The 288,358-nt window shown below is 37.0% G+C and overlaps 5 protein-coding genes across 11 annotated transcripts; 3 read left to right on the top strand and 2 right to left on the bottom strand.

Moving 5' to 3' along the window:
• Positions 1-26,573: 26,573 nt before the first annotated feature.
• Positions 26,574-71,561, bottom strand: LOC128206147 (alpha-2 adrenergic receptor-like). Of its 5 annotated transcripts, XM_052908443.1 has the most exons (3): positions 49,986-50,209; positions 39,865-41,744; positions 29,229-30,098 (listed from the first exon to the last, which is right to left on the bottom strand). In XM_052908443.1, the coding sequence occupies exons 2-3, from the start codon at positions 41,122-41,124 to the stop codon at positions 29,991-29,993; spliced, it is 1,368 nt and encodes a 455-aa protein (XP_052764403.1). In that variant the 5' UTR covers positions 41,125-41,744; positions 49,986-50,209; the 3' UTR covers positions 29,229-29,990. The 5 variants fall into 5 exon arrangements, with proteins under 5 accessions (XP_052764401.1, XP_052764402.1, XP_052764403.1 ...); XM_052908441.1 differs by lacking the exon at positions 39,865-41,744 and having other exon boundaries at positions 26,574-30,098; XM_052908442.1 differs by lacking the exon at positions 49,986-50,209 and having other exon boundaries at positions 26,574-30,098; positions 39,865-40,005.
• A 10,420-nt stretch (positions 71,562-81,981) lies between these two features.
• On the top strand, positions 81,982-85,668 carry LOC128204722 (pre-mRNA-splicing factor 38B-like). Its single transcript, XM_052906125.1, has 2 exons — positions 81,982-81,987; positions 85,129-85,668. The coding sequence occupies exons 1-2, from the start codon at positions 81,982-81,984 to the stop codon at positions 85,666-85,668; spliced, it is 546 nt and encodes a 181-aa protein (XP_052762085.1).
• Positions 85,669-107,893: 22,225 nt separating this feature from the next.
• On the top strand, positions 107,894-110,089 carry LOC128206981 (uncharacterized). The gene is made up of 2 exons (XM_052909746.1): positions 107,894-107,952; positions 108,184-110,089. Exons 1-2 carry the CDS (start codon positions 107,946-107,948, stop codon positions 108,813-108,815), a joined length of 639 nt encoding a protein of 212 aa, XP_052765706.1. The 5' UTR covers positions 107,894-107,945; the 3' UTR covers positions 108,816-110,089.
• A 22,655-nt stretch (positions 110,090-132,744) lies between these two features.
• Positions 132,745-135,227, top strand: LOC128206439 (uncharacterized). The gene is made up of 2 exons (XM_052908861.1): positions 132,745-132,938; positions 133,173-135,227. Exons 1-2 carry the CDS (start codon positions 132,932-132,934, stop codon positions 134,843-134,845), a joined length of 1,680 nt encoding a protein of 559 aa, XP_052764821.1. The 5' UTR covers positions 132,745-132,931; the 3' UTR covers positions 134,846-135,227.
• Positions 135,228-146,758: 11,531 nt separating this feature from the next.
• On the bottom strand, positions 146,759-255,642 carry LOC128205038 (potassium voltage-gated channel subfamily KQT member 4-like). Of its 3 annotated transcripts, none has more exons than XM_052906439.1 (14): positions 255,247-255,642; positions 180,286-180,376; positions 179,040-179,166; positions 176,545-176,642; positions 173,654-173,731; positions 171,955-172,083; positions 170,701-170,811; positions 166,265-166,449; positions 164,061-164,237; positions 161,536-161,553; positions 157,066-157,178; positions 155,321-155,522; positions 149,113-149,209; positions 146,759-148,785 (listed from the first exon to the last, which is right to left on the bottom strand). In XM_052906439.1, exons 1-14 carry the CDS (start codon positions 255,489-255,491, stop codon positions 147,910-147,912), a joined length of 2,547 nt encoding a protein of 848 aa, XP_052762399.1. In that variant the 5' UTR covers positions 255,492-255,642; the 3' UTR covers positions 146,759-147,909. The 3 variants fall into 3 exon arrangements, with proteins under 3 accessions (XP_052762399.1, XP_052762400.1, XP_052762401.1); XM_052906440.1 differs by having other exon boundaries at positions 157,066-157,175; XM_052906441.1 differs by lacking the exon at positions 161,536-161,553.
• Positions 255,643-288,358: the final 32,716 nt, after the last annotated feature.

Below are 288,358 nucleotides of genomic sequence, written 5' to 3'. Positions count from 1 at the left end.
AGGGTAATGACACCGACCTTGAGTCATCAAGAACGTCCACGTTAACCGCCGTCAATCAATCAATCCACCCGTTGGGTAAAATGATATAATGCTATTGATTTAATAATCAGGCCAAACCATAGTGATTCATTGTTAACTGTCCATTTCCAATACCAGGAAAAGTCACACAAATATCGAGAAAAAGCAGACCAAACAATATACTTTTAGAGAAAATAAATTGCTTAAAGTATGTTTTTATTGTTATAAGTATTGTTTTATGGTAATAGTTAATACATGTGTGTTCATTTTTCGCAAAAAATGATTAATGTATAACTTTATACAAGGCTTCTTATATGTACATATCAATATTTCTAAAACAAGATAGAATTATTTAATTACCAGCACACGGACATAATGTCAATATTAAATATTTGCTTAAAAAAACTATAAACAGTCACTGTAATAAATTGTCCGGTTAATGATTTAAACAAAACGAAATGGCGTCAGCAAATTAATCTGTAAACCATAATGCATTTTTATTCCTTGTAAAAAAGAAGCTTGGTGCACATACGCAACGCTATAAGCGAAATACTACACATAGGAAATATTATTTAAAAAAAAAACTATTGGTATTCTTATTTTATAACGGACATAACAGGCATGAAATAAAAGTAATATTGCGCCAACCATTTGATCCTGGGAGTGCATCACTTCTTCAAGCAAGCAACTCGAAGTGATAAAATCCTGCATATCAACATAACATTTCATATGCATCATAGTAAACTAACTCATTTTGACACAATTAAACGTCAGGGGAAGTTGAAAAAACAGTATCATTTTTATATTTTCAATTCCAATAATGTGCAGTGTGTTAGCTGTGATTTCTCTTAAATCATACCATGCTCCGCACCCAATACCAATCACTGGTAAAAAAATCCGTTCCAACGCAATTAAAAGCCGCTGTAATGGGTTATGGTTTGTGCTCGTCTTTTCAATATTTGCTTTAATTGGAGTTGAATGTTGGATTGTTGAGCTTATCTTATTATCTGGTGATATTCACCCCAATCCTGGCCCTGATTCAGTTTCACTATTATCAGAGTCGAGCTCAGAATTATCCAAACTTCTCTTGTCACAACACCATGTTTCATTTATCCATTACAATGTACAAAGCCTACAAAGCAAATTAGATATACTTTTCTCGGAACTGAGTGGGTTTGATATAATAGCTTTTACTGAAACATGGCTTAATGATTCAATTTCCTGCGAAGATATATCCTTTAATGGTTATTACACGGTTGAGAGATGCGAGAGACAAGGGGACAGTCATGGTGGTGTTTGTGTCTTCGTCAAAGATTCTATTCATTTCTCGCGTCGTCCTGATTTAGAGCTCCAATGTCTCGAATGCGTATGGGTCGAGATTACACTAAAGAACCGTAAAAGGTTATTATTTGGTACATTCTACAGACCCCCAAACTCCTCTGCCGCATTTTGCGATTCTATAGAGGATTCTGTGGGACTTGCCTTTGATAAAGAATAAGTGATATAAGCATCACTGGTGACTTTAACTACAACACCAGCAATATAAGTTACTCTAGACGTGTTCAAACTTTATGTTCACTATATGGTCTATCGCAGGTGATAACAGAGCGAACTCACTTTACTGAAAGTACCTCATCAACACTAGATCTGATTTTCATTGCTTACTCTAATAGTTTAATAACATCGGGTGTTGGAGATCCTTTTCTTCCATCAAACATTCGCTACCATTGCCCAATCTTTGGCATTCTTAAGTTTGCAAAATGTAAGTCTTCCTCTTTCTCGAGAGAAGTATGGTATTACGATAGGGGTAATTATGATGAGTTGCGTGATCTTCTCGAAGGAACCGATTGGGACTCTCTTTCTAATTTGAATATCAATATATACACTGACAATATTACCAATGCCATTTTGACTAACGCAAAAAGATGTATCCCGACTAAAACAGTCGTTATTCGACCAGATGACGTACCCTGGATGACTTTACATGTAAAAAATCTTATTCGCAAACGTAAACGTTACTATAGTAAGGCTAAAAATACAAACTCAACCCAAATATGGGGTAAATTTCGTACACTTCGGAACGAAACAACTTTGGTTATTCGTGACGCAAAAGAAACATATTATTTTAATCTCTCAGAAATTTTTTGCCAAGGGTCTTCTCAGTCTAAAGGGTGGTGGACAGTTCTGAAGTCGTTTGTTAATCCTCAACCAAGGCCAAACATTAATGCAATCCAAGATCCCTCTGATGGCGAACTCTGCCTAGATGACGCTAGTAAAGCTGAAATTCTCAATACCCACTTTAAAAATCAATCTTTATTAGATGATACCGGCCACATTGTTCCGCCAGCTAGTATTCATAACAGTAACCACAAAATTGACAATGTCACAGTGCTACCAAATGAGATAACTGACATTATATCATCATTGCCTGTTAATAAAGCTTCAGGACCAAATGGCTTAAGCAATCGAATCCTAAAAGAATGTTCTCACTCGTTAGCTCGCCCGTTGTGCTCCCTATGTCTCTCTCAATCGGTAGATTTCCAAAACCATGGAAAGATGCTAATGTGTGTGCAGTTTTCAAAAAGGGTGATTCCATTCTTCCTGTTAACCATCGTCCTATCTCTCTACTTAATACAATGGAAAAGGTGTTTGAAAGGGCAATATATAAACATTTCTTTAACCACCTTCGTGACATAAACTTTTTTACCCCATTCCAGTCAAGCTTTCGGCCAGGCGATTCTACTGTTAATTAGCTTGCATACCTTTACAACACATTTTGTAAGGCATTAGATGATGGCCTAGAGGTTAGAGCAGTATTCTTTGATATCAGTAAGGCATTTGATAAAGTTTGGCACAAGGGCTTGATTGTGAAGCTACAAGAAACTGGTGTCGACGGCAATTTACTTTCGTGGTTTAGTGACTATCTTAGCAAACGTAGGCAACGTGTAGTTCTCCCTGGCTCCATATCTAGTTGGGTCTTTCTTAAGGCTGGTGTACCCCAAGGTTCTATTCTAGGTCCCCTCTTATTTCTGATATTTATAAATGACATTGTTGTCAACATTGGATGTAATATAAGGCTATTTGCAGACGATACTAGTCTTTATATTCTCGTTGACGAGCCCTTAAGGGCCACTGAAATAATCCAGAGAGGTATTGATAGCATTAGTACATGGGCTGATAAATGGCTAGTCACCTTTTTATCCTGCAAAAACTAAGTCAATCCTGTTCTCCAGAAAACGCCTACCGCGTAATTATCCAGATTTGTCTATGTATGGTCAACAAATCTCAGAAATAAATTCGCATAAACATCTTGGTTTGGTTCTTTCCAGTGACTGTACATGGCATGAACACTTTGAGAAGTAAAGCCCTTAAAAGAATATGCATCATGCGAAGGCTTAAGTTCCGTCTGGACAGAAAATGTCTAGAAACTATTTATTTTTCGTACATCCGTCCGATTCTTGAATATGCGGATATTGTCTGGGATAATTGTACGGACTACGAAAAAAACGAACTGCAAAAGATATAAAATGAAGCCGGTAGAATAGTTTGTGGGTCTACTAAGTTAATTTCGATTGATGTTCTCCATACGGAGCTATGTTGGCCTACTCTATCAGAAAGACGCATTAATCACAAACTATGTCTCTTCTATAAAATGAAAAACGGCCTTGCCCCAGAATATCTATCATCCCTTGCACCTTTAAATGTCAGTACACAGAATTATCCACTACGGAATGCATCTAACACAATAACGGTTATGTCACGCACAGATTCTAACTTTTCCTCATTCTTACCTTCAACTATACGTGCATGGAATGAACTTCCACAGAATATGCGGGATTGTCGTTCAATTGCATCCTTTAAATATGCACTTCGTAGTCGATTGCCAGTCATGGTACACATTGTCTTTGAGACAAGTATAAATGTTTTCAAAGTGTTCCCATTGACTCCAATAAACATGAACTTTAAAATCATGATTAACATATCACTTTATACTACTAAATATATGTTTATAGTCCGGCAGCCAAATGGGATATTTTGGCTGAACCTTGCATCGGAGTGTATAAAAAATGTTTTTAGCTTTTTAAGTAGTTTAGACCCCCTAGTTAAGGAATCCGTTTGATGGCCTCACACCACCATTGGGGAAATCGAGATATTCAAGATGGCGTCCAAGATGGCCGCCAAATTTTAACAAAAATCAACAATTGACTAGTAATTGTGTATAAATGCATTAATTCCTGTTCAAAATTATACCATATGGATTTTTATTGCAAACCGATCCATTCTAACATATTTCATATCATAATTAAGCCATCATGGCATCCAAAATGGCCGCCAAAACAAAGAAAATTGACAATTGAGTTAGGTTTTGTTTCAAATACCATCAATTGTTATACACCTGTATCTCGTTTTTATATTACAATGAATTTATGCAATATAGGTATCACAAATGACATTATATTATTACATATTAACCAAGATGGCGTCCAATATGGCCGCCAAAATAAACATTAATAAACACAAACTAAACGAGCGCAACCGTTTACATATATGTATAAAAAACAATGGCATTTTTTTTTATTCCAATTTACTTCTGAAGAACTACTGACAGAAACATTTGTAAGTGGTATTATAGACAGCATGGGTGACCTCAATAAAATTCGTTCAGAAATGTAATCTAGAAGCAGAACATGAAAGCTATGGCTAACTGTGTTATAAAGTCATCGCTGATCATGATGCTTCACATCATAACTGAATAAGAAACTTTCATTTGGTAGCCATTAAATCTACGATCCCCTACTTCTTTGCAGCAAGACACGTTTATTACGTTTGGTATTGTCGCTCCTATTTACGATCTATGGAGTCAATGCCCGGTTCATGTAGGGAAATATTTCGGAAAGGGGAGCATGTGATGCGTCATATTCTTGACGTTCGAAACGGCATTTCAAGTGATATGTTCATTGAGACAACATTTATGAGATACTGGTATGGAAAACAAGGCATTATTGGTATTACATTAAAATCCGACACACCCAAGATATGGTCGCCTGGTCTACACATTTGTAGCAGGTTGGAGGCAGATATCTCAAGCCTTGCAAATAGTGAACAAGTTAAGCCATCTAATGATAAACCCAAGGAGGAAATGAAGGCAAGAATATGGAGTGACTGCAACGATCATAGAACACTGTAAGGAGCGATAAATGACTGTATAAATCCATTGGAGCCATCGAATTTCCCTGATAAAATCATCAACTAAGTTACAGGTCAGATAGCACCAGAAACTGTAAATGTTGATCAATATGTTGTAATAAGAATCAAACAAATGAAGGAATTTGAAAATGATTGGTCATGTAGTTCCAATGTCATGATAAGTCGCAAGATCAGGTGCCGTATTCACTAACGTCTTGAGTCTGTGTTTAAGACTCAGGCTCAAAAAAACTGAATTCTTATATGTTTGAAAATATCTCTAATATAACTATTGGCAATATATTCTTATGTTATAGCATTTTATAACAACACTAAATGTTCCCTTTTCTGAGCCTGAGTCTCTAACTCAGACTCAGGACGTAGGTGAATACGGGCCCAGAACACAAGCTGAAACACGAAAGGGTATACAAACTGATGATACGAAGGTCTTTAAGACATAATTAATTTTCACAAGAGTGATCGGCCTTCGAGCTCACGTGACTTTGATTTGAAAGGACCTATGAGTTGTCCCATGTTCCAACAGCGATGTATTGAATGTGACTTGCCAAATCCAAATATGTGCTGAAAAAGTATTTGCAAGTTCAGGTGTCAGCACGTTCTGCAACAAAGTAAGTAACATATACAGCACAGAAACTGAAACACGGGAAAACAGAGGATCACATACGTAGCGCGTACATCAGTTGTTAACTGCAATGCAAATTCCTCCTCAGAAAGAGATTATGTTAGTAGCAACATTCCATTCCCTGGACATGTGAGTGCTTGTTGTTATTAGAGATGAAGATTCACCAATTGAAGTTACACCAACTGTAATAATTACGCGTCATGACATGCGCAACACACATAAAGAAGCTGACAACATTGTTGCCCATCAAATTGTTAGTATAGTAAAGGAAAATGATGGAGGCATTTGAGTACTTTCAGAAGATACCGAAGCTTTGTACTTCTTCTTCACTATTACCCGGAATAATTACGGAATGACCTGTGAAAGACAGATTATTGACAGATATAACAGCCACAGTCAACAAATACAAACGTATAGTTCCAGATTAACTTGCAGCACACGCACTATCAGGATCGGATACTTCTATTTGCTGCTACGTCATAGCTAAGGGCATTGTATTGAAGGTACTGAAAGCGAGTATCACTCGTGTGTGTTTGAGATGAAACATCTGACTACTCGACAGTCAACCGAGGATCAACTCGTTTCATTTCGCAATGTAACAACATGGAAGTTGTTGACAACGACATGTCAGAGGTTCTACAGAAGATATTAATTTCTAAGGTTAGGAAAGCGACATCGTGTGCACCAAAGCTTGCTTCTCTACCCCCAACAACAGAGGCATTTAATGACAATATCAAGCGAGCACATTTTCAAACGTGTGTTTGGAAATGTGCAGTTAAATCAGACCAACCAAACCTGGACTCGTTTGAAACTGGTTGGGGAAAAAGGACATGCGATCTTTGGTCCCAATAATATTACCAAAACAAATTTCAGTGGCCTCATATGATGTGCTTTAAATGATAAAATGTTTATGTTAGTCAAATACCCAATGCAACACGCATGCTGTCGTTGCAACAATGCGCATATGTCATGTTCAATATTTAGTAAATGTCAAGCATAAGAAAATTGCTACAATAAGCAAACAAAACGAATATATAAATCTTTGAATTGTCAAACTGAGTTCTCTATTTAAGTTAGAACTGATGTAGTAATTGTTCTAAAGCTTTTAATACATACCATAAACTACAGTGTAATTTTAAATAAAGAAAAATGCTATTTTTTTATACATTTGTAAACGACTGTGCCCGTTATATTTAGTCTGTGTTAATTTATACGTTTTTGGCGGCCATATTGGATGCCATCTTGGTTAATATGTGTCTTTATAATGCTATTTGTGATACCTATATTGCATAAATACATTGTTATGTTAAAACGAGATGCATGTGCATAAAAATTGATGGTATTTGCAACAAAACCTCTCTCAATTGTCAATTATTTTAGTTTGGCGGCCATTTTAGACGCCATAATGGCCTAAACATGGTATGAAATATTTTAGAATTGATCGGTTTGCAATATAAATGCCTTATGATATAGTTTTGCACAGGAATTGAATCATTAAAACAAAATTACGAGTTAATTGGTGATTTGGGTTAAATTTGGCGGCCATCTTGGACGCCATCTTGAATATCTCGATTTCCCCAAGGATGGCGCGAGGCCATCAAACGGGAGGGTCAAAGCTTCTTAAAAACCCCAAAACATTTTCAATACACTCCGATGCAAGGTACTCGACTTCCGCTGCCGGACTATTACACCATATCTTAAAGCTGCACTCTCGCAGATTTACCGTTTTAACAACTTTTTTTTAGTTATTTCTTGTCTTGGAATGAGCATTCTCTTGGGTAAATATCTGCAAACCAGTGATAAAAGACTGTTGACAAAAGATCAGATCACAGATTTTCATATGAAATTTTCCGTTCGGTAATGACTTAAAGCGTTACTAACGGTTTAAGAAAAATGCATAAAACTTCACATTTTGAACTAAAATATTCAAATCTGCGATCTATTTTTTTCAGCAGTTTTTTGACTGGTTTCCATGCAGTTTCGCATAAATTGGCTAGTACCAAGACAAAAAAAAAGTTGTCAAAACGTTCAATTTGTGAGAGTGTAGCTTTATTTTTTCTTAAACGGCCAGCAAACGGACATACTGACAACAAAAATGACAGTAGAGTATCTGACTATATATCTTATGGTGAAATTGAAATCAAGGGACGCAACCTTTGTGATTGTTGTCTCCATCCAGTTCCGTACAGGTCTCCGAACTTGCGTCATCTGGTGTCAGAAAACGGAACTGTTAGCGTGCTGCTTTTTTGCATGATACAAATACCTTGCTTGCCTCGGAATTGTTAATCGATCAATGTATGCTTATTTTACGAAGCCACTGGCCTACATGTTGCGTCAACATCCCCATACCGCCCACTGTCGGAAAGTACAATCACCGATAACGGAACATGTAAAATTGCACTCATACGAAAGAATATTCAGGCTCTACGAGGGCATGCCGGTTTATAGAAATGTTTTTCTGAAGAACGCCGTCAAGAGATAATCAACTTCCAGAAATATAACGTAATGCTTTGGAAAGCACTTGAATTTCCCCACAGTTACACAATAATGGATGTTAAGGCTTTTCTTGTTATTCATGAAGTCCCTCATTGAAAGTAATGCTTGCTCTATTGGAAGTAATGCGTTCACTTTTGACCAATTATATTAAAATGGTAACCAGAAAATACACAGCCGACATTGTAGCCACTGACTTTTTTTAATGGAAAATAACAGTTTGCATATACATCTAAAAAAACTACAATCAGAAAATACAGCTGATGATTGTCATAAAAGTATTTTTGGAATACGGCATAAATCTGATGTATCCAGCTGAAACGATCTTGGTTGGATCGTCTGCTAAATTTACACTGCTACCTACGTATGGTCACGAAGATGCTTGGATTATCTCAGGTGAAAATTGGATTAATAAGCTTAGAACAGCTCAATTTCCTACTGCATATTTTGTCTGAGATATTTGCAATTTGGTCTTACTAGAAAACGTGTTATTTTACTTATGATTACACTAATAATGCCGATGGTTATCTTAAAGAAAACATGTTTTAATTGTCTAGATTTAAAAAAAATGAAGCTACTTGGATATATTTTACAGATGTATTGGTTTCGTATTTTCATTATTACAAAACAAAAGAAGTTGAGAAATGAAATGCTGGCACTATTTATCTAGAAACTCTTCCGGATATGTGTTTGCATTTCTGATCACATCTAGAATTTAACTATTGTAATTATGTTGTTTGGATATGTTCTAGTTCATCCTTGAAAATAATTTCTATGCCTGGGCACCATGATCGAAAAGATACATTCTACCGCCGAATCCAATCTTATTTTCTGGTTTTAGGAATGTCGAGTTTCTTCAAATTGCGTCCTAACGTTTATAAAGAACGTTTGTAGCGACGCTTATTAGTGGCCTCCCATGCTATTGTTGCTTTTTCATTGTGCTCATTGTAGGAGACGTTGAAATTCAGATGATTATAATGGACGACTGTTAATTGATTATAGAATTTAAACGGATGTTTTAAAAATATTGATAAATGTTATGGTCCACATATTTTAATGCTAAATATTGGATAAAGCTGAAACGATCTTGGCTGGATCGTCTGCCAAAATTACACTGCTACCTACGTATGGTCACAAAGTGCCTAAAAGGCGTCTGTAATAGTTGTTTTTCTCAATAAATTATAACACTCACACTATAACTGATAATTTAATACATAGCGCAACCGTTACACTTAAAAATATATAAATATAAATATAGATATACGAATAGTAGTGCAAATTAGATTGGCAAAAAAGGTATTGGAAATTCTGTGTAAATCAGTACTCTACGAAAGTAATGTTAAAATTAAGTACATCCTGTACAATGGACAGTTTTTTTCCGGCGACATTGATGCAATGCATCATCTTTCTCTTGTAACATTGTTGTTCAACATTTTGTCACACAATATAAACTTGAAAAGGGTCTCCACATTTTGATATAACAATTTCCTAGAAAAACAACTAAGAAACAGCAACCATCCGAGTGCAATGGACACAGTTAAATGGACATGGTGCATTGTAGAACATGTATACTGTTGATTGAGTTGACAAGCTGTATCAAATAATTAGATTAAAGCACTATTTGAATAGGAGGCCGTCGATTATGGTGGTGTTCCTTCTTAAATCATGAGCGGTAAATCCGTTCAACGAAACAATCAATTTGGCCTGACCACAGCCGTTATTCTAACTTGTAATTACCTCAACTGTTTCGCTACAAATAACAAATTGAATTAATTATTTTTGTATTCACACCAATGTTACAATTTCACAATGAGCATGCGCGAAGACAGATAAGCATCATTGTCATTCTTTTTTGTCGAAATAAAAATCATTAAGCTTTTAAAATGTTATTAGTGTACTTTTTCTTACAGTTTGATGTATTTGGGAATTGTTGAATGTTTGTTTGCATAAATTGTATCTTTCTTTGCAATAAATATTGCTTCAGCCACGTGTCGGCGTGAGGTTCCTTTTCGATACGCCAAAACCTTTATTCTACAGTGGCTAGTATTTTTCTAGACAGAGCTAGACCTTAAGGTAAAATCGTTCTTTTAATTTAAACTAATATACTGAAATAAGTTCGTTGACAAATTAAAGATGCTTATTCGTAAGATTTGATTTCAAAAATGAAACAAATTACGAAGCGTTACTAATGTTTGGTGCCATACACGTTTTCAACAAGATTATCATGATATCTTCTCGCAAAAATGCTTTCATTTCTGTGATAACACAAACTTTGGCACAGCGTATTCGTACAGCAACGGGTTCGATGAGTCTAGCAGAATTGCCATTAAACGAAATGAGATAAGGGAGACTAGCAGCAAAATCTTAAACCAGGAATCTCGGTGTTCGATAAATTCAGAAAATCGTCCGAGTATAAATGGTGCAAGGGGAATAACCAAGACACGGCGTCGATGGTAATTATTGTACAGTTGTCTGTGTCTGTATTCATGTGTGCAACTAAATTCAACAATATTAATATGAAAGAACTTCAAAAACAAGCTCAATAGTCGAAAAAAACAACAACCACAAATCAGAAACATGAAACAACAGCACAAAACTCCAAAAACAACACAGTACATATATACTTTGTGTTTGGTATTGAGTATCGTCGGTGTTTCGACAATATTTTCATCAGAAGATATGCAATACAGTTTATGTATCTAAACGTGCTTGATCTTGATATGGCAAACCTGACATTGAACAATAAATAATACGTATTTAACATATAGCACCTGACGTTACAAAATGAGCAATACGTATTTCACATATGGCAAACCTGACATTGAACAATACATAATACGTATTTTACATATGGCAAACCTGACGTTGCAAAATGAGTAATACATATTTCACATATGGCAAACTTGAAAGTGCAAAATGAGTAATACGTATTTCACTTATGGCAAACCTGACGTTGCAAAATGAGTAATACATATTTCACATAAGGCAAACTTGAAAGTGCAAAATGAGTAATACGTATTTCACATATGGCAAACTTGAAAGTGCAAAATGAGTAATACGTATTTCACTTATGGCAAACCTGACGTTGCAAAATGAGTAATACATATTTCACATATGGCAAACTTGAAAGTGCAAAATGAGTAATACGTATTTCACATATGGCAAACCTGAAAGTGCAAAATGAGTAATACATATTTCACATAAGGCAAACCTGACATTACGTATTTCACATATGGCAAACCTGACATTACGTACTCCACATATGGCAAACCTGAAAGTGCACATTGAGTAATACGTATTTCACATATGGCAAACCTGACATTGAACAATAAATAATACGTATTTCACATATGGCAAACCTGACATTACGTATTTCACATATGGCAAACCTGACATTGCAAAATGAGCAATACGTATTTCACATATGGCAAACCTGACATTGCACATTGAGTAATACGTATTTCACATATGGCAAACCTGACATTGCACATTGAGTAAAACGTATTTCACATATGGCAAACCTGACATTGCAACATGAGTAATACATATTTCACATATGGCAAACCTGACATTGCAACATGAGCAATACATATTTCACATATGGCAAACCTGACATTGCAACATGAGCAATACGTATTTCACAAATGGCAAACCTGACATTGCAACATGAGCAATACATATTTCACATATGGCAAACCTGACATTGCACATTGAGTAAAACGTATTTCACATATGGCAAACCTGACATTGCAACATGAGTAATACATATTTCACATATGGCAAACCTGACATTGCAACATGAGCAATACATATTTCACATATGGCAAACCTGACATTGCAACATGAGCAATACGTATTTCACAAATGGCAAACCTGACATTGCAACATGAGCAATACATATTTCACATATGGCAAACCTGACATTGCAACATGAGCAATACGTATTTCACATATGGCAAACCTGACATTGCATATTGAGTAATACGTATTTCACATATGGCAAACCTGACATTGCAACATGAGCAATACGTATTTCACATATGGCAAACCTGACATTGCACATTGAGTAATACGTATTTCACATATGGCAAACCTGACATTGCAAAATGAGCAATACGTATTTCACATATGGCAAACCTGACATTGCAACATGAGCAATACGTATTTCACATATGGCAAACCTGACATTGCACATTGAGTAATACGTATTTCACATATGGCAAACCTGACATTGCAACATGAGTAATACGTATTTCACAAATGGCAAACCTGACATTGCAAAATGAGCAATACGTATTTCACAAATGGCAAACCTGACATTGCAACATGAGCAATACGTATTTCACATATGGCAAACCTGACATTGCACATTGAGTAATACGTATTTCACATATGGCAAACCTGACATTGCAAAATGAGCAATACGTATTTCACAAATGGCAAACCTGACATTGCAACATGAGCAATACGTATTTCACATATGGCAAACCTGACATTGCACATTGAGTAATACGTATTTCACATATGGCAAACCTGACATTGCAAAATTAGTAATACGTATTTCATAAATGGCAATGCCCATATTAAAAAAAGAGAATTGTATGTATTTCAACGAAAACTCTTGTTTTTTTTTAATTCTAAGATGGTTGACAACTGAAGTCTATCATTTTCATGCGTTTTGCGATTTCTTTACATTTAAAAAGTATCACGGTTGCATCGAAAGCATCTGCATTTGTTAAAAATGGTAACAATGGCGAAACGATGAGGTTTTATCCGCTATGTCGATTGTAGGGCAGTTGTTGTGATAGTATTTCGTGTTTTAAATCGACATGATATTAACAACAAGTATACAAACACGATTTTACTCGCCTTGGTTACACCAGTAGAAGGAACAAATTCTTATACAAATAATATTTATATTTGACACATATTATTGATAAATTAGTCAAATAACAAATGGATAAAGTAGCCTTACCGTTTAATGTTTTTACTAATAACATTGCGTTAAATGGCGTAAAGAAAATTGTCTAATTAAAATATCTAAGGGAGGTTTAAAAGATGTTATTAATTAGTATGTATTAATTTCTACACGACTAGTAATCAAATTAAGTATAAAACACTTAAATTGATTAATATATTGTCTTTTCTCCCACCTCAGGTAAATAGATGCCCACGGGCGAAGATAAAATGCCCGTATGGAACTTCTTTTAATGGTCACCGCATTGTAATTACCTCCCTTTGTTGAAGACTGTCGTCTGTAGCGTCTATTTGAAACGCATCATGGAAACCTTGTCTTGTGGCAATATTTAGAACGCTAGTTTATTATTTCTCGCTTCAAATGTCACCAGAAAACAGTTTTCACGCACCTTTCAAGAAATAATGCTTCACTCTTCTTAGAACTATTAAAAGACCGATCAGACAATTTACATATTCTCAATCACTGCGCGAATATCCATGAAAACCACGAATTATCGCATATTCATACGCAATTTTTTCACTAAGCACAAAAGAGTTCCAGCAAAAAATACATTTTTACTTAATTTTGTTTAACTGAGGTGGGAGAAAAAGCATCTACCATAGCCGCTCGTGTAAGATAGGTTTATCCCGACCCTCGCGCAGGGTGTTTTGCGGAAACTCGGTAAACCTCGTTTCCGCAAAACACCCTACGCTCAGGTCGGAATTAACCTATCTTACACTCTCGGCCATGGAAGATACTTATAATCTGCTCTGTCTGTTCCAATTTCAACATTCAATCATATTAACCTGTGAACGGCGTATTGCACAAGATCTGGCCTTATTTTAAAGATAAATTTTCAGTCTCTCCAGATATGTAAAGTACCACTGGTATAAATATACCAAATTATTGCAAATAGACATCGAAATAATTAGAATTAATGTTTTAAATAGTAAAACATTTAAAACATTGATATATCGATAACAATCATTTATCAAGTGGTATTCCATGAGAGTGAAAGCAATCGTAGAAAAACTTACCAAACTTAATGTGTGTAATTATTTTTAACATTTGACTTCGCTGTATTAACAAAATATTGCAACAATATACATTGTGGTAATAATGACGTTATCACGCTTGTATAACGGGAATTACATGAGGGTGTAACCTCAATGATGCGATGGCGTTTTTAAGTGCTCCTCACCGGTAACATAGACCAAAGTTTGACTTGCCTGCGTGAAGTACTTGCAGGGTGACATATATGTGACCTCTGTCAACATAAAGAAATGCTCTGAAAGAACATGAGAAGAGATGGGGAAAGTCAGATGCAACTTTACAAAAACGCAGCAACCTTAACTAATGGGACTTGATGACAGGAACCAATAATTACGTTTAAAAGTCGAAAGTCTGAAGCTAATCTCTATTTTGGCAATCATTGATAGCTTAAGTCCAGTAATCATTATTTACAATAATCCTTAGCGGTTAATTTATACAACTTGGCATATTTCTTTTTAAAATAAAAGTATATTTTTCCATTGGTAATACTCGATTAATGCTGAAATGCGTAGTTGAATCTGACTCTGTAGTGGTTGTTATTCGTTCAGTAGTTAAATTTTCTTCTTATACGTTAACAAAGCACGAACAAGTCAAGCTATACACATTTTCTTGTAAAACTTGTTTGTTTTACGTACGCGTATAACTATGTCTTTTCTAACATTATCCTTGATTATTATTCCAAATCAAATTTGAAGGAAATACGCATTATGTAAAACAAACACTATAAGCAATTTTAATAATAACTTTTGAAACATGACACACACACACCTATCTATATTCCAACACAAACATACGTTTTACAATTGAATTGGTCAAATATCCTTTCACCAAAAGCCTTTAAATAATAAACTCGCGTAGCTTATCTGTTAGACTGTATTGTGATGGAGCATAACAGTAAGATGCTATATACTTTTGCTGGTTATGTTCATTGTACCTTTCTTTATCAAACTTGCTCAACTAATATACATATATTAAAAACATAGAAAAACAAAATTTGGACAATATTTAACGATACAAGTACCTCTCACAAAGCAAAACAATGTAGATAGAAACTACAATTTATTTAGTAAAACAGCTCAGTGGAAACAACATTTGTTTGTATTCACAGATAAATCTTTGCAAATCCCCCGTAAATCCTATAACAAAATGTGGCAATACAAAATATGATTGCGGTTAAGTTATTGAACACTGAATTGAAACAATTCTACTGAAACCGCTATGTTCAAGTATCAAATCAAACACTTTTGAATGGTAGCAACATCTATTATTCAGGTTTTATTGTTGTGCAGCATGCCTCCTCTCATACATCCTCTCAGCACACTCAACAATATGCCAATCTTAATTGCATTTATATCATTTTAATGCGCGTTAACTCACAGTATGTAACTATCTAAATCCTTTCTCTTAAAGATAATGAAAACGTTTTGAACAGGTCGACTTGTGTGATGACAGCCTGGAAGAAAATGTGTAGACTTTTCCATATTAAAGCGTTCTTTGGAATCTAGATCGTCGTATAGATACCATCCTTCCTGAAACCCCTGACCAAAATTGTCGCACATGACTTAATTACTTTTTTCAGCTCCCACTTACTCAAAGAGGTGTCACAATCCTCATAGGCCACCATAGTTTGTATCTTTATAAAGATACAAACTATGACAAGAGGTAGAATAGAAAAGGAAACATGTTACTGCGACAAATACTGTTAAATTGAACAATTCGTTTTAACAACTTTTAGATATCGACAGCAAAATAACCGTATAGTTACCATACGAGAATAAATTTATTTAATTTTGAATGAGAAGTAAGAACGAAATAACATTTTATATTAATACCTACTGGCCATGATATATAATGTTATATGGAAAGGGTATATCAATGTCCCAAACTCGTAAGCCAGCAACCGACAGTGTTGCACTTCTCATTGCCATCACCCATGATTGCGGAAAGTCTGTGCTGCTGATGGATATTTGTTTCCGAATATTTACATAACATATGTAAGTGGCATCGGCACGATGAAGACTTTTTTCACATCTTGCCGTGGGAACTTATTCTATACGCCGTACACAATTTCTGTTAAAATTCCATGCCGTAAATAAAGTGTACAACAATTTATACTTCTGTATGACTGACTGTAAGCGACCCCGTCTAAATTTGTCAAGTGTTTAAAATGAAACTTTTGATTTGAAAAACACACACCCATAAGGCTGTCTTTTTTATGAGGCATATCGAATGATCATGAAGGGTAAGCTTTCTTTATCTACTTATTTGTTCTTCGCGTACTTTACTTTTGTTGCTTAATAGGTGTGTGCAAACGTTTCTGTACATTTTTATCGTGTTGCTATGTATATTTAGTTTTTATCGACAGCCCTAGGATCGATATATTGAACAAAAAAAATGTCGCCAATTTCTCAAAATAAATCTTTTACATATGTTTTCGATTGAAACATTGCTGCAAAGAAAGAAGAAGAAGCAAACTACGGGGAATAGGGCGAAAACAATTACACCAATTATGCTAGGAAAATGGGCTCTAATCTGAGAATCCATTTACATCTTACCGTCAGTAGCATGGAATATTTGAAAGGAAATTTTAAATGCAATATAAATCCGTTGTATCTCTGACAAAACGGGACCAACAACACTCAAATCAAAGGTAACTCAAAGGCCCAGTTTTTCCATGATGTAACGTGTCTCAAAATAATTTTGAGTGAAATTTCAAAACTTTCAAAGTTTGATATGCCATTAAATTATATCATCAATTTCGATTTGATATTTCAGCGACATAAGGATTTTGAGACATATGCATTATATCAATCCTTTCCTACGTTTCTTTAGTCACAAAATTTCTAACAAAATATTTTCCAGTTAATTCCGTGGTGTAACAAAGTAAAAAATACAAACTGATCCCTTCAAATCATCAAATGACAAGTACCTCCATTTTGAAGAGTCATTCCCACGTAAGCGCTATGAAGGTGTCCCCGGTAGTTTTTATTTCAATTTGTTACAAAAGCTGGATTTAAATGAAGGTAAGTGACTGAGTATATTTTATGTGCGTCTGTAATGTAACGCTGTTAATTTTTAGTAAAATGCAAATTATCAAGACTTGTTGCAATAAGATAGATCGTAACCACGATTTTGTTTTTCAAAATACTCGCTTGACGCCATTTTGAAGGGACAAGTCCTTATACTTTTGTTTAAAAGACTAATATATTCTGTGCTGTAACTTGTCCATGGTGTTACGAGAATTTGTTACAGCACAAACGAAAAATATTACAGCAGAGACAATTTTACTAGATTGTATCATGAAAATCTCAACTTAAGTGACCAGTTGGGTTGATTTTGAAGTTTCTTCCCTGTCATAGTTTACAGTGAAACGGACAGGACTTATTCTTGTATTGCTAATATGTTAAAATGGACATACAGGACTTATTTTGTTACACGATGGACACCAGAGATGCAGCATGTGTTACAGCAGAGACATCAGGTGAAATAAGCAGGTTGCGATATAAAACAATTTCATTGCAAGAAAATGCCAAAATATTAACAGTAATATTTGATGTAAACATTTTGTTTTTCTTAAGCAGATCCTTTAATTGTCATTCATATTGTTATTTCAGGTGATGTAGTATGAATATGAATGTTTGACGTTACAGCAGATACATTTTGACAAAATGGTAAGTTACTTTAAATTAAATAATAATATATCACATTATATATGTTATAAGATATACAATAAAATCTTGATTTTATTAACCCCAGTGGATAGAATGAGTGGTATAATATAAACTGTTTTAAAATTCTTAACCGTATTAATACGTTACATGGTGAAAAATCATTGTTACAGCACAGACACGAATTTTCACAAAAAGCAATGTATATATCTTATTTTCTTTTGTATATTTTATTGTTCTTATCTGTTTCGTGCAATGTCTCGAATACGATTAATATAACAAACAGATCCGGAAATAAAAGAAGACATTCTGAAGCACTAAAATAATCAAATGTGCACAAATGAATTTTTGTTACATGATGGACATCTATTATTACAGGAAAGACATATCTCTTTTTTTCAAAAGTGTATGCTGTTTATGTGAATAAGTTTATTGAATTCAAACTTCAGTCAAACTCATCGTTTTCACATTCTACTGAAGATAATAAGAGATCGTAGTACTAGTACCGGATAACATAGGTACCTGACGAATTTGTTACAACACGGACATCAATATAAGAAAAATGAAAAGTATTAAAAACCATTTGAAAAGCATTGTAGTGATTACGTACAAAATAAGGCAGACTATGTGATGAATTGATATTATGTCTTATGTAATTTCTTGAAAGATGCTTAGAGATAACTACATCATGTTCGAGCAATTTGAAAATCTTATATAAAAACAAGTGTGTTACCGTAGTGAGATACCGTCAATCTAGACCTTTACCGAGAAAACTTTGAATTTTTATGAAATCTTAATTTTAATTTCAAAATTATTTCAGAATATGGGGGAAGATGTCCAATGCGGAACGACAACGGAAGTTTCGTTTAAACAGAGATGCAAGCCCAAGGAAGAGACAATCATACCTTACAAAATAAAAAGAGAAATATAAAAAGGACAAGCTATGTGGTAAAAGAAAGTTGGTGAAAGATATGACAGACAGAGAACGCAGACATGCCAAAAAGCAATGGCGAAATGAAAAGAAGGCGTTGAGGAAAAGACAGGAAAAGGCAATAGAGTTCAAGAGAACTCTTGTCACACCTCCGTCTTCTCCAGAGCAAAATCAGAAGGGAATGTCAAGACAAAAACAACAAGCACTTAAACACCAGAATAAGGAAAAAGCAAAAGTCTATAGAGATAACAAATTAAAGGAAATAGAAATATCAAATTTGAAGAGGAAAGTTTATTCGTGCAGAAAAAGGTTGAACAGATTAAAGGAAAAGTAGACAGACATCGATTCTCCTAGAACAAAAACAAGGCGGTTGTTGAGGAACCTTTCAAACCTAAGTGGTAAAGAAGTGTGAAAAGGGCTCTATTTAACTTTCAAGTTTTGATACAGCAGTTAAAACAGAAGAATGAAAAAGAACAGAAGAGAGAAAAGAATAGATTGGCAAGAAATATCGCAGGACCAATAATTAAAAAGTATGGGTTGAAACAAGAAACATTCAGACTCATTGTTATTAATATAGATAAACACAGATCAAGAAGAAAACCATGTTTAACCAGGCGAGTTAAGGAAAAGGTGCACGCATTTTACCTGAGAGAGGATAACTCTAGAATTATCACAGGGATGAAGAGCACAGTTACAAAAAGAAAGCAAAAGAAACAAAAGCGTAAATTGTGGGACAGTCTTAAATGTCTTCATAGGAAATTTCTTTCAGAGGGTAACACAAAGCCGAGTTACACTGTGTTTGCCAGGCTGAGACCATTTTGGGTTTTATTTCCGTGTGAGGCAGACAGAAACACATGCTTATGTAAAATATGCGATAACATAAACTTAATGGTGAATGCGTTACATAAAGCTGACGTTTTATCTTCAAATAAGGTGGATGATGTTGTGAAAGAAACTGTATGTGATGAATGCACATATGAGTGTATGTACGGTCTGTGTGATACTTGTAAAGATAGAAAGGTGAACATTGATGATAAGACACTAGACAAAACTGTATCTTGGTCACAGTGGCCAATAAAGAAGGAGAAAAGACTATTGAAAGACGTGAAAGAAAGAGTAATATCTTTCACTGTGAAAGAGACTGAAAATGACAAAGCCAGTGATAAAAAGATAAAGGATTATCTAAAGATGCCAAAGAAGGAGAATCTACAGAACAAGGAACTGTGACTAACAGTGAATCGAATGAAATAAGTGACCAAAACAAAAAAATTACAAAAAGAGACAGAGGGAAAAGAGTCTACAGAAAACGAAACTTTGATGACTTCACATTATACGAATAATATAGTGGCAGAACCAGAAAAAGATCTATCTAAAGATTTAGTGGAAGAAAAATCTACAAAAAAAGAAAACATGAGGACTATTTGTGATACAGCTGAAATGAGTGTTGAAAACACAATGGACAGTGACATTTATTTAAAAACAAATTTGAATCAAGAGTCTAAAACAAAACAGATTCGCATAAATATGCGAATAAAACGGATTAAAGAAGTCAATGAAAGGTTAAACGAATTGCTTCTTTCTAGGGAATCAGTCTTTGAATGAATGAGATACCAATATCTGTTAGTACAATTCGTACATTTTATTTTTCCATTTAAAGTTCAGACTGCAAGAGAGGATAACAGTTTACTGTTAGTTTTGTGTTTTGTTCGTTAATACTCGAGAAAAGAATTCATTGAGAAAAAATATTCATTTTTCTTGTTACATTAAAACTTTGTATTGTTGAAACGATTTTTTGAACATCGTGTTTGAATAGCCGTCTTTTGAGTATATGATTTCTTAGTCTTCAACTAAACATCTCGCTTTGTTAGATTATTCGAATTAACATTTTTTTTATCTTTTGATTGTTTGATAACATTTTCTTATCTAAACGATATTGAGAAAGGTTCTTCTCGAATTTTCGTATTTAGAAGTGTTCCTATGCCATAAGATTTGATTTGAACAAAGTTGAGAACAGGATAATGTGTTTGATCGTTTTAAGAGTTATATAGTTCTACTTAATATCATTATGCAATTGCCGCTCTTATGAAAATGAAACGAGCTTTTGAAGTGTAAGTAATGTCCATGATGTAACATGATTCTAAATTGGAATTGGAAAAAAACCTAAGCGTAATTGTGTTTCCTCAAACATTGATATAAAACTCTGCAAACACATGTATGTTTATTATTTCATCATTTACATCGAAAAGTTAGGTTTGAAATCAATAAAATGAGGTTATTTTACAAAATGTCTATCATGTAACACGCAAAATGTCCATCCTATAACATATTTGATAATATGCAATGCCTCTCATAATGTGGGAGCCATGATAACTACATATCCTTAGAACAACTGGAAGTTGACATATGTTCTGTTATATTTGAATTCGAAATTTGTTACAAAATATTATATCAAATGTTTGATTTAAATAAATGTGTATGATTTGTCTTTGACGTAACAAAACAGGTCCATGCTGTTACGTAATTTCCGTCTCGTAACATGATGGTTGATCTTAATTGTATAAGCCAACCCTGTTTAATACATAGATTGGCTATGATTTTTCCTAAAACAGAAGATATATCTTGCACCGAAAGCAAAAAAACCCAAACAATTATTTACTATACTTTATGTATCTGAATAAAGAATACCTAGCACAAAATTTATCTAGTCTGTTAAGGACTCGTACATTTTCAAAATTTTGTTATTGTGCATTTGACTAGTAGTTATTTTTACTATTTATACACTATAACGATTTATAGGATAATGTTGGCACCTGGTAGAACGTAATGAATATTTGTTAAACAATTTTAAATTTTGATTTAAATACTGTTACAGCACGGACACACTGTAATACCCAATAGTGTTCTGATAATGGTTCTTCTTAAAGGAAGACACATTAAGCTTTCAAACAACTTGAATAAGATAGAAGAAGGTTTATGCTAAAACAAACACTCGAAGAAAAACGCAGAAGGACATATTCATTTTTTCAAATACTGCAAAACCGAAAAGTGGCGTATTTTGATATTGTCTCATATTTACTTCTTACACTGTACACTGATATTGCGATAAACCATCGCCATTGGTCCGACGGTCTTGACTGTTTAATTTAGATCCAATCTGATTAAAATCTTAAGGCGATCTGACTGACATTTCATGTTCACATGTAGTGAAATAGTGAAGATGTAATGCCTTTGAAATTATTTTCCTCTGAAGCTGCAAATCTCAGACCTTGAATTTTGGTGTATAATCCCATTAAGTCTCCCTTTACCAAGAGTGTTCAAATAATGAACATAGGATTGAATCTTGCCCCTACCCTGGGTCCAAGGATTTCTTTTTTCTCCAGAAAATGAAATGCTCGTTCCAAGACACTTACTATTTTTGAAATATTGCCTCCTGTAGTAGTGTGTAACTACCAAGTAACCATTTACTTTCTAAGCAACGTTTGACATCTTTAGCAACAACTTCTTTAGAAAACAAGCAACTTCCTTAACAACCGATGGCTTCCTTAGAAATAAAGAACTTCACTTTCAACCACTTAGTAACTATGCAACTAATGATTTCTTTAGCGACCAATGACTTCCTCCGTAACCATGCTTTTCATTGTCAAACAATGACCTTCTTAGCAACGAATATCTTTCGTAGTAACAACTTACCTCTGAGCAACTTATGACTTTCTTGGTAACCATGACTTACTAAGTCTCTTATAACTTCAACTAATTTCAATAGCAATTAATGACCACCTGGGAAAACCTGACTTTCCCAGCAATCTGTTTCGTCCTTAGTTACAAATGACTTTAGCAAACTACATTCATCCATACTTACCAATCACTTCATTAACAACAATTCTCGGTGCTATGATATATGAATGTGTAATGAGATCTGTAAAACTGTTGCACTAGCAATAACATACATAGTTTATAATGCTCATTGTTTGGACATACACTGTACATGTACGTTGGATATCAGACGTCAGACGACCATGCACCTCGCACGCATTTTCCGCGCTTCTACTATTTACGCTTCTCTTTCAAACTATCACATTCAGCAGTGCTCTCCTGTGATACAACTTTTTTTGAATGCCAATTTCACAGTTCTCAACTTGCCCCTATATGTAGTCCTAGTTCATCAGTGCTTTTAGCACTTTCCTTTTTATTCTGCAGGTGTAAGTGCAATTTCCATCTGTGTGTGGTTTTCTGTGGAGATCAAGAAATGGTCTCAGCAATGAAGAGCCAATTCCTGAGGAGCCAATTCCTGATCTAATATGCAATTGTGCACAAATGGGAAAACACATGGTGAATCACAGGAATGTGCTTAAAATAAAAAATGATATTTAATGAACTTGGAATTTGTAATAACATTTCTTTCATGTGACATTTATTCAATATGAAGTGCAGAAAGTCTTAAGTGTTTAGTTAGATGTAACTGTTTACAAGACGATGTGAGCATGTGAACATACCAGTATAATATGACATGTTGTTTTGTTATCGGCGGTATGTTTTGTACGTTTACATTTAACAATACATAATGAAACATTTTGTAAACAAGATTAAAATAAATAAATGAATAATACCGTTATGCTTAGATTTAAGCAGTACATTTATTTTTGCAGTCACAAAAATTGCTGATGAAAATCAAAGTGGTGTTTCAATGACCCGGACATTGATAAACACTCTTGCATATGTGTTTGTTATTGCACTTAATATTCAGATTATAGTTTTCAGAATATTTCTGTTGTCGGAAAATAGCTCATGTACCTTTTGTTTCTTTTTATTATATACCTGACTAAATGAGTCAATAACCTTGCATAGTGCATGAAAGGGTGCTTAGATTGTAATTTAAAATTCATTTTTGCATGCGAAAAATATATGTAGCTAACGATTCTCGTTATTATATACCTGACTGTAAGTAAATAATATGAGCTTATCCAAGAAGTTTTCTTATAATTCTTTATTACACCAACGCATATTTTTACACGTTTTCGAATTTGGTGTTAACGACGGTGGTTTGCCCACTTAAGCAATATTCACACAATATCAAAATGAAAGTTGCATGTTTGAAGTGAAGTACTTTGTTTTTGTCTTATGATGCCACAAATGCAGATTGAATTGTCAAAGTTTGTGTAACAAGAAAACAAATTTATTCTTAAAGGGGCTCATGGTTTGTAGAATGATGCCCTTTTAAAAAAATATTTTATTACAAAATAATGTGTTGCAAATCATAAGCAGTGTTAATACTTAGATGCTGACAATTGGAACCTTTCAACAAATGTTGATATATGCTCAAATATGGTCTTTGGAGTTCATGATTTTGAATAAAGTTATTAAATCGAAGCAAAAGGCTGCAGTGCCATTGCTTGATTGACATCAGGACGTGATGCTACCAAAATATTCAATAAAGGTTATAGTCTCCGTCAGCATTGTATATGAGTCATTGTGGACAAGTGGATTTGGTTCAGTTTTCTGTCAGTTCTCTCATTTTTCTTGATTGTACCAGCTTGGATTTGCTCCCCACTACAACCAGGTTTTTTATACTTTAATTGTGTGTTTTTTTGGAGTTTCGGTATCAAGGAATTAAATATGTCTATGAATTATTAGAAGTGTTGTTTCAAGATGCATTACCAGGAAAACTCATTTTTTGGTGCCAACACATGAGCAAGTCCCTTCAAAGCAAACATTTTTTGTACCGCACTTATTTATAACACGCTTCACGGGAATTGCCATTTTGAGCCCCCGCTTCACGGGAATTGCCATTTTGAGCCCCCGCTTCACGGGAATTGCCATTTTGAGCAAGGTATTCAAAATAAATGCCCCCGAAATGAATTTCAATCCTTAACTTTCTCTCTGATATCCATCGTATGAACACGCTGATCGATTATTGTTTTGAAATCATCTAAATGTAGTCGTTTTTAAAACTATGATAAACATGTTTTTTACAATAGGTTAAACACATTTGTTTACGAAATCGGCATGTTTGTATATAATATTTCATATATATTTCGGGTGAGGTAACGTGAACACTACACATGTGCATGGGCTACAATACCTGATTCCAATGAATCAAATTGATTCTTTTTCATACAAGCCAAATATGACGTCATAGACAAATCACCACATCACTCTCTAAGCGGTTTGGGAGCCTTAAATAAGAAAAACGATATCTGCAACCTTTTCGCACCTAACGTAACGTGACAGAATGCTTCTTAATAACCTCGTATTCGAGCGGATACCACATCTGACGTAATTGTGGCAGTCTAAGAGGAGGAAGGTGCGTCCACGGAAACCGTACGTGTGAGACGTGTAATGGTGACAGATGGAAGCAAAATGTTCTCAGTAAGTAACGTTAACAAAATATTTTCCGCTTAAAAGGTTACGCTATGTAGTTTAATAGTATGTTGATGCTTACTTCTATTCATCTAGACGGAGGTTCACTAGCTTTTATGCAGTTTTAAATATGTGTACATGAACACGTAGCTACACGTTCCTTTACCAATAAAAAGACATCTGCGTTTTACTTTAAACTTGCTCGCTGATACTCGCTTAAATCTTTCTTGTGTAATTATTGGACACTCCAATATAAACATGTATAATAGTGAGGAAGTGTGCAAAATGTAGCAAACATGTACACGTCAAAGCAGTGTTCCCAATTCTATATATTGTCAACATAACCACGTACACAATATGCCGTTTCTTTTTCACGTGCATGAGATTTGTCGATCCCTAAATGATGCATCGGTTTCGAGTTTATTTTAAACAATTTCAAGTTTGGCTACACATCTGGTTCATAAATCTGCCAATTCTCTCTTAACGTGTACAATATTGAGAAAGTGTGCAAAATGTAGCCAAAATGTACACGTACCCGTACAAGCAATGTTCCCAATTTTATACACGATGTTCCGCTTCTTAATCTCATGAATGAATATTGTCGATCCCGTAATGATGCATCGGTTTCGAATTTATTTTAAGCGATTATATTTTTTCTGTCATCCTTTTCACGTTTCCCCCAAAGGGATAACCCCTATACATGTTCCTAAATTGTCTGTTTGAAATGTGCTTCCGGATGTATTCACTTTACCTCGTGAATAATGAACACTCCTTAATTTGTTGTAAAAAATACTACTGAAACAGTTTGAGGTTCTGGTTACGGAATAATGCCAAGTTTTGAGTGTCTTCGTGCCTCGCAACATCGTCATGTGTCCCGAGTGATCCGTAAAGAGCCACTGCATTGCACGTACCAAAAAGGAGGGCTGCAGCCTTGTGTATCATTGCTTATACCATTATACGAAGTGTGTCGCGGTGTGTGCCGATTTATTAAGCCGTCATTTTTATTACTCTGTTGTACCATTTTTAGACAGGTCGGTAACTTGTAGGTCGCAATATTTTCGACTATTAAAGTCGATTGTTCGTCGCTGTTAATGTCTGGTCGTGTGTCTTGTTTTGATTGGTATTCTAGCAAATATGGTCTCTCCCTCTCGGTTAGGAATTACGAGAATAAATAAAAAACAACAACAATAAAACCTTTACACAATTTGATGACATTTTATTTATAAGAAATGTAACAATGGATTAAACGTAGTAAAAGCAATTCGATAAACTATTAGGTGATTCATATCGTATATTCAGAAATTATTAGTTATACATTGAATATTTTAGTGAAATAGGAACAAAATACTTGTTTCAATGATAAAATATTTCAAATAAGAGCTCTACTGTGAAAACAATATTAAAACTGTAAATGGAATTATCTATTCCGCAGAACAGTATTTAATTAGTATCGCTTTTGAAAATGGAATATTTTCATTACTTACTTATTTCATGTACAACTAATACGCAATACCTAAATTAATAAAACCATCTTTTTAGTTGAGTTATATCAGCAATTGTCGCAGTCATCGCAGATCATATGCAAACACCGCCTTCATTCAAACTGTAGGCTCAGGAGAGCAAAGTAAAGTACTTCCAATATACAATTTGTCATGATGACTGTATATGAGTATTAAATCAACAGACTGATGTAGAACTCCTATCGTATTCTGAACAATTTGTCATAAAGTCTTAAAGTTTGGCTTGAACCTTATACAAAACTTTAGACATGTATTAAATGTCTTTTAATCACATACATATTCTATGTGTAGGTCATAATTTCAATAATCCAAGGCGATTGTGGTGATTGCGATAATTTTGAATTGTACTCAACTCTTTGCCTATTCAGCACTTGCAGAATTTTAAAAGTTTTCAATAATCGTACTATTTAGTTTTCAAATAATATTAATCTTGCTTGTAATAAGATTCAGTTTGATGAAAAATGTTTTGGATTTAAATAATATTACTCTGGGTTATTAGTAATATTGTCACTCGATTAATTTCTGGTACTCGCTAAGTAATTAACTGAATGCCTTGGTTTGTTCTTTAAGTTGTACATTAAAACTTACCAACACTCAAATGTTAACGAGATAAATATTGGTTCTTCATTTTTATCTACTTTTAAGTTTGAAGAATTCTGTTATTTCAATATTCTACAATTTATTACTCATAATATTTCCTTTTCAAATGATAAAGCAGATATTACATACAAATCTTAAATCCGTCGTAAAGAGCCACACAGGTCTGACTAAAAATAAGACCAGTTTCCTAATGACATTTTAAATATCAAGGGGTAACTTCATCAAGCATTGATAAACTATTTACACAATCATACAATGTTAATGATATAGTTAATTTTGACGGGTACCATGAATGATTCTTTGAAAGGAATGAGACATTGATACTGTCTCTGTGTTACATCCGTATTTTCTATAAGTTTACTCTTTAGTGCATATGTAGTGACTTAGAGTCAGCAACATAAACAATTGTTAATACAAATGCGTATACACTCTTACATTCATTACATATAGCTTTGGTTTCGGTTTTTGATGCACGAGGAACAGAATATTTTGCGGAATAATTCCTTCACTTGCTTCCGAAATTCAGCATTCATAAAACCGTAAATATATGGATTGATCATACTATTAATGAAATAGGTATTGAGAAACACTTTATAAGCAACCTTATTTGGAGTATCAAGAGACATATAATAAGCCAAGGAATCCTGGTCATGAGTATACCTAATTATCAAGATAATCAGAAACGGCGTGTATGACAACATAAATGCAATGGTTACCACTCTCATCATAATTGTATTCGTCCTCGTGGCTCTCATTTTTATGGTCGACCTTTTTCGAGTTATTCTTCTTCCCATTGGTCGATTGGACTGTCTTAGATAATTATTTGAATCGTTACCACTTGTGTCGCAGTCTGTCATGCACGATTCCTCCTCATCAATTTTAAATTCCACCGCCTTGTGAGATCTCATAACTGGCTTTTGGCCTTGAAACGATAATCGTTTCAAGAACGAACCTCTGTTAAGAGAACTATTTATTCCTGAGTCGTAACTGCTGTCGGTTACGAATGCACGTTCGTTAATCTTTGTTGATTGTCTCTTTAGCTGGACAACGTCCTTCTCTTTTGTTACACCAGTTAGTGCCGAAATAATACTTTTGCCGAACCTCTTTGTTGCTGTCCCCTCTTCGTCATGGCCAAAATCAGTGCAAGTCGCCATATAAATCTTTCGGCCAATCGCAATATACAACGTCGACAAAACAACGAACGTAAAGATCAAAAGAGCAAATAATATTGTGGTGTATATCAAAATGATCCCTTTTCTAATTTCATGTTCATCGGCTATCAAACAAGTCTTTCCGATCACATTTGAGTGGAATTTCGGTATAGGAAAAGTAAGGGTATGAGTACCATAAAACACGTATGATGGCCATGACACAACCGATGCTATAAGAAACGCCACCAGACAAAGTCCTTTCGCAAATCGCGGCGTGAGCTGGCGACTTTTTATAGGATAGTGAACGACCAGGAATCGCTCAATTGCAATAGAAACAAACACAAGACTGCCGGTGTTGTTTATCACGTACGTACAGCCTCGAGTTATTTTGCAAACCCAGTGGTGGTCAAAAGATAATGGATTCAACAGAATTGCAATTTCAAGCGGCATAGAAAACGTACAGTTCAGCCAATCTAGAATTCCTAAACACAAAATAAACACTCGTGTTCTGTTCTTCTTCCACTTCCACAAGTACACATAAATAACTATGCTGTTACCAATGAACCCAAGAATAGCGTAACAAAATGCAAAAACCAGAGGATAAATGTTAATTTTCATCGCTTCGTTCTCAACAAATTCAAACAGAGCTCCACTTGTGGCGTTGACAAACGGTCTTTGCGATAATATTTTTTCTGTAACATTCAACGTTGATACATTTTCACTATGTTCTACAGAACTAGTGGTTGTCGAATTAAAGAAATATGTTGAAAAGTTCTGAGTGAACTCCATCGTGCCGTTTGAAGTTGTGTTCATCCTCACTTTCACTTCATCAAACCAAAACAAACTAACGAACACTTTTTGGTAGAATTGAAAAATAAAATAAATACTCGTTCACTTTTCGAGAGTTCGATGCATATGATAAAATAATTCCTTCATAAACCAAACCTCTACTGATCAGTATGGCAATATCCAAACAAATGAAACAATGCTATGCATTCGCTCGCGATATTTTCTCTTGGGTCCTCGCCGAATAGTTTCTAGCGTGGTCTGTGACGCTTGGAAGAGATAGCCGATAGTTGAACGCCATAGGATTACACTTGTTCTCCTTGGGTTACACGTTGATACTTAGCAGAAAATGTTTTATTTTCACAATATTCTACTCCTTTACCTCGTTATACCATTACTTATCACTGTGTGTATTATGATAACATGTTTGTCAAAAAAGTCCCTTAAATGTTTCACATAGTTAAGCTACTCCATAGCTTACTGCATTTCCTCGATGTTCAGGTTATATTTTTTCATTATCTTCAAACTCAAATGTTCAGATCGACTCCAATTTCAATGAAACACCTTTATTCACCATTCAATATTTGCAGGTTTAATACAGGCTGCATTAAGTGGGAAATAATTGCATACTACATAAGCACAAATATACGAATTCTTTGGGTAAAATCCAATTTACGACGAGTTTCATGAATGGTGTCTCCTTGTAACAATCGTGGCTTTTTACGGACCGCTTGTATCTGAAGTTTAGAAATAATTGCATCTTGATAATAATACATCGCAAACATATGAAACTTCTTCACATTTAAAATTTAATGTCAGAGAATGCATTCGGGTCATTTATGTTCATTAGTCAAGGCTATAATTCATGTTTAAGAACTACATTTTAGAATAAAAGTGCAATTTTAGTAAGTTAGAAGAAATAACAAAATCGTTATTTACCATATGAAGTTTTTTTAAAAAAAAACATGTATGTTCAATCAGTAATTTTGAATAAAAAACACATAAATTGAACAGATTCATTTGAAACTGTGCATAGAACACAAAAATAAAAGACAGCTTTAATGTTAAAATAACGTCGAACTCATACATCAAATCAAATTTATAAATTGATATTGGCAACAAAAATGAAATGTAAATTTTAAACTGAGAATAAGTTTTTTTTAAAGAAAATAAACATGAAATATACAACATGTAAATGTAATTAAACAGGTAACTTTCCGATGAATAAAATATGTATTAGTATCAATGTATTGACTTGTTTTGAGAGCCGAAGTATTGCCATATGTTAAGTGTCATTGTCAGATGCGGCGTGGCTGTGCAGTACCTTGGCCATAACTAACAAACGTGTCAATACAAACATACAAATGTCTTTTTGTTTGTTATTAACACTTTTCACTTCAAATGTCACTGGGGCATGTCGTTTTATTGCAAGAAATCTGCATGAAAATGATTTTAGAACATCAACCCACATGGATTTTTCAAATAACATTAACACATTTAAAACCAAAGCTAGGGTAAAGCAAATTCCTTTCATGTAAAACACAATACCAAACCACATTATGTCAATCAACCATTGTGTTTTAAATGAACATACTTCAATTAATGGCTGAATCATAATGTTTTGTTCGCAACAATGAATTAAACATGTTTGTCTATAGAAAAAGTTGTATGGTGAATCGGTAATATTTTAAAGACAAAGCAATAAAGCCAATACATTACATTAACAATTCTTTTGAATTGTACTTTTGTCGACTAAGTGAACCTTTCTTAATGATTACTTGTATGATTACTTGTAAATCGACTGTTCCGGCCAAACAAAAATAAAAAATCTGAAATTCAAACCACTTCACCATTAATTTCTATAATGCGTTCAGATACTGACGTAGCATATGCAAACAAAACAATGAACATGAACATTTTCACCAAAGCAATAATTCAAAATTCAAACATTTAAATTAAGAAAAACAGATGTAAATCCATGTCACATTATATTATTCGAGTAAAAAGCGTTACACTCATGACCTAATTTTAAAATGTATGTATTTTAAATAATTTGGAATTTCATTGAGTAGCATCTTTGTATACAAACTGTAACCTTGACCCACTGTCAATTTCTTCTATAAATAGTTTCACAATTTGACACTGCTATTGTACATGTGAATTAGTTGCAGCTAATTTTAATTTACGATTTATTGTATATTTTTTCATATCCTTGCTATTTCGAGAAAATGAGAATGGAAATTATATAATCAGAACAGGTACTTAAGTATATATAGGAGTGGTTATAGGATAATATTTGGAGTTTAATTGATTTTTGTTTAAACTTGGGCACGTGGCGATGGATTTTGTTTAAGAACATCCTTTGAGGTTAGGTTCTTAAATCATTTGCAAAGTATACGAATTTTGCTATTTTTTTTTTCTTGACGCAGTATTCATAAGGTTTTCAGTTTTTCGATTCTGCCAGTGACATTTATATGAGCTCAAGTATTTTCGTCTTAAGTTAGTATATTTAGGAAACACTAGAAGAAAATGATATTCACTTTCAGTATGTCTGAGATTGCAGTTTAAGCATGACCTTTAGTTCCTTGGTGTATCAATATATCTGCCCGTTTCAATATTTAGTAAATGTGAACTCATTCTGCATCGTGCTATTATTTTGTTTTGTTTTAATCTCATCCAAGTTTGAGATTATTTGAGCAGTATGATTCAAGTTTAGCTGAATTGTTTAGTTTGGCTTATACAACTATACCCCCAGCAGAACTATTGCTTACGTTTGTAAACGGACCGAGCATGATTATTTCGAGTATTCCAACTAGCAGATACATTGTATTTGGAAAGGCCATGATAATAATCTTATGTTTATCTTTCGGAAAATATTACTACTTATCTATTTATAAATCTGTATTTATTCATTAATTTATGCATTTATTTGTTCACTATTTTATGCAATACACTTATCGTCGTACAAGTCAGATACAATTACGCGTTTTTTTTATTTTGGACAAAATTGCTGTTCGTCCTAGCGAAACGGCTTCTTATGTTTGTAAGAGGACACTTTTAAAGAAGAACTCGTACTGCATCTATTACTTAACAAGTTTATTTATATGCATTGCTAATTCGTTGTAACATGAGCTGTATTGGAACGTCTTTAATACTCGGATTTTCCCAAACTAACATCAGCCCATGCAGGTTAAATGATCGTTTTTTTAATTGAGTAAATACAATCTAAGACGTTGTGTACAAGAACCCTTTTGTCGTAATGTTGTAACGGAGCTCGAGACAAAAACACGCTTCTATTTTTAATATCTTTGGTTTTTGTAATACTTGCAAATACATTATAACTTTGTTTTCATTTTAATTTTGTTCCCTAAAAAATGATTGTTATGTTGACCATGCGTGCGGGCATGTGTGTGCACGCGCGCGCGCGCAGTAAGATTTCATTTATACTAATTACGATCTTACGTTGCAAATATTTAGTGTGTAGCTAGCAATTATGACGTCCTCGAATAAAAGTTGAAGACAAACAGAAGAAGTATACGTTGCAATTATATCATAAAGGAACGTAGATACTATACTGTAATGATAATTCCATTGAGTGTTCACATTTCTCTATATGAACCTCAACTATCGTTAATGGGTCTAAACTAGTATCGTTTTACCACTGTTCGTGTTCACATCTCTCTATATCCACAAGTATCGTTAAAGGGTAAAATCTCATGAAAGCTGAAACAGCATTAAGTACAGTTGACCTTAAACATGGTCTACCCATGGGTGCTGACTTTCTATTTCAATTGCATGAAGGTATGGCGTATATACCGCTTACGTCACATTTACTTAAATGACCATTTCTGCCTGACGTGCTAATAAGTACATTGGGTACATTGGTGTAACTAACGCAGAGAAATTGACCTTCAAATGTATTTCCATCGGCAGGCAGACAATTGTTTTAGAGTAAATGTTTAAATTATCAGGTTGGGCATCGTTTCTATTAAATGTCTGTTACACAATATAGAAAGGCAAAACAAATTTAAACAGTGTTAAAACATACAGGCGCGTAGCAGACGCAATCCTGAGAAACTTAACATGTTTTGTCTTTATTATCGACACATCACTGCATTGTCTTGACTGACTTGAATGCACAAACTAGTGTAATTAACAATTCGGGTCAATGAACTTTTCGTAAAACATTACCAATGAAATTTGCGATAAACGTTGGATTTTTTCTAAAGCCGCATCAAATAATTGGGTCGTGTACATACTGTCATGGAAACTTCCTAATCATGTGTCTAATAACATCGGTTTAAGATACTGCAACCTATGCATCGATGATGGCATTTTTTTTGAAAGCATCAACCCAACGACTTTATGACCAATATGTACAGCGTTGGACTGATACCATTAATTCGCGTCATACGTTAGTTTATAACAAACAATTTAAGAGACACTTAACGTTTAAAAAGTATCTTAATGTAAATTCGAATGAACATACAAGTAATTATGATTATGTTCACACTCTTTTAAAGACGGAAGGTATTGTACAAATCTTCCTCGTTCAAGTTATAGAACATAACTGATCTCGTTATTTCCGTATACTGCGTCTGATTGTCCTCAAGTTTCCATTTGCATTCACTATTTGCAACGTAAATCCGTACTGAGTATTAATTAGTAATTCAGTATGGTCTATTATTTCGCTTAACTGATTGTTAACAGGTTTACATCGAAATAAGGATCTATTTTTATCTGTTGTACTTACATCTCTCTCCATCCCACTACGCTTTCTTACCATTAATCACCATCCGGACCTCTCTCTTCATCCCACTACTCCCTCTTATCATTAATCACATCACTGACATCTCTCTCCACCCCACTACTACCTCCTACCATTCATCCCTTCCCTGACATATCTTTCCATTCCACTACTCTCTCCTACCATTCATCACTTCACTAACATCTCTCTCCATCCCACTACTCTCTCTTACCATTCATTCCTTCCCTGACATCTCTCTCCATCCCATTATCTATCCTACCATTCATCCCTTCCCTGACATATCTTTTCATCCCACTACTCTCTCCTACCATTCATCCCTTTCTTGACATCTCTCTCCATCCCACTACTCTCTCCTACCATTCATCCTTTCACTTACATCTTTCTCCATCCCACTTCCCTCTCCTACCATTCATCCCTTCACTGACACCTCTCTCCATCCCACTACTCTCTCCTACCATTCATCCCTTCCCTGACATCTCTCTCCATCCTACTACTCTCTCCTACCATTCATTCTGTCACTGACACCTCTCTCAATCCCACTACTCTCTCCTACCATTCATTCTGTCACTGACATCTCTCTCCATCCCACTACTTTCTCCTACCATTCAACCCTTTACTGACATCTCTCTCCATCCCACTACTCTCTTTTACCATTCATCTCTTCACTGACATCCCTTTATCCAACTACTCTCTCCTATCATTTATCACTTCACTGACATCTCTCTCCATCCCACTACCTTCTCTTACCATTCATCCCGTTACTGACATCTCCCTCCATCCCACTACCCTCTCCTACCATTAATCCCTTCCCTGACATCACTCTCCATCCCACTACCCTCTCCTACCATTCATCCCTTCACTAACATCTCTCTCCATCACAATACCCGCTCTTACCATTCATCCTGTCACTTACATCTCTCTCCATCTCACTACTCTCTCCTACTATTCATCCCTTCCCTGACATCTCACTCCATACCACTACTCTCTCCTACCATTCATCCCTTCCCTGGCATCTCTCTCCATCCCACTACTCTCTCCTACCATTCATCCCTTCCCTTACATCTCTCTCCATCCTACTACTTTCTCCTACCATTCATTCCTTCACTGACATCTCTCTCCATCCCACTACCCTCTCTTACCATTCATCCCTTCACTGACATCTCTCTATATCTCACTACTCTCTCCTACCATTCATCCCTTCCCTGACATCTCTCTCCATCCCACTACCCTCTCCTACCATCCATCCCTTCACTGACATATCTCTCCATCCCACTGCCCTCTCCTACCATTTATCCCTTCAATGACATCTCACTTCATCCAACTACTCTCTCCTACCATTCATCCCTTCCCTGACATCTCTCTCCATCCCACTATTCCCTCCTACCATTCATCTCTTCACTTACATCTCTCTCCATCCCACTATTCTCTCCAACCATTCATCTCTTCACTGACATCTCTCTCTATCCCACTACTCTTTCCTACCATTCATCCCTTCACTTACATCTCTCTCCATCCCATTATTCTCTGCTACCATTTATCCCTTCACTTACACCTCTCGCCATCCCACTACTCTCTCCTACCATTCATCCCTTCACTGACATCTCTCTCCATCACAATACCCGCTCTTACCATTTATCCCTTCACTGACATCTCTCTCCATCCCTCTACTCTCTCTTAGTATTCATCTCTTCACTGACATCTATCTCCATCAAAATATTCGCTCTTACCATTCATCCCTTCACTGACATCTCTCATCAACACAATGCCCGCTCTTACCATTTATCTCTTCACTGACATCTCTCTCCATCCCACTACTATCTCTTACCATTTATCTCTTCACTGACATCTCTCTCCATCCCACTACCCTCATTTACCATTCATCTCTTCACTGACATCTCTCTCCATCCCACTTCCCTCTCTTACGATTCATCCTGTCACTGACATCTCTCCCCATCACAATACCCGCTCTTACCATTCATCCTGTCACTTACATCTCTCTCCGGCCCACTACCTTCCCTTACCATTCATTCCTTCACAGACATCTCTCTCCATCGCACTACCCTCTCTTACCATTCATCCTGTCACTGACATCTCTCTCCTTCACAATACTCGCTCTTACCATTCATCCTGTCACTTACATCTCTCTCTCCATACCACTACCTTCTCTTACCTTTCATTCATTCACTGACATCTCTCTCCATCACAATACCCTTTCTTACCATTCATCCCGTCACTGACATCTCTCTCCATCACAATACCCTTTCTTACAATTCATCCCGTCACTGTCATCACTCTCCATCACAATACCCTTTCTTATCATTTATCTCTTCACTGACATCTCTCTCCATCACACTACTCTCTCTTACCATTTATCTCTTCACTGACATCTCTCGCTATACTCTCGTTCCCACTTCTCTCCCTTATCATTGATCTGTTCAGTTACATATATCGCCATCCCCCGTTAACACTTATCTCTCTTTTAATCTATCTCTTAATCGATATCTCTCCACATCCTCTTTTCCAACTACACTCTTTTTTAATCATTTTCACTTACATCTCTCCCCGTCCCCATGTTCCCACTATTCTCTATTTTCATTTATCTTTTACTGATTTTTCTCCCCATCTAACCGTTCCCTATACACTCTCGATTCAGTCTTTTTGCACTGACATCTCTCCCCAAAAGCTCGTTCCCACTTATTTGTGTGTTATTAGTAGTCTCCTCAATGAAATCTCCCCCCCCCTCCCGTTCCCACAACTCTCTCTGTTTGTTAACCACTTCACTGTAATCTCCCACAATCTCCCGTTCCCGCTTCGCCAGCTTGTGTATAAGTCCTTGTGGGCTAGTGGATGTGGTATCAACTTCATCAGTTTTTTTTTCTTCTTCAATGTATCAGCTTAGGTTTGCTCCCCACTACAATCAGGTCTTTAATACTTAAAACAAATTCCTGGAATTTCGGTATCTAAGAGTAAATACAACTATAAATAAGTATAAGTGTTGTTATTTAAGATGCATTACCAGGAAATCTCCTCTTTGGTCAAAAATATCATATATTTCCTTTTTCAAATCTTTATTTTAACTGTTGGTTTCCTTGCTGCTGATATGTGAAATCTGATATTTAATTAAGTAGGGGTGATTTAGTTAACCCTATATCACCTATTTTAAGCGATTTCATCAATGAATGAAATCGATATATCGATTTTCACTCGAAAGGACGTAGTGTCTGTTTCGGTTATCTCACCGACAGTCTTTCAACGCTTTCAGCGCGTTGATTATCACAATGTTTAACCAAAATAAAAGCAACATATCTAAGGAATGGTCATAAAAATCTCTATGAAAGGCATGAAACCAACATCTTTACAACGCTGATCGCATATTGTAGTCGTTTCTCTGTCGGATACCAGCATTGTCGTGACTGGTGCAATTTAAGAAGAAAAAGGTTCGCCCACAATAATCTTACTTGTGAGACATGTTATAGGGATAGATGGCAGGTTAATGTTCTCAGTAAGTAACGCAAACAAAACGCGTACAAACGTAACGCTATGTAGTGTAATAGTATGTCGATGCTTATTTCTAACCATCTCGACGTAGCTTCACTGGCTTTAATAAAGTTGTAAATAGAGGTTGTGAAACACTATGTGTAGTTGTACATGTAGCTACACGTTCCTTTAACGATTTAAAAGACGTCTGCTTTACTTTAACCTGTTCGCTGATACTATCTTAAATACTTCTCCCATTATCGTACACATCACATTAAACGTGTACAATGATGACGAAGTTCGCAAACATGTACACGTACCCGTACAATAAGTGTTTACCATCCTCTCTATTAATGCGGATATTGCCAAGTTTTGAATCATAAGTCCTGAGTGTTCCGTAAAGAGCCACTTTATTCCGTGTACCAAAGAGGAGCTGCAGTCTTGTGTATCATTGCTTATATTATAATACGAAGTGTTTTGCGGTTTGGGCAAATTTATTCACTGTCATTTTGTTTACTCTGTTATCCCATTTTTAGACATATATGTACCTTGTAGAGTCACAATATTTTCAACTATTCGAGTCGATTGATCGTCGCTGTTGATGTCTGTTCGTGTTTTGTTTCGATTGGTGGTCTTACAAGATGTGGTATTTCTCGCGGTTGGGAATTACGCAAAATAAATACGTAAAAGAAATAAACTTTTACACAATTTTGTGACATTTTATACCATATATATTTTACGGATTAACTTTAGTAAAAGCAATTCGTTAAACTATTAGGTGATAAAAAGAATCATATCTTATATTCAGAAATGAAAAGTTCTACAATACTAATTTAATGTTAACATGCACGATTTCTGATGTCATATATTGATTCATATTCATTCCTCATATTCATTCCTTCTGAAATGTGAACACAATACTTGTTTCAATAATAAAAACATCAACACTTCATATTTAAGTTTTTATTATGAAAAAAACACAAACAAACTGTAACTGAAATTACAGAACAATATTGTTGGCAGAACAATATTTTATAAGTAACGCGATTGAAAATTGAATCTTTCCGTGATTTCTTCAAGTAATGTACAACTAATACGCACCACCTAAATTGATAAAGCCATCTTGTTTTAGTGGAGTAATATCAGCAAGTGTCGCGGGCATCGCAGATCATATGCAAACGCCGCCTCCATGCAAACTGTGGGCTTATGCACGCAAATTATAGTAGTTCCAATGTACATTTTGTCATGCGGAGTGTATATGTAATAAATCAACAGAGGTGAAACTCATATCATATTTCGATCAGCATTACCAACGTTTTAGCCATAATCAAACGAATAAAGCATATCCAAGGCGATTGCGTTCATTGCGATCATTTTGAATTGTATTCTACTCCTTGCCCATTAACTTGCAGCATTTTAATGGTTAAGTCTGCAATAATCGTACTATTGAGTCCCCAAATTTCTTTAATCTTGGTTGTAACGAGATATTCTTTGAGGTAAAAAGGTTTGGATTTAAATGATATTACACTCGGCTATTGGTAATATTGTCACGTTACGTTAGCTTACCAATACTCAAATGTTTACGAGATAACATTGTTTCTTATCTTTCATCTTCTTCTACGTTTGAAGAATGCTGTTTTTTTAGTTTTCTAAATTTATAACTCATATTATTTTCTTTTTAAATGATAAATCAGATATTACATACCAATCGTAAATCCACCGTAAAGAACCACACAGGTCTGTCTAAAATAGGACCAGTTAACTTTATCAATCATTGACAGACTATTTATGCAGTCATACAATGTTAAGAATATAGTTTATTTTGACGGATACTATGTATGATTCTTTTAAAGGAATGAGAAATTGTCTCTGTGTTACATCGGCATTTTCTATAAGTTTACTCTTTAGTGCATATGCCATGACTTAGAGTCAGCAACATAAACAATTGTAATAACAAAATGCGTGTAAACTCTTACATTCATTTACATATAGCTTTAGTTTCTGTTTGTGATGCACAATGAACAGAATATTTTGCGGAATAATTCGTTCACTTGCTTCCGAAATTTAGTGTTCATAAAACCGTAAATATATGGATTGATCATACTATTAATGAAATAGGTATTGAGAAACACTTTATAAGCAACCTTATTTGGAGTATCCAGAGACATATAATAAGCCAAGGAATCCTGGTCATGAGTATACCTAATTATCAAGATAATCAGAAACGGCGTGTATGACAACATAAATGCAATGGTTACCACTCTCATCATAATTGTATTCGTCCTCGTGGCTCTCATTTTTATGGTCGATCGTTTTCGAGTTAATCTTTTTTCTGGTGGCCGACTCGACTGTCGTAGTGAAGCTCCTAGATAATTATTTGAATCGTTACAACTTGTGTCGTAGGATGTCATGCACGATTCTTCCTCGTCAATTTTAAATTCCACCGCACTTTGAGATCTCAAAACTGGCTTTTTGCTTTTCAAAGATAGTCGTTTCCAGAACGAGCCTCTGTTAAGAGAACTTTTCATTCCGGAGTCGTTATTGCTGTCGGTTTCAAATGCACGTTCGCTGATTTGTGTTGATTGTCTCCTTAGCTGGACAACGTCCTTCTCTTTTGTGACACCAGTTAGTGCCGAAATAATACTTTTGCCGAACCTCTTTGTCGCTGTCCCCTCTTCGTCATGGCCAAAATCAGTGCAAGTCGCCATATAAATCTTTCGGCCAATCGCAATATACAACGTCGACAAAACAACGAACGTAAAGATCAAAAGAGTAAATAATATTGTGGTGTATATCAAAATGATTCCTTTTCTATTTTCATGTTCATCGGCTATCAAACAAGTCTTTCCGATGACATTTGCGTGAAATTTCGGTATAGGAAAAGTAAGGGTATGAGTACCATAAAACACGTATGATGGCCATGACACAACCGAGGCTATAAGAAACGCCACCAGACAAAGTCCTTTCGCAAATCGCGGCGTGAGCTGGCGACTTTTTATAGGATAGTGAACGACCAGGAATCGCTCAATTGCAATAGAAACAAACACAAGACTGCCGGTGTTGTTGATCACGTACGTACAACCTCGAGTTATTTTGCAAACCCAGTGGTGGTCAAACGATAATGGATTCAACAGAATCGCAATTTCAAGCGGCATAGAAAACGTACAGTTCAGCCAATCTAGAATTCCTAAACACAAAATAAACACTCGTGTTCTGTTCTTCTTCAACTTCCACAAGTACACATAAATTACTATAGTGTTACCAATGAACCCAAGAATAGCGTAACAGAATGCGAAAACCAGAGGATAAATGTTAATTTTCATCGCTTCGCTTTCAACAAATTCAAACAGAGCTCCACTTGTGGCGTTGACAAACGGTCTTTGCGATAATATTTTTTCTGTAACATTCAACGTTGATCCATTTTCACTATGTTCTACAGAATTAGTGGTTGTCGAATTAAAGAAATTTGTTGAAATGTTCTGAGTTAACTCCATCGTGCCGTTCGAAGTTCTGTTCATCTTCAATTTCACTTCATCAAACCAAAACAAACTAACACATAGTTTGTGCTATAATTAAAAAAACAACAACACATATTCGTTGACTATTCGAGAGTTCGGTGCCTAGGAAACAATTCCTCCATATTTCCAACATCAACTGATCAGTATGACAAGGTCTAAACAATTGAAACAATGCTATACATTCGCTCAGGAATGCTCTTGTTCTCCTTGAGTTGCCCGTTGATACGAAGTAGAATATGTTTTATTTTCAAATTATACTTCTTCTTGACTTTGTTATATTACTTATCACTGTGTGTATTTTAATAACATGTTTGTCAAAAAAGTCCCTTATCACATAAGGAAGTTACTGCATAGCTCACTGCATTCGCTCGATGTTCAGGTTATATCTTCCCATTATTTTCAAACTCAAATGTTCAGATCGACTCCAATTACAATGGAACACCTTTATTCACCATGCACTATTTGCAGGTTTATTACACTTGTCTGCATTTCAAGTGCTGAATAATTGCATACTACATAAGCGCAAATATACGATTTCTTTGGGTAAAACGCAATTTACGACGATTTTGATAAATGATGTCTCCTTGTAACAATTGTGGCTTGTCGCGGACGTCTTGTATCTGAAGTTTAGAAATAATTGCAACTTGAGATAATACATCGCAAATATATAAACCCTATTAACATTTAAATTCCTGTTTGAATAAAATTTAATGTCAGATTATGCATTGGGACCATTTATGTTTATTTCTGTTATGTAGGCGGCTTATTTATGTATTATGCACTTGCTTTGTATTTAGAATGATGTTTATTGTTACAAATTATATATGTATTTACATTTGGAACATTCTGGAACATTGTGGTTACTTTAAGAAAGTTATAGAATAGTATGGAAACTTCTGAAATGTTTGTTACTTATCAAGTATATTCTAGAAGAAGACTATTCTAGAAAGATCTTTGAATATATATATAATGCATAGCAGCGTTAGAGGGGTTATCTTTTGTGATATTCATAAATTTTAAAATACAGATTAACATTTGGATTATTCTTTGGGAAAGTTTACTGTGTGGACTATTTAAATTAGAAGTGCTCAAAAACATTCAGCTTTTTGGACTTTAAAATTGGAAAAAGGACATAAACCAGGATTGGAATTATTTAAGCTATTTGGAAGTGTAAAACAGTTATTTAAACTGTTGTATTTCAACATTGTAACTTTAACATAATAAATTTTGTAAAGTTTGTTGCTGGCTTTGTTTTTCTCGTAACATTTATCAAGGCTATAATTCATGTTTAAGAACAAGAATACAAGTACAATCTTAGAGAGTTAGTGAATATGAACATTGTTAATTATTTCACATGCAACTTTGTTTTGATTTTTTATCTACAACAATTATTTATGAATGATTACAACATACACTGAACAGTATTAATTTTCAACTGTGTATAAAATATAAGAAGAAAAGACATCTTTAATATTAAGATAACGTCGATCTCATAAATCAAATATTGACAACAAAAAATGAAATGCAGCATTTTGAGCTGGGAATGAGTTCTTTTTACAGAAAATAAACATAATACATACAACATATCTATGTAATGAAACACATATCTTTTCGAAGAATAAAATATGTTCAATGAATGGTATGACAATTTTAAAAATCTTAAGAGAACCAAAAACATAACATACATGTATATGTATACTTAGGTATTGGTAGGAATACGGATTTATCTCAGTATAGACCTTTCCTTCGGAGTATGTTTGCTTTTGTTTTAGAACATTTATTGATTTATTTTAAAGGCATAGTTTAAGGAATGTTTGGCATGATAATTCTTTGTATTTGTTTTTTTTGGCTCACAACCATTTAAGGTTGATACTTTTAGAGTAAATAATTTCATTGACTCACTAATATGTGACCAATTCTTGAATATACAATTTGCTTGGCTAATGTTTTTATTAATTTGACCAATGGGGAATAAATAATGAACAAATACGAGAAATTATTGTTTTAAAATCTATATAACTTTCAATCCACTTTAAATACATGATCACCATTGTTATATCCAAATTGTGAAGCATTATAGTTAAATTATATTAATATTAGCATATAACATTACTCGTATTCTTATTTTAAAGCATTGTCATTATTTTCTATTTTGATTTGAAAAAGTAAACAAAAATAGTTATGATTGGTTCATTGCTTTAATAAAGCTACAGAACTGCACAACAGGACACTCGGATATCAGATCTGATAGACAACAGACGGCAATAAAGATTAAGATCAATACACAGTATTTTACACGAATTGGGGGCGGTCAAACTAGGCCTTTGAAGCCGAAGTATTGTCTTATCCTTAGTGTCGTTGTCATAGGCGGCTTCGTTGCACAGAACATGGGCAAAAACTAAAATACAAACGTTTCCATAAAAACGTACACATGTCTTTTGGTTTTTATCGCTTCAAATGTCCTGGGCATGTCGTTTTATTGCAAGTCATCTGCATGAAAATGACTTTAGTACACTGAACCCGCATGAAATTTTTAATCAACATCAACACATGAACACCAAAGCTAGGGTAAAGCAAATCGCATTCATGTAAAACACAATACGAAACCGCATTATGTCAGCCTTTGTAAGATTATATGAACAGGCTGGAATACAAACAACAGGAATGGAGAGTTGATCAATTGTTATCCGAAACCCAGATATGCCATTTGGCTCAGCAATGCCACAACGACCACCTGATATGCTCTGATTGAAAAGCCCATCCCATTGATAGTGGATTATATTTATGGGTTCTATCAATGGTAAACAAAGGAACAATATCCGAACTGAAGTCTGACAAAATAGAAGTCAATTCAATTAATGCCTGAACCATAATGTTTTGTTTGCAACAATGAATAAAACATGTTCGTCAATAGAAAAGTTGTATGGTAAATCGGTATAATTTTTCAGACAAAACAAAACAGCCAATGCATTACATTAACAATTCTTTAGAACTGTACTTTTGTCGACTACGTTACCCTTGAATGGCTTACTTGTAAATCGACCATTCCAGCCAAACAGAAATAATTCATAATACTTAAACGTTCCGTTTGTTTTAATAATGAGTAAATACAATCTAAGACGTTGTGTACACCTGTTGAAATGTCGTAACCGAAGTCGAGACAAAAATACGCTTCAATTGTATAAAATGATTCGTTTCATTGGTTTGTATAATACTTGCAAATACATTATAACTTTATGTGTGTGTGTGTGTGCGCGTGTGTGTGCGTGTGCGCGTGCGCGTGCGCGTGCGTGTGCGTGTGCGTGTGTGTGTGTGTGTGTGAACGTGTGCGCGTGTATGTGTGTACGTGTGCGTGTGTACGTGTACGCGCGTGTGTGTGTGTGTATGCGTGCGCGCGTGTGTGTATGTGTGTGTGTGTGTGTGTGTGTGTGTGTACGTGTACGTGTACGTGTGCGTGTGAATGTGTGTACGTGTGCGTGTGTGTGTGGGTACGTGTACGTGTGTGTGTGTGTACGTGTGTGTGTGTGTGTGTGTGTGTGTGTGTGTGCGTGTGCGTGTGCGTGTGCGTGTGTGTACGTGTACGTGTGTGTGTGTGTGTATGTGTGTACGTGTGCGTGTGTGTGTGTGTACGTGTACGTGTGTGTGTGTGTGTATGTGTATACGTGTACGTGTGTGTGTGTGTGTACGTGTACGTGTGTGTGTGTGTGTGTGTGGGTATGTGTGTACGTGTACGTGTGTGTGTGTGTGTACGTGTGCGTGTGTGTGTGTGTGTGTGTGTGTATGTGTGTACGTGTGCGCGTGTGTGTGCGTGTGTACTTGTGCGTGTGCGATTCATGATTACCATGAAAGTTTGAGTATACACTGTATGTAATAAAACAACGTGACACAGAAGGTCATCCTGCATTCATACTCTGGATAAGTGTTCAATATGGAGATTACCATCGTCCAATGCGATCTATCTCCCAATTATGGTATCATTATGCAAATAACAACCAGTTAAGCATAATAATGGATTATAGTTAGATTTCATTTATACTAATTACGATCTTACGTTGCAATTATTTAATGTGTAACTAGCAATTCTGACGTCCACAAATGAAAGTTGAAGACAAACAGAAGAAGTATACGTTGCAATTATAGCATATAGGAACGTAGATACTATACTGTAATGATAATTCCATTGAGTGTTCACATTTCTCTATATGAACCTCAACTATCGTTAATCGGTCTAATCTTGTATCGTTTTACCATTGTTCGTGTTCACATCTCTCTATATCCACAAGTATCGTTAAAGGGTAAACTCTCATGAAAACTGAAACTGCATAAGTACAGTTGACCTTAAACATGGTCTACCCATGGGTGCTGACATTCTATTTCAATTGCATAAATGTATGGCGTATATATCGCTTACGTCACATTTACTAAAACAACCATTTCTGCCTGACGTGCTTATATGTTAGGAGCCTTGAGGAGTGTCATATCCTATAAACTTGTATGTAAGAACATGACTTATAATGAGTTTCATTATAACATGTTTAACCGTGGTAGTTAACGCAAGAAATTTACCTACAAATGTATTTCCATTGACAGGCAGACATTTGTTTTTTGAGAACATTTTTTAACTATCAGTTTTGGAATCGTTTCTATCTACGTCTGTTAGACAAAAACATGGCAAAATAAACTTAAACCCGTGATTAAATACAGAGGCGCGTAGCTAAATACGCAGCGCCTAAAAAACTTGTTTTGTCCGTATTGTCGACACATAAATGCACTTGACCGACTTGGATGCACAAACACGTGTAAATAACTATTGGGGGCAATGGACTTTTCGTAAAACATTATTAACCTTAAATGAGATAAACGTGGGATTTTTCGAAAACAGCTTCAAATAATGAACAATGTTTATGCGGAAGTGTTTGTGCATCAAAACACTTTAATGCAAGTATAGATTTGTGTTTATTTAGTGTGTTTCATTACCTGAACAGTTCATGTAAACTTTCCATTTAAGAGAAACTAAACGTTTGAAAATTATCTTAATGTGACAGGTGCCTTGTTATATCATAATAATTATAACATTCCACGTTTCATGTTATATCACGATCATTATAACATTACACGTGCCATGTTATATCAGGATCATTATAACATCACACGTGTCCTGTTATATCATGGTCCTTATAACATCCCATGTGTCATGTTATTTCACGATCATTATAACATGGCACGTGTCATGTCATAACACGATCATTGTAACATCCCTCGTGACATTTTCTCTCACGATCACTATAACATCCCACGTTTCATGTTATATCACGATCATTATAACATAGCACGTGTTATGTTATAACACGAAAATTGTAACATCCCTGTTGACAATTTATCTCACGATTATTATAACATCCCACGTTTCATGCTATCTCACGATTACTATAACATCCCACGTGCAATGATATCTCGCGATCATTATAAAATCCAACGTTTCATAGTACATCACGATCATTATACCATCCCGCGTTTTATATAATTTCCCGATCATTATGGCATCCCAAATTTTATATCACGATCAGTAAAACATCCCACGTGCTATATTATATTATGATCAGTATGACATCTCACGATTTATGTTAAATCACGATCATTAAAACATTTCAGGGGACATGCTATATCACGATCATAATAGCATCTCACGTTTCATGTTATATCACGATCATTATAACATCTAACGTTTCATGTTATATCACGATCATTATAATATCACACGTGTCCTGTTATATCACGATATAATTATAACATTCCACGTTTCATGTTATATCACGATCATTATAACATCCCACGTGTCGATTTATATCACGATATAATCATAACATTCCACGTTTCATGTTATATCACGATCATTATAACATCAAACGTACCGTGTTATATCACGATATAATTATAACATTCCACGTTTCAGCACGGGACAGGTTATATCACGATCTTATAACATCTCAATTGCCATGTTATATCACGATTATTATAACATCTCCCGGGACATGCTATATCACGATCATTATAGCATCTCACGTTTCATGTTATATCACGATCATTATAACATCTCACGTTCCATGCTATATCACGATCATTACAACATCTCACGTTTCATGTTATATCACGATTATTATAGCATCTCCCGGGACATGTTATATTGCGATCATTATAGCATCTCACGTTTCATATATTATCACGATCATTATAACATCTCACGTTCCATGCTATATCACGATCATTACAACATCTCATGTTTCATGTTATATCACGATCATTATAATATCTCATGTGCCATGCTATATCACGATCATTATAGCCTCTCATGTTTCATGTTATATCACGATCATTATAACATCTCACGTGCCATGCTATATCACGATCATTATAACATCTCACGTGACATGCTATATCACGATCATTATAACATCTCACGTGCCATGCTATATCACGATCATTATAACATCTCACGGGACATGCTATATCACGATCATTATAACATCTCATGTGCCATGCTATATCACGATCATTATAACATCTCACTTGCCATGTTATATCACGATCATTATAACAACTCATGTTTCGTGTTATATCACGATCATTATAGCATCTCACATGCCATGTCATATCACGATCATTATAACATTCCACGTTTTATGTTATATCACGATCATTATAACATCTCAATTGCCATGTAATATCACGATCATTATAACATCCCACGTGCTATGTTCTATCATGATCATAATAACATCTCACGTGCCATATGTTATCACAATCATTATAACATTCCACTTGCCATGTTATATCATGATCATAATAACATCTCACGTGCCATATGTTATCACGATCATTATAACATCTCACGTGCCATGCTATATGACGATCATTATAACATCTCACTGAACATGCTATATCACGATCATTATAACATCTCACGTGCCATGCTATATCACGGTCATTATAACGTCTCATGTGCCATGCTATATTACGATTACTATAACATCTCACGTTCCATGTTATATCACGATCATTACAACATCTCACGTTTCATGTTATATCACGATCATTATAGCATCTCACCTGCCATGTCATACCACGATCATTATAACATCTCAATTGCCATGAAATATCACGACCATTATAACATTCCACGTGCCATGTTATATCATGATCATAAAAGCATCACACGTGCCATATGTTATCACAATCATTATAACATTCCACGTGCCATGTTATATCATGATCATATTAACATCTCACGTGCCATATGTTATCACGATCATTATAACATCTCACGTGCCATGTTATATCACGATCATAATAACATCTCACGTGCCATATGTTATCACGATCATTATAACATCTCACGTGCCATGCTATATGACGATCATTACAACATCTCACTGGACATGCTATATCACGATCATTATAACATCTCACGTTCCATGCTATATCACGATCATTATAACATCTCACGTGCCATGCTATATGACGATCATTATAACATCTCACGGGACATGCTATATCACGATCATTATAACATCTCACGCTCCATGCTATATCACGGTCATTATAACATCTCACGTGCCATGCTATATGACGATCATTACAACATCTCACTGGACATGCTATATGACGATCATTATAACATCTCACGTTCCATATGTTATCACGATCATTATAACATCTCACGTGCCATGCTATATGACGATCATTACAACATCTCACTGGACATGCTATATCACGATCATTATAACATCTCACGTTCCATGCTATATCACGATCATTATAACATCTCACGTGCCATGCTATATGACGATCATTATAACATCTCACTGGACATGCTATATCACGATCATTATAACATCTCACGTTCCATGCTATATCACGATCATTATAACATCTCACGTGCCATGCTATATGACGATCATTACAACATCTCACGTGCCATGCTATATGACGATCATTACAACATCTCACTGGACATGCTATATGACGATCATTATAACATCTCACGTTCCATGCTATATGACGATCATTATAACATCTCACGTGCCATGCTATATCACGATCATTATAACATCTCACGTGCCATGCTATATGACGATCATTATAACATCTCACGTGCCATGCTATATCACGATCATTATAACATCTCACGTGCCATGCTATATGACGATCATTATAACATCTCACGTGCCATGCTATATCACGGTCATTATAACGTCTCATGTGCCATGCTATATCACGATCATTACAACATCTCACGTTTCATGTTATATCACGATCATTATAACATCTCACGTTTCATGTTATATCACGATCATTATAGCATCTCACGTTTCATGTTATATCACGATCATTATAGCATCTCACAGCCATGTCATATCACGATCATTATAACATCTCAACTGCCATGAAATATCACGATCATTATAACATCTTACGTGCCATGTTATATCACGATCATTATAACATCTCACGTGCCATGTTATATCACGATCATTACAACATCTCACGTGCCATGTGTTATCATAATCATTATATCATCTCACGTGCAATGTATTATCACGATTACTATAACATCTCACGTGCCATGTTATATCACGATCATTATGACATCTCACGTGCCATGTTATATCACGATCATTTTAGTTATTACTTTATTCTGGAGCTAATCTCTACACAAATTATTTACGTGCGATATAATGACATAGACACACAGACCCAACAGTCACATGAGGGTTTATAATACACACACACACACACACACACACACACATTAACTATGTATTCGTATAACAAGCTTAAGGTTTGCTTAAACGTAAACTTACCTCGAAGTAAATATATCCCTCTAGCATAATGTCCAACGAAAAGTACACACTATGTAGCTTATATCAAGCCCAAGAACGAAAGCTTTTCTTCTATTTTTAATTGCATAATAATTCAAAATTAGATCATTGTAAACCAGGATGTCTTAACAACTCCAGTCATCCACATTGTTAAAGAAACCTAACCTCGCGGGTTGCATTACTCCGTGATCTTCATTCTTTTCAAAGCGTCGACACACTATATCCTTTATATGATTTATGCGGTTTCTGTTCATTATGAAGACTACAAGTGTATCACTGATTTACAAGTGTCAAGTTACATGTTTACAATATTCACATTTATTTCCACGTATGGACGAGTTACGCAATTTGGTAATATTTCATTTTAATATTTTATAAATTATTTGTGTGTACGGTGTAATAGTGCCTTTTTTAAATAAAATTCTGCTTACGCCGTATTGACACTGTTTTGAATTTGCATACAGTAAGTGTATTTTGTGTGCTTAAGGAGAGTCTCTCTGCCATAATGTATTGTAAATGGTTTCGGCAAATATAATTCAATGCATGATCGTCTGATGAATTCAATTGACTATGAAATATTATTGGGTTTTATTGTAAGAGCACTTTTTCTCATATAATATTATTGAGCGCCACAATTGTCGTATGTTGTGATATATTATGCTGTAATGTTTAACAGATATGTTAGCATGTATACATGAAATGTGATTATGTCCTTCTAGCATGTTATCATGTCTAACCTACATGCGATTATGATTTACAGCTATGTTATTATGTCGAAGTGACACGATCCCTGGGGTAAGGGGCGGACACCTATACCAATAGACCAATGATCGAACCAACTACCTCTTGGAATAGAGATGGACACCTTCACCACAACAACACTGTCACCATGGTCAGGATTGAACCCACTACTTGTTTTTCGTTAAAGGAGGAAACCTATACCACCATTCAACTATCACCCTGGTGAGAGTAGAACCATGACCAATTTGGAAAAAGGCGGGCATTAATGCCCCAAGACAACTCTCATCCTGGTTGGGAACGCTTTCACGACATCTTGGTGAGAGGCGGACACACATACCACAATACCACTCTCATCCTGGCGAGGATCGAACCCCGACCTATTGGGTGAAGGAACGGCATCTATACAACATAAAACCATACTTATCCTAGTGGGGACCGACTCCACTACCTATTGTGTGGAGGGCGACCACCGTAAACTACAATATCATTCTCACCCTGGTAAAACCATAACCCATGACCTATTGTATGGATACGTAAACCACAAGACCATCCTCACCATGGGGAAGATCTAACCCCCGACCTCTTTGATTTGAGGCGGCCACGTGTACCCACAAGACCTCCCACACCATGGGGGGATATAACCTACGACCTCTTTGATTTGAGGCGGCCACGTGTACCCACAAAACCATCCACACTATGGGGAAGATCGAACCCACGGCGTCTTGAGTGAGAGTCGGCCATGTATACAATAAGACCACTCTCGACCTGGTGTGGATCAAACCCACGACGTATACAGTGCGAGGCGGACACCTTTACCACAAGAACACTATCAACCTGGTGTGGATCGAACCCACGACCTCTTAGGTGAGAGGCGGCCTCCTATACCACAAGACCACTCAACCAGGTGTGGATCAAACGCATGACGTCTTTGGTGAGTGGCGGACACTTACACCACTAGAACACTCCCAACCAGGTGTGGATCGAACCCACGACCTCTTGACTAAGAGGCAGACACATGTACCACACGACCACTCCCAACCTGGGGTGGATCGAACCCACGACCTCTTGGATGAGAGGCGGACACCTATACCACAATACTACTCTCATCCTGGTGTGGATGGAACCCATGACCTTCTGGGTGCGAGGCGGACACCTATACCACAATACCACTCTCATCCTGGTGTGGTTCGAACCCATGACCTTCTGGGTGTGAGGCGGCCACCTATACCACAATACCACTCTCATCCTGGTGTGGATGGAACCCATGACCATCTGGGTGTGAGGCGGACACCTATACTACAATACCACTCTAATCCTGGTGTGGATCGAAGCCATGACCTTCTGGGTGAGAGGCGAACACCTACACCAACTGTACCACAAGACCATTTACACCCTGTGGAAGATTGAACAGATGCCCACCTTGTTAAGAGGCAAACACCTTTACTACAAGACCATTCTCACCATCTTCTGGATCGACCCTAACCCTAGTGGGATCGACTCTAATACATATTGAGTGGAGGGCAATTATCTATACCACCATACCACTCTCAACCTGGTGGAGCCATAACACATGACCTCTTGGTCAAAGTAGACACCTATACCACAATACCACTCTCAACCTGGTGGAGCCATAACCCATGACCTCTTGGTCAAAAGTGGACACCTATACCACCAAACCACTCTCACCCTGGTGGAGCCATAACCCATGACCTCTTGGTCAAAAGTGGACACCTATACAACAATACCACTCTCAACCTGGTGGAGCCATAACCCATGACCTCTTGGTCAAAAGTGGACACCTATACAACAATACCACTCTCAACCTGGTGGAGCCATAACACATGACCTCTTGGTCAAAAGTGGACACCTATACAACAATACCACTCTCAACCTGGTGGAGCCATAACCCATGACCTCTTGGTCAAAAGTGGACACCTATACCACAATACCACTCTCACCCTGGTGAAGCCATAACACATGACCTCTTGGTCAAAAGTGGACACCTATACCACCATACCACTCTCACCCTGGTGGAGCCATAACCCATGACCTCTTGGTCAAAAGTGGACACCTATACAACAATACCACTCTCAACCTGGTGGAGCCATAACCCATGACCTCTTGGTCAAAAGTGGACACCTATACAACAATACCACTCTCAACCTGGTGGAGCCATAACCCATTACCTCTTGGTCAAAAGTGGACAACTATACAACAATACCACTCTCAACCTGGTGGAGCCATAACCCATGACCTCTTGGTCAAAAGTGGACACCTATACCACCATACCACTCTCACCCTGGTGGAGCCATAACCCATGACCTCTTGGTCAAAAGTGGACACCTATACAACAATACCACTCTCAACCTGGTGAAGCCATAACCCATGACCTCTTGCTCAAAAGTGGACACCTATACCACCATACCACTCTCACCCTGGTGGAGCCATAACCCATGACCTCTTGGTCAAAAGTGGACACCTATACAACAATACCACTCTCACCCTGGTGGAGCCATAACCCATGACCTCTTGGTCAAAAGTGGACACCTATACCACCATACCACTCTCACCCTGGTGGAGCCATAACACATGACCTCTTGGTCAAAAGTGGACACCTATACAACAATACCACTCTCAACCTGGTGGAGCCATAACCCATGACCTCTTGGTCAAAAGTGGACACCTATACCACAATACCACTCTCACCCTGGTGAAGCCATAACACATGACCTCTTGGTCAAAAGTGGACACCTATACCACCATACCACTCTCACCCTGGTGGAGCCATAACCCATGACCTCTTGGTCAAAAGTGGACACCTATACAACAATACCACTCTCAACCTGGTGGAGCCATAACCCATGACCTCTTGGTCAAAAGTGGACACCTATACAACAATACCACTCTCAACCTGGTGGAGCCATAACCCATTACCTCTTGGTCAAAAGTGGACACCTATACCACCATACCACTCTCACCCTGGTGGAGCCATAACCCATGACCTCTTGGTCAAAAGTGGACACCTATACCACCATACCACTCTCACCCTGGTGGAGCCATAACCCATGACCTCTTGGTCAAAAGTGGACAACTATACAACAATACCACTCTCAACCTGGTGGAGCCATAACCCATGACCTCTTGGTCAAAAGTGGACACCTATACCACCATACCACTCTCACCCTGGTGGAGCCATAACCCATGACCTCTTGGTCAAAAGTGGACACCTATACCACCATACCACTCTCACCCTGGTGGAGCCATAACCCATGACCTCTTGGTCAAAAGTGGACAACTATACAACAATACCACTCTCAACCTGGTGGAGCCATAACCCATGACCTCTTGGTCAAAAGTGGACACCTATACCACCATACCACTCTCACCCTGGTGGAGCCATAACCCATGACCTCTTGCTCAAAAGTGGACACCTATACAACAATACCACTCTCAACCTGGTGGAGCCATAACCCATGACCTCTTGCTCAAAAGTGGACACCTATACCACCATACCACTCTCACCCTGGTGGAGCCATAACCCATGACCTCTTGGTCAAAAGTGGACACCTATACCACCATACCACTCTCACCCTGGTGGAGCCATAACCCATGACCTCTTGGTCAAAAGTGGACACCTATACCACCATACCACTCTCACCCTGGTGGAGCCATAACCCATGACCTCTTGGTCAAAGTGGACACCTATACCACCATACCACTCTCACCCTGGTGGAGCCATAACCCATGACCTCTTGGTCAAAGTGGACACCTATACAACAATACCACTCTCAACCTGGTGGAGCCATAACCCATGACCTCTTGGTCAAAGTGGACACCTATACCACCATACCACTCTCACCCTGGTGGAGCCATAACCCATGACCTCTTGGTCAAAGTGGACACCTATACAACAATACCACTCTCACCCTGGTGGAGCCAAAACCAATGACCTCTTGGTCAAAAGTGGACACCTATACCACCATACCACTCTCACCCTGGTGGAGCCATAACACATGACCTCTTGGTCAAAGTGGACACCTATACCACCATACCACTCTCACCCTGGTGGAGCCATAACACATGACCTCTTGGTCAAAAGTGGACACCTATACAACAATACCACTCTCACCCTGGTGGAGCCATAACCCATGACCTCTTGGTCAAAAGTGGACACCTATACAACAATACCACTCTCACCCTGGTGGAGCCATAACCCATGACCTCTTGGTCAAAGTGGACACCTATACCACCATACCACTCTCACCCTGGTGGAGCCATAACACATGACCTCTTGGTCAAAAGTGGACACCTATACCACCATACCACTCTCACCCTGGTGGAGCCATAACACATGACCTCTTGGTCAAAAGTATACACCTATACCACCATACCACTCTCACCCTGGTGGAGCCATAAACCATGACCTCTTGGTCAAAAGTGGACACCTATACAACAATACCACGTTCACCCTGGTGGAGCCATAACACATGACCTCTTGGTCAAAAGTGGACACCTATACCACCATACCACTCTCACCCTGGTGGAGCCATAACACATGACCTCTTGGTCAAAAGTATACACCTATACCACCATACCACTCTCACCCTGGTGGAGCCATAAACCATGACCTCTTGGTCAAAAGTGGACACCTATACAACAATACCACTCTCAACCTGGTGGAGCCATAACACATGACCTCTTGGTCAAAGCTGACACCTATACCACCATACCACTCTCACCCTGGTGGAGCCATAACACATGACCTCTTGGTCAAAAGTGGACACCTATACAACAATACCACTCTCACCCTGGTGGAGCCATAACCCATGACCTCTTGGTCAAAAGTGGACACCTATACCACCATACCACTCTCACTCTGGTGGAGCCATAACACATGACCTCTTGGTCAAAAGTGGACACCTATACCACCATACCACTCTCACCCTGGTGGAGCCATAACACATGACCTCTTGGTCAAAAGTGGACACCTATACCACCATACCACTCTCACCCTGGTGGAGCCATTACACATGACCTCCTGGTCAAAAGTGGACACCTATACCACCATACCACTCTCACCCTGGTGGAGCCATTACACATGACCTCTTGGTCAAAAGTGGACACCTATACCGCCATACCACCCTCACCCTGGGAAAGATCGAACCCATGACCTCTTGGTGAGAGGTGAACACCTGTACCACAATACCACCCTCACCCTGGGAAAGATTCAAGATAAGACCCCCATACTACAAGACTACTATCACACTGGTGTGGATAGACCCAATGACCCCGTGGGTGAGAGGCGACAACTATACAAGAAGACCACTCTCACCCTGGGGAGGAGCGAACCAACAACCTCTTTGGTAAGAGACGGACACATTAAGTACAACACTCACAATCTTCTTTCTTCAATAATTTCGTTCAAAAAGTGTGACAACTTCCAATGCCTAAACATGTGAATCGTGTGTAGTATAAATCAAAAGCCAATGTTTTTACATGTATGTGCCAAATCATATTAGTTCCCAATACTTTTAACCACTATCCGCTGGGGCAGTAAACGCCAATATATTTATAGGATTTTGGAAATAAAACCCTTGGATAGATGGATTACAATAATCATTGAGAGTGACCTACACTTATTGTAATGTGGCAGTAGTTTCTCATTGCAACGCACTACTGGTTTGTTTGTCAGCCTGACAAGACTGAATCGTACAGCGTTCATAATTCAACTCAGATTCATTTCCATTAACATTTTGCCATCATTTTAGGCTTATACAGCAATACATCTCGCAATTCAAAGTGTTTAGCATATCATAAACTTATTAGTCGGCGCTCTTCTTTAGGGCGCCGACTATATTTGATATTACTTTAGAAATATTCCAACTTAGGGACTAGTTCATAAATTGCAGAACAATGCTTTCAATTGTTTCCACGTTTGCGTGATAAACTATGAAGTTTAGTTTGTTTTTATAAAACTGCACACTTTAATTGATAATGAAACCTTAAATGATAATAGCCCTGCTTATCATTTTGAATATTTTGATTTTAAATACAAACTCAATCATTACATCTCGGCCATCTCCGAGATAGATACAGGCCGAGGTGTTCCGATTGATATCAAATAGAAGAAGGTTACACGGTACCATTAAAATATCCTTTATATTTGTAAACCTCCTACACAGTAATCTCCCTTGGTGACTGCAAAAATGCCGAGTTTTGAAAAATTAACATTGAGCTTAATTGTTTGTTTTGAAAATGTCATTCGAAAGAATGAACTCCAGATAATTCCCCTTTGATGTATAGTATTTTCATCCCCGTTCTATATACTCATATGAGTGAAATGTGTTACAAAAACTTATACAAAATATAAAGCAAGGAATTCACATAACATACCGGTACATATAAAAGGTGAATTTCATGCTATTGAAATCTATGTATTAGACCATTGACTCTGTTTCATCCGAAGAAACGTATGTATATTTTTGTTATAATTTAGTTTTAACCGGAGGATTAGCTTGGGGGAAAACCAGAATATCTATAATTCTGGGCTTAAACTATTGTAACAATATTATCAACCATAATGTCCTTCGAGCATATGTACACCCAACATAAAACAAAATATTATCATTGAAATAATAACCATTTTTGGTCCGACTTGATGCTATGCATCAATTTTTTTCTTGTTTTATAATGTGTTCATCTGTAAGATCGAGATATGTCCATTGATATGAAGACGTTGTTACCAGAAATCTTCTCGTCTAGAATAAAACGGCATATGATAAACAATCACATACCATTCACAACGCCCGTAACGGCATATGAAAGCTACCAAATAATGACGTTCAATTTAAAGCAAAGGTAAAGTCTATTTTACCCTGCTATGGTGTCATTTTTGAGAATTGTAGTTGAAGTGAGATCTTCCAGATAAATAAGATTCAGTGTTTATCTCAATTATGCAGCAGTAGTCTTTGGCTATTGGCACTTTGACTGCAAGTGCAGCACTTATATATAGAAAATGCTGATACTTTGAAGGCAATGGTAAATGCAACACAAAATGATGTGAACTGTAGAGACTTCGAAGGCAATAATAAATGCGACCCGAAATGAGGTGCATTGTAGACACTTTGACGGAAATGATAAGCTCAATATGAAATGTGGTGAGTTCTAGACACATTGACGGCCATTGTAAATGCAACACGAAATGAGGTGAATTGTAGACACTTTGACGGCAATGGTAAATGCAGCTCGGAATGAGGTGAATTGTAGACACTTTGACGGAAATAGTAAATGCAGCAAGGAATGAGATAAATTGTAGCCACTTTGAAGGCAAAGATAAATGCATCACGAAAAGAGGTGAATTGTAGACACTTTGACGGAAATGGTAAATGCAGCACGAAATGAGGTTGATTGTAGACACTTTGACGGAAATGGTAAATGCAGCACGAAACGAGGTTAATTGTAGACACTTTGACGGAAATGGAAAATGCAGCACGAAATGAGGTGAATTGGAGCAACTTTGAAGGCAATGGTAAGCTAAACACGAAATAATATGAATTGTAGACACTTTAAAGGCAATGGAAAATGCAACAAAAGTGAGGTGAATTGTAGACACTTTGATGGCAATGGAAAATGCAACAAAAGTGAGGTGAATTGTAGACACTTTGATGGCAATGGAAAATGCAACAAAAGTGAGGTGAATTGTAGACACTTTGATGGCAATGGAAAATGCAACAAAAGTGAGGTGAATTGTAGACACTTTGAAGGCAATGGAAAATGCAACAAAAGTGAGGTGAATTGTAGACACTTTGAAGGCAATGGCAAATGCAACAAAAGTGAGGTGAATTGTAGACACTTTGATGGCAATGGCAAATGCAACAAAAGTGAGGTGAATTGTAGACACTTTGATGGCAATGGAAAATGCAACAAAAGTGAGGTGAATTTTAGACACTTTGAAATCAATGATAAGTGCAAAATGAGAAAAAAATAATAACTGTTGACATTTTGACGACAAGAGTGAAAGCAACACGATATGCGGTTAACTGTTCAAACTTTGACATGATGGTGATTGCAACTTCAGAGGAGGTGAAATGTTGACTCTTTGACGGCAATGGTAAATGAAAAACGAGACGAGGTTTATTGTTGACGTTTTGACAGCAATTCTAAATGCAAAACGAGATGAGACATATTGTTGACACTTTGACGGCAATGGTAAATGAAAATGAGATGAGGTATATTGTTGACACTTTGACGGCAATGGTAAATGTAAAACGAGATGAGGTATAATGTTGACACTTTGACGGCAATGGTAAATGAAAATGAGATGAGGTATATTGTTGACACTTTGACGGCAATGGTAAATGCAAAACGAGATGCGGCATATTGTTGACACTTTGACGGCAATGAGAACTGCAAAACGAGATGCGGTAAATTTCTGACACTTTGACGGAATGGTAAATGCAACACAGTCAGCTCCTCCTAGAACCAAGCATAGATATAGGGAATCGTACCGTTTTGCATAAAAAGTCAGAAATCCCAGGAAAGGAATAATACGATCTTATGCTTAAAGGGGCTGATATAAAATTGGCATCGATGTGTACAATGCATTTAAACTTACTAACTGAAGTACAACATAGTTTACAATTTATTTAAGTTTAGCAGTTATTTCGTATTTTTCCATTTAAAAAGATTACTGGGTATGTCTACCAGGTATAATTCATTCCTTACGCGTGATCTGTACACTGAAGCATAAACTAATTTCAATAGGTCTGTATTTAGTACTGTTTACACGGGGAAAATTGAAGATTTGAATTTGCTGTACTCTTTCCGACTAAAGAAAAACACGAGAATTGGACATTGAATTATGCTTGTTTGTCTAAAGACAATATAGTTATACCAACATATCGCACACCATTTTAAAGGTAATTGACTCTTCTTTCCATGTCACTTATTTAAAAATGGATTGTTTATATGTTGGTTGAGAAATTTGCATAAAACTGGACTCTATCGTGAAATCGGGTAAGTTTGAGTTACATACCTTGTTTCTTTTTTGTATATCAAAGACACTAAATATCTTCAGATGTGTTGATTATCTCATTGTATGTACCCAAAATGGTTTTAAACAACATTTTAGTGACAAACAATGATTCAGATGCCTGTGATTCGTACAGGTTTATTCCCCAGAAATAAACTCTGAGAAGTCGTTAAAAGACGGAAAAATATGGATCGTATTATGACGCAATTAAATGCTAATTAGGCGTAAGATATCAAACCATAATGTTTTAAATGAAATTATGATACTTCATTTTATCATACAATCAGGTTTTTCATAAGTATAATTTCTTTGTTTTAATTGCCTAAATCGGCTATTACTTGAGTTTTTTTTATTGAGATTGTTAGTTTGTATTGTGTTTGTAAAATGTGTGTCGCATAAAACCATTCTCTAGTGTAAGTACATACGAACAACCTTTTAACCATTTACTAAATGAATATTATACACTTTTACAATTCAAATCAAACCGCGTAAAGCGTTGACAGGCTATCGACTTGCTACATTTTTTGTCATAGTCATGTAATGCCGAATGAAACGGAAAGTATGTGAATAGTTCTTAGTTTGGCTCAGTAAGTCCAGTCCAAGATCTTGAGCATGTAGCATAATGCATATGCATATTTATAAACACAACTGATATAAACTCTTCATTTTGTCCACGAGTGACATATGTTGAGGGCATTATTAAGATACATGTACATAAAGCATACAGGGAAGAAATAGTATGTGGGTGATTCGACCCTGAGGTATTTGGCGTTGTAGAAAGAAGTCTTAAGCATAAACCTAATTAATATGTCAAATGCATTTTGTTGGGATGCATTTGGCTAAGCTGGCATACCCTGTTAGTAAATTACATACGACTCAAGTCAAGTTTGAAGTGTAGAGAAGGGCTACTAAAATTCCTTAATGCTTTATCCGTGGCAGTGCATTGTATATGAAACAAAAGCTCCAGATAAGGTTTTATATGATATTCAGTATTACTCCATACCTTATAGGTAACAATATGGCGTATTCCACATTTCAAGTGACTTATACTTCATGATCTCATTGAGAAGCAACACTAAACTATAAAAAAAAATTGCGAAGGAAATTATGAGCGAACATATACTATCTTTATGTTTATGTTAATAAATATGTTTAACAATTGCATGACTAACCTCACAAAACGTTGCAGGCCGAAAGCCATTCAACGCTTTAAGCGCTTTGATGGTTAACTACTGGCAAAGCTGTAGGAAAGACGTGGATTTCCAGGGAGACAACATTAATTATAAGAGGGTTGTATTGAAATACTTAGTGGTATCGAAGAGCTTTAGAACACTAGCCTTATTCACTTCTAAGCTTGATTTTGACAACACAATTTCAATGTGGTATTAACATATTTCCTTGTTATGCCATTTAGATTTCCGTTATATGTTCAGTTAAGTGTGTGTTCTACATTTTATACATATCAATATTTATATATTTAAGAAATATTACACATCACTTCGGGCCATATGACATTATGTATATGGACCGAGGCGTTAGCCGAGGACCATTCACCTTCGGGGGCTGACTTGCCTGTTCTTATAATGCCATATGGCCAGAAGTGGTGTGTTAATATTTCTTATATTATACCGAACATTTTATATTACCATTCAATACTTTTTAAAGCACTTAAGATGTGTTTTATTGAACGAAGTTAATACTGTTAACTTGCGACAAATTTACGTCGTTGTGAAAATAGCATGCCGCACTTACCAGTTTTATGACGTCAGCGGTCCATATAATATTTTTGGCGAAGTCCGGACCAGCCAAAAATATGACATGAACCGCTGACGTCATAAAACTGGATTTTCATCAAAATCAAGATTTTCGAACAGTGATATACGGACCGATCGAGTTTATATACACAAAAAGGGATACATTCTTGTGAGGTATAATATATATGTATATATATTATGTAATAACACATATTTTATTCTACTGTTGTCATCAATAGCTATGTGTGTGCGAAGTTATACCCGGACGTCTGGAAATTGTTAGGAGTGTTTCATTTTAACATGCACATTCACCCGGTCGTAATTACCTTGACATTATATATATAGAACTATGAACTGTAAAGAGAGTTTGGTAATGGATGTTTGAACGTGTGTACTTATGCCACAAATTGCTTTATTAGGGGTGGTAAAAAGATTTCAAGGAGCATTAGAGTTGACATTTCATCGACTTCCGTGCAAAGAATAGTTGTTACGTGCACGAAGTGCAAAAAGTGATGTTGAAACAATGTGTTTTTGAGAGAGAAGGCTCTTCTACTTCACGGCTTATTCCTACTCATAATATTCCAGATTTGCGTTTACGACGATTCAGACCGACAGCTACTAAATAAGCTTCATAAGTATGCGAAATTCAAGCGAGCCAGACGAAATAAACGTGTTTAGTTCGTCCTCACATAGGACGTACATATTATTACCACGCATTTGCGCTTTGCAAACTTATACATCTAAATTTTATACGGACATAATATTTACATAACATCTTGATTAAAATTAATGGGGATGTTATTTTCATAACAGATTTTTTAATGTACCAACAGGAATTACCTCTGCATTCGATCGGCGAACACAGTCATGTGATTTTACGCCACGTGACTTGAAATACCGAAATTCTTTACCAGTATCGCTGTCTATAACAGCCTCATCCAACCTTTGGCTGCACTTAACATGTTATGATTCCATCCCTATCTTGCAAATGTCAAATCATCATTTCCTAGTTAGTGTGTGTATTTCATACTTTTATAACTGCGAATGAAGAACAAAAATGTATCAACTGAAACCCTTATTTTAGCAGATATATTCAAAATCGCTGAAAACTGACATAAATCATCAGGATTGTATCACCCTTGTGAAACTCTGACGAATCCCGGGTCACGTTGTCTGCTACTTTAGTCCTTAGGGAATCTGTTTGACGTGCAATGCTGTATTTCAATCCTCTGATGTTCTTGATATCAACTCCATAATTGAGGATATGACACAAATTGACAACCCACTATGTCTATATTCTTGACGAATATTCTGACTATCACACTGAAAACAAGCCAGAATACTTTAGTTTATTGTATGCTTTCCGGTAATTAATAAAGAATTATCAGTAAAACAGTACTTGCGAGTTCAGTGTTTTAAACAGTGCATATATCAATCTGAAAATCAGCTCGTTTGCATCCCAAAATAATAAAACGGCGCGCACAATTCTAGCACACAATATTAATTTCGTATACAATTTGAACGCTTCCCAATAAAAAATATTTTAAGGCTTTCTATAACAAATGTCTGGTTCAATGTAAGATCGCGATAAATACAGAACGTGAACAAATGTCGCAATATTACACTGAAAAAAGCAATTACCATTCATACTGGTTGAAAACTGCTTACTTCAAAAGTGCTTAAATCTTCCTGGTGCTAGAAAATTGGAATATTGGATTTGAAGATATTGAGTTACCTTTGCCCAGTGTACCATGTTAGCATTTGCATATTGAATGCTTAATCGTCAACTCATGCATTGCTGGCATGAAAGCATTTAAAGGGATACAATTTTCAATGGACGAGTATTTATTTATACTGTAAAAAGTGAATACTTAATATCACACTTCTTTCAACTTTACCTAGTTCTATGTTGTACGTAAGGAACCGTTTGATAATATATATTATATATCTTTTATATATATATATATTATAATTAAATGCTTGCATGGAGATAATTAACAAAATTATTCGCTCCCTTTTCCTACAGACGCAGTGGTTATTTCCCTTTGTCAAGGGAAGGCATTGCGCTGGATCAATCCCTTAATATCCCTCACGAGCATACAATTAAAAGGATTAACATAACAGTGAATATCCGTGATTTTTTATTTCCTCCGTAAAGATTAACTAAAAACCGTACCGGTTAAAAGCAATGAAAAAGACGGCCAATTAGAGATTAGAAGTATCCATGGGTTGAAATGAAAGGTAACTGTTTCTCAACACGAATGAAGTATATATCTCTAGAATGTTACAGAAAAAGAATGATCTGACATCACTTGATATCGTCGACTTTGGATAAGTCAAATAACTTAAACCCAAGTTGCAACTTATAAGCGACGTTTTCAAGTTTTTCAATATATTAGTTAGAAACACTCTTTGTTATTGTCTTCTTAATCAGCTATTTCGCTGTCAATATACCCTATAAAGCACCATTAACGGCACTGTAATAAAACATTTGCAAAGTATATGACGGAACAGATGAAACAGTCACGTGGTATGGACAACTCCCTTACTTATGCATGCCAATTCACACGCGATCAGTGAATTACAATTTGCTTTTAAATTATTTTCCCAAAATATAAAATCATGTTCGCGTGGAAATCCAGTGCATTATCAAATGTTTGCAGATAAAACCACTGTTTGACGTTTGCGATATTTCAATAAGATTGTGAAAGGAATTGTGTCTTTTTTTTCTTCTCCAAAAATGAAACAGTTTCAATGACTTGGTCCTAACATTGCGTGATAAACCACAAGTCACTGCATATATGGTCTACGTCTGCGATACTTAATTTGTAGTCTGAAAGTCACCTAAGCAGACGACAGGACGTTATTCGAAAATATTTTCGTACTTTATATTATCTACAAATATTTTTATGACGTATGCAATCATCCCTTCAGACGTTTTAGTCTAGCTTCGAGCGTCTGCCCATCAGTCAAGTTACCATTTGTCTACTTGTATTTTTCCAACCCCGATAGAAACATGTTGCCGTTAAGAGCGGGTCTACAGGGATTGAAACATTCTCAGACGAAGCTTTAGGAATACAGGTTGCTAACAACCATACTTGAACCTATCAATTCAAAATTATTTTATAATTATTTAGCTCTATGCTTCAGTAAGAGTAAAAAACATTGTTAAGTGTTGGTCAAATTACATTAAAGCAATCTCGGAATATGTTGATGCATGTGTAACAAAAGGCTCGCTTGTCATAAAGAAATTCTCAAGCTTTAGAACAGTTTATGAAGGTTAACATTGTCCAATCAACAAAGTCGTCAACAATTCATGGAATAATGTAAAGGTCGAAATACACCGATATCGTGGTTTCGTTAAATACTGGTAACACTGTCGAAAAGACGTGCATTTCCAGGGAAATTACATTATGTTCTGGGCTATAAAGTCATATTGCCATAATTTGTTATCTGGATAAACCTAAGAACACATTGATAATTCATTTTCTAAGGTTGTATTATTTCACAACACTACAAATTTCAATCGGAAAAGTGCGTGTGGTACTGATTTATTTCCTTGTTAAAAGTTCTTTCCGCCAGTTTAAGGTTTATACTGCCTTGCCTTACGTTTTTAAATGTTTTCCGTGTTGCACACATATCAAAGTGAATAAGTATAATAACACTAAGATCTTAAATTGTGAGTATTTGATAGGTTAAAATATATTCACATCGATTGTTTTCAGCATCACCTTTGTGTGTGCAAAGTCAGACCCGGTGATATTGTCAGGAGTGTTTTTCTTTTACCCTTTAATCTTATACAATGCACTTGTTAGACTCTCCAGGCTGATATTACCATGAAATGATATACAAAATAATACATTGAAATTGTTTATGCTTTGGTCTTCTTTTAACTAGGGTATTGCTTAAGCTGTCTGTAAAGAATTTCATCATTTCTTTTCAGCAAGGCATAAAAGTATTTTCCATGGCCGAGAGTGTAAGATAGGTTCATTCCGACCCGAGCGTAGGTTTTGTGGAAACGAGGTTTACCGAGTTTCCGCAAAACACCCTGCGCGAGGGTCGGGATGAAGCTATCTTACACGAGCGGCTATGGTAGATGCTTTTTCTCCCACCTCAGTTTAAATAAAATTAAGCTGTATATTTTGTGCTTAGTGAAAATAATTGCGTATGGATATGCGATATTTCGAGGTTGTCATGGATATGCGCGCAGTGATTCAGATTATGTTAGCAGTCAACTCGGTCTTTAAATAGTTCCAAAGAGAGTGAAGCAATATTTCTTGAAAGGTGCGTGAAAACTGTTTTTTGGTGACATTTGAAGCGAGAAATAATTAATTAGCGTTCTAAATATTGCCACAAGACAAGGTTTCCATGATGCTACAGACGACCGTCTTAAACAAGGGAGGTAATTACAATGTGGTGACAATTAAAAAGGAGTTCCATACGGGCATTTTATCTACGCCCGTGGCCAAGATAAGAATTTCTAGCATGGTTAAATTATTGGATCTACTTATCTGAGGTGGGAGAAAACCCTATCTTAGTAATTCAGTGCATTTCATACTTCCGTATGAAAGTATGCGAGGGAAGATCCATTTGTATCAAATGAAATCATATTTCACGCGGATTTATCTGAATTAGCTGGAAACTAACATAAAATCGATACGATTTCTCTCATTCGGGATCATTATGTCTGCTATTTAAGTCCAGAAGGAATGTCTTTGACTTGCACAGCACAGCTATATTTCAATTCCCTGATGCACTTGCAAATCCAGAATTGAGGATATGACACAACATGATAACTCAATATGTCTGAATTTTATATATAATATTATTATTGACGATGCTAATGCTGTGATGCTTCTTTCTGTGGAGACAAAAAATAAATAGTTATCCTCGAACTTTTGTCAGGCTGTTCAAATATTAAGATTATCGCTATTTACGGTATACACTTCTAGTTTAATAAAATATGGACTTTTGGTAATATTCAGTTAAGTTTGAAACAATAAAGGTGTGAAATACAAAATAACTTCAGTAATGCTCTTCCAACAAACGTCACTTCGTGTCTTCATTTATGCATCTACAGAAATGCGTCCAGCAGAAATCGTAATATAAATAATCTCAAACCAAAAATCTTAAGTCAGAAAATGCATAACATTGCAATTTAAATTTCACCGAAGAAAGGGTCTATCTCTTTAAATGTATAGCTAGGCATTGAACGATACCAGCGGACACGGTTCGGACGCCTATCGCGGATGCTTATATACTCAACACGGAATGAACGTACGCGGACAGAGAACTCAGACAGCATGGACATGGTTTACTGGCCTAACGGAAATGTCCCCCATATGCCGAAAAACATGTAACTATTTAATTGTAAAACATGTTCTGTATGCATTTGGAAAATCAAAAATTGCAATAAAACAATACAAAATAAGGCTATTATTTGTTAAAATCAAAACGCCTCTGCATGATCGCTAATATTCATATTACTTCCATGTGTTACCAGACCTACCTTTTTGTACTTGCGAACATATCACTTACTTGCTATTCATAGAAACGGCTGTACATATATATTTATAATAAAAACAACTATCATTTCAAACACAATACTGCATTTAAATAAACATCTTCGAGGAAATAGGGACTTTTAATTGTTTTTCTCTATACTCCTAATCATCCCGTCCTTCTAAGGCGTGACTTTTATTAAATCACAAAATCTGCAGTGAGAAATAACTACAGAAGTGCTTGAAACGTAATGTCCTGCATTGTTCTTACACGGAAAAGTACTATAATTGCATTTTGCCATTTCGTCATGTCACGCAATCATAACCGGACCACACTCTCGCGTTACATTGACCCCAACAGAGGATTATTATAACGCTGTAATAACTTGTGAAAGTCTTTGAGGAATGTTTAAGTTTAAACAAGACTGTTTTGCTTACATAGCTCACTGACAGCGTGCTTGCCACGAGTCGCTTTCCATGACGTCACAACTCTTGACATAACACTAATACGGTGTCATCTCTATACAGTCTACACAATATAGAGATCGTTACACAATATTATTGTAATCAGTACTGGAATTACAATAAGGAATCTTCAACAGACCATGAATGGCAATTTATAAGCTGAACCAATGGAACACTATTTAACTCCCTACTCCGACGTACAACTAAGTTGCCAAACCTTACACGTGGTTTGAACACATTTGGCGTATATCCCAACAACCGCATGGGCTAAAACTCCCCGTTTCAAAATAGAATTTTGTTTACGTCATGCCCTATAATGGCTTGACCATAATGCAGACATTAAGGATGCGGACAGACCTTTATAAACCCAACACCAACAGGTGGTATGAAACATCATGGCATCTATTTATTTTATCCCGCCACATTTAATATCAATAGTATCTCTTCATTAACGCATACCAGAAGTATATGAAGGTTTGCTCTTGTCATATGTCTTTCAATGTAAGTAGAGACACTTCATCTGTGAAAACGAAACATTTAAATCCAAATTACGACTGTAACGCATTGTGTATTTTTCCCAATTACATACCTTTCTTGCTTTGAAAAGTTATACATATCTGGTTTAATCTTTTGACATCATTTTAAGAGCATTCAGCTCAAAAAGTACTTACATTCATACCTAAAAGTGCTACAATAAAAGGCTTGATTAAAGGCGCCAACATGTTGATATTATCTATACAAAAAAGTGTTGTGACTTTAATGCGTTTGGTTTTTAAATTAAATGTATTTGTATTTTGGCCACCGGCACCGGGTGATGCATTGAAGTTATTTTTTCAATATCTTTCTAATTTGAAACATGTGACCCAGAAGTATACTTTTGTAATATTAAACTCATTAACGAACCAACACGAAATATAGAGGATATTTATAAACATTTCCTGCTTGCAACGCTCCAGTTACGTTACTGTAAGCATTGTTAACGAGTCTCTCTTCCGAATTGCTAAATACTTCTTACACAATGGTATGAACCGTGTTCAATATAAGTCCATCATTCTCAATTGCCTTGTTTTATCTACTTTTTGTGTCACGAAAAAAAGAGAAATGAGGAAAGAATCGAGGCTACTCGAAAAGCTCTTCGAATCATTAGGCGCCTCTCAAATTGAGCAAACATAAATTCCGTACAATACGGAACTACTAAGCCTGGTTTTCACGAAAATCAATGTGTGTTATATCACAATGGAAAAACAAGAGAGGACATCAAAATCAGTATATCCTCAATAGTTCGGAAGAAAATCTTTTCCATTACCCGATTGCTTCGTTGCTATTTATTTTTAAAAACAATAACGTATGTTTACTAAACTAGTGTTGGAGGCTACCTCGTCCTTAGCTAAACGCAATATATAATTCCTACATCTACTTTTATTCATGTCTTGATGTCTTGTTGGAAGCTCTATGGGAAAATAGAAGTCGATTGATTATATTCTAGAAGGCCTTGAAACAGCGATGTAATGTTTTACGTTAAACTGTTGTCAGGCAACTTATATTCGCAAGAACCATCTGAATAACACCTTATCAAAACATCAAAAAAAATATTTTAACGAAGACATGTGTTTTTATTGACATGATATGAAATGTGATCATGATTGCCTCATGATTTATTGCACCAACTCTCTGTTGGCTTATTGTTGTTGTTTTTTCTTTTTTTGTTGCTGGGGGCGAAACGCCTTCCCACTCGAGTCGTACGCGTTACCGGAACAATCTATTTGTGTAATAAATTATATTTAAATCAGCTTATTCGCTGTCGTCCTCGTGTTTTTAATAGTTTCAATGAAGGTCAAGCGTTTTACAGTAAGTATTCTACCGAAGAAATAGACATGATAGCTAGCGCCATATTTCAAAGCTGAAATAAGCATGGCAATAAGGCGCGTTTTAGAAAGTTCTCCGGACATTTTATAGTTGTTTTGTAGTGTTAAGAATGCCACAGAACATAAAAATATCAAACTTAACAGCTAGTTTATAGGCTTCTCTATCACAAAATTCAAGTATTTGAAATTGATCTCGAATATGGTTACACAAGATACTTAATTTTTAACATCCTTAAATTGATTAACTGATTTTCATGATGCAAATGCTAATCAACTAATTTAGATATTGTTAGAACGTAGCTTTGCGGATGCAAATTTCCATTACATACATCCATTACATTTCATATCCTATCAATTAAGAAGCGCATGTCTTTTTGATGACAAATAAATATAGAATTAGTTTAAACATCATATTTTTTTGAATGGGCGTGATAAAGACGGTTCCTGAAAAAACCCATTTTGCAATTGATGTTTCAAGACATTCCAGAATTTTATCAAAATACTTATATTTTCCCACATAGGTACAAACAAGGCATCAGAAACATGAATTAAAGATTATGTAGGAATAATGATATTGCGTTTTGCTGTAAAGAAATTGTTATATTATTATTATTATATTATAATATAAATGGCAACGAACCAATCGGATAAATGAGGACATTTGATGAGATATTGATTTTTAGCGTACTCATGTTGACTCAGTGAAATCATCTTTATTATTATTATTATTTAACTTACATGTAAAAACAAACATTGGTTTTTCGTAGATTTCGTAGAAACAAGAGTATGTATTGTACGACATTTATTTTTGCTCAATTGAAGAGATTTTCGCTCAACACAATGAAATGTCAGTGTAGGCTCGATACTTTCCTTCCGTCTCATTATTTTTACCAGACATAAAACACAGATAATAGAAGATAATTGAGGATGATGGACTGATAACTTACATACGGTACATACTGTTCTGTAACAAGTATTCAACATTTAGGACGAGCGACTCGTTAATATGGACAGTAGCAATTTTTAAGAGGCGCCTATGTTTCAGAGAATTTCGTTTAACAAAATGCAAAGTTGTTGGTAGCCGAAGAACCATATTTTGTACAGGTGTATGTTTGTTTGAATATTTACACATGTTTTGAACTTGTCGCCATTTTCATATGATATTCGGGCACATGGGTCTATGATCTACTGGTATTAAAATAAATGTGGTTTATGCCCTATGTAAAATGTTTTTGTTCGTTAAAGAGTTTAATTTTCCAAAGGACACTTGGTCAGATTTAGGTGAAATGCCGTTTGCATTCAAACGGAAAGGATTTTTGACAACAAATAAGTTGACAAAGACCAAATGTATTTAATGAAAAAATCAATTGCAAAATAGCCCCAATCAACCCCATTGGTGAAGCTCTTCTACGTATCAATCCCGTGCATTGAGTTCAATTATGTTTAAATTATGTAAAAAAATATGACAAAAGGAACCTTCATTTATTTCTGGTATATGTTAATGTTGAGATAGGTTTGATATTAAATGTTGTGGGGTAAAATATATTTATGCTATGATATTTCGTATCACCTGTCCAGTAGAAATCTTAGTTGTACGTCAGTGTAAGAAGTTAAAAAGAGTTTTCAATGGTTTAGCTAAGGAATTTAACAGGTTGCAGATATATTGACTACGATTACAATGATATACATGGTTTGGGCTATGCAGGAATAACTTATTCTGATTCTGCATCTTACAAAAACTGCCTTGAATTCCACGCTCAACATAAACGGTGATTGAACATAGAAAAATCGGCCGTACAGTGCACAAGCAAGGGCAATAACCGTCGGAAATAAATATATGCAAAAAAAAACCCAATGAAATATAGCTAATAAAGGTAATAGAAAGGTGCCCTTTGACTAAAAAACATAGTTTCAAGCCTTGCAATTTTCTTTTTTCACTGTGTAAACATGCACTCGTTCAGCTTATACAATCAATACTTTTTTGTTAATGCCTCTAGAAACTCTAAAAAAACTGATAGAAGCCTACATGTGTGGCCTCCGGGTAGGCGTATTTATATTGCGAGAAAAGTGATAAAACTTACTTTCCAGGTGAACATATCCTCATAAAACACAAAAATCTCTTCGAACACCGCCATTTTATTCCGCATCACACATTCCCCTCACTTAAAATTCGGGAAAACACAAAACACGTTGGACACCCTGTTACGGTCTGTATTGAAATACTATGACATGCCTAAATGCTTTATCCGTGACAGTGCATTGTTCATGAAACAAAAGCTGAATATAAGGTTTCAAATGCAATTGAGTATTGATCCATACTTTTGTAATTAACACGGTATTCCACATGTTTAATGGGTTATTCAATGACTAATATTCCATGGTTTTGCGAAGGAATTGATAAGTATAACAAATCTTATCTTATCTTTAAAAATATTTATGTTTTATTTGTTTCCACATAATTGTGACTCTCCTTAGTTAATATCGTCAATGATTTTTTTTTTATAAATTATTGACCCTGCAATGATTTTTGGATCAAATTACTGCACACAGTCTATAACGGCTATATTGTGCTCTTAAACACATATTTTCTTCCTCCTTTACTTGACATTTTGCGGGAAACTGATCATTTCTATTAACTGAAACGCTTGCAAAAATGTGAGTTTCTACCTTTTTCTTTTACATCAACGGTAAGGTATCAGTTTATTTTCGGTTTGGTTCCGACAACCGATCGGCATGGGATCATTTAAAATACCATTGTAAAAGTAACAAGATACAAAAAAAAACCTTTTCTTATTAAATGCGTACATATCAAAACCCAAAATTACTCTTATCTGCACAAGTCTAGCCAGGCATTCAGATACAGAGGATAGCGATAAACAATATACATGTATAGTTAACATTGACGAAAAAATCTATCATCGAGGTAAACCATTTGATTCATGTGAACATTTCAACTATAATACAATACAAGCCTATAAATATATTTATAAAAATACTGACAATGAAACAAGTAATTTTGAGAAAAATGGTTATTATATAAACATATTTCCTTCCAGGCGCACGGGAAATCTCGTCTGATTCATTTCAAAGACCATTTCCATATGTAAATAGTAATGCTTGACGTAATATTTGAATAGCATGACAAAAGCTCCAGACTGACTATTTATTCTTCGTCTCGACAGAAAATTGCATCACGTTAAATATTCATAATTCACATTGTTAGGCAACTAGAGCCACATTTTAAGCAGCTCGTTATGTCTCGCTATTCAGCGTCATGCATATGGAATGCTCATTTGATGAAGCGCTGGAAATGGGACAGTGGAAAGCAAATAATGTTTTATTGTCGTTTATGTTCACAACAGATATAATATCGATCACATAAGCCTAACGTATGAAATGAAACCTTATATGTATTTCTTGAAAATGTTTGAAATGTGTACGTAGTTCAAAGAGGTCCATTAGCAAATGTTTTGATGTTAGCAAATATAAGACATTTCTGAACATTTCGAAAAAAACACAAAAACAAAAATGTAAATATTTGATTTGATAGGTGATAGGTAAAGGCATATATTTTATTTAAGAAATTAAATGATAACAAATACATCAGAAAATAGAAAACCTATTTCGGCGGCAGTCTGAAGTCTTGGACCGTATCAATCACATGACAGCAGACAGTTAAAACTAGGGTTTTATGATAACATATAAAAACGATTTGAAATTGTGGCCTACTTTGTCAACATTGAAACGGAAGTTGTCAACATTTAAATATGTAATGTTTTTATTCAGAGTTGTTTTAACATACTGTAAAACAAAGCAGTCATTTTTGTGGACATTTTGTCAGGTAGTAGGGTATTGAAAAGGTCTCCAGAGGCCTTATTAAACCTGCTGTTTTTATTATGTTAGTGAATATACTTGCCAGAACAGTGAGTGCTGGTTATAACAATGCTGCCAACATCAATTTGTTATTGATGTGTATGTTTTGTAATGCTTTTGCTATTAAAACAAGATATAAATTGTAGGCTGAGTTGTTTATTACCGGTTATTAGATAATGAATTATGCAACTATTGAAATTGAATAAACAAGTTGTTTAAAGAGCATCTACAATGCATTTTCTGACAGGTTGATGTTTTTTACTGGAAATTGTATGAATAATGAAGTGTAGTTAAATACATTTTGTTTGGGTTGTATAATCTTGTCAAAAATATTAAACAGTTATGTTGCCATGACACGGCGAGAAGGGTTTATGTTTTTCCTTGATTCTGTCTTATGTCGTGTATTAATTCGACTTGCATTAAAATACACATAGGACAGAATAGTTATTTAAGCGTATTAATAAGAGAGCAAGCCGTATCTTTAATTAGGAAGAACTTTATAAAAAATATTATGATAATAATAACAGTAGTTCACCCAGTTAAAAAATGGCTTGGACCAACCCTTGGGCTTTGCAGGTCCCAGTTTTGATACCTGCCCGCTACATTCCGAAGAAAGTTGAAAACACTACTGCCTTGCCTTGCCTTGGCATAAGAGTGCATTACCAAGAACTCTCATTTAGGGTTAAAAGCACAAGAAAGTTGTCTTCCATGAAATAAACAGTTAAAGTATCGCACCCTCATACACCTTCAACTGCTGTTATGTAGATGTGACTAGAAATTGCGCTCATTTTAAACTCAAGCAACATTATATCACTCCCCAATTCATGCTGGGGAAACATATCGTGTCAAGCGCGAATGTCGTCTGTCTATATCACTCCCCAATTCATGCTGGGGAAACATATCGTGTCAAGCGCGAATGTCGTCTGTCTATATCACTCCCCAATTCATGCTGGGGAAACATATCGTGTCAAGCGCGAATGTCGTCTGTCTATATCGCTCCACAATTCATGCTGGGGAAACATATCGTGTCAAGCGCGAATGTTGTCTGTCTGTATCACTTCCAAATTCATGCTGGGGAAACATATCGTGTCAAGCGCGAATGTCGTCTGTCTATATCACTCCCCAATTCATGCTGGGGAAACATATCGTGTCAAGCGCGAATGTCGTCTGTCTGTATCACTCCCCAATTCATGCTGGGGAAACATATCGTGTCAAGCGCGAATGTTGTCTGTCTGTCCGTCTCCCATACTTCCCTGTCCGCTCCGTAGTTTAAATTCCAATGAAGAATTATCATTACACTCGGGTGAAATGTTCAAAAATTCAAAACGACATGCATTATTCACATCACTGGCACGCCAGCTCAAGGCCTAGGTCCAAGTTAGAGGTCAAACTTTTAAATGCCGAGTGCCTAGCAAAAGAGCTACTAATTCCATTTTGAAGTCTTTTGTCGGACGATTTGAAGGATAATTTTACTGCGATATAGCATAACGAGCGATCATTTAAATTATATTTTCTCTGAGCCGGGAGTTATAAAATCTTAACTTCAGTAAATTTCCTATTTTTTCATAGTCAAGTAATAAGAAAAGTATAAGTGTTTTTAATATAAGAGTATGTATTTTGAATCAAATCAATGATAATGACATACATTCGTGTATTTCATATGCTGTGAAGTTATTGTATCCTATGGTAGGTGAGATTCTCTACTTATTATGAAGATGGCTTATGTTAGGAAATGACTTAAGACTTAAGACGGTTTATGAATACCGCCCATGGTGTCATGACTTAAGACGGTTTATGAATACCGCCCAGGGTGTCATGACTTAAGACGGTTTATGAATACCGCCCAGGGTGTCTGCGATTTCAACATTTTCTTTACAGTTTTAGCAAACATTTCGACGTAGAGATGTTTAAGAATGAACACGGTACATGCACGTTTCCTAAACTTTATAGTAGTTTTTACGTCTCTTTATGTGGGTGGGGGTGGTGGGATTATAATCATTATACGAGTTCGTTTTCACATAAACGTGAGATACAGGTTTTTCATAACATTCAAATCTAAAATAGTTTTTGTAGTATTAAACGTTTTGCATTCAATTTCTAAACATTCTTGGTAATGATTCACTTATTTTGCTTTCGATTCACAATACCAATTATTTAATGTTGGATTCGTATTCTCATAAATACATTTAAGGATAATGAGACTTCAACTGTCATCATACCCCGCAGAAAGATATTACAAGCGGCATTCAACTATCATCATACCCCGCAGAAAGATAATACAAAACGCATACAACGCGACACTTATTCAGCGTAGAGTCACGTCTCAAATATACTGTGTCGCATGTTGATCCAAAAACTACTGCACGAAGTCATTTCCCTGCAATTAAACATCAATAAAGAGATAAAAGTTCCATTGTTTATAATCTGTGTAAAGCACCATCAAGGGACAACTTCACTAGAAAACAGAGCTGACAAAAAGTGTTAAATTATGCTCTATCTGAGATGATATCAATATTTACTGCATATTGATATGTATTGTCTAGCGGAAAGCAATCTGTAACTATATTATATGATAGTTTTACAAGATATGTTTCATTAACCAGATAAAGGAAAGATGACGGATGTCTTGAGATTTATTTTTGAAATATGCTTTGTACCAAACTTTTATGTTGGCGTTTATTTTCATTCATTTTATTATCAACGTTAAAATGTCAGTAGCTATCTGAGAAAGGATTTAACAGACACTGCATGTTTGTGTAATTAGCATTCTCAATATTTCAGATATAATCCGTTTGCAATTTGTTATTTGTAAATTATGAAATGGTTATTATTACTAGGCAGGCCCGTCATGTTCCATTCTCAAACAATCGAACACATTGTATCTTTCCATGAATAACTTTTTGTTAGTCGGATGTTTTGAGATATTATATTCCTGATATTATAATACAATTTAAGTAATTCTCTTTTAATGAACTTGTTACAAGTGAACTTGAGCTTCGGAAGAATGTATACGTTTTGATTTTTTTCTGAAACACTAAACAAAACACTTTTCAACACTCTTTTCATAAGAAGTTTTCCTCATAGCTGGTTTGCTTTCTGACAAATGATTTGTTCAATGGTTGGTGCATTGTATTAAACAAATTATCAGGGAAAGTTTTGCAACCTAGCTCTACATATCTCCTAAATTTAAAAGCCCTAATGTATGGTACGAATATCCTTCTTCCTATACTTTAAACTATTATTTATAATTATTTACCTACGATCCGAGCTTCCGGTTAGAAGAGGACCATTGCAAATGGCACATAAGCTGCAAAAAGGGGACTGCCAATATAACGATGCCCAAAGTTCCAAGTGTATATACAATGATTAATGATAGGTTCGTGGGGTATGTTAGAGGTTTGAAGGTCTTACTTGACCACATGACCTACGCTGTATCATGAGGAATTGAGAAGCCTACCCTAACCCTTTAATGTTGTATAAGGCAAAGTGAACAATGTAGTTCCCATGCATTGAGTGGCAGCGATGATTGGAAATTAAACGTCACACAACTCATCCGAGCGATGAAGAGAAGAATACGTAGACTATCGTCCTATCTGATCCGATGACAATTAGAGCCGAACGATGTGATCTTGATAAGAATGACCATCTGTATTGAGCGCTTGTGGTTTTATATTGCCGTGACATTGCTGTTCCTCGCACTTGACCGTTGACTAGATCATCTCTTTAAAACCGGAAATCTAAGGATGTTATTTAAGTTAACACTAAGGATATATACCGCAAAGAAATAATAACAAAATTCTACCCGAACCTGGAGATTTAGTCAAAGTTACTCTAAAATTAATTTAGCATTACACTACTAGTCCAGTTACTGGTAATAAATAAATCAGGCTTAGTATTTTAATGTTTGTTTAATTTCTCATAAAAAAGGAAGTGTGTCGTTATTTTACCAATGTACAGTTTTATACGACGACGATGGGAATATTTTCAGAAATCACAGTAAACCGAAAAGTACAACCAATTATACAACGATCTGGGTAACATTAATTTCAATAACCGGAACCATTCTCAGATCTGCTTCATTATCCAACACTAGACATCACATACATTAATGGGAAAATGTACGCAGAGAGAACACTTATATTCAATTTAAAGGATGATAGAAAACATAACACTTAAGCTACATTGTATGAAAATCGTCCTTAAAACAACAACAATAACACACACGCACGCACACCCCTCCCCCTCCCCCAACACACACACAGACACGCACCCCCTCCCCCATCACACATACACACACGCACGCAACCCTCCCCCTCCCCAACACACACACACACACACACGCGCACACGCACACGCACACGTACACGCACACACACACACACACACACACGCAAGCACCCCCGTCCCCCTCCCCCAACACACACACACACACACACACACACACACACACACACACACACACACACACACACACACACACACACACACACGCACGCACCCCCTCCCCCTCCCCCAACACACACACACACGCACCCCCTCCCCCTCCCCCAACACACGCACGCACGCACGCACGCACGCACGCACGCACGCACGCACGCACGCACGCACGCACGCACGCACGCACGCACGCACGCACGCACGCACGCACACACACACACACACTGTCGTAATTAGCTTTTTCAAACTGAAACTTTCAATCAATAACAAATAACATATTTGAACTTACAGTTATGTTCTTTATCTTAATTAAACTACTGGCAAAAATAGAAAAGGATAAAACAAACCGCGGTTTATATGTTATATGTATATTTACATGTAATGTCATCTTTTCCTTGATATTCTGATTTACAAAGTATTAATGATAACATACATGCCATGATTTTCTGGTATTGATTAGGTCAGGACCGGCTGAAGGTATTCATGGACAACACAAGGAAAGCATTTTATATAAATTAATGACATTTGCGTATGAAGTATGCGGTTCACAAACTTATGCATATTGTAATAATAATATCTGTCATGTGTTCCCGTTCCGGATAGAAAAATCCGACCCGAGGGCACCTGCGTTGCCAGTTGCCAGGCTACACAGCGTGCCCGAGGGTCGGATATTTCTATCCGGAACGGACACACATGATAGATATTTTTTCTAGCATACCTTAAATAACATTTTTTGTGAAGAAAAAACATAAGAAAGCGCGTTTTTGTACATTTCACCAAAAAGCGCGTGCGATGATGTTTACTGACGTCATGACGCGCAGTAATTTGTATTCACTGCATACGTCAATAAGTTCCTTCGCTATCACGTCTTTTAAGGGTTATTTTGTTTTGTTTTTAAGGAATATTTTTGTAAAGTTAATGTTAATGGAACTCATCTATTAAAATCGCATAACTATGGTTACATTTAGTGTTTAATAATAGAAATTGAAAGTATTACGTCACAGCGCGTGACTCATCTGGCATGGGGGGATGCCAGATGGAGTTTTCCAGCACGGCTGAAATCACCGGAAATGCCTATCGGTGTGCTAGAATAATTAGTAAAGTTTACGTATAGCGGCCAGCCCCTCTCAACGCACGGACTGTGCCTTTTTCGAGACGAGTATTCAAAGAGTATAAATGGGGATTTGATTCCACACAGCTTTCAACTGGAATCATTTGCAGTGATTTGAATTTGCTTTTCCCTGATTGGCAAGAAACAATAATTTGTAACGATACGATCGGAAGGGTCTGTGAAAGCGTTAATCGTATAATACTGATAATGTGAGCATGCAGTCGAGTGATTTAATGTGGACGTTAAGAAATACAACACGAAATATCAAAAGTTTATCGACTTGTCCACTGATTTAAGGGATATGTTGACTTGTAATTTGTCGCCGAATAAATACGGTTAAACGAGTTATGATCACTTCATATAGTATGGATTCTACATGGTGTGGTCGGATACAATATGGTCGACATGTCCCGGTAACCAGTGAACATGTCGACATTCTTTTGAAAAGATGTCGTGGTATAGCTCGTTACGTCGACATGTCCCGGTAACCAGTGAACATGTCGACATTCTTTTGAAAAGATGTCGTGGTATAGCTCGTTACGTCGACATGTCCCGGTAACCTGTGAACATGTCGACATTCTTTTGAAAAGATGTCGTGGTATAGCTCGTTTATGTCGACATGATACAAATGATTCAATCGGTAGTTCAATCTTGTTTTTAAAACGTTATTGGTTTCATGAATATATTCACTCAATTATGTGTAATTTTGAAAGAGAAGAAATAACTCAAATTTTGGAAACCTTATCTACGTTGTATTCCCCTTTTCCATGAACAGTTCAGGGTCGGGATACATAAAACATCTTAAGCCAATTCAGACCTTAACCTGGTTTCTTAAAATAATCGTAGTGAAATTGAAAAATATAATATAATAGAAAAGCTTATTTGGATTTAAATATACAGTTCATCATCCATCAACATGATCATACATATAAACAATAGTCAATGTATCATTTAGTATTACATTAAAAATACATTACATACATATCAAATATATATATATACTATTGCTAAGGAGAAAATGCATCAAAAATAGCACCAAAGGAAAAATCATACTTGTATCAATTATTACAAATATTATAATTTACAAACATAAATTAAACTTTTTACGTCTTCTTTTTTTGAAACATAAATGCCACAAAACACATCATTGAGTTAAATTAGTACGTAGCGAAAGCTTAACCACTAGGCCACGAAGAAGGTCATTTAACAATAATAACAATATACATGAAAACTATTGATCTTGTTATTGCTTTTAGTATGCCAGACGGTCCCGTAAAATATAAATTAAGATTAAAAAAGTGTTAATTTATTATTTTTTAAATGTATTATTGCCATAAGTGTTTCAATTTTTACGTTTTAAGTGATTTCAAGTGGTTGATCTTTTCCCGCGTTATTGTGACGTCATTTGAAAATATGTTTCCGGTTACAGTCGGGTCGTTCTATTTACAGAATGGGTAGGAAAGGATTACTGAAAGGTTTTCTTAAATGAAATGAATTATTTTCTTAACAATTCTTGAATGAAATAATGAACTATTGGTGTGAATATAAGGAATGAATTGCGGGTTTGATGTCATTATCGGGGATATGAACGCAATTGGGCTGGTCAAAGTACACGTGGAGTCCTTCGCCACACAAAATGACCAGCCCAACTGCGTTCATACCCCGATAATGACATCAACCCTGTAATTCATTCCTTAAATAAGTTTCTCATTACATGTGTTTATCAACTCCTATTTTTAATCATGTTAAGTATTTCAACCTAGTACTAAGGTAAATACCGTTTGGTTTAACAAGTATTCATTTTCAGAATATAATAACTTTAAAACAGATATAACAGCAAGTAGACAGACAATGTGATAGTCAATATATGTAGGTATGAGATAGCAAGACTTAGTCCTACTAGCAAATAAGTACACATTTACAGAATTGAGACGTATTATCTCTTCTGTATATCATAAGAAGAATTACCATGTGTTGTGAAATACCAGAATTGACATAGCTTGCGTATAACGTTAATATATTTAATACAAATGCACAATAAATTTTACTAGGTATACAGTATCACAAAGTTCACAGCATTTTAGATTCCTGTCATTGCGAATTCTTCCATATCGCCAAGTTTCAATTCAGTCTAAGACTGTTACAGGAAATCCTCATGTGTGTCAATAATTTTAACAATTGATGAGCAATATTACTATTATTATAAGTAAAATCTAGTATTCAAAGATTATCTTAATTTCCTCATACACATGTTATACTGAAATTGGCATTATAGTATGACTTCATTTTTGTACACTTATAACAAGCATATAGTCTAATTCATTCGTTTATTTATTAGTGAGGAATATAATAATCATAATATGTTTTGCTAAAGAAAGGTAGTTGTACTCAGTGTTTTAACATTGGATTACAATATGAATATTCGATAAAATAAATCAAAGTAAATTTAATAACGTGTTATATAGATATTATTCCATAATTATGACCACTAATATATTTAACTTAAGACAAGTGTTTAAGTAAGGAATTAACTTAAGACATTTAATGAACACCGGCCCTGAAGAAAGATTCAACGCTTTTCTTTTGAATAACTGCGAGCCCTGTATTTAGTTCAAGGTATATTTATTTAATCACTTATTTTTAGTTTCTATGCCAATCACACTCGTTTTTATGGGCGATTTATTATCAGTCTAGAAACATCTTCGCTGCCCCAATATTTCAAACTAAAATAAAAATGACACAATGAGGTGCCTTTTTATTGTACAACTAGAACTTTATATCCCTGTAGTATTGAAAAGGTTTAAATGCAAAAAAAACTGCCTTTGAACATATATCACTGTTATCACTGATACCACCTTGTGCATTATCGGTGAAAGTCTTTAGTTCCTAAACTCATACACTCTTAAAGTCATACACTCATGAAGTACGTCAAGAGGAAAAACTTCACTGCGTTACACAAACATAAGCCTAACCTGAACTTAAAACTTAAAAACAGCAAAACCACAAAATGATACAGGTATCACTGTTGATAGGCATTCTGGAATATCACCAATGGAATTCTTGGTAAGAATCAGGGCTGGCAAAACCAGCTATATAATGCGCTCTCCGAGATGATAGCATTAGTTACTGCTTAAATGTATGCAATGTGTCGCGGGACAAAAAAAAACAACAAATCATGTGTTTCCGGCCCGGCTTGAGATATGCCGGTGAGCGAGAAACAGTTCAAAACAATATAATGTAAACTTGATACTAGATTTACGGGGGATCTGATTACTATTAGGCAAATGACAGATGCCGGGCTTTCTTTCGCTTATTGTTTCGTATCAAATAAGCTTTCGACTGGGCCTATATGATAATGTCGGGATTTTACGCTGCTACCTTCAACCAGATACAATTATAAAGGAATGATTATTGCTATTTTGTAGGGTACTTTCCCATTAGTATGTATTGTTTTAGGCAGGTGGGTCTAAGAGTCTTCCTTCTAATTTAATCATACGTTAATTTGCTAATTTCTTACGAATTTATTATTAGCTTTAAACTTTGCTTCAAAAATATTGAACTGTAATATAATTAATGTTAGTAGGTAAGGTTAAACAATCGGTAGATTAAACACGGCGTTGTTATCTGTATATGTACTGTATTGTATTCCCGTTTCTTGTGTAAGTACGTCATCCTAAGATCATTGTTTTATTTTTATTTTTTTAAATAATATCTTATAAATATACAATGCTAACTGGCAATAACCTGTTTTTTTTCAGAAATTCCAATACATTGATATTATTCAGCAATCACTTATTTCCATTGGTAATAGTTTTGTACCTAACCAAAGCTTTTATGACAACAATACGTTCGTCATTACAAAGCGAATCCTCAGCTTTGAATCATTTTTCAACCACTATTGAAAAAAAATGATTGAAACATTCGTCTTAAATAAGTACCGACACAAAAATGTTAATATTAAACAACAACAACAACAACAACAACAACAACAACAACAATAACAACAACACCAACAACACCACCAACAACATACAACTATATAAATACATGTTCTTGTCACTGATACAAAAGTACAGAAATAATTGCAATTTTACCTGATTTTTGTTTGCCTTACTTCAAAAATTCACAAATTATTTATAAGAAATTATAAGAACGTCTGAATCTGTGTGTTATCTCCTTTGCATATCAATAAATTATCCCTTGAAGACATTGTAGTTAGAACAAGATAAAAATACACTTATTGGGTCTAGGTCTTTTAATATAATTCTATTTGAGATAATGACTGGTTTATTACAAATTCTCACCACATTCGAAACGATTTTTACAGGTAAAGCGTTGATTTGATATCCCCGCCTGATAATCTGATAAGGCAATGTATTTGAAATCAAAATTAACTGCTAGGGAAATATTCCAGCCGAAAAATACAGTATCGCAACATAATGATGGACCGCTATGTACGGTCGATTTAAGATATTAGCTGTTTTACAACTATATGGGATATAAGAATAGCGGCGTGAAGTTAGCGGCCTAGCGGCCTAGCGGCCTTGCGGCGTGAAGTTAGCGGCCTAGCGGCCTAGCGGCGTGAAGTTAGCGGCCTAGCGGCCTTATATGGTATCTTATTTCAAAGTATGAATATATGCTTTTTCTTCTTAAACAATGATAACTTAACTGTTTTTGAGCACAAAATATCAATTTCAAGCGATTTTCAACAATTTTTTCAAAAAAGTTAATCAAACATTTTTCTATTTTATAGCATGCAAACATGTCTGCTCTGCTAACAAAATGATATGTTTGCTGTTAATATGCACCAATCATCAGTCTGAAGCGATTTTCAACATTTTTTCCAAGTAGTCGATCAAGCGATCTAGCGGCCTAGCGGCGTGAAGTTAGCGGCCTAGCGGCCTAGCGGCCTTATATGGTATCGTATGCTTTTTCTTCTTAAACAATGATAAATTAACTGTCATCAGTCTGAAGCGATTTTCAACATTTTTTCCAAGAAGTCGATCAAGCGATCTAGCGGCCTAGCGGCCTAGCGGCGTGAAGTTAGCGGCCTAGCGGCCTAATATGGTATCGTATGCTTTTTCTTCTTAAACAATGATAAATTAACTGTCATCAGTCTGAAGCGATTTTCAACATTTTTCCAAGAAGTCGATCAAGCGATCTAGCGGCCTAGCGGCCAAGCGGCGTGAAGTTAGCGGCCAAGCGGCCTAGCGGCCTAATATGGTATCTTATTTCAAAGTATGAATATATGCTTTTTCTTCTTAAACAATGATAAATTAACTGTTTTTGAGCACAAAATATCAATTTCAAGCGATTTTCAAAAAAAAAAATCTAAAAAGTTTATCAAATATTTTTCTATTTTATAGCATGAAAATCGCTTGAAATTGATATTTTGTGCTCAAAAACAGTTAATTTATCATTGTTTAAGAAGAAAAAGCATATATTTATACTTTGAAATAAGATACCATATAAGGCCACTAGGCCGCTAGGCCGCTTGACCGCTAACTTCACGCCGCTTGGCCGCTAGGCCGCTAACTTCACGCCGCTAGGCCGCTAGGCCGCTCACTTCACGCCGCTAGGCCGCTAGGCCACAAGGCCACTAACTTTACGTGCCGCTAGGCCGCTAGGCCGTTAACTTCACGTACATATAAAATGTATAGTATAGCCTGCGGATTTGTTCCAGTAGCCATATTGTTGACCCAACGTGAACGAGTTTCAATCGAATAAAATATGTCATCAAAGCAAACATTGTAAATAAGTTTCATGAAGATTGGAGTGGATATATTGTCTCAGTTTGTTCTTAAAATATCCTCTAAGGTTTGACCCAATGACCTAGTTTTTGACACCATGTGACCAACTTTAAAAAACTTCTATGATAACATCAAGGGGAAGCATTCTAATAACAGTTTGAACAAAGCCTGAACAATCAATAGTTGATTCCGGACAAAGTTTTTGTTTTCAAATGTTTGATCTACTGACATAATGTTTGACCACATGCGACCCAGTAAATTTGTCCAAGAGTTTATCAAGGAAAACATTCTGATCAAATTTGATGAATATGGTGTGGAATGTATTTTCATAATTCTGTTCCATTTTGTTTCTATGATTTGATCTTGACAATGTGACCTTGCTTTTGAACCCATATGACCCTATTATACAAGCGGTCGGATTTTATCAAGGGAGACGTTCTGACAAAATTGAAACATTATCTTTCAAATGAATATCAAGATATAGTTACGGGCAAAAAAGGGACACACGGTGAGACGAATGAAAGGAAGGAACGACGCACGGACAGACGGAAAACGACAAAATTATATATAATAATAATACCATTTATATGTCACGAGTTGAAGAGAGAAGACAGCGGAAGCGCGACAGAGAACACAGCGGAACACGCCACAGAGAACACAACAGATCACGCGACAGAAAACACATCGGAACACGCGACAGAAAACAAAACGGAACACGCGACAAATAACACAACGAAACAAGCGACAGAGAACAGCGGAACACGCGACAGAAAACACAGCGGAACATGCGACAGAAAACAAAGTGTAACAGGCGACAGAGAACACAGCGGAACACGCGACAGAAAACAGCGGAACACGCGACAGAAAACACAGCGGAACATGCGACAGAAAACAAAGTGTAACAGGCGACAGAGAACACAGCGGAACACGCGACAGAAAACACAGCGGAACACGCGACAGATAACAAAGTGTAACAAGCGACAGAGAACACAGCGGAACACGCGACAGAAAACACAGCGGAACACGCGACAGATAACAAAGTGTGACAAGCGACAGAGAACACAGCGGAACACGCGACAGAAAACACAGCGGAACACGCGACAGAAAACACAACGGAATATGCGACAGAATTCATAACGGAGCACCCAAAAGGTAACACAACGGAAAATATAACGGAAAACATAAAGTACGCGAACAACGTGAACATTAATAATGAAATCAAAAAATATTTTGAGTTCCGCCCTGGAACGGTCACGGAAGAAACAATGCCACTAGAAGATACTTACCCCAATCTTTTCCAATATGTATCAGTTAGATCTTAAAGTCTCGTTACTCCGGTTAATACTTATATATTAATGCATTTGCAGTGGCATCACTCTACCGTGTATATCGAGTATAAGTCAATTCACGTGTTTTGTCTAATGCAATGTTTGATGTAGCATTTCCTGTTTTATATGTTCTTTTAAGTTCAGTGTCAATTCATTCTTGCAACACAGTCATACTTTACTTCTTCACACGAATTGCATATTAAAAATGCTTCAGCCCTTGGCCAAATAACGATGAAATTCGGACTCGCAATCTTTGACTCATCTCAAAGTGTTCATATTAATTAAAAGTATTTCGATCTCAAATACATCCGTATCAAGTTATCATGCAATAGACAGAAAAATCGATTATGATTTTTCGATAACAACACACTTGTTGTTCAAACACTGTACCAGGTGCACTAGTCAGAGCGCAACATTGCGTATTGATTGCCAATGTTTAAGTGATGTACCAGATGTTAAGTAGTATTTTGATATCTTATCGTTGTTCCGTTTCCTGATATCTGATTGACTTCATTTAATTTGTGGCGGTAAAAATGCGTACACCGTAGTTCAGTTTATATATTCATCCACTGCATGTTTAAAATTGTCTTAATTTTGAAACGGTCTTTAATGCTTATGAACGCTTTAGCTACTAAGTGCCCATTTTATGCCAATACATCGTCGTTGCTTTCATCCGTTACATGTCATACATACCGTGGGGCCTGATACAATCTTGTTTATATGAATATGCATGAGGCAGGGGAGACATCTCCTCATCCAATGAAAGCACATTATTCAATAAAATACTCATCAATTACCAATATTGTCTCCAAAATGTTGCTGGTTTAAATTTGTAAAGATAAGGCTGACCAAATTCAACTCGAGCTTTCGACATAATACATGTACTTTTTAACGGGAAAACATTGGTATGAGTGTCTGCTGTGAATACGTGGGGGTTTGATCTCCAAAGAGGTTTCATTGCAGAACCAATGGATCTGCCTCATTACGAGATGTTCCTAGCCAAATCGCCCATTATACAATACGAAGCATAGCGCAGAAATGGCGCGGGTATCCGACGATGATGTTTATACGATCAGTTTAAATAGATTCCACAAAAACAACTCATTAAACAAACCATAATATATTTTCTTGTCGGGATTGCCCGGTTCCGTTTTCCAATACAAAATAAACACACGTTAACAGCTCGAAAAATAATTATTTCGTCCGAATTAAACGGTAGGCGATTCTTAATCCTATTATTTTTTAAATTACCTGATATGTATTGACTTGAAACATCAACCTAATGATCAAATACTTTACACATATTGCAAATAATGCCTATTTAATGTGAACAAGTAACTTAAAGCATGATGATCATAGAACATTCATGGTTGGTGCGGGGATGGAAGAAGATAATCCGGCCATCTGGAATAGTTGAGCAGTGTTTTGATTATTTTCAGTGTTGCCATATGCTGTTTAGCTTTCATGCCAGAGCGTAAATAAACTTGTATTAATCTGTAAGCTACTGCGAATTTATCATCACTACATCAACCACTACAAGACAGTGCAAACTGTAGGGATGGATATTTTTTTCAAGCCATCCTTTCTTTTTGAGCAGCTCACATTGAACAATAGATGTGAACTTAACAAAATAGATTATATAAACAACCATATATAACGAAGAACAATTAATAGCAAAAACGGTCCAGACTTACCCGATAAGCCACTTCATTTTTTATTTTCCTTCGTCGCGAAATGAAATAACATCCTGAAGCATTTTCACATTGTTATAAACAAGAGTCTTATCGATGTATCACGTTATACGGTCTTGTGAATTAAACCTTTAATAACATCATTTACATTTGAAAGGGAAAATGTTCATAATACCATTATAATAGCACGTAATCACATTCAACTCATATGCATATGCACGTGCGCTCGTGTCTCCTGCCTCTTGCAGTGTCCGGTCATCTTGTTATCGTATACATGATGTTTTGGTTGTCAGTAAAGTATACATACATATGTTATATTAGCCTATGTTCTGTCCTTTTCTACGGAACACTTATTGTTTTTACATATAGGTATCATATAAACAGTTTAAGTAGTGTTGATATAAATATTACAGGTAAGTACATTCAAAAGTGAAATAAATAAACTATACAACAGGTATCTTATTTTGCTTACCGTTTCATAAATACTAGTAAACACAGCAGCACGTATAACAAACAGATCGCATTTCCAGAGGCATTAGCCAACATTGCCAACATTGTTATCATGCAATTGTCTGTGACCACACAGTACATAGAACAGTGCGAGAACAGTGAAATTAAATTTAAGGGTTCAGCAAAACAGACCACGTCGAAATCTATTTTAATCAAGTTATGACATCCTATAATATATATACGAAATATGACAGCGACATAAATTATAAGTTGATTTGTCTAGATGTTTCGAAGGACTCTTCGTTATCGCTTTTGAAAGTGATATAGAAACACGCTAAGGTGAAAAAAGAAAAAGAACCACAGTCCGATTTATTTAGTCTAAGGTTGAAAACAAATTGGAAATTGTAAAATTACCTGATGTTTTTCCCTTTACTCCAAATATTCCCAAATGAATGATCTGAAGCTGTGTTTTTTCATCTTCTTCACGCATCAGGACATTATTTCTACAAGATTCCTGAGGTAAAAGAAATTGATAAAAAGGCAATATATACTTGTTATTTTTCCTTCCCTTTTATTGGAGATAATGAATGATTTATTGAATATAATCACCATTAAATGGCTGGAATGAAGGCATAACTTCTAAAAACATGTTACATTTGATGATTATCGATGTCTGAACAACTTCCCATCTCAAAATCATGCCGGCAAAGTTTGATGGAAATCACACAAGGGAGGTTTCTATAAACTGTGAACATATGTCATGCTGTATCAGTTTGCTGTCCACATATGTCATGCTGTATGTATCAGTTTGCTGTCCACATATGTCATGCTGTATCAGTTTGCTGTCCACATATGTCGTGCTGTATCAGTTTGCTGTCCACATATGCCATGCTGTATCAGTTTGCTGTCCACATATGTCATGCTGTATGTATAAGTTTGCTGTCCACATATGTCATGCTGTATGTATCAGTTTGCTGTCCACATATGTCATGCTGTATCAGTTTGCTGTCCACATATGTCGTGCTGTATCAGTTTGCTGTCCACATATGTCATGCTGTATCAGTTTGCTGTTCACATATGTCATGCTGTATCAGTTTGCTGTCCACATATGTCATGCTGTATGCATAGGTTTGCTGTTCACATATGTCATGCTGTATCAGTTTGCTGTCCACATATGTCATGCTGTATCAGTTTGCTGTCCACATATGTCATGCTGTATCAGTTTGCTGTCCACATATGCCATGCTGTATCAGTTTGCTGTCCACATATGCCATGCTGTATCAGTTTGCTGTCCACATATGTCATGCTGTATGTATCAGTTTGCTGTCCACATATGTCATGCTGTATCAGTTTGCTGTCCACATATGCCATGCTGTATCAGTTTGCTGTCCACATATGCCATGCTGTATCAGTTTGCTGTCCACATATGTCATGCTGTATGTATCAGTTTGCTGTCCACATATGCCATGCTGTATCAGTTTGCTGTCCACATATGCCATGCTGTATCAGTTTGCTGTCCACATATGTCATGCTGTATCAGTTTGCTGTCCACATATGTCGTGCTGTATCAGTTTGCTGTCCACATATGTCATGCTGTATGTATACGTTTGCTGTCCACATATGTCATGCTGTATCAGTTTGCTGTCCACATATGCCATGCTGTATCAGTTTGCTGTCCACATATGCCATGCTGTATCAGTTTGCTGTCCACATATGTCATGCTGTATCAGTTTGCTTTCCACATATGTCGTGCTGTATGTATAAGTTTGTTGTCCACATATGTCATGCTGTATCAGTTTTCTGTCCACATATGCCATGCTGTATCAGTTTGCTGTCCACATATGCCATGCTGTATCAGTTTGCTGTCCACATATGCCATGCTGTATCAGTTTGCTGTCCACATATGTCATGCTGTATCAGTTTGCTGTCCACATATGTCATGCTGTATTATCAGTTTGCTGTCCACATATGCCATGCTGTATCAGTTTGCTGTCCACATATGTCATGCTGTATCAGTTTGCTTTCCACATATGTCGTGCTGTATGTATCAGTTTGCTGTCCACATATGTCATGCTGTATCAGTTTGCTGTCCACATATGTCATGCTGTATCAGTTTGCTGTCCACATATGTCATGCTGTATCAGTTTGCTGTCCACATATGTCATGCTGTATCAGTTTGCTGTCCACATATGCCATGCTGTATCAGTTTGCTGTCCACATATGTCATGCGGTATGTATCAGTTTGCTGTCCACATATGTCATGCTGTATCAGTTTGCTGTCCACATATGTCATGCTGTATCAGTTTGCTGTCCACATATGTCATGCTGTATCAGTTTGCTGTCCACATATGTCATGCTGTATCAGTTTGTTGTCCACATATGTCATGCTGTATCAGTTTGCTGTCCACATATGTCATGCTGTATCAGTTTGCTGTCCACATATGTCATGCGGTATGTATCAGTTTGCTGTCCACATATGTCATGCTGTATCAGTTTGCTGTCCACATATGTCATGCTGTATCAGTTTGCTGTCCACATATGTCATGCTGTATCAGTTTGCTGTCCACATATGTCATGCTGTATCAGTTTGTTGTCCACATATGTCATGCTGTATCAGTTTGCTGTCCACATATGTCATGCTGTATCAGTTTGCTGTCCACATATGTCATGCTGTATCAGTTTGTTGTCCACATATGTCATGCTGTATCAGTTCGCAAATTTGCAAACTTGTACACATGATTACTGTCATTCATACAGTATACAAATATATCCAGGGTTTTGTTAGCGCATGTTCGGGTGCGGCTACAATCCATTTATTTTTCCAATAAACATCTACTTCTAATCACTTGATAAATGCACTGTACCAAAGCAATGATCACAAATAATACAATGATAACAACGTCACAAATATAGGTTTAATTTCATATCAAAGTGACACTCTTATTCAAAATCAATACGTGCACATGTATAACAACTATCAATTTTGACTGATAAACCTTAAAGTACTTACTAAATAATGCATTTCTGGAAACTATTAATTACTGATAACAAGATTGTAACCTTGTATTTTATAGCAGAAAGCGTAAAAATAGTAAATGATTGGTAAAAAGATTGACTGTGGTATACTATAGTCTCATAAGGTAGGAATACCGTGTTTTATGCTCATTTCTTTCAAATTGAACATGGTGTCCTTCATAATAACCATTGTTTTCGACATGTATTCATCTTTATTATCAATATTATTAATTATGGTAACTGTTTAAACCCAGGACGGAAGGACGAGACATGGTTTAACCCTGGACGGACGGACGGACGGGACATGGTTTAAACCTAGGACGGAAGGACGCGAGATGGTTTAAACCCAGGACGGACGGACGGGATATCGTTTAAATCTAGGACGGAGGGACGGGACATGGTTTAACCCTGGACAGACGGACGGACGGGACATCGTTTAAACCTAGGACGGAAGGACGAGAGATGGTTTAAACCCAGGACGGACGGACGGGACATGGTTTAACCCTGGACTGACGGACGGACGGGACATCGTTTAACCCTGGACGGACGGACGGGACATCGTTGAAACCCAGGACGGAGGGACGGAACATGGTTTAACCCTGGACGGACGGACGGGACATAGTTTTAACCCAGGATGGCGGGACGGAACATGGTTTATCCCTGGACGGACGGACGTGTCATGGTTCAACCCTGGACGGACGGATGGGACATGGTTTAAACCTAGGACGGAAGGACGGGACATGTTTTAAGCCCAGGACGGACCGACGGACGGGACATGTTTTAAGCCCAGGACGGACCGACGGACGGGACATGGTTTAAACCCAGGACGGACCGACGGACGGGACATGGTTTAAACCCAGGACGGAGGGACGGGACATGGATTAACCCTGGACGGACGGACGGACGGACGGAGGGAGGGACGGGACATCGTTTAAATCCAGGACGGAGGGACGGGACATGGTTTAACCCAGGACGGAGGGACGGGACATGGTTTAAACCCAGGACCGAGGGACGGGACATGGTTTAAACCCAGGACAGAGGGACGGGACATGGTTTAACCCAGGACGGAGGGACGGGACATGGTTAAACCCTGGACGGTCGGACGGGACATGGTTTAAACCTAGGACGGAAGGACGGGACATGGTTTAAACCCAGGACAGAGGGACGGGACATCGTTTAAACCCAGGACAGAGGGACGGGACATGGTTTAACCCAGGACGGAGGGACGGGACATGGTTAAACCCTGGACGGTCGGACGGGACATGGTTTAAACCTAGGACGGAAGGACGGGACATGGTTTAAGCCCAGGACGGACCGACGGACGGGAAATCGTTTAAACCCAGGACGGAGGGACAGGACATGGTTTAACTTTGGACGGACGGACGGGACATGGTTAAACCTAGGACGGAAGGACGGGAGATGGTTTAAACCAATGACGAACGGACGGACGAGACATCGTTTAAACCCATGACGGAGGGACGGGACATGGTTTAACGCTGGACGGACGGACGGACGGGACATCGTATAAACCCAGGACGGAGGGACGGGACATGGTTTAACCCTGGACTGACGGACGGACGGGACATCGTTTAAACCCAGGACCGAGGGACGGGACATGGTTTAACCCTGGACTGACGGACGGACGGGACATCGTTTAAACCCAGGACGGAGGGACAGGACATGGTCTTAACCCATGACGGAGGGACAGGACATGAATAAACCCTGGACGGACTGTCGGGACATGGTTTTCGAGCGTTTAACCTCATACGTGCACAATGGCATACCAAGAAATACAATAGATAACATTACTAAGACTAAGAGACTTAACATGTACAATATGTCTTAATTTGATACAAATTTAATAAAATAATTGATCATATCTTTCTTCTATTTAGTTGATTCAAACAAATTGACTGTGTTAGCTATTTGAATACACTCAACCCAACAGCCAGTATATTAAACCAGTATTTTTTAAAATACAATATACAGTATGCAAATCCTTTGTTTTAGATATTCATCTCCCCGGCATGTTCGTAGTGCTTCTTCTTAAGTGTCCTGTGTTTTCCTATATTCTAAATATGCAAATAACATTGATATCGTGATATTTATGCTTCTATAGCGTTATATAGCGGTACACGTCGCGGGCTTCCGTGAACTGCTTCCGAAAGGATCGTCGTAGAGCTCCGAAATGAATATATAGATCTGTCTTGTTGTTCATCGTGCCGTCTCTAATGGCTACGGGAGACATTGATGACAGGACATGGATGTTCAAAATGAGCTATTCCAGGGGTGAAATATAAAAGGTTGTATCTCCTTGTTTTTGTAATACAACCTAGGACCTTTTTTCCCTTTTCACTTTTACCCTTCGTATTAAACGCTATCTCATACAGGTTTTGGCATTCAGAGTCACGTCCAAAGACAATTACATGGACAAAACAGGAAATGGTGAAGGAAATAGAGAGTATATGAGCAGAAGGGTCATATTTATCATTGTTCTGTATACGTCTGAAAGTGGAGATTTGCTAATAAATCTTAGAATTCGACCAGCATGTACATTTACAGCTCTTGTCGTTGCAAATAAGCAATAATTAAGTACCAGGCTTAATCATTAAGATGCAATCCCTCCGTCCGGGGCAAATTTTGCGTTGGCATTGTGTCAGCCAATGAGGTTGTATTCGTCCGTGTCAGTTAGATGACCTGAGGGATTACAATCTAAATGTTTTAATTCTTAATCATTAAGATTTTAATTCATGTCATATAATTTTTACGTACATCATTTCGACAGAGTATCAGAACTGGAATTTAAGCAATGGTTCTATTTCAAACTAACCGATATTATTTAAAGCTATATCGCAAAGAAGTGTATTTATTCAGTAATTCCAATCAATTATCGGTATTGACTAATGTCATAAATTTTATATTATAAGAATCAAAGAAAACGAACGTTTTAACATAATTAACTGAAACATTACACTTAAATGGAAATTTACCGGTTTTACTTTTACTTTCTGCAAACCATCGTATTTATTTTAGCTCGATTGTGACTAAAGCTTAGCTTATAAAATCAAGAGTCGGTTTTCTAGGCAGAAATCAGTACTGTGTCCTTTTTTGAGAGACCACGGGAAAGGCTGATTGGGATCGAACCCACAACCTAATGGGTGCGCCAGCCGGCACCTGTAGACTACTCTTAGCCCTTGGGTGGTTGAAATAATACAACAGACGAACCCAGCAGTCAAAAAATAACAATAAGCGTGTTTTAGGCCACAGGGATTTAGTCAAACTTACACTAAGCGAGTCACATACAACAAACACTACATACATATAAAAGCAATGTAATCCAGACATGTCAGGACTACCGCATGTAGAAACTATTTTAATGGGGGCGGGGGGGGGGGCGGTTGAACTAGTTTACGTTAAATAAACCCCAAACTTTAATGAAAAGAGAGCTACATTGAATGTGTAAACCCTATAAGATAACACATAAATTAAGCATACGAATGACTGTCAATGGCTGCAAGGGAAATAACACAAAGTAAACACCATTTCAAAATTGACATTATTGTTACCTATATAACAGTTGACGCTCCAAGATGTACTAAAGTGTTATTAAAGACATCTTGGAACGCCAACTGTAAATACATATATATACACATCTTAGATTAATGGGCTATTCACGATGCTGTAAGATGTTGTTCTGTCTATCGGAACCATATGTCCTGTGACACGCCCATTCCACATGTGCTACCGTGCGTATTAAGTACAATTTGGCAAAATAAAGGGTCAAAACCCTTAGATCATAAATCTTAAAATAATGTTGTTATTACGTGATTCACAGTCATTCTTAAATAAATATGTTTAAACTAAACGAAATCTCTTGGATGACTATATGGAGCTGATTTTGAGGCACAAGCGAGCTAAGCAAAACGTGGTGTAATTTTGGTTTACAGATGGTAGAAATGCAATTTTGTTCAACGACCTTAAAAAAAGCTGCACTCTCACAGATTGAACGTGAAACGAGCCAATTTTTGAGAAAATTTATATTAAAGTTCAAAAAATGATGTTTTATGCATTTATCTTAAACCGTTAGTAAACGGTTTAAGCCATAAAACATTAATTTTCGAAAGGAAATATGAACATCTACGATCTGACTTTTTGTCAGCAATCTTAAATCATTGGTTTGCAGAAATTTATGCAAAAATTTGCTCTTTCCAGGACAAAAAATAAAAAAAAGTTGTAAAAATGGTATATCTGTGAGAGTGCAGCTTTAATAATATTAAGTTCAGATAATAGTTATTAATATAGAAGCATTGACACGTTTAAGCCTAGTTATGGAAAATACTGTTTAACTATGCTATAATACAAATGTGAACTTATGTTATACAATATTTTCACATTGTCAAGGCTTGTAAGACCTTTACTGAATGATTTATGGTAATTATTTGTAATTGGAGCGCCGACCTGGCAACACACTTCACATTGTTTGGTTCTTTGCCTTAGCGTCGCTTTCCTCGCTGACATAAAATTTGGATGCTCATGAAAAAGCTCGCCACGCCACGGTGTCTACATACAGAAACAAAATGCATTAAAAACTCTTGTTGTTTTGACATGGAACCGCCATACCGCATATATGTATTCCAATAGACTAGTGTATTGTCAAATGTCCAGCATAATAAATATGCATGTAAGAGCGAAAGCCGTAATTGGGTCCTGTAATACGGACTCTATTTCAGATGAGCATGAATTATACAAAATGTGTGGTCGTAGATGGTATTTAGCTCTTGTTTCATAATGATTGATTTTAGCTTGCCTAGAAATCAGGGAATTTGATATAAGCCTACTTGTTCACAGAGACGTCCATCATTTCAGTCGGAAGCATCACGGACAATGCCATCACGGGAATGAACGTCTGATGTGTTGGTATGAAAGTCGCAGTAATCATCGCTTGGTACGCATTCTCCAATATTATAGTTATCGCCCCTAAATTACTTATATAAACTATTTGCAAATATCTAGTTCTGATGTTGAATGTATTTGTTTGTAACCGACACTTGAAAACAGTCTGTGTGAGCAATATTGATATTTCCAAAGAACTTCAGAGCAAAATAAACATTTCGCAATATCTTTCCGATCGGGTAGTATCGCATTTATGGCATTGAATATATCAGATAAAAAAAACCCCAAATACAATCGTGAATAAGCACTGATCAATTCGATACTCAAAATATCCTCTATCAAACTTTTCAAAATTAGGCTATACAAAATTGATTTTATAATGGGCGTCAGCTGGCAAATCTACCTAGTAGATATGATATACAAACGTCTAGCAAATAAAGCCAAAGATCCTCGAGTGCAGCTTCATATGATTATTCTTATTGTTAGTTAAATGCTTACTTATTTTGCACCATGATTACATTTGCTTCTTAAAAATGATGTATTCTTTATGGTGGCATATTACTGCCTTAAGAAACTAGTTAGTTATATGGTCATCTGGTGGCAGAAGTATGCCACATACTTCTGCCACCAGATGACCATATAACTAACTAGTTTATTAAGTGGTTAGCTAGTTACGTAACTAGATATTTTTTCAATAAATAAAAGATCATAACGGGAAATAAATGCATGTTAGTGCCTACAACTGCCATCCTTTTATTATTTTACCAGCTTAATGTTAAGTGATTAACTAGTTACGTAACTAGTTAACCAGTTATCACGTATCTATAAATAGATATTGCGTAATATTTGGAATACCCGTACTGTACCATAATTTTTCTTCCGCATATGCGCGGGGTATGACTAAAATGGGTTATTTTCGCAAAAATAGCATTTTGACTAAAATACGAAAATAAGGTTATTTTTGATGAAAATAAGATTTTGATAAAAAAATCTGAAAATATGGTAAGTTTTGAGGTAAATAACATTTTTGACAAAAGAGTAGTTTGTTTTTGGCTAAAATAAAGTAATTTTCGCGAAAATAAGATTTTGAGAACAATCTGATAAAAGGATGACGATAAAGTTGGAAGGTAGTTGGTAGTTGGGAATTCGAATATTCAACTACCTACCCGTTGCCAGTTGGGGATTCGAATAGTCAACTACCTGCTAGTTGCCAATTGGGGATTCGAAAAATCAGAGTTAAATGTGGATATTGAGCTACTTGACTATTTCCAGTCGGTTATTCGCGAATATCAACCACCAGTTGGTAGTTGGGGATTCAGAGTATGTCTATATATATGGTTTTAAAGGTCACATATGGAAAATTCGACCGCCCAATGTTTGTTTATGCATCTACACATATGTATCTTTGCGACAAAAAACTGCTTTAATTCACTTTTATTCGTATATTCGTCAGTTTGATGTTCGACCATTTCCAGTCGATTATTCGCGAATATTCAACTTCTAACCAGTCAGTAGTTGGGATTTCAGATTATGTCTATATATACGGGTTTAAAGGTCACATACGGAAAATTCGACCGCCAAATGTTTTTCTATGCATTTACGATATGAACTCTAAACAATCTTAAACATCCGTTTTTGTTTGCAGATGATTTACGTGAGGAAACATATTCACTCATGCACTATTCCATGATGTATACATTGTGTGTACTTTTATTGGAATAGTATTAGCACATGAAAATACATGTCAAAATTTGACATTTCCCATGAACCATGGCATTACTTCTGGACTTGATTATCACCATACCATCCGGTTATATATCAGAATTATTTGTTTCAATGCATTTGCTTGACAGTATTCACTTTTTGCCGACATCATATGCGTAAACGCTATCAGTCGAAATGTCTTCCACAAAAAATTCTTACATTTTGCTAGTTAGAAATTTAAATTTCTGATTGTTATTAATCTACATTCACACGTCTTATTCATTTCGAAAAACCGCATGAACGCAATTGGGTTGGTCTAAGTGTGTGGAGTCCGAAGGACTCCACGCGTACATTGACCAGCCCAATTGCATTCATATCCCCGATAATGACATCAACCCCGCAATATATTCCTTATATTTACACCAATAGTTCATTATTTTATTCAAGAAACGTTAAAAAAAATACTTCATTTCATTTCGGATTACCTTTCAGTATTCCTTTCTTACCCATTTTTTGTAAATAGGACGACTCGACGGTTACCGGAAACATTTTTTTTAAATGACGACACAATAACGCGGGAAAAGATCAACCACTTGAAATCGCTTTTAAACATAAAATACTTTTGGCAACAACACGTTTAAAATATAAAAACTTGGCACTTTTTAAAATGTTGATTTATATTTTACGGGACCTGCTGACACAAAACAAACAATAACAAGATCAATAGTTTTCACGTATATTGTTATGCGACGAATTGCGATCCGAACAAATCCGAAGATGTTGCGTTCATCGATTGATGAACGCAATTGCCGAAAGGCAGTTCATTTAATTAAGGAATGGAAGTTGGGGTGTAAATAGATAAAGATAAACTCTAAACCTGTTTTGAAGCCGCCATTTACCCACATCTTTGTAGCGTTTTCTTTGAATGTATGTGTACTTTAACGATCATAAAAACCCTCTATTATTGTAAAACAATGAACATACATATTTAAAGTGACACTCTTATTCAAAATCACTACCTATACATATTTAACAAACATTAATTTTGAGCGATAAACCTTTAACTACATACTTAATAATGAATTCATGAAAACTATTAATTACTGATAACAACATTGTAACCGTGTATTCAATAGCAGAAAACGCGAAAAATATTAAATGACTGGTGAGAGGTAAAAGATTTACTGTGATCTACTATTGTGTCATAAGGTAGAAATACCTTGTTCTCTGTACCTTTCTTTCAAATCAATCTCGGTATCCTTCATAAGCATTTTTTTAAATTTATTCATTCTTTTTGGTCTATTAAAACAATTGTATTAATTGTGGTAAATCCTATTTGGGAGTAAGAGTGCATCTTTAACTGTTGGTAAGTGGACCTGAATTAAATAAACAGAGTTATAACCCCTTATGAACAAATAAGAATTTTAAAAGAAATGTGAAAGGTAGACACATGAATGGTACCGACATATATGTATCATATGTATCGTACTATAGAAAACCTTCTAATTTTGATGAAACATCAGATCACTTTCAACCAACACGAGATCGAAGTTCGTTTTTGAACAGGGTTGTTTTCAACCCTGTTCAGTGTAGCCACAAACTCGACACTCACAACAGAAAATTCCTATTAATAGTAACAAATGTCGCCAACCGATTTACCACCAAAAATATAGTTTGAGAAAGTGCAGACTACATTAATTGCAAGCTATGTTTCAAATAACCGAGGTAGATTTGACAAAGCAAGAAGCAATCATAACGCAATATCTATTTTAATAATTTAATCTATTGAACTTAGATAAAGATAACATTAAAGTAGTATTCCTGCACCAAAAGATGAATGAACATCGAAACGTGAACAAAGAATTACTATCCACTCTAAGCACATCATTCAATCACGTGACACAATGATGAAGTCAAGAGAATTTACAGTTGAAGAGAGATAATCCTGTAATGAGTAATGCAGTAAGTTTAATCAGATTTCTCTGCCTTGCCTTTGTAAAGAAGAAGCGGGAAATCCAAGCTTGATTGATTGTCGTGCACATTTGAAGTCTACAGAGATGTTTGTTTTACTTTAGTTTAGAAAACTTGATTGTTTTACTTGGAATCTGATGTTCTGATGGTTAGTATTGATTTGCATTTGTAGTCGTTTGTGTTTGTCTTGGGTTAGCAATGGACTGGAATGATCATTATTTCATTCAGCTGCATTTATTTAGTTTTGTCATGTATTTTTACGACATCAGCAGATTTTGTATTTAAACCGAGAATGGCAGTTCCGTGATATTCTTTTAGCCTCTTTCCATATACTAATATATGTGGGTTTGGTTACTGATGATACCAAACATGGATAACAGAAGTCACCATGGGAGTACGAGGGAGTAGCAGTGTTTGATTCCATAAATCAGTAAGTTCCATGTCAATGATTTGTTTTATAATGTACTGTGTTGTTGTTGCAATCGCTTGTATTATATGTGTGTTTTATTTGCTTTAGCCATTTAATTTAGTCTGCCACTGCACACGATTAAATCATACCTGGTATAAGATATAAGACTGTTTACGATGTTAACTTATAAATATGTTATTATTCATTATCTTATGGTTGTTTATATTTATATTTTTATGACGCTCTGATATTATATCTACATTCGATAATGTTGAATATAGAGATATTGAAGAACACTGTGTTTGTTGTTTGAATTTTAACTGCTACATAAGCAGTAACCTGGTAACCTGGATATATAGACCCACCCTCGCGTAGGAATTACAATTGTATTCTCATCTTAAATCTGGAATGACAACAATGGTCTCATTGATCTCAATTATCACACCGTTTCCCTGCTTAAAACATCACGTGATAGCCCACGTGGGAATAACAAAAGTGCTAAAGTGCTGACAAGTTACCTGACGATATAGAAATAGAAGAGAGTTGCAGACCATATAGACAATGAAGGAAAAAATGTTTTGAAATTAAAGATTTTATGCTAACTTTATATGATGTATATATATCTACAATTGTTTGAAATCAATTATTAAATTTTTTCATCATTTTAATTAAAAAAACATTTGTCTTTAATCTGTTTTATTTTCGAAGTTGTTTTGTGAATAACAAGGCAAACATAGGCAAACTCTTTCTAATGAGTAAAGCACGGTGGTGGCGGTGGTCATGATTGTGGTAGTCAGATGATGGTGATGAGCATGTTGGAGGTGGTGGTCATGATGGTGGTGGTCATGATGGTGATGAGCACGGTGGTGGTGGTGGTCATGATTGTGGTGGTCATGATGGTGATGAGCACGGTGGAGGTGGTGGTCATGATGGTGGTGGTCATGATGGTGATGAGCACGGTGGTGGTGGTGGTCATGATTGTGGTGGTCATGATGGTGATGAGCACGGTGGTGGTGGTGGTCATGATTGTGGTGGTCATGATGGTGATGAGCACGGTGGTGGTGGTGGTCATGATTGTGGTGGTCATGATGGTGATGAGCATGTTGGAGGTGGTGGTCATGATGGTGGTGGTCATGATGGTGATGAGCACGGTGGTGGTGGTGGTCATGATTGTGGTGGTCATGATGGTGATGAGCACGGTGGTGGTGGTGGTCATGATTGTGGTGGTCATGATGGTGATGAGCATGTTGGAGGTGGTGGTCATGATTGTGGTGGTCATGATGGTGATGAGCACGGTGGAGGTGGTGGTCATGATTGTGGTGGTCATGATGGCGATACGCACGGTGGAGGTAGTGGTAATGATTGTGGTGGTAATGATGGTGATGAGTACGGTGGATGTGGTGGTCATGGGGGGATGAGCACCGTGGAGATGGTGGTCATGATTGTGATGGTCTTGATGGTGATGAGCACGGTGAAGTTTGTGATCATGATTGTGGTGGTCAGATGGGTATGAGCATGCTGGAGGTGGCGGTCATGATTTTGGTGGTGGAATGGGTATGAGCACGGTGGAGGTGAGGGTCATGATTGTGGTGGTCAAGATGGTGATGAGCACGGTTGATTAGAGGTCAGATAATGGTGATGAGCATGGTGGACGTGGTGGTCTTGATAGTGGTTGTCAAGATGGCGATGAGCACGTTGGAGGTGGTAGTCAGATGATGTTGATGAGCATGGTGGAGGTGGTGGTCATGATTGTGGTGACCATGATGGTAAAGAATACGATGGAGGTGGTTGTCATGATTGTTGTGGTCAGATGGGGATGAGCACGGTGGAGATGGTGGTCATGATTGTGGTTGTCAGATGGTGATGAGCACGGTGGAAGTGGTGGTCATGATAGTGGTGGTCATGATGGTGATGAGCATGATGGAGGTGGTGGTCATGATTGTGGTGGTCATGATGATGATGAGCACAGTGGAGGTGATAATCATGATTGTGGTTGTCAGATGGTGATGAGCAAGGTTGATCTGGTGGTCATGATTGTGGTGGTCCTGATGGTGATGAGCATTGTGGAGGTGGTGGTCATGATTGTGGTAGTCAGATGGTAATGAGCACGGTGGAGGTGGTGGTCATGATTGTGGTGGTCATGATGGTGATGAGCACGGTGGAGGTGGTGGTCATGATTGTGGTGGTCATGATGGCGATACGCACGGTGGAGGTGGTGGTCATGATTGTGGTGGTCATGATGGTGATGAGCACGGTGGAGGTGGTGGTCATGACTGTGATGGTTAGATGGGGATGAGCGCGGTGGAGGTGGTGGTCATGATTGTGGTGGTCATGATGGTGATAAGCACGGTGGAGGTGGTGGTCATGATTGTGGTGGTCATGATGGCGATACGCACGGTGGAGGTGGTGGTCATGACTGTTGTGGTTGGATGGGGATGAGCACGGTGGAGATAGGGGTCATGAATGTGGTGGTCATGATGGTGATGAGACAGTCAGTGACAACAGAAGTGTATTTGGTGTTACCGAACTGGTACGGCCAGTGACTACAGAAGTGTATTTGGTGTTACCGCACTGGTACGGTCAGTGACTACAGGAGTGAACTCGGTGTTACCGAACTGTAACGGTCAGTGACAACAGTAGTGTACTTGGTGTTACGGAACTGGTACGGTCAGTGACAACAGAAGTGTATTTGGTGTTACCGCACGGGTACGGTCAGTGACAACAGAAGTGTATTTGGTGTTATGAAACTTTAACGGTCAGTAGCAACAGGAATGAACTCGGTGTTACCGAACTGTAACGGTCAATGACAACAGAAGTGCACTCGATGTAACCAAACTGTAACGGTCAGTGACAACAGAAGTTTACTCGGTGTTACGGAACTGGAACGGTCAGTGACAACAGAAGTGTATTTGGTGTTACCGAACTGTAACGGTCAGTGACAACAGGAGTGCACTCGGTGTTACCGAACTGTAACGGTCAGTGACAACAGGAGTGCACTCGGTGTTACGGAACTGGTACGGTCAGTGACAACATAAGTGTATTTGGTGTTACCGCACTGGTACGGTCAGCGACAACAGGAGTGTATTTGGTGTTACCGCACTGGTACGGTCAGTGACAACAGAAGTGTATTTGGTGTTACGGAACTTGTACGGTCAGTGACAATAGGAGTGAACTCGGTGTTACCGAACTGGTACGGTCAGTGACAATAGGAGTGAACTCGGTGTTACCAAACTGGCACGGTCGCTGACAACAGGAATCCACTCGGTATTTCCGAACTGGCACGGTCATTGACAACAGAAGTGCACTCGGTGTTACCGAACTGGCACGGTCAGTGACAACAGGAGTGAACTCGGTGTTACCGAACTGGTACGGTTAGTGACAACAGGAATCCACTCGGTGTTTCCGAACTGGCACGGTCAGTGACAACAGGAGTGCACTCGGTGTTACCGAACTGGCATGGTCAGTGACAACAGGAATCCACTCGGTGTTACCGAACTGGCACGGTCAGTGACAACAGGAGTGCACTCGGTGTTACCGAACTGGTACGGTCAATGACAACAGGAATCCACTCGGTGTTACCGAACTGGTACGGTTAGTGACAACAGGAATCCACTCGGTGTTTCCGAACTGGCACGGTCAGTGACAACAGGAGTGCACTCGGTGTTACCGAACTGGCACGGTCAGTGACAACAGAAATCCACTCGGTGTTACCGAACTGGCATGGTCAGTGACAACAGGAGTGCACTCGGTGTTACCGAACTGGTACGGTCAGTGACAACAGGAATCCACTCGGTGTTACGGAACTGGCACGGTCAGTGACAACAGGAATCCACTCGGTTTTTCCGAACTGGCACGGTCAGTGACAACAGGAGTGCACTCGGTGTTACCGAACTGGCACGGTCAGTGACAACAGGAGTTAACTCGGTGTTACCGAACTGGCACGGTCAGTGACAACAGGAGTGCACTCGGTGTTACCAGACTGGAACGGTCAGTGACAACAGGAGTGCTCTCGGTGTTACCGGACTGGAACGGTCAGTGACAACAGGAGTGAACTCGGTGTTACCGGACTGGCACGGTCAGTGACAACAGGAGTGCACTCGGTGTTGCCGAACCGGCACGGTCAGTGACAACAGGAGTGAACTCGGTGTTACCGAACTGGCACGGTCAGTGACAACAGGAGTTAACTCGGTGTTGCGGAACTGGTACGGTCAGTGACAACAGGAGTGAACTCGATGTTACCGAACTAGTAGGGTCAGTGACAACAGGAGTGCACTTGGTGTTACCGAACTGGTACGGTCAGTGACAACAGGAGTGCACTCGCTGTTACCGAACTGGTACGGTCAGTGACAACAGGAGTGCACTCGGTGTTACCGAACTGGTACGGTCAGTGACAACAGGAGTGCACTCGGTGTTACCGAACTGGTACCGTCAGTGACAACAGGAGTGCACTCGCTGTTACCGAACTGGCACGGTCAGTGACAACAGAAGTGCACTCTGTGTTGCGGAACTGGCACGGTCAGTCACAACAGGAGTTAACTCGGTGTTACCGAACTGGTATGGTCAGTGACAACAGGAGTGCACTCGGTGTTCCCGAACTGGCACGGTCAGAGACAACAGAAGTGTACTCGGTGTTGCGGAACTGGTACGGTCTGTGACAACAGGAGTGAACTCGGTGTTACCGAACCGTAACGGTCATTGACAATAGGAGTGAACTCGGTGTAATTGTTTTCAAAGCTCGGTGGTTTTACTGAAAGACATGTGTCTGAAATAATACAAGCCGGTGGGGGTTAACATTTACGACACATGTAATACCGCGAATCCGACTGTTTGGGTTAAAGATGTAAGCTTTGGTGGATGTTAGGATGAAGGTCCATATCGCTCATCATGCATGGCAATGATTAACCACAGACTTACAAAGCTATGCAAACTGGATTAAGATCCCTGCATGGAAGTGATTCTTCCCAATGAAACATATTTACCAACATCAAGAGGTTTTAAGGTTGACTTTTTTATTTTCATCAGTTGTTGAACATTAATGCACGTTACAGGCTACCTTTACTAAAGATATTGTATTTATCTGCGAGTAAGTTTTATTCAAAAGTAAAGGGATCATACCAAACAGCAACGTCCAATACATAAATACAGACAAACGATGCTTAAAAGACAACAGACAATCGCAATTCTGTTCAAACAGAACGTATGATCACAATGCCCCAATTTCTCGAAACTTCTTAAGCTTAACAGGCTTAAGTAGCTTATTTTAATTGGCCAAACTACATACTTAAATTGAATTTTGATAAATAAAAAATGGTTAATTGTGATTATCATAAAGATAATTCCTATTAAAAGAATAATAACACTAAAAAGTACGTATTACCCAAATTATTGAAAAACAGAAATAGTGAGCTTAGCTTAATCCTGTTAGAAGGAATTTCAGAAGTTTTGAGGAATTGGGGCCTGTTCTGCGATCGACCACACACATATTGGGGATATACGTTTATTTCACGACGTCATCGGATTAGCCATGGGCGTCGACCTCAGGGAAGGTATTAGTATTGTTTTGCATGTAACTCTCGTAAAGGTTTCTTGTGTTCTTAAATATGCGTCAGAGTGAAACACTGACACACGAGACCACCGTTTAATATCCCCGCAGAATGACGGTTAATGTTAGACGAATTCCTCTATATCGCCGCGTTAATAAGACCTTACCTGTGCTTCCCATGTTCTGTATATTTTACATAAAAATGCATGCACCTTAGCAAGAATTTGAACTTCGTAAAGCTTTGGCCTAAAGTCGCTCAATTCCCAATAGCTTTACTAAGGCTTTTCGGCAAAATAAGGCATTTTCTGTCATATTTTAAAATTAATGTTTAATAATAAAGTGTGTGTTTACCACGTGATAAATTGCGTTATAAATGCCATATCAGAAAGCACTATTTTGCTTTGAATAATGACTTAAATAAACAAAGCCAACTTTACTATTTTTTCACCATTTTAAATTAAACAGAGCAGTCCACATTGCTTACAGGGCCCCGCCTTCGGTCTTTTACCGAAGTTCGATTGAGAGTTTAGTTTCTGAAAACACTTTGAAAAAACTTTTTAAAAAGCCTCTTGGAGAGGCACTGTGAAAGCATTAGGCTGCAAACAGGTTTGTCGAAGTGTTTGAGGATCCTAATCGCTTAATCAAACTCTGGTAAAGCACTAAGGCGGGGCTCTTAAATCGGTATAGACGACTGCTCTTAGTTTCATTTAAAATGGTCAAGAAAAAGAAAAGTCATCTTTGATTTAAGTTTCATTTTAAGCAAAATATTGCCTTCTGACGTAGTTTATCATGTGGTATACACACACTTTATTATTAAACCATAATTTTAAAATATGACAGAAAATGCCTAAAATTTAAACATTTAATGATGGTTCATCATTGTTAAAGCAGCACTCTCACAGTTTTTTTGTATTGATATAGGCTAACCTTTGTGCAAATGTCTGAAACTGTGATGTAAGGGTGCTTACAGAAGATAAGATAGCAGTATTTCATATTTCTGTTCGAAAAAGAGAGTTTTATAATCTCTTCAAGAAAAAATGATTTTTTCACAGAATTGAGTTTTGTTCTATGCTAGTGAAGGCGTTGGTGCAAAAATCAGCTGTTTCTGAGACAATATTTGCAAAACTGTCAATCTATGTGATTGCAGCCTTAAAGGCATGTAAATATTTTCGTTGTTCGTTGACTGACCTTGTAAAACGTAGACGAGATCCTTTAAGTGTTAAGTATAAAGATATAGAAGTTGAATGTGAACATATTTACAATGAACACAAACACAATTATTTAAACATGCGTGAATCAGAATGGTGTATAATCTAGGTCTTATCCACCAAAACACTTCACCCTTTGTCTATTGTTCTTTGTAGGACCCTGCAGAGTGCGACATAGATTCTTGTAGGTGCGGCTATGTATTCGATATTTGGTAGAACACATGTGAAGTTAAATGGAGGGTAAACGATCACAGTTACCTGGTATTCGGACTGCATTTTTGGCCAGTCGAGCTATCTGATTCGTGCAATTCGGTCCCTATGGTGATCTCTTGGACTGAGAATTATAAAAAAAATATTCTTGTACCCTATGATACCCATTATAAACAAATAATCTACTTTTGGTCGAATATTTTTACATATTTTTTTAAATATTTCATACAATCTTCATCATATTTCATTCACATTTTAAGCAAAGACAGGTAAATATGTATATTTTCAGAGAAAATAGCTGAGTTGCAAATTTCTTAACCCTAACTAAGTATCTATATATTCGTTTGAATAAAAAATGTTTGTATGAATAATCTGTTGATTGATCGAGGGATATTTATTAAGTTTAACACAAACAAAGTATTTTGATCTATAAATAGAGCCACATCACCATTATATGCTCAACATTTAATTTCTGCTTTTTTTCTCTTTAAATCTCACATTTACATCTGTGATCATTCGCGATTTATGACGAGTGTAACAATATATTACCTCAGTTGTGTATAAGAGTTAAATATGTATAATATGGCATGATATCAATCTTGACAGGGTTTTATATCGGATTGTAAATCTTGCCAATGAAAGTATTACGACAATACTGCTGGAGTTGGAATATTTTGTACGCTGTGTGCTTGTGTCGGTACAAGGTTTATCTTTAACGATCATGAAAATGAATGGAAACACACATCAAAGAACTATTTTATTCAAATAGTTTCCAAATACTTCAAAATAAATAACCTTTACATTTGTTATTGTGCAATGGTATTCAATAATAACGCTTCTTAAATTGCAATGAATCAATCAATTTCAACGAATAAGTGCAGGGTTTTTCCACGCTGTCTTTTTTCGTATCGGCTTACATTCTATTGAACAGAAACAGTCTGATAAACTTGAAATATTCTTTCGTTTTGATACAGTTTCGTAAACGGAGCCGAAATGTCAGGTATGGCTAGATTTAATTAGATTTTTTGCAAATATATAACTCTATGATGTTACGAGTTTGATGTTTATAAAATAAATTATTACTTTTATCGTAAGTTGGCTTATTAGTTGCCCGTAACATTAAGACGGGCGATGTGATTTAACGCCTTTGTCATCACAAAACGCCTGTAAACAAGATATCAATAATCTTAACCGATGACTTATAAATTGTTGAATGTGTGTATCTTTTCAGGGCAGAAAGAAAATTACGCACGCGTTTCTTTCTTTTTGAAAGATATAAAAACAGACAAAATATACGCCGTGACGCCCAGCCATGTTGCAAATTTCATTAACGACAAAGCTTCTATTGAAACCAAAAACGGAAAGGTTGTTTTGGTGAAGCGATTGAAGAGTGATAATGTACTTACCAAGGAAGACCTTGCAATCATTGAAGTGGAATATTGTGATCTCAAAAATATTTCAAACAAAGTAGTTCTTGACTTTGATACTCCAAGACAAATTGCAATTTATAATGGAACGAAAAACGATATATATGGAAAACCCGTTTTTAAATGCGTATATTCTACTACCGAAATCAAAACCGTTACAGAACATACAGCTTATATCGCGTCACGTAACGAACACCGTGAACAAAGTTACCTAGAAGATGAAAATTTCTTCTTCATTAAAAATGAAGGAACACCGTTTTCGTGTCCAGGTGACAGCGGAGCTCCAGTCTGCTTTCAAAGTACGGAACAAAGCAGTGACGTAGTAGTTGTGGGAATTATTTCCGGGGGAGATGACGATTCCACCAACTGCCTGTACCTTCCCAGAGCATTCGAAGGTCTTTGCAATCGTTATCCTGAGAAGCAATTTCCCTATTGATTAACAACAATAACTTTTCTTTTTTAATACCATGTGGAAGTAAACTGTTTATTTATTATACACCAGAATGCTTGGCGCCAGAAAGTTTTGATCTGGCTCAGAGAGTGAAAATAGACACAAGTTGGAATTTGTTTCAGGTAAAAAATGACCAATCAATAACAATAAATCCGTTCAATTTAAAGGAGCTACGAAAGCGTGTTAACCAAAGATTAAACCACGAAGACCTAGCAATTTTTGAAAACGACGATCCAATTTTCTTGGCCTTGTACTTTAGATTATATGCGTGCGATTGCTTGTATGACGGAAAACTTGACGAAGCCGAGTTGCGCTTGAAAAGAGCCCTGCGCTGTGCTGAAAAGGATGCTTATCTCAGTATACATTTCTTTCCAAAACTATTAACAATAATAACGTGGTTTTTCCTTGAACAGAATAAGCTGGACACAGTCATTGAAACACTAGATGTGTCTATAGATTTTGCAATGGACCATAAAGACCTGAGTGGTTTTCCTGTTGAAATTTTGCCGTATTTATACTACGACTCTAGTCGTTGTTATAGAGCCTTGTATGAGAAAACGGCGAACGCCGTTAACCTTGTCGGTGCTGCAGCATATAAGCATTCAGCTATTCAGGACGGCCGTGTAGCATCGAATTTAATATCACATATTTACATACAAAGTAGATCCGATGAACACTTGGACAGGTACATATTGATTGCGTGTGAATTTGCTGTGACACTTCTCGGATGTGGTGAGGAATTTGACCTCACAAATCGGAAAATACACAGAGACCATTTACAAGAAGCTGAAGCTGTTCTCAGTGATTTATATGATCATGTATCGGACGTTCCATTTGTTCAGCAATTAGTTTACCATCAGGCAATGTGCGATTTGAATTTTCGAAAGCAAAACATACACGAGGCTCATCGTTTTGCCAAGAAATTTGAGAAACTTGCAAAAGAATCAAACAACAACGACAAACATCTAGCAATGAAGAGAGTTGATTACATGGAACAGAAAATAAAACTCATGATTTAAAGTTTTCATATGAGTACATGCACACCAAATTGGGTAACTATTTCAAACATACCATCCTCATTTCGTGCATCCGTCATCACAATGTTTTCCTATAAAGGAATAATATTTTCATTTCAGTTATTTTTGGTTGGGTTAAAAAAAAATCGTTTATTACCGAAATTGTTTACTGTCGGTACTTTTTAGTTCATGTACTGGGTATCTCAGTAAATATACTAGATTTTCATTTTAAACCTGCCTTAAATTAAGTTTAGTGTCCCTTTCGATATATATCATTTGATAATTTTAACTAAATATATATTTCATTTTCAAGTATTCATCAAGAAACATTTCGTGTTAAAGAGTAATACTATTTGTGATATTTAATATATATATATCAGTGAGATTTATCTTTATATCAATTTTCATTCAAAGGGACATGTATGACTTTATTTTGTTATATATTTATACTCCTTTAAACCTGTCGATATGCAGATAGAGTAGCCTCTTCACAGGCATCAGTTCATTGTAATACAATTGAATATACTTTTGAGAAAGAAGAAAGAACATACCATGAATGTATTTTAGCTCTACCATTCAGAATAAGCAAGATAAAAAAAGACTACCGAAGGAGATGAATTTGCGTTCCCAAACTTGGTATTTTCTCACTGTAACGGTCATTGACAGCATGAGTGCATTTGTTGTTAGCGAACTGTAACGGTCAGTGACAGAAGGAGAATTTGGTGTTACCCAACTGTTACTGTCCGTGACAACAGAAGTGCATTTGGTGTTACCGAACAGTAAGGGTCAGTGACAACAGAAGTGCATTTGGTGTTACCCAACTGTTACTGTCAGTAACAACAGGAATGCATTTGGTGCTACCGAACTGGTACGGTCCGTGACAACAGGAGTGCATTTGGTGTTACCCAACTAGTACGGTCAGTGACAACAGAAGTGCACTCGGTGTTACCGAACTGGTACGGTCAGTGACAACAGAAGTGCACTCGGTGTTACCGAACTGGTACGGTCCGTGACAACAGAAGTGCATTTGGTGTTACCCAACCAGTACGGTCAGTGACAACAGGAGTGCACTCGGTGTTACCGAACTGGTACGGTCCGTGACAACAGAAGTGCATTTGATGTTACCCAACTAGTACGGTCAGTGACAACAGGAGTGCACTCGGTGTTACCGAACTGGTACGGTCCGTGACAATAGAAGTGCATTTGGTGATACCCAACTAGTACCGTCAGTGACAACAAGCGTGCATTTGGTGATACCGAACTGGTACGGTCCGTGACAACAGGAGTGTACTCGGTTTTACCGAACTGGTACGGTCCGTGACAACAGAAGTGCATTTGGTGTTACCCAACTAGTACGGTCAGTGACAACATGAGTGCATTTGGTGATACCGAACTGGTACGGTCCGTGACAACAGAAGTGCATTTGGTGTAACCGAACTGGTACGGTCCGTGACAACAGAAGTGCATTTGGTGTAACCGAACTGGTACGGTTCGTGACAACAGAAGTGCATTTGGTGATACCGAACTGGTACGGTCCGTGACAACAGAAGTGCATTTGGTGATACCGAACTGGTACGGTCCGTGACAACAGAAGTGCATTTGGTGATACCGAACTGGTACGGTCCGTGACAACATAAGTGTACTCGGTGTTACCGAACTGGTACGGTTCGTGACAACAGAAGTACATTTGATGATACCGAAAACGTACGGTCCGTGACAACAGAAGTGCATTTGGTGATACCGAACTGGTACGGTCCGTGACAACAGGAGTGCATTTGGTGATACCGAACTGGTACGGTCCGTGACAACAGGAGTGTACTCGGTGTTACCGAACTGGTACGGTCCGTGACAACAGAAGTGCATTTGGTGATACCGAACTGGTACGGTCCGTGACAACAGAAGTGCATTTGGTGATACCGAACCGGAAGTGTATTTGGTGATACCGAACTGGTACGGTCCGTGACAACAGAAGTGCAGGTTCAGTGACAGCAGGAGTGTATTTGTTGTTAACGTACTATGAACGGTTTGAACTTCCTTCAAACTGGATTTTGTTTATGAACATGACAAGTTCCATGAAAAGATCTTCATCATTTCTTGGCATGACATTCGTGAAAATGGACGTCAATGTTTTCTGTGTAATTGTTTTCTCAAACATTTCAAGGCTTACTGAAAGATATGTGTTTGGAATAAAGCATGCCGGTTGGGTTAACTTTTATGACACATGTACATGCTTTGACGGATGAAGGTCCATATCGCTCATCTTGCAAGGCAGCGATTTACCACAGACTTACAAAGCTATGCGAAATGGATTTAGATCACAGCCCGGAAACGATTCCTTACAGTGAAGCAGGTTTACCAATCACAAGAGGTTTTAAGGTTCACTATTATATTTCATTTTGAAAATATTTCAAGAAACATGTCTTATTTAAAAAAAACAACATATAGCGACTATCATTGCAAGGTTTGTTGCGTTCATTGAATGAGTCACAACTCTGTGTATTAATTATTTACTGACAAAAGCATCAAGAAAGCGCGGATCTTCAACAAAGCGACGTTTCTTGAAGCAGTGAACAGACTGCCGTCATGTGGTCATACCCAACAGCAACGTCCAAAACACACATGCAGACACACGATGCTTAAAAGACAACCGGCAATCGCAATTCTGTTCAAACAGAACGTATGATCACCTGTTCAGCAATCGAACACACGCATATTGAGTATATACGTTTATTTCACGACGTCATCGGAATAGCCATGGGCGTCGACCTCAGGGAGGGTATTAGTGTTGTTTTTCAAGTAACTCTCGTTAATGTTTCTTGTGTTCTTAATTATTCACCTGTGTGAAACTCTGACACACGAGACCCCAGTTTAATATCCCCGCATAATGATGGTTAATGGCTAATGTTAGACGATTTTCTCTCTATTGCCGCGTTAATAACACCTTACCTGCGCTGCCCATGTTCTGTATATTTCAATTAAGATGCATGTACCTTAACGAGAATTTGAACTTCGTAAATCTTTGGCCTAAAGTCGCTCAATTCGCAATAGCGTTACTAAGGTTTTTCGGCTAAATAAAGCATTTTCTGTCATATTTTAAATTTAATGTTTAATAATAAAGTGTATGTATACCACGTGATAAATTGCGTTATAATTGCTACATCGGAAGGTACTATTTTGCTTTGAATAACGAATTTAAACAAAGCCAACTTTACTATTTCTTCACCATTTTGAATGAAACATAGAGCAGTGTACGCTGTTTCCAGAGTCCCGCAACGGTCTCTTACCGGAATTCGATTGCGAGTTTAGTTTTGAAAACACTTCGACAAAACGCTTCTTAATGGAGCATTGTCAAAACATTAGTTTGGAAACAGGTTTGTCGAAGTGTTTGAGGAAACTAATCGCGTAATTAAACTACGGTTAATCACGAAGGCGGGGCTCTTAAATCGACACAGACTGTCCTTTGTTTCATTTAAAATGTTAAAGAAAAGGCAAAGTAATCTTTGTTTGAAGTTTTCATTTTCAGCAAAAGATTGCCTTCCGACGTAGCATATATGTCGTAATTTATCGCGTGGTAAACACACACGATTATAGATGTCTTATTTTAACGTTTGATGATGGTTCATCATTGTTAAAGCTGCACTCTCGCATTTTTTTGTCTTGATTTAAGCCAACCTTTGTGCACATGTTTGGAAACAGTGTTGTAAGGCTGCTTACAGAAGATCAGATAGCAATTTTTCATATCTCTGTTCGAAAAAATATGTTTAATTAAATCTTCATGAATTTTTTTTGGTGGTTTACCTGGCAATTGAGATTTGTTCTATTGCGTGTTATCTTATATGACGTTATTGAAGGCGTTGATGCAAAAATCAGCTGTTTCTGAGACAAAAATTTCGAAACTGCCAATCAGCGAGAGTGCAGCCTAAAAGGCATGTAATTACTTTCGTTTCCTGACCTTGTAAACGTGAACGAGTCCTTTTTAGTTTAAAGTATAAAGTTAAAGAAGTGTAAGGAACTGTTTGTTTCTATTTGATTGGACCAGCACAGTGCTGAAACAACGACCATTTGCGTGAGACTCTGTACTTAGTCTCATTTCAGCAGTGCGTTACTGTTTTGGAGGCGTTCCATCCATGTATTCTTCACAAAAACACTTAAACCATTGTCTATTGTACTTTGTAGGACTCTGCAGAGGGCGATACAGGTTCATGTTGGCGTGGCTATGTATGCGATATTTAGAAGAATATATATGAAGTTAAAGGGGATAATATAGCAAAACTTCAATAAATTATTTATGATGTTTCCATTGCTCACAACATAATATTTTTCATTTTTAAATCCGCCTGGTAGGAAACTGCTTTACAAAAGTGTATCTTCTTAACCTTATTAAGTAACTATTTCATTTGTTTGAATAGAAATTATTTTTATGAATAATCTGTTGATTGATCGATGGAAATTTATCAATTGAACACACAAAAGAAGTATTTTGATCTATAAATAGAGACCCATCATTATTATTTGCTCAAGATTTAATTTGTGTTTTTCTTTTCAATAAATTTCTCATACCGTCTGTGACCGTTCGCGTTTCAGTCACGAAATCAAACGCAATATTGTCAGGGGTTTATATCGGATTGTTATCCTGTAAATGATATTATTTCGGCCATTATGCTGGAGTTGGAATATTTGGTACGATCTGTTGTGGTTTAATTTCGAGTAAATATCGAAATGTTGCGTGAGTACAATTACTCGAAGCATTTTGTTTTGTTTAACCCCGATCATAGTGTCTCCAACGGGTTCTGCCGCTTGTGTTGGTACACAATATATCGTTAACGATCAATATTGAAAATGAATGGACAATTCAAAGAAATATTGTACTCCATATAGTACAGTAGCAGTATAGTACAGTGTTTAAGTATCTAAATAGTATTCTGCTCTTGTTTTATAGTGATTTATTTTAGTTTGTCTTGAAATCAGGGAATTTAATAAAAGTTTTGGGGCTTGTTTCTGTAGCTTTTCGCGTAAACATTGTTCACAGAGACGTCCAACATTTCAACTGGAAGCGGCACGAGTAATGCCATCACGGGAATGAACGTCTGATGTGTTGGTATGAAAGTCGCATTAATCATCTCTTGTTATGCATTCTCCAAAATAACAGTTATCGCCTCTGAATTACTTGTATACAATAATTGCAATATCTTTTTCGAATGTGAAATGTATTTGTTTGAAACCGACGCTTGAAAAAAGTCTGTGTGAGCAATATTGATATTTCCGAAGACCTTGAGAGCAAAATACACATTTCGCAATATCTTTTAGATCGGGTAGTATCGCATTTAACATCAATTCCAGATAATACCAGTTTATGCGCGTCGGTTAAGAGAATACTACCTGCAACTTTTATCTGTGGAATTGAAACAGGTTAACTAGTTATGGTTTGCGAATTCAACTCAATAAGTAACATATCTGGCTAACTTTATAAGCCACCTTTCTATGTCTAGTTTTGATAACAGTAGCATTGACCTTGACCCTATGGGCCTCAAACGCAACACCATGAAGGGTCACAAAACACTTTGTATAAACCAAGGTTGGTTGCCAACACTTTAACCAATCTTTTTAAGTCGATCAAGAGCCATAATTTGTATTTATAATAATATGAAGTTGTGCTACCTAATTTAATGATGATGGTCGTAGAAAATTATGTGAAGTATTAAGGCAATTGAATGAAAGGGATAGAACTATTTGTTCAAAATCCCAATCCTAAAACTTTAACCGAACACAATGTGTTCTAAATTTTAAGCATAAGTTCCGAAGCCATCTAAGAGCCTTAAATTGTATCTAGGATAAAATTTAACCTCATTTTGTGTTGGTTCTGAGCAACTGTGTGAAGTATAAAGTGAATTAAATAAAGGCTATTGGAGTTATAATTAAAATGTCAACTTACCCTAAAACCAGCGCTGACGCAGACGCCGATGCCGGTGCGAGTAGTATAGCTTCCTTAAGGTGAAAATTTTGTGTCGTGTGTATCTCCAAAGGTATTTAAGCTAGAGCCATGACAATTTTCAAGAATATTTGTCAGCATGTGTCGTTGTGCACCTGTGGTCCTTAGTGGTTCTGGGCATTGACTTGATCAAAATTAATGACGTGTTAGTTTTTGTCGTGCATATATAGATCTAAAATTCCAATTATTTTTTCGGACAAAATCGTTGAAAAAGTTATGCTTACGGGATAAGCAGTTACATAATGCATTTGAAGACTGAAACCTTATCATACTATATTCATACAATAGTCATGGAAAAATATACTAATATTGGGAGGGAAGAGATGTGGCTTCGTGCCGAAAACAAACGTCAAGTTGTAACAGATATTACTATATGATAATAAAAATAACTTTATAACACATTAAGTTACTTAAGTATCTTCTTATCAATGTGGTCTTCAATTGATTCTACAAACGTATTAGTATACATTTCTGATTCAAACAATGACAAACACAACAAGATTCAAACACAACATATACAATGTTCAAAATTATAAAAGACAAAACTAAATCGCATTTAAACAAACAATTTTAACAGACAGGCATTCACTAAAGTCATTCTTTAGTCATAAGGTGTTTTTTGAATTGTGTTTTACATGCAAATAAATATGATGATTTGCGAATAAAAAGCGGTATAGAATCTCATACAGATTTAGCAAAATAAGTAAATTACTTCTTACCATAGTTAGTCTTGTAACAAAGGGAACTTAAATCATTATGGGTGGCAGACTGCAATGAGTAGTTTGTGTTATTGGTAAATAAAATTACTTCAATTAAGTATTCAGACATGAGACCATGCAAAAACTATTAGGTAATAAGACCAACATCAAATTTACATCTATTGTCAAACGATAACCTAATATAAGGTTAGTAAATTCAATATGATTCAAGCGATTTTCTTAGCTGCATATATTCAAAGTTCCTATTTTCAATTTTACAGATAAAGAGTAAAGCGCTATCCTCGTCCCGTCCAAGTTGGCGCTACCAGTGTTTCAATGGTAAGTTGTGTTTCTGTGGTATCGGAGTGGGTTGTAGGCCTGCCTCATCGGATGTGGCACCGATCGCACATGCTATGGAACATAGCGGTTGTGGGAACATGTTTCCAAGGAAGTATGAGCAGTGTTATGAGTTATTTAACCAGCCCGAGCTTTCTGCTTCGATTTCGGCTTTGGATCAGAATTCTGGATTGAGGTTTTGGGACTTCGTAACATTTGTGTGAGCGGACAGAGAGTTGCTGGATGAATTGAATATACTTGGTGCAATCGTTTCCGGCTCCGGAATAGATACACTAGAGACAGCAAGTCTAGAGTTCTACTGGCAGGCACATGTGTATTGGCAGTTTGGATGGGTGCTGGTGTTTCTTCGCGAAATTTCTATTCTACGGAACCATTAGTGGAAGATCGAATTTCAAGAAGATGTTCGCGTCCTATAATGCCTTCTGTTTCCTGCTTTTATACATGATTTCGCACCATCCGGGAAACATGTTTGTTATAGGCTCTCCGCCTACTGAACTTGGGGCTGAACTTAACATTAATGGAAGTGACTAGATATTGGGTCATGAAAGTAACAGAGAAATCATGCCTAGACGGCCGGATGGAAATTTCCTGTGGAGTTACAATACGCCCGATCCTACGTCCTTCAGAGACATAGGAAAGTTTCTAAGATAGCCCGAACTTTTCACATACAACACTCACTACGCCTTCCTTAGGAAAAGAGCTGGTCAAGCACAACATAAGCACGACGCTTTAAAATGTAATGATGCTAAACAGTCATGAAACTACAAACATGCCTTTTTTAGGCAATTGGAAAATGTATGCTATATTAAAGTTTTTGAAATACACCTAGTGCAACACTTCTAACGCATCTCAGGGTAACGTTCAGGTCAATGTTGTTGTCGCCATGCCAATACCCTTACGTCTATACGCGAGACACATTTTAGACGAAAAAAAACACAAAATACATCCCGTCCAATTCCATATAACAAAACTCAAGGGTGCAACTTTAACAATACCATTCGATCAGACCAAGGCCGAAGCGCGGGGCAAGGTTAACATCAAACACTCAAGGATGCTCACGTCAACACCAAGGGCAAAGCTGAGAACAACATTCGAGCAGACTAAGGCCAAAGCGCGGGGCAAGGTTAATATTTTACACTCAATGATGCTCACGTCAACACCAAGGGCAAAGCTACGAACAACATTCGAGCAGACTAAGGCAAAAGCGCGGGGCAATGTTAACATCAAACACTCAAGGATGCTCACGCCAACACCCAGGGCAAAGCTAAGAACAACATTCGAGCAGACTAAGGCCAAAGCGCGGGGCAATGTTAACATCAAACACTCAAAGATGATCACGTCAACACCAAGGGCAAAGCTAAGAACAACATTCGAGCAGACTAAAGCCGAAACACTGGATAACGCTTAGATCATCATTAACGGATGCTCACGTCCACACACAGTGAAACGCATAGAACAAAAATCAATGAGACTCACACCCGCTCGCTGGGCAACGCTTCTACCAACAGTCAGGAAATCTTACGCCAACACGCGAGGGGTCGTTTAGAACAGCGTTCAATGATGCTCACTTCATAACGCGGGGCGACGTTTAGAACAACACTCCATGATGTACACGTCCATACACGGGAAAACGTTTAGGAAAAAGCTAAAAACAACAATCAAAAACACTCATGTTAACACACGATTCCACAATAGACTGCACGTAGTGCCCTAAAACAAATCAGTGATGATCCTCTGTCCATTCTGCTAGAACATACTTAAATAAATGTTGTCTCAGGGGGGTTTTCACATCAGTCTTCAACCCATAAACAGTCCATTTCACTGCACAACCTGTAAGTTTGTCAATTTAAATAGCTCTACAGAAAGCAATTGTATAAATATTGGTAAATCATATGGTTTCGTCAAAAGGAGTCAAAACGACGTTTATTGATTGGCCAATATTTATTGAGCTGAAGGTTGAAAGCGAGAATGGTTGATTTACGAATTATGTCATCAGTTGAAATATGAGTTATGGTTTTCCTTGAGCACTGGAATTCCTCAGATTGTGAATTACCATTTAATGAAGTTCAATTTAATTCCTTCTAGCAGTTTTCAAGTTATGCTCCTGACAAGAAAAAGTAACAAAGGGCAATAACTCTGTGATTAGCTGAAACGAGTTATTTTTCTTATACACTGCAATTCCTCTCATTGTGCTTATAAACTGCAGTTCTTCTCATTGTGCTTTACCCTTTGTATGGAGTTTAATTAAATTCCATCAATTAGTTTTCAAGCTATGCTCCGGACAAGGAAAGTAACAAAGGGTAATGACCCTGTGATTAGCTGTAATAAAAAATGTTTTTTCTACACTGCACTTCCTCTGATTGCGCTTTACCATTGTTTTAAGTTTAATTAAACTTCCATCCATTAGTTTTTCAAGTTATGCTCCGGAAAAGGACGCTTGACAAAGGGCGTTAACTATGTAATAAGCTTAAATAAAGTTATGTTTTTTACAAGGCACTTCCTCTAATTGTGCTTTACTATTATTTAAAGTTCAATCAAATCCATTCCAGTAGTTTTCAATTGATGATCCGGACACGGAAAAATAGCAAATGGTAATAACTCTGTAAATAGCTAAAATATACATATGTTTTTTTGTACACTGGACTTTGTTTCATAATGCTATATTATTATTAGAAGTTTAATTTAATTCAATAGCGTGGTTATCAAGTTATCCCCCACACAATAATATTTGCAACGGACCGACCAACCGACCAAACACAGGGTGACTCCAACATACCCCCTTCTAACTGCATTTGTCGGACGTTTCAAACATGAGTGAGTCCCTTAAATAGAATCAATATATATTCGGCCTCGTCTTTATATATAAATGTTAAATATAATACGACAAATACGATCAGCACACTCATTTAACTGTGGGATTCTATGTTCTATTTTTCTAACCACGTAACATAGAAACTAAATCCTGCCCAACGTCACTGCTTTCGATCGGTTTCGCATTTAAGAAATCTATGGAGTATCGAAGAACCCTTATAGAGACATTTTCACATACCATCTGTGAATGTCCGCGATTTATGAAGAGTGTTACAATATAATTACCAGAATTGTGTACAGGAGTTAAATATGTATAATATGGCACGATATCAAACGAAATCTTGCCAGGGGTTTATATCGGATTGTAAATCTTTTTAATGATATAACTACGACAATTCTACAGGACTTGGAATATTTGGTACGATTCGATGTGGAATAATTTCGAGTATATATCGAAACGTTTCATAAATACAATAACTCGAAACAGTTTGTTTAGTTTAACCCCGATCATATTGTCTTCAACGGGTACTGCCATTGTAAACTGTCGCAATGAATCAGCGCTTGTGTTGGTGCACAATATATCCTTAACGATATTGAAAATGAATACACATATTAGATAAATTTGTTACTCCAAATAGTTTCCAAACTCTTTAAAATAAAAAGCCTTTACATTTGTTATTGTGCACTCAATGATATGCAATAATAACGCTTCTTTAAGTGCAATGAGTTATTCAGAATTCAATCAATACGAGCAGGGTTTTTCCACCCTGTCATCCTGCGTATTACCTTATTGAAACAAAAGCAGTCTGCTAAACGTGAACTATTCATTCGTTGTGATAAAGGTTCGGAAACGGAGAAGAAATGTCAGGTATAACTAGATTCAACTAGAAATTTGCAAACATTAAGTTTTACGTTTTTAAGTTTTTATCGTAGGTTGGCTGATAAATTAAGATAGACGATATGATTTGCAGCTTTTGTCTCTGTACAAATGATATCAATAATCTTAACCGATGACTTGTACATTGTCAAATGTGTGTCTCATTTCAGGGCAGAATGAAAAATATGCACGCGTTTCTTTCTTTTTGAAAGATGTAAAAACAGACAAAATATACGCCGTGACGCCCAGCCATGTGGCCAATTTCATAAACGACAAAGCTTATTTGAGAAGCAAAAACGGACAGGTTGTTTTGGTGAAGCGAATGAAGAGTGATAATATACTTACCAAGGAAGACCTTGCAATCATTGAAGTGGAACATTGTGATCTCAAAAATATTTCAAACAAAGTAGTTATTGACTCTGGTACTCCGAGACAAATTGCAATTTATAATGGAACGAAAAACGATATATATGGAAAACCCGTTTTTAAATGCGTATATTCTACTACCACTGATGAAAACAATATCGCAACGAATCATATAGCTCGTATTGCGTCACGTGAAGAACACTTTGGCCAAAGTTACCCAGAGAATGAACATTTTTTTCTCATAAAACATGAAGGAACACCGTTTTCGCACCCAGGTGACAGCGGAGCTCCAGTCTGCTTTCAACGTGCGGACCATAGCAGTGACGTAGTAGTTGTGGGAATTATTTCAGGGGGAGATGACGATTCCACCATTTGCCTGTACCTCCCCAAAGCATTCGAAGGTCTTTGTAATCGATATCCTGAGAAGCAATTTTCCCTATTTACATACAACACAACATATACTTTTCTTATACCGTGTGGGAGTAAGCTGTTTATTTATTATACCCCAGAATGCCTGGCCCCAGAAAGTTTTGATCTGGCTCAGAGAGTGAAAATTGACACAAGTTGGGATTTGTATCGGGTAGAAAATGACCAAACAGTCACAATGAGTTCAAGCAAGTTAAAGGAGCTACGAATGCGTGTAAACCAAAGACTTAACGGCGAAGACTTAGCAATTTTTGAAAACGACGATCCCATTTTCTTGGCTTTTTATTGTAGATTATACGCATGCGATTGCTTGTATGACAGAAAACGTGACGAAGCCGAAGTGCGCTTGAAAAAAGCCTTGCGATGCGCTGAAAAGCATGCATATCTCAGTATACATTTCTTTCCAAAACTATTAACGATAATAACGTGGTTGTTCCTCGAACAGAATAAGCTGGACACAATGATTGAAACACTTGATGTGTCTATAGATTTTGCAATGGACCACACAAACTTGAGTGGTTTTCCTGTTGAAGTTCTGCCGTATTTATACTTCGACTACAGTCGCTGTTATAGAGCTGAGTATGAGAAAACGGTGAAGGCTGATAAGCATGTTAGTGCTGCAGCATCTAGACATGAAGCTATTCAGAACGGCCGTGTAGCATGGAATTTGATATCATGTGTTTACTTACATAGTAAAAACGATGAACACTTGGACAGATACGTGTTGATTGCGAGTGAATTTGCTGTGACCCTTCTCGGATGTGGTGGGGAATTTGATTGCACATCACATAGTGTACTCATAGACCATCTACGAGAATCAGAAGACGTACTTAGCGAATTACACAATCATATATCGGATGTTCCTCTTGTTCAACGATTAGTATACAATCAGGCAATGTGCGATTTAAATTTTCGTAAGCTAAACATACGCGAAGCCCATCGTTTTGCAAAGATTTATGAGATACTTGCAAAAGAGGCGAACAACTACGAAAAACATCGAGCAAGGAAGAGAGTTGATTACATTCGTCATTTGCTTAAAAAAAGACATAAACTAAACAACTTGTGAAAGTGGATAATAATCTCAATGTTAAAAAATACTCTATTCTGTTTAAATATGCTTAAACAATACAGACATAATTTTCCCAATTTTTTCTTGATATTAAAACATATCCTGCGGTTTTGAATGGTATGATTAGAATGAGGAAGTTTAACAGAAAGTGGTTAATGCGTATCACGTTTTCTTTTGCATTTCATTTAATTTCATATTGACTCATACTAACACATTATATTTACTCACCTTGCTGTATTAAAAGATAATCATGTATGAGACGTATAATGCATGCATGAGAAAAGAAATCCGCCAAAAAAAACACACTGTACCTTGCATATTAGTCTAGTCCCTTGAGGTATTTGTGTGCATTTTTTGTCCGGAGCGTTTCTTGGTATATTTGTGTCGGGGGATGTCTGAAGTTCTTTTTAGCGAGTGTGGACAGCTGGCATCCTCCAGGTTACCATAGTAACCAAGACAACAGCCAGGATGGCCGCCGTTTTCTTAGACTATGACTAGTCTTACAATATTTATTATAACTATTTAACACAAACATTTATCGACTTAAATGTTTGAGATGAGTTATGTACGTATGCTAAGCTTTCTAACATACTGACCATCAAGGTCACCGAAGGTCAAGGGCAAGGTCATTCCAAGGTCAAAATATGAAAAAGTACTAAAATATCAGTTATTTGCCTCAAATTGTTTTTAATAATTTACAAAATGATGTCATCTTACAGTTGAAATGCACCGTTCGGTAATTAATTATTAATATGTGTTTGTTTGGCACTCAAGGGGCTTTATGGTTGTCAGCATGTGGTCTACTTGGCATTACTAGAGCTTGACACTATATGATAATTATTGGATCTACTAGGCACTGAATTTACTTCGATATAGCCAATTTTAAGTTTATTTCTACACTAAATAGTCTCCAATATAGCGAAAATGTGGTTTATTTAATACTTTATCGGCTTCAAAGTCTCCTTCTAATGGTATATTTAACATCAAACTAAGTAATACAATGTTTATTGAATACAAGGCAGACTTGAACACAGCCAGTCGATGATGACTGATTGAACGTTTAGATTGGTTGTAAACAAAATGTTGTTGATTAAGCTCTGGGTTGGCCTTGATAGAATCAGAGATTAAATCACGAAGATTTTTGACGACCCCATTTGTTTGACCTTGTTCTGTAGATTATACGCATGCGATTGCTTGTATGACAGAAAACTTGGCGAAGCCGAGTTGCGCTTGAAAAAGGCCCTGCAATGTGCTGAAAAGCATGCATATCTCAGTATACATTTCTTTCCAAAACTATTAACGATAATAACCTGGTTGTTCCTCGAACAGGATAAGCTGGACACAATGATTGAAACACTTGATGTGTCTATAGATTTTGCAACGGAACAGACAACTTGAGTAGTTTTCCTGTTGAAGTTCTGCCGTATTTATACTACGACTACAGTCGCTGTTATAGAGCCTTGTATGAGAAAACGGTTAAGGCTAATAACCTTGTTAGTGCTGCAGCATATAGACATAAAGCTATTCAGGACGGCCGTGTAACATGGAATTGAATATCATGTGTTTACTTACAAATTAAAACCGATGAACACTTGGACAGATACGTATTGTTTCGTGTGAATTTGCTGTGAACCTCCTAGGATGTGCTTAGCGATTTACACGATCATATATCAGACGTTCCTCTTGTTCATCGATTAGTATACAATCAGGCGATGTGCGATTTGAATTATCGAAAGCAAAATGTAGGCAAAGCGTATTATTTTGCCAAGATATATGAGAAACTTGCAAAAAGGGCGAACAACTACGAAAAACATCGAGCAATGAGCAGAGTTAAAGCTTTGGTTTAACATGAACCTTTGTTGATGGCGAATGTATTTGTAAAAAGGGGTATAAAACACTTTATGTGACAATTACACTATTCTTGGAACGGAATGCTTAAAAAACAGACGTAAATTGCCCGATATCCTTTCGATATAAACTTTCAGAGCAATTAACTGTTTGTGATTGAACGGAAACTGGTTATTAATGCATTACGCGTTTTCTTGCATTTCATTTACTTCCAAATTGACATATACTATATTGCGGTAATTTACCTTGTAGTAAGGCTGATCAATAATAAGGGGATTTATAAAGCATAAATGAGGTGAAGAAATTAAACGATTCTCGTCCTGAAAGCAAACATCAAAAATCAAAACACTAATCAAAATCCTTCTAATAATACTTCAATTAAGTATAGTTGTGAAAGGCCGTTAAAAATAGAGTGCATGCGTATAAAAAGCTTTTAAGGACTGAATTAATTTAAGGGCAATTTCGCTTGCTTTGAAATAAATTCGATATTTCTTTGGCATTCAAACTCTGTAAAATAAAAGGCAGATTATAATTTAGATAATTAAAAACAAAACGCGATATAGTCTGGTCACAATAAATCGATATAAATTGTTAATTTTTTTTCAAAGTCGGCAAAAACGGTTGCATATTCATGTATTTTATTTTATTATGTATTTTAGGTTATGAAGCAGTTACTTAGCATATCACCAGGCTTGCAGGATTTCTCTTTTGCTTAATATCAAGCTTTATTGCGAATGGGAAACTTCATGAATAACACGAACTCATTCTAATTTAAGAAAATATATCCGATGAATATGGTCTTCAAAATTCTCGCTCTTTCGAAGATAATAATATTAATCGTAAACAAAAGTACTACTTTTGGGGATATTTTTCGTGCATTTTAAGGTGTGCGTCATAATACCGAATACTTATTTAATGACAATGACTTTGGATTTGGTCAATTAATGAACACTTAATAATACTTCATTACATTTTCGTTCAAAGTTATAGGTATTTTTGTTTGGTCTGAAAGGACAGTAATATCGAAGAGGTCATCACTCTTAGAACACGTAAAACGTTCCTGCGTTAAGACGCATTCAATTGTTCCAATGCTTAGGGTCATCGGGGTATTCCAATCAAAAACAATCAACAGTTGTCAAAATGCAGAACAAAGTTAAGAAAATTGCATAAAAAAAAACTTATCTAAGCTTGAAAGAAGTATAGAAGTTGTTTACTAACAATTAAATTATTTGCTTTAAATGGCTGCTGACCTACAATTATACGGCTTTGTTTTAACATTCCCTGCTCTTGCTGAATATATCTCAACATAGTCGAATTTGTGATTGTGTGATGGTTATGAATTGGTGGTGTTTTGTTTGTTATTTCCTGCCTGGTAGGAAGGTTTTGAAATAAGAACTTGACGTTTAACATGTTCTCAGTTTGCCAGGGCTGAACGTGTGTTCCATGTGGCTGAAAGAGAGGGAATCACATGTTCAGATACATATATACCGACCAAGCTTGTTTCTTGCTTGCTTGGAACCGGTATGTGGAAAAGTTTGTGGAATCTTAAATAAGAGTTTATTGGAAAATTGGAGTTTCTACACATAACCGATCATATTTCAAATGAAAGACGCTGATAAAAACCCTATCAGCAAACAGACAAATATTTTGGATATAAGAAAACAAAATGTTTATGCAGTTTACATAAATAGAGCCATTTTTTAAGTTTTTAAGCGAAAAGTATTATTTGGACTTTCGAGCATAGTCATATTGACCAGAGGTAAGAATATTCGTTTAAGTAATTGATAAATTGAAATGTGTCTTTCCAGGAATATGTACAAGATGACCTCTTGTTAATATTGATTCTATGTATTTATTTGCTTTCCTCTACATTTTCATCGTTTCCCCAATGATTCTTGAAAACACGACATTTTCTTTGAAAAGTATGATCCGCGAGCTTTAAAAGTTAAAATAAAACAGAGAAAGACACAACCAGTAAATGGCAGGACAGCTCTGTCCGTAGAAACTATCTCATAAGTAGCGTGTTTTGATATTAAATGTTATAATTAACGTGTAATTTTGTCATTAAAGATGACTTTTGAAAACAAAATATTGTAACGCTGTACGATGTGGTCAGCTTTTCAGATGTTGCTGGGTCAATCTGTACATCATTGCTGTATTTAAATTACAGCAGCCGTCAGAAAGAATGTTTTAGTGGAATTAATAATTTCCATCAGGGTACAATATTCATCGCTGCTCCATCAGAATTTTATAAAATATCACTGAAGCGTATCATACTCGTCTACTCTATTTTACAGGCACTGTACACCAGATTGGCACCAATTTCTGTAACGAATCTCAGGACAATTATTTAATAACATGTTTCACTCTTTGATATCATAATTGTAAAAAAAAATAATTGTAAACTATGTGGTACTTCAGTTAGTAAGTTTTAATGCATTGTACACATCAATACCAAGTTTATGTCAGTTTTCGACAATTTTCTTTTTTTTCCCGCTATTTCATCATACGGAGTACAGCCTCTTTAATGGCATTCTTTATTTTGTTCATGCGACAATAAAATATAATTTGTGTTACATGTATGGCAAATCACACCAATTCGGGACCCAGCAAAGCTTTGACGTCGCCTCGACGTCGGCTTGATGATGGATTTTAATTGGTTTTGCACAGTGGTACGATGTCGAAACCCGACGTCGGGGCGAACTCGCAATTATGAGCATTTTTGACGTAGATCTATTTCCATAAACGTTATATTTGGGTAAGACACGCTGAGACAATCGCATAGATATGGGGATGAAATCAAGCCCAAGCTCAAAGACAACTTTATATATATATATATATATATATATATATATATATATATATATATATATATTTATATTATTTATAAAAGCAGCTTATAAACAGTACACCTTAAATATTTATTTTCATAAACTTGTTTTGATCATATAAAGGTAAAAACAACTTAATTAAACTCAGGGGAGGTAATAATTATGTTGAAGAAAGAAATATGTTCACCAACCGTAAGGATATCGATCCTGTTTCGTTTTCGATATCTATCTAATAATGAACAAGAATTCGGTTCGATATTGGTCCTCTATATTTTTCGATCTTTTCAAATATTCAGCATTGTCGTGTTTCCGAAGTTTGAATATACGCCAAAATGAAATGCCGGTTACACGATCGTTATAATGTACATTGTGTAACAATGGGGTTATGGAACACCAAACGTAGTTTGTATTGTTAACCCTAATGAATACGGGTATTAAGTTCCATTCAATTTCACGGAACCCATATTTGTCAGATGAAAAATTCATTTAGACAGGTGCCCGACGAGTATCCCACGTCGAGACGACTTCGTAGATCCACGTCGCAATTCGGGCGTCCGGTTTCCACGTCGCCTCGACGGGAAATTTTAGTCTATTTTGGTCGGCGACGTCATGACCAGCGTCCCACTTCGAGCGATGTCGTGGGGTGTTTGCTTGGAAGTGACTTCTCAGTGCCATATGCCATTTTTCTTGTTTTAACACATGACAGTAAATAAAAGCAGGGTAATAGCATCTGAGACCATTGACTGCTCTCCATCTTTATACGTTTTGAAGCTGAATGGGTTGTGATTAAAAAAAAACTTGCTGAATATGCTGGATTTATGTGATCTATTTTTTTGTTTACATTTTCATTACATTGCTAGTACACCGCACCGGATGTGGTTACCTTCAACCAATTTTATTTTTCTTATAAGAAACGTAACGTTTTTTCTAACGTTGTATAATGTTTAGTAGTTAAGTGGAACTATTTTCCCACGTACGGTGTTTGCGGTCCTGCAACACTAGAAACCAATTGGTCAAGTAATTAAAGGAAATTGATTAAGTGGTCACTGACCTACATGCATCTTATTCTGATGTCTGACTGTATTGTTTTCAGTACACGAAGTCATACAGCGGAGTTTTGAAGAACATAGTACATCATACTTGATGAAAGTTACAGTTCGGGTAAGTTCCTCACTTTCTCAAGCAGTTTTACAACGTTTTGAAACTGTCCGTTTTTTCGTTAGACAATATACCTTTTAGACATGATCAAAGTATTTATAATGCAGCCATACCTAGCTTAGCAATAATCGACATCCATATTAAGCAACAAAACATTAGCGTAATTATACTGTATTGATATTTTGTGTAAGCATCAATACATACAAATTATACATACACTTACAAACAAATCATACAAAAAGAACAAATGGGTTGGGCTAAAAGTTATAACAAAATTAGTTTCAGCCCTTCTCAGAACACAGCACAACTTTGATTAGATGAATTGGACAGTTGGATGTCCACTTAGCGATTCCATAGTTTCTATATTTGAAAAAAACGTATGATGGTTTTCCTATCGTATTAAGGCATAACAAATTATTTTCTGACCACGCATATTCAACCGTTTGACTTATTTCATTACCTATTAATACACAAATTGTATTTAGCTACTGTTCCAGTGTATTTAATGACATTTTACAGGGACTTGTTCACATATTGTTTTTAAACTAGTTTCTGATTATTTTTTTTTTAGTTATTTATGAAAAACACCAAATTACTGTTGCCTGCTCCGCGGTATGGCGCGATTTGTAACCAGCATTTTGTTTTTATCTTTTTACCTTCACTTTTCCTCTAATTTAATTAAATTGTTTGAGATAAACTTTGACTTGTGGCAGCCAAATGGAAATCCGATATGATGGAGTATTTGGACGGAATGATTTCGAATGGAAAATCGACAAACTGAAAAATGACCTTACAAATTTGTATAAATTATCTTTATGACTTCTTCTTAGCTGCGACGTTTCGCTAAATCCTGGACCTTCTAGTAATAAATCGATGAATTATTGCAGTGTTTGCTAAAAAAATGTACGCAAAGATCATCAAATTTATTTTGCTCTACCTGTTGTCACTGGATTCATAAAATGTGTTCTCAAGGAAAGAAAATATCAAGATCTTAAATCAGTTTTAAAGATTCATCCATCTGATACCTTTTACATGTCATCCATGTGCCATATTCCATGAATATAATCATGCTTTCATTCTGCAGACTCAGTTTTTACCCCCGAGAAAAAAAAACAGCCACCAGATGGACCAGGATTATCTGCATAAGACAGTTGCAACCAGTTTTCAGATATAAATGACTCTTCATACTATTCCCGAAGAAGACTGGTTACAACCTGGCGAGGACATGGCAGCGGACAACACAACCCCTATGACTAATGGTTATGTTCTATCTTGCTGAAGAAACTGTGACACTTCAGATTTATTTGACAATCTTAATGCTCCCAGAAATGAAAACAATAAACGTCCGGTTCTAAGCTACCTTAATATTAACAGCATACGGTACAAATTCCATGAAATTCGTAAAAGTCTTGATGATAAATTTTCAGATCTGCTCGTAACTGCTGTATCCAAACTGGTTGAGAGTTTCAACAACAACCTCTTCACAGCAGACGAACACAAGTTAGATAGACGAGATCGCAACTGCCATGGCGGAGAACTGATGGCCTTCACACGAGCTGATCTCCCCTTCAAACGCCGCAGGGACCTGGGAAATGATTAACTTGAGTTCCTGTGCTACCAGTTGTCACTCCATAGGCGGAAATGGGGTAGTCTGTGCTTGTATCGCAACAGTCGATGTCAGATCCAGACTTTGAAAATTATACTTCTAAGTGTTTGAACAAAATATTGATAACTTTTGAACATACCATCTACATAGGAGATTTGAATTATGAGTTACTGAAAAGAGAATAATGTAAACATTTGTGATAACTTAAACCTGGAAAATATTATCTCTGAACCTACATGTTTTATGAAAATTTGCAGGCCCACACATATTGATGTCATCCTCACCAAAGATTTTCGTGTGTAAAACTCAACTTTTAGTGACACCTGTGAGTCATATATGAAAAAGAGGGTCACTTTCAGGTCATACAAGAATTTTGACAACAAATCATTTATTGAACATCTTTCCCATTTACCGTCCCATCTCGCCCATATCTTTGAGGACATGGACGATATATATATTGGGCTTACGAAAACCTATTGAAACAAGTCATTGACGAACATGCCCCAGTAAAACCCTAAAAAGGAATCCACCATCTGACATGAACTCTAGGTACCGTAAACTTATTTACAAGGCTCGTTAAGCAAGAAACACATAAAGGAAATCAGATCATGGCTAACTGGTTAAACTACACAAAGTTCAGAAATCTTAAAACAAACGTCAAAAGAGAATATATAGCTGTTTGTTTCCAAGAACGGTGAATTGGATGACCCAAATCTAAAGACTTCTTAACCTTTTCTCTCGAAGAAACCTACACATAAATCGGATAACCCAATAGTACTCAAAGACAACATAGGAAATTTGGTTTCTGATTAAAAGATGGTGGCGAATAAAATTAACTCATTTTACATCAATATAGCCGAAAATATTGGAAAATCTGGAACTCAGTTTAAAGATAAACACCCTAGTCTTGACAAAATACAGGAAAACTTCCAAATGTCACCTGACTTTTATTTCACCCCGGTCACCGATAAAAAATTGGTTAAATATATTGACGGGTTAAATAAAAAAAACTGGTATAGATCGGATTCCTCCCAAAATCATCATTACCGGCAAATATACTTTAAAATTTCTCATCCGAAACATGGCGAATGAAATCATAAGCCAAGGATCATTTCAAAATAGGATTAAGCTAGCACAAGTGACCCCAATTTTCAAGAAAGATGACACCTTTATTGAAAAGAACTATAGACCAGTTAGTATTTTACCATCAATGTCCAAATTATATGAACGGGTCATAAGTGAGCAACTGATTTGTCATTTTGATAACATTTTCGTCCTTTAATGGCAGCTTTCAGAATAATATTTGGATTTCAAACTACCCTGTTAAGACTGTTGGAAGACTTAAAAAAATCCCTTAATGAGAACAAATATGTAGGTGCAGTTCTAACGGACCTCTCAAAAGCTCAAAAATTGCCTGCCCCATGATCTCATTTTAGACAAGCTTATTGCATATGGTCTCTCAGCCCCAGCATGTAAACTTATGCACAGCTATCTTACAAACAGAAAGCAACGTGTCAAGATGGTCAAATAACCAGTGAGTGGGATTCCATCCTGAAAGGCGTGCCACAAGGATCTATATAGGGACCTTTAGTCTTCAACATCTTCCTCAACGACATCTTTTACTTTATCAATAATGCAGCGTTGTATAATTATGCAGATGACAATACTCTTTCTTTGTGTGATAAAAAACAAGATGACCAAACAAATTGAAACATGAAGATATTAACAATATACAATATACACACAGACTCAATTAACCTGATGTTTACCAAAGGTTTTAATCAAGATATTGCATGAGAGAATGCGCTTTTAAAAGAGTAGAACTATCTACGATTTTGAATAACGTTTGAGGTTACGTGGTAAAATGAGTTGAAATTGAGATCAAACTGAAGAACTTTTGTGACATAAGGGCCTGGTCTTCTGCACACAATTGATATAGTTCTTTTAACACTTCAAGCATTTTCTATTGTACTTTTTTTAGGCGTGACTACGTGTGTGATATTCAGAAGAACATATGTGAAGTGAAAGGGGATGTTAACGACGGTATGGAATCACACTTAAAGCAAAGACCGTTCAATATTCTTTATAACTTCCAGAGAATATAGCAGAGTTGACAAAACTTCAATTAATTATTTATGATATTTCCATTGCTTACAACATAATATTACTAGATATAAAAAAACGCCTACAAATAAATTGCTTTACAAAAGTGTCTTCTTAACCCTAATTAAGTATCTTATACATTTGTTTGAATTAAAATAATTTGTATGAATAATATGTTGATCGTACGAGAGAAATTTATTAAGTAAAACACAAAAATGTATTTTGATCTATAAATAGAGCCACATTTCTAAATAAATATTTGCTCAACATTGAATTTGTGTTTTTCTTTTCAATAAATTGCTCATACCATCTGTGATCATTCACGATTCATGACGAGCGTAACAATGTTATTACCACATTTGTGTACAATGAGTTGAATATGTATAATATGGCGCGATATCAAACGCAATCTTGACAGGGGTTTATATCAGATTGTAATCTTATCAATGATATTATTACGACAATCATGCTGGAGTTGGAATATTTGGTACGATCTTGTGTGGTTTTACTTCGAGTAAATATCGAAACGTTACGGGAGTACAATTACCCGAAACATTTTGTTTTGTTTAACCCCGATCATAGTGTCTCCAACGGGTTCTACTTTTGTAAACAGTCGCAATAAATCAGCATTTGTGTTAGTACAAAATATATCATTAACGAAATTATAATTGAATGGACACACAAATCAGAGAAGTATTTTATTCCTTATAGTTCCAAAACACTTTAAAATAAATAACTTTTACATTTGTTATTGTGCAAGCAATAGTATGCCATAATAACGTTTCTTTTTGTGCAATGAATCATTCAAGTTTCAATGAATATTCGTCAGGGTTTTTCCACCATGTCTCTTTTGCGTATCGGTTTACATTCTATTTAACAAAGCAAAGCAGCCTGATAAACATAACCAATTCGCTCGTTTTGATTAAGTTTTAGAAACGGAGGCAAAATGTCAGGTATGACTTGATTTAATAAGATTTTTGCAAATATATAACTCTACGATGTTACGAGTTTGATGTTTATAAAGAAATAATTACTTTAATCGTAAGTTGGTTAATTAGTTGCCCGTAACGTTAAGACGGGCGATATGATTTAACGCTTTTGTCACCATAAACGCCTGTAAACAAGATATCAATAATCTTAACCGATGGCTTATATAAATATATCGTTGAATGTGTGTATCTTTTCAGGGCAGAAAGAAAAATACGCACGCGTTTCTTTCTTTTTGAAAGATGTTAAAACAAACAAAATATACGCCGTGACGCCCAGCCATGTGGCAAATTTCATAAACGACAAAGCTTTTCTGAAAACCGAAAACGGAAAGGTTGTTTTGGTGAAGCGATTAAAGTGTGAGAATATACTTACCAAGGAAAACCTTGCAATCATTGAAGTGGAACATTGTGATCTAAAAAATATTTCAAACAAAGTAGTCACTGACTCTGGTCCTTCAAGACAAATTGCAATTTATAATGGAACGAAAAACGAAATATATGGAAAACCCGTTTTTAAATGCGTATATTCTACTACCGAAATCAAAACCGCTACAGAACATACAGCTTATATCGCGTCACGTGAAGAACACCGTGAAAAAAGTTACCTAGAAAATGAAAAATTCTTCTTCATTAAAAACGAAGCAACACCGTTTTCGCGTCCAGGTGACAGCGGAGCTCCAGTCTGCTTTCAAAGTACGGAACAAAGCAGTGACGTGATAGTTGTGGGAATTATTTCCGGGGGAGATGACGATTCCACCAACTGCCTGTACCTTCCCAGAGCATTCGAAGGTCTTTGCAATCGTTATCCTGAGAAGCAATTTTCCCTATTGATTAACAACAATAACTTTTCTTTTTTAATACCATGTGGAAGTAAACTGTTTATTTATTATACACCAGAATGCCTGGCGCCAGAAAGTTTTGATCTGGCTCAGAGAGTGAAAATTGACACAAGTTGGGATTTGTATCAGGTAGAAAATGACCAAACAGTCACAATGAGTCTAAGCAAGTTAAAGGAGCTACGAATGCGTGTAAACCAGAGATTTAACTGCGAAGACTTAGCAATTTTTGAAAACGACGATCCCATTTTCTTGGCTTTTTACTGTAGATTATACGCATGCGATTGCTTGTATGACGGAAAACGTGACGAAGCCGAGTTGCGCTTGAAAACAGCCTTGCGATGCGCTGAAAAGCATGCGTATCTCAGTATACATTTCTTTCCAAAACTATTAACGATAATAACCTGGTTGTTCCTCGAACAGAACAAGCTGGACACAATGATTGAAACACTTGACGTGTCCAAAGAGTTTGCAAATGACCACACACAACTGAGTGGTTTTCCTGTTGAAGTTCAGCCGTATTTATACTACGACTCAAGTCGCTGTAATAGAGCCTTATATGAACAAATGGTGAAGGCTGGTAACCAGGTTAGTGTTGCAGCATATAGACATAAAGCTATTCAGAACGGCCGTGTAGCATGGAATTTGATATCATGTGTTTACTTACATAGTAAAAACGATGAACATTTGGACAGATACGTATTGATTGGGTGTGAATTTGCTGTGACCCTTCTCGGATGTGGTGGGGAATTTGAATGCAAAATTCAGACTGTTGACGGAGACCATTTACAAGAAGCGGAAGTTGTTCTTAGTAAACTGCACAGTCATATATCGGATGTTCCTCTTGTTCAGCAATTAGTATACAATCAGGCAATGTGCGATTTGAATTATCGAAAGCAAAATGTAAGCGAAGCCCATCATTTTGCAAAGATTTATGAGCAGCTTGCAAAAGAGGCGAACAACTACGAAACACATCGAGCAAGGATGAGAGTTGATTACATTCGTCAATTGCTTCAAAGAAGGGACGTGAACTAGAGAAGATTCGGTAAACATGAGTCTGTGCTAATGGCCTATGTATCTGTGAAAGTGGACAATAAGCTACCTATGTGAAAAAACTCTTTTAAGGAAAGGACATAATTTATTTAAATATGCTAAAACAATACAGACAATACAGGTAATTTTCCCAATCTTCTCTGTATAATAAAACCTTACCTGCGGTATCAACTGGCATGATCAGAATGAGGAAGTTTAACAGAAAGTGCTTAATGCATATCGCGTTTTCTTTTGCATTTCATTTACTTTCAATTTGACTCATACCAACACATTATATTTACTCACCTTTTTAAAGGATGATCATTTATGAGACAACGTATAATGCCTGCATGAGAATAAAAAAAAATCGTCAAGAAAAAAGCACTGTACCTTGCGTATTATTAATGGTATCTGCGTAAAAATTTGAACACATTTTTGAATGATTTTAAGACGTTATCTTGGCCAATACGTTTAGTACTTTCGGATCTCCTTGGCCATTTTTCTTCAAAACAACTTCGGATGTATATGAACGGTTTACAATGTCAGAAATCGATACACTTTAACTACGCTGCAAGTAGATTGCGTAGTAATTTCAATGTAGCAGTTAAACTCGATGACTTAATTCTTGATAATCTTAATTATTTTTGCAATGATAAACTTCACTGGCAATAAATTTAAACTTTGATCTACAAAAAAGCAAAAACACTACTTTTAATTAATAATATAATTCAAAATTTTACAATCTATCTCTACCGATGTACCAGCATTTCCGAGTAACGTTTATTAGTGCATAATTACGAACACATGATAAGATGGTAAGTTTTAAAAACATTGTGTTACCGAACCGGTACGGTCAGTGTCATCAGAAGTGTATTTGGTGTTACCGAAATGTAAGGTTATGTGACAACAGGAGTGTATTTGGTTTTACCGAACTACTACGGTCAGTGACAACACGAGTGTATTTGGTTTTTCCGAACCGGTACGGTCAGTGACAACAGGAGTGCACTTGGTGATACCGAACTATAACGGTCAGTGACAACACGAGTGCACATCGTATTACCGAACTGTAACGGGCAGTGACAACACGAGTGCACATCGTATTACCGAACTATAACGGTCAGTGACAACACGAGTGCACATCGTATTACCGAACTGTAACGGTCAGTGACAGCGGGGAATGCACTCGGTGTTACGGAACTGGTACGGTCAGTGACAACAGGAGTGCACTCGGTGTTACGAAACTGGTACGGTCAGTGACAGCGGGAATGTACTCGGTGTTACGGAACTGGTACGGTCAGTGACAACAGTAGTGCACTTGGTATTACCGAACTATAACGGTCAGTTACTACACGAGTGCACATCGTATTACCGAACTGTAACGGTCAGTGACAGCGGGAATGCACTCGGTGTTACGGCACTGGTACGGTCAGTGACAACAGGAGTGCACTCGGTGTTACGGAACTGGTACGGTCAGTGACAACAGGAGTGCACTCGGTGTTACCGAATTATAACGGTCAGTGACAACACGAGTGCACATCGTATTACCGAACTGTAACGATCAGTGACAACAGGAGTGCACTTGGTGTTACCGAACTGTATCGGTCAGTGAAAACAGGAGTGCATCGGTGTTACAGAACTGTGACGGTCGGTGACAACAGGAGTACACTCGGTGTTACCGAACTGGTACGGTCAGTAACAGCAGGAGTACACTCTGATACTGATAACTGAACCGAACTGATACGGTAATTGGCAAGAGGAGTGTACTCGGTGATACCGAACTGGTTTGCTCTGTGACAGCGGAAGTCCACTCGCTGTAACCGAACTGGTACGGTATGTGACAGCGGAAGTCTACTCTGTGTTACCGAACTGGTACGTTCTGTTACAGCGGGAGTGCAGTCGGTGTTACCGAACTGGTACGGTCAGTGACAGCAGGAGTGCACTCGGTGTTTCCGAACTGGCACGGTCAGTGACAACAGGAGTGCACTCGGTGGTACCGAAATGATACGGTCAGTGACAACAGGAGCCACTCGGTGTTAACCGAACTGGCACGGTCATTGACAACAGGAGTGCACTCGGTGTTACTGAACTGGCATGGTCAGTTACAACAGGAGTGCACTCTGTGTTACCGAACTGGCATGGTCAGTGCCAACAGGAGTGCATTCGGTGTTACCGAAGTGGCTCGATCAGTGAAAGCAGGAGTGCACTCGGTGTTACCGAACTTGTACGTTCAGTGACAACAGGAGTGCACTCGGTGTTACCGAACTGGTACGGTCAGTGACAACAGGAGTGCACTCGGTGTTTCCGTACTGGCACGGTCAGTGACAACAGGAGTGCACTCGGTGTTACCGAACTGGTACAGTCAGTGACAACAGGAGTGCACTCGGTGTTTCCGAACTGGCACGGTCAGTGACAACAGGAGTGCACTCGGTGGTACCGAACTGGTACGGTCAGTGACAAGAGGAGCCACTCGGTGTTAACCGAACTGGCACGGTCAGTGACAACAGGAGTGCACTCGGTGTTACCGAACTGGCATGGTCTGATACAACAGGAGTGCACTTGGTGTTACCGAACTGGTACGGTCAGTGACAACAGCAGCGCACTCGGTGTTACCGAAGTGGCTCGGTCAGTGAAAGCAGGAGTGCACTCGGTGTAACCGAACTCGTACTGATGTTACCGAACTGGTACGGTCAGTGAAAACAGGAGTGCACTCAGTGTTACCGAACTGGTACGGTCAGTGAAAACAGGAGTGCACTCAGTGTTACCGAACTGGTACGATCAGTGACAGCAGGAGTGCACTCTGTGTTTCAGAACTGGCACAGTCAGTGACAACAGGAGTGCACTCGGTGTTACCGAACTGGCACGGTCAGTGACAACAGGAGTGCACTCGGTGTTACCGAACTGGCACGGTCAGTGACAACAGGAGTGCACTTGGTGTTACCGAACTGGCACGGTCAGTGACAACAGGAGTGCACTCGGTGTTACCGAACTGGTACGGTCAGTGACAACAGGAGTGCACTCGGTGTTACCGAACTGGCACGGTCAGTGACAACAGGAGTGCACTCGGTGTTACCGAACTGGCACGGTCAGTGACAACAGGAGTGCACTCTGTGTTTCAGAACTGGCACAGTCAGTGACAACAGGAGTGCACTCTGTGTTACAGAACTGGCACGGTCAGTGACAACAGGAGTGCACTCTGTGTTTCAGAACTGGCACGGTTAGTGATAACAGGAGTGCACTCGGTGTTACCGAACTGGCACGGTTAGTGAGAACAGGAGTGCACTCGGTGTTACCGAACTGGTACTGATGTTACTGAACTGGTACGGTCAGTGAAAACAGGATTGCTCTCGGTGTTACCCAACAGGTACGGTCAGTGAGAGCGGGAGTGTACCTGGGAATGACCTGCTTTACTTAATTTACCAAACATTTCTACCAAAATTGATCAATAAAATACAAATCATAACTTAACATATATAAAACATGTTCAGCACAGATCTATTTTAAGCGTGTTGCTGTTTTATATAAGCTGCATTTATTTTAAAAGCGGTTACAACTGTCTTTTGTGGAGATAGGTGAACGCGGGAAAAATATTCGATAATCCTGCGCACACTATTGATGATAATAGTATCTATACTATTGTTGAATTAAATATAAAATGCTCTTTGGTGTGTTTTCGTGTACTACGAGATCCCCACGCCCAATTTAGTCACACGACGCTTAAAGTCCCATTATGTTTCATTGATGTAAACTTACTTGTTGCATGTATATCTAAACGACCGTTCTAATCCGTTTTGACCTTTTTAACCCAGCATGATAAAAAAAGCATTTATCGCAATTTCAAAATGCAAAAAAAAAACAAAAAAACGGAAGTATAATGTGACCACATGTCATTACGAAATTTGCCTTCTGTGACTTCTGATTACCTACAGGTCATGTTGTTGCTTTATATGCTAGTGATTTGCAATTTTTAACTGATACGTTTGGGTATAAATGTTTTTTTCCAGTAATGCACATGAAAACAAGTATTTTATCATTAATTTACTCTTTGATATCGACATTACAGAAAAATACAGTTAAAGTATAAAAAATGGATTATTGGTTTTGGTGGGGGGAGAACTCACGCCGGTAAATTCAAATAAAAAGTAGACATACACACGCCTGATCCACTAGACCAAGAAGACATTCATCAATATTGACGATATTTGATATCTTATTTATTGATAACATAACATTATAATGTCAATCGACCAATCACACAACAACAAAGTTATTATGAATGTCGTGGTCTTCAAAAACGAGATTTGAGCAGGTATCAACATTTGCTGAAGGGGTCTAGCTACAAGTATCTTATGTTTAACACTCCTAATGTTTTGCCATACTTTTTTCGTCATAAACAAAAAGAACGAACGACCACATGTTCTGTGATCGACCGCACGCATATTGGATATACATTTATTTTGCTATTATCCAAGAACCATAATTCATCACTCGATAATAAGTAGTTTGAAGCCTTCCCACGCAATTGAATACATCTAATCGTCTTGAAGACACGTGGCCAGTAATGGCTGCCGACTCCTCATTTTGACCTTTTCGAAGCAGATTAACAGCACTTTTCAGGTAAGATATTTACGTAAAGGCGACTTGTTTAAAATCTGAAATGTATCTTCCATTAATCCTTGTCTAAGACAACATTTTACCTTTAAACCTTTTGCCCTGTTGTTTATATTCATGAATTGTTGGCATTTCTTTACTTTCATTAAGCTGTTGACCTAGATCTAAACTTTCATTTTCACTTTCATTTTTATTTGTAACTTCAGGCAAATCATCAAAAGAAATGTTCATCAGTTCTTTATGGATAAATCTCAGCAGCAGCAGCAGCAGCAGCAGCAGCAGCAGCAGCAACAGCAGCAGCAGCAGCAGCAACAACAACAACAACAACAAAAGCAGCAGTAGCAACAGCAGCAACAGCAGCAACAGCAGTTTCCTCATTCAATTCCGGCTCAAAGCAACTCAAAACTTCCAAAAAGATCTTTAAACAAGTCGAAATCTGACAGATCATCCGCGATGTTTACTCTGTGCTGCAGACGAACTTTCAGCTTCCCGTTCACCGCAATCAATCTGTTGTCATTAATAATAACAAAAACAATTCAAAAAGAAGATCAATATTTTTAAGGTTTATTGTTCAGTTGTTGCTTTTTTTTAAACCCAAATATTTTTAAGAAGGAAAATACAAATGTAAACAACTTCCTACTATAACGTCACGTCATAGGTTGTAAATAGAAAATAGCCTTGTTATGAATGTTAATAAGCTGATTTGCATACACGAATGCTTCATGAAGAAATGAATGAATGTCTTATGGATTGTTTAAACAAATAGGATTTAAGCATTTCCTCGCACCTGCACTAATTTGTAATTATTTATATTTGGTAGGCACAGCATATTCCTGTAACATGATCATTTACGTGCCATGCTGCACTAAGTTTGACTGAGTGCATTAAGTTGTATATTCTTTAAAAAGCAACTTATTAAACGACAACGAGTCTTTGAACTTTATTCCGTTTTATCCGCCATAGATAAAGAGGAGCATATAGGAGTACAAACATGAATTTCAAACACGTTGACAAAACCCATTTGAATGTGAACATATTTAAGATGAACACAGATACTTAAGCATGCGTGAATCGCACCAGTGTATAACAGTTTTGGAGGCGTTCCAGCCTTTTCTTCCCTTCAAAAACACTTCAAACATTGTCCATTGTAAATTGTACCCTGAAGAGTGCGGTGTGGCTATGCATGCGATATGTGCAGTTAAAGGTTAATGACAACATGGAATAACATTTTAAGCAAAGACAGGTATTATTTAAACTTGCAGAGAAAATAGCAGAGTTGGCAAAACTTCAATAAATAGTGTATTATGTTTCCATTGTTCAAACGTAATATATCTCGAGTTTTAAATCCGCGAAATTGCTTTACAAAAGTGTACCTACTTAACCCTAAATAAGTATCTATTGAATTTGTTCAAATTGAAAAAGAAGAATCTTATTATTGTACGAGGGAATTTTTATTAAGTAAAACATAATTATATATCAATTACATCAAAAAAGTATTTTAATCTATTAACGAGTAATCTATCATCACCATAATGTGGTAACCATTTAGTCTGTGCTTGTAACGTAACAAGAACGTTATCGTTACTTTTATGGACAATTTGCTTTTTATCATATGTACATTTGTCAAACATGATCGTATGCACCAGTCAATTGTAACCACGGTCCCCGTAGGTCCGGGGGTATACCGGGGATAGCCGAGGAAATGGGCCGTGTTTTTGCCTTCCAGGTGGCCCCGCAGTGCCGGATGAATACGGTGGTTTTGTCTTCGCGCCGAAAATAGCGCGGAATGGGCCTGGGGCTCGAGGGCATTTGGGATTTTACCAGCAGGACGTCTCCGTCGGGCGGGGACTTTACCCGGGCTTGGCTGGACCGAAAGTCAAAGTCCCCGCTATTCCCCGGACCTGGGGGCTGTGGTTACAATTGACTGGTGCATTAAAGTTTGTACCATTTCTTTTTATACTCATATTAATTATTGTAGGGCCATTTGGATATATTATTGTCCACTTATGCGAAGGTGGCTGACAAACGCACAGTTATGAATAAGCTGGCATGTTATTATAATTACAAGTGAGTGTATGCTTTTGTAGTTTAGTTGGCACGAATCTGACCTACCACCTTTGTATATATTTGTTACATTTCGCTGTGTTAGGGAATCGAGTTTTCGAGATGGCCTTATATTCTTTAAGGCAGTGAGTTTTGGGGATGGACTGGAGTAAGCTAGATAGCCTCTGGTAGTCAATGTGTGTTGTAATCATTGAATAAAAATAGAACTGGGAAACAGTGTCTTTGTGTTTAAAGTTGAGTCGAGTTGAGTCAAGAATGTGAGATGAACACAGATGTACAAGAGTGAGTTTTGTTAGATGAACTGGTGAAGCCAGGTCGCCTTTGTTAAACTAGTCGTACTCGAAGTATGAATGCTTTAATCACTGAATAAAAATATGGAACTGGGAAACAGTGTCTTCGTGCAGTTTCAGAATGTTCTTAAATTCGAATAACACCATTATTTATGATTCTTGGTAACTTACACGCAATCGGGGCGAAGGTAAAGCTGCGATGCCGGGAGGGATTATCTTATTCGCGAGGCATAATAACATGTGAGAACCAAGAGGGTATCGCACCCGGATCTGTTGTATCTCACTCTGTTTCTTCAAGTCTTCCAATGTCTGGATTTGACTGCGAATCGCTGTCACTTCTATCTCATGTCACTTATGGCATTTAAGAACTATTTAAGTCGTGATGGCGTCACGGCAGGGTCAAGCCATAATTCAGCTAATGGGCGCGGGCAGACCTTGATAAACTCAAATAAACAAGTGTAAAGGATCCAGTACCATTAATGTGTCTGCCAGGTAGTACCCCTGCTGTATATTCCATGAGTAACTATTCTGTTTTAAAAAATAATTTCAGTCGATATGCCTCTCTACAAAGACTTTGCTTTAAAAGCATTCAAAACAAAAATTGGATCGCTTCAACATTGCGGATGTGCAGTATATGCTTATAAATATTATAAAGTTTCATTTGTATGTTTTACACTAGCAATCGTGGTTTCATTGCACACAATACATACCATCCTTTCATTATCAGTGTGTGTATACCACGTGATAAATTACATTATAAATGCTACGTCGGAAGGCAACTTTTTGCTTCGAATGAAGACTTTAAACAAAGATAACTTCACTGTTTCTTCACCATTTTCACTAAAACATTGCACAGTCTACGCCGCTTACGGAGCCCCGCTTTCGGTCTTTTACCAGAATTTGATTGAGAGTTTAGTTTCTGAAAACACTTCGTCAAACCTTTTCACTAAACGGCCGTCTGACGGAACACTGTCAAAACATTATTTTTGAAACAGGTCTGGTGAAGTATTTTATGAAACTAATCACCTTATCAAACTCCGGTAAAAAAAAACGAAGGCGGGACTCTTTAAGCGGCATAGACTGCCCTTCGTTTCCTTTAAAATGGTGTAGTAAAAGAAAAGTTATCTTTGTTTTAAGTCTTCATCTTAAACAAAATATTGCCTTCCGACGTAGCATATATGACGTAATTTATCACGAGGAATACACACATTGATTATGATTTTACAAGTCACGCTTAGAAGAAGAAGAAGAAGAAGAAGAAGAAGAAGAAGAAGAAGAAGAAGAAGAAGAAGAAGAAAGATTAAAATGAAACGTTTTAACAAACAGCTTAAATTATTATGTCTTGTGTGTATTGCTCGACTTTTTAAAATTAATAGTTTAATTAAATCTGATGAGAACACACTGAGGAATCATTTTAATAGTTTGAGTAATGCCACATACTAGGTAAACATGTTCGTATAATATATTATGCTACGTTTTACATGTTGAAATAATTTCGCACAAGGTATCTCTAAAGAACCCTGTGTCTGCCGAGCCTCATCAAGGCATCAAGTGTTTGATACGAAACATCCTTTTGCTTGTTTCACAATATCCACTGCGTGAGATGGTTTCGAATTATCAAAAACTGCATGTACAACCCCGTAGTTATAAAGCATGATCCAATCGTGACAAAAAGATGGGTATTATAGTAAATTGTTGAGATATCAGTGTGATTGTTAACATCATATCAAACATTTTTTGTACAAAAAAGAAACATTCATTACCTAAAAAGTGCACAATGCCTTTTAATACACCTCACTTATGGAAAGCACTGTCCTATCTCCAGTCACTGTAAACTTTGACGTCATATTGTCTGCTTACATATTTTTTTACCATGAAACTATGAGGTCATATTTTCTGCTGACTTAATCATGTTTGTACCGTGAAACTATGACGTCACATTGTCTGCTTTCAATAATACGTTTTGAACCATGAAACTATGACGTCACATTGTCTGCTTACATAATGTTTTTCAGCTTGTCGCAGTTCGATAATAAACACTCTTTATCATATGCCTATCAGTTTCCATTTCAATATTGAACAGTAAAAATACAGCACGCCGTATTGAAATATCATTATCAAACTCCTGTCGTTTATAATACATTAAATTTATCAGCATACTTACATGTTTTAAGTGCTACCATTGATGCTTAATTAAGTTTTTTACAATTTATTTAGCGTTCAATAGCTTTTCGGGGCGGAAATTCCGGGAAATGCCGTATTATATCTTAATGAAAACTAAAATCAGTTAGTTTAAAGATAGGACACATATAATAAAAAGAAATATTACGATAGATCATTTTTCTGACGACTCGCAGCTCGTCCCGTTTGGTGTATAAACATGCATCCGTCTCGACTGCTACATAGTCACATTTTTTTTTTTGCAAAAAAATAGAGGTCATGGTGTAAACATAAAACCCAACAAGTAAGAATAGAGCGAAATGTATTTGGTAAACATTTATTGCCTGATTCACTGCAAATAGACTAGTTCCAGAAATTCATGGCATGTCACGTTTTACTTCGTATACCAGTCGGAAACATGATATAAACGGTTCATGATTGTTTTGTATTTTGAGGACTGGCTGATTTCCGTTTGATATCACTTTATGCATACACCAACATTGATCGCTGATCATACACAAACATTGATCGCTGATCGGTCGCTGATCATACCCCAACATTGGTCGCTGATCATACACCAACATTGATCTCAGACCATACACTAACATTGATCGCAGGCCATACACCAACATTGATCGCTGATCATACACCAACATTGGTCGCTGATCATACACCAACATTGATCGCTGATCATACACCAACATTGGTCGCTGATCATACACCAACATTGATCGCAGACCATACACCAACATTGATCGCTGATCATACACCAACATTGGTCGCTGATCATACACCACCATTGGTCGCTGATCATACACCAACATTGGTTGCTGATTATACACCAACATTTATCGCAGACCATACACCAACATTGATCGCAGATCATACACCACCATTGATCGCAGACCATAAATCACCATTGATCGCAGACCATACCCCACCATCGATCGCTGATCATACACCAACATTGTTCGCTGATCATACATCAACATTGATCGCTGATCATACACCAACATTGATCGCAGACCATACACCAACATTGATCGCAGACCATACACCAACATTTGTCGCTGATCATACACCACCATTGGTCGCTGATCATACACCAACAGTGGCCTCTGATCATACAGCAACATTGGTCGCTGATCATACACCAACAATGGTCGCTGATCATACACCACCATTGGTCGCTGATCATGAAACAACATTGGTCGCTGATCATACACCAACAATGGTCGCTGATCATACAACAACATTGGGCGCTGATCATACACCAACATTGGTCGCTGATCAAACACCAACATTGGTCGCTAAGCATATAACAACATTGGTCGCTCACCATACACCAGCGTTGGTCGCTGATCATACACTAATATTGGTCGCTGATCATACACCAACATTGGTCGCTGATCATGAAACAACATTGGTCGCTGATCATACACCAACAATGGTCGCTGATCATACAACAACATTGGGCGCTGATCATACACCAACATTGGTCGCTGATCAAACACCAACATTGGTCGCTAAGCATATAACAACATTGGTCGCTCACCATACACCAGCGTTGGTCGCTAATCATACACTAATATTGGTCGCTGATCATACACCAACATTGGTCGCTGATCATACACCAACATTGGTCGCTGAGCATACACCAACATTGGTCGCTGATCATACATTAATATTGGACGCTGACCATACACCAACATTGATCTCTGATTATACATTAATATTGGTCGCTGATCATACACTTATATTGATCGCTGATCATACTCAAGCATTGATCGCTGATTATACACTAATATTGGTCGCTGATCATACACCGACATTGGTCGCTGATTATACACTAACATTGGTCGCTGATCATTCACCAACATTGGTCGCTGATCATACACCAACATTGGTTACTGATCATACACCACCATTGGTCGCTGATCATACACCAACAATGGTTGCTATTTATACACCAACATTGGTTGCTTATCATACACCAACATTGGTCGCAGTCTATTATTTTAAAAAGAAAACAAGCTTCGATTTATGTAACAGAAAAAGCTTTTTTCCCACCTCAGATGAGTAGACCAAAAAAAAATGCCATACTGGAAATTCTTATCTTGCCCCTAGGCTACGATAAAACAAGTACCCGTATGGAACTCCTGTATTGTTGTCTGCACACAATTACCCCTGTCGACCATCGTCTGTAGCATCATGAAAACCTTGTCTTGTGGCAATTTTTAAAATCCTAAGTAATTATCCCGCTTCAAATGGCACCATAAAAAAGTTTTTCACGCTGCATTCAAGAAATAATGCCGCATTCTCCTCAGAACTAAAGAACGATTTAACTATTTACATAATCGGAATCACTGCGCGCATATCCATGACAACCACAAAAATGACATATCTATAAGCAATTTATTTTCATTACGCACAAAAAAAGTTTAGCGAAAAAGTACGTTTTAACTTTATTGCGTTTAACTGAGGTGTGAGAAAAGGTATCTACCACAGCCGCTCATGTAATATAAGTTCATCCCAACCCTCGCGCAGGGTGTTCTACGGAAACTCGGTAAACCTCGTTTCCGCAAAACACTCTACGCTCGGGTTAGAATGAACCTATCTTAAACTCTATGTCTTGGAAGATACTTATTATCTTCGTCCATTTCATACATACACTTACAATGCCCAAGTTACAAAATGTATACGATGCTGGTGTTAGAATAGGACTTGAGACTATATTCTCCGGCTGCACTTTACACGTCACTATAAAATGCACTACGAAAACACCAAACGAAAATCAGGTTCATGTTGTTTTAATAGAAACAGAAAATCACAGTAATATATACAATCACACAGAACAATTCTGATTTATTAGAGATTAAATTTATTGCCATTCTGAATTGTATTCAAAATGTAATAATTATTAAGTGATTTCCACTAATTACCAACAATGAATACTTATTATAGATATTCCAAACTACCCTGTCTCATCGTATGTGTTTATTACAAGGGGTAAACACGAAAACGTCCTACATGACATTGATTAAAGTAGCAGATAAAACCTTTCCGCTCCCACCCCATGCATAACCTTTCCGCTCCCACCCCATGCATACATGACGAGTAGAGATGCTCAAATCATTTAAAATATTTCAAAGTTTAGTACCAAAATCCCATGATTAATGATTTTCATGGCAATTTTGTCTGTGAATATTAACTGAAACGGAACATATATTCTTTGTACAAACGAAACGTGATTATAAACTAAATTAATTCAACCATTTATCGACAAAAGTTCAATTTTTATTTTGTCGTTTTAAAGATGCATTTTTTATTTTAATAGCTTAAAAAGTTTGATGTTTTGATTAAAAAAAATCGAACTATAAATCGTTTGAGGTTGTTTTTGGTATTGCCAGTTTATAAACAAACTTTGTATACAATATGTACAAAGTATAAACGGTAATCACGGTAGTCAGTATAATAAATCAGTTCTAATACATTTTTATTTTAATGCTAATTTATCTAACCTCAAAATAATGTTTGTAATAATTAAAAAAAAAAAATGTACATTTGACCTTTTGCCTTTCAACAGGAAAAACTAAAGTTTTTATATGTCACATGACAATACATTTTTGTTTCTTCCAATTATTTATCAGTTTTTAACATTGTTCTAATATTTCATTCTAGCCTAAAGTTATATATTTGGTGGCATACTTTCCGAAATATACTCTTCGAATGGATCTATTTAACACTTCAAGATGTGCATTTCATTTCTTTTGAAAAAAAATGGTATGCATGGTAAAAAATTTACGTATAGATATGGTAATGATAATTATGACTATTTCTGAAAACTTTAAGGAAATAATGATTCGATAAACTTTAAGTATTAAAAAGTACTGAGCATAATTTTAAACGAATGTTTAAATAAACACATATTTTACGTATTATATTTTATACATCCGATGAATCTGCTGCTAATGCTTGCATCGATCCAAGAGGCAGTAAAACCATGTGTTCTAGATCTCGCCTATCTTTGGAGTCATTCATCTCCCGAGCAGTGTCTGAATACGGTGGGTCAATCTTAATTAGACAGGTCGTCTCGATATCGATTTTGCATTCATCCGCAGAGTCGTTTTCAAATACGTCATTAACGTCTGGATTTTCTGAGCAATCTTCTTCATTATGATGAGGACAATATGAACCATTAGGTTCGAGTTCATTGTTATCATTGTTGTGAGCATCGTAATCAAGATAATTTTGATTCGTTTCACCTTTCACTGAAGACTTCTCCTTGTTGACATTGTTTATTTTCAACATTTCTTGTTTTTGAGTGTACTGTTTTTTTGTATACGCTTCACACTCAACTGTTTCTCCATCTCTGTCTTCAACAATATCCTCGTTTGAAACTGTTCTACTCGAACAAACACTGTTTACATCTGCATTACCTTCGTCCCTCAAGCTGTCAAACTCACTATTTACATGATGACTTTCTTCACCCTCTTCATTATTTGGAACGTTACCATAGTGTCGGACAGGAGCTGAGTGAAGTCTGTAAGTGACTCGCTTACGAATTCTTGAGCTAAGGTCTGAGTGATTGCGTAACATGAACTTTTTCGGATGCTTTTCTATGATTGGCGATGACGGTTCACTCGTGTACTGTTTATCGACCAGGATTGACCGTGGTTTTGGACAATTTTGCTGGTTTTGATTTGCGTGCTCGTTCGAGGCCGAACTATTGGTAACGCTTGCTCTAGCTTGAAGCAAGACTTTCCGGTCTTCTTTGTACAAATCAATCAGAAGATCGAGTTTTGATTCAATGTCTTCTACCTGAAATAAAGTTAGCACGACTTTAAATTACAATTGATAAATGTAGATTTTTTTGGTAAAAAAACAACTTCATTTTATCGATCGATTTAGAAAGAAAAAACAACATAGCATATAATAGTTCGAAGGTGAAAACAAGCATCTCACTTTCAGGATCGCAGACATCCGTTTGGCTGAACTTTTTTGTGGACAATGTCATTTATTTCCGAAAAACTTCTTTTTCAATCGTTTTGGACGATTGTTAGCAACTGTGTGTTTTGTTTAGTCTACTGACATTGATAGAAATTGTAAATTAATACTTTTCAAAAGGAAAATTGATTATTTTCATACCTGTCTTTCAACTTTCACGATTCTAGACGATAAGCTAACTTTTGAATCATATACGTCTTTGTTTTTACTTCCAGACTTTCCAAGAATGAGGTCCAATCTGAAATCCATTACAGACATTGAAACAAATTTTAGATACTGGACAGATTCCCAAATTATGAATGTATCATTGCTATTTGTTCTTCATAGAATGATGGGATTTGTAGCATATGAAAGGTATAAATATCGTGTTCAATATACTACCCGTCATTGCAAGGATATTCGGTCCAATCTTAACAATACTAGTTGTTAAACAGTCCAAACAGTGTTTAAACTAAAGAACAAGTGAGAAAGGCGCCAAGTAGGGCGGACAACTGAGCCTAAGGCAATGACAAGGGCTTCCTTCCCTTAATAATTATAAAATTTCCTCAAAATTGGTTACATTAAAACTATAAGAAAGTGTCGTAAAAACCTTAAGTACTCAACGTTAAATTTAGTATATGTCAGGGTATTTTTGTTAACAAATGTTGCTGATCTGTTGTCATCAAATGTCAATAAATCAATGTTGCGTTTATTTCTAAATATTTATTAACATTCAATGTACTGAACCCTTAACAAGGCCAATTTACAAAATACCCCGAAATCTTAGAATTACACCTTGTGTCCTTGTGGTACCTGCAATGCCAAGCATGTCACAAATAACACGCAGAACAATCAGAACATCTCGACATTGCATGTTACGTCCATCTTTTGTCTGCACTGTGTAAACTATCTCAACATCTTGTCGTACATCTGACGTCTATGCTACCTGCACCGTGGACTCATAAACTATCTCAAAATCTTGCCATACATCTGACGTCCATGCTACCTGCACTGTGGACTCATAAACTATCCAACCATCTTGTCTTACATCTGACGTCCATGCCACCTGCACTGTGGACTCATAAACTATCTCAACATCTTTACATTCCATCTGACGTCAATGCTACCTGCACTGTGGACTCATAAACTATCCAACCATCTTGTCTTACATCTGACGTCCATGCTACCTGCACTGTGGACTCATAAACTATCTCAACATCTTTACATTCCATCTGACGTCAATGCTACCTGCACTGTGGACTCAGAAACTATCCAACCATCTTGTCTTACATCTGACGTCCATGCTACCTGCACTGTGGACTCATAAACTATCTCAACATCTTGTCGTACATCTGACGTCCATGCTACCTGCACTGTGGACTCATAAACTATCTCAACATCTTGTCTTACATCTGACGTCCATTCTACCTGCACTATGGACTCATAAACTATCTCAACATCTAGTCTTACATCTGACGTCCCTGCTACCTGCACTGAGGACTCATAAACTATCTCAACATCTTGTCTTACATCTCACGTCCATGGTACCTGCACTGTGGACTCATAAACTATCTCAACATCTTGTCTTACATCTGACGTCCATGCTACCTGCACTGTGGACGCATAAACTATCCCAACATCTTGTCTTTCATCTGACGTCCATGCTACCTGCACTGTGGACTCATAAACAATCTCAACATCTTGTCTTACATCTGACGTCCATGCTACCTGCACTGTGGACTCATAAACTATCTCAACATCTAGTATTACATCTGACGTCCATGCTACCTGCACTGAAGACTCATAAACTATCTCAACATCTTGTCTTACATCTGACGTCTATGCTACCTGCACTGTGGACTCATAAACTGTCTTACATCTGACGTCCATGCTACCTGCACTGTGGACTCATAAACTATCTCAACATCTAGTCTTACATCTGACGTCCATGCTACCTGCACTGAGGACTCATAAACTATCTCAACATCTTGTCTTACATCTGACGTCCATGCTACCTGCACTGTGGTCTCATAAACTGTCTTACATCTGACGTCCATGCTACCTGCACTGTGGACTCATAAACTATCCCAACATCTTGTCCTACATCTGACGTCCATGCTACCTGCACTGTGGACTCATAAACTGTCTTTCATCTGACGTCCATGCTACCTGCACTATGGACTCATAAACTATCCCAAAATCTTGTCCTACATCTGACGTCCATGCTACCTGCACTGTGGACTCATAAACTATCTCAACATCTTGTCATACATCTGACGTCCATGCTACCTGCACTGTGGACTCATAAACTATCCCAACATCTTGTCTTACATCTGATGCTATGCTACCTGCACTGAGGACTCATAAACTATCCCTACATCTTGTCTTACATCTGACGTCCATGCTACCTGCACTGAGGACTCATAAACTATCTCAACATATTGTCTTACATCTGACGTCTATGCTACCTGCACTGTGGACTCATAAACTGTCTTACATCTGACTTCCATGCTACCTGCACTGTTGACTCATAAACTATCCCAACATCATGTCATACATCTGACGTCCATGCTACCTGCACTGTGGACTCATAAACTGTCTTACATCTGACGTCCATGCTACCTGCACTGTGGACTCATAAACTATCCCAAAATCTTGTCCTACATCTGACATCCATGCTACCTGCACTGTGGACTCATAAAATATCTCAACATCTTGTCTTACATCTCACGTCCATGCTACCTGCACTTTGGACTCATAAACTGTCTTACATCTGACGTCCATGCTACCTGCACTGTTGACTCATAAACTATCCCAACATCTTGTCCTACATCTGGCGTCCATGCTACCTGCACTGTGGACTCATAAACTGTCTTACATCTGACGTCCATGCTACCTGCACTGTGGACTCATAAACTATCCAAAAATCTTGTCCTACATCTGACGTCCATGCTACCTGCACTGTGGACTCATAAACTATCCCAACATCTTGTCTTACATCTGATGTCTATGCTACCTGCACTGAGGACTCATAAACTATCCCTACATCTTGTCTTACATCTGACGTCCATGCTACCTGCACTGAGGACTCATAAACTATCTCAACATATTGTCTTACATCTGACGTCCATGCTACCTGCACTGTGGACTCATAAACTGTCTTACATCTGACTTCCATGCTACCTGCACTGTTGACTCATAAACTATCCCAACATCATGTCCTACATCTGACGTCCATGCTACCTGCACTGTGGACTCATAAACTGTCTTACATCTGACGTCCATGCTACCTGCACTGTGGACTCATAAACTATCCCAAAATCTTGTCCTACATCTGACATCCATGCTACCTGCACTGTGGACTCAGAAATATCTCAACATCTTGCCTTACATCTGACGTCCATGCTACCTGCACTGTGGACTCATAAACTGTCTTACATCTGACGTCCATGCTACCTGCACTGTTGACTCATAAACTATCCCAACATCTTGTCCTACATCTGACGTCCATGCTACCTGCACTGTGGACTCATAAACTGTCTTACATCTGACGTCCATGCTACCTGCACTTTGGACTCATAAACTATCCCAAAATCTTGTCCTACATCTGACGTCCATGCTACCTGCACTGTGGACTCATAAACTATCTCAACATCTTGTCATACATCTGACGTCCATGCTACCTGCACTGTGGACTCATAAACTATCCCAACATCTTGTCCTACATCTGACGTCCATGCTACCTGCACTGAGGACTCATAAACTATCTCAACATATTGTCTTACATCTGACGTCCATGCTACCTGCACTGTAGACTCATAAACTGTCTTACATCTGACGTTCATGCTACCTGCACTGTGGACTCATAAACTATCCCAACATCATGTCCTACATCTGACGTCCATGCTACCTGCACTGTGGACTCATAAACTGTCTTACATCTGACGTCCAATCTACCTGCACTGTGGACTCATAAACTATCCCAAAATCTTGTCCTACATCTGACGTCCATGCTACCTGCACTGTGGACTCATAAAATATCTCAACATCTTGTCTTACATCTGACGTCCATGCTACCTGCACTGTGGACTCATAAACTGTCTTACATCTGACGTCCATGCTACCTGCACTGTTGACTCATAAACTATCCCAACATCTTGTCCTACATCTGACGTCCATGCTACCTGCACTGTGGACTCATAAACTGTCTTACATCTGACGTCCATGCTACCTGCACTGTGGACTCATAAACTATCCCAAAATCTTGTCCTACATCTGACGTCCATACTACCTGCACTGTGGACTCATAAACTATCTCAACATCTTGTCATACATCTGACGTCTATGCTACCTGCACTGTGGACTCATAAACTATCCCAACATCTTGTCCTACATCTGACGTCCATGCTACCTGCACTGAGGACTCATAAACTATCTCAACATATTGTCTTACATCTGACGTCCATGCTACCTGCACTGTAGACTCATAAACTGTCTTACATCTGACGTCCATGCTACCTGCACTGTTGACTCATAAACTATCCCAACATCATGTCCTACATCTGACGTCCATGCTACCTGCACTGTGGACTCATAAACTGTCTTACATCTGACGTCCATGCTACCTGCACTGTTGACTCATAAACTATCCGAACATCTTGTCCTACATCTGACGTCCATGCTACCTGCACTGTGGACTCATAAACTATCTCAACATTTTGTCATACATCTGACGTCCATGCTACCTGCACTGTGGACTCATAAACTATCCCAACATCTTGTCCTACATCTGACGTCCATGTTACCTGCACTGTGGACTCATAAACTATCTCAACATCTTGTCCTACATCTGACGTCAATGCTACCTGCACTGTGGACTCATAAACTATCCCAACATCTTGTCTTACATCTGATGTCTATGCTACCTGCACTGAGGACTCATAAACTATCCCAACATCTTGTCTTACATCTGACGTCCCTGCTACCTGCACTGAGGACTCATAAACTATCCCAACATCTTGTCTTACATCTGACGTCCATGCTACCTGCATTGAGGACTCATAAACTATCCCAACATCTTGTCCTACATCTGACGTCCATGCTACCTGCACTGAGGACTCATAAACTATCTCAACATATTGTCTTACATCTGACGTCCATGCTACCTGTACTGTTGACTCATAAACTATCCCAACATCTTGTCCTACATCTGACCTCCATGCTACCTGCACTGTGGACTCATAAACTGTCTTACATCTGACGTCCATGCTACCTGCACTGTGGACTTATTAACTATCCCAACATCTTGTCCTACATTTGACGTCCATGCTACCTGCACTGTGGACTCATAAACTATCTCAACATCTTGTCATACATCTTACGTCCATGCTACCTGTACTGTGGACTCATAAACTATCCCAACATCTTGTCCTACATCTGACGTCCATGTTACCTGCACTGTGGACTCATAAACTATCTCAAAATCTTGTCCTACATCTGACGTCAATGCTACCTGCACTGTGGACTCATAAACTATCTCAACATCTTGTCTTACATCTGACGTCAATGCTACCTGCACTGTGGACTCATAAACTATCTCAACATCTTGTCCTACATCTGACGTCCATGCTACCTGCACTGTGGACTCATAAATTATCTCAACATCTTGTCTTACATCTGACGTCAATGCTACCTGCACTGTGGACTCATAAACTATCTCAACATCTTGCCCTACATCTGACGTCCATGCTACCTGCACTGTGGACTCATAAACTATCCCAACATCTTGTCCTACATCTGACGTCCATGCTACCTGCACTGTGGACTCATAAACTATCCAACCATCTTGTCTTACATCTGACGTCCATGCTACCTGCACTATGGACTCATAAAGTATCTCAACATCTTGACATTACATCTGACGTCCATGCTACCTGCACTGTGGACTCATAAACTATCCCAACATCTTGTCTTACATCTGACGTCCATGCTACCTGCACTGTGGACTGGACTCATAAACTATCTCAACATCTTGTCTTACATCTGACGTCCATGCTACCTGCACTGTGGACTCATGAACTATCTCAACATCTTGACATTACATCTGACGTCCCTGTTACCTACACTGTGGACTCATAAACTATCCCAACATCTTGACATTAAATCTGACGTCCATCTGTTACCTGCACTGTGGACTCACGAAATATCCCAACATCTTGACATTACATCTGACGTCCATCTGTTAACTGCACTGTGGACTAACAAAATGCCAAAACATCTTGACATTACATCTGACGTCCATCTGTTCCCCGCATGTGGACTCGCACTATACCCTTCACATCTTGACATAACATCTTACGCCCATATTTACCTGCACTGAAGACTCTTAACCCGACCGAGCATATCCACATGGCCGGCAGAGTACTGCTCTATAACGTCTTTGACGTCGTATGGACGTAACGCTTCCCGGAACTTTTTCCGTGCCACAAAGTATTTAATTTTCCGCAATGACCGGATGGCGGCCTTATCAACGATGGTGAGTTCGCGTATTTTGGGGGACAAGTCCATCTCCTCTGAAATGTTAAAACGTTTTATTGTTTTCAGATATCCGATGCTAAAGAACTAAAATTTATCTGTACCGAATATTTTTAAGTATCATTTGAAAAAGGCATATGTGTAAAGAAAATAATATGTAAATCGTACAGATTTTTAAAAAACAACAACAGACTTTAATGTTGTTTAAAGATATAAAATATGTCAATGCAAGTTCTTTTTTAGTTTGAGCAAAGAACTTAAAACTTCAATAAATGTGTTTATACTGTTTTGCGGGCAATTGTTTGAAATATTAGTTATGCAGTTCAAAATGATATAAAATTATATGGGATCACCTCGCATCAAAATGTAACATTATCACTGATGGCTTAATAGATTGGTAAGCGACACCTTAAAATGGTTGATTGTGTCTTGAATAGGTTTTTATTATTCTAGTTGTATTCCTTTTTCATTTTGTTCACTGTATGAGACGTTGTTATTCATATTATTATAAAAACCTACTTGTAATTGCCTCAATATTAAGGGTTATGTCTTGGTTTGATGTTTTATTTATGCTACATAGTTATAATGATGCTATATATCCGATAATGCTTTGGTGTCTGTATTATTTGTAATTTTGAATAGTTTGATATCAAAGTTAACATGAGAAATCTGGTATCTGCCGTGTAATGAGTAATTCAGATAATATCTTGATATCATAATTATATTGAGTAGTGCTTTTTGAAACGTTGTCATTTCTTGAAAATATATCGAAAAAAAGTCTCTGAAAGTATTTTATCATTTTAAAAAACAAATAGTTTCTATACGTTAACTGGAACATGTTCATTGTGTATATCTCTTTCTTCCTTAAAATAAATAACAGTTAAAGATATTATCAATTTGCGAATAAAAGTTTAGCATTAAATTTAGATGTTTCTGTAATACGGCACCAAATCATCAACAAACTTTAGCATCACTTACCAATAAGGAATTACTTACTTAACAAAAATGACAACCTCGAATCCTTCTGATAGACATAATCGATAAAAAGCGACAAGAGGAAGGTGTCGAAAAAATAATTATAACAGACACTACCTTTTTCTTGTTTAAATATTGTACAACAAAAAAAAACAGAAATGCACAAATCCTGGAATAAATGAAAATAACATTACGAGCCTAGTTTCCTCTCAAAACAACTGTGAGGCTTATTTCGAACAAAAATGACAACACAAAAACCAATCATAATGGTGCTGGCTGGTAAAAAAAGTCTCCCAGATCAGAAACCGAGGTTATTAATTTGATTATTTCCGGGTATTTCGTGCTTGAATTATCTCTCTACCAGATTATATTTCTGTACCGGAACTTTAATTATTCTATCATTGTAATTCCCTTCCATCTCATAACCATAACTACATGGGGAAAAGAGAAGATAATTATATGAAATTTCAGGGAGAATAGTTAACAATGATCTTTTTTAAAATATACCCTCAACGTGAGCCATTTAACTCAACAAGATAAAAAACAGCGACTTCCTAAACATGAAATATCGTACTAGATCATTTTACCTTCGGAAACTTGCCCTACCTTCTGACTGTTCGTGCTTAACGTGAAATGACTGTATTGACGGGTCTTTCATCATGGCGATTCTGTCCACTCTCTGGTCCACCAGCCCCGTGGCCAAGCTAAGGTGACTCCTGCTTTGAAACAAATAGGCCAATAGTACAAGGCAATCGGAACTCCATTTTCCATCACAAACATCCTTGAATGTATGCCGGTACATCAGTAAAAGTAGTTTGTAAAATTAATATAAATGATACCATTTAATCGTTGTAATATTCCAAAGATTAAATTTCTTTAGTTTGATTTAACTGCTTAATTGATATAACTAAGCAAACTAATTGTAAAGTAGTTAAATATAAACACATCTGACATTGTAGATCGTCCATATACATCCGTGATAGTTTTGGGTGGAAAATGGCTGAGATGTTCTGATTGTAGTACAAGAATGTTAGTATATCATTTTGCTAGTTTCACGAAACAAGACTTAGTGAAGACAAATATTATCTTCTCACTTGAAAATAGATATTTACAATAAAAGTCCAATCAAAACGCTTAACAGGTTGAGTAACTTAAATTGTTTATGTTATTGTCCCTTCGTTTAAAGTTTAATTAAAATACCCATTTAATTATGACTATGTTCTTAGAAGGGCAACTCAAAAAATCTTGTACACGCAGGAAAAAGCTTGAAAAAATTAACAATGATACACAGTGTTGTATTGGTCACGTAGCGAAATTCTTATAATATACTTGCTTCATTTGGTTATGTCAACACAGTCGGAAAATAAAGCTCAAAATTAAAGCTGAAAACCAAGCAGGGGCAAATCAAAAACTTCAGTAATGTAAATCAATCAATCCTTTTTATTAAAATATTTAATAGACCGACATGTAATTGGGCTCGTTTACAGGAGATAATAATACAGCGACATGTTGAAGGACTCGTATACAGGAGATAATACTACACCAACACGTTGAAGGACTCGTATATGGGAGATAATAATACACCAATATGTTGTGAAGGGACTCGTATACAGGAGATAATAATACAGCGACATGTTGAAGAACTCGTATACAGGAGATAATACTACACCAACACGTTGAAGGACTCGTATATGGGAGATAATAATACACCAATATGTTGTGAAGGGACTCGTATACAGGAGATAATAATACAGCGACATGTTGAAGAACTCGTATACAGGAGATAATACTACACCAACACGTTGAAGGACTCGTATATGGGAGATAATAATACACCAATATGTTGTGAAGGGACTCGTATACAGGAGATAATAATACACCAACATGTTGAAGGACTCGTATACGGGAGATAATACTACACAAACATATTGAAGGAGTCGTTTACAGGAGATAATAATACACCAACATTCTACACCAACATGTTGAAGGACTCGTATACAGGAGATAATACTACACCAACATGTTGAAGGAGATAATACTACACCAGCATGTTGAAGGAGATAATACTACACCAACATGTTGAAGGAGATAATACTACACCAACATGTTGAAGGACTCGTATAAAGGAGATAATAATACACAAACATGTTGAAGAACTCGTATACAGGAGATAATGATACACCAACATGTTGAAGGACTCGTATACAGGAGATAATACTACACCAGCATGTTGTAGGACTTGTATACAGGAGATAATAATACACCAATATGTTGAAGGACTTGTTTACAGGAGATAATAATACACCAACACGTTGAAGGACTCGTATACAGGAGATAATACTACACCAACATGTTGAAGGACAAGTATACAGGAGATAATACTACACAAACATGTTGGTGGACTAGTATACAGGAGATAATACTACACCAACATGTTGAAGGACAAGTATACAGGAGATAATAATACACCAACATGTTGAAGGACTCTTATACAGGAGATAATAATACACCAACATGTTAAAGGACTTGTATACAGGAGATAAATATTACACAGACATGTTGAAGGACTTGCATAAAGGAGATAATAATACACAAACATGTTAAAGGACTAGTATACAGGAGATAATAATACACCAATATGTTGAAGGACTTGTTTACAGGAGATAATAATACACCAACATGTTGTAGGACTTGTATACAGGAGATAATGATACACCAATATGTTGTAGGACTTGTATACAGGAGATAATAATACACCAACATGTTGAAGGACTTGTATACAGGAGATAATAATACACCAACATGTTGTAGGACTTGTATACAGGAGATAATAATACACCAACATGTTGTAGGACTAGTATACAGGAGATAATGATACACCAACACGTTGAAGGACTTGTATACAGGAGATAATAATACACCAATATGTTGAAGGACTCGTATACAGGAGATAATACTACACCAACATGTTGTAGGACTTGTATACAGGAGATAATAATACACCAATATGTTGTAGGACTTGTTTACAGGAGAGAATAATACACCAACATGTTGTAGGACTAGTATACAGGAGATAATGATACACCAATATGTTGTAGGACTTGTATACAGGAGATAATAATACACCAATATGTTGAAGGACTTGTTTACAGGAGATAATGATACACCAACATGTTGTAGGACTTGTATACAGGAGATAATAATACACCAATATGTTGAAGGACTTGTTTACAGGAGATAATAATACACCAACACGTTGAAGGACTCGTATACAGGAGATAATACTACACCAACATGTTGAAGGACAAGTATACAGGAGATAATAATACACCAACATGTTGAAGGACTCGTATACAGGAGATAATGATACACCAACATGTTGTAGGACTTGTATACAGGAGATAATAATACACCAACACGTTGAAGGACTCGTATACAGGAGATAATACTACACCAACATGTTGAAGGACAAGTATACAGGAGATAATAATACACAAACATGTTGGTGGACTAGTATACAGGAGATAATACTACACCAACATGTTGAAGGACAAGTATACAGGAGATAATAATACACCAACATGTTGAAGGACTCGTATACAGGAGATAATAATACACCAACATGTTAAAGGACTTGTATACAGGAGATAATATTACACAGACATGTTGAAGGACTTGCATAAAGGAGATAATAATACACAAACATGTTGAAGGACTCGTATACAGGAGATAATAATACACCAACATGTTGTAGGACTCGTATACAGGAGATAATGATACACCAATATGTTGTAGGACTTGTATACAGGAGATAATAATACACCAATATGTTGAAGGACTTGTTTACATGAGATAATAATACACCAATATGTTGAAGGACTTGTTTACATGAGATAATAATACACCAACATGTTGTAGGACTCGTATACAGGAGATAATGATACACCAATATGTTGTAGGACTTGTATACAGGAGATAATAATACACCAATATGTTGAAGGACTTGTTTACAGGAGATAATGATACACCAATATGTTGTAGGACTTGTTTACAGGAGATAATGATACACCAACATGTTGTAGGACTAGTATACAGGAGATAATAATACACCAACATGTTGTAGGACTAGTATACAGGAGATAATGATACACCAACATGTTGAAGGACTCGTATACAGGAGATAATAATACACCAACATGTTAAACGACTCGTAAACAGAGATATTAATACGCCTATTTGTAAAAGGACTTGTATACAGGATATTATACTACACCAATATGTACAGGACTCGTAAACAGGAGATAACAAACCACTAACATGTTGAGGGACTCGTACACATGATATAGTAATAAAACGATACGTAGGGGGACTCGTATACAGAAAATAATATTACATCAACACGTTAAGGGACTCGTATACAGATTTTATGCTGGGACCGACTTTTTAAACTTGTTGAAATTGAGTTATTTAAGTTTTTTTCCTTCCTGAATAAATTCCAAACTGAAGATATTGGATACTCATTTGAACACAATTTTGTAAATCAAAGCCCATTTCATTTTTAATAGCGTTACTAACGCTTTTCTGCAAAGTAGAACATTTTCTGTCACATTGTTATATAGCTATTAGTAATAGAGCTCTTTTTCAAATTTTTGATAATGTTTTACATTTAAATTCATTGAATTCTTCCCATTTTACACACATTTATTATTTTCGAAGTCTGACCTTTCAAATCGCGAACGAGTCCCTTTAAGGGGTTGGAAAACAACAACAACAACAACACAAGTGCTTTATAGGTTAACTAAAGCAATATAGATTTGACCTCAAGGAGAATCGTTCTATGTCAGGGTTAGTTTCTAACCGATTAAGATGCTGGCCAAGATTGTTGATTCTACACACGCAAACACGGCAAATAAAAATTTACATTTTAGATTCCATCGCCTACAAAAAACAAGCATTTCAATATATCAAAACTCCAGACAATAGGCTTGGACAATAGTCTTGTTCAGCACCTTATAACTTCTAAAGCAGAACGAGGGAACACACCACAGTATAACATGTACAATACACATAGCTTACCACGTGCGATTTACAAAGCTAAATGAGAGAAAAGTTGAAAGTGTAAGCAAGGATGTGACCACAGTTCCTAGTGCTCACTAAATGTATAGCATCGCGTGAACATGTTAGTGATATATTGCATAAGAGTCTGAACCTTTTGAGCATCACATACTTTGATGATAAATTGTCATTATTACTCCAAGAAATGTTTACATAAAGGGCTTGTCACACCTAGCCGATTTGGCTCGCATGAGTTATACCGGAGCACACATTTTGCGATTTTCGGGGATCGATACTAGTACGGTAGAGCAACGGTATCTCATCGCTTAGTACGTTAGTACATTAGTACATCGTTAGGACATTGTCAGAACATCGGCAAAAAACTTAGCAACGGCAGGCAACGGTATGCTCATGTTTAACATGCTCATAAATAAATGCTGTTGGGCTGCCAAAGCGAGCTACGGATCTGCAACGGCAGTAGATCGGCAGTACTTCGGCATATCTTTGTTAATGGCTGTAGAGCACCAGTAGCGCCAGTTATTGACCGGCGGCTCTCCGGTGGCCTCAATGATTACCGTACTGGAACAGATGTGATCCCGTAGTCTTGCTGCTGCCTCAATAATTACCGTACTGGAACATATGTGATCCCGTAGTCTTGCCGGTGCCTCAATGATTACCGTACTGGATCAGATGTGATCCCGTAGTCTTGCCGCTGTCGTACTGGAACAGATGTGATCCCGTAGTCTTGCCGCTGCCTCAATGATTACCGTACTGTAACAGATGTGATCCCGTAGTCTTGCCGCTGCCTCAATGATTACCGTACTGGATCAGATGTGATCCCGTAGTCTTGCCGCTGCCTCAATGATTACCGTACTGGAACAGATGTGATCCCGTAGTCTTGCCGCTGCCTCAATGATTACCGTACTGGAACAGATGTGATCCCGTAGTCTTGCCGCTGCCTCAATGATTACCGTACTGGATCAGATGTGATCCCGTAGTCTTGCCGCTGCCTCAATGATTACCGTACTGGAACAGATGTGATCCCGTAGTCTTGCCGCTGCCTCAATGATTACCGTACTGGAACAGATGTGATCCCGTAGTCTTGCCGCTGCCTCAATGATTACCGTACTGGATCAGATGTGATCCCGTAGTCTTGCCGCTGCCTCAATGATTACCGTACTGGATCAGATGTGATCCCGTAGTCTTGCCGCTGCCTCAATGATTACCGTACTGGATCAGATGTGATCCCGTAGTCTTGCCGCTGCCTCAATGATTACCGTACTGGAACAGATGTGATCCCGTAGTCTTGCCGCTGCCTCAATGATTACCGTACTGGATCAGATGTGATCCCGTAGTCTTGCCGCTGCCTCAATGATTACCGTACTGGAACAGATGTGATCCCGTAGTCTTGCCGCTGCCTCAATGATTACCGTACTGTAACAGATGTGATCCCGTAGTCTTGCCGCTGCCTCAATGATTACCGTACTGGATCAGATGTGATCCCGTAATTTTGCCGCTGCCTCAATGATTACCGTACTGGAACATATGTGATCTCGTTGTTTTGCCGATGTATTAACGATGAGCTACCGTTCTTAATGATGTGATACCGAACTCTTACCGTACATCGGTAGTACCACAGCAGCGTTATGGTATCACTTCGTCAAAACTCGACGTGGCACATCGGTAGAACAGCAGTGGCGCCTCTGTATAAGGTGACAGATAAGTAGGTTTTGGTGGCTGTTCAGCTATTTCACCGGTAATACATCAGTATTTCAACGGCCACTTGTGATTTTCAAGTTCATTCTCGACGGAGCTCCATCGAGCTCGCCGTTGATAATTGTATGCTCCGGTCAATTCCCGGCGAGGCACATCGGTAATGTATAACAGGCCCTTAACACAGACATCACACGTGTTGTTTTTTAGATACATGTGGTGAAAAGCACATATAGTGTATATCGAAAACAGATCACGTCTGTTTACAACAGTTTTTGAATACTAAAGAATGTGCTTTACCACATCAGTTCGCTAAGAGAGCTAAATGTAAGTATTAAATTTGCTTAGTGGGTTAAAAGATGAGTATTAAGTTCGCTTAGTGAACTAAATGATCAATGTCACTTTACTTAAGTAGATTTATTAATGAAAGTAATAAGCTAAATATACAATGCGTTAAATCTACAGTTCGCTTTTGGAAGATGATATGCATATTAGTTATCCGTACAAATTACTAAATTGTCATGACGGCTCATTAATTATATATTTTTAGATTTGTTATGAATAAATCTGACAAAATGATGTATATTTTGATATGCTTTCGATCTGATATAGTTTGCTGCATTAACAGTCGTTGAGAAATTATAATAGCTGAAATTGTAACAAATCAGCTCTAAACTATTTACCTCGATTATTGCAATGCTGACACGTAGTCGTATGCAAATTTGACTTATTTCATCTGAAATACGGTACTATTCAGACTTAGATTATCATTTAAATCGCTATTTCCGCAGATAATAACCTTATTCCTCTGTTAACCTATTAGTTAATTCTACCTTTGTAGGGTTTCCGGTACATCCTCATCCGAGCAGCCTTGCTTCTTCGAGTCACCTCTGGATATCAAAGGGTAATGAGGACTGGCTGTCCCGCCGTTGTTGTTAGAGTTAGGTCCCCCTTTCCTCCGGGTGGAAAACCGACTTACAAAAGAAGCGTTGGTTTTGAATGGTCGCTCTCTGTAATATTGAAAAGGTATATATTGAGCAATGTCTATGTTTTACAACAAGCTCCCGATGACAACAATAGCTTAACATACAAGCGGTACAATTATTTACATTTGAGATATTTCTATGTACATTTGTATCTAAAACCAACTAGCTGTCGAAAATACGAAGAGCGAAAAACATTAGAAGCTGTTTGAGGTTAAATTACAATATCGAAAACGCTTATAAGGTTTATAACCACTACAGAGTTCGTTAAGGAAGCGATGACATTGGCTTCTAAAATAATAATGAATGCACCCAATACTTCGTCTGGAATAGAGCAACCATGTTGGTACGGAGGACAATTAAAGATATCTATCAGTTTCAGGGTCGAGCATTGTAGTAGTGTACAATGTATTGGTGATGTAAGAGTTATGTACCTTCAACGTTATACTGTTTTAATGTGTATGCCCATTCATTTTTACGGGAAATAGCGGAAAAAGTCATAGTGTATGAAAGAAGGGCTTGGTTTATAGACTTATTTGAGTTTAGAACATATTCATCTACTACAGTCATAACTCATAAGTATCATGTGAATTTACATTACTTGGCATACAAGGTGAGGACACAATAATGATATTTTTCAATCTCATATGAATTTGGATGATTAAGGATTGGTTGTTATTTTTCGTGCGCTTGAAGCGCTTCTTGGACATTTTACAAAACGCATGAACAAAACGAATCAATCTTTATATTTACATTTCCTTTCTCATAACTTTTTTTGTGGTAAAAATGATTTGGGTTTCATGATTTTCGCGTTCATATTCTTTAAATATTGGACAGGTAGTAGAATTCAAGTACGAAACGCAGTCCAATAACCTAAATAAAAGGTTATTGGACTGCGTTCCGTACTTTATTTCGACTACCTGTCCAACATTTAAAGAATATGAACGCGAAAATCATCAATCCCAAATCATTATTACCCTCATAGAGTACAAACAGAACAATGGATGACGTCACAATCATGTTTTGATTGTATTATTAAAACAGAATATCTGCCTTGCCAGCTTATTTTTTATCTATATAATCCAGGCATGCTATTCGTTATCATCCTATACGATAAAAGCTTTATTTTATATTAATATTGCCAGGCCAAATCCGATTACATGCACTTAAACAGTCTTAAACATATCGAGAGATGAAAACAAAAACGTTAAAAGAATGAAGAAACAGATATATCATTTTAGCACTCACTCCCTGAAAAAAACCTTCCCTTTGGGAATAAACTTACGACCACTTTCATGTGAATTCAGCGTGACCTTTGCACTTATTTTTTGAAGTTAATTCCTTTTCATTACGTTCAGTAAAATATTCAGGGACCTTTCGTGGACCAGTGAAAGAACTGCAAAGTGTACGCACCCGACGCTCGATACCACTTTTGCAAATGAACTTAGCATTTCAATGTTTTCAAGCATTGGTTGAATGTAGCTTTTGTCCACCCATAACCAACGTAAAACCGAATTCCGATTCATGCGCAATGTTTATGGCATGTCAATCGGCGTCATATATCAGAAACACCGTCTCTCGCTATGAGCGATTTTGCATATTATTTGAGTCAGTCTTGCTATCCTTTATAACATCCATACATATACAATTTGGATTGTTTTCACATCAAGCGGCCATCAAATCGTAGTTTCAAATAACGCTTGCAAGAACCGCGCGGTGACAAACGAAACTCTTTGAAGAGTAATTGCCTCTACTCAGAATGATTTGTTTATCTGATTGTATCAAAGGCTAATAGTATATAGGAAATCATGAATAGGGAATTCATTTTGCGCATGTATAAAACTCTGAATCAGATACAAAAAGCAAGCCTTTAAACTTTGATGGTGAAAATACTAATGGTATATTGAAATAAACCACGCTGGGTGTATGAGTTTAATAAATGTTGCACGTTATTTTGTAGGCATGTACGGCTCGATGCGTCAAAGGTGTTAACATAAAATACAAGCTAAACTATAATAACATACAATCAGAAACATACTTGCAATACTACTTACTGTGTAGGACTCGGACATGGAACCATATGTGGCTTCCATGTTGCTATGGAGATGGAGTTTTCGTCCGCCGCATAACAACGCCACAAACTCTGTATCAATAAAGCGGCTGGTACCCGTCGTCTAATCAGATGCTTTTGTCTCTGTTGTTGTTGCACTTTTAAAGCGAAGCCGGAACCCAGAATACCCTAAAACAAAAGCAAAATAAATATTACTTGGCTGAAGGGTATCTCATAATCGTTATGTTTTACTAATCGGACGAGTGTAGAAATACTAAATAATTCCATTATTAAACAAATTTTGTTCTGTGGTTTTTGTTTGTGACGAATTAGTAAATTGTTTACACACCCTCTTGAAACCAGTTGGGACAAGTGTGAGGTTGAGTACTGTAAAACACTGGACCTAACCTCCAGTGACCTCATGTTTCGCTTACCGTTCCAAGGCGGAAACCAAACATTTATTACTACAGATGAGTTGATGCATGTCTGGTATGCGTGTGATGTTGTGAATGTTGTGTCTCTCGTTATTTTGGCCATATAAGTGTACCAAAACAAGGTCTTTGTTAAATGTTTGGCTAAGTGAGCTTGTCCTTGTAGCTAGCATTGTGCTCTTTTGTAGTAAAGCGAGTGTTACAGGTGCTACATGTGTTACAAAATGTTGTGAAAGTTGTTGTCTTCTAAGGTTATCTGCTTGGCTAAGGCTGTCTGCTTGATTAAGGCTAAAAACTGGACCAAGGCTGTCTGATGGACAATGGATGTCCACAGGACCAAAGCTGTCTGCTGGGCAAAGGGTGTCTGCCCGCCTAAGGCTATCTGCTGGGCAAAGGGTGTCTGCAGGACCAAGGCTGTCTGCTTGGCAAAGGGTGTCTGTTGACATAAGGCTGTCAGATGGACAAAGGGTGTCAACAGGACCAAGGCTGTCTGCTGGGCAAAGGGTGTCTTCAGGACCAAGGCCGTCTGCAGGATAAAGGGTGTCTACAGGACCAAGGCTTTCTGCTGTGCAAAGGGTGTCTGCTCGTCTAAGGCTTTCCGATGGACAAAGGGTGTCTGCTGGCATAAGGCTATCTGCTAAGCAAAGGGTGTGTGCTGGCCTAATGTTGTCTGCTGGGTAAAGGGTGTCTACAGGACCAAGGTTTTCTGCTGGGCAAAGGCTGTCTGCTGACATAAGGCTATCTGCTAGGCAAAGGGTGTCTGCTGGCATAAGGCTGTTTGCTAAGCAAAGGGTGTCTGCAGGAACAAGGCTGTTTGTTGGGCAAAGAGTGTCTGCTGGCATAAGGATGTCTGATGGGCAAAGGGTGTCTGCTGGCATAAGGCTGTCTGCTAAGCAAAGGGTGTCTGCAGGACCAATGCTGTCTGCTGGGCAAAGGGTGTCTGCTGACATAAGGCTATCTGCTGGGCAAAGGGTGTCTGCAGGACCAAGGCTTTCTGCTGGGCAAATAGTGTTTGCTGGCCTAAGGCTGCCTGCTGGGCTCAGGGTGTCCCGCAGGACCAAGGCTGTCTGCTGCAGGACCAAGGCTGACTGCTGAACAAAGATGGCAGACATAACCATACTATGGTGTCGTACAATATATTATGCTTACGTTTATTATAACACCCCTAACAATAAAACAAAGTGACGTGATAAGTCCTGATATGTAAAGCTCATATCATTTTAACAAACATTGCAATATAGTCTTCTTTAGCAGCAAACGAAATTGCAGATATGCAATCATAAAGTTTTAGACTTAATCATTGAGAATTTCAACTTCCGCGAGTGTTTAAAGGTCTATCTACTGCCAAGCATCCGATATACTCTCCCTGCGTCAGATGTTGCGTTGATAATGAGGTTGTATTCTAAGTTAGTTGAATGACATTCAGTAATATCTTTATGACTAAGAAGAGCTCGTTCGCTACGCTCATTCCGTCCATCCTTACTTATTATGAATTTGCTTTATGTACTCGAACTGCTAGATTTGCAATAAGTAAGTGCTAGGCTTATTCATTATGAATATAAACTTTCGCGGTTGTTTAAAGGTCCGCCTACTGCCACTCATATTAAGCCAAGCTCACTATTTTATATTTTTCCCGGTAATACTTCTGAAACACTTATAGTTTAATTATTTTACTAATTGATACCGAAATTGCAGAAAAAAATACAATTAAAGTATAAAAAAACAACCTGGTTGTGGTAGGGAGCGAACCAACCGGTAGAGTCGTGTAAACACTTGAAACCGATACCATATATCCATTTACCCGAATGGACACATACTTAGCTTACGGATATTAAAACCTTTATTTTAAACATTCGTAGCATCACGTGATAATGGCAATCAACCAATTACGCCACAGCCTTAAATAGAAACGCGTTAGTAACGCATTTAAAAATTGCGGTCTTCAAAGACAATATTTTAGGATTTATCAACATTTGTTTGAGGGTTCCAGCCGTCAGTATCGTAGTCACTCGACCTGATGATTTGCCACAATTCTTAATAAAAAATCCGTAAAAATTGATTTTTACAAACCTTGCACGAGCCGATTTAAAGGTTATTTTTTAATATGCGAATAATATAAAATTAAAACACATAACCTCATTAAAATCACATCGCTTCGTTTCATGGCGCTGTGTACAATCCAAAAACATGACGTAAGAGGCCGCCTCTAGCGTAACGTCGAGAAGTCTGATATTAACGAGATTGCCTTAAACAAAGATTAGTTTTGTGCATTTGAAAGCTCTTCATATTAAACCGATCGGAATGTTCAATGCAAGCATGTCAGGTGCAAGTAGTTGGAAAGCAACATAACAGTCGCCCATTGTCTCTTCATTCAATTATGTTTCAATTAACCCAACAGGTGCACGTATTTGATTAAAAAGATAAAAGTAAATAAAGAAAATCGTTCTGATTGAAAATTAAACAAAGTGAAGAACCTTGAAACATTCTCAATTACGCAATATAGGACATAACTGTCGTAAATTCCTGAAACACTTTACATTTTGTCGAAATCACTGCATTGTAACCACATTTATAAAGGAAGCAAAATAAATTTGTTTTCCTAGCAGACACTTAAAGTGGTACAAAAGAACTCTTAGATATAATATTTACATACTATTTGCATTTATATGACAACTTGGAAAAGCTTGCCCAAAAATGGAGATAGAAACACTAAATGCAAAAATCTGAGAGACCAATGCTATTAATCTAATGTCAATTTTCCCATTACAAGTACTCGCCCTAATAAAATCGGTTCTTGCTCATGAATATCAGAATATTTTATAGACCATAAAGGCAGTGTTACCCTTGCTAAAATAAATAACTCAATTAATAAGCTAATTTATACGCTTTAACAAAGAACAAGGACTAGTTTGCACAGTTAACCAAAAATTTAAAACAACAAACGCTACACATTATTTAAGCTTGGCAAATGCAAAAACTTCAATGGAAAAAACATGGATGCTTTGTGCGTTTAACTGAACAATCTTGAGGGAATGGCGTAGGCCACAATTATACACACTCGTATTATTTGTGCTCAAAAACTCTTTTAGTGTTGATGTGTTACAGTTCCCTCTTCATCCAAGGGCATTATCGCTTGTGTAAATTGGTTGTTTTGGGGCATTTGGGTCGGAAAATCCATTCGTTCAACTACCATGTATACATGTGCGTGCAGTTCTTAATTTTACTTTAAAGTCAACGGTGGAACGAGATTTTTTTATTCGTGAATACCATTCAAAACTGTTTATTGAACATAACAGTTTATAATAAGACAAACGTTCATCGGGACTGGAGTAAGACCGACTGAAACGGTATAGTCATGCAATGCAATTATGTTTTGTCTCTTTTGATTAAAGATACATACACCCTTACTCCCAAATACGATTTACCACAATTAATAATATTGTTTTATTATTCCAAAAAGGATGAATAAATGTCAAAAACAGTGGTTCTTATGAAGAATAGTGCGTTTAATTTGAAAGAAGTGAGCATAAAACACAACATTTCTACCTTATAAGACTATAGAAGACCACAATAAATCTTTTAGCATTCACCAATCATTTAATTGTTTTGCGCTTTCTGCTATTAAATTTACGGTTACATTCTTGTTATCAGTAGTTTATATTTTCCATTAATGCATTATTAAGTAAGTAGTTTAAGGTTTTTTGGTCAACATTTAGGTTTGTTAAACATGTTTATGTATTGATTTTGAATAAGAGTGTCACTTTAACTGTAGTCAGGATTGGAACGCGCATGCGCAGTGAAGTCAAGCTCAGACTTACAATTATATTTGGATTGTTGGGAATCGTGAACACTTTTACATCAGATTTACTTTAACTCACTTACCAATGGTACTGCTAACATGACGTCACCAAGAATGGCAGATGCCTACGTTTATTGTTACTGTAGCAGCTAATTTGTAGTCAAATATCTAATTTCTATGAGTTTAATCGTTATTGATTTTACCACTTACCGCTGGTAGGGCAAAGAAAGCTATTCCACAAATGGCCGAGAATGAGGCTATGAGTTTTCCTGCCCAAGTGGTTGGAACGACATCCCCATACCCAACTGTGCATAGAGTAACCTGTAAGAGTAATAAACGACCACCTGTATTTTATTGCTTCATGCAGCGTGGCTGAGTTGATTCATTGATTAGGCCATGACGTCACACTTAATAAACAACTTACCTGGGTTTATCAACAAAAGGCTATAAGATAGTTATAATTTAAGTATAATAAGTAAAACTAACCTATTCAATCGGCCGCGGTCGGCCTCATGGAATAAAGTCGTTTAACGTGTTCTGCATGAACTCTAACCTTAACTAGCAATAATGCGTACTCCAGGTAATGATTTTGAGGATAATTGTTTGTTTCAGTTTAAGATATGCAATATATTTTACCGAATGAGCACCAACAGTAATATTTCAAGATCGGCCTTGCCAGGGATGAATAAATTATTTTTGTTGTTCACTAAGTGACATATATAACAATCTTACACTGAAACAGTAAGTATTTTAGTTCATGCTTACAATTAAACACAAACGAAATTCAATAGATAATTGGCAGAACTAAGTTACCTTAAACAACGCGATTAATGAAATCGTAGTAAACTTTAAAACACGAAATATTTCATGCTGTTTAAATATATTCAAATAAAACAAGTTTAGCTGAAACAGTCGTGTCAAACATTGTTAAGAACACTGCTATCACAGCACAGGTGTGTCTAATTAACTTCCAGAGCAGTAGCGATTTGAATGTAAACAACAATGAATTTATTATCGTTGCTAATTTTATCAAAGTTCCGAACAATCGGCCCATTCATTAGGAAAACCGCGATAAATTTCAACCACATGACGTCATACCAGAAAAGAAATCAAATGACGACATTGACTATTCTCACCGACATTGTGTGTTTTATTCCAATTTTTTACCATGAAACGGATGAATTCTGAGAAAACAATATACATTTGTGTGTAATTATATTTCAATCGAGATATAATCCACCATTAATTAACCACCGGAAACCATGAAATAAAAAAGTTATAGTTTACATGTAGTGCAACCGAAATTCAAATTTAGTAACACAAAGTAAAACAAATGTCATAACCAGAAACAACAGTATATCTTTCTTTACTCATTATTATTGTCAATGTATTTTGAAGGAATCGTACATGAATATGGTATTACTACCAACATGCCTTTAAATTGCAAAGACAGCATATACTAACCACGCCCCACCAGAGGGCATCGGCGTAGGTCCCAAAGCGAAGTTTGTTGTGGTCCTTTTCGGCAAGATAGACGAGGTACGAAGAAAATAGTAGCATGAGGAAGCCTATATACACCGTGGTCAGCAACTCCTGGTAAAACATGGTGCGGTCATATATCTTTGAAAATACAACAGCATTAAGACATACACATTAGACATACACATTATACATACACATTATACATACATATTATACATACACATTATACATACACATTATACATACACATACAAATAGATCAAACAAAAACAACGAAAGTGTAGAGCTGCAACTTATGCAATACAAGTTTCAGCTAGTCCAACGAGTCATTGTAACTTAAATGTCGTATGTATTTATGATAAAATGTACATACGAAAGCCGTATAAGTTTTAAAATACTGCATTCAGAACTCCTCGGCCACCTTTATCGAAAACAAAACGGATGTATATGGACGGTTTACTAGGTCAGAAATCGGTACACTTAATCTACGATGCAAGAAGATTGCGTAGTAATTTCATTTTAGCAGTTAAACTTAATGACTTAATTCTTGATTATATTTGCAATAATACACTTCATTGGTAATCAATTTAAACTAAGATTAACATTTACAAGCTTAGACACTACATTTAATTAATAATATTATTAAAAAATTTACGAACTACTTCAACTGATGAAACGGCAAACATCCAAATGTGGTTTTCGATAAAAAATGGTCGAGGAGCTCCGAATGAAAAAACTGATGATATGACTTTGAGGATTAGTTGTCAGCAATGTAAAAAACCCATATTGTTAAGCATCCCAGACAATGTTTAAGTGTTTGTGTAAAGATGCATGTTACAAATATATGGTATATGTCATGTACAAGATTTTTATTCAAAATCACTAGTAAATCACATTAAAGTCGAGGTGTGCAAGAGGAATGGTTCTAGTCACAGTGGCTTGATGACAAAGGCTCATTAAAGTCACAATAAATAATTTCAACTAGCCAAAATTATATTTTATACATACTTGAACATGCTCAAAACTAATCACACAATAATACCTACTGATAACAAGTCCAATTATATAACTTTTCTTTTTCTCTTCTAAAGGAAGTTACTAGAACAAAGGAAATCATCATTACAAAACCCCATTACACGTTACTTAAAGAGAGAAGACACACACGAAATATTGTGGAAGAGGTGAGCGTGTCTTTCATTTTGCAAAACATTACCACGACCAGTTTTGCTTAATGAAAACATTCAGGAGAATTTACGCGCCTAATTCTTTAAGGCTGAAAGGAAGGAGTGAAGAATCCTGCACTCTTTACATCACTCTGACACGGTAATTTTCGGGATTGCCCAAGATTAAGATGTATAGTTACAAAATGCCCCGAACAAAGATTGGAGGAACAGTACGAGAGCACCTCAGACAGCGGATTGTTGCTGTACTTTACACACGAATTTGTCTAGGTCGTTGTTGTGAAGCCTACTTTATATTAACAAATATATTACAGGAACAATCCGCTGTTACAGAAAAAATGATCGCTATTATTGCGTGTTTATGCTGGACACGAGCGTAATAGAAACGTCGTTTATATTTCGTTTAAATGATGTCGAACTTTTCCCAGCATAGTACACTATTGAAGTAAACCATTATAAATTGCAATAAGGACACACTCGACTCCCATTCATACGCGTACCCTTCTGTGTGCCCAGACGACGGAGCCCAGGAGTTTCCAGGTGCCCGCCCGTCTGTCCATTCTCACCATCCTGAGTATCTGAAATAAAAGGGTATGTAACATGTTACTAGTATAAACTAATTGATTTACAGTGTAACAAATTATAACAATATTTTATTTATCACTCTCGTTGGCATGAGTCTGTGGGAGAGGGTGTTTTAGTTGTTGGTTACCCGATTAAACCCTCTATGACCGAATTGATAAGAACAAAACCACATGCATTCATGCCTAGAATCGAACCTTGAATGTCTGGGTGAAAAACGAGTGCGCCAACTACTGCACATGCTAACAACTGTATAAATAAATTATTAGCCGAACCGGCGGTAAGCATCCAAGGTTTTTTTTTCTACTAATCCAGAAACAGCAGTTATATTCACGATGGCACAACAATTATTTACATCCGTTCATACAATAAATCCATTATTTTGCATATAAATGTTTACACCGAAAAATAGCACTGAAATGACTTCCACATCTCTTTTCGACTTGTTTACATTGCGTCACCCGTTGAACCCACGAATACGTAATTTTATTCAACGCGAACTAGGTACCTGTGTGTTATGTACATCATTTACATGCGAATATTTGAGTTATTGCTACCCATGCAGCGTGCGCTGAAAAAAAGCGAATGCGTGGGTGCGAAAAGAGTTGTCATGTGGAAGTCACTTCAGTATTTTTTCGGTGTAAACATTTATATGCAAAATAATGGATTTATTGTATGAACGGATGTAAATAATTGTTGTGCCACTGTTCATGCTATAACTGCTGTCTGGATTAGTAGAAAAAATCTTGGATGCTTACCGCCGAGCGAGCATGGTGTAAACAATAACGTGCGGAATGATGGATTATATGAACGGATTTAAATAATTGTTGTGCCATCGTAAATATAACTGCTGTCTGGATTAGTAGATACCGGTATGTAGTTTGCTTATTATTTTTTTGTGCCAAATTCAATAATGATTATTTTATGAATGGAATTATAAACAATAACTTCTAGCATGGTCACAACAACATTCATTGCCAATAATAACATTTTATTTCCAAACATCATGCCACTGTGGAATTGGCTAAATCCTAAACCTACTGACGTAACAACTCTAATACCAGACAATTTGAAACACAACGCAATGAATACACACACCAGTTCATGCTAGCCTTAAGTTCCTGGGCTAAGTAACAAAAACGTAAGAAAATTGAAAAATAGCCACAAAATGCTCATTAACTCATATATTACAGCGGCAAAAGCCTCGCTCGAATTGCCAACTAGATTTACTATTACCGTCACTGTATGTAAACTTACATGGAAGAAGCGTAGAATCCGAAATGGAGAAGCGACAAAGGCCACACTCGAACTGCCAACTAGATTTACAATGTCCGTCACTGAATATAACCTAACCTGGAAGAAGCGTATACCCCGCAATGTAGAAGCGGCAAAGGCCTCGCGCGGCAATGGACTCGCTTGATCTGCCATCTAGATTAACAATGGCCGTCACTGAATATGAACTTACCTGGAAGAAGCGTAGACCCAGCAATGTAGAAGCGGCAATGACCTCGCTCGAATTGCCAACTAGATTTTCTATGACTGTCACTGAATATAAACTAACCTGGAAGAAGCGTAGACCACGCAGTGTATAAGCGGCAAAGGCCACACTCGAACTGCCAACTCGATGACCTATGATCATCACTGAAAATAAACTTACCTGGAAGAAGCGTAGACCCCGCAATGTATAAGCGGCAAAGGCCTCTCTCGAACTGCCATCTAGATTAACTATGAACGTAACTGAATATAAACTTACCTGGATGAAGCGTAGACCCCGCAATATAGAAGCGGCAAAGGCCACGCTCGAACTGCCAACTCGATGACCTATGATCATCACTGAAAATAAATTTACCTGGAAGAAGCGTAGACCCCGCAATATAGAAGCGGCAAAGGCCACGCTCGAACTGCCAACTCGATGACCTATGGTCATCACTGAAAATAAACTTACCTGGAAGAAGCGTAGACCCCGCAATATAGAAGCGGCAAAGGCCACGCTCGAACTGCCAACTCGATGACCTATGATCATCACTGAAAATAAATTTACCTGGAAGAAGCGTAGACCCCGCAATGTAGAAGCTGCAAAGGCCACGCTCGAACTGCCAACTCGATGACCTATGATCGTCACTGAAAATAAATTTACCTGGAAGAAGCGTAGACCCCGCAATATAGAAGCGGCAAAGGCCACGCTCGAACTGCCAACTCGATGACCTATGATCATCACTGAAAATAAACTTACCTGAAAGAAGCGTAGACCCAGCAATATAGAAGCGGCAAAGGCCACGCTCGAACTGCCAACTCGATGACCTATGATCATCACTGAAAATAAATTTACCTGGAAGAAGCGTAGACCACGCAGTGTAGAAGCGGCAAAGGCCACGCTCGAACTGCCAACTCGATGACCTATGATCATCACTGAATATAAACTTACCTGGAAGAAGCGTAGACCCCGCAATGTAGAAGCGGCAAAGGCCTCGCTCGAACTGCCAACTCGATGACCTATGATCATCACTGAAAATAAACTTACCTGGAAGAAGCGTAGACCCCGCAATGTAGAAGCGGCAAAGGCCTCGCTCGAACTGCCAACTCGATGACCTATGATCATCACTGAAAATAAACTTACCTGGAAGAAGCGTAGACCCCGCAATGTAGAAGCGGCAAAGGCCTCGCTCGAACTGCCAACTCGATGACCTATGATCATCACTGAAAATAAATTTACCTGGAAGAAGCGTAGACCCCGCAATATAGAAGCGGCAAAGGTCATGCTCGAACTGCCAACTCGATGACCTATGATCATCACTGAAAATAAATTTACCTGGAAGAAGCGTAGACCACGCAGTGTAGAAGCGGCAAAGGCCTCGCTCGAACTGCCAACTAGGATAACTATGACTGTGGATATGATTATCACTGCGTCTGAAATACAAACATGATATCTAAGTATTTACAAATAGTAAAATATGCAAGAATAACCACCCTTTTGGGGGATTCATAACAACATATTCTATATAAAAGAAGACTGTAGGAGTTGTTCTTTTTTCTATTTCCAATGACGTATTGTTTCAGTAAAACAAAGTCGGCCAAACACTCAAACCTGACGACAATAAAGACAAAAAGGACATGTAGAAATATATTGTAGAATGCAATTTCTTGTTAAATTCATTTTCATCAACAATTCGAATGAAAAACCTCCCTTAGTTCGACACATATACTGTTATCAATGAATAATATTGAGCTCCAGACGTGCTTATGGTTTTACGCCAGGATAACTGAAATAAGGAACTTTGGTGATTTTTAGTTAAAACCTGAAACACCTGAAAGGAATATCTTAATTTTCACGTTTTCCCAAAGTCCTAAGGAAAACAAAAGAGGCATTGTCTTCATTCTCCATTGGAATCGTTCTAGAGAAATATTCCCACAGTTTCTTCCTAAAGAATACGACCTTAGGCCTTAGACAAATATCAATCAAAACGCAGACCGAATAATGGAATATGTTCAATAAAGATTATATGTAGATTGACAAAGTGTTTGATATATTCTCACTGATTCAATAACAGGGACTGCTTAAGAAAATATTGCCTTTCCCAAAACAAAAAACGACGACCTCGATGATGTTACCCCCGTAATTGGTTAACTTGTAGATCCATATAGGTAAATTCTGGATTTTGTAACAAAAACGTAACGGTCTTAATATCAAATCGTTATTTACGATATATTATAAAAGAATAAATATTGTATACGATTCGCTTTCTCATAGAAGTTATCACTTTCATTTTAACCGTTTTGACATTCTTTCGTTAAATAAGCATGATTATTATTTTGGTACAAAATACGTTTAGGTATGTTTATGACATGTTTAGGGGCTTAAGACAGGGTCTTGGTTTAGTTACAGACTACTAGTAGCAGTAGAAATAGGTGTAGTAGTAGTAGTAGTAGTAGTAGTAGTAGTAGTAGTAGTAGTAGTAGTCGTAGTAGTCGTCGTCGTCGTAGTAGTAGTAATAGTACAGCAGCAGTAGCAGTAGTAACACCAACATTCGTTGTAGTAGTTGTCTTTGTTGTTGGTGCTGTTGTTGTTGTTGTTGTTGGTGGTGGTGGTGGTGTTATTCAATTTGTTTCTTTGGTTTTCTCCAAGTATTGCATAAATATTGCATGAAGTTATTGTATACATATACATGTGTGTAGAAGAAATAGAATCTGACATAAAAAATCACATCCACAAATCAAAGCTGTGACAAAGCGACACTGAGAATTACTGACGAGGGAAATCCGCTTTCTGTTATGAATCCCTCATTTTTCCTGAATCATTTAATTGATTTAACATTGATTGACACGGCGTTGCTTTGATTAGAATGTCAATCCACATAGGGACTGCGACTCTCCGACATAAACAAACCATTTCACACCATATAAGAGCGCGTGCGAAGGATGACAATTGTTAATAATTCAAATTTGACTCTTAAAAAAGATCACTGTTATGCATTTAAACAAAATCAAACTTGTAAACAAGTAAAGGTGTCCGTCATTCATCCACGATGTCTTGGGTTCGAGCCTTACCATGGGCATTTACATAAACATTATTAAACTATAGAAGCTGAAATCAATTAGTCTTAAAATAAAAATTGACGCAAGAAACAAGGTTGTCCATAAAATGATGGTTAACTATATTGGATGTAAACTGGATTCAAAGCGCATTTGTATTGTCATCCCATTGGAAACATTCCAACTGAGAAAAACGGGAGCAGGAATGGAAATTCCCGTACTGCAAATCCGACCACAAAGCAAATACGAGACTCTCTGGTTTGATGGATTAATCTGCATCTAAAAACCTATCTGTGCCGGCAATACAATATCTCCAATGGCATGATTGTGTGGATTAATCCTGGGCCGTGTAAACACCATTCACATTTATCCATTACTTTAGTGAGTGAGTTTTAGGACGAACGAATTCATCACGTCGATTGCAAATATAAGTCTGATTACAAAAGTCCACGCTCATTCTTCAAGTTGATCATACTTGACCGTCCGTATTTCTGTATTTCTATCAGCAAGACAAACGTGTTTTACGCGTCATTTTTTGCTTTGGTGGGAACATGTCAAACTTTTATCTTTAAGGCTATGTTTTGAAAATGTACTAACGCCATGATGTCTACATGCAAATTGTTGTACCAGTTTGGAAATCGATTTGTCGTCATCGGTACAAATGATTGCAGCTAGCTTACTTTTTCCAGTAAGAAGGTTGTGTTGCCACATACTGGACAAACATCTCTTTAGCTACTTATTTGTTATTTTTCAGTTGTGTTTTTCGACACTTACCCACAATGCAGAGGGGTCTTTGAGCAAATTTCATCCTGCCAAGCCAACCCTGATACCTTGAGCGACACCCTGAGGCCCAAATCCTCACCAAATACTCAACAATCAACCAGAACAGCAACAGCGGCTCCTGAAAGGAATAAAAGCAAGGTATATATCTGCCGGTGAAGCTGCTATCCTGCCCTGTTAGATGACACCCAGAAACCCAAATCCTCACCAAATACTCAACAATCAACCAAAACAGCAACAGCGGCTCCTAAAAGGAATAACAGCAAGGTTAATATCTGCCGGTGGAGCTGCTGTGTTGCCCTGCTACACGGAGCCTGAGACACAAATCTTTAACAAACAATCAACAATCAACCGGAACAGCAACAGCGGCTCCTAAAAGGAATAACAGCAAGGTTAATATCTGCCGGTGGAGCTGCTGTGTTGCCCTGCTACACGGAGCCTGAGACACAAATCTTTACCAAACAATCAACAATCAACCGGAACAGCAACAGCGGCTCCTAAAAGGAATAAAAGCAAGGTTAATATCTGCCCCTGGAGCTGCTATCCTGCCCTGTTAGACGGCACCCAGAGACCCAAATCATTACCACACAATCAACAATCAACTAGAACAGCAACAGCGGCTCCTGAAAGGAATAAAAGTAAGGTTAATAACTGCCGGTGGAGCTGCTATTTTGCCCTGCTACACGTCACCCTGATGCCCAAATCCTCGCTTCATACATGTACAGTGTACTCAACACTCAACCGATGGAGCCACGTCCATGCTGCTTGCTCTTACTATAAGCCCAATATTCTCACCAGGTGTCCCTCACAAACAGAAATACAGTTATCTAGTCATTCAAAATTTGTAACCAAACGTTCGAAGCCTTTCCACATGTGGTCACCGTCCTGTAAGTGTGGAAACGCTTCCAATATTGGCATTTTGATTCTAATAACATCCGTAAACATGATTCCAATAAAACATTTGGTTAAGAACTACAGCTTCATAAAGATTTCTGTGTATACATATGCAATTATTATCCATTCAACTACATACTATTGTTTTACCTTTTGGTTTTAGTAACAAGATGGATGATTTTGTTGTTTTTCTACTAAGTACTTTGATATGAACAGCTCTAAGTTACAGTATATTCCGAACAAGTTATTTTCAGCTTTTGGCCTATAAATTGTCCAATCTTTTTAAATAGACAACAACATGTCACTTATGAGACATTCATATATTTTCTAAAACAAATTTTCTCACCAGGAATATAACCACTGTCGTCATGGTTGCTTCAAATTCCTGGATCGTTGATAAAGTGCTGAGAACAAGCGAACCAATGCACACCGCGCATCTGAAAATAGACAAAGAGTTGTTCAATTTAATTCTATAAAAATGGGTTAGTTAAATGGGTTAGTTATACGGTGGAGTCTTGATACTGATTTGCATACAGAAAGCGGCGTGCGTCTTATAGGACTCAATTTAAATAGAGTGCTTTCATTTTGAAATTGTTTTATATATTTGGAAGGTTCTTTAGGATTGATCGCATTTTTCCCGCGTTTACGCTGTATGAACGCAGTAGGACACGCGAGCGAAATTACATGAATTATATCTACGAAAACTGACGAACAAATATAGAGAAAAACTCAACAAAGGATCTGATATCAATCACAAATTTGTATTTTGCAGATGCTATACATTCTGTTGATGCTTATTACCACACTTTATGTATCAATTGGGCGTGTGATATTTTATATATTGAAATTAAGCAAGTACGTTCAGCAAAACTGTATTTGGCACTGCTCAAGCACAGAGATAATTCATCAGCAACACCATTTACGGAGTTATAGGATTTGCCACGTGCTTAATTGAATCTCGAAATTTAACTAGCTACCTCAGCAGGAATGCATTTGGCAACTAATTCCCGGCACAGATAAAACCCTACTCGGCAATTTTAACGTAGTAATTTGATTTGTTGTGTTCCCAGCGATGCTTGTGTTTCTTCAAACTACAATAAGTATAGTCTTCGGATTTTAAAAGCAAAAACAGACTATTGACAATGGAAAAGGATTTCCTTAAATGGGAATCCAAGATTTTTGCCAAAGAATAAGTTTTTTTTTATCGAACTCGGGGATAAACGTTCTTTTCGGGTGTGCAGATGCTCATGCCTTCGAATAATAAATAAAGGTTTGTAAAACCCCTTAACAAGTCATCACAAAACATTTGCTTCAATTGGATGTTTGCTATTTTTGAATATTGAAATTTAAAAGGTAACTTTATACAAATACAAACATGTTCAGCACTGCTCCAGTAGATATAGATACCCAGAAGCACCATTTACGGATTAACAGGATTTGTCACGTTCTTCGTGGAATCTCCAAATTTAGCAAGTTACCTTATCAGGAATGCATTTGGCAACTTCCCAGCCATATAAATACCTCATCAGCAGCTTTTAGATAGTGACTTGATTTGTTACGTGCTCAATCGCATCAGCGATGCTAGTGTTCCCTCCAACTACAATGAGTCTAGTCTTCGGACATCACAGGCAAAAACAGACTATTGGCAGTGGCAAGGGATTAAATCAATGTGAGTGAAACTGTCTACTTGACTCCTCAACGCCGTGCTTATAAAGGGAAATATATCTATTCACTCGAAATCAATTCAGGATGAGCAAAATTAATAACTAGATTGGGCATATATGAAGTATTTCATAATGGAAGGCTTTTCCATGGAACGTATAGAAACGAAAACATATGTTTATCACCACCTCCAGTTTTTACTGGCAGCTACTTTTTACTCGTGTTGCTTAATGTCAGTGGTAACTAATCCAATTTATTATAAATTTAAAAACGGCTACAAGACTTTAAAATTCACTAAATGAAGTCGACAAAAATATAAAATAAATAACATATAAGTCTGGCTTATGTTTCTATCATCACCCCCACTATAACGAAAACATTAAAACATAAACACTGGTTCATTATTATCTATAATCAGATCTGGGTAAGCATCTGACACGTCCATTAGATCGCGTCAATAAATTTATATGCTGTATGAGTAATTTAATTTCCCTCTTAATTGACTAAAAGCATTGGTCAATGAACGCGGGAAGCCGAAATCAGATTCACATACTCGTAGGACCTCGTTTTAAGTATCAAGAGGGATCAAAATGAGGTTATGCGTGCTTTAATGTGCTCTAGAAAACCATATGTTGGTGAAGGTTACGAAGCTGAAAGTTATTTCGATTGTATCATGCACAGGAATATCAGGCAGTATAAAACTAGCCATACCTTTAACAAAATCCTAAGCCAGTTACAACGAAACTCAATCACCACAACAAGCACGTATGGCTTTTATGGAAACATGTCATCACTAGCCGATCCAGGAGGGGGGAGGTGGGGCACAATTTCGGACTAGAAAGTGTTTAAGTTTTCTTTGGGGAGAATCCCCCCCAGTCAACACTTTAAACCAAATCATTTTCGGTTCGTAGGGAGAGGCGCAAAAAAAGTTTACGCCCCTAATTACGCCCCCTCTAACGTTTAATCTTTGATCCGCCCCTGGACATAAGCAAGTTAACATAGAATGGCGGCGCCTATTATGTGACTCTTTTCTAAAGTCATGCTTACTTCTAATGTAGTTAATTAGCTTGCCCATATAAAAAAAATTCGAGTGAAGATTACAGAAGCCTCAGCGTTGAATCCTATTTCAAGACACGGTGATAACGGTAATAAACACTATCTAACTGCAGACATTATGGGTTCTCTGATAACTCTAGTAATTCCTGTTTACGACAAAAGCTAGGACATATGTGTGCATTTTATTTCGTTCGACCATAAAACTGTCCACAATGCTGCCTAAGGAGACATTCAAATGCCTGTGTTTTACCAAGGTCACCCGGTCTGAGATTCTTTCTGTAGATGATTTAATGATAAAAAGAGATTTTTATACCAGTATAGTTTTATATCTCAAGTGGCCCCTATAGTCATATACGCTCCTCTTAAGGTAGCACACCGTTTTAAACTCTTCAATGTAATGCTTTAGCCTATGTTGTAAAGCACAGGACTACAATTTTTTATGTACGTGAAGTTAGCGGCCTAGCGGCCTAGCGGCCTAGCGGCGTGAAGTTAGCGGCCTAGCGGCGTGAAGTTAGCGGCCTGGCGGCCTAGCGGCCTAGCGGCGTGAAGTTGGCGGCCTAGCGGCCTAGCGGCCTGGCGGCCTAATTATTTTTTCTATGTCCAAGCAATTGTTAATGCGTTTTTTTAAAAACAATGATAAATCAAGGTTTTTTATTCATATAGTTACATAGCGGCCTTAAATTTTTATCTATTCAGAATATTTTTCTTTACCTTTTATTCTAAAACAATTTAAAATTAACTGTTTTATGCACAAATTATCACTCTGAAGCGTTTTTCAACTTTTTTTCAAAAAAGTCGATCAAGCACTTCAGCGGCCTAGCGGCCTAGCGGCGTGAAGTTGGCGGCCTGGCGGCCTAGCGGCGGCCTAGCGGCCTAAAATGGTATCCTATTTCAAACCATGTATACATGCATTTTCTTCTAAAAAAATGACATATTAGCTGTTTTTATGCACAAATTAACACTTTGAAGCTATTAGCGATTATCAACATTTTTTTTTAAAGCGTCGATTAAGCAGTCAGCTATTTCAAAGCATTACACATGCCTGATCTTCTAAAACAATGATATATTTACTGTTTTATGCACAAATTATCACTCTAAAGCGTTTTTTATTTATTTTTTTCAAAAAAGTTGATCGAGCACTTCAGCGGCCTAGCGGCCTAGCAGCGTGAAGTTAGCGGCCTGGCGGCCTAGCGGCCTAGCGGCCTAAAATGGTTTCGATAAAAGTGTCGATAAAGCAGTCAGCTATTTCAAAGCATTAAACATGCCTGTTCTTCTAAAACAATGATGTATTTACTGTTTTTATGCACAAATTATCACTCTGAAGCGTTTTTCAATTCTTTTCCAAAAAAGTCGATCGATCGAGCAATTCAGCGGCCTAGCGGCCTAGCGGCGTGAAGTTAGCGGCCTGGCGGCCTAGCGGCCTAGCGGCCTAAAATGGTTTTCTATTTCAAACCATGTATACATGCATTTTCTTCTTAAACAATGACATATTAACTGTTTGGATGCACAAATTAACACTTTAAAGCTATTAGCGATAATCAACATATTTTTTTTTTCAAAAAGTCGATTGAGCAGTCAGCTATTTCAAAGCATTAAACATGGCTGATCTTCTAAAACAATGATGTATTTGCTGTTTTTATGCACAAAGTATCACTCTAAAGCGTTTTTTTGTTGTTGTTTTTTCAAAAAAGTTGATCGAGCACTTCAGCGGCCTAGCGGCCTAGCGGCGTGAAGTTAGCGGCCTGGCGGCCTAGCGGCCTAGCGGCCTAAAATTGTTTCCTATTTCAAACCATGTATACATGCATTTTCTTCTAAAACAATGACATATTGAAGCTATTAGCGATTATCAACCGTTTTTTTTTTCAAAAGTGTCGATAAAGCAGTCAGCTATTTCAAAGCATTAAACATGCCTGTTCTTCTAAAACAATGATGTATTTACTGTTTTTATGCACAAATTATCACTCTGAAGCGTTTTTCAATTCTTTTCAAAAAAAGTCGATCGAGCTCTTCAGCGGCCTAGCGGCCTAGCGGCCTAGCGGCCTAGCGGCGTGAAGATAGCGGCCTGGCGGCCTAGCAGCCTAGCGGCCTAGCGGCCTAGCGGCCTAAAATGGTTTCCTATTTCAAAGCATGTTTACATACATTTTCTTCTTAAACAATGACATATTAACTGTTTGAATGCACAAATTAACATTTTGAAGCTATTAGCGATAATCAACATATTTTTTTTTCAAAAAGTCGATTGAGCAGTCAGCTATTTCAAAGCATTTAACATGGCTGATCTTCTAAAACAATGATGTATTTGCTGTTTTTATGCACAAATTATCACTCTAAAGCTTTTTTTTTTTTTTGATCGAGCACTTCAGCGGCCTAGCGGCCTAGCGGCGTGAAGTTAGCGGCCTAGCGGCCTAAAATGCTCTCCTATTTCAAAGCATGTATACATGCATTTCCTTCTAAAAAAATGATATGTTAACTGTTTTTATGCACAGACTATCACTCTGAGGCGATTATCAACATATTTTTGAGAAGGATAGGCATGTTCACATGCTTTGAAAAGCTGACTGCTTGTTCGACTTTTTGAAAAAAAGGTTGATAATCGCCTCAGAGTGGTAGTGTATGCTTAAAACAGTTAATATATCATTGTTTTAGAAAACAATGCATGTATACATGCTTTGAAATAGGATGCCATTTTAGGCCGCTAGGCCGCTAGGCCGCCAGGCCGCTAACTTCACGCCGCTAGGCCGCTAGGCCGCTGAAGTGCTCGATCGACTTTTTTGGAAAAGAATTGAAAAACGCTTTAGAGTGATAATTTGTGCATAAAAACAGTAAATACATCATTGTTTTAGAAGAACAGGCATGTTTAATGCTTTGAAATAGCTGACTGCTTTATCGACACTTATTCAAACAGTTAATATGTCATTGTTTAAGAAGAAAATGCATGTAAACATGCTTTGAAATAGGAAACCATTTTAGGCCGCTAGGCCGCTAGGCTGCTAGGCCGCCAGGCCGCTATCTTCACGCCGCTAGGCCGCTAGGCCGCTAGGCCGCTGAAGTGCTCGATCGACTTTTTTGGAAAAGAATTAAAAAACGCTTCAGAGTGATAATTTGTGCATAAAAACAGTAAATACATCATTGTTTTAGAAGAATAGGCATGTTTAATGCTTTGAAATAGCTGACTGCTTTATCGACACTTTTGAAAAAAAAACAACTGTTGATAATCGCTAATAGCTTCAAAGTGTTAATTTGTGCATAAAAACAGTTAATATGTCATTGTTTTAGAAGAAAATGCATGTATACATGGTTTGAAATAAGAAACAATTTTAGGCCGCTAGGCCGCTAGGCCGCCAGGCCGCTAACTTCACGCCGCTAGGCCGCTGAAGTGCTCGATGAACTTTTTTGAAAAAAATAAATAAATAAACGCTTTAAAGTGATAATTTGTGCATAAAAAAAGTAAATATATCATTGTTTTAGAAGATCAGGCATGTTTAATGATTTGAAATAGCTGACTGCTTAATCGACGCTTTTAAAAAAAATGTTGATAATCGCTAATAGCTTCAAAGTGTTAATTTGTGCATAAAAATAGCTAAGATGTCATTGTTTTAGAAGAAAATGCATGTATTCATGCTTTGAAATAGGATACCATTTTAGGCCGCTAGGCCGCTAGGCCGCTAGGCCGCCAGGCCGCTAACTTCACGCCGCTAGGCCGCTAGGCCGCTGAAGTGCTCGATCGACTTTTTTGAAAAAAAGTTGAAAAACGCTTCAGAGTGATATTATGTGCATAAAACAGTTAATTTAAAATTGTTTTAGAATAAAAATATTCTGAATAGATAACAATTTAAGGCCGCTATGTAACTATATGAATAAAAAACCTTGATTTATCATTGTTTTAAAAAAAAAAATGCATTAACAATTGCTTGGACATAGAAAAAATAATTAGGCCGCTAGGCCGCTAGGCCGCCAGGCCGCCAACTTCACGCCGCTAGGCCGCTAGGCCGCCAGGCCGCTAACTTCACGCCGCTAGGCCGCTAGGCCGCATGGCCGCTAACTTCACGCCGTTAGGCCGCTAGGCCGCTAGGCCGCTAACTTCACGTACATCAATTTTTTAGAGTTTCATAACAGAGGTTCGAATCAACGAAAAAGCACAAACATTTTTTTTTCTTCTTTGTTTTCATTAGCTTACATTTTTACAGAAGTTTATATTGTTTTTATTAAAAAGAAATAAGAAACACTTCTACACACTCATAACTATTAGCTTATATGAAGATTTCATTACTTCCGGAGCCGCCTGAAATAGGTGTTTAAGAATTTCAAACTCTATTTTTTAAAATGAGACGGTTTAACATTTAGATTTTTTTATCAAATGTTCTATAAAAGGTAAAGTCAATTACCTATGAAGAACAGGTCGTGAATATTTCTAGAACTTGTTGATTTTGCTTTAAAACGTCAATGTTCCAATTTTACGCGATCAAAACAGTATGTTAAAATTATCATACCGTATGGGTTTTTCAGTGCAGTTTGATTATACTTCTTGATGATATGATCAATAATGTATCATTTATGAAATCAAAATACATAACTTGTACTTCTGATATCAAATTATTACCATAATGTTGAAAAATAAATTAAAGAAAGGATTTTTTCTTGTATCTCGGGTAAGTGTACGTGGCCGCCTTATTAGACCTCTACTGCTTGTCCATGAATCGTAATCTTATTTTGGGAAGTCACTTTTACTTATTTGATGATGGGGAACAAAAGTGAATTGTCCTTTAGATAAATGTCTATATGCATGGGGTTGCAAACCAACGTTAGTCTTCAAAAGTTAAAAGTAATGTTATATAAATAGTCCGGCACCAAGTTCTTTAAGATCACGCCGCATCATTAGTCTAAGTTTGTCCTTGAAGGGTTTTGAAAAACACAATATAATACAATCACGTATAATAACAAAAATATGTTTACATTTTAATTCCTTTATATTGGAAACCTAAATTTGTTGACATACAACTGACGCCTGGATAATTACAAGTCTGATGACGTCTAGGAAATGTTGACAAAAAAACAAAATTTAATAAAGATTCTTTTCGGTTGAGGTTGCAATAATTAATCAATGATTTATACATTGTATATTAGAATTGTTATCAACCAATTCTCAACATGTTATTATCTCGAATGTTAGAGATAACACGTTTATGAAAACATGTGTGAACATTCACTTAAAAGTACTTCGCAATCGGTATTAGTACGTGTTTTGCAAAGATGAAAGGAATACGAGTTGATGACAGTAAAAATTATATAAAAGGATAATTCACTTAACACTTGTGTGCAACTTGAAATTCAAAGCAGACGTTCGTTAAGATAAAGTTACAACAATGTCTGTCGTCAACTGTATGTTATCTGCACTTCATCTCAGCCGTTGGATAATGCAACTTCTATGTTTCATATTGTTAATTCTTTTCTCATAAAAGAGGAATTAACATTGTCAAACGAAACAAAGGAGACTAATAATCCATTAGAATGATGTTGTCAAAATGACTAAAGAATAAACAAGACTTAAAAAGAATGTGTTTTTTATCAAACAAAACAAAAAAAAACAAAACATACACGAACAATATAGAATTGATATTGCCAATCGAAACAAAGAACATACAATAATTATATAAAGTTTTCGTTATCAAATAAAACAAAGAACTCACAAGAATTATATAGAATTGATATTGCTAATCGAAACAAAGAACATATAATAATTATATAAAGTGTTCGTTATCAAATGAAACAAAGAACATACAAGAAATATATAGAATTGATGTTGACAAACGAAACAAAGAACATACAAGAAATATATAGAATTGATGTTGACAAACGAAACAAAGAACATACAAGAAATATATAGAATTGATGTTGACAAACGAAACAAAGAACATACAAGAAATATATAGAATTGATGTTGACAAACGAAACAAAGAACATACAAGAAATATATAGAATTGATGTTGACAAACGAAACAAAGAACATGCATATTTATTAGATTGTTGGTTGTCAATCGAAAAAAGGAACAAACAGTAATTCTATAATCGCCAACGAAACATAGAGATGTAGTATTTATATTGCAAAACGAAACAAATAATACACAAACATGCTTTTGCATTTCTACTAACGTAAGTCTGTAACAAATCAGAATATATTTAAAATGTCATGATACTTTTCTTCTTCACAAGGCCCTCATATTTAGTTTATCTGGAATGGATAGAGGCTAGACATGATCGTGTGTCGCTTTCTATTGAACTAGACAAGGAAGAACAAGTTACTGTCTCTGGTAGAGACAAGCTCGCCCCAGGGCCTCTATAGGTTTACTTCTCAGAGTGTTGTGTCGATCTTATGGGAGAGCTAAGCGTACTCGATGTTTGCGGTTTCATAGAACTTCGCGAAATATCGGCATGGATGATTAAAAGAAACGTTTGTCCTTGTTTGATTTAATGTACAATCGGCACTTTAAGGAACTGTTTGACGAACGTTGACATCTTAGGAACCACTGACATTTTAGAAACGTGGATTACTTGTCCGTGTACTACATAGAATGTTTGAAATAGCGGATCTACTTCGGCTTATTATTAGTATACAATATACAGTATGAACCACTGTAACCAAAAATAAATAATAGTAGGCACTCCCATGATTTCCAATAATGCAGTGGAAAGTCATTTTCAAAGTCACGCGATCTTTGTGTAAAGAAACACCCTAATGTTGACATATGGACGCCATAGAAGAAACACCCTAATGTTGACATATGGACACCGTAGAAGAAACACCCTAATGTTGACATATGGACGCCATAGAAGAAACACCCTAATGTTGACATATGGACGCCATAGAAGAAACACCCTAATGTTGACATATGGACGCCATAGAAGAAACACCCTAATGTTGACATATGGACGCCATAGAAGTAGCTCAGATCCCGTTCTACATTCTGCAACTTCAATATAATTGGTTTTAATTACAACTGTATTAAATCGCTGGTTGAAATACTGTAGTTGTATTTCATATCGTTCATTATATAAGATAGGATATACTTAGTTTGTACTCGTATGGATAGTGACGAAACTAATCATTGAATAATTTCTATGTTTACACTAATATAACAATTACTTGATCGGATTGTCCAATAAGTATTCCCTAGGATAACACGTGACCATTGGTGGACCCGGTTTACAACAAAGGTTACATGAAGTAGTGTTTATGAGCAGTTGAATATGCAAATGCAACGATTGTAGCCTCTGAACAACTGGCATAGGTGAAGCTTTAGAATTGGTCACCCGATGTACTTTTTGGAGGAGCTTTAGAATGGACCTTCCGATTTACGTGAAGGTGGAATTTAAGAATAGGCCAACCAATTTACTTATCGGGGGGAGTAAGAATGGGCAATCCAATTAACGTGTTGGTGAGGTTTTAGAATTGGTCATCCGATTTACGGGATGGTGGAGCTTAAGAATTGGCCATTCGATTTACGGGATGGTGGAGCTTTAGAATTGGTCATCCGATTTACGGGTTGGTGGAGTTTTAGAATTGGCCATCCGATTTACGGGTTGGTGGAGCTTTAGAAGTGGTCATCCGATTTACGGGTAGGTGGAGCTTTAGAAGTGGCCATCCGATTTACGTGTTGGTGGAGCTTTAGAAGTGGCCATCCGATTTACGTGTTGGTGGAGCTTTAGAAGTGGTCATCCGATTTACGGGTTGGTGGAGCTTTAGAAGTGGCCATCCGATTTACGTGTTGGTGGAGCTTTAGAATTAGCCATCCGATTTACGGGTTGGTGGAGCTTTAGAATTGGTCATCCGATTTACGGGATGGTGGAGCTTTAGAATTGGTCATCCGATTTACAAGTTGGTAGAGCTTTAGAATTGGCCATCCGATTTACGGGATGGTGGAGCTTTAGAATTGGCCATCCGATTTACGGGATGGTGGAGCTTTAGAATTGGTCATCCGATTTACGGGATGGTGGAGCTTTAAAATTGGTCATCCGATTTACGGGTTGGTAGAGCTTTAGAATTGGCCATCCGATTTACGGGATGGTGGAGCTTTAGAATTGGTCATCCGATTTACGGGTTGGTTGGGCTTTAGAATTGGTCATCCGATTTACGGGATGGTGGCGCTTTAGAATTGGCCATCCGATTTACGGGATGGTGGAGCTTTAGAATTGGTCATCCGATTTACGGGATGGTGGAGCTTTAGAATTGGTCATCCGATTTACGGGATGGTGGAGCTTTAGAATTGGTCATCCGATTTACGGGATGGTGGAGCTTTAGAATTGGTCATCCGATTTACGGGATGGTGGAGCTTTAGAAGTGGCCATCCGATTTACGGGATGGTGGAGCTTTAGAAGTGGCCATCCGATTTACGGGATGGTGTAGCTTTAGAAGTGGTCATCCTATTTACGGGTTGGTTGGGCTTTAGAATTGGTCATCCGATTTACGGGTTGGTTGGGCTTTAGAATTGGCCATCCGATTTACGGGATGGTGGAGCTTTAGAAGTGGCCATCCGATTTACGGGATGGTGGAGCTTTAGAAGTGGCCATCCGATTTACGGGATGGTTGGGCTTTAGAATTGGTCATCCGATTTACGGGTTGGTTGGGCTTTAGAATTGGTCATCCGATTTACGGGTTGGTTGGGCTTTAGAATTGGCCATCCGATTTACGGGTTGGTGGGGCTTTAGAATTGGTCATCCGATTTAAGGTTTGGTTGGGCTTTAGAATTGGTCATCCGATTTAAGGGATGGTGGAGCTTTAGTAGTGGCCATCCGATTTACGGGTTGGTTGGGCTTTAGAATTGGTCATCCGATTTACGGGTTGGTTGGGCTTTAGAATTGGTCATCCGATTTACGGGTTGGTTGGGCTTTAGAATTGGTCATCCGATTTACGGGTTGGTTGGGCTTAAGAATTGGTCATCCGATTTAAGGTTTGGTTGGGCTTTAGAATTGGTCATCCGATTTACGGGATGGTGGGGCTTTAGAAGTGGCCATCCGATTTACGGGTTGGTTTGGTTGGGCTTTGGAATTGGCCATCCGACTTACGGGTTGGTTGGGCTTTAGAAATGGTCATCCGACTAACGGGTTGGTGGGGCTTTAGAATTGGTCATCCGATTTAAGGTTTGGTGGGGCTTTAGAAATGGCCATCCGATTTACGGGTTGGTGGGGCTTTAGAATTGGTCATCCGAGTTAAGGTTTGGTGGGGCTTTAGAAATGGCCATCCGATTTACGGGTTGGTGGGGCTTTAGAAGTGGCCATCCGATTTACGGGTTGGTTGGGCTTTAGAATTGGCCATCCGATTTACGGGTTGGTGGGGCTTTAGAAATGGCCATCCGATTTACGGGTTGGTGGGGCTTTAGAATTGGTCATCCGATTTACGGGATGGTGGGGCTTTAGAAGTGGCCATCCGATTTACGGGTTGGTTTGGTTGGGCTTTAGAATTGGCCATCCGACTTACGGGTTGGTTGGGCTTTAGAAATGGTCATCCGACTAACGGGTTGGTGGGGCTTTAGAATTGGTCATCCGATTTAAGGTTTGGTGGGGCTTTAGAAATGGCCATCCGATTTACGGGTTGGTGGGGCTTTAGAATTGGTCATCCGATTTAAGGTTTGGTGGGGCTTTAGAAATGGCCATCCGATTTACGGGTTGGTGGGGCTTTAGAAGTGGCCATCCGATTTACGGGTTGGTTGGGCTTTAGAATTGGTCATCCGATTTACGGGTTGGTTGGGCTTTAGAATTGGTCATCCGATTTACGGGATGGTGGAGCTTTAGAATTGGCCATCCGATTTACGGGATGGTGGAGCTTTAGAATTGGTCATCCGATTTACGGGATGGTGGAGCTTTAGAATTGGTCATCCGACTTACGGGATGGTGGAGCTTTAGAATTGGTCATCCGATTTACGGGATGGTGGAGCTTTAGAAGTGGCCATCCGATTTACGGGATGGTGGAGCTTTAGAAGTGGCCATCCGATTTACGGGTTGGTTGGGCTTTAGAATTGGCCATCCGATTTACGGGTTGGTTTAGTTGGGCTTTAGAAGTGGTCATCCGATTTACGGGTTGGTTGGGCTTTACAATTGGCCATCCGATTTACGGGATGATGGAGCTTTAGAATTGGCCATCCGATTTACGGGATGGTGGAGCTTTAGAATTGGTCATCCGATTTACGGGATGGTGGAGCTTTAGAAATGGCCATCCGATTTACGGGTTGGTTGGGCTTTAGAATTGGCCATCCGATTTACGGGATGATGGAGCTTTAGAATTGGTCATCCGATTTACGGGATGGTGGAGCTTTAGAAATGGCCATCCGATTTACGGGTTGGTCGGGCTTTAGAATTGGTCATCCGATTTACGGGTTGGTTGGGCTTTAGAATTGGTCATCCGATTTACGGGTTGGTTGGGCTTTAGAATTGGTCATCCGATTTACGGGTTGGTGGGGCTTTAGAATTGGTCATCCGATTTAACGTTTGGTTGGGCTTTAGAATTGGTCATCCGATTTAAGGGATGGTGGAGCTTTAGAAGTGGCCATCCGATTTACGGGTTGGTTGGGCTTTAGAATTGGTCATCCGATTTACGGGTTGGTTGGGCTTTAGAATTGGTCATCCGATTTACGGGTTGGTGGGGCTTAAGAATTGGTCATCCGATTTAAGGTTTGGTTGGGCTTTAGAATTTGTCATCCGATTTACGGGATAGTGGGGCTTTAGAAGTGGCCATCCGATTTACGTGTTGGTTGGGCTTTAGAAGTGGTCATCCGACTTACGGGTTGGTGGGGCTTTAGAATTGGTCATCCGACTTACGGGTTGGTTGGGCTTTAGAAGTGGTCATCCGACTTACGGGTTGGTGGGGCTTTAGAATTGGTCATCCGATTTAAGGTTTGGTGGGGCTTTAGAAATGGCCATCCGATTTACGGGTTGGTGGGGCTTTAGAATTGGTCATCCGAGTTAAGGTTTGGTGGGGCTTTAGAAATGGCCATCCGATTTACGTGTTGGTTGGGCTTTAGAAGTGGTCATCCGAGTTAAGGTTTGGTGGGGCTTTAGAATTGGCCATCCGACTTACGGGTTGGTTGGGCTTTAGAAGTGGTCATCCGACTAACGGGTTGGTGGGGCTTTAGAATTGGTCATCCGATTTAAGGTTTGGTGGGGCTTTAGAAATGGCCATCCGATTTACGGGTTGGTGGGGCTTTAGAATTGGTCATCCGAGTTAAGGTTTGGTGGGGCTTTAGAAATGGCAATCCGATTTACGGGTTGGTGGGGCTTTAGAAGTGGCCATCCGATTTACGGGTTGGTTGGGCTTTAGAATTGGTCATCCGATTTACGGGTTGGTTGGGCTTTAGAATTGGTCATCCGATTTACGGGTTGGTGGGGCTTTAGAAGTGGTCATCCGATTTACGGGTTGGTGGGGCTTTAGAAGTGGTCATCCGATTTACGGGTTGGTGGGGCTTTAGAAATGGCCATCCGATTTACGGGTTGGTGGGGCTTTAGAAGTGGTCATCCGATTTACGGGTTGGTGGGGCTTTATAATTGGCCATCCGACTTACGGGTTGGTGGGGCTTTAGAAGTGGTCATCCGATTTACGGGTTGGTGGGGCTTTATAATATGCCATCCGATTTACGGGTTGGTTCGGCTTTAGAAGTGGTCATCCGATTTACGGGTTGGTTGGGCTTTATAATTGGCCATCCGATTTACGGGTTGGTTGGGCTTTAGAAGTGGTCATCCGACTTACGGGTTGGTGGGGCTTTAGAATTGGCCATCCGATTAACGGGATGGTGGAGCTTTAGAATTGGTCATCCGATTTACGGGATGGTGGAGCTTTAGAAGTGGTCATCCGATTTACGGGTTGGTGGGGCTTTATAATTGGCCATCCGATTTACGGGTTGGTTGGGCTTTAGAAGTGGTCATCCGATTTACGGGTTGGTTGGGCTTTATAATTGGCCATCCGATTTACGGGTTGGTTGGGCTTTAGAAGTGGTCTTCCGATTTACGGGTTGGTTGGGCTTTATAATTGGCCATCCGATTTATGGGTTGTTGGAGCTTTAGAAGTGGCCATCCGATTTATGGGTTGGTTGGGCTTTAGAATGGTACATCCAAGCTGTAAGTGCCCATTGACGAGCTGATAGGACTTAAAAGTTGATTTCCCCAGCTTGAAATGCCCATTTGTGTCCTTGTATCTTAGGGTTTTGGTGTTAATTATGAATGAAACGTAAATTTCCCGATCGGTAATTTTGAGTCGATATAATCCATTATATTTTTCTGGAATACGGTCAGCACATTCCCGCCCCATTGTCCAATATGACGAATACAAATCAGTGGCGTATCGTACCAAATGGGATATTTTCCTTTCAATTCCAGCTCATCTAGAAAATTAGTTTGCGGTCCTGGGAAAATATAACGCCTGGTCTGGACGTCCATTTGTGACCGGAATACTGTTACAAAGCATAACAATAGCAGATAGACGTGTAGGTCATTTTACAGTTTTGCTGCTAGATAGGAATGGAATCTATGACAAACTGGCCTTTCAAATGGGATCGGCTACTGACATTATGCATTTTATGTGGTGATCAAACCTTATACCTTCCATAGATAAACGAAAATAACTACACTCATATATTTAACAGTGTGCTTTTAATTACCACCATGCTTGTAAAGATTTCAAAACAATTTCAATCATGGACTCCCCTGTCTAGGTCTAGCTTTTGAGAGGATATGCTCTAAATTGGGCTGACAATGGACAATTTGGGTACAGAGAAGCTAAGACAAACACCAAAAGAAGTTGTTTCCAGTATGTCTAGGCCCTCCATGCATTATTCATGACTCGTGAAAAACTCTTCTTGAATGACAGGTCATTTGATTTTTATCTGTTAACAGAGTGTTTACATTATGATATTGATGTAACATTGAGAATGTAAATCCTTTCTCGGAATAAAACAATACTGCGTAGGAGGAATTTCATTTGCATATTTATAGCATAATGATTTTAAACAAAGTAGCTGTGCGATCTCGTGGAGTGATTCTTTCCTGTTTCACAAAAAATGTTCAAAAAAATAACGAGAACAAACGGACGAGTAAATCAAATTCAAATCGAGGTCGTCTACAACTTGCGAAACAACTGAAACTGTTCCTAGATGGTGCTAGCGTAGTTCCCGTACTTGATTCCCCAGAAACACCCGTATACACGTTAAGTTGTAAGAGATACGCATGAGAAACGGCTACATGCTGGACCAAGTTCAACTGATAGTTTCCGAAGTGTGTGTATACCACCTGATAAATAACGTCATAAATGCTACGTCGGGAGGCAAGATGTTTCTTCAAATGAAGACTTCAAACAAAGATAACTTAAAGATGCACTCTTACTCCCAAATAGAATTACCAAAATTTAATATAATTGTTGTAATATACCAAAAAGGATGAATAAATGTCAAAAACAATGGTTCTTATGAGGGATAATGAGTTTAATTTGAAAGAAAGGTGCAGAAATCACAATATTTCTATCATATGAAATAATAGTAGATCAGTGTAAATCTTTTAACATTCACCAATCATTTAATATTTTTGCGTTTTCAGCTAGTAAATTTTAGGGTCATAATCTTGTTATTAGTTATTAATATTTTCCAAAAGTGCATTGTTTAGTAAGAAGTTTAAGGTTTATCACTCAAAATTTATGTTTGTTACATATGTGTTTGTATTGATTTTGAATAAGAGTGTCAATTTAACTATTTCTTTGCCATTTTAAATGAAACATAGCAGAATCTACGACGCTTACGGAGCATCGCATTCGGCCTTTTAAAAGAGTTTGAGTGTTAATCAGATGTAGCACTGTCAAAACATTATTTTGAAAACAGGTTTGCGGTTTGTAGAAGTGTTTGGGAAAACTAACCACCTAATTAGACTCGGGAAATAAAACGAAGGCGGGGCTCTTTAAGCGGTATAGACTGTCCTTTGTTTCATTTAAAATTGTGAATAAAAAAAGTTATCTTTGTTTTATGCCTCCCTTCGAATCCAAATATTGCCTTCCTACGTAGCACTTATAGAATGAGCTTTCGTGGCAAGTATGCAAATTGTAGCACGATTCATCATACATAATGTTGACGCCATTAAGAAAGAAACCTTCTCAGTGACTTGATATACATGTATTTGAAATTTTACGTCGACATCATTTATAACTAACATAATGATATGTTTACATTTGAACATCCAAGTCAAGCACGTCGGGTCATACCTCGACATTCAATATTGGTGTTGGTTGTTAAACTTCACATATTTAATTTCAATCTCGCTTACTTTATAATTAATATACCATAAAAAGAAATTTGGTAATACTACATAACGTCTTGCATAAACCGATACATAAACAAATGCAAAATAGTTGGTTTTGGTCAATCAATTACCGATTTAAGATACAAATGCTATAGTAATGACCATATGATTGACTGTTAATTGATGGAGTCATTCCATGGCAAATACCTAAAATGTAGAACATGAACAACACATTAAATATTCAAATATGTGTAAGATACATTTAGTTAATTTGCCTTAGATACCATTCAAGGTCCGCCGAGGCATTTTGTTTTGGAGAAAGAGGTGAAAATAGGTTAAGGAATAAATCCAAGAATGTCAGTCAACCTTATTGGTGTATAAAGTGAAACAACTCATTTAGTCTTGTAGAAGTAATGACGATATAATTGATTGTTAATGGCTGAAGCAATCCGGTGGTAATCATTGAAGTAGTTTATATTTAAAAGACCGAAAACAACATGTCTAGTCTGTCATGTCTGTTTATATTGAGCAATAAAGAGCATACTTTACGAGAGGTGAAACAGTCAATGCTTTTACTGTTATCAGGGTGTAGCTAGCCCTCTACTCATGTGGATTCACAATTGTGCTAGGGGGGTCTAGGGCATGCCCCTATGAACATTTTGAAAACCAGGGTGCAATCTGGTGCATTCTGGGGGTTCTGAGGTGCTTTATTTAGTACTGGAAAATGGACAGTTTTAGGATCATGTGGTCAAGTATGCATACTGCAACTTTGGCTGACTTTTTCTTTGGTCAGAATCATGTGGATTCAGCCACGTACTCACGTATGGGCAGCTACGCCCTGGATACATACAATAAAAACATTGTGGTGGACTCGCACAATGGAGAATGCCAAACCTTCCTTGTTATTGTGAACTTAACATCACTTCTTTCCAATTAGCGGTATTTGCATGACAAATATGGTAACTTATGGCAATTAAATGACGTTTATACTCCGACATTATGGTTGTTTCATTAAAACGATACTATTGGGGGACTTTGGCGTCTGTTAGTGAGGATTTCCGGGTAATTCGTCATTCAGTATTGCAGGCGTATTGAATAACAAGCAACTGTTATCTGATTACATCCGTTTATGGTATCCATTTTTAGTTTACAGAATATTGGCATCGCTTTGTCTACATTTTCATTTAATCCGATATATTTAGATACTTATTTAAAGATTTTCAAATACCCATGATTAAGGCAGATTTATTTAAACGGTGATTTCCCCGTGGTCACATGTAATTTCATTAGTGGCACAATGATGAACGAGTTTGAGGGTATGATTAGATTATAATTGTTATATAACAAAGTTACATTAACATCCCTGGCAAACAAATACTGTTGAAACATGCTATTCAATACTAGCGGATTCGTAGCTTACATAATACCACAATACTAGATTTTATGATTGCTTTGACACATGTTTTTGCTGTAACTGTTATGTGCACTGGTGTTAATGATAAAGATTTAAATGAATTACTGTATACTGCCATTGGAGTTGGAATCTGGTAATATTTCCTGTGTCTGGTACATTGTAATATTGAGGGGAAAGTTGTATTAAGGCATTCGTATCCACAAGCGGCCATTGGTTCGAACGTTTCCATGGCAACGGCAAATTTCTACCCAGGAAAGAAGCATTCGGAACTCGAAAAAATGGCCGAGGAGCTCCGAATGGGAAAAAAGTCGAGCCTGATTGACGTATATAATTGTTAAGATGGAGATTTATGGTTTAAAATATTGTTTTAAAGATGTCATTAAAGAGACAAGTGTTCTCATTTTCGTTTAACATATATAGTATGTGTTGAACGCAGCTAATGCATGTTTTCGAGTGTATATTCCTATTAAATATTACACAGTCATCGAATAATACCACGGCAATTGCAAAACTGTTTGTAAAGCCGTTGGCTGCTCCATATTGGCTATAAAAGAACTTATGACCAGAACATGTGCTCAAACTGTACAGTTTGCGTTGAAATGTTGCGTATTTTAGTTGAAATAGAACTAATAGTTGCTGTGAGAACGCCCCGACAGGATGAACCGAAGGACTTGCAAACGGGCGGCTCTAAGTTTTACTAAGTGTTTAGCCGGAATGATTTATATGGCTTTGTTGTAGAAACGTTCTAATTAAAATTGATAAGGGTGAGGATTAAATAAAAGGTTTTATAGACAGCAATGATAGCATAATAATGATAAATACTTGCCTGATACATTGGGCATAAAAATACACTCTTCGAAAAGCTAATGATGATTGTCTGACAAAAGGCATTAACTGGTTAAAACCGCGTAGCATGAACAAAACATTGGACACATCCAAGAAACCTCAACATAAGCCTGAAAATGAATGATATATGTTGGCTGATATGATAACATTCCCGTTAAGGGTATTGGTTCATGTAACAAGTGGTCTATACAAACAATACAATAAAGTGAAGCCTTCTTAAGATAATGACCATATTAATAACTGTTGATAGCTTTAGAAATACGATGACAAACTCTTGAAAATAGTATAATGTTATATAAAATACCAAATGCTTACGGCATATCATGAAGTACGCTTGGTCACAGTAAAATGCATCTTTTGACTATCACTGTGTGTACTGAAATGTTTAAAGCATGGGTCATATTGACCTGATTCAAACATATAGGCTGAATATTTTGATACTCATCTGAATACAACTTCTCCGTCTTTTCCATTGTAAGTGGAAAATGACAAACCGCTATATTAATTGTGAATAAAGCATTCTTTATTTCAAATATGTGGCTTTCTAAGCAAATATGATAACGAATGGCAACTTAATGACACTATATAACAAAGTAATGACTGTATTATGTCAAACTGAAATGGTGTTTCCAGTATTTGCGTTCAAGCATTTTTCGAGCCCTCTGTCACGTCTACAGACGTAATAGATAACATCCATTTTGTCTTATCAAATCCTGAAGCGCGTGTATTGCTTCCGTTCATTCCCTCTTTCTTATTTATTTAGATATATTTATTGGCATGCCTTTGTCTAGGTTGTAATTTGATCAGATATCTGAGATATATTTAGATGCTGTTCATTAAGGAAGGTCAATTTTAGCAGTGATATCCTAGTGGACATTGGTACTTGGATAGGTTTCATAATCAAACTATCAAGAGAAGATGTCTGCTCTCCTGGGCCGCTTTTCAATAAGAAATCTTAGTCGTACAAGTTACTTAGGGTTCACGTACGCCCGTAAGATTACGGGCACAATCTATATCATACATGTATTATTGAAACGCAGTCTACGGCAAGAACAAGGTTACGCCTGGAAATATACGATCTTTAGCCTTACGACCTTTTAATGAAACGGTTCCCAAACTCCTATAATCCAATTAAATCAGGTAGTCGAAGTTTTTGTTTAGTTCTTTTAATGGGACTGAAGTGTGTAGGTGAAACTATGTCCTTGCTTCTATCCAGTCTACATCATGGAGCACAGCTATAACTGCTTTTAAAATCGACCTTTAACAAATCAGTTTTCACGAATGGAATGTGGTTGTGATGAAGATTCTTATGAGTAAGAAAACTATTTGTTTCTTGCTTTTCGGTGGTTTTAATAAACCCAAGCTAAAGGTGAATTATATCCTTAATATATACCGTCTGAAACAGTGAGTTCATCGATATATATGTTCGCTTTTTTACTCATTCGCCCATTTCACCGAAAAACACTCCCACGAACGTATTAAAACACGGTTCTTGGGGATCAATGTATAAACACATAAAAATGACTTCATTTCCGGTATGATGTCATTTGCGTGAATATGGTGCGATACTCCAATTACGAGGGTATTAGTACGTAGACTCTCTTGAAAGCTTATCAAAATTTTGACATCTTCCCATAATATTTGGTGAAAATATAAACTCAGGTAATCTTAAAAAGAAAATGCAAGGAAACATGACAAAATAATTTGATTGTGTAGTAGTTTATGATTGTTTTAACAATAAAATGCTAACACGGGGCACATGGTTAAAAGGGAGTTTGTTCGTAAATGTTTAGAGATGAGACATATATACGTTCGTATAATAATACAAAAAAATATTTATTTTGATTAACTACAAGCATAATATACGAAGAAAAAAGGAAAGATTGCGATGTATTTCACATCCAGCACAATGTAAATGTTTTTAATATTATAGGTTTTCGTGCTCACTCGATCGGGAAATACACTGCGATCTTACACTGAAGCAAACAAGTACCCTATATTAAATACAAAGAATGCATCGTCGGCAAACAATACCACTTAACAGAAAAGTTGTTTGGAAAACAATAGTGTGCTTGTTATAGAAAATTGGGCAACTTTTTGTTGACCAGAACATGTTGAAAACGTGTAGTTTCCGTTGAGGGGTTACATTTGAACCTATGTTTATCGTGATAGCGCCCAAACATGAAGATCAAATACAGCAGCAAACGGGTGAAGCGAAGGCAATATGCCTCGCCGAATGTCCCCAGGGAGCATTAACGTTTAACATGCTTTTGTTGAGGCAACAGTATAAATGTCTAAATAATTATTGATAACGGCAATGCTCCAACGCAAACAGACAATAACAGCCAATATTATTTGTTTCATTCGAAAATAATATTTATAAACATCAAACTGATTGCCTAATGATGCAAAGTCGTCTGAAACCATGGGCATAAATAAAGCAATCTTCTAAAAGCGATTGATGATCGTCTGTCAAAAAATGAATTATTGTTTAAAGTATTGTATAAGGAAATTATTTGAAGTCTCATAAACATGAAATACAATTAAATGGGAGTCTAAAACGGTTGTTATGAAGAAATAAAGTTACCATCTATTGTCTGAGAGAGGAAAAATAATATTCTCATTGGAGTTTAAACTCATCTTTACTTCTACAGTGCGTGCATATGTTTTGCTACAATGCTTTATCATGCTTATGAACACGTTTTTCTGTTGTTATTTCAAATCCAGTTTCTTTTGTATGGAAAGGAGATATTCTTGCGTGCACTGGACACGTGTTTCCGGTCATGTGATGAGTTACGCGCAACAATACGCAAATTGAAAGTAAAATATTTTTGATGCAATTAAGTCGAACCACTTCAAACTAGCAAATTGAAATAAATAATAATACATATTAAAAAACTGCTAAAATGAGAACTATTTGACGTCAAATTACAGTCTGTTGTAATAGTAAACACTCAAAATAGTTTTTGGATTCGATTTTTATTGTCTGGGAACAAAATTGTAAAATAGTTAAATCAAACTTGTCTCGCCTACAGCCTAGCAACTCTTTCAGCGCTTTCATTTCGTTAAGCTAAGGTCGAGATAGGACATCCAACCCAGGCCAAATGTATTTCTGGATTGTAAAGTAATTTTCTACATGAGATGAAATGAAAGAATATTGTCCCATTTGGTACGATACGCCAGTAATTTACATTAATAATATTGGACAATGGGGTCGAGAATTCGCTGGATAAGATGCAAACAATCATGTAAATAAAAACGTTTCTAAGATATTTGCGATCTATTTCCATCCACTTCAGGTATGACTCCCCGATCGCCGAGTAAACGAGAATTTATGTATTGCTCTGAAAATTTCAGGAATTATAACGGATATGTTATATGTATTGTATATAAAGTTTTTTATGTTTATGGTATTTAAATTATTAAAAAAAGTTCACGTAATTCTGGATCAACCCTCATACATGGAGAAGTATTATTTATTTCAATAGTCAATGGTCTATTTGACTGCTTTTATTGTGAATAATTATGTTGAGTGTTTGAATTGAACTACAATGTTTAGGTTCTGTGAATGTTTATTAATTTTATGATAACTACTTGTGTACTAAATAATCAACTTTAATATTATAATATCATTGACGACTGCCGGTTGGTAATTTCGACAAAGTTCTTTGCGGCTGTTATAACGTTCAATCTGCAAAAAAACAACGGAAATAGAGACCTCGTCGACTGAGATCCAAACATTACATAACCCAGACTGTTTAATACTCCGTTACTGCCCCGTGACTGCGTTATGCACTAACAGGGCAATGCATCCTGTTTGTTCATGGATTTAGTGTAAATCCATACGCTGGAACTACACATTTCTTATATAGAGTGTACAACTAAGTAAATCAAAATCGTTTATGGCCTCGGCAAAATATGGCTCATCGCTGTGTGCTCCTGGGAGGCTTTCTAAGCTGGTCCAGACAATGGCCAAACGCACGTTAAACTGTTATGTTTATTTATGCTGTAAGTAGCTACCCTTTGTTCGATGAAGGCTGTAGCAATTATTCGATATAAACATAGTATTATCTCACATATTCTTGTTTAAACATATTTAATTGATAAAGAAGTTAAACATTTAACAACATAAATTCAATACACATACAACATAATTTGATCGGAAGATTAAAGATCATATTTTTTTACATACAATTGGAAAGGTCTAGCCCCACATGCTTTTGTAAATTATGCATATAAGTAATATAAGGAGTAATCTACCAATCGCATGCAAATGTCAGCCTGGACGGGACGGATATCATTTTATACAGAATTAGAAAGTGGTATGTGTTACCGTCCCAGACCAGACGTCGTAATTTGGTATTCGAACGCCAGCTTGCATATTGCTATTCATTAGAGATTGAGAATAGTCTGAATTTGTCTGTTACAGACGTTTTGACATTTAACCAAATAAAGCACGACCCTGTTTCAGATACTGCGTTATAAACAAATTTCAATTTTGATAATACTGTTTATGGTTTAGGTCTCGTAACAATGCTACTAGAAAACCAGGTACTGATTGCCTTTGATCTTTTTCCACACATTTATTCGGTAAATACCGTCAAATCAGACTTAAAACCCGTTTGGTGTAAAAAACATATCAAGACAATTGACTTAAAAAGGTAAATGCGACATTTAAATGAGAATGTAATTGTTACGTTAGTGCCCTTTTAGACGTTTTAAAGTTAAATATAGCATCCTTTGGTTGACAAAAAAGCTCTGTTGTCTGCTCTAAGATTTCCTCCAAGAACAATTACATTTCAAGAGCAATTCAATGCCTTGGGCTATACTGGGTTTTCCTTTTTTTCCTCCAAAGTGCCACTTTTCTTACCTGCTGTTTTCGTAAGGAATAAAGACTTATGCTAACTCCACTTTTTGACGATAAGTCGATAAGTCGCTTCAAGAAATACAACACCGAACAAAATACCACTTAAGATAAATATCTTAGAAAAAATCGTAAGTTACTTCTGTTAACATACAGGGGTCCCTTTTTTTCTTATTTGTTACTTGTTAAGATAAAGTCGACGATTATGCTAGAGATTTACGTAACGCTAAATGGTCAGAAGCATATACTAACGGAATGAAAAAGGTGAAATCACGCATCTTTGATTTCAGTTCATGTTATATGTACTCATTTCGACAGCCTAAATCAATTGTCAGGACAGATAATCCGATTAGATCAAAATAACGTACGAAGTTGAGGGCATCCGACCAACAAATAAGCTTGCTCATCAAGGTCCATTGAGGTTTATGTTAAATGTTGATCCCCCGGTGATCCCATGGAATTTGGGGTATTTAATACTTTTTTAGATAAAGTGGCGAGGGGGGGGGGGGGGGTGAAGCCTGCTTCCCCTGGTTTGACGATCAAATGTCGTACTACTTGACAAAGTTGTGAGACGGGGTATAAAGTCTGCGACTTCTTGTTTGACGGTCAAGTGTCTTACTACTAGACACAGTGGTGAGGCGGGGTTGAAGCCTGTGGCCCCTTGTTTGACGGTCAAGTGTCTTACTACAAAAGACAAAGTGGCGAGGCGGGGGTGAAGCCTGCGACCCCTTGTTTGACGGCCAAGTGTCTTACTACTAGACAAAGTTGTGAGGAGGGGTATAAAGCCTGCGACCTCTTGTTTGACGGTCAAGTGTCTTACTACTAGACACAGTGGTGAGGCGGGGTAAAAGCCTGTAGCCCTTGTTTGACGACCAAGTGTCTTACTTCTAGACACAGTGGTGAGGCGGGGATGAAGCTTGCGAACCCTGGTTTGACGGTCAAGCGACTTACTACTAGACAAAGTGCTGATGCGGGCGTTAAGCCTGCGACCCCTGATTTGACGGTCAAGTGACTTACTACTAGACAAAGTGCTGAGGCGGGGTTGAAACCTGTGACCCCTGGTTTGACGGTCAAGTGACTTACTACTAGACAAAGTTAAGAGGCGGGGTTGAAGCCTGCGATACCTGGTTTGACGGTCAAGTGACTTACTACTAGACAAAGTTGTGAGGCGGGGGTGAAGCCTGCGACCCCTTGTTTGACGGTCGAGTGACTTACTACTAGACAAAGTTGTGAGGCGGGGTGAAGCCTGCGACCCTTGATTTGAGGGTCAAGCGACTTACTATTAGACAAAGTCATGATGCGGGCGTGAAGCCTGCGACCCCTGCTTTGACGGTCAAGTGACCTACTACTAGACAAAGTCATGATGCGGGCGTGAAGTCTGCGACCCCTGGTTTGACGGTCAAAAAGGATACGCAACCCATTCGATAGAACGAACAAGGAGTATGCGCAAAAACACTGTTCAAAAAACACAAAGAGCATAAGATACTTAGAATCATTGTTTTATTGTGAAACGCGTTACAAGGAAAATTGAAGTAAAGAGAACAAAAACGAAACAAAAGCCCCCCAAAATCATGTGTGCAATTTAATGTTAATCAAAGACGTCATCTGCATGCAAAGATTCGAAACTGTCCTCATAAAACGTTTTATGTTGTTATTTTATGGTTGTTGTATTTTTACAACTGTGGAAATAGTACGCATGCTTCACAAAGAAGACAACGTTTACAAATGATTGCAGATGATTTACCAGGATCTAAAAGATGTTGTAAGAATCAATGCAACATAACTAAGATGTATGTGAGCGTACGTCATTGTGCAGATGTCTTAACAGATTTTTTATGAAACAACAGAGATTGAATAAACTTCTTAAAATGCGTTGGAAAGCTAATATATAGAGGATAATTGATTGTTTCAGTGTAAGATCGTAATATATTTCACCGAATAAGCACCACTTTTTATATTAGGAATATTTAATTTTTGATATGAATTGAAATTTATTGCTATCATACACTGTTTCTGTTTATCATATGCCTTCAATTGGAATTCAGAGTAAATCTTCACACTTTTTCAAGAAAAAAGCGCCAATGTGTATGCATAGAAATTGTGTCCCAGAAATTGTGTCCCATGCCTGTGCGCGCGCTGACGTTTGGATTTGGAATCGAGAGCGGGCTAATATTTCAAAACATTGAAAAATATCAAAGTGATATGTTCACTAATATCAATTTCATTTCACTGTTAAATCTTTATACACCACTGGAAAACATAAATCTCGAATTATATTAAATTCTTTATTACGGTGTCGCTTTTTTTTAGAATTTTGAAATCCGCAACGAACTAAAAGTATATTTTCAGGAACCCTGTAGTAGCAGTTATAGGAAACACATAAACGTATTGATTTGTCAAATAATTGTTTTTATATAGAACAGAACAGAACACTTTATTTCAGAGCATCATTGAAATACGTTGTTATAACACATGATTTTAAGTTATTTAATATTTGCATGGCGCTTGTCAATGAATATTATTTGGAAGCAATTATAAATCAATAAAGGTACGTGTAAAATAAGAACAAAATCAGTCATAGTATTGAGAGTTACCAGCATTCATTTGCGACCAAATCTTAAAGACCACCTCTCCAAACTAGAGCACATATGATAATAGGTCGGAATGAGACTGCGTTATCTTTGTGGGTAGTTCATTATGCAACCAAACACCTAGTTGGAACAAACACATATTTCGCACAATGTTTTGTAATCATGGAATATTGACTGTCTTGAACCTTGGTCATAAATAATACGCTCTTCTAAAAGCTTTTGTCGGTTTCATTTCAACAGAAGAAAGATTTTGCAAAATAGTATAGTTGAAACTATTATGTTCTGTCACATAAACACCGAATACATTGTTATTTGAGCCGTTATTTGTTGTAACGTTTTTGTAAATATTTTTTCGTTTTGGGGGTCGGAACCTAATATGAAATACAATGTTCTGAAAGTTTGAATACGAGTTAATTTTTCTCAAAACACGCAGCTACTTGCTCTAGTTATGGCGGGATAATAACTGTCAGGCTTTTTGGGGGAAAAACAGTTATTTGTTTAGGTTCCTTTGCGATATATGTTTTTGAAGAATTAATGTTGTAAGAATTTGATATACATTACGAGTTCGTTTAATGTGTCGTATTGGTGGTTGATTGAGTCGGTGTACCTGTACAAGTTACTCTTGACATGTACGAATTCATGAGGAAATCTTTCGGAAAGTCGGAACATGAAGATAGAGAGATTTGGCAAACTTTATTATCGATGTAACTTTTACTTGTATGGGACATGACTATGTGCGCACGTGCACGGATGCGAGAGTGTGGTTAATATAAAATTGCGTGCATGAGTGCTCGTACGTTCGTGCGGGCGGGCGTTCATGCTGGCGTGCGTGTGTGCGGGCGGGCGTGTGCGCGTGCGTGTGTGTGTGTCCTTCATATATTTAGTAATTATTCTCTATGTTAAAAAATAAATGACAAGAAAACAACAACTTGTCCTTGTATGGGTAGTACACTGTCCAGCAATGACAGGATGTGTGTTGCAACCTCTCTGATACCTTGTTTACGCCTTACCGGTAAAGTTCTCACAATTTCATCGTCACTATCAAAAGTTTCATTCTGAGCTCGATGAATGCAATGTATTTGCCACAGTAATTTATTTAAATGATATTTATGAAGATGGGGCCGAACATAGGGTAATGTGAGAGTGTTCAATGCATGACATTTACATATATGCATAAATAAATCCGCCTACACCGTATTGTTTTATTCTGATGTAAAGTCATTTACCTTTCAGCAATACCATTAGTGTAATCACCTATACAGAATTGCTTCGCACAAAGAACATGAATATTGCATGTAATGACAAGACAATATTTCAAAGATTTTCACTATTAAATTTAAAACGGACTCGCCAATGAGTTTGTCTTTGAATGAAAGAATAGTTCCTTGGAGAAGTTAGCACGGCTTCTCCACTGATATAAACACTTTTCTTTGAACAGTTCCAATACATGCAACAAAAAAAGCCTGTACAGAGCTCAAATGGATCGATAACGAATTCCAAACAAAAAAGTATCCTCTTCACCATGGAGTCATTCCTAGCAGGTAACATCTAAAAGCATATTAGTTGAAACCTATGGTGGCTCGAACTCGTCGGACAGTCGATGGAATTTCGAGCGAGTTAAGCAAATATTATAATTTTAAATCATATCATGTTCTGTTTCCCTTTTTAAGGTTTTGATAAGATTATAAATAAACAGTTATACAAAGTACTTCGATGCAATAACACATTCGAAACAGGCGAAATCGGGCCATGCAGTATTAATTGTTGACATTTATACATCGGTTATCCGAACATCGTCTACCTAAATTATCGCAATTTCGAACTTATATTTCGGTGCCGATTTGATCTCTTTATTGTTAAAATTTTCCTCAATAATCCGAAATCGCTTTAAGTTTAAATTACGGTCCCGATTCGGAATTTCACACCTACTAACCAATCATTGTTTCGAACTCGGTCAACTAATAGTTGATTACACTATATACTACGGCGAAAACACGCGGGTAACGATTTGAGTTGATAATGAAGCACATTTAACGCTTGTTAAAGACATTGAGCAAGCGTATGTAACAAACATCGATGTCGGATAATGAACGATTTATGTTATTATAAATATCATTTGAAATGTCAGTCTCAACCGCTTGTTAACCTTTTTAGCCCTCTACTTAATTAATGTAGTATTTTCATTGAGTGTTCCAAGGCGGTCACCCCAACATTAATTGATAGCAATAGATTACTATTTATGTAATGCGAATACGCATTATGTGCAGTATGTGGCTCGTTGAGTGGCTGTTTGGTTTTGTGCAGTATGTGGCTCGTGGAGTGGCTGTTTGGTTTTGTGCTGTGTGTGGCTCGTTGAGTGGCTGATTGGGTTTGTGCAATATGTGACTCGATGAGAGGCTGTTTGGTTTTGTGCAGTATTTGGCTCGTGGAGTGGCTGTTTGGTTTTGTGCCGTATACGACCCATTGAGTGGCTGTTTGGTTTTGTGCAGTATACGACTCATTGAGTGGCTGTTTGGTTTTGTTCAGTATACGACTCGTTGAGTGGCTGTTTGGTTTTGTGCAGTATGTGGCTCGTGGAGTGGTTGTTTGGTTTTGTGCAGTATGGGGCTCGTTGAGTGGCTGTTTGGGTTTGTGCAGTATGTGGCTCGTGGAGTGGCTGTTTGGTTTTGTGCAGTATATGGCTAGTTGAGTGGCTGTTTGGTTTTGTGCAGTATGTGGCTGGTGTATTGGTTGTTTGGTATTGTGCAGTATGTGGCTCGTTGAGTGGCTGTTTGGTTTTGTGCAGTATGTGGCTGGTGTATTGGTTGTTTGGTATTGTGCAGTATGTGGCTCGTCGAGTGGCTGTTTGGTTTTGTGCAGTTTATGGCTCGTTGACTGGCTGTTTGGTTTAGTGCAGCATGTGGCTCGTTGATTGGCTGTTTGGTTTTGTGCAATTTATGTCTCGTTGAGTGGCTGTTTGGTTTTGTGCAGTTTATGGCTCGTTGAGTGGCTGTTTGGTTTTGTGCATTATGTGGCTCGTTGAGTGGCTGTTTGGTTTTATGCGGTATATGACTCGTTGAGTGGCTGTTTGGGTTTGTGCAGTATGTGGCTGGTGTATTGGTTGTTTGGTATTGTGCAGTATGCGACTCTTTGAGTGGCTGTTTGGTTTTGTGCAGTATGTGGCTCGTTGAGTGGCTGTTTGGTTTTGTGCAGTATGTGGCTCGTTGAGTGGTTGTTGTGTTTTGATCCCTGTGCATTTAAACACGCCTATGGTTATTGTTTTTACCGCCGGGCTCGTCCTTGTAGTTGCCATTCTGGTACCTCCCAAAAACCGACTGTTAACGTTAATTTTGTTATATATATCACTTATCCTTGTATCGATTTGAAACGGTGAGAAAGAGCGAATACATATCAGGCGATATGCTGTGCTGGCCTATAACACTCATTTTCGTATACTATAGTTTGATGAAATCTTTGGTTTTAGTTGTGATATTTCATTGATGCTGCATGAATCAAAAAAAGAAAACTAGCTCATCTAATTGTTTATGAAGAAATTAATAGAGCTCGGCTGCAATCTGAACAATTATGTTGTTGTTGCTGTTCGAGAATACGCAATACGTTTCCAGCTAATGACATCGCACATTTTTGTTCAGAAAGTACCACGATTAGCTATTAAGAATTACAATAAAATTCCCGCCTTCTGAATATTTGCAGTTAGACGAACACATAGTTTTCGTCCGATAGCTTCGCCCATCTTAATTATTGAACTATAAACATAATTATAGTTGTGTTCTTTATATTACTAATGGTCCTTACTTAAGGACAATATAAATGTTTTAATACTTTGAGGGATGAAATGTCGAACACATTCATTTGCACCACTTCTAAATACACACCGATGCCTTTCATTTCAAACAAACCATTTGAAAGACCAACATGTTAATATTTTATTGTTGGGGACATTTATTACGATATTGTGGTCCCATTTAGACGTCCAGACCAAGATAGGATCGTCAAGTAATTTTCAAGATGAGCTGGAATGAAAGCAAAAATATCCCATTTGGTACGGTGCGCCACTGATTTTGTACGGTACGCCACTGATTTGATACGATACGCCACTGAGTTTGTACGATACGCCACTAAGTTGGTACGATACGCCACTGAGGTGGTACGGTACGCCACATATTTGGTACGATACACCACATAGTTGGTACGATATACCACTGAATTGGTACGATACGCCACTGAGTTGGTACGATACGCCACTGAGTTGGTACGATACGCCACTGAGTTGGTACAATACGCCACTGAGTTGGTACGATACACCACTGAGTTTGTACGATACGCCACTGAGTTGGTACAATACTTCACTGAGTTGGTACGATACGCCACTGAGTTGGTACAATACCCCACTGAGTTGGTACGGTACGTCACTGAGCTGGTACGATATACCACTGAATTGGTACGATATACCACTGAGTTGGTACGATACGCCACTGAGTTGGTACGATACGCCACTGTGTTATTACGCTTCGCCACTGATTTGGTACGATACGCCACTGAGTCGGTACGATACGCGACTGAGTCGGTACGATACGCCACTGAGTTGGTTCGATACGCCACTGATTTGGTACGATACGCCACATATTTGGTACGATATGCCACCGACTTGGTACGAAACGCCACTGGTTTGTACGATACGCCACTGATTTGCATTCGTCATTTCGGGTGAGGAATTATGTTTGGCATATTTCAGGAAACTAGATAGGAATTCCGCCTTACCAAAACTCGTGTATCTTTATCTTATCCCAAGCAATTGAAGTTCGGGTATTTAGAGTTGAACATAATATTAACAACAACAATGAACAATGAACAACATTGAAAACTACAACGACAAGACAAGTAGCCTAAAATGAAGCAAAGATCTCCTTTAAATGCACAACGCTCAATGCCAAGCAAGAACTTAGCTGGAGACAAACGCAGTTCTAATGAAATCATCACACAAAGCATGTTATTCACCTATTACACTTATTCTATCACGAATCTTTTTATTTCCGTTGAAGTACTTTCAATGTGTACAGAATCATAAATAACAGCAGGGTTGCAAACGAATCGAGATTCAGTTGGTGCTAGATGAGCGCAATGCAAACCATACCGTGTTTTCCCTGGTTGTCATCTCCATTCATCTTTATGAATAGCCCATTGCCCACTCAGGCAATTTAGTGATTGAAACTGGTGTAAAACAACCGCTACACTCGCGTAACGTGCTGTGGGACATTAACAACAAGAATAACGGTTATTCTATCTAGTGTTGAATAAATCATATGTCTTCTTTTTAATTTACAATGTTCTTGAAGCGAAAACTCTCCAAGATAATTGTAAAAACACATATAATGTATCTTGCTCAGCCCACCGCATAGAATTAACGCTGAGAAAGAATAAGAAAGACTTTAGACGAATACAACATAAACTTGTGATTGTAAAGCCTACCAATGCGTGTATTTTGTGAACTGTGATGTACTTGGATGAAGGTTGATTTGAAACTATACTTGTTTTATATGTTAACACTTCAAGGTGCTGGTTTTGTACCTTTCGTTTCAAAGAAACTTTAAAATTTGCAATTATAATTATCAGAAGTTTTCGTCACAGTCCTTAGAGACCAAAAACCATTATCTCTTAAGATATGGTAACAAAATGAAATATTATTTCGTTCCCTTACACATTTTGCATGATGAATTAACCATGCCGTTGATTGTGCATCATTAGCATTGCCTATTGCTCATACCGGAATGAAATACAGTTCATTAGGATAAGTGCTGACTAGTATTAGAGTAGCCAGCATCTGTAAAAAAAGACTGGAGAATAATCTGCCGCAAAAGTATCAATTATCAAGAAGCATTTATCTCTATAAGTCTAGACATTGCAAATGTCAAAATGTCAGCCAAATATAGCACAGTTAGTGCGTAAAATGAGAACAATTATATGACATATACAGCAAAAGAGAATTGGAACCTATACTATATAAATATGATAAGGTTATAAGTACTGTGTTTTGCTCCGGGAGTTTGTTTTCGACTCGAATGGATTTTTGAAGATTTGGATTTCACGACGCGAGCCAAAAGAAAAACAAATTTGCAAAACTACATGAGAGTCGAATATAACATCCGGATCAAACCACAGTAGTAATAACCCTTTTATTACATACATAATTGGCTAAATCACTAAAGACACTTGATACCATAATACATGTCCTTTAAATGACGCATAAATTTGTTCCATGACGTCACTTTAAATATCGCGTAGTGATACTTGTTATAACGTGACGTCAGCGAAATGGAATAGAGCCGTATTTCACTGAATTGGAAAACGGACAACCATATATGTATTGCTTGTGGATTTATAATGGGTAAAAAGAAATATGTATAAGATTGAATCGGCCATTTTCGGTACGCGCTTTTTTTCGGTATTTGATTAGGGAGTATTTGATGTACGTGGTATTCAAAAAAGGTTAATAATGGATGCACGCCGAAAGCAGACATTCAGAATGTGTAAATCAGGTTCATGTGAACAAAATATTTAGTTACAAAAATAAACAGATACGTAAACTTCACCATAAATACATCAAGATTCTAAATCGAGAACTTTAATCAGTAGTAGCGTGTATCTAGCAAACATAAATCATGTTCTGTTAATTGAACTTTTTTGTTTATTGTTAATGTTTTCGTACATGCTATTCACTAAATGGGCCTGTCAATAAGGTAAAATTTAGCAAGCCAATACACGCACACCTTGGTTTTTCCGCTCAGAGCTTTATTCAATAAAGCTTATTGTTATTATGAAGAAGAAGAAGAAGACTTTATTATGCAAACAAATCTGACAAGATCCATAGCATAGCAGAATTAACAACAAAGTATAATAATAATATACTGGTACAGATGTCATCTGGCATAGTAAGATTACATAATATATTCAAAATAGCAATATGAAACTTATATACTTGAAGGAAAAAAAATCATGTCGGGAGAGACAACATGTATTCAATTCAATTTGTATTAGGTAAAAGCACGTCAGTCATATACTAAATGGCGTCTTATTTCAAAGGCCTTAAAAGTAAATGTGGCAAGATTTTTTTAATTTGACTGGACTTTCACTATTTATCAATTGCATAAACTTGAAGAAACTTGGATTACGCCAAAAGTAGTTGTTTATATATATATATTTCTGATATCTTTATAACTATCGCATTGCAGAACAAAACTAGTGTCACTTTTCATAGTGAAATTATCAGTCCAGTTACGTTGCCGGACATAGTGCACGTTTAAATGAAACTAGTTAGGTTACAGGTACTCTGCTTCTTTAACACGTACCGACACACGGGACCCCCTTTTATCGCCCCTCCTGGAACAGAGTTTGTATTTAAGTTTTAATGAGGGGCATCGAAACTGCGATACTTGGGTTGACAGTCAAGTGCCTCGGACTTCTAGATAGCTAGACTCAGGTTCCCCCACTGATCATGAAGTAGTTTTGAGAACAAACCTTAATTTCAGCTCTTGAGTTTGGTGTGCTGCCTTTTGTGTTTTATATCAGTCGGGAAATTATATTTCTGTTTTTGCTAAGTTACATTCGAAACCCTAAGTGAAGAATATAATGTAGATCAAAATGCAATGTTTTTCACATTGGTAACCCTTGATAGTAATCTTTATGTCATCAAATTTATTAAGAGTATTTAACACCAAAAACTTCATGGTTCCGACAATGACACTGTTCTTTGTGACTCGCGTCTGTGCCAATTATTATTATCAAGGGATTAATTCATCTTCATTGCACTGACTATTTTCCATTATCTAATCCGCGAATAGCGCCATTTTATGTAAACACTGTCTGTCATTGATAATATGATGTCAAATGTAATATATTGCAAATCCACGAATATAATATAAAACTATAAATATTATTTACATTTAAAGATCAAAATAGTGATTCATTCAGCACGTTGTTCTAAATAGTTAACTTTTTCCATCAAACCGGAATTGCCTTTTCCACAGTTTAAAGTTGGATGTACTCCAAGCAAATTCTGCTCCAGAAGTGTTTACTAGGAAACCGAGTGTTTTCCTTCTTTCAATCATTCATTCATTATATTTTTATGAAGTTGTTGTGTTCATTACTGAGGGCTGAAAATATGACAAACACAATAATTGCCCAATTAAGAGACATAATCAGTTGAAACACAAGAAACTGTTTCAGTTTTTGATGCAAAAACTATTCAATTTCCAGTTAATTGAAATTTATGGACATTAGCCAGGGTTTGGATTTTTAAAAAGAAACACGTAACTATAATAGTAGACGTTGGATTTGAAACAATATATTCCTCGAAAGAAGTTAATGACCACATAAAGATAATAATATACGTCAGTTAGTTATTCAACACAATTAAGTTGGTGATAGATGAGCTAAAGACATTGTTTTGTTCTTGGCAAACGCTTTGTACAAAAACATGACGTAGAGGCCATTCAGTTGCCAAATGGTAAGATATCCCTCATATCAAATGAGCTCAGTCATGTGTGTGGAGTTATTGTCTGTATGCAGCCTATGAAAATGATAGTAACATGTAAACACGACTAACTCGAGTATCTTTACAAATGTTTCACCCAAACCGGAAGCTCAGTATGTGTGTTTGAATGTTCCATAAGGGGATAGGCGCCGAATCCTCAACAACGGCGTTCACAAGAAAAGTGTGTCGCTTAAACCTCACACAAGTCCAAACATTGTGTAATCAGTAATGTGTACATGACACCTTATGCTAGCTCGTAATATACACAAGCCCTGTTGGGCTGAGCTATGTTAGGAAACAAGACAAAGTTAAAGTAAAGAGTAACTACGTAAATGGACGTATAATCAATATCACAATTTTATATTGATAACACAGTCATATATCGTCTGTACCTCGTAGAAGTCAATAAACCAGCATTTCACACGTCCTCCATAGCTACCAAAGAAGAACTGACAAGGGTGACATACTTTATGACAACCACACTGTGAACAATATCAGTCTCCCTGCATTAAAATCAAGAAAGCATAGGTTTTTGTTTAACCTTGAAATATAATGGCCCCCGAGAGAGCCAATGCAATACTTTTGTATTTTCCAGTAAACTAAAACGATATTGCCTGTGTCTTACACCAAAAGTGTTTTACATGCATAAAATCTTATCACGAAGTTGACGATGTTTAGATTGATTACGAATGACTACCGCCTCTACATTTATTAACCTTCCATAAATGCAGTATATAGACCCAGGCCCCAGTTACTTGGCAATTTTAGCCATGTAAACAATAACCATCTTCCAGATAAATGTCTTTAAATGTCCCGAGCTCTGTATGTCTCGTTTTGAAATGGAGTGGATCGAGTTGTTCTGTTTTTTTCAGCATAATGCATCCCAACGATTTTCTCCGTGTTATGCACTGTTCTAATCATGAGATGAGAGTATCTATTCTTTAAAACATATACAAATATTAACAAAGCCACACATATCAATTTTGAACACATTTCGGTATTGGACACCATAAACTATATTGTGTAGCCTGCTGTGTAGCGTCTCCTTCCTTTAGTCCCATTTCTGTCGTGGTTGGCTCTATAGTCCCATTTATGTCGTGTTTGGCTCTATAGTCCCATTTCTGTCGTGTTTGGCTCTATAGTCCCATTTCTGTCGTGTTTGGCTCTATAGTCCCATTTCTGTCGTGTTTGGCTCTATAGTCCCATTTCTGTCGTGTTTGGCTCTATGTGTTGGTAACTAGTATGGGAAACTAAGGATAATTAGAAATTTAAATAAAATTAGGAATGTTTTGAACTTCTATATTGGCCACCTTAGGGATACTGGCAAAGTTCCAGTGAGAGAACAAACAATACAAATGTTACCCATACTTTTCGTAAAAATGTTTCAGTAAATTCTGCAGAATCCCGTTTTTATTTTAACGTTTAGTTTTTATTTGAATTATGTATAGCCTGTCACGTTCAATGACATACGTGATTAAAATTCCTCATCGATCGCTACCGTGATGCACGTTACTAGTCGAGTTAATGACTTGCGTATCACCATTGAATGATATGAAGCCAGATAGATCATTGACATGGATGCAGTACAGATAGAGCAGAACCACTCTTGATTAAAAAACATATTGCGGCGTTCATTGCTAGTGTTGCTACTGCTGCTCCGATTATTCACGGAGAAGAATCTAGCAGTAGCATTCGCGAACATACTAGCAGATGCGTTCGAATGCGAGAATAAATATATGTAAAATACATTATTTAATTATCGTAACAAATGTTCTGTGCATGGAATGCACATTATTAGAATCATTAAAGTGTGCATCGTGTTTATTGCTGCGAGTCAATCGTTGCGATGCATCATGCTGACAAGACAAAACAGAACAACTCGGTATATGTCATTTGTATATACATGTAACCTTATTCGCCATGTATGAATGAATAGACGGCGTATGCGTTTGAGTTTTGATATTATCCGGTCACGAAAGCCGAAAAAATTCTAGACAGTCGGTTCTTGAATCATACTTCCGTTTTCGACTTTCAGGACCTAGTGACGCCATTCAAAACAACAAAAAATGCACCGATTGAAAGATTCCATTAGCAAATAATCCGTGCACGTCATGGTTTTCAGAATATTTTTTTGCGCTGACTTTTTCCTCGAAATGGATCGCATCTGCTCTAATTTATTCGTGCGTACAACAACTCGATTCTCCATCGTGTTATTGCCTGTCGCTTTTCCAGCATGTATCTTACGTTTTATAGAACGTTACAACTCGATTAACATAACACGAAACAGTTCCGTTTCATCACAAACGTGCAAGCATACATAAGGATAAGATAAGGCAAAACAAATGTGCGCTTTATTCCATTAAACTTAATGCATATGATTTCTTTAGAATGTACAACACCTTATCAACGTTTATTTTTTTTAGTCAATAAAATCATAGTTGAATGGGTGCCATAAAAACTCCTGCCTAACATTGTGAGTATTTTGCTTGATTGTTCTATGTGAAACAGTTTGAAAGTAAACATGCAATCCTTCTGAAGATAAAAGTTACTAGGAACTTAACATGCGGTTATTCCGTAATAAAGCAACGAATCTTGTTTGAATATAACAAGTCTTTATTCGGTTGCCGTTGTTGATCCTATACCATGTCTTCCACTGAACCATGAAAAAGACACGAACAACAACAAACTGCTAAGGGCTTCTTACAATGAGTACTCGTGTCAAAACTCAAACCCATACACCGTTTATTCACTCATACTATTAAACATGGCGAATGGTGTTATATACAAATTACATAAAGCTATGGTAGCAGTTATGCAAAAACGTATGTTTTGAATTATGCCCGGTGAGACCCATTTGAGTATCAGAGAGTCATTCAGTACGTTATGGAGTCTGGACAACAAAGTATGTAATTTTTCTAAATCCCCTATCTAGCAGCCGCTGATCCCACTCTCGGTGTGTCAAAACCTTGATGCATTTAGCATACAACATTGACAGTGTGAATATTTATATGAAAAACAACAGAAACAAGCTCAGTAGTTTAATCTGTGATTTCAAAAGGTTATTTAATTCCCTGACATATCTAGTTTTGTTGACAGTTGAATTTTCAATGACATTAATCCGAAAAGTTCTATAGCACCTGTTGTAAGAAAGAAACCCGTCAATGCGACTTAAAAAATAAATTCAGAGGTTCATTCCAGGAGATAATTAACCCCGCAAAAATTGTAGATAACGGGATTTTTCATATTGAGTGCGGTGTTTGACCATTAGTAATGTGTGTGCATGCTTACAAAGACGAAACAAAGGCTTACACAATACCTCGGCTTTTTGGTGTCGAGAAACCAACATTCTGAATGTATGTGCAAATTTCAGTAAGGTATTAATGGTTCAGATGTACCCGGGAAAAATATATTTTTCTATGTTAAATGCGGCAAAGAATATTTTATGGACGGTGTTCCTGGCAGCATATAATTCTTTGGAAACATTACAAAGAATCTCGTATTTTAGCGACTGGTTTACTTGTTTATTCTATGTTAACAATTCTACACTTCCAAAACAAAAAGAATACAAACAGCACAGTTGGTTGGTATCTTGTTTATTTGAATTCGTATTAAGCATAGTTGAAAAAAAAACAAAAAAAACAAAAACAAACGTTGAATGAATACTTAACCACTTTCATTATTAATAAAATATGTGCAAGAAAAATCGTACCATAAGAATGAAACCGAGATATTTTCATTATGATCTCTGGTAAGACTGGCGATTCATATATCACTGGCGACATTGGAAGCAAGTTTAATTAAAATTCGAATCATTGTTAATAATGTTTAACCTCACTTGGGAGCATAACGCGGCTCCAAAAATAATTTTATTTGCGCTGCTACGTCCCATTGGAAATGTTTGCTTTTGTTAGATTTGTTTGTGGCCCGACCTAATTCTCCTATATTTGCGTACATATTTAAAACTGGCCCGATATTAGCGGCGCCGTTTTTTCTGAAACTGCAAATACCTTGTCTTCTACATGTGTTACTTAACATTGAAGTACTGAGGTTTAAGAATATTCCGACAGAGAAAACTCAAAAGCACTTTAAACCAAATAATCTTATGAATTGTTTAATGGCTTGTACTTTTTAGGCCTACGTGCGATCTTTTAAAACAAATAAGATACTTGAAAAATGGACTTTCATCTTTCTGTCGTATTTCGTCTCCCGGGACTATGGATGCTAGTTTGATTAAAACCCACATACCGAGCTGATAATGTTAAAGCTCACCAAGTAGAGTAATTAAGTTACCAGGTTCATTTGTAATATGTTTGTCCCATTGAAGATGCCTGTTGAAACTTGATTTTTCCTTGATTTGGGTCCTTTCAATCTACATAATTTAATGTCAATTGCACAATTAGAGACCATGTTGTTCTTGGCAAACGCTTTGTACAAAAGAAGATGTCCTGGAGAACAATCAATTGATTACAAATGATGTGTGTGTATGCCTGGATGCAACTTACGAAAGTAATATTTACATTTGATAAAGATAAACCCCAGTTGCAATACGAACGTTTCACCCAAACCGGAGGCTCAATCTGTGTGTTTAAATGGTTGATGATATGCGCCCAAACCTCAACAACAGCGATCAAAATGTATGTAGGTAGCTTAAACGCTCTTTAGCGTTACCTCACACAATTCCAAACATTTCGAAATAAGGAATGCAAGACACATAATGGATCTTTAAAGTAGCACGAAAGCTACGCTAGCCCTATTGGGTTCAGCTATGTTAGGAAACAATACAAAGTTAAAGTCAGGGAAACTACGTTAATGGACGTATAATGCAATTCAAGACTTCATTTCGGTAACACGGCTCAATCATATATTGTCCCCTACCTCTTAGCTGTTCATACACAAGCATTTCTCGAACGACCATAGCTACCAAAGAAGGACCATCAATGGTGTTATACTCTATGTCCACCACATTGCAAACAATATATGTTTCCCCGCGATAAATTCAAGAAGGCATATATTTTTGTTTAATCTATGAACAGGGTGGACATCGAAAGAGCCAATGCAATACTTCTGTATTTCTAGTACACTAACAATAATATTGCTAGTGTCTAAACCCAAAAGGGTTGATCGCGTAAATCACGAAGTTGATAATGATTAGATTGATCACGAAAGACTACCATATCTACATTTATAAAGCTTCCATAAATGCATTACATAGACCCTAACCCTCACAATAACAATCTCCCAGATAAATGTCTTTAAATGTTCCGAGCTCTGTATGTCTCGTTTTGAAATGGAGTGGATCGAGTTTTTCTGTTTTGTCAGCATGATGCATCCCAGCGATTTTCTTCGTGTTATGCACTGTTCCAATCATCTAGATGAAAATATCTATTCTTTCAGACATTTACAACTACCAACAAAGCCAAATACATCAGTTTTGAATGAATTTCGGTAGATGTATTGGACACTATGAGATGCCTTGTAATGCTTGTATCCAATTGTGTACCCTGTGTCGTGCGCTCGCGTTTCTATATTTTCTGTTTCAGTCCTCTTTGGCTCTTCGTGTAGGTAACTATTAAGCGAAACTTAAAACAATTAAGAATTTCAATAACATTAGGAATGTTATAAACTTAAATTTGGACTACATTCGGGATACTGGAAAAGCTCCAGCGGCAGAACAAACAATATAAATGCTATCTATGATTTTCGTAAAAAAAATGTGAATTACGAAGAAATCTGTTTTTATTTTAACTTTATTGGTAGATTAATGTCTTGCATATCATAATTGAATGATATAAAGCCATATAAATCATTGCCATGATTGTAAAGCAGACAGAACAGAATCACCCTTGATAAACAGACGTATTGCGCCGTAGATTTCATTGCTATTGTTGCTACTGCTGCTCAGATTATTCACGGAGGAGAATCTAGCTGTAGTATTCGCGAACATACACTAGAGCAGGTGCGTTCGAATTCGAGAAGAAAGATGAGTAAAAGATTATTTTTTTTTATAATCGTAACAAATGTGCTTTGCACGGAATGCACATTATTAGAATCTTCGAAATGGGCATCGTTTTTGTTGTTGCTGCGAGTTGGATCATGTGGTCCTGAAAGCCGAAAAAGTTTCTTGATTGTATGTTCGTGAATTGTAGTTATTATCAAGACATCGTTTTCGAATTTCAGGACCCAACGACGCCATTCCAAACAAAATAAAATGCACATATTGAAAGGTTTAATGAATGCACTATCCTAGCATATCATGGTTTTTAGAAGGAACAATAGATACTTTTTAAAATACACTTTATTCTTCCTCAAAAAGCGCACTTGCCCGATCTTATTCATGAATGCTACGACTCGATTCTCCAACGTGTTATTGCATATCATTATGTCAAGTCGTATATTCTAAGTCTTCAATCCCCTGGAAGTGTTTGTGTCCCCTCTGCCCTATCCCGGGATGGAGTCTGGACAATAACGTATGCAGTTTCCTCTATCTCCCGACAGTTTCTGCTGCCCTCATCCCCGTTCTTGGGTAAAACAACAAAGTGTAAAATTTTAAAGTGTTCCAGCCCCGGTGTGGATATGAGTAAACAAAAGTGTTTTTTCTGAATGCCCTGGCAGTTTCTGCTGCCTCAGTCCTGGTGTGGGCCAAACAACGAAGTAAGCAGTTTTCTCAATCACCAGGCAGTTTCTGATGTGAAGCTAAGACAACAACGTATTAAGTGTGGGGGGGGGGGTTCTAAAGCTAATGGCAGTTTCTGTTGCCCCTAATCTCGGCAAGGCAAAACATTCGCATTAAGCATAAAACAAAGACAGCGTGAGTTAAAAGAGGCTGAGCATTATTTCCTGATACATCTTGTTTTGCAACGACTGTTGAACTTTCAATGCCATCAATCCGTATCTCGTAATTGCACCAGTTTACAACCGAATTAATCCAGAGGTGCTTTCAAGGAATTAATTAAGACCGTAAAAGTTGGGGAATTGTCCTATTTAGTGCAGTGTTAAATTCACACCGTTTTGTTCCAGTTCTGAAATTGTTAGATATTTTGTCTGCCTGTAGGCTCTGAAATGTCACAAGAAGAATTCTCATGTTCTTAAATATTGATTGTGCTGACGATAAGACACGGTTTCATGGTGTGTACCGCTGAGCGAACACGAACGCCCGACTGTGGATGTTTCGTTGTTGTTGTTGTTTTAGATATAAAGGAATTTAACTTTAACAGTTACTTAATCCAGAGTTTTGCAATAGCAACATATGTGCGTATTGTACCTTGCAACACTTGTACTTAGTTTTATATGGATATCTTGAAAAGGGGGTTTGATATATGGTCAAAAATAATGTGCATAACGACGATGAAAACGAAGAAAGAAACAATGCCATCATGATCTCTGCTAAGGCTGGCGATTTATCCCCGGCGACATCGGAAGCAAGTTTGATTAAAATTCAAACCATTGTCAATAACATTATACCTCACTGGGAAGCACAACACGGCTCCAGTTCCATTGGAATTGTTTACTTTAATCAGATTTGTTTGAGACCTGACCTGATTCTCCTATATTTGCATACAGATTTAAAACTGGCTTCATATAAGCGACACCGTTTGTTCAGAAACTGCAAATTATCTTGTGTATACTACATGATTCACTTAAGTGTTAACCATACAGTATTGCGCTTTTAACAATATTTCGAAATAGAAATCTTAACAAGATTTTAAACCAAGTGATCTATTAAATTGTTCAATGACTTGCTTTGATTTTAAAGCTACTGTGCGAATTCCTTAAAACAAATATGATATGTGAAAAATGGACTACCATAAAGGAAGCCGATACTTTCATCTTTCTGTCGTCTTTCGTATGGACGCAAGTTGGATTCAAACCCACATACCGAGTTGAAAATATTAAATCTCACAGAGTAGAGGAATTAGGTTACCGTACCAGCGGTTCATTTGCAACATGTTCGTCCCATTGGAGATGTCTGCTCAAAATGATTTTGTCCAGATTTGGGTCTCTTCAATTAACATCAGGCTTTAAGTTGTCCGCAAGCAATACATACATAATTTTATGTATGAATAAATTGCTTTTATGTGATTTGCTTACGACGACTAGGATAACGCTTCTAGTTTCACTTGTATATACAAATGATACACAATGACACTTTTGTTGTTAATCGATTATCTGGGTATTTATTATGAAATACCATTAAAGGTAAAACAGTTAAGCAAACCATTTTTACATATCTTGGCTGTGCAAAAAAAGGCCAAAAGGAACCCGATCAGATGAACAACGAACGCGGTAAGTCGTTGACACCGTGCTTCGTTGACCAATTGTTGTGAACTAAATCATTGTTAAAACGACGTACAGAACAGGCGTCATTTTAAATGTAAGACTGTTTTGCATCGTGTTTATACTCTAATGATACTTTTAAATCAACACAATTAATTGCAAATCAGTTGTGTTTTAAGGAGCAATGAAATGGAAACTGGTTAAAAGCGATATTGTTAGTACAAGCTAATTTGTACTTTATTGTATACGTTACATAGTTTTATCTATAGTACATACACTGTATAAAGAACAGTAAAAACTCGGAATCCGTTCAAGATAATCAAATTATTTAAGATACTGCGTGCATCATGCCTTCATAAATCAAACTCTGAGTATATGCCACAAAGTGGTTTATTTTCGATACATCCATAAAGGTATCTGTCATGAAAACTGAATTTAGTATGCCTTCGCACGCACGTCGTTGCGTTGTTCATTTAAGATTGTGGAAAATGGACATAGTTACCAAGTACCAATCTCAGATTGAAATATTGTCCATATCGATTCAATACAATTGGTATCTAAAGCGGCACATTCCTGATAAAAAAATAAGTATCTGCGTTCATTTGTAATTCTGCAAACATTGTATAGAAGAAGGATACTCGTTCTATTGACATGTTGTCAATTAATAGTGACCTCTCTGTATTCGTCAATGTAATATTCAAAATACAATCTATCTTCAATATTGCCCACTCACGTTCAATATTATTGTGAATGTCCTATAACGACAATTGTATTGTCAATGTCCAATAATTTCAAAACTACACATGCATTGTCAATGTCCTATAATGAGAATAATATATGTACAATGTCCTTTGATTTCCTGTGATGAAAGAAATATTATCAATGTCCTATAGTGACAAGGCTATTGACAATGTCCTTTAATGAAAATAATACTGTCAATGTTATATGATGTCCTATAATTACAACACTATTGTCAATATCCTATAACGAAACAACTTTTTTCAATGTCCTATTACAAAACTACTATTTTCAATGTCCTATAATGACAATACTAAAGCCAATGTCATTTAATGACAATACTAAAGTCAATGTCCTTTAATGACAATACTAAAGCCAATGTCCTTTAATGACAATACTAAAGCCAATGTCCTTTAATGACAATACTAAAGCCAATGTCCTTTAATGACAATACTAAAGCCAATGTCCTTTAATGACAATACTAAAGCCAATGTCCTTTAATGACAATACTAAAGTCAATGTCCTTTAATGACAATACTAAAGTCAATGTCCTATAATGAAACTACTTTTGTCAATGTCCTTTAATGACAATACTAAAGCCAATGTCCTTTAATGACAATACTAAAGCCAATGTCCTTTAATGACAATACTAAAGCCAATGTCCTTTAATGACAATACTAAAGTCAATGTCCTATAATGAAACTACTTTTGTCAATGTCCTATAATGACAATACTAAAGTCAAAGTCCTATAATAACAAGACTATTGTCAATGTCCTATAATGACAACACTATTGTCAATGTCCTTTAATGACAATACTAAAGCCAATGTCCTTTAATGACAATACTAAAGCCAATGTCCTTTAATGACAATACTAAAGCCAATGTCCTTTAATGACAATACTAAAGTAAATGTCCTATAATGAAACTACTTTTGTCAATGTCCTATAATGACAATACTAAAGTCAAAGTCCTATAATAACAACACTATTGTCAATGTCCTATAATGACAACACTATTGTCAATGTCCTATAATGAAACTTATTTTGTGAATGTCCTATAATGACAATATATTTGTCAATTGTAGTGATCATAAGTGGGACACTAACCTGTTTTATGTCTATATAGATGCACAATTGAAACGTTTAAATATTAATGCAGAAATCTGTTGAACTAATTTGACTTTATTTTTTAAAACTAAAACAGTCTTTGATTTGTGTACAGTTAAAACACATTAGCCTTTATAAAAGAGGATGTCATTTAATAGCTACGTGGCCACAATTTTGTTTGAAAAGGCGCCAAAATATCGCTTATATCTATGTGCTAAGTTTCATATGAATAGCATGAGCGGGCTATGAAGAATGGCCAAGGTTTAAGTTCTTGAACTACGGCGAATACCGTTTTTTATCAGTTACAGTAAGCAGCAATGTAATACATGTGAACTTGTCGGAACAATTAAACAACTCCATGTAACTCGAGAAGCTGCGTTTTTCTGATATGCATTATTGCATGACAAACTGTGTCGTGTTGTTCCATCGTTTGGCAGGCTACTTTTTTGGTAACGCCAGTGGGCGATCTAAACACATTAATTCTGAGGTTAATGCATCTGGAATGTTGGTTATTGAGAGCGCGGTCTTGTTAATGCCATTTTATGTAATATGCAAATGTAAAGGGAAACACGACAGAACCAATGACAAACCCTGGTATTGTTATAGTAGGAAATGATTTACAACATTGAACACAATTATGTAAACAAATGACTGTGAGGAGTTTTCTTTCAATGCAATCTATTACAAGCAAGATAGGTAGATTTTGCGTGATTTCAACGCCGCTGTCAACGTCACATGCCAATTTAAAGACGCTTAGTATATGGGTCTACATATGATAAGCATAATGGTAAAATGATATTTTGTTAATGTCAATTGATTTTTATTTCGCTTTTGCTGATGTGTGATTTTTTTTTAGAATCAAAAATAAAAACAAATTCAGAAAATATAGTAAAATAGTCAACTTGTTGCCATTTGTGACATTTGTACGGAGTTGATATTTATAACTTAGGAGTTTGGTGCTTTAATGATTAACCTTGTCATGAGAGAAACAGTAACATTATTCATGGATAATATCCTTTTTTGAAACGGAGAAGATTAATACAAAGTTATATCTCAATAAATCACTGAAACGTATGACATAACAGGCGTTACGGAAACTCGAACGGACTATTTTCAGCGGAGTTGTTTGTCATGGAACAAAACTAATTAGCTGATTTTACAGAATTTCATAGTTATTGAATGTCATGCCAACAGTTTATGCTCCAAAGTGCTAGTTTGTATCTGCAATCACGCTGTAGTTCATGTCATATACACAATACTTTCAACAACAATACAATCAAGCTTAATTAACTATCGATTTCAATACAGTATGACTATATACATCATTCGTGTTCTGTATGATATATACTTAGATTAAATACCACCTTTTTAAGGAAAGTTGACATAAAAAGTATAAACACTGGGTTTCATACGTGTGGTACGTCATCAGTTTCTGGTATAAAAAGTAAATAACATAATCCTAGTAAGGGGGTCAGATGTATTTCCCCAAAAAGTGAGCAAGACACATTCAAGTATGTTATATGAAGTATGGAACTTCTGAAACCCGGTTGCAGTTGTGTCTATGTGAAGAGCATGTGACTCAAACATGAGACAAATACAGGCGCCAGCAAATGTGTATGTTATTAACTAATGTTTAAATAAAAACAATGTACTAAAATTAGAGCATACAATACAATATTGAGAAAGGTTGAACGAAAATGTATGCTCTGGATTGCCTCGCTCATGGACTTGCTTTTTGTTCCAATCTCGCTTCAAATAATTATGGTTTGGATGATACGTTTTGGACACCATCTAATCCCTTATTATTTCCTGACAAACGTTCTCAATTCTAAGAAATACTCTGTGCTGTAATTCATAGATTAACTCATCAGTATTGTGTTCCAGCCCTATTGAATTCACCGACGCCTTAATGAAGTTTCACCCTTGCTACCTTCAAGAGTAAACAAACCTGCTATTCAATTTGATAAACCAGCAGATAGGATTCCACTTTTCTGTATATTGGATCACTTTTGGTCGCATAACGACCACTCTTACTCCTCGGTATCACAAAAGTGAGGACTGAAACTTCCATCGGGACTGACAATGTGGAACTATGATGTCCATTTTGGTCAATTTTGTACAATCGTTCATAAAACTATTTACGCTTTTGTTATTATCATATATGATTTAGGCTTTTAGTAAGGGTTTTCAAAGGTCAGTGTGGAGTAGTGTTTGAAAATCGGACTCCATTTGCTATCGATAATCGAATCGAATCGGACCAGGCATATCGATTTACTATCGGACAATAATCGAAAGTTCATGATATCAGCAAGGAATACATTCTTTAAACATAGTATCATAATGAGCATCGAAATGGTTAAACCTGGTATTAGTACGTGTGATGCTATAGTCATGTTTTTTACAACAGTAAGTAAATTTCCATAACATTTTTCTGTGTTTAATAACCTAACGAAAAAACATAACAACATAACCTATACTTAATAATTGCACATCAATTGCAAAATGATGCACACCGCATCAAGTAAATTATCTTAGCATTTTATCAATGTAAAAGCATATTAAATATTTGTGAACCAGCTGAACATTCGATAACCTGTCATATTGAACATTTCATTAGAATATCTTAATTTCATAAAACTTTCACAAAAAAGTAAATTAGTTAATTACAAACGATACCAAAAACGGTTTCAAAAACAGAATGCATCGAGCCGGGATTCCCGGTATTTGCAGAGAAGACCGGACCCACTTCACCATAGAGACAGGTTATTGAAGGTTTTATGAAATATATCAACAATTAAAAACAGTTTGTAATTTTGGGAAAGTTAGTAAGTGTTTAAGCAAATGTGTTTACATTCACTCCATTTGTGTAGGAGAGTGAGCTCCTTTTTTTAAAATGAATTCAACGAGAATTTACCTAAAAGAAAAATTGACATTAACTTTTACAACAAAACAAAAAAAAATACGTAGTTACCGGAAGTAACATTAGCGACATCGATTTTAGAAAACCGCTATCGATTGTCGCCGACATAGCATTGTCAGCGACGATTAATCGACTTTAATCGATAATCGTTTCATCACTAGTGTGGAGCATAACAAGGACATGATACATCGGGAGATAAGGGCACATTGTACGGGATTAAGAACTTGATAGACTATGTTAGGAATTGTGTTTAATTGAGGTAATATCAGCTTTCGATTTCCAATTATCTTTAGCCAAAAACATTTAAGTTTATTAATTCAACACTATTTTTAAATTTATTCTGATGTTTTGTCTCAGTTAAAGAATGTAATGGTTATTAAATAAACAGCAGAAACCGAAAGTGCCTATAGTACATGCATATTCGTCAGTTGTTATAAGGCATTTTCAATTATTTCAACAACAGCGTCCGTAGAAAGATATTTTTACAAAAAAGTTCCATAATCTTTTCAAATAGAAAACCATTGAATTAACATCCTATTGAACATTCAAGACAAAGCAATGCTGATGATTCTGAACGTACGTCGAACAGAGTTATTGTTAATTAAGAATTGTGGTAAAAAATAGCAGAGGACACTCATTTAATAATTGATGCAAAAGCGTTCAACTAATCACTTACTCTTTCTTTTAATTAATATTTATTGTTAGTTAGACGTTTTGTTCATTAATGGGAGCTTGTAAATGTGAACTTAAAATAGTTGTCAAACCAATCAAATGACAATTAAAAGAACACTCGGTTTTGAAATACTGGTTGAATTTTCTGTAGTCTTTTCAAATATTCCCTTTGTGTTAAAGTCAGCATTGTATCGTAAACAAAGAGCATTCAAATTGTGTAAACATGTGCTGAGAATAATATGCATTAAAGGGAGATGTAAAACTAACCAGACCAAACCTCTTTTGTTGACAATTTACAAATCAGGAGATATGAAACGTTGAAGAGGCACAACTTCACATCATAATTGCAGATAGTTGTTCATACCAACAGGATTTCGGAAGGCTACAAGTATCCATATCATAACATCATAACTGATTTAACAATATGTAAATAAGACTCAACTCAACACGTGTTTTTCACGGGTTTTCACAAACTTGCATAATGTAGTCCTCGCACTTGAATAACGTGTAGATGGCATAACACTCAAAACCACTCGTAAATGTATAAGTTGCGTTTTCGCAACCTCTTGGTTGTATTTTTAAGATCAATGCGAGAAGAGATAAAGTTGTTTAAGTAATAGTTATGTACTTAAGAATAAACAGTCTGATGCGACGATAATTTGTATATTGCCGCTAACTTTACAGGTCACTGTTTATACCGCTTCACCTGATTTAAAAATCGGTAGCGACTGACTGCTGATTTACTGAAATATATTTATTGGAAAACTTGAGAAACTCTCAATGGACAAACTATAATGTTGACCCCTAGTCTAGTTGTTTGTACGTAGTAAACTTAAACACACGGTTAAAATCTAAACACTGAGTATTGCCCCATTTCTTACACCGCTCTGATCTGTACTATTTCGGTCTTGTGACACCATCATTTCATAAGAGGATTTCATATGCGGAGTCCTTGTGGTTTAACGTCTTGAGTGAAATTTGAAATAAAGATAAGAAATCCTATTATATATATTGCCTGGCGAAATATTAAATTACATTCCAATGGTTTTACGATATCAAAGATAATTGAACTCGGTTGTAACAGTGCGTTTTCACCAGTGAATGCTACGATTTGCCTGTTGATCTAAAGACAACACCTCAATTTTGCAGGTTGTTTAGTATTTAGACACGTGTATTAACATATACCATCAATAAATTTCACGTCGTTGTTGACGATACTTGTTCACGATTTCTGAACAACCGGCGTAATAACTAAACATTTCACTTTCGCGAGTTATCAATGTCCAACAACTCACGGAATGAATAGAAACTAGACTTCTTTACATTAAGATGCTGTCTAGAAAGTGATTCTGATAAAGCCTTATTCATAGTATGCATATTAAATGACCCAAGTCAGACCGGAAGAAGGCTTGCTATAGCAAACTTTTCCATAGGGACGGACAATGTGAAAATGAATCTGGTTCGAGACCTTTATTTTGTCACCTCGGTGAGGTATATATCCTTATGTGTTTTCCATGGTTTATAACCCAATTACGCACACTCAGTACCTCGAGTGATGAATCTGTCTTATTTTCGATTTTTTAAAAGCCAGCTCATTTATCGTATTTCATGCTTTTAAATATTAGAAAGAGCAACATTTTAGATCATGCAATGATCATGTTAGAATCCTGTTCACTGCAGGTGTCTCGAACAAATGACAACAAATGATATTAACAACTGAAGGTGTCTCAGAGAGAGGACAACAAATGAAAATAACAATTGCAGATGTCTCAGAGAGAGGACAACAAATGAAAATAACAATTGCAGATGTCACAGTGAGAAGAAAGCAAATGAAAATAACAATTGCTTGTTTCTCAGGGAAAGGACAACAAATGAAAAAAACAACTACAGGTGTCTCAGAGAGAGGACAACAAATGAAAATTATAATTGCAGTTGTCTCAGAGAGAAGACAACAAATGAAAATAACAATTGCTGGTGTCTCAGAGAGAATACAACAAATGAAAATAACAATTGCAGGTTACTCAGAGAGAGGACAAAAAATAAAAATAACAATTGCAGGTGTATCAGAGAGAGGACAACAAATGAAAATAACAATTGAAGGTGTCTCAGAGAGAGGACAACAAATGAAATAACAACTACAAGTGTCTTACAGAGAGGACAACAAATGAAATAACAACTACAGGTGTCTTACAGAGAGGACAACAAATGAAAATAACAATTGCAGCTGTCTCAGAGAGAGGACAAGACATTGAATAACAACTACATGTGTCTTACAGAGAGGACAACAAATGAAAATAACAATTGCAGGTGTCTCAGATAGAAGATAACAAATGAAAATAACAATTGCAGGTGTCTCAGATAGAAGATAACAAATGAAAACAACACTTTTTGGTGTCTCAGAGAGAGGACAATAATAAGAAAAACAACTGCAGGTGTCTGAGAAAGAGAGGACAACACATGAAAATAACAATTGCAGGTGTATCAGAGAGAGGACAACAATAAGAATAACAATTGCAGGTATCTGAGAAAGAGAGGACAACACGTGAAAATAACAATTGCGGGTGTCTAAGAGAGAGGACGAAAATAGGAATAACAACTGCAGGTATCTGTGAAAGAGAGGACAACAAATGAAAATAACAATAACAGGTGTCTCAGAGGAGGACAACAAATGAAAATAACAATTGCAGGTGTCTCAGATAGAAGATAACAAATGAAAATAACAATTGCAGGTGTCTCAGATAGAAGATAACAAATGAAAACAACACTTTTTGGTGTCTCAGAGAGAGGACAATAATAAGAATAACAACTGCAGGTGTCTGAGAAAGAGAGGACAACACATGAAAAAAACAATTGCAGGTTACTCAGAGAGAGGACAACAATAAGAATAACAATTGCAGGTATCTGAGAAAGAGAGGACAACACGTGATAATTAACAATTGCGGGTGTCTAAGAGAGAGGACAAAAATAGGAATAACAACTGCAGGTATCTGTGAAAGAGAGGACAACAAATGAAAATAACAATAACAGGTGTCTCAGAGGAGGACAACAAATGAAAATAACAATTGCAGGTGTCTCAGAGAGAGGAAAATAATAAGAATATCAACTGCAGGTATCTGAGAGAGAGCGGACAACAAATGAAAATAACAATTGCTGGTGTCTCAGAGAGGGGACAACAAATAAGTATAGTATACATGTAATTCCAATGCGACAAGCGAATGTGAACGAAACTGATCGGCCAATTCCCAACACTCTTTAGAGAAAATCCATTTACATCGACACCTTTTACGGGTTTAATTAAGACCAGTCTTTGCAACCCATGGGAAATACCTCTGGATTTATCGCGTTGTAACAACTCGTAGACCGGTGACATATTTGCAACTGGTGACACTGCGAGCTTTCATGACAAAGCAAGTTTGATTATGGCTAAGAGGAATGACATGTATTGTAAGAACATGTTGATGAATTCTGGTTTAACATAGATATTGGAGATTTAAAACAGAACAAATATGCGAATATTATTCAGTTAATGAAATTTGGTATTTTTTGGAAGTAAACGATAGTATCGCATTGAGGCGCTCGTGTATAATTTCAATAACTCTATTTGTAGGTGAAGTAGCTATTAAGTAGCTTGTCATACCTTACTTATTGTAAACCATATCAAGTTCTTTTACTTTGGAAGGTATACAATGCGTTTTCACCAATAGAATAAGCCTCTTTAAAGTAACACTAAACTACCATGTTTGCAAAATGCCAGCACCATTATGTCAGATGAAACATATTATTTTCTACTAAACTGATTATTATTTGACCTACAATTCACTTTCAGATTACTAATCTGAACACGATATTCCTTTTCTGAATACTATGTGTCTGTTCTGAGAACTATGCTTTAGATTTATGAACAATATGCCTGTCCTAAGAAGTATGTTCCCTTTCTAAGAACTATTTTTTCTTCTAAGACAAATGCTCCTGTTCAGCGAACTATATTCCTGTTCTGAGTACTTTGTTCCAGTTATAATTTTTATGTTCCTGTTTTGAGTTCTTAATGCGCTTTTATTCAGTATAAAGAAATCGGTACTTTATTTTCAGTTCGAGCCAACGAGGAATTCCAGTCCAGTGAGTTCGAGCCAACGAGGAATTCCAGTCAAGTGAGTTCGAGCCAACGAGCCAACGAGGAATTCCAGTCAAAAGAGTTCGAGCCAACGAGGAATTCCAGTCAAGTGAGTTCGAGCCAACGAGGAATTCCAGTCAAGTGAGTTCGAGCCAACGAGGTTCGACTGTAGTCCATGGTTTGCCAAATCTTGTTTCATAAAGGTTTTTTACACTAAACTTGTTTAAGGGAACAAGTAATACTAAAGCTCTTTTCCAAAAAATATCTCCATATGTATCATCTCTTCTTAACTAGATTCCACACCATATCCATGTGGTTTTTGATACAATAACAATAACATCATTGTCTCACCCTTAAATCAACATTCATAAATATCAGATTATCAATCTGGTTTATTTTTAATTAAATAAAGAATAAAATTTAACGCATGCTGTATGTATTCGATAACGTTTGCAATACTGGTCAATATATATTACACCCTTTACATAAAAAATATGTTTCCATTTTGTAGTTTTAACGAAATGCATTTCAGACGTAAATTGCAAATGAGCCTGCTTCCGGAAAATAAGTTCGCTTCCGAGGGAGGTATACTATTATGAACAATAACAATGAATTTTGATCAAGCTTTCTCTCTTAGTCCCAGGAGATATAAAGCTGACCTTTTTGATATTGGAAGGGCAAATTGTCGATAAGCACAAGTTAAAATGGTTGTTTGACTTAAAGAAGGCTGCAGCTAGAAAATGAATCAGTTTACCCAATGCACTATTTGACATTCATTTTGAAATATTTTGAAAAGTGCAGGGTTGAGATTAAAATTAAATCAAGCAAACACCTGCTGCATCGGTGTTTTGCACTATTTCCTAACGAATTAAACCATTGATTTAAAGCCGGTTTCTACGTTTAAATACTTACAACTCAACTTCCATTCCCTAAATGAACTGCCTTTCGGCAATTGCGTTTATCAATCGATGAACTATGTACTGTTGCCATAAGTGTTTCAATTTTACGTTTAAAAGTGATTTTAAGTGGTTGATCTTTTCCCGCGTTATTGTGACGTCATTTGAAAAAATGTTTCCGGTTACAATCGGGTCTTTCTATTCACAGAACGGGTAAGAAAGGTTTAGTGAAAGGTTTTCTTAAATGAAATGGAATTATTTTTTTAACAATTCTTGAATTAAAAAATGAACTGTTTGTGTAAATAGAAGGAATGAATTGCGGGGTTGATGTCATAATCGGGGATATGAAAGGGGATCGGACTCCACACACTTTGACTAGTCCAATTGCGTTCATACCCCGATAATGACACCAACCCCGCATTTTATTCCTTAAGTAGGTCAAGAGTTCATTTTGGCAATCTACAGAAACCGGAGCGAGCCGTCGAGATCGCCAAAATGTACTCTGATTTATTTGGCGGTTCCGCTAGTTGATATACCACTGTAGAATGGTTATGCACCAGTCAATTGTCAGTCAAAACCACGCCCCCCCCCCCCCACAGGTCCGGGGAATAGCGGGGACTTTGACTTTTGGTCCAGCCAACCTCGGACCTGGGGGGGGGGGGGGGGGGGGGCGTGGTAACAATTGACTGGTGCATTAGTTCTTTCAAAAGTATAAATTAAGGATAATAATAGCATGGTTAAGTAATGTGTAGTTGGTAAAAAAATGTTATGAATTATATTTTTTTATCTTCACTTTGCTAGAAAAAATCTTAAAAAAGTATTTCTAAGAGGTACTTCATTTATCATGTTATTATACTACTAGATTTTGCTGACATAATCAGAAACACTAGTGAACAAATACATGGTTTGGTTGATTGGGTCAATCCCTTCCTACAGGTAACCATCCAAATCTCTGCCCGGCCACTGTCCTGACAATATCATCACCTTCCACTATTTAAGATTGTTAATTAATATACCAGATCCGTACACCTTTATGGAAACTTGCCGAAAAAACAACAGAGGTAGTTGTATGTGTTTCATAGATGTTAATACATACATTTGAAACAATAAATCTAATATAATCTCTTGGTATTCTATTTTGATAATTAATTTTCATATTCAAAATTAACGTCACAATTGTCAAGTCTTTGTTTTTATATCCTCAACTTTGTGCTCTTTTTTAACACTGGCTAAAGTTCAGTTCACTCAACCATGTAGCGAAATAATGAAACTATCAAAACAGTTCATTTCACTCAACCATGTAGCGAAATAATGAAACTATCAAAACAGTTCAGTTCACTCAACCATGTAGCGAAATAATGAAACTATCAAAACAGTTCAGTTCACTCAACCATGTAGCGAAATAATGAAACTATCAGAACTAAGACAATGTCAATTTACGACTTAATTTAACAAAGCTCTTTTTTTAAATGACACCTTATTCCCTTGTTAGTTTTTTTCTTGTTGTTGTGTGAAGTCTCGTTTGATTTACAAGAGCGTAATATGAATACATCATAGACTAACAGGCAAGTAACGTGCTTTCGTTAAACCGTCCCATATGTTAGGGAGTAGTTCTTTGGCACTTTTATTTGCAAGCAGAATGTTGTTGTACAACTACAAGGAATGCGAGGCAAATATATCAAGTCAAGGGATGAATTGTTTACTTTCCAAGTACCTCAAAGTGCCACACTTATTCAAAATCAATACATTCACATGTGTAACAAACATACGTTTTAGTGATAAACCTTTAACTACTTCCTAAGTAGTGTATTTATGGAAAATATAAATCACTGATAACAAGATTGTAACCGTGTATTTAATGGCTTAATACGGTGAATGCTAAAAGATTTACTGCGATGTACTATCGACTCATAAGGTAGCATTCAAGTGTTTTTTGCACCTTCATTCAAGTTAAACTCGGTATCCTTCATATCGGTTTCAACATTTTTCATCCTTTTTAGTCTATTAATTGTTGTAAATATTATTTGGGAGTATGAGTGTATCTTTAATCATACAGGCTCACTTAACACACTTTTGAGCATAATCAGGAAGGTAGTAACAAATACGTTTTAAATGATAAAAAAATACAATAGACAGTATTTCATAAACGTTCAATTAATCGAAAAACAAATAGTATAGATTTTTATTGATATGGTTTTAAACACAGCATTACGATACTGATCGAGGAATGTGTCATTTAGTTCGAATTGATGAACACGGTATTGCGTTAGTTATAATTATGTTCCAATACATTCGTTCAGTAAAAACACGCAGAGTTGCTGTTTGTTATTTTACTCAGTCTGATTTCCTTGAATAATTTAGTGAACCGAATATCCATTTTGACAGACACATTTCTCAACAATTAACATAATATTTGGAAAAGGGAATGTGCGTGCTCATGATTTTAGAAGAAAGTTGTTTTGTCCCGGAAAGTCGTCTATATTTATTATCACAGTTTTATTTAAATGTTTGTTTCTCACAACAAGCGTAAACTACCACGGCCACTACGGTATGAATCTGACGATACATGTGTATAATTATTGCCAAGTGGAAACCACGGTATGAATCTAACAAAACATGTGTATTATTATTGCCAAGTGGCCACCACGATATGAATCCAATGATACATGTGTATTGTCATTGCCAAGTGGCCACCACGATATGACTCCATCGATACATGTGTATAATCATTGTCACGTGGCCACCACGATATGAATCCAAAGATACATATGTATAATTATTGTCAAGTGACCACCACGATATGAATCCATCGATACATATGTATAATTATTGTCAAGTGGCCACCACGATATGACTTCATCGATACATATGTATAATTATTGTCAAGTGGCCACCACGATATGAATCCAACGAGACATATGCATAATTATTGCCAAGTGGCCACCACGATATGACTCCAACGAAACATGTGTATTATCAGTGCAAAGTGGTCTCTTCGATATGAATCCAGCGACACATGTGTATTATCATTGTCAAGTGGCCACCACGGTATGAATCCAAGGATACATGTGTATTACCATTGCCCAGTGGCCACCGCGGTATGAATCCAACGATACATGTGTATTATCAATGCCCAGTGGCCACCACGACATGAATCAAACGATACATGTGTATAATTATTGCCAAGTGGCCACCACGATATGAATCCAAGGATACATGTGTATTATCAATGCCCAGTGGCCACCACGACATGAATCCAACGATACATGTGTATAATTATTGCCAAGTGGCCACCGCGGTATGAATCCAACGATACATTTGTATTATTATTGCCAAGTGGCCACCGCGGTATGAATCCAAGGATACATGTGTATAATCATTGTCAAGTGGCCACCACGATATGAATCCAAGGATACATATGTATAATTTTTGCCAAGTGACCACTGCGGTATGAATCCAACGATACATGTGTATATTTTTTGCCAAGTGGCCACCGCGATATGAATCCAGCGATACATGTGTATAATCATTGTCAAGTGGCTACCACGATATGAATCCAACTTGGATGTGATTGCAACGATACATGTGTATTACCATTGCCAAGTGGCCACCGCGGTATGAATCCAACGATACATGTGTATTATCAATTCCCAGTGGCCACCACGACATGAATCCAACGATACATGTGTATAATTATTGCCAAGTGGCCACCACGATATGAATCCAAGGATACATGTGTATTATCAATGCCCAGTGGCCACCACGACATGAAACCAACGATACATGTGTATAATTATTGCCAAGTGGCCACCGCGGTATGAATCCGACGATACATTTGTATTATCATTGCCAAGTGGCCAACGCGATATGAATCCAAGGATACATGTGTCATTGTCAAGTGGCCACCACGATATGAATCCAAGGATACATATGTATAATTTTTGCCAAGTGGCCACCGCGGTATGAATCCAACGATACATGTGTATATTTTTTGCCAAGTGGCCACCACGATAGGAATCCAACGATACATGTGTATATATTTTGTCAATTGGCTACCACGATATGAATCCAACGATACATGTGTATAATCATTGTCAAGTGGCCACCACGATATGAATCCAACGATACATGTGTATAATCATTGTCAAGTGGCCACCACGATATGAATCCAACTTGGATGTGATTCCAACGATACATGTGTATTACCATTGCCAAGTGGCCACCATGATATGAATCCGACGATACATGTGTTTTACCATGGCCAAGTGGCCACCATGATATGAATCCGACGATACATGTGTATTACCATTGCCAAGTGGCCACCATGATATGAATCCGACGATACATGTGTATTACCATTGCCAAGTGGCCACCATGATATGAATCCAACGATACATGTGTATAACCATTGCCAAGTGGCCACCACGGTATGAATCCAATGATACATGTGTATTACCAGTGCCAAGTGGCCACCACGGTATGAATCCGACGACACATGTGTATTACCATTGCCAAGTGGCCACCACGATATGAATCCGACGATACATGTGTATTACCATTGCCAAGTGGCCACCACGATATGAATCCAACGAGACATATGTATAATTATTGCCAAGTGGCCACCACGATATGACTCCATCGAAACATGTGTATTATCATTGCAAAGTGGTCACTTCGATATGAATCCAGCGACACATGTGTATTATCATTGCCAAGTTGTCACCACGATACATGATTATGAAGCCCACGGTACTTGATGAAAAAACTCACGATGCACCTTTATGAATGTAACGATACATGATTATGAAGCCCACTATTCATGTTGAAGAAGCTCATGATGCATAATTATGAACCTCACGATATATGATTATGAAGCCCATGGTACATGATTATGAAGCCCACGATACATGATCATGAAGCCCACGATAAATGATAATGAAGCTCACGATACATGATTATGAAGCCCACGATACGTGTGTATGAAGCCCCCGATTCATGTTAAAGAAGCTCATGATGCAGTATTATGAACCTTACGATATATGATTATGAAGCCCACGATACATGATTATGAAGCCCACGATACATGATCATGAAGCCCACGATACATGATCATGAATCCCATGGTACATGACCATGAATCCCACGATACATGATCATGAAGCCCACGATACACGATTATGAAGCCCACGATACATGATTATGAAGCCCACGATACATGATCATGAAGCCCACGGTACATGATAATGAAGCCCACGATACATGATCATAAATCCCATGATACATGACCATTAATCCCACGATACATGATCATGAAGCCCACGAAACACGATTATGAAGCCCACAAGACATGATAATGAAGCCCACGGTACATGATAATGAAGCCCACAATACATGCTTATGAAGCCCACAGTACACGATTATGAAGCCGACGGTACATGTTGATGAAGCCCACGATACACGATTATGAAGCCCACGATACATGATTATGAAGCCCACGGTACATGCTTATGAAGCCCACGATAAATGTTCATGAAGCCCCGATATGATTATGAAGCCCACGGTATATAATAATAAAGCCCACGATACATGATTATGAAGTCCATGATACATGATTTTGAAGCCCACGATACAAGACTATGAAGCCCACAATACATGATTATGAAGCCCACAATACAAGACTATGAAGTACACGATACATGATTATGAAGCCCACGATACATGATTTTGAAGCCCACGATACAAGACTTTGAAGTCCACAATACATGATTATGAAGCCCACGATACATGACTATGATGTCCACGATACATGATTATGAAGCCAACGATACATGTTGCTGAAGCCCACGATACATGACTATGATGTCCACGATACATGATTATGAAGCCAACGATACATGTTGCTGAAGCCCACGATAGATGATTATGAAGCCCACGATTCATTCTGAAGAAGCTCACGATACATGTTTATCAAACCCACGATACATGATTATGAAGTCCACGATACATGTTGATGAAACCCACGATTCATGCTGAAAAGCTCACGATAGATATTCATGAAGTCCACGATTTATGTAAATAATCATACCCAAGTACGCCAACACGATAATTATGAAGCCCACGATACATGATAATTATAATTGTAACATAATCATATGATTTAAATTGTATTATTCACATGATTTTTTAGCAACACAAAAACAATTCTTTGAGTTTTGGGATGTTAAAAATGTTGATAGTCAAAACTCACAATTGTTACTTCGCGTAAATACGTTATTGTTTTATAAAAAAAAATATACGAAAATGGATGCGATTGTACGTCCTTACTTCTTTAAACATCCGAACCTATGTACGATGATATTAGGGAACAGACATTGAACAAATGTTTATTGTATAAGTATGTAGCCATGCATTTATATATACATGTTGATAGCATAAGTATTTAAAAAGGTATGTATGCACACCATGTTTTCGTCAAATTTATTAAAACGCAATATCCCCGACAAGCTGTAATCTAAGAATAGAGGGTTGGCTAGAAACAGAACTGCTTCTTGTAGATTTTTTTAATTGAAATTGGCTACAATGTTGCATCAAACTTGAACCATTAGCAGCTTGCATGTAGTGTCAGTTATTTTAGTACTTGCATGCCATCGATAAAACAGCGACAGAGGTAGGTACATTGCAAATATTTCTTAAATACATGTGACCTAAACCCGCGCTGCGTTAGGTAATTTTAAAGCTGTCGTGGCGTAAGTTTTTGATCTCGTTCGCCGTTTGCAGAAAACGTGGCGGACAGTTAGCTTACGAGACGAACTGATAGCTTACGTGACGGACTCTTAGCTAACGTGACGGGCTGTAAGCTTACGTGACTGACTGTTAAGCTTACTAAAATTCAAACAGATAACGTGATTGGCTGTAAGCTAACGTGACGGACTATTAGGCTTACTTAAATTCAAACAGCTAACGTGACGAACTGTTAGCTAACGTGACTGACTGTTAGGCTTACTTAAATTCCAACAGCTAACGTGACGGGCTGTTAGCTAACGTGACGGACTGTTTGGCTTACTTGAATTCAGGGATGATATTTAACATTTCTTTTGCGAATAGTTTAACTTTTTGCCGATATATTCGTATTAGTAATACAAACTAAAAACAACACAGGCAATGGGTCCGCAAATGTCCTTTACAATATTGATGGTTTATAAATGAAACAATGAATAATACAGGGAAAACTGAAGAAAAATATGCTGTATTTTGCAATACCGTACCCTCGTTACGTGTCAGTTTGGTTGTCTGGATATTGAGATCTGTTCATGCCTCAGCCACTATATCACACTGTGTTGATGTGTCAGACATGCTTCAGCCACTATATCACACTGTGTTGATGTGTCAGACATGCTTCAGCCACTTTATCACACTGTGTTGATGTGTCAGACATGCTTCAGCCACTATATCACACTGTGTTGATGTGTCAGACATGCTTCAGCCACTATATCACACTGTGTTGATGTGTCAGACATGCTTCAGCCACTTTATCACACTGTGTTGATGTGTCAGACATGCTTAAATCTTTACTGTTGCACACGCAAGATGTCGCCATATGGCGGGATAAGAAACATCAGACGTTCACAAATTGTGAAACCTTATAAATAATATCTTGCGGTAATTCTTCCCTTTTAAATTACAAGTGCCTTCTTGAACAGCACTTCTAGAATGCAATAAGACTTCTTTCCATCAAGCCAAATTATGTTCTTATGAGTAAAAACTCTTTGTTTCGGAAATAGATTTAAAGAAACCGGTTCGCGCGGATAAAGTAAAAGTAGTTAATTAGGCGGGAACATGAACATGTAAACTTTTACACATAGTTTATAAATAAAATATAAAGATGAAAATATAAAAATATAGTAATTATGAGACATTAAACCGACTTCTTGTGATGGATTACCGAACGAGAAACGTGTGATTCCAATTGTCCCGCTCAGTCCAATAGTTGCGTACGTACACCGTCAAATCCCTTGTTATTTCCGGCATTCAGTTAATTTTCAATTTGAAGACATTATTCGTGCAAGAAACTTAAGTTCACTTTATTATTGCATTTCTGAGCGCTCATGATTTGTTTACGTCTTCATCGCGTTTCAATTTCTCTAAAACAACAAGAACAAACAAAGAGTATTTCTCAATTTGATTAATTACCAGATAAGGTTTCATTGTTTTAGTTGATTTGATAACATTTGCCATTCAGCCGCGTACATTGACACGCAACTAGTAAATTAGCGCCGCACTGCTACCTTTGATATACTTTGTACCTTCATTTTACCCGACGTCATTCACGTATTTTTTATGTTATTTTAAAGTTCGCGTCTGTTGCCTTTAACCCTTCTGTAAAGAGCCATAAATTAGCATGCGATAAAAGTACGGACAGCGCTGCTTCCTTACCATTCGGAATTAGTCGAAAAATATGTATAATGAAACTTTGCATGCAATTGACGTTTTCCAAAAAGAGGCCAGCGCGCATATGGCACGTTCAATGTTCCTCGATGGACATAAATAACAACCAGGATTAGTTTAAACATAAATGTCATAAACGGTTTCATTCAACGGTTTTATTATCTTGAAATTCAACAAAGTATGCTTTCTTAATGTATCGTCTTTTTAAAAATTAGCTGTCGAACGACATAAATAATATACTACAAATCCATACATCAACAATATTTCAATCCTAAATATATCACGTGATAAATACGAAGTTGTTGTAGGATTTCGTTCTATTAAAACAACGCCTAAAATATAACACACGTTGAATATTTAATTTAACAGTTGACAGTAAGCGTCAAAATAGTTCACAGTGCCTTGTTGAATTTAATAGCCAGATGTCAAAAAATGTAATATGTACTGTCAGACCAGTCGAACGCTTTTCAAGAAATTACTTGCCAGTGGCAAAGTTGTATGGAAATTTAATGAAACCAAGTCAGGACAAAAACAAATCTAGTTCCAGCAGACATCTCCAATGGGACGAACACGTGTAAATGAATCTGGTTCCGGAACTAAATTTCACTCTCAGGGAAATATATAACATTATCAGAATTTTCTATGACTTGAAACAAACTCTCTACCATAGTCCCATGAGATAAAAGGAATGGAAGGGTACACTATCGAGTTTCCTTCGAGCCGTCCGTCTTAGCTTAGACTTTTAGATTGCTGTACTTTGCACAAATGTGTGCAGACACATGAATTATTAACGATGTTCAGGGAGATGGCCAGCTGGCTCATAGTCGCACTGCGTATTCTGATTGCGAATTGTTATAAAAGCGCGGTTTTATTTTTTTAACATATTAAGCAAAGTGATTGCTATATATAACAAAGGGTTAATTTTTAATTATTAAGATTTTACTTCAGGTCACCTTACTGATTTGGAATTGGCTGATACATTGGCAACGCAAATTCTGACACAGGGAATGTGTTTCAGAAAAGTGGCAGTAGGCGGACATTTAAACACCCGTGAAAGTTGAAATTCTTCATGATTATTTATAGTACTTAAGGATTGCCCACCTGCAATTTCATTGGCTGAAATTGATTTCATGCGCTTTTAAAAAAAACGCATTTAAAGTACTTATTCTAGAGCCTTAACTTTACAAACGGCTCTGTATCTGTCTTAACTCTTTATACCACACACAAATAGTTTTTATTACCTGGTCTCATGGTCTAATAACCCTTGAAAGCCACTACCAAGTTGAGTTTGCTGATGTCATTTTAACTTGTCGAAAAAGATCCACAATTTCCCAAGAAATAAATTGTTTGAAAACCTCGACAACTCCTTCGGGAGACTCCTGTATCACACCTTTTACGGGCTTAATTAATTCCACCAACCACCCCCCTCGGGAATCACCTCCGGATTAATCTCGTTGTAATGTCGCATTGACGTGCGCCCTATTTTTCAACCGTTGCTTAAAGGCAATTTTAAGTAATTGCAAGTTAAATATATCATGATTAAGAGAAAAGCCATATAAAAAATCGAACTTCTTATTTGAGTTAAAATTAATCGTACACCATCAAGTATCTAAGTGCTTGTTACACAAACGATGCAATTTAAAAACCGTCCAATATAAATTAACCTTCGATGCAATACACACAAATGTAACTTGCTAATTTTTAGATAATCAAAAATGATTTAGCTAAGTTATATTTATTTCATCAAGGAAAAGCATTCTTAGTGGTTGAAAATTCTTTTAAAAACGTTTATCTACGTGAGTGTAATTCAAGCCATTCAATGACCATAACTTTGTGACCTGAGCGACTTGGCGGGTTATCAAATTTGACCAAGATATTCTGCCCATACGCATTATGTCCAAGTTTGCTGATAGTTGGTCGAAAGTTTTTCGAGTAATATTGCAGAAACCGTAAAATTTAAATAATTTGAGCAATTGAAGCGCCGTTACTCTGAAGTGGCTATGGCGGCAAAGCTGGTTTTCGAACGTGGCTAAGATACTCTGTCTATACACATATTGTCCAAATTGGTAATGATCGGTCAAAATCTCCTCGGGGTATAGCGCGGGCAACATAAAGGTTGTTGAAGTGAAGCGATTCAAGGGTCATAACTCTGCAGCAGCTGGGGCGACATATCTGGTTATCGGACATGGCCAATACATACTTATCGTACAGATGTGTCCAATTATGGTGATGAACGGAATCAATGATACGTCCCGCTTGATAAAACGGGCGTCTTAATTCAAACCCAATAAGCGCTGAAATGCTCTTTAGTTTTAATACAGAAAACAGAACATTTAAATAAGTATATTAATATTCTAATACTACTTCAAACTAAATTAGCGTGGACAATGCTCTTTAGTATTATTACAGAAAACAGAACATTTAAATAAGGATATGCATTTTCCAAGACATGTGTTGGGTAAAAACAAAATGGTGACACTAGGTTGTTTGATATTTTGTAAATCAACTCCGTGGGATTTCATTTTATAATCTAGAGAATCAGATATCCATTTTGACAGACACATTTTATTAACATCAAGCATACTATTTGGAAAAGAGTGAAATATTTGTTATCCCTGATTCGTCTTCATAACAGTTTCTCAGTTTGTCTGGAATATTTGTTTTTACAACAGGCAAATCACGGAAATGTTTCTAGGCCAACGTTTTCGCTACTATCACAATACTCATGTTTTTCTAAGTGTAACATTTATGTTTTTTGCGAATAAACAAAAACCATACCTAGATTAACCATTGCTTGAATAACACTGTCGACAAAAACAAATAAAACAACACTTAATTATCAATAACAATTGGCTTAATACAAAAACAGAAATAATAATGTTACATTTTAAGTCTTAAATGTATGATTAACTCATACAATTACAAAACACTAAATAGTCGAAGAGCGAAAAGCCAGTGCCTGAACACGCATGCCACTTGTATTAGATGGAACTACGATAACTGTTCTGTTTACATCCAGATTGATGAAAATACAATCAGCCCTAGCAGTATTGTCAGAAGCGATCCATATTGTAAAGAAACAGATGTAATTCCTGTGGACATGCTTATTGAAATACCCTTCACTGTTTTACTCATCATGAAGTTTCGGCAGCGTGGCTTTATGTGTCAGTTGTTTTAAGTACATGCAGCCAATAAACTAGCATTGCAAACATTTTTGAAATTCGTGAGCTAGCTGTTTTATGTGCATGGCAATATTAAAACCTGAAGCTCATTTAAACTAGAATTTTATCGACACGTATATCAGAACATAAAAATACTAGTTTCGATTGTTGAGTGTAAAAGGTCCCTGCGCCCAATATCTCGGTGGTAGAGTATTGAAAGTCCCGCGGGTCTCGGGGCATAACAACACTGTTGTAGCGTGCAAAAGGACCTGGCGCCCAATATATCGGTGGTAGAGTATTGAAAGTCCCGCGGGTCTCGGGGCGTAACAACACTGTTGTAGCGTGCAAAAGGACCTGGCGCCCAATAATTCAGTGCCAAAGTGCACGGGTTCAATTCCGGGTAAATAATGTTGAACCAAAACACAATATAAACAACGAACCACTGGCGCTTGGTATAAGAGTTGTGTTTTGAGGAATCTGGCGAACTAGCACTTTATAATGGTCGAACAAGAAAACGTATATTCGAAATACTTTAATATCTATATGTGCCTGAAACCAACCAGGCTATATAAAGGAAGCCATATATCTTGGATATCTATATGTGCCTGAAACCAACCAGGCTATATAAAGGAAGCCATATACCTTGGATATCTATATGTGCCTGAAACCAACCAGGCTATATAAAGGAAGCCATATACCTTGGATATCTATATGTGCCTGAAACCAACCAGGCTATATAAAGGAAGCCAAATATCTTGGATATCTATATGTGCCCGAAACCAACCAGGCTATATAAAGGAAGCCATATATCTTGGATATCTATATGTGCCCGAACCCAACCAGGCTATATAAAGGAAGCCACATATCTTGGATATCTATATGTGCCTGAACCCAACCAGGCTATATAAAGGAAGCCACATACCTTGGATATCTATATGTGCCTGAACCCAACCAGGCTATATAAAGGAAGCCATATATCTTGGATATCTATATGTGCCTGAACCCAACCAGGCTATATAAAGGAAGCCATATATCTTGGATATCTATATGTGCCTGAAACCAACCAGGCTATATAAAGGATGCCATATATCTTGGATATCTATATGTGCCTGAAACCAACCAGGCTATATAAAGGAAGCCATATATCTTGGATATCTATATGTGCCTGAACCCAACCAGGCTATATAAAGGAAGCCACATATCTTGGATATCTATATGTGCCCGAAACCAACCAGGCTATATAAAGGAAGCCATATATCTTGGATATCTATATGTGCCCGAAACCAACCAGGCAATATAAAGGAAGCCATATATCTTGGATATCTATATGTGCCTGAAACCAACCAGGCTATATAAAGGGAGCCATATATCTTGGATATCTATATGTGCCTGAAACCAACCAGGCTATATAAAGGAAGCCATATATCTTGGATATCTATATATGCCTGAAACCAACCAGGGTATATAAAGGAAGCCATTTATCTGTTCGAAAAAAGTTCGTCAATCAATGATTACAGTTCAGTGTACCTTCATTGCACATCCTCCAAGATTGCAGGATCGTTAAGATGTCTGCATGTTTGAATGAACTCTTTATGCTCTATTATGGTAGCTTCATATATTTATATACACATGTTTGATCTCTGTATGACTAAGCTGTCGTGGCTTTGTAAACTAAGCTGTTATTGTTTTCCTTTAAAATCGAAATACCTCAAACGAACAACACAATAAAGGCTCGGATAATGCGACCCCCTCCCCCTTACTCGCAATGCCTATGTTGAACCGTATGGGTTAAAGGCAACGCACAAGACGCTTATATGACATAAAAAAATATTAAGCAAGAGAGACTACAAAATAACCTGATTTAGTCAAGACGTTCTTACAATTTCTATCCATTTGTTTTACACCTCAGTAATCTGCAATCTGTCTGGAAATTGCAATTACTGATTTAATATAAATTTTGCAAAACAAAAATTAAATATAAACATACTAATTTTAATAACAATGATAAAACTTAAATGCTTTATCAAATTGTATACATATGGAAAAAAAAAAACAATATTAAATACAAATAATTGGCAATCATTCTCACACATAAGATATTTACATTATTACTTTGCAAAGCTGATAAAAAATCCTTCTTTCATTGTCAAAGTAGGTACATTTGAACAGAATGTGGAATTCATCGTCAATATCATTTTTGTTACAAAATGTACATTTTCTTTCATTTCATTCAATACCATGCCAGCTCGAAGTTAAATGTTTTTGAGGTACTTAATAAATATATGTCTGGGATATAAATAGAAAATTCTTCAAACGTGTGTTCAGTTTTGTAGATTGCGCATTTATAGCAATTTGATGATTCATTTACAAGACTTCTCCAAGTTTCTTTCAATGATGTGTCTACACGCGTCAATAATGAATGTTTTGTACCTTCGAAGTACTGGCTTTGCAATATAAACTTAATCCACATTCATCAACAATATGTTTAACATTGTCTAACCATACATGTGGATTATTATTACGAAAAGACTCTTTGCAAATTATTTTATACAAAATCGTAGACTATTATGGGTCAATTTATACCAGATTCCTATAATCCGTTTCTTGATAACAATACTTAGCTGTAATCGACTATAGAGCATTACATGTGGCGTACTTCTCTTTACATTTAATACATGCTTCATACAACCAGTGTGTACTTTCTCTTATCTTCATCAAAAGTGTTAATATAATCAGCATTTGGGAAGTCAACATGAGAGTCTTCCTCACTGTCGTCGTCCTCAGACGAAAGGTTTTTAAAAAAGTTATGAGTGCTTCACATTTCACCTATTTCCCAACATTAAACGTCAATACCTTGACGTAGGTTTAGCGTGAGAGCCATCACTATGTTAACTTACATTTCCTCCAATGTCTACATTGTGAAACTGATTATTTTTACATCAGCAATAAATTTTCATTAGTTGAACCGTTGAAAACATACGGAATGTGGTTATTGATCTGTAAGTATCATGCAATTCACCTCTGTGGAATAACATCATTGTACGCGTGAATTAATGCTTGCCAAGCGAATTAATTCACATATTCACGAATGTTATCGAAACGGTGGACCATATTATGTCATTGTTGTAAGATTGGTTTGCTAACGACACGTAGCAATCCTTGGAAGTCTCGGTGCCGACAGATGCATTTCAATACGAGCATGTTATGCAGATATCATATTATATGCATTGTTCATTTTTGCACAGGATATTGCCAAGGGAACTATTGTTACAAATTTTGCAGACGACAATGAAACCACGATTTTGTCACTAGCATTGGGCCCGTATAGACACACTAAAACCGTTATTTGTTGTAAAAGATAGGTTTGAACTAGGAGCACCAAGCATGTGCGTAACTGGGGTATACAATTGTTGACAGAATTTTAGTCAAACACATAAAAAAATGCATAATAAAAACACATATACAGGACACACTAACGTTGTGCAATAACATATATAAGGATTAAATTACTGAAATAATATATGAATAACTGGGTGTGATGTTGCTTTTGGGGCTGGGTGTCCGCATCTCACATAAATATCATAGTATCGAGACCACAAGATGGCATGCTCTTTTAATGCTACAACTACAATGACTAACCCATTAACTAAACAATACAAAATAGCCCTGTTGAGAGGCACAGTGTTAAAACAGGTGTCCTGGTCACACTCAATGTTACTGAACGAGTCGCATCAGGTGTCCTGGTCACACTCAATGTTACTGAACGAGTCGCATCAGGTGTCCTGGTCACACTCAATGTAACTGAACGAGTCGCATCAGGTGTCCTGGTCACACTCAATATTACTGAACGAGTCGCATCAGGTGTCCTGGTCACACTCAATGTAACTGAACGAGTCGCATCAGGTGTCCTGGTCACACTCAATGTAACTGAACGAGTCGCATCAGGTGTCCTGGTCACACTCAATGTAACTGAACGAGTCGCATCAGGTGTCCTGGTCACACTCAATGTAACTAAACGAGTCGCATCAGGTGTCCTGGTCACACTCAATGTAACTGAACGAGTCGCATCAGGTGTCCTGGTCACACTCAATGTAACTGAACGAGTCGCATCAGGTGTCCTGGTCACACTCAATGTAACTGAACGAGTCGCAACAGTGTCCTGGTCACACTCAATGTTACTAGCCGAGTCGCATCAGGAGTCCTGGTCACACTCAATGTTACTGAACGAGTCGCAACAGGTGTCCTGGTCACACTCAATGTTACTGAACGAGTCGCAACAGGTGTCCTGGTCACACTCAATGTTATTGAACGAGTCGCAACAGGTGTCCTGGTCACACTCAATGTTACTAAACGAGTCGCATCAGGTGTCCTGGTCACACTCAATGTTACTGAACGAGTCGCATCAGGTGTCCTGGTCACACTCAATGTTACTGAACGAGTCGCAGGTTAAACCAGTAAGTAAAGTACCCAACCTCACACTTGTCCCTCTCATGAAACATTTTAGATGAAAGTACAATTATTGACTTTGGATTGTTTGGATTATTGATAATGGAATTATTATTGAAGGTTAAATATGTTGTGATTTTTATGTCATTGATACTAATATCTATAATACAGTATACAGCTGTTGATCCCAGAATACAGACGATTATAGTTCACGTCCATGTAAAGTAAAACAAAGATATAAAATATTTATTCTTTCGTAATAATGTTTCTACTTATAACTTCGTCATTTGATTTTTTCTGCCTCCCTCAATCTTTCATTTTTCTCAAATTCTTATATTTATTGATACATTTTCCCAATTAATCTCTTTAAAAAGAATGATCTTTTTTTCAGATTTTGAAGAAATCTGGCAGCCCACTATCTTGGAATGGGATTTTTTGGATTGAATGATGCATTATGGGACAGGAAGTAGGAGTTAACGGACTATTAAGCATTTAACGCTGCCGTTAGTTAACGTCGGCGTTAAATTGCATTGAGCAACTCATACTTAACAGAGCGCTAAGTAACGCCCCGTTAGGGATTTAACGGACTGTTAAAGTAAAGTAGCGTTATATTTAACAGAGGATTTGAGCAACTGGCCCCTGGTATTATTTGAGTCCGACCGTCTTCATCATGTATTTCAAGTAGTAATACCAGTTTCTTACATTATATAAATGTAGATTATTTTAGTGTTCAATTAAAAAGATTGAAAATATTTCTTTTAAAATAAATTCAACAAATTTACATACACAAACTTGATTAGTTTGCAAAAAGTTGGTTTTAAACCAAAAAAAGATACAATTAGACTCAAACTTTATCTCATTTTTCCCTCTGAACAATAAAGATAAAAAATCTTATTACTTTGATGCCATTGAACTCTGAATTGAAGTCATGACACGAAAGCACTGATTCAATGCAAATACCTCCACTTAATTCAATGATTTGTGAGTTTTCTCTTTTTTTATTTTTTTTTCTATATTTCAAAATAGTTTGCTTCTTAAAATCACAATACAATGTGATATTTAAAGGTGTAGGTCTTAAAAGTACCAATGACGTATATTTACATGCATACGAAAGAGGAACAACGTTTAGGCGACTTTACAATAATTGCTAGATTTTCATCCGCGGCTTTTTCTTTTTCCGGCGCTCGCTAAATTTTATTGACTCCAAAAAATGTTGAAGAAGGGTCTGTATTTGCGTATTGGTCCTGTACAGTTCGGGAACGGCGTTTATTCATGCCTATGGTATCGATGTATAATATTCACGTGTAAAAAATGAGAATTGTTACGATCATGGTTCGTGGTTCGACTAGAAACACATGTTATAGTATCATATGCTATAAGAACGAGTATGACCACAACAATATATTCAACTGTGAAACAATCAGAAAAATAAAATAAAAATGTCACCCCGGCCCTTTTTGAAAACAAACTGTATGAACATCTAGCAATTAATTTATATTGGCATTAAGACAACATGTTATTATCGATGACTTTCAAACGACTGTACGACAATGAAGAAATTGTTTTCCAAATGCATGACCTTTTAACCTGACCATTTCTTAAATTTCCTAAAGTGAAATATTTACCTAATATGTTTCCACTACACCAAACGGATTGCCGTTTTGAGACATTTTAAATATTAAAACCCCAAGACATTCTAAGAAATACTGCACTTTTATAAAACTACTAGTTAATCACTTAAAACGAAATTGACAAAGACAAAAGCATTATTTTAATGAATTGGAATATGATTGAATTCTATTAATATAAAGAAACGCTGTTTTCAAAGTTTAAACAAAATAACGAAGGTATTTTTTTTTACTTTTTGAATGACGTCACGTGATTTTGACCATTATCACGTGATTGGCGAGATTACTCTTCGGCAAAGGGAAGTAAAGATTCGTCCTCTTATATGCATTGTATTCCTCGTGCTCTGCATTAATTTGGGGCATAATCAACCATTATGGGCCATGTAGGTGTTCATTCCCTCGAAAAAGGAACAAATCACGAACTTGTAACACTGTGTACTTTGATATCATTATCAATATATTTTAAAATTGCATTTTTGTCTTTGTCTGAGATTCTTCAGTTCTACGCTATGGTGAAAATATCACTTTTTGTCTACGAAAAGTGACATTTTAACGAGCGGTAAAAAGCAGCACGCATGTGGATCTTAGAAGCGCACAATATAGACTGATGCTTTGTTGTTGTATTGTTTTTATCATATGCTTTATTTTGTTCTGATAATAAAAGTCAAACATGTTAAACCTAATAATGCGTTAAAATTGAAAAATAAATGAAAGGGACTTTTTCACAAATTTTATGTTGGTGAGATCTTTTTAAAAATGTTTTTAATTTCGGTAATTGTATTCACCATTATGAAGCAAAACACCAAAATAATTACTCACATATACAAAACTGAGGTAAAAAAAACATTATCAAAGCTTTTCGGCAAAAAGCAGTACTTTCTGTTGTAAGTTCAAATGATTATTAAATAACTATGTTCTGAACTTATAACAAATAACTTATCATTATTAGTACCATGTTGTTTATTACGCAAAACATAACAACAATAACCCAGCCTCATTAATCACGTGGAAGACACCACACGCATTGACGCTTCTCTATAAAGCAAATAATTTCAATGCCGTGACCTATGTTTGACGTGCGAAACTACATAAATATCTCTTACATTTGTCTATAATGAGAAACTGATGATTTTTACATCAGTGATAAATGTTCAATTAGATGGAATGTTGAAAACATACCGACGGAATGCAGTTATTGATTCTAAAGTACCATACAAATAACATCAATATCGGCGTTAATGAATGTTCGCCCTAGGAATTAACGAATGTTACCGAAACGGTAGACTATTCTTGGACAATGTTCACAACTATTTGAGGTCTCAAATACCAACAAATACATAACAACACGAGCAAGATATGGACAATCAAATCTAAGACCACAATTAAAAACATACGTTGTTTGTCCTAAACCGATCCAGATTTCGAGTGGGGGCCGGGGGTCGAGGTTACGGGGGAGCGGGGCGGTATGTAAGTAGTTATGAAGATGAGGTTTTTTTTTAATTTCTTAACCTTCAAAGTTCTTCAATAAAACTAAAGCAAAAACAACTCAAAAACTGTTCGGGTCGCAGAAAAAATACAACAATATAATTCGAGGTAAACCTTCTTCGAGGTTACTAGAGTTAAATACTGAACATGATTCCTTGTATTCAATACACACTTCCCTGTATGATTGCATGCTGTGATTTTCAGCTAAACTAAGGTAGCGTTTTTGTTTTAGCACGTCGATTTTGTGTGTACATGTATTATATTAATTTATTGTATTCAGCATGCAGACTAAGCTGCGATTTGATCCCCGTACCTACTTCGTGATGACGGGTGTCAACGTTCGTAATACTACCAGTATTTACAAATTCACCCTAGGTATTTTTCTAATCATGTTTGCAATATGTTGTTGATCAAAGTCCTCTGTTGCAATTCAGTATGATAAATTAAGCCATGTATGATACGACACACATGGAACAAGTATCACAATGAATACATCGTCATGTTATCATGCATTTTTTAACAACCCAAACTTTTATACTGTTCAGTGGCCAGAAAAATATAAAGTCAAATAATAATCTAAAGATAGCATTGATTACTGTATTATTAAAAAAGTTGCATATCTTATTTTACAAATCTTGATTGCAATTGAAAAAAAAAGATAAGTCATAATGCAGTCAAGATAGGGACGTGAAACTGGTATTGTTATTTTTTGTAAACGTTGTTTTATGTAATTGTACTCTGGAACGTAGACAAATATTAACACTAAATATTGAGTTAAGATAAGTTGAGTAATCTTAACAATACAAAGACGACACATATATAATTTCTTTACAAATTAAACTAGTTTATGTATGTGTAAGATCTTTCAAACACTTACGATTGAGCAATACTACAACTCGCGTATGTATACAACAAACTAAATAAAGCAGCGACTCTTCACAACAAAGGGGGAACAGAGACGTGACATAGTTATCAAGACCCAGAACTATTGAATTGTTAACACACATTTTCGCCTTCAATGACTTGATACATTACCCGCCTTCAATGACTTGATACATTACCCGCCTTCAATGACTTGATACATTACCCGCCTTCAATGACTTGATACATTGCCCGCCTTCAATGACTTGATACATTACCCGCCTTCAATGACTTGATACATTACCCGCCTTCAATGACTTGATACATTACCCGCCTTCAATGACTTGATACATTACCCGCCTTCAATGACTTGATACATTACCCGCCTTCAATGACTTGATACATTACCCGCCTTCAATGACTTGATACATTACCGTTCACCGAAATATTAAAGAGGATAAGAGGGAAATCTGAGTGCTTTCTATTACGAAGTTATTTTAAACTTGATTTGCAACACGTGTTTCATCAATTATGTGTGTGTTTATATGAACCATTTCGCAATATTCCATTGTCCGTTATTGTTTCTGATAAATGTTTATAGATAATATAATACACATCTGTACCACAGTGTATTTATAGTTCGATCTGATACGAGAGTATTTATTTCGATACATAAAGGCTTGGAGCGATTCGTAAGTGTATTCTTTCACTTTTGCGGAAAAATGCGTTGATCACATATCTGACTTTATTTCAGGAACCATTTAGTAGGCCGGTTCTTATAAACACACACATGATTGAAACAATTCAGAACAGATAATTACAGTCGAGGGCCACACGAAGTAAATAATCATCAAAGAGAGTTGAAGTGTTGTTCGAGACCTGTTCGAGGTATTATTGTATACAGGCGTTGTTCTATATCACATACGATTTACTTTTTTGCAATTCCAGTAAAAGTTTCTGATCAAAATGCAAATCTTACAAAAAAGGTAAACACTGGTTTGTACCGACACCTACATGTATATCATTTATGTACATACTTGTTAGTACTACTTCGTGTGTGAATAGTTTATTTTCCTTTATTTACATTTAAAAAAATAAACATAAACACTGTATATTTTCCAGTTGTATAGTTTCGACCTATTAATAGTGTTTAAATTATAAAGGTTAACGCATTATGTAAGCTAAATTAATTAACTTTGTAAGTATTTAGGGAATAATTTTAGAGTGAAAACACAGATCTTATAATGAGCTTTTTGTCTTTTTTTTTTAAAGAAGTACCAGTTATCAAAGACGTTTTATACTCGCACAAAAGCAAACTGAACAACAAGTACTTACATTCCAATGTGGTAGAACACTGCGTACCAGTCCTTCGGTCGCTCTAGAAAATTATAAATCCTTGCCTGCAGTCGCCGGTACCTGACGTCTCTCCTGTGCATTTTATAACTGATAGGTTTTCCGAGCAGAGACAACCTAGGCTGTACATAGCGCAGACTACCCGTGCCTTTCCTTGACAATCTACTAAGATCCGAGCTAATTTCCTTTTTGTTATTGGTCACATCCACGTCAACTCCAACTTCCATTTTAACATTGCTAACGTGGAAACGGACGCACGGGCGGAACGTCTTAACTGGGTCAGGAATACCGATACACGAAGGAGATTTCCGACGATAGTATTGCTCCGTCAAATCCGTACACGAATCACAACTGTCTTCATCATCTTCGCCACCAAAATCCGATTGCTCCTCTTTCCTCTCCGAAATGCTGGAGTTCGCTAAAGCCGCACTGTGACGTAACGGGGCACAAGCTTGTGAAAAACCAATCTGTCCATTATGTGAGCCTTTTCCTTTCGTGCCACAGGAAATGCCTAATTCGGATTTCTTCGACATTGTTCAAGTTGTAATTACTAGCTTAACTTGGAGGATAGCAGATTAATTGAACAGGCTTCGATAAAATCTTTCTCTTGTATAATTACAAATCAAAGTGCTTCTGTCGGGTCTAAAATTCGGTCCTACGATTGATGGTGTGTATGCATCAGCGGCTTAATGTCGTATTCCAGAAATCGTCTGTCATTCACCGACCTGAAAGAAGATAAGAAATAATTTCCTTACAATGTCACGATTCTTTTCTTCCATAAACGACGTTTAATACTGTAAGTCGTGCACGGAATATATCCATATAAGCGCATGGGAACATCTTGAGAGAACATTGATATAGTCAAGTCCCTGCGCCCAATTAAAGTTTGGATTTGTTTTCAAATTCTACATAGTTGATACATAAACGATTTCACATTTTAAAATAAACGAGTTTGTGTTTTAACCTCAATGAATGTCTGATAAATTCTACAGTTCGGAGAAATATAGACTGTACACAGTCATGTTTCTAGAATATAAACATGCATACCTTCAAAGATGTAAAGAAAGTTAGCTTTCATCTCTTAAGACTAAATTATTATTGGCCATGCTCCATTGTGCCTGGAGCGTCGACGCATGACCGACTTCAGCGGAACAAGAATACAGAGTGTTATGGTTTCCTGGGCCCACACTGACCTCAGTTGCTTGTTGGATCATACATATTTTGTATTTTATTCTCTTTGTTCATTATCAATCAACAATAAAACAGTAAATAATAAGAAAAAATTATTTCACGATGGCGATTGTAATCGTGATTATATTAAACGTATTGAAATCATTTTCTTGCATTAAATACCTGACACAAAATTCAGATTTTCCAACAAGAACAATAGCACCAAATACGAAAAATAATGTTTTTATGGTATTTGCTTTGTCTGTTGTAGAAAATACAAACAGTATGCTATAAAGACTTGTTTCGTATGGATGCATATAATTGAACATATATATTTGTGCCAGCTTCTTACTAAACTGTATTTACTTAGAAACGAATTATATCGAAAAAACAATAATAAGATTATGATGATGTTGATGTTAATGATGATGATGATGATGATGATGATGATGATGATGATGATGATCATCATCATCATAAACTTAGCTTGTCCCTAGCTATAAGTTCACATAAGAAACCGATGTTTAAGTAAAGATCACGAAGTTATTTATTATTTACTTTACCTCTAAGGAGACAAAAGGATAATCGAAAGCTGTTGAGTGTTACTCAATAACTGGAGTGTGCTCTATTCAATGTTTTGAAATGTTGTTTATACAAATCTGAAAGTAATCTGTCGAGGGCATGAATTATTCAGTAGCTCACGACAATGAGTATTTGTTTAATATTCCAAAGCATCACATTCATTGGCAATATTTCACTAAGATCAATGAGTTAAGTCTCTAGCATCATCTATCATAGAAGCATGTACTTCTGGTATCATTAAACGACATCATATCAACAGTTTGCCACTAGGCGGGACCTGGTAGCTTCTGTCTGTTTAATGTAATTTTATTTTTAACACATGATGATATCATTTGTTCAGTTGTGTGGTAAATAATTTAGCAGTTAACTACTCATAATTGGTTTTGGTTCATCGTTGAATTTTTATAATATTGATATTAAACCATTGTATTATTTTAATATTTTATGTTTACATTCACATAGACCTTTGTACAGATAAAATCTGACGTTAATATAGGGTTAATACACCTTTTTGAGGTCGTTACCATCTGCAAAGGCCCGCAAAACGGTTTACAGCCCAAGTGCGTAAAAATACACACCATGAGTAACTTTTATGTTATAAAAGTATGTTAAATGTCATGCAAAAACATTTAGTTCAAAGTAACCTCTATAACAGGTACGTGTGTGACGTCACGAGTGATGTCATTCACATTTAATAAAGTTTTACATTAAGCTCGATTAGGGCCGCAACATAACTAGACAGTTGCATTTTTGTTTCGACGCCATTTTGTTCAGTGTTCAGTCGATTGGAAAGTGTTTTTTTTAGAAATTTACTTGATTACTTGGATTATTTACACACAATAGCTATCGGATAATCAATTAATTACCGATGTATTCCTAATGTTACATTTGTATGTTTTGGGAACTACATTTTGTAATTTAAACCGGAAAAAAATGTTAAAATGTTCTGGATAAAATGTACAGCATCTTCATCATCAGAGGAAAAAATATTTGATTTTTTTTTGTTCATTGTATACGACGTAATGGAATCATGTCCATTTAAGCCGTTTGTTCTGAATAAAATCGACAGAAATAACAGTTGGGAAGAGTTAAAAAGGTTTAAGACGTAATTGAAGTGCCTTTAAGGCAAATAATTGGTCAAAACAACTGTAGACAGTAATGTCTAGTAAGACACCTCAGCTTGCAGGAAAAAGACAACTCTCATTTCTTTAATATTTGTATACAGCTATACATATGATACTGAAATATGTTTTGTGCAATTTTTTTTATCGCAGACCCACTTTCGGTCAGAAATCAGGTCGCTCAGCTGCAATTGTTATGATGCGAGCCCTGAAAGCGCTTATGTCAAACCAAAAAACCAGTCATTAACGGCACGTGAATTTACTGAATAATGCAAGTTTTCTACCGAAAACGCCCGCTTTTTTGCGTTTTAAGTTTAACACACCACGATAACGGACAGAAAACACACAGTTTATGCACTAATATTGAATAACACGCAAGGAGTTATGACGTCATTGTTTATTTACCTTTTGCGCCCTGGTTGGAGAAGTGCGACGTTATTTGGCCAATGATATACGACGTAACCACTATCAGCTATTCTTTCATTCAAACGTATATTGTCGGTTACATTTCTTTAAGCGCAGTTACTCAATTGCAGAGTATATTGCTATGTTGATATCGTAACGAATAATGATTTAAAATGTAAATACAAATACTGAACGCATAACGTTACTTTTCTTGCGTTTAGTGCTGTATGAACGCTGTACGGTAACCGAGCAAACTACCAAGAATAGATAGCGTGCTTCATGGAACTTGCTCGCGTGCTCTACTGCGTTTATTCTCGAGTTATTCCTATTTGTTGTCAGTTTGTATTGTGAACTAATAGTTTTTGTTCATAAAACAACGTAGCAGCAACAACGGAATACTCCAGAATGATTACTTGAACTTATGCACATGTATTCAGGTTTATTTTATTACCTTAAGTATAAGTTGATAGTGCATTGCACACAGGCCTTCCTTTAGACCATACTTAGTGTTTGTCCTACATTTACAGCCAATGTGGGGGCCTGGATTTTTAAAACTATAGTTTCTTATTTGTGAAGAATCATTTTTTATTGATAAAGCCGATTCTTTATGATTTAGTAAATTGCTGTATCTGCAAACGAACAAAGTATGAACCAGAAAATCTGCTTGGAATAATCCACATTCAATGTCCTGTGAGAAAGTCCTGTGTTATTTTAATTATAACAACTACTTGAATGTCATGCAGTGATTGGCATGTCTTTTTGACAGGTGCATGTTTAATTTTAAAATTGAATCAATTTTAGAGGGATTGATAAAAAGTCGGTTAGAATTATTTAAGAAACTTCATTGAGAATAAGTAACCGAAGGGAGCGGTGCGCAGCGGAGAAATTACCCTAACCTAAATGCAATAAGTATAAAAAGATATTTCCCTGTTCGTTGCAAAGCAATACTTATTCAATTTCACATAATCTAAGTATAGGTTAGGGTACCTGCATGGACTATGATTTATTTTTATTTATTTTTTATCTTCCAAGGCCATTCGTACACAATGTAAAAGCGATCCATAGAAAATCTGATAATAATGACATCCAAAAATATGCTGCTACATTGAGATTTAGTTTCGGATTTTAATTAAAACAGTACAAGTAATGAATGTTGTTTATAGTTTTACTTCTCTATTTTCAAATTCAATCAGAAATGGTAGCATTATTTATCATAAATATTGAACATGGTAACAAAACACCCTGCAAATCTAATGTTGTTCATCTCCATTTTTGTTTAAGCACGTTCGCTGAAATATACTCATGTTTTTGGTTTTGTTTATTGTTTATTCCTTGCACACTGTGTTTAAAGACATCCAAGCGTAATTACTTTTATGAACCAATTACAATACAAATGAGTGCTACATTTCTTGTATTGTATATATGATAGCATATTCGGTGATAAAATGGAAAGGAAATTGCAAAATAAAGCAACACTGAAAAGCTTGACTCCATACGAAATGTCAAGTGCTGTATTCAGAATGGAAGTACTCCTTATTAATATACCGTATGAACTACACTTTCACCAAATACCGAACAAAATGTATCACTTTTTTCTTAGCCCCAATTTCTTCAGTTGTTGTAAGGGTTTGTATTGTGTGATACATTTCCGTCAAAAGGTACATTTTCTTAACAAAATAAAAATAAAGTTTGCTGCCTCTAAAGTATATTGTAAATGATTTAAACTGTTAAGTCTTTTGAAGCGGATCGGGGATCGGGAACATGTTCGGTTCGATTGTTTGCGAATATCACCAGCAAGAATCACGCTGTGATCTTACAAGCGATTGGATGAATATCATTTACAGGACATCGGTTATCGATCATAAATCGTAGGTATGAATATTTACACTAATAAAAAGTGACTGTGCCCCGAATGGTGGTTTGAACTAAAAGGCGCACAGTATAGGTGGATGAAAAAAACATGTAATAAATGCATAATCATGTTTAATTCATTTGACTTAAAGATACCCGTTTATGTTTGTAAAAAGTATATTTTACGTTTGTGTTTTCTTTTACGAAATAAAGTATGGCAAATCATAAGGTGTGTTAAGATACTGACGGCATTGACCAAATGTTGATATTTGCTCAAATATAGTCTTTAAAGCCCACAATTTTCAAATGCGTTACTTACACGATTCGACAAATAGGCTGCAGCGTGATTGGTTTATTGACATATCACGCGATGCTACCAACGTTTTCAATATAATTTTAGTTCTGTTGGCGTATGGAATAGATGTTTAGTAGATTTTTTTACTGTACCGTTGTTGGTTCGCTCCCAACTGCAACCAGTTTTTTTTATATGATTGTGCTTATAATTATTTCTTCAATTTCGGTATCAAAGATTATAATAATTATAACATATTAAGTGTTTTCATTACTTATTTTTGATGCCAAAATAAGAGCCCTTTAATAATAAAAAAGATAAAAATAACATATGATCGGTGTACAAATACAATAAATAAGCGATTAATTGGCGAAATTTGCGGCTACGTAGCAATTTAGCTTTATAAAAAAGTCTTTAAGAAGGTTAATGTCTTTTAATCATCAACCTAAAAAGACACATATACGAGGGATGATCCAAAATAAACAGGATCGTTCTCACATAACCAATATGGTTTAATATTTATGCATCAAAATATACATTAACAAGACGCGGATAGTATCCGCTACAAACACTGACAATTTCATGAAAATAGTACATATGTTGCAAAAGTTACAGGGCTCTGAACAAGGTCACTAACGCAGACCCGGCGCACGCCGGATGCATTGGAATGACGTTAACAGCGTAATCGACGTCATCCTAGTTTTTTTGAAAATAATCGCCGCCACACTGGATGCACCGTTGGTGGCGATGAATCCATTGGTGTCGGAATATTTCCCTATACCACTCAGAGTCATATTGTTTGATAATTTGTGATGTTGCCGTGCGTAGATCTGTGAGCGAATCGAAACGATTTTCTTTTAATTGTGTTTTAATTGCCGGGAAGATGGCAAAATCAAAAGGTGCCAAATCTGCCATATCATAAGCTTGTCTGGTATTTTTTTTACAAAAATGGAGTTTATGCGTCGTCGGTAGGTTTGACGTGCACCCAGTTCACCTTAATTGTGTTTCAATAAAAACTCTTTAAAAAGACAAAATGGCAACGTTTACTTCAATGAACGTATGTTTACGTTACATTCAATTGTTTTAAGGGTTTTTATTGAAACACCATTAAGGTGAACTAGGTACCCTTCAGACCTACCGACGACGCATAAACTCCATTTTTGTCAAAATAAACGAAGAACATGCAGCGTGTTGTTGGAATCATGAAGTTTCCTGATAGATAGATTGAGTGACATTCTAAGCAGTATGATGGTGACATTTAGTTGTCATATATATGTCTTTTAATTGCTGTTAAACATAACCGATGCTCATACCTACTGGCTAAGTAAACTAATATTGCAAAACGAGTTTTAATTGGGCAAGAAGGAGGGAGGTCGGCAATTTTTCCTCCGAAAACTGCTTTTCGTTATAACAAAACAGTTTTTGCTTTTCGTCATAACAAAATATAAACATTTAATATTTCTATGTAGTGTGTGCCTCATTTGTAGGTATGGATATATCCTGGGGATAGAATATGCATTTCGATACTTCCATTTAAAGGCAAACATGGTGAATATATATTAACATTTTTTTTGGACCAGAAACGTAATTTGCTTCTCGCTATAACAAACAATTTTTGTACAGTATCAGCATTTGCCCACGATTTTTGAAAAAAACTAAAAATTGCTCAACATATCGCTCAGTAACCGAGTATAGTGTACAATTTTCCGCTTAGCCTCCGCTAGATTTTATAAAAATTGATAGGAAAATAACAAACTTACAGCGACAATCATATTCGAATCGAGCGGTATTTTGCTTCACGTTATAACAAAATGTGACGTCACAAACCACGTGGTATGTCCACACTGATATTGCGGTTGTTCATTTTCAAGGTTTGATGATACGTTTCGAGAATATAATACTTCTTCTAATGAACTGAGCGATTGTGAAGAAAGTAATCAATAAGTTTAATATAAGTAAGACACTATAGACTCTTTTATATAAGTAAAACCTGCTTCCAATGACAATGATAAAAAACAAATGGTGAAGAAATGTGGTCAAAGGTTTAATATTTTACGTATAACAAAATGATATGATCCATTGTGCATGTTCTAAGCCTAACTTAACTTAAACTTAAATTTTAAAGTGTAGTCATTAAAAGCTAAAATGTAACGGATTTCATGAGTTTTACGCTTTTAAACCAATTCACGTTCCTATTGAATCTTACATATGCAATGGTCGAAATGTGTGTAGTTTTACACTATCCTATAATACCACCGAAATTATAGGGACAATGGGGACCATGAACATATACCTATCAAACCATGATATATAGTCACTGAGAGGCACAGCGTCACAAAACAATACACGTTTACCTATCAAACCATGATATACACTTGATGACAGGCACAAACTAACAAGACAATACACAGTTACCTATCGAGGCATGACATAACTCCGAATTAGAGGCCTATCGAGGCATGACATTACTCTAAATTAGAGGCACAGCGTAACAAAACAATACACCATTACCTATCGAGGCATGACATTACTCTGAATTAGAGGCACAACGTAACAAAACAATACACCATTACCTATCGAGGCATGACATTACTCTGAATTAGAGGCACAGCGTAACAAAACAATACACCATTACCTATCGAGGCATGACATTACTCTGAATTAGAGGCACAGCGTAACAAAACAATACACCATTACCTATCGAGGCATGACATTACTCTGAATTAGTGGCACAGCGTAACAAAACAATGCACATTTACCTATCGAGGCATGACATAACTCTGAATTAGAGGCACAACGTAACAAAACAATACACCATTACCTATCGAGGCATGACATAACTCTGAATTAGAGGCACAGCGTAACAAAACAATGCACATTTATCTATCGAGGCATGACATTACTCTGAATTAGAGGCACAGCGTAACAAAACAATGCACATTTATCTATCGAGGCATGACATAACTCTGAATTAGAGGCACAACGTAACAAAACAATACACCATTACCTATCGAGGCATGACATAACTCTGAATTAGAGGCACAGCGTAACAAAACAATACACCATTACCTATCGAGGCATGACATAACTCTGAATTAGAGGCACAGCGTAACAAAACAATGCACATTTATCTATCGAGGCATGACATAACTCTGAATTAGAGGCACAACGTAACAAAACAATACACCATTACCTATCGAGGCATGACATAACTCTGAATTAGAGGCACAGCGTAACAAAACAATACACCATTAACTATCGAGGCATGACATAACTCTGAATTAGAGGCACAACGTAACAAAACAATACACCATTACCTATCGAGGCATGACATAACTCTGAATTAGAGGCACAGCGTAAAAAAACAATGCACATTTATCTATCGAGGCATGACATAACCATGAATTAGAGGCACAGCGTAACAAAACAATGCACATTTATCTATCGAGGCATGACATAACTCTGAATTAGAGGCACAACGTAACAAAACAATACACCATTACCTATCGAGGCATGACATAACTCTGAATTAGAGGCACAGCCTAACAAGACAAGACACATTTACCTATCAAAGCTGGGCATACATTAAATGGAGGCAACATTTCAGATGATAAATATTTGATGACAGCGATTTCATGAGAATAAGTACGGTTGGACTTACGGACTGAACATTGACTGAAGAAAAAAATGAAAATTCATAAAACTTTGACAGTAAGTATGTGTGCTACTAGGTAGCTAATGTTGAATTGTATGTCTTTGTTCTTCGTCAACAAACATCATTCCTATAGTAAAAGCACATTGTGTTGGCCAGAAACGTTATGAATCTATGGTCCTTGAAATTAAGCAAAACAAGACATTTACGATCATCTATTGTGGGTTGTTGCAATGAATAAAGAGGAACAACTCAGCTTTTTAGATAAGAGTAATGTATCTTGAAGCACATGCGCGCTACGCCAGTAGTAGCAATACGATTCATGTTTTTGTTATTACGGATGTTGAATTATTAATTAAGCTTTTTGCTCGATGAATACTTCTTCAAAGCAATGACAATACCTGAACTTTTTTCTTCGAAAAACATACTCACTACAATTGTCATTTACCTGCATACATGCTGTGTGTCGATAACAATAAAACTATTGACAAGGTAAATGAAAGGGTTTAACTTTGAAGTCGATTCACAATTCAAGTTAAATGCCTCGAATGCAGCATGCCTGCCTTCAATAAAACAAAGCATGGTGACCACAGGGACGACCTCAGCAGTCAATCATTCAACCATAAACCGTGTTAAAGGCGGAAGGTTCAAAGGAAATCAGACAAACAACGCCACCTGACAGCAAACACAGATTACATAAATATTAAAACATCAAGCCAGATGACCTCAACCCGCACGATTGTTACAGTGTGCAATTAGAATTAATTGAAATTATGTTATCCAGTTATCTTCAAAGGATTAGCTGCATTAGAAGCACGTAGGAACTGTTGTTTATGTTTTTACCCTGTGTTGCGATAGCCTGAACAATCCCCATTGAGTCCGTTGAGCATAGGCAATGAAAGCATAATTACTCCTAGACACCAAAGAACGGCAACTTCAATTAATCTCAGAATTACATTCTAAGAGGTTTGCCTCCCATTCCACAGTGGATCAATACTTATACCCTGGTCGCCTTGTCATTGGGTTGATAACGTAACTTATACCTGCGAAAATATGATTTCAATATTAAGAAAAGGGTAAGTTCATGAACCCGAAAAATACCAGATCAATAGAAATCAATTTCGGTGTTTTAAATCCCTGCTAAAAAATTAACGCAAGTGTAAATACTTAAAGTTTTTTTAAATTTTTACCCAAGAATTGAAATTTGGTTCGGAATATGAAAAATAGCTCTTATTGAATGCACTTCGTATTAGTTAGGGTCCAATTTTGGCGATGAACAGAAAATACAGCGGGCAAACCTTAGACTGTTTGTTATAATTATTTGATTAAATTGAAAATTTGAAATTTCTCCATTTCTCTAGTTCCTTTAAATTGTGTACCTTAAATGATGAATATTACACCCACATCCCTTTTTCTGTGCACTGAACAAACACAGTGCAATCAATCCATACGCTTGTTTTAAAACGTACTTGAACTGGCGTTTTTATTAATAAAAACTATATACTTATTACGGAAATCGGTTCATATGGGAACTTTGACTCGTGTCTCTGTATTGATCACGCACCCCAACCAAACAGTATATGAATCGCTGGTTTTGCAGCAGAAACATAACCATATGTTTATCACAAAAAAAATATTATCACATGAAGTGTTTCTTAATTTCACATTTGAATTATATCATTCGTGGTTTCATCGGCTTTTATATTCCTAAACTATTTTGACAAAAACTAAACTTTCCTTTTAAGAGATGCAATTTGTACATAAACATCACCAATCCTTTAAACAGCATTAAAACCTCTGGGCGTGATTGAATCTGTTATCTGTCGTTATAATTCAAGTTTCCTGAAATTAAATTAATAAGGCTCGTCTAAAATGACTTTCTTCTGAATTTTCAAGGTGCTAGAGTAATTGCCAATTTTAAATCAGGTGGTTTTCATTTTTTTCAACACAAAACCGTGTTAGTTAGGGTATGATTTTTCATGTGGTCTAACAGATATTGTTTTCCTGAAGCAAATACAAACGTGTCTTGTCTTAGTGGAAGAACGAAACACATTGTTGTGTTACATACATGTCCGAAATACTGTCAGATAATACCAAATGTTGTCCTCCATTCATAAACTGGACAAAATTACAACTGATCACGGACAGAATGGATTTTACCATGCACATAACTTTCTCTTATTTGTCAAATAAGAGAATGCAACACTTGTCATTATCAATAGCCCATCAGCATTTTCCAAGTAATAGAGGAGAAAATCAAATAAGCACATACATTCATGATGGATGGGATTTCGATTGTCATCAATGTTCGTTATCGTTTTGTACCGACCTGCCAATACACAGACATAAGGTTTTGCTCTATTTGACGTTTTGCTATACAACAAGGTTAAGGTTGTTACAGAACATTGCCATTGGACCGCATGTCTGATTGATAAATGTTACTGATTTGAGGTATGCAAACGTTCGAAATACATAACTTTATAACACATTCTCTTTGACGAGCTGTTTGATTTACCATACCAAAATGAAATTTCATCATTATAAAGATCACATGTAGTGTGTGAGCTTGTATATTACGATAAACTGTTTATGAACACACTCTCTGTCCTTTTATGTTTATATTGAAAATAGCAGTTGTTCTACGGCGCCGCAAACAAGTTTCAGTATATAATAGTATTTATAGTATAAATGTATACTTGTGCAGCGTACCCCATAAAACAGACTAGCACTTTTTGGTTGAAATGTCAGTTTCACAGAGGAAAAAAGATCGCGAAACCCAACCATTCTTTCGTCGACCTTTATTAAGTAAAAAATTAACTGATATTTTTCTGATATGTTGTAAGTAAAAAACATGAAGTTGTCCAACGTCAGCCGCTGGAAAACCCAGTTACTTCACTAATGGTTCTCTTATCATCGGGTCTGATATAGCAATTTCGAGCTTTGAACATTTATCCCAAAGGTATATTTGTTTGCTTTACGGCCCAATTCGTTTAATATCAATTGAATATAAAACAATCCCATTATAAGATCCGAGTAATTACATTATTAGATCAATATAAAGAGATTGGTGCAACTTCTAGAGTAAGTATACGTTCTTCAGAATAACCATGATAAAATGTAATCGGTATATTAAACTTTTCGAACGGACACACACCTTTGGTTCCAATGAGGTATTCGTACGCCGCAGTAGTTTTGCGTCTGGTTTTGTCCAATTAGGTTGATTAGCCAAAGTATAAATTCCTAATTTTCCCTTTCGCGGACGCAACATACTTTTCTCTGTCGTCTGTAAACTACAATCGCTTGTTTTTCTGAACAGCTTAATCAGGTTTTGCATATGCGGACAAAGTGCGATCACCGATAAGCCATCGGTTCTTACTTATGCGGAATGAAATGTTGAATCGTTGTATCCAGTTAAGTAGTTCTTTAGCAATGGATTGCGAGTCCTCAAACCGCGTCAAGAATGTACGATAGGCGGCTAAATACACTAGAAATGCACTGGCTTAAATGTGCGCTCATCTGATTTTCAAACCATATATTATAATAATCCAAAATTTCAATGCAAATGGACCTTACAAGTAGAAAATTGAGATACTTAGGTGATTATTTATAAAATACGCTAAGAAACACTTTCACCATATTTTATCATGTTTCAACACGATTTGGTAATATATCTAAATACTGAAGTTATTCTCTGCAGAAGATATAAACCTCATACTGTTTAATGCAAATATGCATTACTCTGGGTGTTACTTAGTGAATGTACTCCATGATCAAACATGACCGTGACATGATGTCCACAAACACTGCCACCAAATGTCATCATGATTGGATAATTTATACTGAAGTTATACCACAGTAATTATTTGCAATAGGCATAAACTCCCTGTTTTTTTACGTAAAGGGGTATAACCCTTTATTTAGTGATGCCATTTTCTCAATGATCGGACTTGACCGTCACATACAAAACTTGATGATACATACTTAAATGAGTATCTGAACAAGACATGGACCGACTAAAGCCTTTGTTTGGCTTTGGATCTTAATACTGATGGCATGATTTATTTCTTTTTCGTAATGCAACTAAAACACATCAAAGGAAACGAAATACGTTTAAGGGTCATTCTATCTAATGACTTATTAAATACACGCAACCAAAAAAGATATATTTAAAGGTACCCTTTAATGTGTGAGAAGAACTGTCAGTTTCTTTGATTTCAAAAATGAACACATGTGTATAGATATATTTATATTTATAAAGACCAAAACCTTCGGAACATCAAATGGAATATTAAGATAAAACGATTTTCTGGTGATCTGTATCACGTCGTGTGTAAACAATTCACTTTATTGAGCAAAATAAGAACAAAATATTTTATGTTTTAGAAAAAAAAAAAATTGCCAATACGAAAACAATTATTAAATGTCACAGCACAAAATAACAGAACAACAAAAATCGGTACTTATTTTACGAGTATACACTAATCGTCATTTCCTGTAGACGTAACGCGGCCATTTTAAACTTAATATTCGTTGGATTTTTTGACGATCATAATATGCAGAATTGAGGGAAGTTCGTGAGTCAATCGCTATTTCTATCGATGACGCGAATTCGCCTTCTTCTTTGTATTGGCGAGCTGCTCATATTTATGATAATAAACATGGATAATGCAACAATTTATGAGGTTCAAAATGGCAAACAACTAGTTCACTGAAGCAGCTGTCTAGATTGGAAGTGTTCTCTGTTTCGTGTTTATCCTCATGGTTCTTTGAAGAACATGAGAACCATATTCCTGAATATTAACATGCTTCTGGAACTGAGTAAAATTAGTTAATGTTATGTATTTAAAAGTTGACAGGCTTAATCGCATAATACGGAATCAGAAAACGACAGTATCGTGATACGGATTTTTTAATACGGCTTACTGTATTTTCACTGTTGAATATGGCAAAGGAGTTTGATAGACATATAATAACACGTGATATATTACGTTACAAATGGTATCCGAGGCGTTAAAAAATCGCGCAAAAGTCCTCTTACTTCTTCAAATATATGCCAAACGCATTGAGACTTTTGCGATTAGTAGATCAGAATATCTCGCTTTAATGCAACACAAATATCTGTCCCAGTAAATTTACATTTTACTGATCGTCCCAAGGCGGTACCTAACAATCCGTGATAAACATACCTAGTTTTTTATATATAGTATGTATGCACTGTGCTGTTTGTGGAGTTTTGTGTTGTTCTCCATGTTTCTTGTTTGTGATTTTTTGTTTTTGTGTTCTATGTCTTTTGCGTTTACCAAGTGCCATTAAACCGGGTTTATGTTTAAACTTTTTGTCTAAGTATTGTTAATTGGTGGAAAACTGTCTCTATGACAACGCCACCCATGCACAATATAAAGGTCACAATAATTGGTCTTGCATTGCATTAACCTAATTCCTTTTACCATGGATATATTTGCTCCCATATTGTTGATTGACAGGGACATGGATACACACATATAATATGGTTGCATTATGCACGTTAGGGACATCATTAAGCGTGCGTACGAATAAAAATCTAGGTTCAATCATTTCATTTAAAATTGAGTGAATGTCAAACATAAACTTGTTTTTCTTACCGTGTTTTTATAAAAAAAAATAAAGCCACCAGTTTTGAAACAGGTAAAATAATTACTCAGAAATATGTTATCGAAAACAATGATCGTACAATGATTCCCCGCAATCGCATAAAGATATATATATTGGTGGCATTTGTTTTAAAAAATATCATTTTGTTATTTGTTTATTAAGGAAGCTGAATGTAACTACACTATTTTTAAAAGTATGTTATCGTCTTATTTTATAATAAATCGACGTTTGGTATCGGAATTGGCTATTCCTCTTTATTAATGTTTCTAAAAGAGATACTGAAATCAATGGCATATGTAAACTGTATGTAAGATAATGAATCGAATGTTAAGATTGTAATTTGCAACGACTTTGTCCCTGTAGTGAAACGTATGTAACTCTCCCAACGAGGAAATGCAAAGATCGAACGATTTCTTAAATACATGCGATACATGTTCATGCTATGGCTTAGGGTTTGCGTGACATGGTCGTGCTGTTTATCATTGAATATGGATTACTATAAATCCATTCGAGGATGCATTTACAATCTCATTGTCTTGCCACTTAAGAAATCTTCAATAGTATAAGGTTAGTATAGTTCATGGTTGTGCGGGGCGGGTCAATTATTCGGAGCCGAGGGCACATTTGGTGGCAAGTATCACAATCTCACTATCTGTATTTCATGCAAGAATGCTTCCGCAACACTCTGGCATGTCAATATATAGTTTGATAATCATTTTATGAAATTTTCTTACATTGCTACTTAGTTCCAAAACAAACTGATAACATTCACTATTGATAGAACGATGTTGTCCAAGTCCCTCTCATTTTTTCAACAATTCGGGAGAGCAGTAGAAATCATAGTCTTTGGCACTAGCAGTAACTTGAGTATCTAAACACTGTACTTATTATTATGTACTTATGTTTATTGACCAGTTCGAATTAAATAAACATAAACAAAGCTAGAGCATTTGGTTATTAATGAAAAAAAAATATAACAATTTGTTTACTTACTCAAATTGTATTTAAATCCCGAATGTATTCCTAAAAATGTTTAAATAAGCGTAAAGACGTTGTAACATATACACTTTAAAATCATGTTCTCCTTTCCTTTGGCGTACCTATCTAATTAATACTGTAGATTGAATGTATGTGGGCCTTTTGTCTCACTGTTCAGGCAGACTATCACGTGACCTAGACAATTGAATTACAAAACGAACGGTAAACGAGATTGACTATATTCCTGACAAGTCCTTTGTCATTAGGGACTAACGTCTGTTATTTTCTTTAGCAGTTATTCAATTACTTAGTATAACGTAGTACTGTTGCTTAAGATTTGGTATTGACCAGTGTTAATTTATTTGAGAAACATTATAGAATAATGTTTGTACACAATGTTATTTATAGCTTTTAAATCAATACGATAACACGGGAAATATGTCTGAAGGCTGACTGTTTTTCATTAATTTCAACGCTTAATTTGATTTTTTCAAAGCAGGGCACTAAAATAAGGCTCTATTTGCGTGTTTTAAACACTTTGAATGAAAGTCAAATGAAAATCAAAACTGTCTGTTTGTTTTTGTTATACACAACACTTGATTGATGCAACATTTTCAGAGCAAATCTTCCAAAACATAAACAAACAACAAATGCATACTTATTGTTAATTTACTGTTTAAGTAGACGCATATTTCAAAGACCCCGGGACACCATATGTGGGAAATTGTTCATTTTTAAGTAATTTAGAGCATGTTTATTCTTATTAAAGTGACCCTCATTCAGGACTATGCTTCGAAGTTTTTTTTATTTTCTGCATCCACGATCAGCCTTACTTTTTTTCATTTAAATCATGCTGTGGTATAATTCATACATCTGTCTAGGGATATAGTAAACAAAACACAAATCTGCATAAAGTCAAAAGGTAATTACATATATGATATATATGTCCTGAGGCAGTTTGTTGAATTAAGGGTACTGCTCCTCTGTGCCTTCCTCTTTGCATTAATACAATATGTTCTCAAAATATGTCTTGATATCATACACGTATAACTCATTTACCTAAAACTGTGATTTCCTTTTTAATGAAGAAAGAGTTTGATGTCCTTGATATGCCTATTCGTAAATGGTGTTACATACAACTAAATGTATATAGACGTTCTAATCTAATGTTCCATTCAATCATACTTAACCGTTCTGTCCACCTGCATACAAGTACCAACAAACAAGTCCTTGAACGCACCTGTACAGTGTTCATTTGTAAATGCAAAAACGATTAATAAAAATAGTATATATATATATATATTTTAAATAATTGATAGTGCTTGGAATATTAACGAGCATATAAGTGTAGTAGATATGATAATGTTATTATTTTAAAAAACACACTAATATTTTGTATTAGTACTATCAGATAACACTAGCGTTACATAGAAGTGGAACACTTGTGCGAACGTCATCCACTTTGCCAATTAATGATACAATCATCAACATAAAACGAATTATTTTAAGTACAATTAAGGCGCAAAACTACAACCGTAGTCAGTTTATATTTATTTATTTTACCTTGATTGTGAATACAGAGGAAAGCTGACATGAATCCCTCTCGACTTGGATTCCTGTGTAGAATGTATTGCTAGTGGCTAAAGCCATATGAATCCCTCTCGACTCCGATTCCTGTGTAGAAAGGATTGCTGGTGGCTACAGCCATATGAATCCCTCTCGACTCCGATTCCTGTGTAGAAAGTATTGTTGGTGGCTAAAGCCATATGAATCTCTCTCGACTCCGATTCCTGTGTAGAAAGTATTGTTGGTGGCTACAGCCATATGAATCCCTCTCGACTCCGATTCCTGTGTAGAAAGTATTGTTGGTGGCTACAGCCATATGAATCCCTCTCGACTCCGATTCCTGTGTAGAAAGTATTGCTGGTGGCTAAAGCCATATGAATCCCTCTCGACTCCAACTCCTGTGTAGAAAGTATTGTTGGTGGCTAAAGCCATGAATCCCTCTCGACTCCAACTCCTGTGTAGAAAGTATTGTTGGTGGCTAAAGCCATATGAATCCCTCTCGACTCCGACTCCTGTGTAGAAAGTATTGTTGGTGGCTAAAGCCATATGAATCCCTCTCGACTCCGACTCCTGTGTAGAAAGTATTGTTGGTGGCTAAAGCCATATGAATCCCTCTCGACTCCAACTCCTGTGTAGAAAGTATTGTTGGTGGCTAAAGTCATATGAATCCCTCTCGACTCCGACTCCTGTGTAGAAAGTATTGTTGATGGCTAAAGCCATGAATCCCTCTCGACTCCGACTCCTGTGTAGAAAGTATTATTGGTGGCTAAAGCCATATGAATCCCTCTCGACTCCGACCACTGTGTAGAAAGTATTGTTGGTGGCTAAAGCCATATGAATCCCTCTCGACTCCGACTCCTGTGTAGAAAGTATTGTTGGTGGCTACAGCCATATGAATCCCTCTCGACTCCGACTCCTGTGTAGAAAGTATTGTTGGTGGCTACAGCCATATGAATCCCTCTCGACTCCGACTCCTATGTAGAAAGTATTGTTGGTGGCTAAAGCCATACAAATCCCTCTCGACTCCGACTCCTGTGTAGAAAGCATTGTTGGTGGCTAAAGCCATATGAATCCCTCTCGTATCCGACTCCTGTGTAGAAAGTATTGTTGGTGGCTAAAGCCATACAAATCCCTCTCGACTCCGATTCCTGTGTAGAAAGTATTGTTGGTGGCTACAGCCATACAAATCCCTCTCGACTCCGATTCCTGTGTTGAAAGTATTGTTGGTGGCTACAGCCATATGAATCCCTCTCGACTCCGATTCCTGTGTAGAAAGTATTGTTGGAGGCTAAAGCCATATGAATCCCTCTCGACTCCGACTCCTATGTAGAAAGTATTGTTGGTGGCTAAAGCCATACAAATCCCTCTCGACTCCGACTCCTGTGTAGAAAGTATTGTTGGTGGCTACAGCCATATGAATCCCTCTCGACTCCGACTCCTATGTAGAAAGTATTTTTGGTGGCTAAAGCCATACAAATCCCTCTCGACTCCGACTCCTGTGTAGAAAGTATTGTTGGTGGCTAAAGCCATACAAATCCCTCTCGACTCCGACTCCTGAGTAGAAAGTATTGTTGGTGGCTAAAGCCATATGAATCCCTCTCGACTCCGACTCCTATGTAGAAAGTATTGTTGGTGGCTAAAGCCATACAAATCCCTCTCGACTCCGACTCCTGTGTAGAAAGTATTGTTGGTGGCTAAAGCCATGAATCCCTCTCGACTCCGACTCCTGTGTAGAAAGTATTGTTGGTGGCTAAAGCCATATGAATCCCTCTCGACTCCGACTCCTGTGTAGAAAGTACTGTTGGTTGCTAAAGCCATATGAATCCCTCTCGACTCCGATTCCTGTGTAGAAAGTATTGTTGGTGGCTAAAGCCATATGAATCCCTCTCGACTCCGATTCCTGTGTAGAAAGTATTGTTGGTGGCTACAGCCATATGAATCCCTCTCGACTCCGATTCCTGTGTAGAAAGTATTGTTGGTGGCTACAGCCATATGAATCCCTCTCGACTCCGATTCCTGTGTAGAAAGTATTGTTGGTGGCTAAAGCCATATGAAACCCTCTCGACTCCGACTCCTGTGTAGAAAGTATTGTTGGTGGCTAAAGCCATATGAATCCCTCTCGACTCCGACTCCTGTGTAGAAAGTATTGTTGGTGGCTAAAGCCATATGAATCCCTCTCGACTCCGACTCCTGTGTAGAAAGTATTGTTGGTGGCTAAAGTCATATGAATCCCTCTCGACTCCGACTCCTGTGTAGAAAGTATTGTTGATGGCTAAAGCCATGAATCCCTCTCGACTCCGACTCCTGTGTAGAAAGTATTATTGGTGGCTAAAGCCATATGAATCCCTCTCGACTCCGACCACTGTGTAGAAAGTATTGTTGGTGGCTAAAGCCATATGAATCCCTCTCGACTCCGACTCCTGTGTAGAAAGTATTGTTGGTGGCTACAGCCATATGAATCCCTCTCGACTCCGACTCCTGTGTAGAAAGTATTGTTGGTGGCTACAGCCATATGAATCCCTCTCGACTCCGACTCCTATGTAGAAAGTATTGTTGGTGGCTAAAGCCATACAAATCCCTCTCGACTCCGACTCCTGTGTAGAAAGCATTGTTGGTGGCTAAAGCCATATGAATCCCTCTCGTATCCGACTCCTGTGTAGAAAGTATTGTTGGTGGCTAAAGCCATACAAATCCCTCTCGACTCCGATTCCTGTGTAGAAAGTATTGTTGGTGGCTACAGCCATACAAATCCCTCTCGACTCCGATTCCTGTGTAGAAAGTATTGTTGGTGGCTACAGCCATATGAATCCCTCTCGACTCCGATTCCTGTGTAGAAAGTATTGTTGGTGGCTAAAGCCATATGAATCCCTCTCGACTCCGACTCCTATGTAGAAAGTATTGTTGGTGGCTAAAGCCATACAAATCCCTCTCGACTCCGACTCCTGTGTAGAAAGTATTGTTGGTGGCTACAGCCATATGAATCCCTCTCGACTCCGACTCCTATGTAGAAAGTATTTTTGGTGGCTAAAGCCATACAAATCCCTCTCGACTCCGACTCCTGTGTAGAAAGTATTGTTGGTGGCTAAAGCCATACAAATCCCTCTCGACTCCGACTCCTGAGTAGAAAGTATTGTTGGTGGCTAAAGCCATATGAATCCCTCTCGACTCCGACTCCTATGTAGAAAGTATTGTTGGTGGCTAAAGCCATACAAATCCCTCTCGACTCCGACTCCTGTGTAGAAAGTATTGTTGGTGGCTAAAGCCATGAATCCCTCTCGACTCCGACTCCTGTGTAGAAAGTATTGTTGGTGGCTAAAGCCATATGAATCCCTCTCGACTCCGACTCCTGTGTAGAAAGTATTGTTGGTTGCTAAAGCCATATGAATCCCTCTCGACTCCGATTCCTGTGTAGAAAGTATTGTTGGTGGCTAAAGCCATATGAATCCCTCTCGACTCCGATTCCTGTGTAGAAAGTATTGTTGGTGGCTACAGCCATATGAATCCCTCTCGACTCCGATTCCTGTGTAGAAAGTATTGTTGGTGGCTACAGCCATATGAATCCCTCTCGACTCCGATTCCTGTGTAGAAAGTATTGTTGGTGGCTAAAGCCATATGAAACCCTCTCGACTCCGACTCCTGTGTAGAAAGTATTGTTGGTGGCTAAAGCCATATGAATCCCTCTCGACTCCGATTTCTGTGTAGAAAGTATTGTTGGTGGCTAAAGCCATATGAAACCCTCTCGACTCCGACTCCTATGTAGAAAGTATTGTTGTTGGCTTAAGCCATATGAATCCCTCTCGACTCCGACTCCTGTGTAGAAAGTATTGCTGGTGGCTAAAGCCATATGAATCCCTCTCGACTCCGACTGCTGTGTAGAAAGTATTGTTGGTGGCTAAAGCCATATGAATCCCTCTCGACTCCGACCCCTGTGTAGAAAGTATTGCTGGTGGCTAAAGCCATATGAAACCCTCTCGAATCCGACTCCTGTGTAGAAAGTATTGTTGGTGGCTAAAGCCATATGAACCCCTCTCGACTCCGACTCCTGTGTAGAAAGTATTGTTGGTGGCTACAGCCATATGAATCCCTCTCGACTCCGACTCCTGTGTAGAAAGTATTGTTGGTGGCTACAGCCATATGAATCCCTCTCGACTCCGACTCCTGTGTAGAAAGTATTGCTGGTGGCTAAAGCCATACAAATCCCTCTCGACTCCGACTCCTGTGTAGAAAGTATTGTTGGTGGCTAAAGCCATATGAATCCCTCTCGTATCCGACTCCTGTGTAGAAAGTATTGTTGGTGGCTATAGCCATATGAATCCCTCTCGTATCCGACTCCTGTGTAGAAAGTATTGTTGGTGGCTATAGCCATATGAATCCCTCTCGACTCCGACTCCTGTGTAGAAAGTATTGTTGGTGGCTACAGCCATATGAATCCCTCTCGACCCCGACTCCTGTGTAGAAAGTATTGTTGGTGGCTACAGCCATATGAATCCCTCTCGACTCCGACTCCTGTGTAGAAAGTATTGTTGGTTGCTAAAGCCATATGAATCCCTCTCGACTCCGATTCCTGTGTAGAAAGTATTGTTGGTTGCTAAAGCCATATGAATCCCTCTCGACTCCGATTCCTGTGTAGAAAGTATTGTTGGTGGCTAAAGCCATACAAATCCCTCTCGACTCCGATTCCTGTGTAGAAAGTATTGTTGGTGGCTACAGCCATAAAAATCCCTCTCGACTCCGATTCATGTGTAGAAAGTATTGTTGGTGGCTACAGCCATATGAATCCCTCTCGACTCCGATTCCTGTGTAGAAAGTATTGTTGGTGGCTAAAGCCATATGAAACCCTCTCGACTCCGATTCCTGTGTAGAAAGTATTGTTGGTGGCTACAGCCATATGAATCCCTCTCGACTCCGATTCCTATGTAGAAAGTATTGTTGGTGGCTACAGCCATATGAATCCCTCTCGACTCCGATTCCTGTGTAGAAAGTATTGTTGGTGGCTAAAGCCATATGAAACCCTCTCGACTCCGACTCCTATGTAGAAAGTATTGTTGGTGGCTTAAGCCATATGAATCCCTCTCGACTCCGACTCCTGTGTAGAAAGTATTGCTGGTGGCTAAAGCCATATGAATCCCTCTCGACTCCGACTCCTGTGTAGAAAGTATTGTTGGTGGCTAAAGCCATATGAATCCCTCTCGACTCCGACCCCTGTGTAGAAAGTATTGCTGGTGGCTAAAGCCATATGAAACCCTCTCGACTCCGACTCCTGTGTAGAAAGTATTGTTGGTGGCTAAAGCCATGCATCCCTCTCGACTCCGACTCCTGTGTAGAAAGTATTGTTGGTGGCTAAAGCCATATGAAACCCTCTCGACTCCGATTCCTGTGTAGAAAGTATTGTTGGTGGCTACAGCCATATGAATCCCTTTCGACTCCGATTCCTATGTAGAAAGTATTGTTGGTGGCTAAAGCCATATGAATCCCTCTCGACTCCGATTCCTGTGTAGAAAGTATTGTTGGTGGCTAAAGCCATATGAAACCCTCTCGACTCCGACTCCTATGTAGAAAGTATTGTTGGTGGCTTAAGCCATATGAATCCCTCTCGACTCCGACTCCTGTGTAGAAAGTATTGCTGGTGGCTAAAGCCATATGAATCCCTCTCGACTCCGGCTCCTGTGTAGAAAGTATTGTTGGTGGCTAAAGCCATATGAATCCCTCTCGACTCCGACCCCTGTGTAGAAAGTATTGCTGGTGGCTAAAGCCATATGAAACCCTCTCGACTCCGACTCCTGTGTAGAAAGTATTGTTGGTGGCTAAAGCCATGCATCCCTCTCGACTCCGACCCCTGTGTAGAAAGTATTGCTGGTGGCTAAAGCCATATGAATCCCTCTCGACTCCGACTCCTGTGTAGAAAGTATTGTTGGTGGCTACAGCCATATGAATCCCTCTCGACTCCGATTCCTGTGTAGAAAGTATTGTTGGTGGCTACAGCCATATGAATCTCTCTCGACTCCGACTCCTGTGTAGAAAGTATTGTTGGTGGCTAAAGCCATATGAATCCCTCTCGACTCCAACTCCTGTGTAGAAAGTATTGTTGGTGGCTACAGCCATATGAATCCCTCTCGACTCCGATTCCTGTGTAGAAAGTATTGTTGGTGGCTAAAGGCATATGAATCCCTCTCGACTCCGATTCCTGTGTAGAAAGTATTGTTGGTGGTTATAGCCATATGAATCCCTCTCGACTCCGATTCCTGTGTAGAAAGTATTGTTGGTGGCTACAGCCATATGAATCCCTCTCGTATCCGATTCCTGTGTAGAAAGTATTGTTGGTGGCTAAAGCCATATGAATCCCTCTCGACTCCGACTCCTGTGTAGAAAGTATTGTTGGTGGCTACAGCCATATGAATCCCTCTCTACTCCGACTCCTGTGTAGAAAGTATTGTTGGTGGCTAAAGCCATATGAATCCCTCTCGACTCCGACTCCTGTGTAGAAAGTATTGTTGGTGGCTAAAGCCATGCATCCCTCTCGACTCCGACCCCTGTGTAGAAAGTATTGCTGGTGGCTACAGCCATATGAATCCCTCTTGACTCCGACTCCTGTGTAGAAAGTATTGCTGGTGGCTAAAGCCATATGAATCCCTCTCGACTCCGACTCCTGTGTAGAAAGTATTGTTGTTGCTAAAGCCATATGAATCCCTCTCGACTCCGACCCCTGTGTAGAAAGTATTGTTGGTGGCTACAGCCATATGAATCCCTCTCGACTCCGACTCCTGTGTAGAAAGTATTGTTGGTGGCTACAGCCATATGAATCCCTCTCGACTCCGACTCCTGTGTAGAAAGTATTGCTGGTGGCTAAAGCCATACAAATCCTTCTCGACTCCGACTCCTGTGTAGAAAGTATTGTTAGTGGCTAAAGCCATATGAATTCCTCTCGTATCCGACTCCTGTGTAGAAAGTATTGTTGGTGGCTATAGCCATATGAATCCCTCTCGACTCCGACTCCTGTGTAGAAAGTATTGCTGGTGGCTAAAGCCATATGAATCCCTCTCGACTCCGACTCCTGTGTAAGAAGTATTGTTGGTGGCTACAGCCATATGAATCCCTCTCGACTCCGACTCATGTGTAGAAAGTATTGTTGGTGGCTAAATCCATACAAATCCCTCTCGACTCCGACTCCTGTGTAGAAAGTATTGTTGGTGGCTACAGCCATATGAAACCCTCTCGACTCCGACTCCTGTGTAGAAAGTATTGTTGGTGGCTAAAGCCATATGAATACCTCTCGACTCCGACTCCTATGTAGAAAGTATTGTTGGTGGCTACAGCCATATGAATCCCTCTCGACTCCGACTCCTATGTAGAAAGTATTGTTGGTGGCTAAAGCCATATGAATACCTCTCGACTCCGACTCCTATGTAGAAAGTATTGTTGATGGCTAAAGCCATGAATCCCTCTCGACTCCGACTCCTATGTAGAAAGTATTGTTGGTGGCTAAAGCCATATGAATACCTCTCGACTCCGACTCCTATGTAGAAAGTATTGTTGGTGGCTAAAGCCATATGAATCCCTCTCGACTCCGACTCCTATGTAGAAAGTATTGTTGGTGGCTAAAGCCATACAAATCCCTCTCGACTCCGACTCCTGTGTAGAAAGTATTGTTGGTGGCTAAAGCCATATGAATCCCTCTCGTATCCGACTTCTGTGTAGAAAGTATTGTTGGTGGCTACAGCCATATGAATCCCTCTCGTATCCGACTCCTGTGTAGAAAGTATTGTTGGTGGCTAAAGCCATATGAAACCCTCTCGACTCCGACTCCTGTGTAGAAAGTATTGTTGGTGGCTACAGCCATATGAATCCCTCTCGTATCCGACTCCTGTGTAGAAAGTATTGCTGGTGGCTAAAGCCATATGAATCCCTCTCGACTCCGACTCCTGTGTAGAAATTATTGTTGGTGGCTAAAGCGATATGAATCCCTCTCGAATCCGATTCCTGTGTAGAATGTATTGCTGGTGGCTAAAGCGATATGAAACCCTCTCGACTCCGACTCCTGTGTAGAAAGTATTGCTGGTGGCTAAAGCCATATGAATCCCTCTCGACTCCGACTCCTGTGTAGAAAGTATTGTTGGTGGCTAAAGCCATATGAAAACCTCTCGACTCCGACTCCTGTGTAGAAAGTATTGTTGGTGGCTACAGCCATATGAATCCCTCTCGACTCCGATTCCTGTGTAGAAAGTATTGTTGGTGGCTACAGCCATATGAATCTCTCTCGACTCCGACTCCTGTGTAGAAAGTATTGTTGGTGGCTAAAGCCATATGAATCCCTCTCGACTCCAACTCCTGTGTAGAAAGTATTGTTGGTGGCTACAGCCATATGAATCCCTCTCGACTCCGATTCCTGTGTAGAAAGTATTGTTGGTGGCTAAAGCCATATGTATCCCTCTCGACTCCGATTCCTGTGTAGAAAGTATTGTTGGTGGCCATAGCCATATGAATCCCTCTCGACTCCGATTCCTGTGTAGAAAGTATTGTTGGTGGCTACAGCCATATGAATCCCTCTCGTATCCGATTCCTGTGTAGAAAGTATTGTTGGTGGCTAAAGCCATATGAATCCCTCTCGACTCCGACTCCTGTGTAGAAAGTATTGTTGGTGGCTACAGCCATATGAATCCCTCTCTACTCCGACTCCTGTGTAGAAAGTATTGTTGGTGGCTAAAGCCATACAAATCCCTCTCGACTCCGATTCCTGTGTAGAAAGTATTGTTGGTGGCTAAAGCCATATGAATCCCTCTCGTATCCGACTCCTGTGTAGAAAGTATTGTTGGTGGCTTAAGCCATATGAAACCCTGTTTGGAATTGAATGAACTCGTCTTGCGTTAGAGGTGGACACCAATACCACTATATCACTCGAATTATATTACTACTTTAAAGGGAAACATATCTGTAAATGGAGTGATGAATAGGTAATGTATTACACCATAACGCTGATGATTTTGTACTGCATATAAAATTCAGTGATCCAAATCAGGTATCAACGGATCCATTTTATGACATGACATGTTAAATGAAATAAACCACCGAGGTTACAAAATGGGGGGGGGGGGTATAGTGTTACGCGGCTTAAAATAGTACACATTTAAGGGACTCGTTCATGTTTTTGAAAAATGCACTTTTTGTATGACGAAATGCAATATGGCAAACACTATGGAGTGTTAAAACTAAGATACCAAACGCGTGAACCTTTCAACAAATGTAGATATTTACTCAAATATCGTCTTTGAAGACCACAATTTCCAATAGTATCAAAATATTCATCATTTTCGTATCAATCCTTGTGGCCTAGTGGTGAAGGCATCGTTTTTTTTTCTATTATTCTAGTGACTTTACCGGCGTGGATTCATTTTTTGCAATTTCGATATCAACAGTAGAAAAATATGTGTTTTTATATGCACTACTGGAGTATTTTTGTTTTTGGTCCAAAACATGAGCGAGTCCATTTAAAACCACTTATTTAAATAAGTCCATACGATTCCCCTGCCATTCAACAATAGTATAAAAGTATACATATGCAGCGTATACAGTTATGATTTAGGTATTCTGATCATACAGGGTATACTGACATTTGACACAAGAAGCGCCAGTCTACTTCATAGGTTTGACATAGGAATCAAGAAAGCGAAACCCAACCTTCTTTCTTTGGCCTTTATTTTACTTAGGTTTAAAAGTTAACCGATATTTTCTGACCTATCATAAGTAAAAAAACAGGTGTTACCTGAAGTTGTTCAACGTCAACCAGGCACTAGAAAAACCAATTACTTCACTGATGGCTCTCTTATTATCAGTTCTGATATCGGTATATTCAAGCTTTGAACATTCGCCCCAAAGGCATATTTATTTGCTTAACAACGGCCCACTTCGTTCAATTTCAATTAGATATAAAACAATTTCTTTATGAAATGCAAGTTATTAATTTATTGAATCAATAAAAAGGGATTGGTTCAATTGCTAGAACATGTTTATGTTCTTCAAAAAAAATAACACGAATATGAAAACCAAATAGGCTAATTGATTATCACAAATGTAAAACCTTAATTTTCCATTTTTGCTGACGCATCATGCTTTTTTCTGTCGTCCGTAAATTTGTTTTTTTTGAAGAGCTCCATCAGGTCCTGCATGTGCGGACAAAGTCCGGTCCCCGATAAGCCATCAAGTGTTTGTATACATCAGAATTATTTTTCCAATCGTTATATAGAGTAAATTTGTTCTTAAGCAAAGATTGCTAGTCGCCCAGAATTAAAAATGGACGTAGTGTGGCTAAATACATAAGAATGTCACTGAATTATATGTGCCCTCATCCGATATTGAAACCATAAATTATAACAATTCAAAATATCGATGTAGCAACACGTTCTAGGAAATTGAAACACTGAGGTGATTTATTCTTTTTATCTTTACAAACACTTAAACCATATTTTATCATGTTTCATCACGATTGTTTAATGTAAAGATGCATTACTCTTGGGTTTTATTCCATGATTGAACATGACCTTGACATTATGTCCTCAAACACTGTCACCGAGTGCCATCATGATTGGATAATAAATAATGAAGTAATTATATGCAAAGTACATAAACTCACTATTTTAAACGTAAAGGGGTATCACTCTGGATTGGGCGATGTCATTAACTCCATGATCATACCTGACTGACACATAATGCATACAAAAACCGTTACCAAGTTCCATTAAAACATAATAATGATTACTCAAAAGAGCGTCTGACCAAGACATGGACCGACTCAAACCTATGATTATCTTTGGAATGTTATACTGATGGCATAATTTCTTCTTCGTAATAACAACAAGAAAGAAAACATCAAGGGAAACCCAACAGGTTTTAGGGTCACTCTATTTAATGCCTTATTAAATACACACACTCATAGAGAACTATTCAAGATTTCCACCCGTATGTGCGAAGAACTGTCAGTTGCTTTGATTTCAAAAGTGAGCGCATATTCAAAATTACCACGTAAATTCTGGCTGCCAAGTGGTGGAAGAATTTGCCATTTGTTTGGTAAAGTTTGACTGTTTTCTGTAGTTACTATGGTTGATTTTGTTTTTATATAAGTTCATCGTATTATTCAACAGCATTTTGTATAAAACGGTTAATTATTTGTTGTGTTTTTTTTGTAAAAGAAAGTCGAAATGTCTATTAATTAGCCAATAGTTATCCAATACTGACTGTTAGACAATTAAATAACTTATATGTGCAAACTTACCAAAAGATAACCTGCGTATCATTTATCCGGTTTCATACAATTAATATATTTCCTTGCCAGATGGATACAGAGATGAACGCAGAATATTTAAGAAGATGTGCAACAAACCAAAATCAATGACAAAAAGTACAAAGGATTTAAGGAATATTGATGGTTTTATTTTATGAAATCTAACATTTTGTTATTTGTTTGTTAAGGACGCCAAATAAGTAAAAAATATGATGACGTCATTTGTTTAATTAAACGACGTTTGGGTATTGAATTAGCCATAAGATTTCTCTATGATATTATTTCTTAAAGAATAAAAATAAAGCCATATGTTGAACTGTATGCTAGATTATGAATCGAATGCTAAGGTTAGTAGTTGCTATCAGCTTCGTCTTGTAGTAAAACGTATGTAACTCTCCCAACGAGGAAATGCAAAGATCGAACGATTATTTAAAGACATGCGATACCTGTTCATGCTATGGCTTAGGGTTTGCGTGACACTGTCGTGCTGTCTATCATGGAATATGGAGTTCAATTCATTAGAAAATGCATGACAATCCAATTGTTTTGCCACTAATTTTTAATATAAGAATATATAAGGTTAATATAGTTCATGCGTATCCGGGGCGGATTGCAATTCGGAGTCGAAGGCACTGGTTGCCAGTAGTACAAACACGCAATCTGCATTTCATGCAAGTATGCTTCAGCGGCGCTCTGGCATGTCACCGTGGGTTGGGTGTGTCATTACTATTATATTACGTGTGTTCATATAATCCGATAATCATTTATATTAAATTTTCTTTCATTGCTATTTAGTTTCAAAACAATCTGATAACTTTCATTATCTGATTAAAGATGTTGTCAAAGTCTGTCTCATTTTTTTACGATTCGAAACAGTAGAATAAATCATAGTCATGTGAACTATCATTAATTTGAGTATCTCAAGGTTGTACTTTGCGGAAATGTGTATATTGACCATAACGACTTAAATAAACATAAACAATAATTGAGAATATGGTTATAAATAGCACATAAATTATAAGTTATTTACTTACACAAATTTAATATAAATCCCGAATGTACTCGTAACAAGTCAAAAAGTCTAATGAAATGTGCTCTTAACAACTCAAACGCAAAAGTCATTTTTCGAAGTAAATTGACAAAGAATGAAAGCGAGAGTATTCATGGGTGGGAAAACCTACTTAATTGACGAATTGCGTAGACATTAAATGACATCCGACGCCGATAATGCTCACACAAACTGTGGATTGGATTACCAATTTCCTTAATGATAGATCTCCTGTTTGACAGATGATTCTACAGAATAACACGCTTTCGCCGGCTATAAACAACATCACTTTGATGTTGCGATCCGTTTAAAACTAATGGTATGCTTTGTTGTCTAGGAAAACCACGTTTGATAACTTCAGAATAATTTTAAATAAGAACTGCGTTTTAAAATGCCAAAAATGAGGTAATCCAATTGATGCTAAGTAAAATCAATAAATCAGTATAGATAAATTTGGTTATAACATTATTTATTAAAATAAATTCTACAAAAAAGAAAATACTAACAACACTCACATTTAAGCAAGGATCGACTGAAATAAAATATACAAACATTTAAGTATTAGAAACATGCATTGAGATGCATAGATATTAAAAGCGAAGAAAGCGTTAAGCTTATGAAATGTGTCGCGGATCTACATTTTGAATATATTGTTGCCTAAACGTCTTTCTAAGGAGCGCTTTACACTTAAGTCCTATGTTATGGAACACTAAACAACCAAATTCTATGCTACGGAGGGCTCAACTACCAACTTCTATGTTACGGAGCACAAAACTACCAAATCCCATGTTACGGAGCGCTCCACAACAAAATCATGTGTTACGAAGCGCAAAATAACCAAATCCCTTGTTACGGAGCGCAAAACAACCAACTCCTATGTTACAGAGCGCTCAATAACGGAATTCCATGGACAAGAAAGTAAGCTTAAAAATATACCTGTGTCCCTCATGTTGGATGTTATAGCCTCGCGGAGAGCGCTTTTCTTCGATTCAAGTCGTTGAATAGAAATTTTGCGTGTTGAAAACCACGTGAACTTTTTGTTTCAAACCTCATAGTGCTATTTTTATCAGACAAATAAAGCCTGCGTAGCGCTATCGAAGAAAAACGCGCCTAACATTTTGAAGTTATATAATTTGTGTAGACATAGACAAAGACTCGAACAAACCTAACTAGACTTAGTCAGATAAGCGTATTCACGTTGAAACACACACTTTAAAATATCGTTCTCTTTACCCTCGACGTACCTCATTTATCCAATGAATATTGTTAATTGAATTTGTGTGGGCTCTTTGTCTCACTGTTAAGGCAGAAATTCACGTGACTTAGACAATTGAATTACAACATGAACGATAAACGAGATTTACTATATTTCTGGTAAGTCCTATATCCTAAGGGACTAACATGTCCGTTAGTTTCTTTTAGCAATTATTCATTTACTTAATATAACCTAGAACTTTTCCTTAAGAGTTGGTAATGACCAGTGGTGATTCATTTGAGAAACATTATTGAAATATGTTTGTCAACAATATCATTTAAAGCTTTTGAATCTATATCATAACATACGATAACACGGGATATATGTCTGAAGGCTGACTGTCTTTCATTCAATTCAACGCTTTATTTCTTTTTCTGTTCGTACACCGTAGTACTGTTCCTAAAGATTGGTATATACCAGTGTTAATTCATTTGAGGTACGTGATTTTATTTAAAGTTTTTGAGTCAATTTCATAACATACAATTTTATGGGAAAAAAGCCTCAAGTCGATTTGTCGTTTATTGATGTATCAACGCTTAATCTTTTTCCCAAAACAAGGCGCAAAAATAAGGCTTTCTTTTACGTATTTAAAAACATTTTGCAAATGAAAATTGTTCAACACAACACTCTTTAAGATTGATGCAACACTTTCAGGGCCAATCTTACAAAAAAGTTCAAATAACAAATGAAAACTTATTGTAAATTTATTGTTTAGGTGTTTACGCATATTTCAATGGACCTCGGGTACCATCTATGGGCATTCGTTTAAGGTTTCATTTTAAATCAATTATGAGCACATATATATCATATTTAAGTTACCCTCACTTATGCCTATGCTTCGTAATGGTCTGGTTTCTTTGTTGTTGTTGTTGTTGTTTCGAGAGGGGGGAGGGGTCTGCACGCTTGGACCACCTTATTTTATCAATTCAAACAAACTGTTAAATTTTGTATACACATGTCACATTGAATCTTTAATACCATTAAAATATCAAAGGTTAATACATATATTATATTCATAATCCTGGACTGTTTGTTGGATTAAAGATACCATAGCTCTTGCATCAATAAAATATTTTATCAACTCAAATTCGGCAACAACATAAAAACTCCTTGTTTATCCTGGTAGCAAGGAACATTCAAAAGTTAAATTCCTGTTTTTCCTGCAATAGCAGACATTATTAAAAAAAGTAGGTTTTGTTCTCAAAATATGTCTTTTGATATCATACACGTATGATGAAACCTAGTTTATTCAACTCATTTACCAAATTATGTGATCGTTTATTTCCCTTTTTCATGATTAGAATATTGCATTCTTGTATATATAAAAAGAGTCTGATGTCTTCAATATGCCTTTACGGAAATAGTGTTGAATGCCACTTAACACATTATTTTCCATTCAACACACTAAACCGTTCCGCCAACCCGAATGAGCAAATAGTAGTATTGTGTTGCTTTATTGTACTTAAAATAATCCATTGGATTTTTGTTGATGATTTTTACTTTAATTGGCAAAGTGAAAGTCGTTCCACATGTGTTCCACTTCTAACTAACCCTATTGTAACTCAATAGTATTTTCCAAAACATAGTTGTTTTGTTTTTTATAAAATTTACAGTATAATGATCATTACTCTGATAGGCTTGGGTGTTGTTTTGAGTTATATTTAAATCCTTGAAACCAAACTGGTGCTTGTATGTATGCGTGGAACTAACAAACATCAAATTAGTCTAATTTTGCCGAGGTATGCCCGCTCTATTTTCTGTAGATCGCCAAAATTGGACCCTAACTTAAACGAAGAGCATTCAATAAGGGCGGTCCTTACTGTGCTTCACTCGAATATTCCTTGGGGTTTTCCGCCATTTAACATTGGTGTGTATTTTTATGGACAACGTGCGAAATTTGCACAAATGGTTATACACTACTCATTCATTTCCCCATACATTTCTATCTAATAAGGCAACACCTCAGATCGGAGACATATTTAGCTTTTCACGTATATGATAACCGTATTATTATTAAAAATTCAGTACAAATCGAATTGATTTAAGCAAAAAAAGGTATGTCGCTTTTCTCCTCACTTTAAAGTTTATTACTGTTATTATTCCACAAAATCTATGCTGCATCCGGCCAAAAGTAAGCTTAGGGATAGTCAAGCAGACAATATTTATTCTCTGAGATAATCATGTTTTGTTGTGGATGCTGTTTCATGTATTGCACTGATGTCAAAGAATAACAACTATAAATTAAGTGCATTCATCAAACTATCAGTATAA

The sequence above is a fragment of the Mya arenaria genome, chromosome 10 (genome assembly GCF_026914265.1).
Source record: "Mya arenaria isolate MELC-2E11 chromosome 10, ASM2691426v1".
In the NCBI taxonomy this organism is placed as follows: domain Eukaryota; kingdom Metazoa; phylum Mollusca; class Bivalvia; order Myida; family Myidae; genus Mya; species Mya arenaria.
This window is presented reverse-complemented; position numbering and strand designations above follow the sequence as displayed.

Bases quoted from the DNA above. Each gene is read 5' to 3' on its own strand.
- LOC128205038 (XM_052906439.1), bottom strand. From the start codon at position 255,491: ATGGAAGTTGGAGTTGACGTGGATGTGACCAATAACAAAAAGGAAATT. The intron at 170,812-171,954 runs GTTAGTATATGC...TTACTCTTACAG, and splicing joins ATGCCCTCTGGTGGGGCGTG to GTTACTCTATGCACAGTTGG. The intron at 166,450-170,700 runs GTAAGTGGTAAA...CTTTTGTTTTAG, and splicing joins CTTTCTTTGCCCTACCAGCG to GGTATTCTGGGTTCCGGCTT.
- LOC128206147 (XM_052908440.1), bottom strand. From the start codon at position 41,124: ATGAACAGAACTTCGAACGGCACGATGGAGTTAACTCAGAACATTTCA.